Below are 275446 nucleotides of genomic sequence, written 5' to 3' on the forward strand. Positions count from 1 at the left end.
CTGCTAAACTACCCCGATCTCCATAGTCATCAAAGTAGAGTGTACAAAGAGGAGCACTGGTGTGCAAGAAGAAAATATTTATGAATACATTCATAATAGTATTTAACTACAGCAAAGTAATTATTTAAGTTTTATTAATGCTAATATTTAACATCCAGACTGACCTAGCACTCTCACTGGGTCACTACTCTGGAAGTCAGCTGTTACATGCAGTATGCGAGATGTTTCCAGGAACTAGTGGTAAAGCCGCACACAGTTCAGCTATTCATTTTCTTCAAAATGTATGCCATTCACTGGACAATATTAATTGCTACAAACTTTACCAACCAGTTAATTGCTACAAACTTTACAATTTTTAGTAAAGACAGGGAGAATGACCATGAAAATTTTTGTTCTGCAGAGATGCGTTTGTTATCGCCTGGGAAAGACTTAAAAAGAGATACCTAACAGAGAGGAGACACACATTTTTATTTTACAATGTTCTATGATGAGAAATGGCTGGCAAGAGTGTACTATCTAGCACTTATTTCCAAAACCAAAATCAAACAACAAAAACCCACTTAATCTGTCCCTTCAAGGTGAAGATGACACCTTCAATCAGTGAGTGAGAAACTCATGTTTATGGAGAAAGTTTTGAAAATGCATTGACTGGAAATGGTTCCAATATTGTGATTACTTTTTTTATTATCAAAACAACATGCTTCACCTATAAAATCTTTGCATGCTTGTAAAACTAAGAAACAGAATCTTAAAAATCTGTTTCAAACTTCTAAATGACACTTCTTTGTGGGTTTCAACCCACTTGTTGAAGATACAAAATGCAATACCTTCCAATCGTCCCAAAAGGACTGATTGACTTAAAGTGTAAATTCACTAGTTGAACTTCCTTAAAAAGCCTTTGCTTCCTGGTGAATGGGATTAGAAGTATCATAATTTTAAAAATGCAATCAAGGATGCATTTCCTTGCTTGAATCTACTTTTCCTGGCAAGTATCTTTTCCAGTTATGACAGCCAATTACTTTTACTGAGAAGTATGATTTTTTAAATATACTTCATTTTCATTTCAATCTTTTAGTATTTCTGTTCTAGGACATGTTTTATAAAGTAAGTAATAAGGTACATGCAAATCATTGTTTTAAAAATATTATATATATATTAAGAAAGTCTAAGAAAAATATTTGGCCCCCTGGTTGGTCTATTACCATAGAGGAATTGTCCTCCTTTGGGAACATCACAGTTGCATATAGCATGGGAAGGGAATAAACAGTAAGGTCAGTAGCAATTTGGGCCGCGAGATTTCCATGCAGGGCACACCTGTCTTTGGGATTTCTGGACTTGGGGTTGGTGGAGATGGGGTGAAGGCAGTAGGTCTTTATTTGCCAATTTATACCTGGTGTAACTTAGGGGACGCTCCTGGATCGTGCATTTAAAGTCCTCAACTCATGCTTAATAGTTTTTTTCCTCTTGAAATTTGCAAACCTGCCACTTCTAATATCGTTGGGGTCACTCAGCAATACTGCCATGGATGTTTGTGGGTAAATATCCATATACATGTATTTCCCCCAAGAACAATCAAGGTGGTGTCGAGGGGAACCATATGCACTCGACAGTCTGCACGGTATTTTACAGCAGCATTTACCTAGGCAAGAGAGCTAAATTCACTCCCCAGTCCCAATGAGCAAGTTTCCTTTTTATCTTAATTATTCTTAACCATACCGCTTTGGGATCTTCTGACTCATGTCATGTTACTTGGAAAGATTTAGAAACTGTGATTTTACGAGAGGGGGTTATGAAAATACAATTGTCCTTGAAAGGCTTTTCCATCGAGATCAAAAACACTTTACACGGCCTGGTATTAAGATGCCCAAACCAACCGAAGGGGTTAGAGCGAAGGGTCTCTTCCCCCAGTGTCGGTGGGTGTTAGAAATGGGGAGGATCGCAGAAACGGGAGGAAAGAGTTAACAAGAGCTCCTGACGCCCAGCAAGGAGGCCGCGACAAATTTTTGAAAAAGATGAGAAAAGAGGTGTAAAGTGGATGAGCAGCGGCGGTGGGAGCGCAGGGGTGATGCTGGGGGACGCCAAGACGGAAGACCCGCGCCGGTGGGGAGGGGTCGGGGGAGGCACAACGGTCGGGTCGCAAGCGCAGGGCGGTAAAGGGCGTTCGCAGCGGAGGGAGAGCGGCGAGAAGGCTGCAGCGGTGGCGACGGCGGCGCGCGGGGCCTCACGGACTGGGGGCCGGGGTCGCCGGCGGGCAGGGCCGGGAAAAGCCGGGGATCCCGCCAAGCCCGGGAGTAGCTAGGCCGCGCCGACGGGAAGGCCCGGCAGGAGCGGGGCCGAGGGGCGGCGGCGCGAGGTCGCGGCGGGGCCCGGGGAGGGGCCGCGGCCCCGGGACCCGAGGGAGGGAAGGGCGGCCAGTCGGCCCCCGGCGCCCCCGGCCGGCGGCGGCGCGAGGGGAAGGGCCGGCGGGCCGTGCCGCGCGGAGGAGGAGGAGCCTGCGGCCCCGCCCCCCGCCGGAGCGAGGGAAGGAGAAAGGCTCGTAGGGAAGGAGGAGCGCGGGCGGCGCGGGGAGGGGGCGGCCGGCCGGGCCTGCGCCCGAGCGAGCGGCGAGCCGGGGGGGAAGGGGCCCGGAAGGAGGCGAGCGCGGCCGCGACGCCGGGAGCCGGACGCCCGCCCGTGCCGGCGCGCCGCCGCCGCCTTCCCTACCAGCCCCGAGCCCGGAGTCCCACGGCCGCGGAGGCCGAGCCCGGCGGCCGGGCGTGGGGCGAGCGGGGCCGGGAGCCGGAGGCCGCCGGCGGTCCTGCGCGGGGCGCGGTGGGCTCCTGCTTGCGAGGTCGGGCAAGGCGCGGAGAGGGCGGACGAGAGGCCGGGAGAAGCCAGCGAGCGGATTTTCTGGTGTGGAGGACAATCCCGCCCCGGACTCCGATCCGCAATAACAACCCAAACTATTAATAATAAGGGAGCCGTTTTTCTGGCCGGGCGAGAGGGAGGCGAGGGGGAAGGCGAGGAAGCGAAATCTCCTTTTCATGGAGGCTGAAGCAAGAGAAATTTTCGGAGCCTGGATGTGAAGGAGCAAAACAGCAGAACTCACTCAGGAAATTGTCTTTCAGAAAAAGGCCGAACCTTGGCTGGGTCTGAGAATCGGGCTGGGGTAGGTGGAGAAACCTGCAAGTTTAGAGGAAAAAGGAAAGGAGAAAATATTTTCAGAGGTTTTTCTCTGGTTTGTGCTTATTGCTACCATTTTAAAGATAAAAAGCATTGCATTTCAGGTGATTTTTTTTTTGTGGAGGGTGTGATTGGCTCATTTAAGAATTTCAAAACCTTTCATGTAAAAGCTTTTTTTTTTTTTTTAAAGGAAATTCATAATTTTGGTTCCCAGGGTTGCAGTGGACTTGGAAGGAGTGCTGTTGTGTACATACTATTATTGTATGGTTTTATTTATTTATTTTTTTACTGTGCAAATCAGCTGGAAGATTTGTTTTCCAAGTGCCAACTGGGATTTATTCTTTTTTTTTTTTCATTCTTTCTTTCCTCAAATATATCTGTTGTTGTTTTCAGCATTGGAAACCAGAGAATTTTTTTACCCTCTTTGGAGCTTGAGGCTCTCTTGCCAAACAGAAGGACAGCTGGGAAAACTGGATTAAAAGGATGGGTTTTATCTGTATTTTGCAGTGAAGACTGATACTTTGAAGGCACATTCTTTCTGTGATTCATTTTTTTTAGCCCATCGCGCTAACCTTGAAGTGATTTGTGGTTGGGTTTTTGGTTTCTAAGAAGGTCGTAGTTTTTCCTCTTTTTCTTTCTTTTTTTTTTCCTAAGAGGAGGGAAGGAAAAGGGGGCTAAGAAAAGAGACCATGTTAACTGGTAGAAGTAGAATGGAGCTTCAGTTACCAGGATCCTGAGAGCTGGAGGAAAACCAGTTCACTCTTCAAATTGGAAGACCCTCTCACCTTTCTTAAAAATTGCAAACAATTCAGTTCTGATCAAGACATCAAAACTACAGGATTCTGGAACCTCGGAGACACTGAGAAACCATGAATGTAAGGTTACCCCAGAGTATAGACAGGTAGGTTTGCTAATAATGTCGTTTGCAATACTTAAGGAAAGACTTGGCGGGGGGAGGGTGTTGCATTTTGATGAAAGGTTGCAAAAGGGTCTTGGTGGGCTGTGGACACTGATGGGGCAGGAGCATTGGTCTCTGGGGACTGGGCATCTGTGTTTATGTTCCCTCTGTGTGTGTGTGTGTCCATGTTAAAAACATTACCTCCTGATTCAGTGTTTTTTTTTTAATATGAGCAGTAGACAGTGAAGCCTGGAGTGGGGAAAGGGGAAAATGCTTCCAGCCGTCTTCGACTTTTGCCCAGCTGGAGGCTGAATTTGAGTCCCCAACTTGCCAGTTTAGGGGATGGAAGGCGGGCACGAGTCTGGTCATGTGAATCCCCAAGGGTGGATTGAGACTGGCTTTAGGTGTAGGAGCTGCTGGGGGAAGGGCCTGGGCCGGGGATTGGGCCCCCACGGGGCTGGTTATGGAATGGCGCGGCTTGGTGATGGGATGGATCCCATTTCTTGAATGAGGAGGATGTTCTTGGCCTGAATGATGAGACAGAAACACCCTTTGCACTCGTTCAGGTCTAGACTTTCGCCAGTGGTTGATAATGGCCCCCAGATGCCTAAGTCACATTAGAATTTCTTCTGCAAGTTTAGGGTTTACCTTGAGGTCTGCCAGCCGTGTGATGCTCCAAGTTTAATCTTCCAAGCCGTTTCTAATAAGCTTGACTCTGCAAAAATGGGCCTTCCCTCTGCCCAGAGCCGGAAGGAGCTGTTTTGGGCTCTTAGGCCTGCAGAGCAGAGGCACTGACTGGCCCTTAGAGTCTGAGCATGGATGCCCCTCCCCCCAGAGTCGGCCCAGCCTCCCCACCGCGGGTAGCCCTGCAGTTTACAACTTTGTAAGGTGTCTGCCTTTTCCCTCTCTCCCCTCTCCCTCCCCAGCCTTTCTCCTTGAGAATCTTGAGGGAGGGTTGTTTTGTGGTGCTGCACACATCCTAACTGGATGGATGGGTGGTGGGAGGACTGACCACGCAAATGAAAGGCCGAGTCTGGAAAAAATGTTACTGGAGAGATAGGGAAGAATATTTGCAAGGGAGGACTTGCCTTCTCCCTGTCCAGTTAACCTCTGATTAGCCATGCTAATAATAATTTTTCTTTGGCTGTGGGATGTGGTCTAAAATGCATATAGTCTCTCTCTCCCCAGCACTAATCTCTCTTGCCTCAGTCCTGTTTAGATTCGTTCAGCAGTCCCCAGGCGGGGACCTGACTTGGCAGCAGAGAGGATAAGGCGGACAGCCACAAAGGGCATAAAGGCTGGTTCAGACCTCCATCCCTTCCCCTTTTTGTTGGCTTGTGTGTCACTTGACTCTTATAAAGGAAGAACTGAGGCCTGTCAAGGCAAGGAGTTGAAATGGTTACATGGCCACTCTTCTCTTTTCATCCTCTTGGAGTTTGGGTGTCAGTGCACTTGCCTGTTTTGAGATTTGGATGACAAACTCTTCAAGGAGTGAGAAGATGGACACCTAGGTGTTGGGGGGTGCAAGCAGGAAGGCAGTGAGGGTTTCTGGGCCGATGTGAGATGCTCCTCCGCCAAGTTTGCATGTCCTCGGTCTTCTCAGGATTTGTACAGCACAGTACATTCTCCTAAGTGCTTGCTTAGGGAGAGATCTCATTGGAGCCTCACAGTATTTGTTATTCCCATTTTGTAGAGGGGGTATTTTGAGGCTCAGACAGGATGCCTGGCTTGAGCAGTGCCATCTTGCATGACTAGTGGCAGAATCTGGATGAAATGGAGGTCCTGTTTCTCATTTCATTGCCCCACCCTCTCGAACTAGGTTTGTGTACTGGGTCTGTGGAATGTGGGGGGCACTGTTTTATTGTCTTTGGCAGTAGAATAAATGCTTTTTGGCATTCCCCTGCACATTTTATTAACATCTTAGGGATCATGCCTGTAATTTCTATAGTTAAAGCACCTTTTTCTCCTGTGGGATAATGCAGCTTTGTAGGGTGAGAGCATTCCTCACCTCCACCCCTGCCCCCTTTCTCTTCCCCATTAGAGGGTCACTTCTGGAGCCTGCCCTGCTAGATACCTCCAGTTGTATTGGAACTTACCCTTTAGCTGTAGGCTTATTCTGTCAGACCTTTTGACATTGCAGGTTCAAGAACCTATGGATTTTAGTTAATTCACAATTTTACACCATTACTGGAAGGAGTGAGTGGAATGAAACACTCCAATTTGCAGAGTCAAGAATTCGCTATTAGCTCATCAATTTGTAGAGAGGCTGGTGTAAGGTGCTATAAGAGTGTTTTAGGAAGTTAAAGTATACAGTTTCTTCTCACAAAGAGCATGCAGTCTAACTGGGGAATCAGGAAAGGTGTAAGATTCCTGAAGACCGCATTAAAGCGACACCAGACTGTAAGCTCCAAAAGGCTTTTTGGTTTGCTCATGTCTTATCCTGTGTGCCTAGCTCAGTGCCTTGCATGGGATAAATGCTCAGTAAATATTAGGCGAATGAATGAACATGTCTGCAAGTATAAATTTTTCCATTTCAAACTGTTTCAACAGTCATGTGTTAATTTCAGCTGTATTCTAAGTAAAGTCAATTAGAGAAGGTTTCTGTAGTGGAGTATATTTCCTAGGAGATAAACAACATGACAGAGGGCCATGTATATGGAGAAAGATTGTGGCTCAAAGTAAGGAGGGCTTTGGAATATTTATTCATCAGTGTCTTTAACCCCCTCTTGGATAGTGACTCCTGGGTCCATAGAAACATGAAGTATTTGCAACATCTTTAACCTTTAATGTTAACCATTTGTTACTGAAAGATGGCCTTAAGTGTAGCAGCTGAGGTCCCTGTCAGGTTTGTCCATGGACAATTTATTGCCCATTAATATATATTCTTCTCAAGAGTTTCTAAAAGTGTGTTTGATAGTGCAAGCAGAGATAATAATGCTGAATTATTTTTGCAGGAATGGTAATGAGTTTTGCTAAGCCATCTATATCCATTTGCTCAGTTCTCCATGGCACATGTTTTTGAGACGACCAAACACGTTAGGGCTTTGCATCTATAAAATGGCTTTTCTCTGTACAGAGTTAGTTAGCTCTGTGAGGACCGAAACAGAAGTACTGGATTTAAACTGAGAGTTCTTGGTTTGAACCCTGGCATTCCCCTTAGCTATGTGACCTTGGGCAAGTCATATGCCTCCTCTGGTTTCCTCATATGTAAAGCAATAACACATTTATATGAAATGCTTTCCAGTGTACAGACATTTTCATATAGCATGTCATTTGGGGATTGTATCATTTATTCCATCTCTTTCACAGGGCTGTTGAAAGAAGCAAATCAAATAGGATAATATATTTCAAATTGCTTTCTAAACTGTAAAACTATATAAATTTAGGTAGTTCAGTCATGGATTTGATTTAGCTTCATGCACTACTTTCTGAACTAGCCCAAAATAAATTCAGAGTGATTGAAAGATCTTTCTGTTGTTTCGAAGGATTTAACCACAGTGAACAGGCTGTTTTGTTGCAGAAGTGCATGAGGTTAGAAGGAAGGGATACCTTTCCTGTGGTCGGGGTTGGGTGATGATACTGGAAGAATATGAGAAGAGGAAGGTCATTGAGTCTCCTTCCCTGGAATTTTGATGAATGGAGAAGGCTCCCACTACCATGGCTCCCTTAGATGGGGATAAAGGATTAGTTTTATGATCTCTGGCCATTCCTTGTTTTAGAAGCCTGTAACTTTACTAATTCAAAGTAAATCCAGACCCTGCAACTGTTCCTTATCAGGGACCTGAGATTGAATGTAACCTTGCCCCAGTCTGTAGTCTTTTTTTTTCCAGAAGAGGCAAAATCTCCCATGAGGTGTGTGGCGGGGAGAGGAGGCAGTGGTGTGGTCAGTAGGCCTGTTCTAGGAAAGAGCCTTCGAGCTGCAGAGAATGTTTGTAGGGAAGAGAGGTTGGTAGCCCAGGCCGAGGAGATTGGGCTCATCTGGGAAGAGAACAGGGGCGATTCCTGGAACTTTTCCCACCTTGGCTTCAGGTTCTTATTGAGCCCTGGGACCAAGGAATCACTGGTCATTCAGCTGAGTTTAGAAGGTTGACCTCCCATAACAGTAACGGGGATCCAGAGCTACAAATAGAAGTCCCCTAAATTGCTGGGACTTCTACATAACATACCCTTACCCTACCTGGGCTGAGATGAGAGATGGCAGTGGATTTGCCAGTGAAACATTTGGCGACTAATCACCACAGTGAGCAGCAGGAAGCTAAGCTTAACCTGACCTACTCAAAAACATTTCTGAAAGAGCACCCTTTAATTAATACATTTATTTAGTTTTTTTTTTTTAATAGTCACGGCACTGTCAGAGTCCCTGTCGTCCCATTTAGGAGTCTGTCCCATTAGGACAAAAATACGAAAAGCTAAATGGCAATGTGAGTTCATCAAAAATAAAAAAGACTCTAAAGGCACGTAGCTAATCCCCAAATTAGTATAAAGACAAAGGAGTTCTGGAAGCTCAAAACCTCTATGGAATAGAGTTTGGAAACTTTTGGATAGTGTCCTTATTGCTTTAAAGGTCTGAGATTCTAAAAGGGCTTTGTTAACTGTGAGGTTCTGTAAATCATAAGAGGAATTATTTTAATATATATTGACTTTAAAGATTCTGGTCTCCAAAGAAAATGTAACCACTCATTTGTATTAAGGGTCATGTTAGGTCTCCTGTGAAAGGAGGGGGAGTTCTAAGGGGGGAGTCCGGATGCGGGCGGGGTTAATAGGTGAGTGAATCAGGCAAGCCAGTCTCTAAGATTTGATTCCTTCTAGCTTCTCTGTTCTTGGAGAGCATGATGCGTTGTGTCCTGTCTTCCAGGGAGCCAGGGCTTTTATTCGGGAGTCTATACCTGGCCTTCCTGAAAACCAGTGAAAATGAAAGTTTGAAAAGACCAGGGAACAGAGCTGTCTGTCTTCTGAAATGGGAGAGAAAAGTGGAAGTACAGTGATGTGGAAACTTGGGGGGGGCCTGGGAAATCCGTGGCCCCTAATAGAACTGGGGTAGGATTGGGAAGGTGTTCTCAAGGTTTGGAAGAACAGCAGATTTGTGGTACTAAAACAACTGGGCGGACTTGAGGGCAAAATCACAGAGGTCTTAAGTCTTAAGGGACCACTTTGCCCATTCCTTTTGACTGCAAGTAGGGTGTCTCTTGAGCTAGTTAAGACAGGTTGAGGGTCTCTCCCATTGTGAGTGGTCTTTTGTGGAGGGTGGTTCCCTGAGTTCACTAGTTAGAAATTCTTTTGGATCCTAAACTTGGCTTTGGTACAATTTGAGTCCATTTGATTGTCTTTTAATTCTGATTTTGGTATGGCCCCTGAACTTACTAGTATCCTCCATCTGTATTGACTCGATTCAGGATTTTCCTCTTCATTCTGAAGAATACCAAACCAAGACATGAATGTATGAGAAAGGGGCTTTGAAAAGTTAAAGTGAAGTGATTTCAGGGTCTTGATTTCCAGCACTTTCCCCTTCAGTATTTGAAGCTACTGTAAAATGGATGATGGGATATGTATTCACGACCTAGCCTCAAATCAGAGGGAACCCAACCAATTTAGCAACTTGCCAAGTGATGACCTATGATCTGTGGCACTTGCAATCAGTTGGTTGGGCAGCAAATACTTATCAAACAGCTCCATGCTCAGCTCAGTTCTTGGTGTTCTGGTAGATAATATGCAAGAATGCAAAGCTTACTTTCTTATCAGGAAATGTTATTCATGAAACAACACAAAACAATAAGAAGTACGTAATTGCTGAATCTTGATGTATACCATAAAGGTACATTTAGAGAAAAGTAGAATGTTAGTGCTAATGAGAATAGCCAGGGCAGGGGTAGTTAGAAAGTTTTAGTTTTAAGAAAGAGAGGAGGCCATTTCAGACGAGAGGAACAGTATAAACAAAGGTTCTAGGGTAGAACCAAGCCTGGGGGTCTTGGCATTGTGATAGTGTTGGTCTTTGTAGAGCAGAAAGGAATTAGGTTGTCCAGGTGCGTAAGGTTGGGGAGATACAGGTGGTCTCCCCACCTCTGTTTGATGTGGTAGGGAAAAGGGAGCCAGTGAGGTTTATGTGTTATATGGTGATAAAAATAGTATTTAAAGATAGAGTTCTGAGTGGAATAAGCCAGGCGGAAAAAGACCAGTATCAAATGGTTTCACTCATCTGTGGAGTTTAAGAACAAAGAAAAAACTGAAGGAACAAAACAGCAGCAGACTCACAGAACCCAAGAATGGACTAACAGTTACCAAAGGGAAAGGGACTGGGGAGGATAGATGGGAAGGGAGGGAGAAGGGGGAAAAAGGGGCATTACAGTTAGCATACATAATGTAGTGGTGGGGTGGAGGGGGCGGGACACGGGGAAGGCAGTGTAACACAGAGAAGACAAGTAATGATTCTATAGCATCTTACTGTGCTGATGGACAGTGACTACAATGGAGTATGTTGTGGGGACTTGATAATAGGGGGAGTCTAGTAACCATAATGTTGCTCATATAATTGTACATTAATAATACCAAAAAATATATATATAGTTCTGATACTAATATGTAGATGGGGAAAGAGCTTGGGGCCAGGAGAGCCAGCAAGGAGTTTTTGCCGCAATCTTGGCAAAAGATAATGTGGGGACAAGGGGGAGGGGCAGGATTTGAAAGACATTTTGGAAGAATATTAGCAAAGTATGTTAAGGCTGAATCAAATTTGATTCCCACATTTTTGGGACTGGTTGACTAGGAGATGGGTAGTGCTATTTCTAGAGAGAATAGGACCATCATTAAAAGGTATCTTGTCTCCCATTGGTACCCAGCAAATCATTGCATACAGTGCATGGAATGATATTTATGATGCTAAGACCCTTACATTGGGCAATTTCTACCAAAAAGTTTTAATTCTTTAGTGCAGCCTTTTAAAGAGTTAGTGCAGAGAGATTCCTTAGGAAACTGAGTCATGATTGGAGGAGATTAGCATATATTTGATGGGGATCCTGAATAATTAAATCATACCACACCCCACATGGAAGACCAAACTCCAGAGCAAGAGGGAGAGCCCTTCAGAAACCTTCCTGGTATCATAATCACAGAGAGTGTAGGACTTGAGGTGAGGGATCTTTGTGTGAGCCCCAGCTCAGCCACCAACTAGCTGTGTGATCAGGCCCGTCTGTGTGAACACAGTTTGTGAAGTCTATAGTCCAGCATACGGTGAGTGTTGTTACGGCGTTTTGTTTGGCAAGGACCCAGATGGGCCTGAACTCTCCTCACCCGGGCTGACAGGCATGGCTCAGGGAATGTACTGAACACACACAGGCCTAAGATCTCGTCCTGAAGCAATCCTTCTTTGCTAGGAACCCACAGTATCTTTCCTTCCCAGCCCAAACTCCCCGGTCTAGGGCTGGGCATCTCTTCCGTCACCAAAGCCCGCATCTCACTGTGGCGGGTCTTACTGCTGTCACCCGCCACCTTGCTGCAGCTGGGTGGGGCTGTTTCCTTGGCCCGCACCACTCTTCCCACACCTTCGTATGCGTGTCTCCCTTCTCCCTGCAGCTCTGAAAACCTTTTCTGGGTAACACCACCAAACTCTAAGCAGTTCTGTTATTCAACATTCCTTTTGCGCCTGCATATAGCAATTGGACTCTATTAGCTTGTGTTTGTGTAAAATACTGCACGGAAAAGTTCTCGCAAAGCGCTTCGCCCGTGGTGGACTGCCGTGAACCAGGGTTGGTGTTCTCCTGTGCTCGGCGTGTTTCGCGTTGGTTACTGTGCCTTCGCCTGGTACCTGGGGCCAGAAGCGATGTCTCTTCACTTTCCGGATTGTCTCCCAGTGCCCCGTTTCATTGTCTCCACGCTCCTACCTGCTGTTTCCTGACTTGAACTATAGATTGCTCTTGACATCTCCCCCAAAGCCTAGCCAAGGGATTTCAAGAAAGCATCTCTAAACATTGCTGCCAGGAACTGAGATCAAGAATTCCTCTGGTTCTTAATTGGGTGCTGGATCCTGGGCCCTTGGTATTTCTTTGAGGGACAGAGCAGCCTTGTTGGGGTGCTTGTTTTTGCTCCTCCACTGGGGGGTTTTCCCCGGGGCAGCGTGGTTTCCGGCTGCCCTCCCCAAAGGGGTCTGCCAGGCGCAGGGCCCACCCTGCTATTGTCCTGCCGCCCAGCCTGGCCCATTCATCTCCCAGAGCACAACCCTCAGAAGCTTCCCTCCGAGAGAGAGAAGACTGCTGCTGTGGAGAAAGGCCACTGTTGTTCTGGGGGGAGGGGTTGGAGAGAGTGTAGTAAATAGCTTTGTGAATGGGACCTTGTCTGAGGCTAGAACCCAGACCCTTTCTCCCCAGAGCTCTAGGGATGGGGGCAAAACATCACTAGGGTTTCAGTGTCTTCACAGGAACAGGGTCTGAGGTTGAGGAGTATTCATACTATCCCTTGAATGAGAAGGTTGGACCGTGTAACAAACCAGGTTGGTGCGGTGTCCCTCAGGGCACTTGGGATGCAGCCTAAGTTGCATACTGTGCCCTGAAGGAGGGGGCAGGGCAGGCATACACATGATGCCACCCCAAACTCTCCTCTGTGGTGTCTGCTGAAGCACATATGAGGGGCATTAAAGTCGGTTTCCTGGAGGAGGAGACCTTTAAATGGAGGCCTAAAATTGAGAGCCAGACTTGAGAGAGGGAAGGTCCAGCCAGAAGGATCAGTGCGTACAGAAGACTGAAGGCAAAAAGGCTTCATGTGGTAGGAATTGAGAGTAGCTGTGTGATGCATTGCGAGACCACAGAACAATTAACTGGTGGAACTGGAGAGCAGGTAGGAGCCGGGGCCTGGGAACCATGGAACCTTATTTTAAGCGTTCTGGACTTTATCCTGAGGGCCATGGAGGACCATTGAAGCATTAAAGTAAGGAGGACATGATGAGATACGCTTTTAGGAAAACAAGATCACTCTGGCTACGGGGTGGACATTGAGATTGAAAAAATGGAAGTGGAAACTGGGAAGATGAGTCAGGAGACCATTGTGGGAATGCGGACAGGAGGGGAGGGCAGCCTCCATCCACTAGGGGAGTGGCAATGGAGATGGAGACAGATGAAGGATCAGGGATTTGGTGGGGGGTGGGAGGGTGAGAAGGGGTGACACCCTTGTTCTTGGCTTGGGCTGTTCACTGAAATCGGGACCTCAGGAGCAGAGCATGACGCCGGGAAGGAGCGGCTCAGGCAGCACCCTCTTGGGCTTGTTGATGTTGATGGGCCTGCGGGAAATCCAAGGGAAGATGTGCAGGTCTGGAGGTCAGGAGGCTGTTCTGGCATAGAGGTTCCCATTTGCAGGTCACCAACATACGGACAGTGGTAGAAGTGTGGGTCCGGGCACAGGGTGTCGGGTGGAGAGAGGGCCTTACCACAACCCTGAGGGGCACTACGTTTAAAGGCGAGACGAAGGAAGTGCATCCCACGAGGAGACTGGTAGGGAGGACAGAAAAACGGAGGAAGGAGGGATGGCCAGCCGTGTCAGATGATGCCAAGAGGTGCATGATGGAGGGGATAGAAAAATGTCTAGCCTCTGGGCAGTTGGGGGTGTCGGGGGCAGGAGCCAGTTTGTGGTGGGCTGAAGAGAGAAGAGATGAGGAAATGGTGATAGAAAGTCTAGTCAATTTTTTAATGAAGTTTGGTCAAAAAGAAGAGAAAAAAAAAATCCTGTCTCTAGGGCTTTAAGTTTAGCCCAGATTTTCTGACTCAGTAAACTTAGTTTGGGATTGGGGCCTGAGAATTTGCAATTTTAGCAACTTCCCAGGCGATCCTGACACTGTCAGTCCATACTTGGAGAGGCACTGCCTTAAAGATATCTGTGCTCTTCATTAGCAGTGCCTGTGTTCTTACAGCAAAACTCTTGTTAGCTGTGTATCTCAAAGCTTTCGCCTCTGTAGCACCTCTCTCTGCTGCGAAATGCCTTCAGTAGGTTAGAAACACCTTGGGGGCAAGGGCTGGTCACTTTGTAACCTTGACACCTAACCTAGTGCCTGCCACATAGTAGACACTCCGTAAATACTGACTTAATGAGTTGAATCGAAGCAGGTAAGCTAACGAAGGCAGAATTTCAGGGCCCCTCATCTGTGACACCTTGTTTAGCCCTTTTCTGTCTACCTCCAGCAGAGATGCAAATAAATCCTTATATTAAGGATCTTTCCAGATGGTGCGTTTGTAGGATTTTTTTGGTAATTTCAAGTAAATTAAAGCCAAAATAAAGATCACAAAGTAATCGTACAGAAATGTTGAATCTATAATAAATGTCAACATCAAAACAAATATACATGATTTCAGTAATTCAATTTTGGATTAAGTGAGAGAATAAATTCCCTAACATAGGTCTCCTGCTGATCCCAGTTTCTGAATTTTCTGGTGGGAAGGATCTTTGGCTTGTCATCGATTCCTCTTAGAACGTTGGTAGAGCTCTTAAAACGGGACTCCTGCACTCAGCTTACGTCTGCAGAACGTTCTTCCTTAGAGCGGGCGTTCTGCCCCTCAGCAGCCTGCACCACCACCCGTGGCCTCTGCTCAAGGGGTAGGAATAGGGATCCCATGCTGTTCTGGGTGTGTTCTTCTAGGGCCCTTGTCACTTTTTTGAAACTCAAAGTCTCTTCCTTGTCCCTTGCTTTGCTTTGCTTTTTTCTGAATCAGTGGATTGTTTCTTATAATTTCCAGAACACCCTCTAAGTTCTCCAGTCCAGTGGCCCTGGTCCTGAGGTATAGGTATAGATAGATTGTGGTAGGTGCAGGACTACCAGGCCTGTGCAAGAGGGTTTCCTAAACCCCATTTCGGGCCTTAGGATCATTTAATGAAGAAACCCAGAAGAAGTCCTAGTTCTGAGCTGGGCCTGGCTGAGGGCTAGTAGCTCTACTTCTGCTTTAGCTCTTACCTCTCATTAACTCTGTACTTGAGGCCTGACAGCTGAGAAGGACCAGGGAAGGCATGATGGCAAGAGGCCGCTTCCTTGTGGAGATCCATCTCCTATGCATTGGTCTGGGAAATGGGAATTTTTTATTCATTCAATGCCTATGTTAAGTACACATTAAATGTTAGGCACTAGAGATAGACTAGAATTTACATTCTTTTGGAGTTGGAGGAAGTCAGACAACAAATAAGTATATAACTTACTAATGATCCAAACCATAAATGAATTTAATAAAACTTGGGTTCATAACTGCTGCAGGAAAGGCAGGAAGGGAGGTAAGACAGGATTAAAAGGAAGATTGGAGTCATGAGGGGAAGTCAAGGTTTTAAAATAGGGTAGGACATGGTTGATGGGGAGAGAAGGATGGAAGTTCTAGGACCAAGGTGAGAGTGTGATGGTGATGGCGCTGCTTTGTTTCTGCAGTACAGGTTACGTACAGTGTGTAAACTGCTTTTTGTCCATCCTCTCGAGGTAGTCCAGGCAAGTGTTTGCATTCCCATATTATAGATGGGGAAACAAGTTCAGGGAGTTTTAGTGATCTACCTGAGGTCTGTAAACTAGTAAGTAATGGAGTTGGGATTAAAAAAATATATTTTTTGTGCCTACTGAGCCCTAGCCTAGTACTGTTCCCATTTTCCTGTTCCCTGGGCAAGGCTTAGTTGTGAAATGTGCAAGTCTTGCAGGAGAGCCAGACATCAGGTTTGCTTGACAGAAAAGAAAGATGCCTCCAGGGAGAGATTGGAATCAAGTCTCGAGCTTTAAATCTCTTCCCGTTAAGATCTCCTTGTCCACAGGACACTTAGGACCTGGGGTTTGTGTGTCCTGTCCAAGAAGACAACTCCCCTCTTTTTGTCTCCTGGTTGGTTAATTTTGGGAAAAAATTGGCACTCTGAGGCCAGGTAAATTCAGTGAGGTCGGCAGAATAAAATGTCCTCAGAAGTGACTAAGCATTCTTCCGCTGCCCAGTGTGGCACCTTTAAGCTACTCAGGCTTTATCTTTGTGTGCTCTGTGGTGCCTGAGACCATAGTGGATGGGTGCTCAGTACAAGTTTCACAAAATGAATGAATACAATTTTTAAGTTAACTTTATTGAGATAAAATTCACATGTCATAAAATTCACCACTTTAGAGTGTACAATTCAGTGATTTTTAGTACATTCTCAGAGTTGTGCAACCGTCCCCACTCTCTAATTCCAAAAAACTTGCATCACCCCAAAAGGAAACCTCCTTCACTTTAGCAGTCACTCCCCATTGTCCCCTCCCCACAGCCCCAGGCAGCCATCAGTCTGCTTTCTGTCTCTGGATTTGCCTATTCTGGACATTTCCTGTAAATGGAATCATACAACATGTGGCCTTTTGTGCCTGGCTTTATTCACTTAGAATGATATTTTCAAGGTTCCTCCATGTTATAGCCATGGATCAGTACTTCAGCCCTTTCTATGGTCAAATAATACTCCATTGTATGAATATACCACCTTCTGTTTTTCTCTGTTCATCAGTTGATGGGTATTTGGGCTGTTTCCACTTCTTGGCTGTTATAAATTATGCTGCTGTGAACTTTGGTGTACAAGCTTTTGTGTGCATATATGTCTTCACTCTTCCTGGACATCTACCTTGGAGCAGAATGGCTGGATGATATGGTAGCTCCATGTTGACCATTTTGAGGAACCGCCAAACTATTTTTCAAAGTGACTGCACCATTTGACAGTCTCACCAGCAATCTTTGAGGATGTGTATTTCTCCACATCCTCTCCGACACCTGTTATTATTTGTTCTTATTCTAGCCAACCTAGTGGGTATACAGTGGTACCTCATTGTGGTTTTGATTTGCATTTCCTTAATGACTAATGATGTTGAACATCTTTTCATGTGTTATTGGCCATTTGCATAGTTCCCTAAGAGAAAGGTCTGTGCAAATCCTTTTCTCAGTTTTGTTTGGATTATTTGTCTTCTTATTGTTGAGGCATAGATACAGTTCTAAGCTAAGTTACTTACCCTCACTAGACTTCGGCTTCATTAACCATGAAGTTGGGAAGCTAGATTGGATCCAATCGGATGTTATTTAATCTGTGGAACCCCCATGGTGCAGTACAGCTGCCTTTAGAGAATGACTTTTGTGTCCAGTAGACCTGGGTTTCCTGCCCTTCTAAGCCTCAGTTTCTCCCTTCGGAAAATGAGAAAAATAGTATTTCTGCTTGTAAATTGCTTGGCAAAATACCTGACATAGTTAAGAGTTGAGTAAATGTTAGCCATTATTATTATCTTATTGTGTCATACCTTGCAGTCTCCAGTTGGATGAACCAAGTCCCACATGCCCTAGGTGGGACTTACCTGTCCTGATCATTGAGGCTCTGTGCAGATCAGTATTGTTCCAGTTACCCATTGCTGCCTAACTGCCCCCAACGGTGGCTTAATAATACCAGTCGTTCACTTGCTCTCACACTTCTGCAGGTTGAGTGGATTGAGCTAAGCAGTTGTCCCCCAGCCGGGATCTCTCATGCAGGTGCAGCTGTGTAGGGGCTGACCTGGCCTGTGCTGAGCTTCAGAGGCTTCTTCACAGGGGCGCCTGTGCTGGGAAGACTCAAACAGCTGGAGGCTGCAACAGCTGGAGCTCCTCAGGCAGCTCTCCCCTCCCTCCCTCTCTGGAATCTCCAGATGGTCTTTCCGTGTGGTGGCCTCAGGGTAGCTGGACTCCTTACCCTGGACCGAAGGCTCCCAGAGCAGGCATTACAGCGCCTTCGCAGAAGCTGCATCCCTCATCAGCTAGCCCGGGAGTCGCGTGGTGTCCTTGTGCCCTGCTCTGTGCTGAGGGAGTCCCAGAGGCCAGCCCAGGATTGGAGTGGGGATATCACCTCCACCTCCTGATGGGACGTAGCAAGGCTCTGGAGGAGCGGGAAGGTTGGGAAATGTTATGGTTACTTTTGATAAATTTTATTTGCCACAATCACTTAACTCCTTTATCATTAATTTTTGTCCCTCCTCTCCCCCAAATACCAGTTCAGAACCTACCAGTGAAATCCTGCCTGACTCTCCTTGATTCAGGCCTTTTCTTTTTCCTATACCTCTTATCGTGTAGGTCCCTGTTGATTTTTGTGTGGCCTCTGCTTATCTTTCCTTGTGGCTCTGTCATCTATAAATACTCCTATAGCACCTACAATTGGGCTCTGTGCTCTGATGTCAGCCAGCGCCCTAAAAGAGTTTACTAAAACCTCCAGTGGGATTTTTCCCAGTAACTGTTATCAGCTAGTGTTCAGATGTTGACTCGTTCTCTCTTGATTAAAGATTCTTGCAATTTTTCAGACTTACTAACCCCTAACCCTAGTTCATCTGGCACTTTAGGGAAGCCCGAGTCCTACACCCTTTCCTTCTCACTTTGTATTACATCCACATAAAAGCATAAAAAGGGCCTATAGGGGAAGATTCATAATAACAACTAGCATTTGTCCAGCACTTCACTGTTTTGGGGGAAGTACTTGAACAGCCATTGTAATATATACTTATTGCTGTTATTATTCTCCTTTATTGATGAGAACACCAAGGCTCGCAGGAGTTGAAACTTAAAAATGTTCGCAGTGAACCTAGCTCGCTGGGGGACGTGTCTGGCCTAGCGCTGGTTAGCAGTCCTGCCCCACACAGTGCTGAGGGGCCCCACAGCACCGAGCTCAGATAACTGCCCTCCACCGTCCGGTCTTTGTTGAAGGAGGTGAACTCACATGAAATCCCTTGTACCGTTCTGCCATGCCTTCTCTATAGTAGTCATCTTGGTGATCTGGGACTCTGAGCTTTGTTTTCCTCCTATGGTCAGGCCGCTGTTGCTTTGATTATTTACACCAGAGAGTGAGTAGCTTGGGAGCCCTGTTAGCCTGGTTACTTTGGAAAAGTGCAGTCCTGGTAGGGGAAGGGTGTGTGTGGGTCTGTGTGTGTTTACTAGGATAGGAATCACAGAATTAGCAAAAAGATGGGAAGGTAGAGAATAGAATCTCCTAAAGTGGTAAGTTTAAAGTTCTCTTTTCTTCAATTAGAGAAGAGTACTAGCAGATGCAAAACTGATGCTCTCTCAGCATCTGACCCTGCTGGTGATCTGCCACTGGCTTCGTTGATACTTACGCCATCAGCTCCCTTAACTGGGAGTCAGCTTCATTTCATTTCCTGTCTTGGTGATCAGATAACTTGGTGAGTTTTATTAGAGCACGGTTGTAAAAACCAGGCAGAGGATGAGAATCCACTTAATGTAATAACCATCTCAGTACCGAGCATTTTTATAATGCTTTTATCCTTCAGAGTACATTCCATCTATTGGTGCATGTAAATTTCACCATGTAATTGTGAGGAAGAGCCTGGTCACTGATAAGGGAGGCATCTCTCCTCAGTTGAGTTAATTTCGCTTTCCTCTTCTCTCCCCTAAGGCACACTGTTTTGACAGCTCTTTGCAGCTCTTGGAATTGCCCCCGTTCTGATGCAACTTTGCTCCTCCATATCTCTTCCCATAAATGGGGCGCCTTTCCTCCCTGGTAGTAATTAACGGGAGCCTGCTCATCTGTGTGGCTGCTCAGTCTCATCATCAGTCTCATAGAGAGCCTCCTAGTTGAAAGCGTCAAGATGAGAAAATAAATTGGCTAAGGCAGAAAGATTATGGACTGAGACTAAGAACCCACAGCTTCAGGAAGGCATGGAGGAAGGATGGCGAGAGGAAGGCTGAGATAACTAACTGGCAGCATGACTCCTGCTGGGATCTGAGGTTCTTTTTCCCTCCCTACCAGACTTATACCCCATCCCATTCTGGCCACCACCATCTCTGTCAGCATCAACTCCTGCTCTGAATTGTGTGTTCATCTCTCTTCTAGATGCCTTGGGAAAGAGAATGGAGACAAGGGGTCCCTGACTTTAGGGAACCTAAGGAAAGTTTATTGGGAAGTCACCTGCAGAAGACCCCAGACCCCTTAGGAAGCAGAATGCTTTCTGGGAAGGGTGGAGTAAAGGCCCAGTGGCCTACAGCCAGAAAGCTTACTGTCAGCTTGGGAGAGATGAGAAATCTCTTCTTTCTGATTTTACCTTCAAGCTTTATTTGGCAATTAATTGACTTAAGCAAGGAATGTTTATTAATCCCAAATTGATGTGCCAGCCCTGTGCTAGAGGTTGTGGGGATTTAGTTATAAGCGTATACTTGCGTGTGATAAGCATATACATAACCTGAGATAATGTGTTCAAAAAATGTGAAAGGAATAGTTACTGAAGATGTCAGAGAAGTGACATCTGACACACCTTTTAAAAGATATTCTCTGGTATTGAGTAGACTAGGGGTCAGTGATTCCGGAACATCATTCTAGGTAGATAGATACTAACTGCACTAGAGGGGGTAAGGATTTGATAATGTGAATAATTGTGTTGTACATTTGAAACCAACATAAGATTGTTTATCAGCGATACTTCAATTAAAATAAAAAGGGGTTCGAAGTAAAAGCAGGAAGAACTTTTAAGTTATTGCAGTAATCTAGGCAAGAGATGAGAGGCATAACTTCTGAGTTAAAAAATTGTTTTTAACATGGCACAGATACAAATTTGGGAATAGGGTAGGTTTCTGTGGGGTTTTGTTCCTTCCCTGTATGTTTTTTCTTTAATATGTCTTTATTGGTCAAAGATTAAAAGGGAATTATTATAAGTCTGCCCTAAAGTCAAGAGATAAAGACATTAGAACTGTAAAATACGTAGCAGGCTGAGCATCTCCCATACCTGCAAACAAGATTTTTGAGGATTAGTGAATTGGCTGATTTAATTGCTACTTCAGATAATCTTCATGACTTCATAATCCACAGCCTTTTCCTTGTATCATAATAATTCCTTGTGCGTGTGTATTTCTTGGCAGTTTAACAGTTGCAGAATTTTCACATATATTCTTCTTTCTCTAACAGTTTTACTGATATATAATGCCATAAAGTTCACCCTCAAGGCATGCATCCATCACCACTAATTCCAGACATTTTTATTACTCCCCCCCAATAAAACCTCATACCCATTAGCAGTCACCTCTCCTTCCCCCCTCCCCACAACCTCAGGCACCCCTAATTTATTTACTTCTGTCTTACAGGATTTGCCTATTCTGGACATGTCACATTAAATGGAGTCATGTAATATTTGTCCTTTTGTGCCTGGCTTATTTCATGTAACAATATTTTCAGGTTTTATCTATGTTGTAGCATGTATCAAAATTTTGTTTTTATGACTGAATAATACTCTGTTATGTGTATATACCACCATTTGTTTATCTGTTCATCTGCTGATAGACACTTGGGTTGTTTCCACATTTTGGTGATTTGTGAATAATGCTGCTGTTTAACATTGTTGTACAAGTATATGTTTGAGCCCCAGTTTGCCATTCTCTTGGATGTATAACTAGTAGGAGAATTACTGGGTCATATGGTAGCTCTCTGTTTAGCAATTTGAGGAAGTGCCACTTTTCTGAAGTGACTGCCCCATTTTAGATTCCCACCAGCAATCTGTGCGGGTTTCTTTCTCCACATCCTCTCCAACACTTGTTATTTATCTTTTTTTATTCTAGTCAGCCTAGTGCATATAAAGTAGTATCTCATTGTTTTGATTTGCATTTCCTTAATGATAGTGATGAAATGATGTTGAGCGTATTTCCATGTGCTTGTTGGGCATTTGCATACCTTTAGAGAAATGGCTTGTGTTAACCCAGCCTTGTATTCCTAGGATAAATCCCATTTGGTCATGGTATATAATCCTTTTTACATGTTAATGGATTCAATTTGCTGATATTTTGATGAGAGTTTTTGTGCATTTAGTCTTATTTAATCTTACAACAACCCTATGAGGTTAGGATCCTCATGAAGAAACTTGAGAGATACGTTAAGCAGCCTTCCTGTTGACTACATAGTGTCAAAACTGGAATAGGAATGCAGCTTTCAAACTTAGTCTAATTTTCTTTCAGAGCTTCACTTTGCCCCTCTTTTTAGCATAAATAACTGACAGCTCATTTCATTTATTTGGACTATTTTCCTTTTTTGAAACCTCATCGTTATTGACTAGATTGAAAACTCCCAGAGAGTGGGAGTTTTTCTCCCTAAGGTTCTCATCACATGGCCACACAATTAAGACTTAACATTGGATACATTTTGGATGGTATTGAAATTTATATTCTTGATGGTTATTGATTTTAAATGTATCCTTGTCCTCATTGTCTCTTTTGAATCAAGAGCATTACGGAGCAAGAACATATGTGTGAGTCTTCTTTTTTAGTGTTCAGCATTTGCTTTGTCTAAGTACTTAAGAAACCCTCTAAGATTGAAAGGACGCATTTCTATAGTGCTTGCCTGAAAGCATCTAAGGATTGTATTCTGCTATGCCAGTGTCTTCTCTTGAATAGCTCTCTTCTACCTGAACTGTGTACCTCATCACACCTGTCTTTCTCCCTCCTTGCTACATAGCAGCTGGTTCACCAGACACTATAATTGCTGAGAATTTACTGACAAAATTTCAGCATTAAATCTTTTCCTTCTTCCACCTTTTCTGATGTGTGCATAGACAGGCTGTAACGTATTTCACACTGAGGTACAAGCATTTAGAGATTCAGAAAAGGCTCTTTGGGGAAGTTGAGGAGAGTGGGGAGCACATGGGCAGATATTTACCTGTAAGTATATAATACTGGAATATATGTATGAGTGCTTTTGAATTCTCACTGTCTATGTGTAACTCAGTTGCTTTATCCTTGTCAACACTGTAATTTATCCTTGCCATCCGTGAACTCCTTAGCTCCTGCTTTAGCATAAAATAGAGAAAAAAATGACACTTCGTTTTAATGTTAGTCAAAGTCTAACATCCCTAAGAATATACCTTCTGCAAAACAAAACCACATATTAAACTATAAAAGCAAATGAAAATGCTTTTTGGATTATCAGTTTTTGCTGATGATGTGTGCTGCCTCTCCATTAATGTGGGTATTTGAGACTTGCCTGTGCATTAATTGATTAAGTAATCATTTGTATGTACAAACAGATAGAATGCAAGAGTATATATACATATCATGATTTTCCTGTTTTAAATACAAAGGCCATTGCCTCATTTTGTGATCTAGCAGCCCAGTGACCTAGATAATAAACAATGTCTTGGGACAGATTTGTATTACTAGTAAAAAGAGTGCCTGCATCTCTATAATTGAGAAAGGCAGTGTTTGTTCTGGTGTAGGCCCAGAGTACTTTTTTCCCCTTAATGCTGTTTTTTTTTCTTTTAATATCTTCATGAGTGTATATTTAGTGTACAATCAATGCACACATTTAAAGTATCTGATTTGGTGCATTTTGACAGCTGTGTACATCTGTGACACTGTCACCACAATCAAGGTAAGAACATACTCATCACCCCCAAAAATTTCCTCATGCCCCTTTGTGATCTCTCTCTCTTTTCTTCTCCCCTACCCGCAGGGTACTGTCCTTGGGGACTTCCTATCACTCTAGATTAGTTCACACCTTCTATCATTCTCTGTGAATGGAATCGTACACTATGTCCTCTTGTCTGACTTCTTTCACTCAAGACAGTTATTTGAGGTTAAACCATGTTGTCTTATCATTCCTTTCTATGCTGAGTAATATCCCATTTTAGGAATTATTTGTGTACCCATTCCCCTATTTGATGGACTTTTTACTACCAATAAATCTGCTGTGAATAATCATGTACAAGTCTTTGTCCAGACGTATCTTCATTTTTCTTGTGTAAACCCGAGGAGAAGAATGGCTAGGCCATGTGGTAGATGAATGTTTAACATCATAAGACATTGCCAGATTGTTTTCCAAAGTGGTTTTACAATTTTACATTCCCACTAGCAATGTGGGAAAGTTCCAGTTGCTTTACATCCTAGCCAACCCTCGGTATGTTCAGACTCTTTTATTGTAACTGTGTTCATGAGTGTGTAGTAGTATCTTACTGTGGTTTTATTTGAACATCCCTGGTGATTAATGGTGCTGAACCTGTTTTTGCTTCTTTGCTATGTACGTCTGCTTTGATGAAGTGTTCAGGTCTTTTGTCCATTTTTTTAATTAGACATAATTGCTTACTATTTTTTTTTAATCTTCTGAAGCATAACGAACAAGTTCTTACATGGTGAACAGTGCAAGGGCAGTCATATCATAGAAACTTTCGGTTTTGATTACGCATCATGAACTATAAACAATCAGGTCAAATATGATTATTCGTTTGATTTTTATACTTGATTTATATGTGAATCCCACATTTCTCCCTTATTATTATTATTATTTTTAATAAAATGCTGAAGTGGTAGGTAGATGCAAGATAAAGGTAAAAAACATAGTTTAGTGCTGTAAGAGGGCAAATGTAGATGATCAGGTGTGTGCCTATAGACTAAGTATTAATCCGAGCTAGACAAGAGCAACAAAACATCCATGGATGCAGAAGATTTCTCTCAAAACAGGGGGGGTGAGGTTCTAAGCCTCACCTCTGTTGATCCCCAATTTCTCACCTGATGGCCCCCCTGCGACTGTGCCTGTCTTAGGTTGTTCCTCCCTTGAGGAATCTTACCCGTCTCTGGCTAACCAGTCATCTTCCGGGGCCATACAGGGAAATGTAAAGTTGGTAAGTGAGAGAGAAGCCTTATTGTTTGAAAAGGTTAGCTTTTTACTTCTTTGCAGATTTATGCCCTGTGGCTTCTATGCCCAGCATTTGTCTTGAGGTATCTTTACCACTTGGAAGAATTATGATACTCGGTAATTTCGATATGAGGCACGAATTCTACTAAAGGGTTGTAATTAGGAAGGAAGAAGAAAAGCTATAGAAGTAGCAGATGGAAGAAAACACGGGAAGATTGATTATTTCTTTGACGTATCTTCTTGTAGAGTAACATAAGCATGTATAGGTTTTAAACTACTAATTAAATTGCATACACACATTAACATAATAGGAATACAGCTACATAACAAAAGCATACCTGTAATTACCAGCCATCTCCAGTGAAACCAAGAAAACCAGTTAGGCACCTTAGGCATTTGTGAAAACTTATCAATGATATGATGGATATTGTCTAACTGAATTTGAATAGTTTGAGAAAAGCCAGACAAATTAAAACAACACATTCCTGGGAACTGTTCACATCCCATATGTTCTTTTAACAGTAGGTAGTCTATAGTCGCAAGATTTTGGAGCGCTGCAACTTGCACTTCTCCTAATTCTTGGTTGAGTTCTGACAGTATAGATCCAGTCAAATTTGTTGTTTTACTGTATGCACAGGCCAGCTTAGATATCTCCTTCTTCATTCCAATGGCAAGTCCAGGAACCGGTGGGATGAATGCAGCTACAACTGCAACAGCGCCAGGATCTTTGTTGAAGTCTTTTGATGTTCATCTTCTGGAATGACTCTTCCAGAGAATGTTGATGTTGGAAGTTCTTCTTCATATCGTATCTTAATTCGTTTTCTGGGTAGCCAAATTAGGCTTTGATCCTCTGTTAGTCCATTCTTGGGTTCTGTGATTCTGCTGCTGTTTTGTTCCTTCAGTTTTTCCTTTGTTCTTATACTCCACAGATGAGTGAAATCATTTGGTATTTCTCTTTCTCCACTTGGCTTATTTCACTGAGCATAATACCCTCTAGCTCTATCCATGTTGTTGCAAATGGTAGGATTTGTTTTCTTCTTATGGCTGAATAACATTCCATTGTGTATATGTACCACATCTTCTTTATCCATTCATCTGCTGATGGACACTTAGGTTGCTTCCAATTCTTGGCTATTGTAAATAGTGCTGCGATAAACATAGGGGTGCATCTGTCTTTTTCAAACTTGAGTGCTGCATTTTTAGGGTAAATTCCTAGGAGTGGAATTCCTGGGTCAAATGGTAAGTCTATTTTGAGCATTTTGAGGAACCTCCATACTGCTTTCCACAATGGTTGAACTAATTTACATTCCCACCAGCAGTGTAGGAGGGTTCCCCTTTCTCCACAACCTCGCCAACATTTGTTGTTGTTTGTCTTTTGGATGGTAGCCGTCCTTACTGGTGTGAGGTGATACTGCATTGTGGTTTTAATTTGCATTTCTCTGATAATTAGCGATGTGGAGCATCTTTTCATGTGTCTGTTGGCCATCTGTATTTCTTTTTTGGAGAACTGTTCAGTTCCTCTGCCCATTTTTTAATTGGATTACTTGTTTTTTGTTTGTTGAGGTGGGTGAGCTCTTTATATATTTTGGACGTCAAGCCTTTATTGGATCTGTCATTTACAAATATATTCTCCCATACTGTAGGGTTCCTTTTTGTTCTATTGATGGGGTCTTTTGCTGTACAGAAGCTTTTCAGCTTAATATAGTCCCACTTGTTCATTTTTGCTATTGTTTTCCTTGCCCGGGGAGATATGTTCAAGAAGAGGTCACTCATGTTTATGTCTAAGAGATTTTTGCCTATGTTTTTTTCTAAGAGTTTTATGTTTTCATGACTTACATTCAGGTCTTTGATCAATTTTGAATTTACTTTTGTGTATGGGGTTAGACAATGGTCCAGTTTCATTCTCCTACATGTAGCTGTCCAGTTTTGCCAGCACCATCTGTTCAAGAGACTGTCATTTCCCCATTGTATGTCCATGGCTCCTTTATCAAATATTAATTGACCATATATGTTTGGGTTAATGTCTGGAGTCTCTAATCTGTTCCACTGGTCTGTGGCTCTGTTCTTGTGCCAGTACCAAATTGTCTTGATTACTGTGGCTTTGTAGTAGAGCTTGAAGTTGGGGAGTGAGATCCCCCCCTACTTTATTCTTCTTTCTCAGGATTGCTTTGGCTATTCGGGGTCTTTGGTGTTTCCATATGAATTTTTGAACTATTTATTCCAGTTTGTTGAAGAATGTTGCTGGTAATTTGATAAGGATTGCATCAAGTCTGTATATTGCTTTGGGCAGGATGGCCATTTTGACGATATTAATTCTTCCTAGCCACGAGCATGGAATGAGTTTCCATTTGTTCGTGTCCCCTTTAATTTCTCTTAAGAGTGACTTGTAGTTTTCAGGGTATAGGTCTTTCACTTCTTTGGTTAGGTTTATTCCTAGGTATTTTATTCTTTTTGATGCAATTGTGAATGGAGTTGTTTTCCTGATTTCTCTTTCTATTGGTTCATTCTTAGTGAATAGGAAAGCCACAGATTTCTGTGTGTTAATTTTGTATCCTGCAACTTTGCTGTATTCCGTTATCAGTTCTAGTAGTGTTGGAGTGGAGTATTTAGGGTTTTTTATGTACAATATCATGTCATCTGCAAATAGTGACAGTTTAACTTCTTCTTTACCAATCTGGATTCCTTGTATTTCTTTGTTTTGTCTGATTGCCGTGGCTAGGACCTCCAGTACTATGTTAAATAACAGTGGGGAGAGTGGGCATCCCTGTCTTGTTCCCGATCTCAGAGGAAAAGCTTTCAGCTTCTTGCTGTTCAGTATGATGTTGGCTGTGGGTTTATCATAGATGGCCTTTATTATGTTGAGGTACTTGCCCTCTATACCCATTTTGCTGAGAGTTTTTATCATGAATGTATGTTGAATTTTGTCAAATGCTTTTTCAGCATCTATGGAGATGATCATGTGGTTTTTGTCTTTCTTTTTGTTGATGTGGTGGATGATGTTGGTGGATTTTTGAATGTTGTACCATCCTTGCATCCCTGGGATGAATCCCACTTGGTCATGGTGTATGATCCTTTTGATATATTTTTGAATTTGGTTTGCTAATATTTTCTTGAGTATTTTTGCATCTACATTCATCAGGGATATTGGTCTGTAATTTTCTTTTTTGGTGGGGTCTTTGCCTGGTTTTGGTATTAGGGTGATGTTGGCTTCATAGAATGAGTTTGGGAGTATTCCCTCCTCTTCTATTTTTTGGAAAACTTTAAGGAGAATGGGTATTATGTCTTCTCTGTGTGTCTGATAAAATTCCGAGGTAAATTCGTCTGGCCTGGGGGTTTTGTTCTTGGGTAGTTTTTTGATTACTGTTTCAATTTCTTTGCTTGTAATTGGTTTGTTTAACTTTTGTGTTTCTTCCTTGGTCAGTCTTGAAAGGTTGTATTTTTCTAGGAAGTTGTCCATTTCTTCTAGGTTTTCCAGCTTGTTGGCATATAGGTTTTCATAGTAGTCTTTAATAATTCTTTGTATTTCTGTGGAGTCTGTCGTGATTTTTCCGTTCTCATTTCTGATTTTAGATTTGTGTTGATTCTCTTTTTCTCTTAATAAGTTTGGCTAGAGGCTTATCTATTTTGTTTATTTTCTCAAAGAACCAGCTGGGTTTCATTGATTTTTGCTATTGTTTTATTCTTCTCAATTTTGTTTATTTCTTCTCTGATCTTTATTATGTCCCTCCTTCTGCTGACTTTAGGCCTCATTTGTTCTTCTTTTTCCAGTTTCAATAATTGTGATGTTAGACTATTCATTTGGGATTTTTCTTCCTTCTTCAAGTGTGCCTGGATCACTATGTACTTTCCTCTTAAGTCTGCTTTCGCTGCGTCCCACAGAAGTTGGGGCTTTGTGCTGTTGTTGTCATTTGTTTCCATATATTCCTTGATCTCTATTTTAATTTGTTCTTTGATCCATTGATTATTTAGGAGCATGTTATTAAGCCTCCATGTGTTTGTGAGCCTTTTTGTTTTCTTTGTAGAATTTATTTCTAGTTTTATACCTTTGTGGTCTGAAAAGTTGGTTGGTAGAATTTCAGAATTTTGGAATTTACTGAGGTTCTTTTTGTGAGCTAGTATGTGGTCTATTCTGGAGAATGTTCCATGTGCACTTGAGAAGAATGTATATCCTGTTGCTTTTGGATGTAGAGTTCTATAGATGTCTATTAGGTCCATCTGTTCTAGTGTGCTGTTCAGTGCCTCCGTATCCTTACTTATTTTCTGCCCAGTGGATCTATCCTTTGGGGTGAGTGGCGTGTTGAAGTCTCCTAAAATGAATGCATTGCATTCTGTTTCCCCCTTTAGTTTTGTTAGTATTTGTTTCACATATGCTGGTGCTCCTGTGTTGGGTGCATATATATTTAGAATGGTTATATCCTCTTGTTGGACTGAGCCCTTTATCATTATGTAATGTCCTTCTTTATCTCTTGTTACTTTCTTTGTTTTGAAGTCTATTTTGTCTGATACTAGTACTGCAACCCCTGCTTTCTTCTCTCTGTTGTTTGCCTGAAATATGTTTTTCCATCCCTTGACTTTTAGTCTGTGAATGTCTTTGGGTTTGAGGTGAGTTTCTTGTAAGCAGCATATAGATGGGTCTTGCTTTTTTATCCATTCTATTACTCTGTGTCTTTTGATTGGTGCATTAAGTCCATTTACATTTAGGGTGACTATTGAAAGATATGTACTTATTGCCATTGCAGGCTTTAGATTTGTGGTTACCAAAGGTTCAAGGTTAGCCTCTTTAGTATCTTACTGCCTAACTTAGCTTGCTTATTGAGCTATTATATACACTGTCTGGAAATTCTTTTCTTCTCTCCCTTCTTATTCCTCCTCCTCTATTCTTTATATGTTGGTTGTTTTATTCTGTGCTCTTTCGTGTTTCCTTTAACTGCTTTTAGTGGGTAGTTGATTTTATTTTTTTGCCTTTAGTTAGTATTTGGTTGGTCTGCTTTCTTTGCTGTGATTTTATTTTCTCTGGTGACATCTGTTTAGTTTTAGGAGTGCTCCCGTCTAGAACAGTCCCTCTAAAATACCCTGTAGAGGTGGTTTGTGGGAGGCAAATTCCCTCAACTTTTGCTTGTCTGGGAATTGTTTAATCCCTCCATCATATTTAAATGATAATCGTGCTGGATACAGTATTCTTGGTTCAAGGCCCTTCTGTTTCATTGCATTACATATATCATGCCATTCTCTTCTGGCCTGTAGGGTTTCTGTTGAGAAGTCTGATGATAGCCTGATGGGTTTTACTTTATAGGTGACCTTTTTCTCTCTAGCTGCCTTTAAAACTCTTTTCTTGTGTTTGATCTTTGCCATTTTAATTATTATGTGTCTTGGTGTTGTCCTCCTTGGGTCCTTTCTGTTGGGGGTTCTGTGTATTTCCATGGTCTGTTCGATTATTTCCTCCCCCAGTTTGGGGAAGTTTTCAGCAACTATTTCTTCAAAGACACTTTCTGTCCCTTTTTCTCTCTCTTCTTCTTCTGGTACCCCTATAATGCGGATATTGTTCCTTTTGGGTTGGTCACACAGTTCTCTTAATATTGTTTCATTCCTGGAGATCCTTTTATCTCTCTCTATGTCAGCTTCTATGCGTTCCTGTTCTCTGGTTTTTATTCCATCAATGGCCTCTTGCATCTTATCCATTCTGCTCATAAATCCTTCCAGAGTTTGTTTCACTTCTGCAATCTCCTTTCTGGCATCTGTGGTCTCCCTCCAGACTTCATCCCATTTCTCTTGCGTATTTCTCTGCATCTCCGTCAGCATGTTTCTGATTTTTATTTTGAATTCTTTGTCAGGAAGACTGGTTAGGTCTGTCTCCTTCTCTGGTGTTGTCTCTGTGATCTTTGTCTGCCTGTAGCTTTGCCTTTTCATGGTGATAGGAATAGTTTGCAGAGCTGGGACGAATGACGGCTGGAAGGACTTCCTTTGTTGTTGGTTTGTGGCCCTCCTCTCCTGGGAGAACAGCGACCTCTAGTGGCTTGTGCTGGGCAGCTGTGGGCAGACAGGGCTTCTGCTTCCTGCCCGGCTGCTATGGAGTTAATCTCCGCTGTTGCTGTGGGCGTGGCTTGCCTCGGGCTGCCGCTCCGATATGGTGGAACCGTGTTGGAGGGGGAACGGCCTGGAGGCTATTTATCTCCATGAAGGGCCTCCGTGCTCCCTGCTGCCCACGGTGTTAGAGTGCCCAGAGTGTCCCAGGATGCTTCCGTCCGGTTTTGGGGTCCCTGTCCCTTTAAGACTTCCAAAAAGCACTCGCAAAAAAAAAAAAATTAAAAAAAAAAAGCCACTCGCTTTTCTTTGTCCTCGGGCGCTGGCCTCAGGGACCCGTTCACAGGTCTTACTGCCCTGTTTCCCTAGTATCCAGGGCCCCGCGCATGCACTGTGTCTGCGCTCTGGCCCGGATGGCGGGGGCTGGGTGTTCGGCAGTCCTGGGCTCCGTCTCCCTCCCGCTCTGCCTGCTCTTCTCCCGCTGGGAGCTGGGGGGAGGGGCGCTCGGGTCCCGCTGGGCCGGGGCTTGTATCTTACCCCCTTTGCAAGGCGCTGGGTTCTCGCAGGTGTGGATGTGGTCTGGATGTTGTCCTGTGTCCTCTGGTCTCTATTCTAGGAAGAGTTGTCTTTGTTATATTTTCATAAATATATGTGGTTTTGGGAGGAGATTTCTGCTGCTCTACTCACGCCGCCATCTTGGCTCCACCCCCTCCCATTTCAATAATTGCTTACTATTAACTAAGTTGTTAAATTATAAGGGTTCTTTTGTATTCTGAATACAATTTCTTTGTCAGATATGTTTTTGCAACTGTTTTCTGTAATTGCATTGGTACCTTTGCAGAAAATCAGTTGATTATGTATGTGTGTTGTAGACTCTACTTTGTTCCATTGGTTTATGTCCATAACACACTGGTTTGGTTATTGTAATTTTATAATAAGTCTTGAAATCAGATAATACACATTTTCCAGTGTTGTGCTTTTGTTTTCAGAATTATTTTGGTTGTTTTAGGTCCTTTTCATTTCCATATAGTTTTAAAATCAGTTGTCAGTTTCCACAAAAATGGCTTCTGGGATTATGATTGAGATTATATTGAATCCATAGGTCAGTTTGGAGAAATTGGCACATTAACGATATTTAGTCTTCTGATCTATGAACATGGTATATTTCTCCACTAATGTAGGTCTTTAATTTCTCTCAGCAATGTTTTGTAGTTTTTAGCTTATAGATCTTACATATCTCTGTCAGAGTTATCACTAAATATTTCATATTTTTTATGCTATTTTAAGTGGTAGTTTTTAAATACCAGTTTTCAGTTATTTTTTGTCAGTATGTATAGATACAATTGATTTTTGTGTATTGACCTTGTATCCTGCAACCTTGCTAAACTTACTAGTTCTTGCAGCTTTTTAATTAATTCCCTGTGATTTTAGAATCAGCTTCTCTGATTCTGAATCATGTTATTTGCAAATAAGGACAGTTTTCCCTCTTCATTTCTAATTTACATATTTTTTGCATTTTGTAGAAAATCAGGATTTAGAACTTTTTGCTGGAACTGTGGAGCAAATGCTGGGGCTTTCCCTAGTAGGAATTCTTTAAAAACTAGAAGAAAGGAGATTATTAAATGCTTCTATTCACTCCTTTCTTCACTTGGTGAGCATTTAGTATTCGCTGTGTGTCAGCCAATATCAAGTGACTAATGGAAGAAACAGACATATAAACAAGTCACTATGATTTGACAAGTCAGCAGAGTGAGCACCATAGTAGTTATGGCACAGACTGCGCTGGAAACGCAGGGGCAGGGCTCTTGGAATCAGGGGAGAGAATGAAATGATCTCTGCACGCCCTGTTGCCCTGGATGGCCGTGATTGACAAAGGACTACCCAGAGGTTATTGAGAGGAAAATGTTTAAACTACACTGTCCTGACAAATGCTACATCTTCCCTGTCCCGATTGTTCATATTTACTTTATTGTTACTGAGAGTCTGAAAGGAATACATCTTTATCTACAGTTCTTGTCTCCTCCCTATTTTCTTTCTTGTTTTAAATCTTACATGGTGTGGCAGCAGCCTTTGCTTCTAGCCTTAAATCTCACTGACCGAAAGCCAAGGGCAGTGGGAGCAGGGATGTTTGACATTGTTTTGTTCTTAATACTAAATTATGCTGCTGTGCTCCTAAGAAGCCTGTGTGTGAGTTGGTTCTGTCATCCCCATCCATTGTTTCGGTTTGTTCTTTAAGAAGCACTTTAGTGTGTATACTCTTACTTTTTATTCTCATAGTAACCCTTGAGTCTTGACATTTCTCCTGCCATATACATTTTGAGGGGGACGCATGCTTTGGAATGTATAGCTCCAGCATATTTCCCAGAACCTGGTGAGTGGGAGGCGCTACACAGACGTTAATGTGTGTGTATTGGTATAATTTCTCTTTAGTCTAGTTGTCATGCTTTGGGTTCCTCTAAATAATATAGGATCGTTCCCATTTTACCAATAAGGAAATTTCTTCAGGCCACCAGAGAGTAAATGACAATAGGTAATTTAAAGTGTATATATATATATATATATATATATATATATATACACATACAATATTTTGCTAGTTTTTAAAATGATGTAATTTAGGAAACACTAATCTAGACCAGCAGTTTTTATTTTAGAAGTAAGGAATCTTGCTTGTTATCATAGAGGAAGATAGTTTTAAAACAGTAATATGAGAAGTCACTGGATTTTACTGATTGCCTACCATGTACCAGGTCTGTAATGTGTGCTGGGGATTATGACTTCAGTCCATATAAGCGTGTGGGGTGAGGAAAATAACCCAAACCACTCTTATTGGTGAGTGGCAGGGGGGTCATGGCTCCTGGCAAACATACTTACTATGACCCAGCTCTAGGAACCTAATCAAAAGTTCCCCCTCTGTTGTTTTATCAGTGGTGGCAGGAAACTTAGAGATAGCCACGTTCTTCATTTATTTCTAAGACCTTGGTAGTCACGACCTCGCTCTTCCCATCCCCCTGCAGTGAAGAGTCTCTCCCCTTCCTGAACTGAGAATTCCCAGAGGGCATGGACCCCAGTGACTGGCACATGGCAGGAATTGGGTAAATGTTCCTGACCGAGTGAGGGAGTCTGTCCAGCTCACCATGGGAAACACAGCCGTCGGGACAGCACACTAAGAATGTGGTGGCCAGTCTCTCATTTCCCTCCTTCAGTGGTAAGAGCTGACCCACACATAGCTGTGCTGTGTGTCCTCCGTGATCACATGCCCGCTAACAGACGTGCCCTACGCATCAAGTGCCCAAAACGCACGCATGGTAGTTGGCCCTCACACTGCAAAAATGATATGGCAATCCCTGCCTCTAGTAACTCACAGACTGTTAAACAGGTAGCTGTAGTGCACGAAGAATGCGGCGATTGGGTGTGTGCTGGGAGTTGGCACAAGATAGAGATGACTGAGCCGGCCTGTGGAGGGGAGGGTTGCACTGTTCTTCACACGTAATAGTCCCTTTAATCCTCATGACAGCCCTGTGAGTTGGGTGCTGTTAGTGTCCCCACTTTACAACTGAGGATGACACAGAGGGAGTTAAGGTGTCATAGCTGGGAAGTCAGGAAATGAGGATTCCAGTCCGCACAGTGTGGCTCCAGTCTGCTCCTGACCACTGTACCGCGCAGCCCCTTGTGAATCTGGAACTAGAGGGGAAAACTGAGAAATGTAACCCTTTGTATCAAATTGACAGGCTTTATTGTTTAACTGGCTGTGCAGTTAGGGAGATGGAAGAGTTGAGATGGATTGCCAGAGAATCTACCTTGGGGAGAGAGAAAATACAGGAGGAGAGGGGTCAGGTATATGGAGATGAGCTTTGCAGTGCATTGAGTTTGAGTCCCCCCAGAAAACTACATAAAGGAGTCTGAAACTTGAGAGAGACCTCAGGCCGAAAGCAAGATTTGGGAGTCATCAGTGTATAAGGGTTGGTTACGAGCACTGTCCCCTGTGAAGGGCCTATAGAGCAGCAGGCCCGAAAGAGTGATCAGCTTTGTCCAATGCTGAGGGTCCAGTTAGATGTGGTCTGGAAAAGAAAATCCTTTGAACTCTTAGTTAAGAGTCAGTCATCTCACAGGAGACAATCTCATCAGAGTTCTGGAGACAGAAGCCAGATTGCAGGAGGCTTAGGAGTGAGCAGGAGGGAAACAGCGAAGACAGTATGTGTAGACTATTTCCGGAAGCCTGGATGCGAAAGGGGAAAGGAGACTGACTGGCAATAGCTAGAGGAGCTTGCTGACTCAAGGAAATATTTTTTCCTCAGGTTAGGAGAGATTTGGATAAATGTATGGGCTGAGTAGTAGTGCCAATAGAATTGGAGGGATCTTGAAGATTTTGGAGGAGTTCCTGAGGAAGCCGAGGGGAATGGGGCCAGGGGCATGAGTGGAGTTTGACCTTGAACTAGAGGAGAGATGTGTGTGAATGCAGCTTGAGGAGCTTGTAGGTAGAAGTAGGCAATTGAAGGAGAAAATGCCTAAGGGCTCTCGTTATTTCAGTGAGTTAATAGGCAAGAGAGTCTAATGATAGAGAGAGGGTGGCTTTAAGTATGGAACGAAGAGAGGTTAGAGGTTTGGAGTAGTGAGGGGGTGTCGAGAAGAGGACTGACTGAGGCCGATGAAGCCCAGACCGGGGGCACTGAAGGCCGGACAGAGGCCGGAGACCCTGCATGCACAGCGGTGGGGTTTTCCCCAGCAAGCCCAGCTTACCGGAAGTAGCAGCAAAGCCCACAGAGGAGAGCTTTGCCGTGGTGCTGGCTCGTGGGACAGCTTTGCCGGGAGGATTTGGGGGTACAGAGGAACTGGGGCTGCTGCTTTAGGTGATCAGCTGCAGAGCCCAGGCCCACGGATGAGAAGCCAAGCGGGGGACTGATGCCTGGAAGGAAAATAGGTCTGGTGAGGTCATTTACAGGCAGGAGAGCAGATGTGGCGGCTGCGTGTGTGAGGAAGGGAAAACGGGAGTGTGCGTCTTTGAAGGTGGAAGTACTCTGAGCAATGTCAGGATCCAAAGTGTAGTTCGGGGAGTGAGTAGCAGAGGTGGGATGGAAGTGAAAATCATGGAAATCAGGGGAAAAAGAAAATACATTCAAGGAATTCAAGAGTGTGCTGTAAAAGAGAGACCACAGACAGATTTCCTGTACGGAATGAGCGGAGCTGGAATAGAGGGAGGGAGGGTGTGAGCAACTGTTGGGGAAGGGGCTGAGCAGTGCTTCACCAGGGGCATTAATGGGTTTGATCTGAGGCTTGAGGAAGGAGCAGGAGTTTACCCGGCATTCAGGAAGCGGGCTTGGCGAAGCATGGCTGTGCTTCTTGCAGCAGGAATGGAGAAAACCAGAACGACTGTGCCTTTGAAATGAACCTACCCACTGGACAAGGCTCCCACGCGTGCGGGATGATGCAGGAGGTGTGAGGAGTTGGGAACGGACCCAAGTACAGGTGATAGAACGGACATGGAATTTGGCCCTGGAAATAAACCAGTTTCTATAGACTAGAGCAGCTGTGGCCAACAGTCCAGGCAGGCAGTCAATTACTGGGCGTTCAGGACCAGAGAGCAGAGCATCATGTGAGTCCCCGTGATCGTCAGCCTGTCACCTGCGTGTATGGCTCCCACATCAGTGCCCACCAGTCCCCAAGAACAGCACCCTTATCAAAAGACCAGTGACTTTGAACCAGACAAGGAAGGAGAATTCGACTCACGTCTTATTTTGCTTTTCTCCGTGAAACCTGGCACCACTTCTTCCATACACATTAGGCACTCAGTAAATTCTGTTGAATGAATGGCTCAGAAATGATGATTGTAATGTTTGTGATGATAGTAACTAAGGCTAATATACGCGAGCGTTTTACTGTGTACCAAGCAGTGTTCTAAATGTTGTTTAATGTTCAACAACAATACTGTGAAGTATGTTCTGTTTCTGTCCAGACTCAACACAGATGATTTGGCAAAATATTGAGCTAACGCCTAGACAGAGAAACTCTTATTTTGGATATATAAGCAGTAGATATCTATCTGGAGTATAGAGTATGAGGAAAACGGTCAATATGAGCATCATAGGAAAGACCTTCTCTTGCAGTCAGTAAAACCAGAGAAGTGTGGGAGTGGAGGCAGGTTGTTTTTTGTTCATTATATTTGTGTTCACAGCTTTATTGAGATATATTTCACATGCCATAAAATTCACCCAATTCAAGTATACAGTTAAGTGGTTTTTGGTGTATTCACAGAGTTTCAAGACCACCACCACAATCTAACTTCAGAATTTTTCAATACCCCAAAAAGCAGCCCCATACTCATTAGCAATCACTCCCCTTTCCTGCTCCCCACCCCTTCCCACAGCCCCTGGAAGCCACTAATCTACTTTCTGTCTCTATGAAACTCGCCTATTCTGAACAGTTCACGTAAATGGAATCATACAACATGAGGTCTTTGTGTCTGGCTTCTTTGGCTTAGCCTGAAGTTTCCAAGGTTCATCCATGTTGTAGCATGCATCAGAACTTCATTCTTTTTTTAATTGCTGGTTACTATATCATTATATGGACATGCCACCTCTTTATTCATCAATTGATGCACATTTGGGTTGCTCCTTTTTTTTGTTCATTATAAATACTACTGTGAACATTAACATACAACTTTCTGTGTAAATACATGTTTTCAGCTCCCAGGAGTGAAATTGCTGGGTCATGTAGTATGTCTGTGCTTAACATTTTTGAAGAACTGCCAGATGGTTTTCCAGAGTGGCTGCGCTGTCTTACATTCTCTCACCAGCAGTTTGTGAGGATCCCAATTTCTCCACATCCTTACCAACATATGTTATTTTCTATTATTTTGGCTGTAGCCATCCTAGTGGGTGTGCAGTGGTATCTCATTGTGAAGTCCCTTATCACATACATGACTTGCAAATGTTTTCTTCCATTCCACTGTGTGGGTTGCCATTTCACTTTCTTGATAATTGTCTTTGGAAGCACAAAAATTTTTAATTTGAATCAGTCCACTTTCTTTTTTTCTCTTGATGCTTATGCTTTCAGGTTACATCTAAGAAACCATTGCCTTAACTCAAGGTCACAGGGATTTACTCCTGTGTTTTATTCTAAGAGTTTTATAGTTATAGTTCTTTATGTATCTTCAGGTCACTGATCCATTTTGTGTTAATTTTTGTATATGATGTGAGGAAGAGATCCAACTTCATTGTTTTGCATGTGGATATCCAGTTGTCCCAGCACCACTTATTGAAAGATTGTTCTTTCTCCATTGAATCATCCTGGTACCCTTGTCAAAAATTCATTGACCATAAATATGAAGATTTATTTCTAGATTCTCTATTATATTGACATACGTCTATCCTTATGCCAGTCCCATACCGACTTGATTACTGTATCTTTTTGGTAGATGTTGAAGTTAGGAAATATGATTCCTCCGACTCTGTTGTTCTTTTTTCAAGATTGTTTTAGCTATTTATTTTCATATGAATTTTAGGGTTAGCTTGTCAATTTCTGCAAAAAAAAATTTGAGAGTTTGATAGGTCAATTTGTGGAGTATTGCCATCTTAACAATTTTAAATCTTCCAACTCACAAACATGGATGTCTTTCCACTTTAAAAATACAAATTTTTGTATCCTGCAACTGTTTATTAGTTATAATAGTTTTTTGTGGATTCCTTAGGATTTTATATATACAAGACCATGTCATCTGTGAAGCGGGATAGTTTTACTTCTAAGCCTTATTGCCCTAGCTAGAACCCCTAGTTCAGTGCTGAAGTGGCAAGAACAGATGTCCTTGTCTTGTTTCTGATCTTAGGGGGGAGGCAGGCAGTCTTTCCCCAGTGAGTATGATTTAGCTGTGGGTTTTTATTTACTTGTTTTTGAGGGAAGGATGAAACTGATAGGTGCTGCAAGCAGCAGGTTCATGTTGAGAGAAGGCAAGAGAAGTTCATAATGAGATTCAGCTATTGAACCTTTGTGGGGGGAACTTTTATATGGAATGAAATGGCTCAGAACTAAGATTACAGGTCCAGTACTGCTTGGTGTGTTTTGAACTTTGCAGCCAGATAGACTGGCTTCACCCCCTAAAGTTTGCCACCAGACAGTTTAGACTAGCTAATGGATTTGCACTGACAAGGAGCCCTCTTGTGTTTAGGTCAAATCATGGTTCAGGCTCAGGTGTAGAAGCTAGGAGAAATAAAAGAAGGGTATTCATCCCTCTTCAGGAACCTTTTAAAAGCTTAGTGCAATACCACTGACTTAAGAATCAATCTCCTTGAAGAGCCCCATTTTCTGATCAATGTAGTTGTTATCAGTACTTTCTGGCTCTTTGTGGATTTGTGTGTAACTTCTCTTATTTGTGCATTGCACAAACTTAAGTCTCTTTTGCCTGTGTCTCCTAATTCCTCAAGATTATAAATTTCCCAAGGACAAGAATCATTCCTGCACTTAATATATGCCCCAAATGTCTAAATCACTTCATGCACAAATAAGTAGTTATTAACTATTGATAAAGGTAAATGTGATCATAATTACAGAGTTTTCTTTGGGAAGCAGATTAAGTATGAATCCATGTTGTACTTGATAAGCAGACTTTTGGTGAGGGTGAAGGAGGTCACCTGAAAGTCATGGTTTTAAAGTTTAGTGCAGGTACACTTGGGTTTTTAAAGATGCGCAGGAGTGTTAGTTCTAAATCACCCCTAGAATTTATTCAAATTCATTCTAAATTATATATAAGTGACATACCAGGCACTCTGACATTTTTCACTTCCTGTGCGTTTGACATTTACTAACTCCCAATCCTGAGTGCAACCGTGTGACTGAACAACAGCTGGGGGAAAAGCCTTTGAAAGCAAAGCCGGGTGCTGCCCCTTGTTCCTTGCCCCACCTTGTGAAGAAATGAAGCAGGACTTCGGAGAGGAGCTCCCTTTGCATCTCTTCCAGAGATGAAGCCACTGGCTCCAAGCACAGAGTGAGAAGCTCTGACCAATGGAATAAAGAGTGAGAGGGATGCTGAACCCATTTTCCCCACTTCTTGCAGTAGTGTTAGTTCCAGAGTGGCCAACAGCCCTACACTGATGTGCAAACACATTCCAAGGCCTTGGTGCAATAGGAAACTCGCTGGCCTGGGGTAGCAGCCTCCGTACTAGTTCTTGCACTGCCACCAGGGGACCCTGAAAAATTCACTTTAAAGGCTTACTCAGCTCAGGCTGCCATGGCAAATACCATAGGTTAGGTGGCTTCAACAACAGAAAGGCATTTTCTCACAGTTCTGGAGATCTGAGGTCAGGGTGCCAGCATGGTTGGGTTCTGGGATGCGCTGTCTTTCTGGCCTGCAGACAGCCAGCCGCCTTCTCTCCGTATGCTCACAGGGCCCTGCCTGGTGTGTGTGCGCAGAGAGGAAGCCAGCTCTCTGGTGTCTTTTCTTATAAGGCCACTAAATGCCATCATGAGGGCCCCACCTCATGACCTCATTCAACCCTCTTTACTTCCTAAAAGCCTATCTTCAAATGCCACTACAGTGGGGGTTTTAGGGCTTTGACATAATGATTTGGGGGGACACAGTCAATCCATAACAAAGGCTCTGAGCCTCAGTTTCCTCGCCTGTGAAATGAGGACATTGAGATTCTCTCTAGCTCTTAACATTCATGATTCTGTAAGAAATGCGTTTGCGTTATTTTCTATTTGGAGTTGCAGGCAACTGAGAATTGAATAGGTATAGATTTAAATAGAATTATGTTTATTCTTTCATTTAATAGGTATTTTTTGAGCATCTCCTTTGTGCCAGGAACTGTTGTAAGCACTGAGGCTATAGCAGTGAACAGACTAGACAAAAATCCTTGCCTCCCTGGAGTTTACATTCTAAGTGAATTAAATAAGAAATGAGATTATAGTGTATTAGATAATAATTGCCAAGGAGACAAAATATCAACAATGTGGAGTTGCAGTTTTAGATGAGGTGGTCAGAGAAGACCGCCTTAGGTGATATTTGAGTCAAGAGGGGAGAGAGTTAATTCTGCATGGCCAGACTGGAAGCTGCGACCCCACAGGGACTCCTTAATCCAAAGTCCTACGTACAGCGAGCCTGGTTCTTGCTTGCCGACTACCCACTTCTCCCTCCACTAACTCTTCTTCCCACACCCTGTCATCCTGTTTTGTGCCAGACACTGCACTAATTAATGATTTCACAGCCCTTTTATAAATCTCGACCCAAAGACTGTAATAAGAAGTTCCATTTAACACCCTGCTGCCAGAGTCTGGGGAGTCTGACTGGCTTAAGGTCTGTGCCAACTCCAGAGATTGCTGGTGTTTGGTTCTACAGCTCCCTTCTCTCCCCTTTCAGGTGCTTTTTCTCTGTTGCTCTCATTCTCTCTTGCCTTTCTCTCCATCTTTCCATGCAGCCCTCTGTCCCAGATCTTTCTGTTCAGTGGTTTTCTTGCCTTACTCCCTGCTTTCTTTTATAACTTGCACACTTGTCCCCTGCTTCCCTTTGTTCATCTCACAAGTATGTTACCCACCTCTAACTGGTCTTCCTCCCCCACATTGCTTCCCATTCTCATCCCCCACACCCTGTGGTGTATGTGAGAACAGGGCTAGCACAGGTGAGGGGCTCCCAATCCACCGCAGTTAGTCACGGCTTGGCATCTCCCCTGTCACCCCTATCTGTGCCGCCTGAACACGCAGAACCCTTTAGGCAAGCCATTCTGACACAAGTCAGGATTTAAAGGGTGGTTAATCTCAGCCCCTCTGGCCCTGCAAGGAGCCCATCCTCACTAGGCCTGTGGCAATGGGCTTGTGCTACAGACCTTGGGTAGCCTTGTTTGAGCCCTTCGTTGTCTGGCTCATTCACAGTTAGCCGATTATGGGGACAGGATCACCTATCAGTCAAAACATAAGAGGCCCAGTGTGATCCATGGAGGGAATGTCAGCAGTTGGTGGAACCTCTCATCGGTTGCTGCCACCTTGTCACTGCCTTTCTCTTCCCGGTCCACGTGTCCCCAAAGTCCGAACCTCCTGACTTCCCCTGGTGTTCCCAAGAACCAGAGTATCGGGTGGATTCCTGAGCAGCCTTCTGCACCAGAGAGCAAAGGATAGAGGTGTCCCCCTTCTTTTCTAAACTCTAGAAGAGTACCAGGCTGGATTCTACCATTTCTACCCTGTGATTACAGACTTCTGATGGGATGCATCCTTGCCCTCGCCCCTCCCTTCCCCAGTCCCATAGTGTCTTCAAATCAGAATCAGCCTCATGATTGGAGGACATCTTGGCAGTCACCTGATTGAGCCAGTTCTGTGATCCTCAGCGCATGTGGTTGTGTGGCTCCCTCTTGAGCATCTCCAGTGTTTCTTTGCTCCCTTACATTTGTGATGTGTGCCTGTGGCCATTTGCCAGCTGGTTTGCCCAACAAGTGGACTGAACAGTGCTTTGTGTGTAGAATCACATACTTTGTAGTGGTGCCGTGTGTGTATGTGTGTATGTGCCCAGGCAAAACACCTGCTTCATCCAGCTGGCCTCCAGGGGAGGAGAGAGTGCTCTGTGTCACAAGGGGAAGACGCATCCTTTCCCCTCAAGTTTACAGCTTAGCTGGGGAAACCACAGACCCGGCAGTGTATTGATCTAAGAATACTTAGAAGATTGTTAAAATAAATGCCATTTAATATATAAGTCAGGTCTTTATAGAATGAATTCCAGGGAAGTGTTCATCTTTTGGGGCATACTGGATATGCCCAGTATAACTTGTAATAAATAAATGGTTTGAATGGGTCTTTGGTTTTCACCAGTTTTGTTGTAACTAACTAACCAGTAATACAGATTGGATTTGTGAGGGCTGAAGTTATGCCTGCCTAGGGGGAAAGGTTGGCCAGGAGAGGCCAAACCAAGGGAAGTTTCTTGGGATTAATGTGTGTGAAGTTTTGATGGGCGGAATGGGGTCAGTACCAGTCTGCTTTGAGGCTTTGTCACCCGCAGTTCTGGGGCTCTGGACTGGCCTAAAGACACTGCCCTGACAGCCTTGAGTTCTGGCCTCTGAGCCATCACTGCTCAAAAAGTCCTGTTGGGGATGGCACCCCATCCGTGCCCTCCGTACTATCCAACATTCACTTCACCTCCTGAGAGTCCCTGGAGGTGATTCTAGGGTACTCGGGAGCCACTGAAAGCCTTCAGCATTACGGGGCCGGGGGTGTGGGGACAGCCCTGAGACTACTGGGAGCAATGAGGGACAGCATTCTGCTTTGGAGTGGTGTGTCCAGGGCAGTCCTTGAAGCTGGACTAGGCAGATCCACCACTCAACATGGGAGAGGAAAGCACTACACAGAGGCCCTGTGCCGGCGTTTGGAATAAAGGCAGCATCAGTTCACCTGCTTCGGGCTAGAAGAGCAACATACACAGGAAAGAAGGCCTGGCATTCCTTCCCATTAGCCAGGAGTAGGAGATGCTGTGGGAGGGGTCTTGGAGATAAGGGCTGGAATCCAGGAGTCCTTTGGCCTTCTAGGTGTCATCTTTTCCCTGTCCCATCTCCAACCAAGATTGTTCCCCGTCTGGAGAGACTGAGGTTGCTGTTTCCTACTCCACAAGATCCCTTTTGTTTTCACCTTTGGTGGTGTCACCCAGGGGACTCCCCGACGTCACCTTTGTGGGAAAAGAAAGGGCGGAATGAGGGGAGGGATCTCAAGAAGGCTCCCCTTTCTGTGAAAACTAGCTTTCGGCTCTCGCTGCCATTCAGCATTAGTTGTATCCGTGACATGGCTTCCCTCCTCCCTCACCCCCTCCTTCTTCGGTTTCCTGGAAATGGAGGGGGACTGGAAGAGAGAAAGCATGGAAATTCCCACTGCATCTCTCTCCACCGAGCAGTGGTTGAGAAGGGGTTTGAGTGAGGGGGTGGGAGAGGTAGTGAGATGGAGTCAGTCCTGGAGGGAGACGCCAAGAGCCTGCTGAGCCCATGGTAGGGGCCTAATTACTCCTCTGCCTAGAGCTTGCCTGTAATTGTGGTTTCTGGGAGCCAGCGCATCCTGGAAATCTGCTGGAACAGCAGGGATTTGGGGTTTCTGCCTGGGATGAAGCTGAATTTTCCACTCGGAACCGCTTGCCCAGCTCCTGTTTTTGGTTGGGGGCTATTGAGCCCCTCAAGCTCTAACGGGGCAACAGGGTAGTCTTAGGACTACAAGGCCTTCCTTTGGAACTGAAAGAGAGGTGGTGTAACTTGACGCTCTGGACATGTTTGAAAAGTTCAAAAAGGCAGCAGATAGCAGGATCTGGTAAAGAGTCACATGCTGAAAGTTAGATCAACTCTGCCCCTAACCTTGGATAAGGGACTTTATGTCTCTAGACCTTAATTTCCCTATATGTCATTTGATTTGAACATCTGTCTTTTTTACAGAGCTCTTCCCAAATAATTGATGGGGAAACGCTAGATGAATATAAGGGAGCAACTCAGGTCTTTTTTCCCACGGCGGTGATAATAATACTAGCTAATATTTATTATGTGCCCTGTGTTAAATGCTTTAATGAATGGATCCGTTTAATCTCATAACAATCCAGTGAGGTAGTTCTAATCTCTGCTACAGATAAGGAAACCTGAGGTTGAGAGGTTAAGTATCTTGCCTTGAGGTCACAGAGCTAGTGTCAGCATCAGGATTACCAACCTGGAGATCAGCTCCCAAAGCCCGTGCATTTGGCAAGCAGATGTGTAAATGGTAACCCACACTATGTGGCATGCTTGTGCCAGGGAACCCCAGAGCCAGACTGTAGCCCTGTGGGTCAGGGGATTTGGGTCCAGTCCTGGCACCAGCCGGCACTAACCATGGGACCTCAGTGAAGTCCTTGATCTCTCTGAACCGCCACTTCCTTGTCTATAAAATGGGTATGTTCAGAGTTGTTCTGAGGACCAAATGTACTATCCTGCAGTACACCTGCCACCCAGCAGATGCTCAGTGTTAGCAGAATTTGATTTACTTCAGGAGGAATAAGCAGCCAGGCCCTGCCATCTTGGATTTGTGAGCTGACATTTCAGAGCAGGGACATGAGTTAAGGATGGATCTCTTAGTGAAGACTGTCTAACCAGAGAGCAGAGCCTTAGCAAGGAAAGGGCTCTGGAGGTAAACTGCTCAGATTCAAATTCCAGCCCCATCTCAGCTGGCTGATGTGTGAAATTAAGCAAGTTATTCAGCCTTTCTATAGCCCCCTTTCCTCAACTGTAAAATTACAACAGTAATAGTACCAGCTCATGGGGTTGTTGTGAGGATTAAATAAAATAAATGAGAATGGCTAGTACTTATTCTGCTTTTACAAAGTACTAAGCCCTGGCCTGGGCATTTTTATGTGTTTTAAATAATTGAGTCCTAACAACAGTCAGAGGAGATGGGTACTAACTATTATTATCCCCATTTTAAGGATGAGGAAGCTTAGGCACAGAGAGGTTAAGTAACTTCTTGAAGGGCACACAGCTAATAAGTGACAGGGCCAGTATTTACATCGGGCTCAGGAGCCTTACACTTCTAATCCTATTGTCTTAGTAAGTGTTTAAAAGACATGCCAGCTCTTACCATTGTTTCATCATTGGAATCCCATTTGCCAGTCAGTTATATTTACTGAGAATATATGCTTAACACTGTACTAGTCAGTCATTGTGGGTACTGTCAAAGAATGTGACAGAATCTCTGCTCTTAAGTTTATTGTCTGGATTGAGACATGATCAATATGGATGAAATCATCTGAAAACAATCAGATGCTAAGTGGTATAGTATGGACTCAAAGTGCAGCAGAAATGAATTTAGTAACTAAAAAGGTCATTGGAGACGTTGCACTAGTTAAGAAGCTTCCTAGAGAAGGTAGGATTTGAGTTCAGTGGTAGAAATAGGCTGCAGGGCTGGGGTGAGCACTGGAGTTGGGGAGGAGTTAGAATTTCAGAGTTGGTCATTCATCATTCAGCAGGTGTCTACTGAGTACCTACTAAGTGCCTGGCCCGATGGAGAGAATAAGGTCAGTGTTGAGTGCTCGTTGCCATTGTTTTTCTTGTGTTCAATCCAGGTTTGTTTCCCAAAGATTAAGCAGTTTTAAAGCTGAAATACTGCTCTGCTCAAGGTGGTCCCCTGTTGATATAATCAGACCTCATTATAATGTGATTTGTGCCTGGGTAGAATGAGAGTGTTTTGCAGGTCTCCGGAGAATGTTCTCCACCTGGCCGCCCATTCCTCGCCCCTCACTCCTCCGCACATGCGCACACACCACCACATGCTTTGCTTATGAGGAAACTGAAGCCTAGAACCAAGGTGATAATCCAGAACTTCAAACCCCCAGGACGCTTTAATTAAACTGCCGTATGCTACCTGGTACTAAACTCCAAGTCAGATTAAGTGCTGTAAACTGTAACTGCATAGAACAGATGCTTATCGTTTCCGTTCACCTATAGAGGGGGTATAATCAATAATTTTTGTTCGCTCAACAGCCCTTTCACTGTTGTGCGGCCTCCTCGATGTGAAAGAGTTTATTCAGTAGGAAAGGGTAGAAGGGACGGCAGCATTTGCTAAAAGTGGTAGGGAGCCACTGCTCTGAAAACCGTTGTCTTCCCACAAAATGGCCTGGCATCTCCGCCAACAGAGAAGGCAGCAGCGGGCTTCCTCTTTCTGGGTACAAGCGAGATCTGCAGGCGCGAGGAGTGCCCACATAGGCAGGGCCAGGGGCGCATTCTTTTGGTCTGTAGTGTGCCCATGCTGCCTCCCCCCAGGCAGGCATCTGAGTCTGCTGCGTAGAGTTGTCTTAGGCCCAGTGTGTATTTTAATAATGGTGGCTTATCCTGCAGTCCCAGTCCCGTCAGTCAACATGAGGGGGCAGAGTAAGGGTCAGAGAGGTATAAAGTGGGTCACCTGGTGATGAGACTGTGGTGAGGGCTCCAGAGAGCTGGCTGCTAAGGAGGTGGACTCAGATTTTCTCTGGCTGGCCTTCTGTCAGCTTCCTAGCCAACTGTGTCTGTAGAGTATCCTTGGTAGAGTTCCGGTTGGGGGGCCCAGGTCAGGTGGCTGGCGATACCGGTGCTGAAGAAACACGAAATAGAATCCCTGCATCCCTCGTTCAGAACAGACATTTCATTAAACAAAACACAGAATACTTGCGTTCCTTTTAAAGTAACAGAGAGGCAAGGGTATGTGTTTATAGCACAAGTCAAATGCTTAAGGGCTAGAAGAATGCAAAGAATAGGGAGTGGCCATCATTAGAGAGTTAATTGAGGAAAGCTTCCTGAAGGAGGGGAGTTTCCGGGCAATTTTTACGAGGTTGGAACAGGAATTTGTGGGGAGCCCTTGTAGGCTGAAGAACCTCCCCCACCCACCCTCCTTTCTTCCCCCTACTTCCGCAAGGCTCACTGAAGTCACTAGCTAAGAATGTGGAGGGTAGGGACACTCAGCTTGGGACACTCCGGGTCCCCTCCCCCATTACAGTTGGTAGCTTAGATGCTGAGGCTAGATTTGCATCTTCCGGTAAAAGAAAAGGGGGCCGCACCCCGGAGGTAGGAGAAGGATTGCAGAGAAGAGCTGCTGCCTTCTGTCAGCTCGTTACCTGCATGAGTTACTCATTTTATGCTTCACCTCGGCAGTTTTGAAATCAAAGACTAATTTTCTTCTGCCACCTAGGACTTTCCTATTGATTTCGGTGTGAACTCGGGGAAAGGAAACTAATTTAAAATCCACCTGAACCAAGTAAATTAGAAAATGAGTCTTCTGAGCCAAATGACAAACTTTTTAAGGGCAAAATGGAGATTTTTGGATTGGCCGTTATTCCGGTTTATTTATTTTATGGTTTGTCCTGTATTTGCATCAATAATAAAAACTGACCCAAATAACAATTCTCTTTATATAAAAAGGATGAGGCAAGGTATGCCTGGCTTCAGGAAAACCCAGTCCTTTGAATGTCTGTATTTAAAGTATCATTGTCACCATTAGGAACATTTACTTCAGAACACATTTACTTATCTTTTAAGGAAAATTTTAGCTAAACAAGATACGCCTATAGAGTATTCTGGCCTTACAAATAATTTATTTATCACAATGCCCTGTGAGAGGTACAAGGCTTGGTCTTCCCATTTTATCAACGTGAAAGCTGGGACTTGAGTTCATGTCCTGGCTCTACCATTTAATAGCTGTGTGTCCTTGGGAAACTTACTGAACTTCTCTGAATCTCATTTTCCTCACTTGCTATCCTGGAGAGGATAACATGCCTACCTCACCAGGTTGCTGTGAGAATTCAATGAATGCATGTAACAGATTCTTATTCTATATAATTTTCTTCTCCTTTTTCAAGGGTATACAAAAAGACAGGGCAAAGTTGATCTAGAACCCAAGTCTAGACTGTCAGTCCTGTCCAGTCACCGCCTCAGCGCTTGCTCCCGGCTACTGTGGCAGCAATTTGCCTCCTCCCTGCATGCTTGGCCTGCACCCCTACCCCTGCCACACCAGGTGAATTTGATTTTCTTGTCTGGAGTAACACAGCTGATGAATGGCAGTATGAGCACGGATACCCAGGGCTCCTCCTTGCCTCTTGCTGTCCTGAGTTGCTCTCAGCAAAGGTAACAGTGTGATAGAGGATGCTTAGACAAAAACAAATTAATATGGACTAAACGTGAGTCAGGAGGTCATCTGCTTCAGAGATCTGCCAGTAGTTGCATCTGTATGAGGTAACAAAATTCATTAATTTTGTTGCAAGACAGGAGATGATTGCTTTGGCAGTAGCTTACAAATCACATTTGACTTACAGTCTGGTAACAAAGAATAGCAACCATTTTTCAAGCATGGCTGTGTGCCAGGCATTGTGCTAAATATTTTACTTACATTTCGCCAGTTATTATAACAGCCCCACAGGATAGGCAGCTAGTGTTCCAGTTTTGTAGATGAGAAAACTGAGGTTCACGGAAAATAATTTTCCTTACGTCACGCAAATGGTCAGATACAGAGCCAGGACGCAGAACCTGCATTCCGCCTAGCTCCGCACTCCACCACACTGCTCCTTGGTACCAGTCTGAAGTCCTGGGCATAGCCCAGGCATGGAGCTTATTCCAAGGAATATGTGACACAGATAAATCAGATGTGAGCCTGTACCTGTGCTGATGGAGCCCTGGAGGCTGGTGGGGAGCTGGGTTCTGAGTGAAGGGAAGGGTCCACAGCCAGAGTCAAGTCGAATTGTTCTCTGCCAGGCACTGAAGATGGCTCTCCCCAGAGCAGGGCTCACTTCTTCCTCACTGGGGATGCAGAGGTTAATTTGTCATACCTCAGCCCTTCGGGGCCCATAGACCAATGAACAAGGGAGAAAGGGCGACACCCATGTGGGAAGTGCTTTGGCAGAAGTATGATCCAGGTGCCCGGGGTTATTGGCCAGGGAACTCCAGGCAGGTGTAATTTCCTTTGACTGGTCTGGAGGGCGGAGGCGCTGCCATGGAGACGGGTGGCAAGGGGTGCGGCTGTGGCCAGAGGAGGCCAGACCAGCGTTGTCCAGTAGAAATAGGATGCGGGCCACATGTATAATTGACAATGTTCTAGTGGCCACACTAAAAAGAGAAAAAGGAACAGGTGTAATTAATTTTAATGATATACTTCATTTAACTTAGTATATTCAAAACATTATTTCAACATGTAATCAGTATAAAAGTTACTGATTCTTTCCCATTCCTTTTTTTGCACTAAGTCTTTGAAATCTTGTGTGTATTTTATACTGACAATATCTCCATCCAAACTAGCACATCCGAGGTGCTCTGGAGCCACATGTGACTCACGGCTCCCCTCTCAGCGCCAGGCTAGAAGGCCCAGGCTCCCTCTCCCTGCCCTTTCGTTTTATCCTGGCAGCAGTGCCCTCATTCAGCTGTGCGTCATCTCTGCCCCATCTGGTCTCTGGGCCCTTGGCCTTTCCTCTTCCTGTCCACGCTGGTCACTACCTATCTTTTTAAAGGCTAACTCTGATTCTAGTATTTCTTCTATAGCCTTCAGTAGCTCTTCTCCATAAAGAATAAGATTCATAACCTACCTCAGCCTTTTCCTCCTGTCACTACACTTCCTAACATTGATAGGTTGTTCTAATGTGTCCAGAGCCTTTTGACACACCTCATCTCATTTAATTCTCAGCTCTGTGAAATAGGTAAGCAGGGCCGGTAAATTGTCCACCTTTTAGATGGAGAAACTGAGACTCAGAGAATTTAAGAGAGTTTCCTAAGGTCCAGCCGGTTGTATGGCAGAACCAGGATGGGAACACACGTCTTGTCAGTTTCATCTGTTCTTTGCTTGTTTCTCCTGACCCTCCCCCACTGTTCTCCCCTGTGTTGTATTGACAGCTTCCCCAGAGTTGCTGTGTCCTCTGCCTCCTTCAGGGCCTCTACTTACGCTGTTCGCTCCCCTTAGAATGTCCACAGCAGAACTTCCTGTCGGAATTCTGCCCTTCCTCCCAGGCTGGTTAAAGTTGGCCTCTCTTCTGATCCTTCCTCGGCCTCCCCCACTTCATAGTTACCAACACACTTTAACGTGCATTTTCTTATTTAGTGGGTGCTTCACAGCTTTTGAACAGAATTGCATTCTAGAAATCTGAATGATTAAGATTTAAGGCTTTAGGAGCTTAAATAGTTCTTATATCCATCTTAATGTCAAGTCCCTGCTGTAAGTCCACGGAGAGGCTAACACCTTCCTACTTCATTTAGTCTTTGTTAAAACTGTGAAATTGTAGATTTGATCCTAACATGTGCATTGTGGAGGTCACTTAAAACTCTCTTGATGATAACTGTGTGCTTGTGGTATTTTGATGTTTCCGAAGTTCTTTGGCATATATTGTGTGGTAAATATTTTTCACCACATTTATTGAATACTTGTACTATGTCCCATGTGCTCCAGAGAATGAGCCAAGTTTATTATTAAATGGGGAAGGTAGACATGAAACAATCAGAAAGAGCACCCAACCAGTTACTGTTGAGCTAGGCACTACAGAGAATTTCAGGGGACGTCCAGCCTAGGGCAGGTGCCAGAGAAGGCCTCCCTGAGGAAGAGGTGCTCCCACCGAACCCGGGTTCCCTGGTCCAGGCTGGAAGCCCTGGGGTTGAAATGCGGTGAGCAGTGGGCAGTATGGCAAGAGGTGCAGGTTCAGAATAAGCATGAGGACCTTCAGGCCATGTGAAGGACTTGGACCGTTACACAAGGACAGTGGGAAACCACCGAAGAGTGGTGTATATGTTCTAATTCATCTGTAAAGGATCACTCTGACTGCGTGTAGAGAATGGTTGGGGTTCAGAGGAGCGGAAGCTGAGCAGACAGTTCCACGTCTCAGTTCTAGAACTGAGAAGACAGTTGTAGGTGAGAGAGGGTCTTACACTGGCACGTGGCAGGGAGGGGCAGAAGTAGTGGATTCCAGAAGATGGTAGGTAATACCTGGGAAATGGCAGTCGATCCAATTAGAGAGGGAATAGCAAAGACACCTCTCAGGTCTGGCCTAAGCAGCTGTGTGGCCCTGGTTCCTCGGGAGCAGAGCTAGGCGTGGGCCGAGGAGGTTGGCTTCAGATTGAACATTTTAGCTTTGAGGCTTCCGTGAGGGTGATTTGGTCCTCCCAGTGGCTCTTTGAGGAAATGGTATCATCCACATTTGTATTGAGGCCCTGAGGCATGGAGAGGGCGCCCGACATGCCTAGGACCACGTACCCAGGAGAGGGCTGAGCCTGAGCTTGAGCCCGTATTTTACTCCTAAAGCTGTGCTTTCCAAGCCCTGCCATGTGGGCCATATGCCAAATATTAAATGTTGACCCAAGCTAGCCAAACCTCTGCCTGCCTCCTCCACACATCTGTGTGCTCTGATGGCAAACACGTCCTCAAATCTCTTGTTCTCTAAGAGACCTTCATGGAAGTAGAAAGGGGAGCTTTCCTGGCCCTGCCCTGCCTAGAATTAGAACAGGCCAGGAGTCGTCCCCACCTTCCCGTTTCTTGTTCACTCATTCCTGTCCTGTTCCCCTCCCCGCTGACACCCAGCATAGGCCACCCAGTATGGACCTGGCAAAGACTTTAGAAAACACAACAAAGTCTTTTGCATCGGACTTTACACTTTCAGAGGACTTAACAAACATTACCTCTTTGATCCTCCCATCAGTACGGAGAGAAAGAATGGACACACATGCTCCTTTCGCAGAGGAATAAAGCAGCCGACCACCATGCACCAGGCATTGTGCTGGAGCCGGGCTGGTGACGGAAGGATGAGTAAGGTGCTGCCTTTTTCCCATGGAGTTTAAAGTCTAATTGGGAAAACAGATGACAGTCTCAGAAGTTAAGGGACTTGTTTTGAGAGTTCCCCAAAGTTACGGTCTCCTGAATAAGGAATCACAAATAAAAATAGATTCCACAGCACACACCCGCTAAAGTGGATCCCAGGTTGGAGACTGGTGATTCATAGGCTGTTTCACAGCTAGTAAATGATCCGATTGAAATGTGCGCCTTCTGGCTACACTGCCAGGGACTTTCCCACTCCGTTTGTCAGGGCCCTGGCTTCCCCGACGAAGGAGCTGACAACCTGCAGAAGTCAAGTGGGCGGTGGCCCAGGGGCCCACAGAGAGTTGGAGACAGAACTGGGATTAGCACCTAAATTTCCCTGATTGCCAAACCCAGCCCTGTTTTTCAACACTGTCTAAAGTTGTTACCTGCACTCTGGTTCTGACTGAAACTGCTTTTATATGGTCTGTACCCTTTTTTCTTTGTCTTCAAACATGTAAGCTCTTGGGGAGCCATTATGTCATTCTTTCAGCAAGGGTTGTTTGCAAACAGGCCTCTTCCCTTTACTGTAGGGATGTGCAGGCCTAGGAGGCTGTTTGCCAGCCTCAGACTCTGGGGAACATTAGACCCAGAGGCAGAATCCTTGGAAAGATAGGGTGCCAGGAGGCTGCTTAAAGCTCCACCCTGGTAGATAAGGGAAACCAGACCGTATAAGATCAGTTCAGGGTTCAGTGAGTGTTGACGTTCATCTAGCACTAAGGTCCTGGCAAGGTAGCTCTTTCCTGGGCAGTTGGGTTTTGATTCTAGAACTCCTGCTTTATTCATTACAGGAAGCAGTCACACCTCTACTCTGCTGCTCCTGGCTTTGGGAAGGGGCTCAGAAATACTACTTTGCCCAGACTGAAGACGCAGCCTATGTACAGTGTGCTTTTTCATATTTATATATATATAATCTATCATATGTGTTATATATCTTTAAATACATATATAACATGTATCATGTGTCTCGTTTATATCATGTGTTATATAAACCTATGTGCATGTGTGAGAATATGTATAATATTTATGTACATCTGTTGTGTGTATAAGTATGTATGTATGTAAAAAAGAAAATAGGAGAGGTGGTCCGGTAGAAACCAGTTAGAGCTACATATGGCCATAGGTCACATAACTTCTTACTTACGCACAGCTTAACTCCACTTACTTAACCTCTGTTCACTCATCTGAAAATGGGGGTAAGCTACCTATCTCACCAGGCTTTTGTGATGGTTAAATGAGGTACTATTTTGCCAGATGTTGAGCACAGTGCTGGTAGGTGGCAAAGACTTCGTAACTGTCGTCACGGAACAGGGATATTCCATGCCTGCTCCTCATTTACAAATTGGCGGTGGGACCAGGAACTTCTCGATGAGGGGGCTGATACCACCCAGCTTCAACCAGTTGTCACCAGAAGAGACTGTAAGCCCAGTGGTGCCAAAACTCCTGCCTTTTCAAAGAAACCAGAGATCTGTGTTTTTTTAATGTGAAATTACCTGGCTTTCAATTTCTAATTAATAATCTTAAAATATATACACACATTCACACACAAACACACCACAGGCCAGCAGAACAGCCGTCTGGACTGGTTACCAGTTTTCACACTGCTATCTGGAAGGTCACCCCAGGCATGTCCTTGCTTTATCCCGCGTGCTCTAGGCTCGGATGAGGAGGGCGTGTAAGGCGAGCTCTTAGTGCCTGTTCTGCGCCTGGTGCTGCTCACAGCAGGCGGGGAAGTGCGTGCTGTGAGCTCTGCTCCCTAGCGGAGAGGCAGGACGCAGGCACTAGGTGAGGGAGTGGTGTGCGAGGGAACGTGGGTGTCAGAGGGGGGCCCATTGTGCAGAAAGGGATGAGGAAATGGAAGATTCCTGGGAACTGATACGGAATTACATTGAGGCCATATTAAATGAAAAAAGCAAAATGTTAAAGCTGTAGGATACCACCTGTCATGTAAGCAAGAAAGGAAAATAAGAATATTTAAGTGTATTTGCCAGTTTTACAAGAAGAAACACAGAAAGGAAACCAAAAATGAACAAAAATGGTTACTTGGGGAGGAGTAGGGGAAGGGATAAGGACGCTTCTGAATGTACTTTTAAAACTTCATTGTGAGTTACGTTTAAAAAAGTCAAAAAATTGAACAAGTAAGGCCGAGAAAAGCAAACCCTAAACATGAAGTACAAATAGAAGAAGAGACCTAAATGCATTTCAAGTTGAAAACCTGAAAAAGAATTAATTTAGAGTCACTTCGACGCACAGTACTAACTGGATTCCCCTTGCCGGGACGGGGAATGAGCAAACGGGGTCATTTGAAGAAAGCCAGAAGTCGTAGCTTCGAGAAGTTTTCCTTCTTGGCTGGCTTATAAATGAAGTAATGGGGAAGAGAGGAAGAAGAGCATCCCGGAAGGAGGAACCGTGTGGGCAAAGACAGAAGCCAGAAACCACAGCAAGTGAAGGGAGAAAGTAGACAGCAGGGACCGGAATAGGATGGGGCGCCCATTGAGTCAGGCACGGGGCGTCAATCAGCACCACTCATCGGCCACACAGCCCACCTGAGGAGTCCTGCAGACCGGGGAGCTCGCAGCTCCCTTGGGTGCTCGCACCGCAGTGAGGATACTGGGGGCTGTGGGAGACATGGGGGGCGCTGACCGCACCGGCAGTGCTTGCTGTCGACGTCACAGCTAATAGCCTAGCTTGAAGACAAGACCACCTCCCCTCCAGGACAATAGGGAAGCTTGGAAAGGTTTTTTTTTTTGCTCAGAAAGGTCTTAAGCAGCAAAATGACAAGGGTAAATTGTTATCTTAGTAAAATCACTGCTGCGTTGAGGCCAGTTTAAACCCCTGGGTCTTTCTTAGTGCAGTTGTGGTTTTTCTTTTGAACCAACCATGTCCAGTGTCCTGTCTGGTCTATGTCCTGTTTTGTTTTTCTTTCTTCCTCCTTTCCTGCATCGCTTTCTCCTGGGCCCCATGCTCTCTTCTTTCTTGATGCCCTTCTCTGATCCAAAGATCAGCCAGTAAAAAGCAGTCTCACCTGTCCAGGTAAGGGTGTCAGGGTGAGGGGGAAAGAAGACTCCCCCCCTTTTCAGGTTGAGAGCTCTCTATTTGTGTTGTAGCATATGTATTTGAGTAGATGCCACCTTTACATGATTCAGAATTTAAAGGGTACAAATGAGAATATAATGAAAAGCTTCTAACTCAAGCCTGTGCCCTACACACCCAGTTTCCTTCCTGTACTTAGAGGCAGCCTATGGTATGATTCTTTTGTGCCCTTCCGGAGATAGTGTAGATATTTTAGGCATATGTAAACAAATATATAAACAAATAATTTCCTTTTCCTCTCTTTCACCCACTTCTTCCCATCCACATTATCCTGCATCTTGCTTTTTTCACCCCACATGTCCTAGATACCATCCCTTATGGTACATAAAGAGCTTCCTCGTTCTTTTCTGCAGCTGAATAGTGTGTCTTTATATTGATATACTATAATTTATTTAACCAGTCAGCCACTGGGAACATTTAGACTTAGATTCTTTCCAGCGTTTTGCTTCTGCAAGCAGTGCTTCTGTGAATAACCTTCCACATAGTCATCTGCTGTGGATGTGGATAGGAGCCCCCCTCCTTGGAAGGGCAGGACTATTCAGAAGGAACTGGAGACTTGTACACTTCTCCAGAAAGGAGCATAGCAGAGATTGGAGTTTCTGTTGCTGCAGGGGTCCTGTTAAGGAGAAGTCAAGCATTAAGTGCAGTAGCCTGCAGTACCGTGACGTTTTAGGGTCTTACTGATCCCTAAACAAGGTGCCTCAGGCTGGCTATAGGAATGGGGCTGAATGTGGAGTTGGAATATTACCTCCAAACAGACCAGATTTCTCTTTTCCCTTGGTACCCACAAAATAAATAGAATTTAGGGGGGCTTGGGCCATTGCTGTGCCCCTCCTTTATAGGAAACTGTCAAAGTTGCTAGTTAGCCAACAGGTGGGTTCCAAATGCCCGGTTACACTCCTAGAGATGCTGTTTCAGAGAGGGACAAAGGTTAAGCTAAGGTGGGGGCACTGTCTCTGCTGCTGCCACTGTGGTCCTCTGCTGTGTTCATGCAGGCCTTTCTCTGTTTTTGACCCGCCACATCCTTGCCCTTCAGTCTCCCCTTCCTTTGCAAATCATCACCTAAAACTAACCAGCTTTTTGTTTTCTTCCTGTCTTTTTCTTGCATTCATTTCCTCGGCTGCTCCGTTCTGTTCCATCAGCCCCATTGCAGCCTGGTAAGACCAACAAGCATGTGTAATTGTGCACATCCCGTTCTTGCTGTTGTCTCTTTGTCTCCTGACTCCAGGAAGGGCTGTCGCCCTTCACACCTCTTGATATTGCCCTGCCAGCCTAGGATCACAGATAGGTGGTGTTGGTATTGCCAGTGGTGTAGACATGGCTAATCTCCCACCAGATTAGCAGGTTACAGGGTGAGAGGGTTGGTCTGACGGTACCCAAGGCTCTGGGCCCCTTTTGACAGAGCTTCCTCCACTCCATGGCTGGTCCCTCCTGGCCCAGCTAACTGATGCGCTCTTCTTACTCCTCCAGGTTGAGCAGCCTGTCCTTGGGAGATTCGGCGCCCGATCGCAAGTCCCCTTCCCACCACCGCCAACTCTCTGACACCTCTGAGACAGCAGGTAACCTTCTCCTTGGGGCATTAACACAGCATAGACAGGTCCATATACCCCAGATGTAAAACAACTTAGCTGTTACATTGCACATAATTTGTGCTAGACATTGTGTTACGTGTTTTATATAAATTGCCTCATAGAGTCCTTATGTCAACTGTAGAAAGTAGATTTTGTTATTCCTGTTTTGCAGATGAGGAAGCTGAGGCACAGAAGGATTAAAAATCTTGTCCCAGTGCACAGGCTTGTAAGGGACAGAATCAGGAACCTGAAGCCAGTTGGGTTTTACTTCTAGAACTCATGCTTTATCCAATACAGGAGGCAGTCTCACACCTGAGGGTGTCTAGGACACACAGGGATGGAGACAATTGGGAATTACATCTCTCTTTCTTTTTTTTCCTGTGTTCTATATATGGATGTACATGTGGAAAAGGAAGTTTTCTTTTGCCACTTATCCTTCGCTGAATTTGGCGATCCAGGGTCACCCCATGTGAGTTATCCAGTCTGCAGAATCAGTAAGCATTGGGGTGCCACCTGCTGCATTCATTGCACGTAATTTGACAGAAGACTCCTAGCCTCGCTTGGGCTTTAGTCCGGGGCTGCTTCTCTCTGATACTGGTCTTCAGCTTGACTCAGCCCTGCCCCTTCTTGGGTCAGTCCCACCCAGACAGACCTAAAGAGAGAGACATGTACAAGAGAGACACATACCTCAGCACCTCGGAGAAGGGTGATTTTGGTATGGATACAAAGTAGTAGGTCACCGGTTTTTGTTGGTCCCCGAGGGAGACATGTCATTGCGATAGTCTGTTTGGACAGGATAAATCTGGGAAACCCGGTTAGTCTGGAAAGACTTTCAAGAGAAGGAAAACCCTGGGCTTTTCAAGGCTGGTCCTGGCTTGTCTGCGCTAAGCTTCCAGTGACAGCGCCCACCTAACCCACTTTCTCTTTCTCCCTCTTACCAGGTCTTGTTCAGCGCTGTGTCATCATCCAAAAGGACCAGCATGGCTTCGGCTTCACAGTCAGCGGGGATCGCATCGTCCTGGTGCAGTCCGTGCGGCCTGGTGAGGGTTGCATCCTGCCTGCCTGCAGTGGTCTGTTCTTACATGGCGGCCATGCATGGGACAGTACTGCATGCCTTGGAGAGTGGGCATGTGCTTTCTCTGGAGGCCTGGGAAGTTCTGGGCATGAAAGAATGACTCTAGAACTGATTGCCAGGGGCGTCTGGGCAGGTCTCCACGGTGCTAAGCCACAAGGAAGAATTTCTAGGGATCACACTTCATGTTTGTTTGCTTCCCCGCTGGGAAGTATAAAAATGGCAGAATAGTTCTCAGGTCACCAGGCAAATGCCTGATTGCCCTCTGAGAGAGCCTCAGGTGTCCAAGAGATCCAAAGATGCTCTGGAGGAATCAACAACCTGCTTTTGTCCTACCTGTCTTCACGTGACCTTGCGCAGTGCTCAGATGGTCCCTATTCTGCAGCAGTTGACAGTTTGAGACAGACACACCAGCCCAAAGGGACATCTACATTCGCAGATGCAATTAACATGAAATAACAAGTCAACAAAAGCTAAATGACATGTGTTGGACAACACATGGGAAGAAATGGTGTTTGGGATAGTTGTAGTTCAAGGCATAGTCATTTCCCTTCTGATCAGTAGCGGAGCCTTCTTAGAAGATAGAGGATTTTAGGAGTAGTTTGAAAAATGGAAATGAAAGCACTTGGGCGGGATAGGAATTTGCGGGAAAGGGAGTAAAGAGTGGGAGGGCATCATGAGCAAATGATCAAGTAATGAATTACGTATGAAAGAGCTTCAGGTATTTCAAAACACTGTCATATGCTGGGTGGTAGGGTCATTGCTGTGAGGTGGCCTGGGCTGAAGCAGACAGTCAGGAAGGAGATGGGAGTGGGGAGAGTTTAAAACGGGTGCCCCTAAAAAGAGCGAACTTCAGTGTAGCCAGTGGAACTGGGCCTGGTGACATGGAGCATCAGAGATTCGGCTTGAAGAATACAAGGGAAGAGGTAAGAACAGGCTGGCATGTCACGCTAGATACAGCGCAAAATGGGGAGAACAATATACTTTAAGTAGTTCTGGAGAAACATTTGGGAAAGGTTGAAAAGAGAATTTCATACTTAGGACCAAAGGGAGTTATGTGAATCATACAGGGATCTTTATAATTACAGCTTCTCATGGGAGGCAACTTTTATCAGTGGTAGGTTTGTCTTTCGTATCCTAGGGTAGAGCTGTGAAAAGATACTTTTATTCTTTGCTTCCTTTATTCACTCAAGGTTCCTAGACTAGGGTGAGACAGAGGCTGGTGGGCTGCCAACACCTGTACCTAGTGTGGTCTGCCTGCTGCAGACAGTAGGAGGGCCCCTCAGTGAGGTGCAGGGTCAGTCTCCTTTACTTTCTCCTCCTTTAGGCCTGAGCAAACTCAGACCCAGAGAGGAAACAACAAAGGGTGGCCTGTGGTAAAATAGGAGCTTTGAGAAGTGTGTGTCTGTATGTGTCTTTGGGGAGGAAGGGAGAATGGACTGGCATTGAAATCACGAGAGTGACATAGCAGTGCTTTACCGTCTTTCCCAAGTATTGGGTTTCTCTAGTTCACTGTTTCTCAGAGCGTGGTCTGTGTTCTGCCGCATCGGCGTCACCAGGACCCAGGACGATTGAAACCCTCATTCCTGAGCCCAACCCTGAAGTGCTGAATCACTTTCTGGCAAGGAGGGCAAAAAATACAGTCTGTAACCCATTCCCCTGGTGACCCTCAGGCTCACTGAAGCCTGAGAGCTCCTGCTCTGACTCCTTTACTATGAAGAGTTGGGGTTTTTTTGATCGCTAAATTATTAGAAGTCATCTCGTGTGTTCCATACATTCAGGCAGGATCGTGCTTTCCTCTCCACCTTTAGTTTCTGGATGACTGTTTAAGAGAAAGTTCCCAGCTACATGCAAGTGCTCTTCCATAAATAGCATACTTCAGATGAGGGTAGTCTTGAGGCCCAATATTGAAAAGCTGAATTTGAATGTAGTCATCACTGTAATCGCTCTTTTTAGGCTAGAAACATATAGATGTGCCTTGTGGGAGTTGTGTTTTGATCAGATGAATGCAGCTTACAGATTTAATGATCATCTTGGGACAGATTTACAAAAAACATAATTTTTATGCTTCTCATTAACTTGTTTCAGCTTTAGTGGTTCTTATGCTTCCTGGATATAGATTAAACTGGAACTCTTAAGTCATTTAAACTGCACCGTGGTCAGAACCACCAGAGCCGCCAGCTGAGTGACAGCCTAAAAAGGCCGAGAGCGCCCTCTGAGCTCCTCTCAGCCGCAATCAGAAGCTCTTCCTCTGGTCCCTTTTACAGTGAGGAACTGCAGGTAGCCTAAAACAACTTCTCAACGGAAAATAAAACAGTTATTATTATCTTTAATGATATGAGTTGCGAGAATAGCTTTGTGAACCTCTCAGGGCTTCGGAACCACGGTTTGAAAACTCTTGCTTTAATCCCTTCCTCCATAGTCCTCTTAATAATTATTATTATATTAACAATTATACTTAATACAGTAAACTCATTCTTCCCACTGGATAATAAGCAAGAACTCTGTTTGACCTCGAAACACATCAGACACATTCAGATAAAGCACACGTACTCTTCCCAGAACCTGGCCCTGCCCCTCTCCCCTCCTGGCCTGGTCGTCAGAAGTCCGGCATCTGAGCGAGGTGGAGGAAAGGGCAAGTGAAGTGACGTGAGCTAAGTCCACTCCAGCTTAAAGCTAATTGCGTCACTGGAGCAGCAAGAATGTACACCCAGCACTTAAGGTACTTAACACAAAGACATGAGAAGAAATTTGGGCAGGGGGCAGTGATCTGACCGAAACTCTGGTAGAGATTCAGTGACCTCTGGGGAAGGTTGTTGGGCCCTGCTGACCAGGCTTTCTCCTTACAGGAGGTGCAGCCATGAAAGCCGGTGTGAAAGAGGGTGACCGGATCATCAAAGTGAGTCCCCTTCCCTCTCCACCCCTCCCCAGAGGAGACAGGGACACAGGGTCACTTCTGGCCTCAGCCCATGCTGCACACTTCCGTTTTGATACCAGCCATCAGTCAGCCACTGGGTTGGGGGTGGGTACCATGAGTGTGAACACAGTGGTAAAGTGGGGACTAAGATAGCTGGGTCTACAGTCTGGGCTCTTCTTGATTCTAAAGTAGCCAGGCTTCTAGAGTAGGTTTTATTATTCCCATTTCACAAATAACAAAAATAAGATAAGAAGGAGAAATTGAGACTAGTGAAGGATGCAACGTGTTTTGTAAGCTAGCCTCTATGCAATGCTGACCTGAGGACCTTGCCAGTGCTAAACTGCTATAATATATCTGCACTGTTCATTCGGCACCTTCTTCTGCAATACAGAGTCCTAGGTGCATTAAGGAAATCTCAGAGGAGGAGACTTCTTTAGTGAGAAGGAAACACACTGGGTCAGTTGACAACTAATGGTTGAAAAGGTGTATGCCAAAAAATAAATAAATGAATGAACCAACCGTTGATTGAATGAAGCTGCAGATCTTATCCCTGGAAATCTAGGCTAGCTGGGAAGACAGAGTGCATATAGCAGGTGTGAGCAGGAACAAATTCATAATGTGAATATGAGTAAACAGGTGACCAGAGGTGGCTAAAGAGCATTGGAAAGTGGCTTCCTAAAGGAGTGGCATTTGGAACTTGTAGAAGGATCCCCTAGGTTTCCCTTCACCATTGCTCAATGACATTTGTCCCCCCAACAGGTGAATGGCACCATGGTGACCAACAGCTCACACCTGGAGGTGGTAAAGCTTATCAAATGTAAGTTGGAGAGAGCTGACCGCTACAGAAAACGGGGGAATAGATGGGCTGGGAGGGAGGAGAAAAGAGTGGGCCTATCAACCCCGGAGCTTCCTTTGTAGATGTGTGAGAGGCAGCCTGTGTCACGTGTGATTTTGGCCATGGAATGATCCACTCAAGACTGCCACAATTCCCTATTATTTCAAGTGGAGATACTGCTAGTTCTCATCTGACATCGCTGTTTTCACACGTATCTTCACACTCCCATTTAGACCATATCCTACTCAGACCAGGTCTCATTCAAATACTATTTGCCCCCCTCTGCCATCCCTGGACATTATTCTTCATTTTGGGAGGAAAAGCAAAACTTTTGTTGGCTGCCAGAAAGACCCAGCAGTTAAATGTGCTCGGGTTATCAAACAGAAGCAATAGAGGTGAAGAACAGATTAAAGGGTGCAGGGACTTTGGGGCAGGTGGGAGGCTGGAATCTGAGGGCCTGCTCTGTGTCAGGCCAGCGGCTGACACCAGCTACAGAGGAAGCAAGGGACTGATCAGGCAGCCCCTCGGGATTATTCCCAGCTATTTGTAGGTGGGATTTTGGTGAGGTCTCTGCATGAAGAAAGGGAAGGAAGAGAGACTTGTGTTGATGCAGGATGGGCAGGCAGGACTTACAGAATGGGTGGGCCATGAGAAATGCGGAGGCCTTTGTCTACAGGATTACAAACTTGAGAGGAGAAGGGAAAAGGACTACCCCCATGTAGCTTGAATGTCTTCTGTCTAGAGCAGAACCCCTTGAGCAAGCCTCTCTCTGTCTGTCCTCCTCCAGCTGGTGCCTATGTTGCACTGACCCTCCTGGGCTCTTCCCCGGCATCTTTTGGTGTCTCTGGGCTCCAGCAGGACCCAGCCCCAGCAGGGGCCTCCCGAGTCACGCCCGTGCTCCCACCACCACCACCTCCTCCAGCTCTGCCACCGCCGCAGCGCATCACGGGGCCCAAACCGCTGCAGGTAATGGCCCTCCTGCTCCTCAGCTTGCTCTCATGTCCCTTTGAAGAGCCCCCTGGTGACAGGAAGGCAGGGTAAGTTGAGGTGTGCTGGTAAGCAGAGACAAGCCAAAAGGTGAACAAAATGAGGGCCGCATTAAAGGGGTTGTCACATGCCTCACGTCCTCCTTCCACATAAATGCACGTGTCAGCAACATGCAGAGTTTCTTAAATGCACGGAGGATACTCAGGAGGCCCTCGGAGAGAGTGCGTCTGGGAGAGGATGCACACACCCAGGCGTGGACCCAGGCTCTGTTGAAGACTGGGGCCGGGCATCCTTACAAGAGCGTGGAGTGAATCAGGGAGTAAGGGAAAGGCTTTCTGGGGAAAAAGGCTGCCCAGAGGGATGAAATACGGAAGCCAGGCTGTAGGGGAAGAGTCAGGAAAGAACAAAAAAAGCAGGGAGAGAACATGGGGGCCAGGGTAAACCTGTGTGAGGTGTTAAAAGAGGACAAATGCAGATAGAAAGCAGGAACAGGGTTTTCTGTTTGGAAAGAAGACTGAGCCAGCGAGTCCTGGGAGACTGGAGAGAGCAGCTTGATAGCAGAGGTGATCACAGCCAGGGCGTCTAGGAGGCGGAGGAGGAGAATGCAGGTGAGATCGTGTGTTTACAGGAGAGGCCCTGAGTGTTAGGCAGAGCATGTCCTGGACCCAGGTTACCTTCATCACCTTTCCTGCCAGGCATCAGCAGGTGGAAGGTAACAAGCTGGGGATTTAGCCCCCAACTCTCACTCCTGTCATGTTTTCCATCCTCAGGATCCCGAATTTCAGAAACATGCCACCCAGATCCTTAGGAATATGCTGAGGCAGGAGGAAAAGGAGCTACAGGTAAGGTCACTGCTGAGGGCGGACCGGCCATAGCCTCAGTGAAATAGCACTTGGTCAGGGTGGTCTGCCCATGTGCACAACTCAACTTACAGCCCTATCTGGGCAGGAAAACCTCAAAAAGTAAGACTTCAGGACCACTAAATAATTGTCATCCTTCAGTAGAACTTGTTACAAAAGCAGAATGTGGCTGACATTGTGGATAGGGTAACAGAGCTCATGGATAATAGATTAGGATAATGAAGATGTAGACAAAATACAAACAGTGATGAGACAAGTAAAAGAAAATGAGGGAATGTTTGAACTGAGGAAAATCAAGTCAGTTGGACTCGATCTTGGGGGTCTCTGGGGAAGGGAAAGCAAGAGGGGAGGCCGGTGGGGGTGGGTAGGTGAATGCCAGGCCAGGCTGGTGGGGGTGGGAGGGTGGGGGTGCTGCTGACAGAGGAGATGCAGAGAGATTTCCAGGCCTGGGAAATGGTGTGCGTAGAAAACAAGAAGATTCCTCTCCTCGGCTGGAGAGGAATAACCAGATTCCTGTAATCGCTGTAACTTATAGAAAGCGCCTCACTCCTTCACTTCAATTCAGCAAATTTCTGTGAGTGCCCACTGTATGGAAAACATTGTTTTCGTTCCTGTGGTGTACAGAGATTTAAAAAAAAACTAGAAAGTTCTTACCCTCGATATATTTAAAATCTAATGGGGAAAATTCATATTACAGTTGTAGAGAGAGCTGAAGGAACAAAGGGGTTGCAATAAGAACAAATGGCAGTTAATCATGGGAAATGTGTTGAGCAACTTCACAGAGAGGACTGTACTTCCACTGGGCCTTGAGGAGTGGGACTTCTCTGAGCAAAAGAAATGGGGGGGAGTAGTAGTGAATGGGAACATTCCATAGGTTCGGATGGATCAGTGCTAATATGAAAATACATACACTGGTTTAACAGGCAGTGAGTTCCTGCTGTATGGTAGGTACCATGTGTATGTTCTGGGGGATGGTACTGTTGGCAGAGAGGGGTAGATGGTGCTGGGGCAAAAGTTGGAGTGGTTACGTTTGATAAATGAGAAGATGAATCTTTCTTTCAGGAGTTTGTAATCCAGTAGGCTATCAATGGATAAAGATATACTACATCATAATGAGTATATTATATACTGACAGATGCCATAGAATGATCAATACAGTGTGATACTGGTATAAGGACAGACCTGTAGATCAATAGAATAGAATTCAGTCCAGAAATTAACCCATACATCTCTGGTTAATTGACTTTTGACAAAGGTGTTAAGATAATTCAGTGGAGAAAGAATAGCCTTTTTAACAAATGGTACTGGGACAACTGGATCTCCACATGCAAAAAATGAATTTGAACTCCTGCCTCACATAATAAACAAAATATAACTCAAAATGGATCAAAGACTTAAGTAAAAGAACTAAAACAATTTTTAAAAACTGTACAACTCTTAGAAGGAAACCTTTGTGACCTTGGACTAGGAAATGGTTTCTTAGATAGGACACCAAAAGCACAAACAACCAAAAAAGGTAAATTGGACTTTATCAAAAGACACTATCAAGAAAGTAAAAAGACAGCCCACAGGATGGGAAAAAATATTTGCAATTCATATACCTGATAAGTGTCCAGTATGAGAATATGTAATGGAGTTTTAAAACTCAACAGTAAAAAGGTGAATAACCCACTTTGAAAGTTGGCAAAGGATTTGAATAGACCAGCCAGTAAAGAAGACAAGCAAATGGCCGTAGCACATGAAAAGATGCTCATGATCATTAGTCAATAGGGCAATGCACGTCAAATTAGAGCGAGATAACCACTGCACAGCCACAAGGATGGCTAGAGCCAAAATACCAGAAAGTAAGTTGTTGATGAGAATATGGAGAAATCACAGAAATACTTATTTGTATTTTGCCTGTGCATTTGCTGTCCTAATCTATTCCCACCATTGACGGTGAGAATGTAAAATAGTGCAGTCACTGTGGAAAACAGTTCAGCAGATCTTCAAAATATTAAACACAGAGAAACAGAGATGACCCCTCAGTTCCACTCCTAGGTATATACCCAAGAGAATTGAAAACATAATTTTTTACAAAAACCTGTGCATTAACATTCATAACAGTATTATTCACAATAGCCAGAAAGTGGAAACAACCCAACTGTCTGTCAGCTGATGAATAGGTAAACAAAAGGCAGTACATCCATACAGTGGGCTCCTACTCAGCCATGAAAAAGAATGAAGTACTGATACATGCCTCAAATGGAAGAACCCAAGGGACTCTCTTGTCCCCTCCTGGCGTGAGCCGGGAGCTCTGCCCTTTCACTTTATTTCTAAATAAAAGCCTGTACCTTGCTCTCCTAAAAAAAAAAAAAGGAAGAACCCTGGAACATTATGCTGAGTGCAAGAAGCCTGGCGCAAAAGGCCGCATACTGTAAGACTCCACTGATGTGGAAGTCCAGAAGAGGCAAATCCATAGACAGAAAACAAATTAGTGGTTTCCAGGGAGTGGAAATGGGGAGAACCTGGGAGTGACCGCTTTCTTATTGGGGTGATGCCAACATTCTGGAATTAGTGGGGGTGATCAACAGCTCTGAATATACTAAAAGCCATTGAACAGTACACTTTAAAATGGTGAAGTTTATATGAATTATATGTCAACAGTAATTTTTCAAGTATTTCTTTTAAATGCCCAAAAGAAGGAATATTCACACAATAATTGGAAGGCTTCATGAGGTGAAATCTGAGTTGGGCTTCGCTCTGGGAAGTGCTTCGGGCCCTGAATACCATGACAAGCTTGACTTCATTCTGAAGGCAACGGGAATCGATGAGAGGATCCTGAGTAGCAGAGCGATCCTGTCTTCGAATCAGTGTTCTCTCCGAAAGTGTGTTAAGTGGATTGACACGAGGAGACCATCTAGGGGGCTATTGCAGTAGATAAGAAATGATGACGCATTTAACAGGAACAGTAGGAGTAAGGGCAGAAAGACAGGGGTGGCAGTGGGGAGACATCTCAGAGTAGAATTTATCACCTTGGGGGGAGATGAAGAAGGAAGAGTCAAAGGCAGCCCTCAGTCTGGGTGTGGATAGATGTGCGCAACCTTGATGAAGTAGGACGGAGGAGAGGGTGGCCTCCAAGGGCAAGGAAAGAAGGTCTGCTTTGAGTGTACCAACTTTAAGGGGTCAGCGGGACAGTCAGGTAAACAGATGGTCCACCAGGCTTCGGGAGATAACAGGGCTGAGCTTCCGGAGAAGAGGCTGGGAGGAAATAAAGATGTGGGCGTCCTCAGCGTAAAGGTGGTGGTTGAAACTGGGGACTAGATGATGTCACCCGGGCATTAGTGCAAAGAAGAGGAGAAAGTGGAGGAGGGGATTTGGAAACCTAGGTGCTTCTGTGGCACCTAATGTCACACCAGTTGCTGTTGTATTTGTATTTTAATTATTCGTCCTTCTCCCCTATGGAAATAAATTCCTTAGGCAAGGACCGAGCTCTTATCTCTACCTTAGTATATTCCTCCTGCGCCTCTGGCACCAGGCCTGGCATGAGTCCGCTCTCTGTGAGTGTGTGTGAGACCGAGGACTCACCGAGGTTAAGAGAGGAGGCCAGGATAGAGCCGCAGTGGTGGGCAGGGGTGCGAGGAGCCCCGGGACAGTCAGGAAGTCACGGGAGGGCAGTGCTCTGAGAGGAGAGCCCTCAGAAGGGGCCTGGAGGGGTGTGGGCTCAGAGCAGCGCGCTGGGTTTGGCAGTTCGGCCACTGGGCTCTTTGAAGGAGTCCATTTGCGGAAACGGGGAGGAACAGGTTGTGCCTGCTGAGGACTGACTGGCAGGCCACGGCGTCTGGGCTCTAAGTTAGACCCCCGATTTCAAACACGGGGCTGGAAAAGGGAGGAGGAAAGACTGAGGCAGTGGCTTGAAGAAAATCAGAGCTGGTGGGAAGGGTGTTGGTGCGAAGGCCTTCTGTTTTAAGGCAGGAAACCTGAGCCTTTCGGTAAGCTAAGGGCAGGAAGCCATTGGGAAGAGGAGACTGTGAAGATGTGTGAGCAGTGCCTAAGGGCCCCAGGCAGCTGGAGGCGTTAGCACTGCGGAGCATCTAGGCCTGCGTTCTCAGGGACACGGAGGGCACTGTCTGCTGGGACTAGGGGGAGTGTTGGGGTCTTGATAGGCAGGAAAAGAAAAGTAAGTGAGGCGTTTGTGAAAACAGGGTTATCAGACCGTAGCTAGGCCCCAGGTGAGCTTGGAGAGTATGCACCCCCAACTTTAATTATTTAACCAGCCAGCTCTATTGAGCATTTCCTTTCATAGTAAATAATACTAGCTGCCATGTATTCAGTCATGTGATTATGCACCAGGCATTCTGCTAAGCACTTCACATACGAAGTCTCATTCAGATCTTACAGCCATCCCAGGAGGCAGTATGGTCATCTCCATTTTATCCATGAGGACATATTAAAGCTTGCCCAGGCTACACAGCTAGTAAGTGGGGGGTAGGGGGCAGAATTCGAAGCCAGGCCTCTGACTGCAAAGCCCCAGATGCGTGCGGCACTCCGCTGCACGCTGCAAGGAGGGCTGGATAGGTGGCAGAGGGTTTCCCAGGCAGACGGCTGGGCAGGGGTCCTGGCTGTCCGCGCTTGCACCTCTTCCTCTGGTGTCCTGTGGGTCTCACTGTGTGTAAGTTCCTGCTTTGGCCCTTGTCTGTGTGCTGGTCTGTACAGTCACTTAAGTATGGCCCTTGAGTGGCAGGCAAGGAAGAGCTCATTTAGAATGTGGGACCTAAGCCAGGCCTTGAAGGGTGATTTGGATCAGCGCAGGCCTTTGTGTCGTGTCTTCTCCAGTTGCCTCGTGTGTTCTGTTGATCAGCGTTTACACCTTTCTCTTCTCCTAAATGGTGGCGAAGTATCGTGCATCTTCTAGAAGGCAGAGATCTCTCCTCTGTCCTCCTTGTTGTGGGATAACTGCCTGTTGTCCCCGCTGGTGAGTCGTCCATTCTCTACTAACCACCCCTTCTGCCTTTTCCCCTCCCTCCTGTCCTCCTCACCCCCGACCCCAGCGTGTCTGTGAGGCGTATAGCCGGAACCCTGCCAGCCTGCTGGAAGAGCAGATCGAAGGTGCCCGGAGGCGAGTCACTCAGTTACAGCTGAAGATCCAGCAGGAGACTGGAGGCTTAGTGGTGAGTGACGGCAGGCTCAGCTCCAGGACCGTGCATGTGGCCTGGGGTAGAGTCAGGGAGAAAGCTAGGATAAGAGGCTTCCCGAGTCCCGCAGGACCCTGCGGTGGAGCTAGTAAGTGTCCATATTTCCCAAAGAAACAGAGTTCAGCAGTTCCAACTTCTTCAGCAACAAGTGGCTGAGCAGTGTTGTGCCACTGGGATCCCAGAACAAGAAAAAGCCGGTTTCTTGCCCTCCAAGAGCTTACAATTGCAGTGGGGATAAATGTGAAATAAATGAGACTGTATTTAGCCTCCTAATGATTCATCCCCTTCTGGGTAGTGTCCTCATAGCTGTTTTACTCAGTATTCATCTGGTTCTGCCACCTGTCCCTCTGGCACCAGGTCTTCTCAGAGAACGCAAGTACTTTCTCATGTCAGCTGGACTAAAGGGTCCCCAGTGAGTTGAGGGGGAGCTATAGCAGCAGTTAAGCGTGCTTTGTGGGGACTCCCGGAGAGGAGGTCACTGTTGCAGTGAGGGTCTTCACTGTTCAGGTCTTGGTTCCTCCATCAGGCCTCAGTGCCTTGGGTGAATAAGAAGTAACTCTCCAGAAACCTTATGGTCTCCAAGAATAATTCTTGCCAGAGCCAATAGAAATTATTTGAGGATTATCTGTTTTCTTCTTGAGAACATCCTGATCAAATGTGTCTGGGAAACACAGGCTAATCAGATTTAAACTTTCATATTCTGAAAAACTTCCCAGTGTCACCTGGTTCATAGGAGCTCAGGTTCTAGACGTAGACCATCTGGGTTCACATCCCAGCTCCAGTGCTCCCCAGCTTTGAGAGTCTTGGGCAGGTTACTTAATGCCTGGGTGCCTTGGTGTCCTCATTTATAAAATGGAGATGGCGGCAGGATCTGCCTGGCAGGGTTACTGTCGGGGGTGAAGCGCGCCCTCCGCACAGGGCCAGGGCCCATTTGCTGTTGCTTCAGTGGGCGTCCGTGTGCTCATGTTGGGAGATGGTGAGTCTGAAACAGCCTAGGATCTGAAGGTCAGGGCGCCAACCTAGCTTTATAGTTCACCTGCTGTGTAGCTTGGGCAAGTTGCTTAAGATTTCTGGGCTTCAGTTTCCTCTTTATAACATGGAATACTATCCCTGCCTCTGAGTGTTGAAAGGCTAATGAGATGCAGAAGAGAGTGCCTCATGAACAAACCGGAAAGCATGGCCAACATAATGCCCTCCAGGGGGCTGCTCGCTAGCGCAGCCAGCGCCTGTCAGTCCTCTTCAGAGATCTAGAGAGGTGGGCTTTTCACCTCCTCCCTCAGTTACCTGCTTGAGCTTTTTGTACTCCTGATAGGTTCTTTGCAGCCCAACAAAGGTCATAATAGACCGAGTTAGTGTGGGAGTTTTTCTAGTGGTAGAGCACCATTTCCACCATTAGGGGTCACCATCGTCCCCAAACTACAGATGAGACAGGAGCTCTTCAGGCTGGGCATTTTTAAGGCAGTGGAGCAGAAGGCATTAATTGTAGGCAGGTATTATCTGCTGAGACTAAGGGAAGGGTTGACTGGAGGAAGGAAATGGGGAGAGGTTCACAGAACCTGCCCACTCTCTGGACCTTTCTCTTTTAGGACATACTTCCACTCTATGGCAACAGCAGCCAGAGATCATCAGAAGGTGAGTCCACAGCAGCCCTTCTTCTCTGGCATATTTCTAGTCCCAGTTCCTCATCTCCCCTCCCCGTGGGGCAGATTCAGGGGAAAAAATAGATCGCCCCTGTCCTCTGGGAAGTAGACCGCTGAGAGAAAGCAGTACCCGTGCACGGGGAGCTTGGATGCGTCCTACCCAGTAGAGGGGAGGGTGGAAGCAACACCACTGGAGGGCAGTGGACCTGCACCAGGGGCACTGGAAGGGCGATGGGCCGGACGACAGCTCGCCTCGCGGCACCTGGTTCGCGGGAGCTTGGGTGCTGCTGGAAGTGGAAGGGAGCTGAAAGTGGTTCAGGGCTGAGTACAAGACAGACTCGTGAGCTAGAGCTATGGAGTCTTATTTCAGGAGGTGACACAGCCTGGGCACAGGTGTTAGGGGTAAGAGAAAGCCCGGTGTAGACGGCTGACTCGAGGGGCCACGAGATGCGAGAGCCGAAGGGAAGCTGGGAGCGAGAGGAAGGTGGCAGCTCCGCCTTCCTACCCCATGTTCAGGCTCCCAGAAGAAGTAAAGGTTCTTCTTTCCCCCAGCCCACAGCTCCCTCCTTACTGTGTAAACTGTTCTCTTCTCAGGCCAGCTCTCTGTGGATTCCCAGGAGGGGGACAGCGGCTTGGACTCGGGGACAGACCGCTTTCCTTCTATCAGCGAGGTGTGTGGCTGCAGGGCGCGCCCTGCCTAACGCTGTACACTCAGCGTGCCTTCTCTCTAAAGGTTCTGCTGCCCACTGGTCACACCAGGGCCCCTGCCTGTTGTCTGTGCACCTCTCCTGTAGTTCTAGTTCCTAGGATTTTAGTTACTGTTCTAAGTTCCAAAAGAAAGGGTTTCAAATGCATCCTACAGGCAAAGCCATCAAATCTGGCTTCTATTTCATCAGTCAACTCTGTTACATAAAGAGTAGGGTAGAGAGAGATGTCATTAACTGTAGCAAGCCTTTGAGTGTAAGGGAGGAGAGACGTAAATCGTCTAAAACAGCGACTTAACCAAAAACACATTTCTACCTGACCATGAATAACATCATCTACATCGTCTTAGGTTAATAGAATCAGCCCAGCCCAGTCAGAAGTGGCAGTCTCTCTCCCCTTGTCACAGATCTTGTACTTGAATAGCTCATCTTTTCTGGAGCAGACAAAAGAATTTTAGGTTTTGGCCTCAAAGGTTATCATCCAGGTATTCTCGGTTTGCATGTTTAAACTGCAAATAAAAACTTGCAATAAGCATGATAGAAGAAGTAGTAATGATGTTAGCAAAATATTTACTTAGCCAGGTTAATGAAATATGTGAATAAGAAGTTGAAAACATGTTTAAAACCTAATTTTAGCTAATAGTTGGAATTTTATTTCCTTACTTCTTCTGTTTATTTGTGGCAAGATGATGGGTGTCTATGAAAGGATCAGTATATGGGGAAGATAACCAAGAAGGGAGAAGAGGGTCCTCAGTAACTTACAGTTGACCCTAGCCCAAGGGCCCCACATCTGGGAGACAACGTGGCGTAGTGATGAGACTGCCTGGGTCAAGTCTAGGGAATAGCTCTTCGATCTTTATCAAGTCTTAGTTTCTTTGTGTGAAAAGTGGAGGAATGAGGGTATCTACCTCAAAGGGCTACTAGTGTGAGCATCACATGAGGTAATACGTAAGCCCGGGCTTAGTATGAAGCCCGGCCTAGAGTCAGTACTGAATTTGTGCTCGCTGATGAGTTCCGTTGTCACCACCAAATGCACTGAGGCTCTTCTGGACCAGCGTCCTTCTCACAGAACTCTCTGCTCTTCTAGTCTGTGATCAATCGGAACTCAGTACTCTCGGACCCTGGGTTAGACAGTCCCCGAACCTCCCCCGTGATCGTGGCCAGGATGGCCCAGCACCACAGGCGGCAGGGCTCCACCAGCGACCAGGTGAGTGCGCCGGGGCCGCCTTGTGCTTTTCCTTTCCCTTTTCTCAGAGCTGGGTAGCCAGTTCATGACCTGGATAACAGACTAAACCTCTGTTTTGTGGTAGACACTTACCTAGAAAACATGAGAAAGAACATTGTATAAATAGATGCGTGGAAGTAAGGCTGTCTCGGTGCTTTGTGAAGAGTCAGTGAATGCGTCGGCAGGGAAATAGTATCTAAGGAGCAGGTAGCTGGTCTTTTTTTTCATGTCTGTATGCAATAGGAAATATATTTGTTCAGTATTTCTCCAGGACACACAGATTTTCAGTTTTCCCTGTCTTTAGCAAAGTCCTTTTCTTAAACAAACTCTTACTTTCTGGCACCCTAACATAGAAAACAAGCTCAGCTACCCTGGGACCTGCCGGACAAACTCCCCTGCCCTCAGGCACTTCCTGGGAGCCCAAAGTGCTTCGAAACCTGATTTGGAAGCCACTGCTTTCAAGGGTAGAAGTAGGTCCAGGGCAGATTTCAGGGAGAAAGACTGGCTCAGTGCAAAAAGCTTGCAAAGAATATGGGTTGCCTGACGATGGGTGGGCCTCCCGGAGAGCCAGGGAATTGCCTGTCATTGTTCAGGCAGAAGCTGGGTCACTACCTGTTCGGACACTAGGAAGAGATCTCCTAGTTTTGTAAAACATTATTCCTTAAAATCGCTCTGTTACCACCATAGTGTTTTTTTTCCATATCCTCATACCAACTGGATAATGTTACTTAGTATTTTTCTTTAAGCTAGCTCACTTTTTCAAATTTAAATATATTTTGAAAGGAAAGCCAATATCACACACTATTTGATGCTCTAGTTTTACCTGTAGAATAGTCTGGTTACTTTTACTTCTTAGGGAGAGGCAGGGAAATGGATCTAACATGTTAAAATGCCTAGTGCCCCAGCTGCTGCGCTAGATCCTTTAGAGAAAAAAAATCTCATTTACTTCTCACCAGCAGGAAAGGAGGTAGGCATTAGCATCATCATTTGGTAAGCATTCAAGGACTTAGCTTGTAAATGGCAGCATCAGACTGGAACTTAGTTTTCCGGAGCGCCCATGCAGGCCTGTTCCTCTCCTGGCCACTCTCTGGCTCCCTCCCTCTCCCCTCCCGTGGTGGCACCGCTGCGCCACAGATTGCTGAGCGTCCACATCCTGTTCCTAAGGGAGGCTCTCCTTTAGCTAGCTAATATGGGCAGGTGCGGGGTAATTGGTGGGGTCCTTTTTTCCTTATCTGAATGTGTTCCTCTCCTTAAAGATATTTAAACTCCTATTTTGGAGTGATAAGAGCAAATGGAGTCCCAGTTTGTTATTAATAATCCATGTTAGTAAGAGCATAGGGGGAAACTTGTGCTCTCCATACAACTGTCAGCAGCAGGGGATGGAATCAAGGGGAACTCACTTTCTATTTCATAATTCTGCATTGTTCGATTTTTCCATAAGCATATTCTGCTCTTGTAAATTAGAGAACTCTGTATTTGTAAAGACTTTAAAAACCAAATCCTCCCTCTAAACAAGCAAAATCTAGTGCTGTCAGCCTTCACCCAGAGCCCAGGAGAGCCAGAAGTGGTCACCCAATACCCCCTGCAGGTTCTGGACCTTGAGGATTCAGAGGCCAGGGTCTTATGGGAGAGGAAGGTACTCAGGATGTGACTGGTAAATACAGACAGAGCACATCAGGCCTGACTGTGCGACCTTCCATGTGCCAGTCGGTATCTCTGGGCCTCACTTTCTTCCCTTACAGATGAGTGCTACCCTCTGATCTCTGAGACACCTGCCGGGTCTCTCGTGTTCTGTGACTCAGTCGTTCTGGGCATAGAGTCTATAAATATCCAGGAGAATGAAAATGAGGAGCATCAGGGGGGAACAGTTAGGAAAACCCCTTGAGAAAGTGGATGAGGAGGTTATCCTAGGCCTGAGTAAGCTAGATGGGTTCCAGAGCAGAGCCCTTTAGGGAGTCACTGGAAATGAGATAAAAACTGAGTGAAAAACAAAGTTGGTAGAGCAGCGTTGGAAGCTCGAGGAATCTGTAAGAGGAAAGGCTTGTCCAGTGAAGCATCAGCAGAGTTGGTGCCTGTGAAATTGCTTATCATACTTAATATCGATAGCATACCAATTAGGGTTGGGTTTTTATTAAAATTGGAAGAAGAGGGAAAGAAAGAAAAGAAAAGCTAAGAAGTTTGGATTTCAGACAGGTGGTGGGAATCCACCATAGATCCTCGAGCAGGCAAAGGAACTGATGAAAACGATGTTGGAGAAAGATCCGCTCCATCTGCTTTGGCTCAAGGAGGGAGAGATGGGTTGCTCACCGGTGCACCACGCGGCGGTGGGTGCCAGACCTGGAGGCTGCAGTGGGGTGGCTGTTCAGAACAGTAAAGCCCCCAGCCCAGCAGTCCAGTCCAGCAGGAGTCCTGGGTCCTCATTTGGATGGCTGACACTCCCTCCCCAGGTCTTTCGCAAACAGGAAGGGCACTTTCTCTGACTTCCCATCTTTGTGGGCACGTGACCAGGTTGCCCTGCCCCACCCAGAAGCAGTTGACTTCCTGCAAGTGCAAATCATTTTTTCTGTTCTGAGATTTGGGGGTGGGAGTGAGATGCCAGCATTTGCCAGGCCTGTGTGGCTTCCCTTGTCAGAGCTGTGCTGTGACTAGACACACTTCCTTGAGGGGCTCGCATCCCCTGACCTCGAACCTGTCATCACTACTACTTGACTCTCTCCCCCAGGGTGTAGACCAAAGCTCAAAGCCTTTGATTATTGGCCCAGAGGAAGATTATGACCCGGGTTATTTCAACAACGAGGTAACAGCTTCCTGGCTTTCTCCTTTCATCACTTTTGTCATGCCAGCTGCTCTGGACTAGCAGCAGCTGTGAGGGAGGACGGGGCGGGCACAGTCCGTGCTGCTGTGCGCTGCCTCTGTGCCCCCCAGCCGTCGTCCATCTGCCTTCCAGAGCGACGTCATATTCCAGGACCTTGAGAAACTCAAGTCACGGCCGGCTCACCTGGGGGTTTTCCTGCGTTACCTCTTCTCTCAGGCGGACCCCGGCCCACTGGTAAGTCAGAAGTGCCGGTCTTGCTTGAGGGCCTGCTTGTGCCTGGCCGAGAGAGTCTCTGGCCTGTCTCTGCTCTCTAGGTGTCCTAAGTCGATGGGCACTGACAGGCATCCCAAGGACAAAGACAGAGCAGAAGAGAAGATGCCAACTTAGGCGGAAGGGATGCCCCACTGTAGCTGCGTGGACAGCATGGGGAGGAGAGGAAAACTGTCATTCTTGGTCCACTTAGAGAAGGTGCTCTTTCTAGAGACTTTGAATGAAGGCAGCTGCAGATGGCCTGAAAGCTGAGGGAGCAGCTCTTGGGGATATGCAGTGTCCCTCCAAGAAGGCCTGGTGGGGGGGCAAGGCAGTAAAGGTCTTGGATCTTGGAAGGTGCTGACGAGGATTGTGAGGAGCGGAGGGCCTGGTGCCAGGCTTAGAGCCAGCAGCCTTACCAGCTTCTCATTCTGCTCAGCTGCTTAGAAAGGAAGGGAAATGAAGGGGAGAGGTGGAGACTGTGACCTTCAGAGTAAACTTCTTGTGCAAGGCATGGACTCCTGGGGGTCCACTATTAAATGCCAGAATCCACACCCACTTGCTGAGCAGGCATTCCGGGAGCACCTGTGTGCCGTCCCAAGAGCTCATGTCTCAGAGCGCCCCGAGTGCAGACCAGGCACATCAGAAAGCGAGATAAAACAATATATGAACAAGTGCAAGACACAAAATCTCAAGTGAGGAGAGGATGTGGAGTTAAGGAGGGGCTGTGTCGGGAGTGTGGGGGTGCAGCTGGGGATTGCCTGTCAGGTTTCTGGAGCACCCAAAGCCAGGGATGCTCAGCCTCAGCCCCAGGGGCGTGTGGAGCTCTAGAATTCTGTGCTGGGAGCACCGCCCTGTGCACCGGTGGGTGTTCAGCCACGTCATTGGACTGCAGGCCCACTAGATGCCAGTAACGCCTCTCCAGCCGCAGCCATCAAAAATGGCTCCAGGCATGGCCAGTTAGTTATCTCCCCAGGGGGCAAAACCACTCCTGGTCGAGGACCACCACTGTAACCCGCTTTCTCTCTCCTCCTAGCTTTTTTACCTGTGTGCAGAAGTTTATCAGCAGACGAACCCCAAGGAGTCCCGGAGCCTGGGAAAAGACATCTGGAACATTTTCCTAGAGAAAAATGCTGTAAGGCCCTCATGGATCGGATTACATGTTTGTTAAACTCTTGGACCACCCGAGGGTGGAGGAAAGACTAACGAAAATGTTCAGGCCTGATGGAGACAGGTTCTCAGAGAGAAGTCTGGGCAGAGAGCTTGGGGTTCCCGGACTTTGTTCCTAGCTCTGCTCTCTTAGATCGATGTCCTCTGTTCCACACGGAGGAAGGGAGTGTACACATCGCCTCTCTCTGCGGTGTTCGGAGAAGGACAGAGCTTGCACCACGTTCTGATCACACCCCCTGGGTCGGGGCCCTGCTTCCCCCAGCCCTCCCTGCTCTGCACATCCTGGGACAAAGAAGGAGAGGCCCAGAGGCAGCAGGTGATGGAGATCAGTGAGCAGGAGGAGAAGCCAGGTTCCCGAAGCCCAGCCCAAGCGGCTGTTACTGCCCAGGGCAGGGTTTGGAGGGAGGAGACGGGGTATCCAGAGGGGACGAGCAGTCCACTCCACACTGGACATGGCTCCCCAGCGTGTGGCAGGGATCCCACTGGTCCCAGCACCTCTGCCTGCAGAGGGCAGTTCCCATTTTAGACTTTCTAATCTGATCAACTAGTTCCAAAAGGACTGTTCTGGCAGTAAGTACTGGGACTATGACAGGAGATTGGGAAATAATTGTTTCTCCTCTAGATTTTTACGTTTGTCCCCTTAGGTGGGTCTTAAGTAAGGAGGCTGGAGCTGTGGTGGTTCCGCACTGGTTGTTGGGGACCCCCGCCAGCACCCAGTGGGAGCCGGACCCTGCTTGCTTGGTGACATAAGGCTGGTGTTCCCTTGGGGGTGAAGGAGCCAGGAGGCCCACCAGGTAGCCTGATAAGCATGTCTCCCTCGCTACTGAAGTAGCGCCAGTCCACTTTTGAAACATCTCCATCTTATACACCCTGATGTCTTTGACATAAAGTGGAAAAACTGCACGGGCCATCCTCAGAATACAGTCCCGGCTCGCCCTGTTGCCACAGATTCCATTTCTCAAAAACCCCGACCTGGACTTCAGGTATTCAGGTCGGGAGGTGAGAGGAGGGTGCTGTAGACGTAGGGAAAGAGGGGAGAGGGTAGCGTCCAGAGCCCTTCCCGCCCCTGCAGGATGTCTGTCACACCTCCCTGCAGCTGGGGGTCTCACCACTGCCCCCCACTCTGCTGTTTTTTAGCCCCTGAGAGTGAAGGTCCCAGAGATGCTGCAGGCTGAAGTAGGTAAGTTGGCTCATTGGTCAGTTAGTCTTGTCCTGGGCTCCCCAGAGGCTCCAGAACACAGAGGGGACGTGGTCTCTGTCCTTGGGACGCTGTCTCCTGATAGGGGAATGTGGGGCTGGTTCTGCTGGAGCTCCTCATGGTGGCTTAGGGCCAAGCCCAGACAGGACGGGCCCTGCCTGGGGGCTCACCACCCCGGGGAGCTTGTCACAGGAAGGCACTGGCTCGGGAGGCCTGGGCTCCTCCCTCCCGACCTGCCATGGATCCTCTCTGGGCCTCCCTTGGTTCCTTTGTGCAAAGAGGGAATTAGACTCAGGGAGGGATTCCTGAGCCTGATCAAGCGCCAGAATCCCCGGTGAGCTCTGTGCAGACGCCAGGGCCTCCCTCCCTCCCACCTGCAGAGGCGGGACCTCCTGAGGGTTTTCGTTTTATTCCTCTTAAGTTCCTTAACCAATACCAGTGGCAGGCCCAGCGTGAGGACCCAGTTAGCTGGGGTGTTGCTCCCCTCCCTTCTCGCTCTCTAGCCCCGAGTGGAAGAGCTGACGGCAGGCATGTAAAGAGGAAGACTCACAGGCAGCTTCTCAAAGATGGAAGTCTGAACTGCCTTTGGAGAGAGGCGCTGGCAGACCTGGCCTACGGGGAGGAAAGCTTATGGGCACAGGCCAGAGGGTGAACAGAGCTTCCCTAAGAGCAAGTGACAGGGAACAGCCTCTCCCAGGGACTTGGCCTCAGCTGAGTGAAGCTAGATGAGGGCCAGGAGAGACACCCCCTGGGGTCTGGTGGGGAGTGCAGCTTTCGTGTAAAGTGCTTGCCTCTTGCAGCCTGTGCGCCGGCCCTGGGGCAGTAGGAGAATGACAGGCTTGAATTCGGTGTCAGGGGGCAGGGTCTGAACACACCTGGTGAGGGGGGCTTTAGTCGTGTTCTACCTAGTGGTGTGTAGAACATCCAGTTTTGTCCTCCCTCGAGACGGGTGTCAGGACCCAGTCCTGCGTTTAGGAGCGACCTGGCAGGCACGGCCCGCGCTTCCCGCGGCTCATGGGAAAGCAGGAAGCCGGCGTCCGCTCCTGGGGCCACAGGGATGCCCAGCAGACACCACCTCCTCCCCAACACCCACCCCCATTTCTGTCTTGGGCTCCCACCACAGACCTGCGCCTGCGGGCGGGTGAGGATATCCGCGGTGTTCTCGGTGACACTCAGGAGGCGGCCCTGCCGGAGATCCAGGAGCAGATCCACGACTACAGGTGCCCCAGCCCCGCCCTTTGCTTCCCCCTCACCACCACACCTTCTGGGTATTTGCCAAGTACTCGAGTACTCGTGCACATTTACTTTTTTTCTCTGTGTCTCTGGCTTAGAACAAAGCGCACTCTGGGGCTGGGCAGCCTGTATGGGGAGAATGACCTGCTGGACCTGGATGGGGACCCCCTCCGAGAGCGCCAAGTGGCCGAGAAGCAGCTGGCTGCCCTAGGTGACATTCTGTGAGTCTCCGGTTCCACTCGCACACCTCAAGCACACTCAGCAGGCGGGGTGTTCCCTGGGGCTCTTCCCTGCTCTCTGCCCTGCTCTGCTGCTTGCCCGAGGCTCCTTTCCCTGGAAGGTGGGGCGATTCCCGCCCCCCTGCTGCCTCTCAGGCTGCGGCTGCCTGGACGTGAGGGCAGCTGCAGAGCCTGGGACCCTGACAGTGACTTGGTGCTCCAGGCAAGCCGCAGGCCCCGGGGTCGCGCTGAGCTTTCTGCTTCCTTCTCTCACCCTCTTCCTGCCTCCTCCCTTCCCACCTCTTAAGACGCATCCGACCTGGGCGTGGCAGCCACGCCGTGAGTCCGTGTGGGCGCAGCTCCTTCAGCGGCAGACGGAACTGGCTTAGGGGAAAGCCAACCATTTTTAACTAGTTGCATCAGGAGACTGACCTGACTAAACTTACTGATGAGCCTCTGGCACCACGGCCGTGGTTGCCCCTTTCCAGCCCCACCTTCTGAAGTGTCGCAGGAGCTGCGATGACCGTGTGGGGACACTTCCAGGCTCAGAGGTGGATTTTCACCCAGGGCTGCGCCTCTACTCAGTGGTCATATGACCCAGTTAAGCCGTTTCATCTATCTTGGTGTCAACTATCAAGTGGCAAAAGTTGGACGAGATGATGTCCATAGCCGCCTCTAACACCGATATTTCGATTCAGCGAATATTTGTGGAGCCCTACTGTGTGCGGAGTACTATTCTAGGTTCCTGGGATACATTAGTAAACAAAAAAACAGTTCTTGTGGAACTTAAGTTACAGTGGGAGGAGAAAACAATATATGATAAATAAGTAAATGCTGCAGTATGTTAGAAAGAATAAGTGCCAGGGTGGGGGTTAGGAAATAGAGCTGGCTGAGGGGGTCAGGAACACCGGGGTTGGCAGTTTTGAATAGGATGGTCAGGGTGGGCCTCATCCAGAACCTTGAGCAAGTGAGGAAAGTGGGAGAGCTATCCCTGCAGACATCTGGGAAGAGCTTCCCAGGCAGGACAAGCAGCCAGAGCAAAGTGGGGATGTGCTTGACACACTTGAGCAACAGCAGGAGGCCAGTGACCAGAGCAGACTGAGAAAATGCTCAAGTCAGAAGGGTTATAGGGGGGCGGTACACTAAGCTTGTGGACAGTGTAAGGACGCGGGGCTTTGCTCTCGGGGTGGGGAGCATGCGGGGCTGTGAGGGACTCAGTTGTGGGTGGAGGGTGGGGAGCAAGGGAGGGTTCCAGACAGCGGTGAGCGAAGGAGTTCCCGGGATAGGGGCTTGGAACAGAGCAGGGGCAACGGAGGCGGGCAGAGAGGTCGGTTCTAGGCATATTCTGACAGCAAAGCAAACAGGAATATTTCCTTAAGATGAAGTATGGGGCGTGAGAGAAAGAGGAAAGTGGAATACTCCACAGTGTTCACCTAAACTCCTAAAGGGACTCAGGTGCCATTGATTGTGAGGGACGACCATGTGTGGGGCAGTTCTGTGGTAGAAAATTTGGGGCTCAGTTTTGGACCTGTTCCATCTGAGAACTTTTTTAGACCTTAAGCTGGAGGTCTGAGTAGGGCCACTGCACATCTGAATCTGGGGCTTCACAGAGGAGGGGCTTATTCTTTGAAAACAGCCTTCTGACCTTCAAGCCCTGAATCTTCGTGGGCCTTCGTGTCCTAGTAGTCACGTGGCAGTAATCACCGTGACCACTCCAGAGACGGAGGCAAAACCTAACCGCCTATTCTGAGATTGTAGACACAGAATTATATGGGATGGTTATTGACATCATAGACACCCCGCTTACAGTGGCTTCTCCTGAAAGCAGTGAAGCTTTGGGCTCATTAAATGAAGGTATAATACCTACTCATGGCTTAATTTGAGAATTAGATGTGTAAATACAACGGTGCCTGGCCTGTAGTGAGCGCTCACATGTCAGCTGCTGCTCCAACCACTCACCTCCCTTGAATAGGTTTCTCTGAGTCAGACCTCAAAGCGCTACCTCTGCTCTCACCTTCCTGCCTCTCAGGTCGGTTGTCAGCCAACCTAATGAGTTTGGGGGCGCAAGGCCGAGCCTCTGCCTCCATAGCAACTTAAACTGGGACAGATACCAAGCAGGAGGCTGTACTTGCCATACACCCCTTCCTTTTAGCTGGACAGACCCTGTCGTCAGCCTCATTGTAACTGTGCTGAGTCCCTCAAGGGCATGAGAACTCTCTCCTCCCGAGCCCCAAGCCGGCTGCAGAGCTGGGACCGAGAGCCTAGGCTGACCTCCCATCACACTTTCCAGCAGCCCCCCTTCATCCAGGAGGGAACTGGCCCCCGCGCAGCGTCTGCACAGGCGGACGAGCCTCCGCCTTTGCAGCCTGTGTCATCTGCTCTTTCTTCTGTTCCAGGTCCAAATACGAAGAAGACAGAAGGTGAGTCAGTCTGGGGTTTCAAGGAGGAAAGGAGCCGGCTTGAGCTGCGGTGCTTTCCGTCTTCACCAGTCACAGGGGAGTCCCTAGCACTGGGGGAGCGCGGGCTGTCCCAGTCATGTTCCCAGGGGCCTGGGTACCCATAACACCACGTGTCATGAGTCCAGGCCCCTGGCTCGCCACCTGGGACGGGGGGTCTGCTGCTCAATGGGAAAACACCAAGCTGCTGTCACTCCCAGGGTTCCCACACCTGGCTGCCTCTTCACCCATATTAGCCATGACTCCCCACTTCTTTCTCTTAATCACCTAAGGACAAAGTGGTGAGAGAACCATCCTGCATCAGCAGCAGCCACGGGGAAAGAACAGGAGCACAACACATGCCCTCTCTTGGCACATATTAGTTCTTTTGCAGCCTGTCTGTGTATCCTTTGTTTCTCAGCACCAGTGTCAGCATGAGTACGCGGTCCTTGGGCATGCACACCCTTAATAAGGGAGAGAAGACAAGGTTAGAAGCTTGTCTAAGAGAGAAAAGCCGGGGCTGAAGCATTTGCTGCAGCGAATCCACAAAGTGGGTAGTCCGTCTGCCGAATTGAGAGCCAAGTACCTTCTTAAACACAGAGCTCTGGGCAGTTTCATTTGTGGTGCTTGGAAGCTACTTGACAGCTCAATTTCACCTCCTTCTCTCTTTGTCCTTGGGGGTGGAAGTGACAAAGACAGTATACCTCGGCAGAGGCAGGTGGCATCTCTCCCCTTGCCTGCCCCTCACCCCCACAGATGCCTGGGGCATTAGCTGGGGACTCAGCTGGTCCTCCAGGCCTACCCATGAGTTGTCTGCTTATATTTAGGGAACTGACAGGTCTTTCCACTGACCTCTGTCCCCTCATCAGGAAGAGTCCTGCTTAGGGAAAGAATAATTTCTCCTGGGACTCATGCCAGCCAGAACTTGTAGCCAGCTTCTGCCTGCTGTCCCATTGAGTATGTCAGGCCCCTCTGAATACCCTGAGCCCCTAATTATCTCTCTGTCCCCCCACTGGGCGGTGGAGAGAAGATGGTTTGGAGCAGGGCTCTGGCCCTCCCCGCCGCCAGCAGGGGCGACCAGCGCTTTCTGAGCCCCCATGCCCGGTCCCTCTCTGCAGTGCCCCCATGGACTTTGCCCTCAATACCTACATGAGCCACGCTGGGATCCGTCTGCGAGAGGCACGGCCTTCCAACACAGCTGAGAAGGCCCCGTCTGCTCCTGACAAGGATAAGTGGCTACCCTTCTTCCCGAAGACCAAGAAGGTGACCGCGCTCCCCTAGAAAGTATCTCTGCCCTGAGGCAGACTAGGAAGGCTACTCTGCAGTTGCCTAGTTCACCCCACTGCCTTTGGGTGTGAGGTCACCTGGACTCCCCAGACCAGAGCAGCTCTCTCCCTCCCTGCAGACCCAGGCCAGAAGCCTATGGGCCAGTTTAGGTACAATCATGAGGCTGCTTTCCAGTTATTTGTTGGGGGCCAGTCTTGGGGCAGTGGCAGAGAGTGGCAGAGTGATTAGCAGCCAAGTGTGGGTATTGGACCTTCCCCAAACCCTGGTGCCTATTGTCTCAACAGAGCAGCAATTCTAAGAAAGAGAAGGATGCCTTGGAGGACAAGAAGCGAAACCCCATCCTCAAATACATTGGGAAGCCCAAAAGCTCTTCCCAGAGCAGTGAGTATTCAGGGGGCACCAGCCTTGGACACGGACCAGTGTGCTGGCACAGGGTCTGCCTGTGTTTCTGACAGCCACAGGCCCAGACCCAGAGGCTGTGGCTTCCTCTCACACTGCCGTGTCCTCTCTTGCCACGCCCAGGGCAGTCTCCATGAGGTACAGGGGGCTGCTTCAGAGCTGCCCCTCCTGGGTTCTAACTGGGAATTAAAAGCCGCCTGTTGCTCCTGAACAGCCCTGCAGAGGAGTATTTCCCCTTCACAGGACTGCTTTGTGGACAGTGAATGCCCCCTTTGCCTTCACAGGATTCATCTGTACTGCCGAGGTCCTATGTGTTAGGGGCAACTATGGGCCCTCAACAGGGAGTTTGAGTTACGATTAAGCAGAACTAGGTTGATAGTGGGGCAGGTTTGGGACCCAGAGGTTCATCCATAAAGCCCAAAACTCGCTCGGTGCGGTCATTGGTCTCTTCCCAGCCATGTGTCATTTGTCGAGAAATCACTGCTGGCCCAGTCAGTGCCCTAAGCCCCCGGTCTTGGTCTCGGGGATCCGTGAAGGGCCGTGGGCTAAGTCTGCTGCCTCTGGACGCTGCTGCTTGGGGACGTGGCGGAGGGAGGGGCTCTCCTAGGTCACACCTGGGTTTTGCCACCTTTTCATTTTCCAGCTTGATGTAATTTTTATTTTGACTCTGAGACATTAATTTGACTTTTCATGGTTTACTCTTGTTTTTGTTTGTTTTCTTTTAGCATTTCATATTCCCTTGTCCCCTGTGGAAGGTAAAAGGACCATTTTCTTTGGGTTTTTCTTTGCATTAGCACCGAGTTTCCATTTCCCAAGCCCTGCCCTTCCTCCTCCTTGTCTGCCTCTTCATCTTCTTCCCTGCTGCACCCATTTCTCTTACACGTGTCTCCTGCCGCTGGAGCTGCTCGCACTGGTGTACGGGACGGCCTGCCTAACCCAGGGTTCCGGGGCGGGACTCCGCCCCAGGGGGAGCTCCAGGCGGCACAGCAGGGCCGCCCTCCAAGGCCCTCCTGCAACAGCCCGAGGGCTCTCTTTCCATCACCCTACGGCCCCAGCTCCAAAAGTCCAGGGCTTCCTATAAGTGAAGGAAATCCTCACACACTGAAATGTCCTGCATAAGTTCCTCAAATGTTTGTTCTCAATTGAATTAATAATAAAAATCCTTAGTTTTGAGGGTTATGTGGGGTCTCTTTAATAAACAAAAGGTCTCTGGCAGTTTTTCTTCGGGGCACTTTAATTTCTGTCATTTACTTTGCTTAAGCCCTTCAGTGTAGCACCTCTATCCTGTTTGATTCTTAGCTGCAGTAGTAAAACAGGACAACCCTAAATAGATGTTATAGCACCTAATATCTTCTAGAATCTATGTATTAAAATATATATAAAATACATATTAACCCAAAGAAGCTTAGAACCTAGCACTGGAAGAGTTCATTTCCCATCAGTGAGGGCCATCTGCAGGCAGTTAAGTGGTTTAATCTTCTAGGTCCTCCTGTAATCTTAGGAGAGAGAGAGCAGTGGGATGCCATCAGGAAATTATTTGATTGCTAGAATTTATTTTTTATGTCAAATGACAAAAATAGTGATCTGCCAAATTATTTCAAAATTTGTTAAATTCCTAGACTCCTTGTGATATTTTAAACAATAAAAATGAAGGATATATTGAAAACCCAGGCCTCTTAGCATTCCCTGCCCCCCACCCCCGCCCCCTCTGCCCACACTGCTTGGTTTGTCTCACTGCGGGGACGGGAGCCCCCAGGGTGGCGCTGGTGGTCCCAAGGGCAGGACGAGGACGCTGGGTGTCCGCCATCCCTTTAAGCCAGAACTCTTCCCGTTGTGATTTCATGGTTGAGGTTGGTGTCCCCACGCTCCCAGGACATCAGACAAATCCATATCGTCTACAGGCCAGACACCCACCGCAGCCGGAAAGCCTCGCTGTTGAGCATTCCGCCAATTAGGCCCATGAGCTATTGTTCCTGTTCATTAGGGAACATAGCTGATTACAGTAACATAATGTACTTTTATGTTGTTTCATCATCATTCAGAGAATGGGGAGGATGAGCCAAGGCTACCAGCTTTGCATTTTTAAAAACACTTGTTCCTTTCTCCCTGTTTTTTCCCATTCCTCTGGGTTATTCAGTTGTACCAGATCTCAGGGCCACACCTGCTTCTTACGATGGCTAGTGAGTAACCATATCCCAGAAACAACAGGGCATGTTCCGAGTGGCCCACGCCGAGGGGACAGTGGGCTCAGCCTGGTGGCCTCCTGATACAGAATGTCCCCGGGCTCCCACATCATCAGCCATCCGGGGCTGCGGCTGCCAGCGGAGACTGGCTCCTTCGATGACCCCACATTCAGTCTGGGACAGGCAGGCCTGGCCCTGAACTCCAGGATGCAAAAAGTGGACACACGCATGTACACGCACAGCCACCTGTTAGGCTGTTGCAGATAAATTTTGCTCAAGCTACCTGCGTAAAGGCTATGAAGTTGTGAGCTTCTAAGAGACCATCTGAATGGTTTTCTGTTTCCTCTAACCTGGAAATTTCCTTAAGAAACTGATGTTAGCTACCGATGGAGATTTGTAAGTTTGTCTATGTAGATACTAGAATCTCCGAAGCCGGGTGGGGCCCCGGTTATTGTGGCGGAGGTCAGAGCCTAGCCCCATTGGGTACTTATCCTGAGACGAGGTAAATCCAACTTTCCCATCCTATGGTCTCGGGCAGAGCAGCGTTTCCAGCCCAGTTCCTGGTGAACGGAGCTCTCTGACCCTGAAGATGAGAGCCAGTGCACTCCTGGGCAGGAGTTCTCTTCCTGACATCACATCTGCCTTCTGCTCTCTCACCTGCCCTCTCCACTTTAGACAAGAACAGCTGTCTTTTGTCTTAGCTTTGAAAAAGGGCTGGAATTTGAATGCGAGAGTGACATCTCTCCTCTGTTCCTAACCACCTCCCACCACCACTGAGAATAGGGGGTCTGATTCTTCAGTGACGGAGACCAGAGGCAGGGGTGGAAGCACAAGGAACAGGAAGAAGAGTCAAGGGAAAACAGAAAATACTGAGCTGTAAAAGGAATACAAATTGGAAAATGATAGAATGTGGCAACTTGACCAAATGACATGTAGACGTGTTTTTGGTAATCCTGCCTGTTTTTGTGACCTGTATGTGGCTCTTCGGAAAAACCTTGTTGTGATTTTCAAGTGTAAGAGTCAGTAATAAAGAATGTGAGAGCCAGAAGGAATATCCATAGCAAATGTCCTCCCAGGCCCTCTCATTTTGCACACGAGAGGAGGGCAGACCTGGGAGGGTGGAGTGCCTGCCGTGGCACACTGGGGATTGGCGGGTGAGCCAGGACTAGGCCCCTGTCTCCTGATCCTCAGCCCCATGCTCTTCCCATCCATGCTTGCTCATTGCTCTGTCTTCTGGGCTAGAGGGGAATGAAGGCCCTGAGACTCTGTCCCTGAGCAGAGAACGGTATCCTTCATTACCTTTCTGCTTCTAGTCAAACCAGGCAATGTGAGGAACATCATTCAGCACTTTGAGAACAACCAGCAGTATGATGCTCCGGAGCCTGGGACGCAGCGACTCTCAACAGGAAGCTTTCCCGAGGACCTGCTGGAGAGTGACAGGTAGCAGTGGCCGGATGGGCCTTGCCACGCTGCCCCAAAAGGGGCACAGGTGGAGTTTGGAGCTACGGTTTAATTCCAGCTTCTTTACCCCGTCCACTAGACAGTAAGGCTCCCACTGTAGGACTCACCGCCCCTCCCCCAACCTTCCCACCTGGATAGCATCAGAAGACAACATACTCTTCCCCTTTCAGGAAGCACAAGGGGAATGGAAGCTGTGGCATCTCTCATACTCCATCTTTGGTCTAGTTCTAACGAGAACCCTTCTCTCATATGGACTTGTTCTTGACTGTGGCTTGACAACAATCAAGTCATGCATGAAATTCTACAGCCAACACTGGAAGTGAATTGTCATAGTTGGAAATATCCTTGCACATTCCTTAAGTCACCCTTGAAGTGTAGTAAATGTGGTCTTGTGTGTACAAGAGTAATTCTCACACGCTCACGTCTGCGAGCTACTGTGCTGGACTTGGGAAGGCACAGAAGCAAGTCAGTGTGTAGCAGCCTGGATAGTCAAGCCATTTTACCTCTGAATACCTGGATTCAAACTCTTTTTAAGTCAAACATTCCTGCTGTAGGCAAGATTACTCCTTTCTATTTATATGAAGCCTTTATAAGCTCAATACATGGTAAATGATTTTGCTATGGTGAGAATTAACAAAGGTTTAGGAAAGAAAAGGTTAGATCTGTGCCGGGGTGAGAGGCTGAGTTCTTATATCACTGGATAAATTAAATGTGCATTTACATTGTGATTGCTGGGGTAGGCCTGATCTTACAGATGCATGAAATATATGAGTGTAAGATATAATAACATTTTGTAAAAATATTTGAGACCATTTACAAACCTGTATTCTTGGAGTTGCTAGGGAAATTTGCCCTAAGACATTCACTAGGATCCTGAATATTCTTTGCAGAAGCCTTTGGATTTGATGATTATAAGCTTGCTGGCAATTCCAGAAGAAATAGAATCAGCAGCACAGTGGGTCAGAGGTTGTCAAAGTGACTTAACAGGTGCAGGAAGCCCCCAGTCCTAGACAGCAGCACTCTGGAATCTGGGGCCAGCCGTGGGTCACGTGCCTCACTTCCTGATGGGAGTGTTACTCACTTTCTGGCACTTGAAAGAAGGTGCTTCCCTGCAGCCCCAGTAACCTTGCTGGATGAGGTTTGTCGTGGCCCTCAAGTGATACATTGTGAGGCACTGGTGCAGGCAATGGGGTTAGACTGGGTTGGAATTATTCTAACAGGCATCGGGGGAGTGTTCAATAGGGAGTCAGCTGCCAGTGTGGTTTCTAACGCTCGGGCCCCCAGGAGGAGCTCCAGTTGGGTCCTCTGGCAGTTCGGAGACTTGATGAATAGAGGCCAGGCCATTTGGCTCCTTCACCACAGCAGCCTGCTGTGCTGAGCTCGCCAGACCCGCCTTCTGCGGTCCTGGAGGCACAGCAGGATGTAGATTAGTAGTAATGACAGCAAAGAACAGCCCAGCAGAGCCATCCTGGGGCAGTGAGGGCCAGAGATGCCAGCGCTCTCAGAGCTGATGCATTGCAGGACTCAAAAAGGAGCAGCCCCCAGCCGTCAGCATCTCATCAAGCCTCAGACACCCTGGCTGAGTAAGCATGGCAGCCAGGGAGCAGGGTCCCGCCTGTCAGTACACAGACCCCGTAAGCACCTTCCCAAGCTGGTCTGCTCCCAAGAGGGGAGATGGCAGCTTAGGAAGGAAGCTATCGAGATAAGAATGGAAGAAATCCACGTCACAGCCGGAGGAGTGGGAAGCTAACAGCAGGTGGAGTCATCTGATGGGCGGTGTGGAGAACGTTAGAATAAGCGAGTAAAGATAGTGCCTGTCCTTCCCGTAGGAAGAACTTGTGAAAGGGGAGATGGACTTCAAGCAGAGTCCAGGCTGGGAGCTGACCTGTTCCAAAGCAGAGGGCAAGATGGGCTGGCATGCGAGGGCCCAGGGACTGGGAGGCAGGACCTGGGAGTCCCCAATAAAGGACTGGTGTGCACAGCTTTCCTGACACATTAGGGTCTTTGGCACCTGGACACATGACAAGTCTAATTCTGTTAGCCCCAGATTTCACCTTCCTGTTAGGATCCCTTCCTAAGTGGGCACAAGGAAGTTGAGAGGCCCTGTGCATCAGGCCAGGCTAAGGAGAGGAGTTTATAGAGCAGCCACAGTGCCATCCTCAGTGGGTGTTGGGCAGCAGGTAAGAGCTGGCCGGGACACAAGATTCCAAGGTCTCACGCCCTTTCTCCAGCTCCCGCTCAGAGATCCGCCTGGGCCGTTCCGAGAGCCTGAAGGGCCGGGAGGAGATGAAGCGGTCTCGGAAGGTAGAGAACGTGCCCCGCTCTCGCAGTGACGTTGACATGGACGCCGCTGCCGAGGCTGCCCGTCTCCACCAGTCAGCCTCCTCCTCTGCCTCCAGCCTCTCCACCAGGTAGGCAGGGCACAGGTGCCCAGCCCACTGGTATCTTCAGGGCAGGGGCAGGGCAGAGGGTTGCTGAGAACTGACATTCTTTCCCCAGGTCTCTTGAGAACCCAACCCCTCCCTTCACCCCCAAAATGGGCCGCAGGTGAGTGACGGGTGCCGTAGCGCCTCCGTTTGGTGTCCCAGCCATGCTCAGCCATTCCTCCACCCTGAGTGGCTAGGTGGGTGGGTGTCTCCTCTTTGTGGCCCACTGCCTTCCATGGGCACAGGGCAGGCATGCTGGGCTGGAGAGGGAAGGCCAAACCCTGTGTGTGAGTTCTTCCTCTGCGAGAAGCTGAGCTACCCACTCTCCCCCAGGAGCATTGAGTCCCCCAGCTTGGGGTTCTGCGCAGATGCCCTCCTCCCTCACCTCCTAGAGGATGATCTGGGCCAGCTGTCTGACCTGGAACCCGAGCCAGATGCGCAAAACTGGCAGCATACAGTGGGCAAGGATGTGGTGGCTGGGCTCAGCCAGAGGGAGATTGACCGGCAGGAGGTCATCAACGGTGAGAACGGGCCCCACCTCCCGTCTGCACTCCGGCACAGGTGGAAGCAGGCACCAAGTACCTGCAGTGCCAACGCCAGCAAAGATAGGGTGGGCCCTGGGGGCAGAGCCAGGTCCGTGTGGCTGTGCCTGCAAAGGCCACCTCAGTTCTGGCCTCTGGTGGGGACAGAAAAGTTGATGAGCAATCTGAAACTAGCACTTGGTTCCTCCAAAAGTCAAGCCCTTCGGGGGCCATGACAGTGACTCTAGATGCTCGCTGATCTGTTTCTCCCTGTCTTTTGACCCTTCCATGCCACAACTCGTTCAGAACTGTTTGTGACAGAAGCTTCCCACCTGCGCACACTCCGGGTCCTAGACCTGATCTTCTACCAGCGCATGAAGAAGGAGAACCTGATGCCCCGGGAGGAGCTGACCCGGCTCTTCCCCAACCTGCCCGAACTCATAGAGATCCACCGTGCGTAGCCCGTCTGCCGTCTGCCCGCCCCGGCTAGCCTTCAGGCTTCTGCTGGGTTTTGCCCACATGCCCACCCTCCCCACGCAGATAAGCCTCACTAGTCCTCTTTGCTGAGCAGACTTCATATACAACCTGAAACCAGCATTCTCATTCCCCCAGAAGTAAAATAGCTTCCAGACCCTTCCCCGTGGCCCTGCTCCCAAAGACCCCTATCTGGCAGGGCAGCTGAGCCCTGGGTGGTTCTTTTTCTTCTCTCGCGCGCCCCAGATTCCTGGTGTGAAGCCATGAGGAAGCTCCGGGAGGAGGGCCCCATCATCACAGAAATCAGTGGCCTCATGCTGGCGCGGGTGAGGCTGCGAAGCTCTCTAAGGCTGCAGGAGGCGGGACCCGTGGCCGGAGGACGGGCGTGGTGGGCGGTCCGGGCAGGGTTGTGACACTGGTGGCACCCGTTCTGCCTCTCAGTTTGATGGCCCTGCCCGGGAGGAACTCCAGCAGGTGGCCGCTCAGTTCTGCTCCTACCAGTCCATAGCCCTGGAGCTGATCAAGACAAAGCAGCGCAAAGAGAGCCGATTCCAGCTCTTCATGCAGGTGTGCCCACGGCAGGTGTTCCCTCATTGCTCCCAGAAGTTGGCCCATTCAGTCATCTCTCAAATCTGAGGCAGAAAAGTTAACGAGGGTCACCAAGGGTCCGAAGTGCATCCCAGCCCCCAGCTCCCAGGACCCCAGCCTCTCCTCTCCACCAGGGAGGACACCCCAGCAACTCCCTGCCCCCGCCCACACCCTCGTCCACGCCGCCTCTGCAGAGACACTCTCAAGGCAGAGACCACTGTTCACTGAAACAGACACTGGATCCTCACCAGAATCCCCAGCTCACCTGCCCGTACCTGTGTGCACTTAGAGGGGCCTGTTCCCTTGTCTGTAAAGCAGGAATAAAACCTGCTCCACGTAGCTTGTTTGAAGCATATCCCTTCCTTGGGCTGTTGCCTCCCTGCCCCGACCAGTCTTTCCCTAAGTATTTAAGGAGGAAGCTGCCACCACTGCTTCTGAGTTACTGTCTGCAATTAGAACCTATTTGGCATTTTCACTCCCACCCGGGCCCTGGGCCCATAAACCAGCTCCTGACCACAGGTTGCCATCTGTCTGTGCATCCTTCCGTCTAGGAGGCTGAAAGCCACCCTCAGTGCCGGCGGCTGCAGCTCAGAGACCTCATCATCTCCGAGATGCAGCGGCTCACCAAGTACCCATTGCTGCTGGAGAACATCATCAAGCACACCGAGGGTAGGGCTTGGCCGGGCGCGGGCACCGGGGCACCGCCGCCCTGCTTCCCACCCTCGTTCTAGTGCTGACTTGCTTTGTCACTGGAGCCAGTCACTCGACCCCTCTGGCCTTCAGGGTCTTCATCCTTGCCCTCTGGCACGGTTAGTCTCAAAGAAAACAGTGGTTGTAAATGTGCTTTGGAAAAATAAGGCTCTCAGCAGCAGGAGGAGGTAAGGGCTGCCTCTAGCCTGTGCAAATCAGAGGAAAGCATCTAGCTGGGCACAGGGTGGCACATGGAGGGCACCTTGGCTCCTCTGACAACCGTGGTCCCACACCAGGGGCCATGGATTTTATTTTAGGCCTTGTCACCTCCACTGCTGGATGCCTCTGTGCAGAGCACAGAAGGTAGTAACTCTAGAGGAATAAGAGGCCAAGCTGAATGAGAGTCTGGCTCGAGGTTGTTGCTGTCCCGGGGATTCCGAGCATCTCTCACCACCCTTGGGTTGGAAGCGCTGGGAGTCTGGGTGTAGAAGTGTGAAGAACCGCAGCCCGGCTCCAGCGGCACGGTCATGGTCATCACCACAGTTCCCAGTCCTGTCCCCCAACGTCTCCAGAGCCGGTTGTGGTCTAAGCAGGAATTCCCAAGAGCTATCAGTGTCTTCAAAGCAACGGTCAAAAACCTAAGGCCCTCAGTGAAAGTTAACCTTGTACTTGAGGCCCTCAAATCTCAAGGTTTGCAGCAGGCCAGGTAATAGTGGACTCTGAAAGACTTCTCAGGCGGAGCCCCTAACCACCCCTTGCCCCAATTGGCAGGTGGCACCACCGAGCACGAGAAACTCTGCCGGGCCCGGGACCAGTGCCGGGAAATTCTGAAGTACGTGAATGAAGCCGTGAAGCAGACAGAGAACCAGCACCGTCTGGAGGGCTACCAGAAACGCCTGGATACCACCTCCCTGGAGAGGGCCAGCAATCCTCTGGCAGCAGAGTTCAAGGTAGGAGGCAGGGGCTGCGACAGAGAGAGCCCCCCAAATACGTTCTTCCTTAGGAGCAGAGCTGTCAGGGCTTAGAGTGTCTTAGAGGTAGAGATCTGGGCCTGTCTGCGGTAGGATGGCATGGCAGAGCCCTGGGATACATGCACCCTGTTACCGTGGGCACTCAGGCCCGGAGAGGTGAGAGCAGACAGCCCGCCAGTAAAGACTAGATGTTAGAACTCAGCCTGGCAGTGTGGGGAGAGGGACTTAGAACTTGAGGTAAAGGTGAACATCGTTTGGGAGGAAGTAAAGCTGAAGGGATGGGGAGGTAAAGCAGAGATTTTCTTAGGAAGGTAGATGGTATGTGGTGAGGGGTGGACGAGAGACCCAAGCCAGAGCCGCTGGGATGTCCCCCAGCACAGCACGGGGCACGTGAGCACAGCTTGGCTTGTCTGTGTCCCCACGAGTGTGAGCACACGGACCCTTCTTGTTCGGTGATTCCCAGCACCTCCACACCATGTCTGGCATGTAATTCCCTCAAATACTTAATGAATGAATGGATGGTGTCCCCTAAACAGAGCCTGGATCTTACAGCGAGGAAGATGATCCATGAGGGGCCCCTGACCTGGAGGATCAGCAAGGATAAGACCCTGGGTACGTGCCGGGGAGCTGCGGCCTAGAGGGAATCTGTGGTGGGCTGGGCTGCCCCAGGCCCTTCTCTCTCCGGAGCATAAACCCTGAAACGTGGCACTTCAAGGGCAGTGAGGTGCCCCAGAGGCAGCTTGAAACCCAAGCGGCATGAGAGCTCGGGATTCAAGCACAGTGTGGGGCAGGAGTACCAGACCCAGGGCTTCCTAGACCCCAGGGCGGACGTCAGAGAGCTTCTGGTCCCCAGGTGGGGATGAGGGACCCTTCACAGCCCCCGTACCCCTGCAGACCTGCTCGTGCTGCTACTGGAGGACCTCCTGGTGCTGCTGCAGAAACAGGACGAGAAGCTGCTGCTCAAGTGCCACAGCAAGACAGCCGCAGGCTCCTCGGACAGCAAGCAAACCTTCAGCCCCGTGCTCAAGCTCAACGCCGTGCTCGTCCGCTCCGTGGCCACAGGTGCCCATGAGGAGACTGCCGCTGACACTAGTGTCCCTGGGGTCCTTTCCTCCCCTGGGCCCAGCTGAGCAGGACCCAGTCCACGATGGGGAGTGTGGCGGGGAGGGTGGGGACCAAGATGAGAGCTTGGAGCAGGCCAGCGGGCCGTGGGCCCCTGGGATGGGCTGAGGCTGCCCGAGCAGGCAACAGTAGGGCAGGCCTCCCTGCTGCGAGTGATGGGTGGGCTGGTTGCAGAAGACAGGCGCCCACCGCACACAGCCATTTTAGTGAGAAGCAGCATGCGCATGAGCAAGGGCACTGGGGCAGGCGTCAGGCCACCTCCTCCTCTGGGTTCACCCTCTTCCTGCCTCTGGAGAGAAGGGATGAGGGTGTGAAGGTGTCTCATTCCCTCAGCACCTGACACATGTCAGCTCTCACTGTTAGCAGACAGGAGGGTAGCCGGAGAGGACAGGAGGGGTTCCAGAATTACCTCTCCCTTGTGTAAGTGGGTCCTGAGCAGTTCTGATGACCCAGGTCTGTCTTGTGCTGCCTTCTGCATCTGTGTCAAGGGTCAGGGCTTTGAGCCCACCCTCTGTCGCCTCTGCCACCCCCCGTGCAGACCCTCTGCCTTCCTTTCCTCACACAGATAAGCGGGCCTTCTTCATCATCTGCACCTCCGAGCTGGGCCCACCCCAGATCTATGAACTGGTGGCATTGACGTCATCAGATAAGAACACGTGAGAATTGGTTGAGGGGTCACATGTAGCTGCCATCCCATGGGCCCAGGGTGGTGTGCATGAGGGCGCTGGACAGTGAGGCCAGGGCAGGCAGAGGCCGGGGTGTTGGACAGGGAGGTGGGAGTTGGGATGGATGTGGAGTAGCTCACAGGGCCACCACCCCTGCCCCTGAGCAGGTCTTTGAGGGGAGGGGAAGTTCACAGCCATCCGCTGCTGCTTGCCTTTGTCTGGTGCCGCTCCCTTCCCCCTGGGATCTTCTTCCCTTTCCCCATCAAGTGTTTTAAATTCGTGCATTCTCGGATGTCTGCCCCCCACCCACCCCCTGTGCCCACCAGTGGCCAGCCCGAGGTGGGTGGAGTCAGACAGTTTCTGTTGTCATCTGTAAAATGTGGATAATGCTACTGGAGTTATTTTAAGGGAAGACAGATATCGAATGCTTAGCACAGAGTATAAGAGAGGGTTCGTGTCCAGTAATTGGTGGCTGCGAATCACGTAACTCCAGAGAAACAGCCAGTCAGGAAGTGAGGGGAGGTGGGAACCGCCAGGCGCAGAGTGGCAGGGGCAGGGCCTGGAGAAGGGCTTTGGGCGAAGCCCTGGAGCAGCGGGGTCAGCACATGAGGTGCTGTGTGCCCGGTCTTGATCTCACCACCAGTCCTCTCTGCTCCTGCCGAGCAACAGATGGATGGAGCTCTTAGAAGAGGCTGTGCGAAAGGCCACCCGGCACCCCGGAGCCACCCCAACACCTGTCCTTCCCCCGCCCCCAGGCCCCCAGGAGCCAGCCCACCAGAGCCCCACACCCAGCAGGTGCTTAGCCCTCCAGACCCCCTCGCCGTCCAGATCCAGGCCACTGGTTGGCTGTTTCTGAGCCCTTCACCCCTGGGGGTGGGCAGCCCCCGCAGACAAATTAGCAGGCAGACAGGAGAACATGCCCCCTCACCTGTGCCCTCTGCCCGTCTGCTTGTCCTCCGCCAGCCCCCCACCTGGCTATAAAGGAGACTGCCTGCGGTGGGGTGAGGGTGTGGGATCAGCACCGGCGAGCCAGGCCAGCACCATCTTCCCCAGGTTGCCAGCCAGACGGCAGGTTCTTAAACTACCACCCCCCTTCCTGGACCCCCCTTCACTGCCCACTCTGCCTCAGGAGGCTGGCATGGAGTTTCATGGCCTCTCACCCTTGCTTATCTCTTTCCCCAGGGTAGGACTGGATGACTCAGAAGTGTTCCAGAGTGAACCAGAACCTGGGGAGCCGCCTGGAGGTCAGCCCCTTGAACCGTGTTGTGGGAATCCAGCCCCTCCATTTCTAGGCCAGGGAGGGAGGTGGGGTTGCCAACTGAGTGGCGGGGAGAGGTCCATCAAGGCCAGAGGCATATGGTTTGGTAAGAACAGAGGACAGGGCGAGGACGAAGGGTCTGCCAAGAGGGGGAGCAGACTTGAGAGGGGTAGGCCTGAACAGTTCACCTCATTCAGACCCTGGCTCTCTGGGCCACAGCCAGTTAGCAGTGCAGGAAGAGGGGCAGTCGGTCAAAGTCCAGGGGCCCCAGCTTCCTCCAGCCAAGGGTCACTGCGGGGAGGGAGGTGCCCTCCCTGGGCCCTGGCTTCACACTGAGTCCCACATGCCCCACCCTCTGGTCTCTAGTCTTCTTTCCTGTAGCACTCCTCACCTTCTGGTTCATTTAGAACCTTGACTTATCTCTTTGTTTCTCTTGTCCCTCCGCTAGAACCTAAGCTCCACACAGGAAGGGATCTGTTGTAGTTACTGATGCATTATGCCAAGGGCCTGGGACAGTGCCTGGCCATGGCAGGCGCTCTGTGACATGTGCAGAGTGAATCAGCAGTGTGCCCGGCCCCTTGAGCCCAAAGCCGAGCGTGGGGTCAGCACGGGGTCAGCCCGCACGCGCCCTCCTCTTTCCCGCCTTGCAGCATTCTCTCCTCCCAAACAGGCTCTGGGCCCCAGCGGAGGGGCAGAGGGGAGCCCCCAGCCCTGCTAGAGGACCCCAAGCAGGAGGGCGACATAGAGGAAGGGGGACTGGGCACCCCACCTCACCCCTCTGCGTCCCTGGATGGCGAGAACAGGGGCAGCAGGACAAGGGACCCCATCATCCTGCCCCTCCCAGGCCCCCTATTCGTGGAAGGACTCGCCAGTGCAGCCCTAGAAGATGGTGAGTGCTTCCTGGGCCCTGCCCTCAGTCCCTGGCCCCCAGTAGCACAGCCAGCGTTGAGCTGGCAGACATCTCCACCTTCTGCCTGTTCCGAAGGCTCTCTCCCAGTTGTGCTTGAGGAGAGAGAGATGCGGAGAGACAAGTGTGACTCCCCATCTCCCCACTCCCCCGCCCCCACCCCCAGTTGGCTGGCTGCAGCCCTCCAGCTCAGCCTGTGACCCAGGCAGGTTCTCCAAGCTGGGGGACAGGGAGGCGAACAGCAACCCTCCTGCACCTCTGGGCTCTCCCACACTGGCGCAGTGCCCAGTCCTGTGCTGGGGAAGCCATCGTTCTGTCTCCCCGCCAGTGGAGAACCTGCGGCACCTGATCCTGTGGAGCCTGCTGCCAGGCCACCCCGTGGAACCACCCGCTGCCAGGGAGCCCGAGGACGACCTGACACCCACGCCTTCTGTCGTCAGCATCACCTCTCACCCCTGGGATCCAGGCTCCCCAGGGCAGGCTCCCCCTGAGCGGGGAGGGGACCACCCCCAGCTCCCAGGGCCAGAGCAGGAGGATGTGGCTCTGAGTTCTCTGGAACACCTGCCCCCAAGGGCCAGAAATTCTGGGATCTGGGAGTCTCCCAAGCTGGACAGGAATCCTGAGGAAGAGCCTCCAAGCACAGAGGCAGCAGGAAGTTACAAAGTTGTGAGAAAAGGTAAAATAAGTTGGGGTGTCCAGTGGGGGGACAAACACCCAGTTTCACTAGGGTAGAGGCAAGGATCCCTTGACACCTGTATCCTAGAAAGTGTGTGTGCAGAGACTTGTACCGATGCTGAGAGGAGACGAGTTGGTATCACGCAGCGGCTCCAGCGGTGGACAGCAGAGGGTCAAAGCTCCAGCCCCGTCACTTAATACCTGTGCAGCCTTAGACAAAACGCTGGGTCACCTCTGAACTTCATTCTGTGTTATGAGGGTATTACCTCCTACTGTCTGGCACAAATCAACTATTCAATAAAATTTTCTGCTAGTGTTCGTCACTCATCTTACAGTCTTCTGGAAAAGATGTGGCTCTTTTCAGGAGCCTCAGGCTTGGAAAGACAAGGGCCAGTGCTTGCAGCCTGTCAGTCCAGCTACAGGACGAGGGGCTGTAGGGCAAGGCTGGGAAGGCACGCAGAGAGTGAGGGCTGTGGCAGGCAAGTAGGTGGGGGATCCCCAGCTCTTAGGGGCCACGGATGGCTGTAAGACAAGAAAATCCAAGGTGGGCTAGAATGGGGGCTTGTCTGGCCAGACAGCGAGCCAGGGGAGGGCATCCAGGTGCTGCGGAGTGCGCGGGAGAAGGCTGGAGAAGGCTGGCCGGAAGCGCTGTGGGGAGGTGAGCCGGCCCCCCGGGGCTCTCCCTTTCTTCCCAAGAGCAGTTCTCCGTCCGTCTGCCCGAGGTGCCCCCTCTCCTGGGTTTCTGGGAACTGACCTTCCTTCTCTCCCGTCAGTGAACTGGTGGCAAGGCTCTCCGCAGCTCCCGGGGCGCGGTCATGGATGATCCCGTGTTCACTTTGTTCCTCCCTTTCTTTTTCTCCACCCTCTGCCCCCTGCTTTCTGCCTCTCCTTCCTCCTCTCCCCCTGCCCTCTCCATCTCTCGGTCTCCGCTGTCCCTGGTGGTGGTGGCGGTGCAGCTGAGGTGGCAGGCAGCGAGGCTGTCCCTGCACAGCCGGAGAGTGGCCAGCCAGAGCCCGAGCCGCCTGACGTGGGCGGCGGAGCAGAGGCCACGGGTAATGACCTCCCCCTGGAGCCAGAGACAGGCCAGGGCTGGAGCAGGGGCCTGTGGGAGCAGAGCTGGGCTTTGGGAGCCCTGCCTGCAGTCCCACGGACACACACACCCGTCCTGGGCGCAGAGGAGCAGGTGGGCCTAAGGACGGGAGTAGACCACATGCCATCCGCTTGTTGAGAGCTGCACAGGCCCTTTCCAGAGCAGTAGGACTCAGTCAGAAGGTGGGGCGGGTGCCCAGAACCCCATGTCCTTGGCCAGACATTCTGAGCCACCACTTCTCACATGCCAGCATCACTGGAAATAGGCTTACGTGGCCGCCCAGGTTCCCCATGTTTACCTATGCCTGCTGCCCTGTCAGGGATCTTCATGTCCTTCCTGCACGGTCCCCATCCCCCTCTGATGGGTTGAGGCATCACTGGGATCACGGTATAGATGGCAGCTGGGGCAGGGGGTTGGTGCGTGGGCAGAGTCAAGGAGGCCACTACCCGCCCCTCTTCAGAAGCGACCAGAACCAGCCCACTGCCTCTTTACCTTTCCTTCAAGGAATAAGAGCCACTAGCCTGTTTCCCAGATGACACGTGTCAGCCATGCCACTTCTCCCTTAAATTCCACCGCTGAGCATCTTGCCCTGCTTTGAGCTAAGCTGAGCAGAACTGCCGTCTAGAAGGTGCTCTGCAGGAGGAGGGCTTTTAGGAGACTGGCGGGTGGTGTGAGACCAGCATGCACTGAGCTCCGCTGCAGGACAGCCTCCCTGGCCCCGTCAGTTGGCATGGGGAACCTTGCGGGGGCACATGACAGCTTAGACTTGCCCTGAATTTCCTCCTAATCTCCTTCTCTTGCCATGGGAACAGGGAACTGTTTTTATGTCAGCATGCCAGCAGGATCCCTGGACTCAAGCACTGACCCCTCGGGGGTGCCCACCAGCCCTTCCCAGCCTGACACCCTCCCTGCCTGGCAGACAGAGCCTCCGCCCCAACTTCAGGAAGGCAGCGAAGATCAAAGGCCCCCCAGCCTCTCGCCCCCGCGGCTGGCCCTCAGGGACGTGGGCGCGATCTTCCGCACCATTGAGCAGCTCACCCTCAAGCTCAACAGGCTCAAGGTGAGGGGACTGTGGCTCCCTGAGAACCAGCGCCGGTGGGTGCCGCGTCCTGTGGAAGCCCTAGAGCTTGGCCTGGCCCGGGGCTCTTGCCTCGGCCCATCCAGCCACCCGCCAGCACCAGCCTATCTCCCGGGCCCAGGGGCCTGATGAACCTCAGACATTCCCTGCGTCTCTTCCAGGATGTGGAGCTGGCCCACCGAGAGCTGCTCAGGTCCCTGGGGGGAGAGTCATCTGGCGGCACCACGCCTGTGGGCAGTTTCCACGCAGAGGCCACTACGTGGACCGACAGCTCCCGGTCACCTCCAGCTAGGGCGCCCCTGGCCTCTGACCCCAGAGACAGCCAGGAACTGGGGTTCTGCTGTGAGGAGGGTGAGTGATTCCCTCTTTGAACCCATTCTGGGGAACCAGCCAGCGAGGAAACATCGCCACAGTGTGAGGAGAGAAGAGATTTTGAGAAGGGGTCTCATTTCCCCCTTGAGTATAATTAATTCACTCCTTCAACTTCAGAAAGGAGTCTTTTCAGGGAGACCCCACAGCAGCTCCCCTCTGAGTTTTGGGAAACTTAGAATTGAAACCTTTCTTTCCTTGGGCTGAGATAACAGACCACGGGGAGCCCAGCCCCACTTCCAAAGCCTGTTTCAGTGACTGGTTCAGAACCAGACCAAGTGGGCCGGGGACATGGCTGGGTCCTCACTCAGGGAGACAGAAGTGCAGCCCCTTCCAGGCCCTTGTCGCAGATGGATGGCCCCAGAGGAGCTGCTCTCGTGAGCGTGAGCGCGTTCCAGGAGAGACAGGGGAGGAGGGTCATCCGAGAAGCCAGTTCCTCACTGTCTTTCATCCCTGCTTCCTCCACAGGCTCCAGCATCCTCCCGGAAGACGGCATGGCGGACGTGGCCACTGCCCCAGGACCGTAGCCGTCCAAACCACCAAGTCCTCTGTGTGCTCGCTTCTCTGGGGACTGGCCCAAGGCAGGGGCGCAGGGGAGGACTCCCCTCTGTGGGAGAGGCAGTTGAGGAGCTGGATCCAGCCGAGACCCGGGGTGGAAAGCCCCGCATGTTGCTGGTTGTGCTCAGATTGGAGTCAAGTTCCGGTGTCTTTCCCCTCCCTCCCGCGCCCCCATCCTGAGCATGCTGACTGCACCTGAAAGGCCGCTCCTCCCACCTTCGTTCGTTCGTGTGCCTGCCTGGGGGTGTGGGCGCCCTCAGACACGCGAGGGAAATGCACTTTCTCCCTCCCCTTCTCCACAGGCCCCGAGGCCAAGGTGGGCCGCCTCCGCCTCTCCTGTCTTTGTCACTTTGGTTTCCTATAAATATGTATGTATTATATGTGCATCTTTGGTATTGTAAATAACTTTGCCCTTTTTTGTTTCTGTTCCTGGGGTGCTGGAGGCAGTTTCGGAGGGACTGCTGAGGGAAGAGGAGGTTCACGTGTATCTCCTAGTGAACAGCCCAGGCTGGGGTCAGGGCCCGAGGGTAGAGCCGGGCCTGAGTGCCTGGGCGGAAGGTCTCCCAGCGTCCAGCCCGCTGCCTGGCCTCTGGGGCTTGGTGCTGAGCTACCCCCTCCCTCCTAGGACTTGCCATCTTCTGGGGACCTTCTTACCTCAGTGTGCCCACCCTTCCCACCCTGTCCCTGTAGAAAACCAGTGTATCGGGTACAGAGGAAAACTGGGCGCCCGGAGGTGGGGGTAGGGAGCTGAATGCTGGAGTCCCTGAACCGACCCAGGGCCATGCCCAGGGCCAGCGCAGCATCGGCCCCTGTTACCGTGTCCGCTCCGCCCCCCACTGACTAATAGAATATACACACTGTGCTAGGTGTATATATACATATATATATATATATATATATATATAATATATAAAATACAGATATGGAAATGACTGTTTGGCTGTTAAAATAATGTATACTCTTTTATTTTCTTCCTTTCATGGTTAAGATTTTTTTTTTAAGAAAAGTTAAATATTCTTCAACTGTGGTGGTGTGTGTGTGATTCTTGGAACTGCCGTTATAAAAGATACTGTGGCTGTTCCCTAGGAGGCTGGTTAGAATAGGACAGAGGGAACAGAAGGAAGCCCTCTCCCAGCGGCCCAGTCCTTACTCTCTCCCAGAGCCTCCGACGTGTGCTCATTGAACTACAGTTGGGTGTGCCATTACCCAGCCCCATGGCCAAGACATGGAAGGACACTGAACTCACAGTTCACACACGCACACACACACGCGATACAAAGGAGCAGGGGACCCAGCATCAAGAGCCCTCATGAGCTGCCCTCCTTCGGCTTCAGGACTTTAAAGGCAAAACCTGAGGAGGAGGAGGGTCATCTCAGAGGCCTGGCCAGCCCCTCGCAGCCGTCAGCCCTCCCCAACCTCTCGCAGGCTGTGCGCCCCCTGGACACTGGCACAGCAGATGCAGACGCCCCCAGGACTGCAGCCTGCCAAACCTCCTCCACGTTTGCCTTCACTGTTGGACCAAAGGACAAATCCTTCCAGCCCCAACGCCTCTCCCTCCTAAACCTAGTGTGATGCTAGGTGCTGGCCTCAGAGCTCGTAGTCCAGCCGGGTGTCAGAACTAACACACAAGTCACTGGTGACCAAGTATGGGAAGGACAGGGATAATGGGAGAAGCCGAGGTGACTGATCCTCGCCCAGCGCTGTAGTCTGCTCAGTGTTGGGAATTCAAAGCACAGAAGCTCAGCAGCCAGCTGCCGAGAGGCTGAGCAGCTGTCCGGGCAGGCAGAGGCAGAGAGGCCCGGGAGAGCCACTGAGCCTCGCTGAGAACGGAGTTCAGGGCAGGGGAGCTCGTCAAGGCAACCGAGGGAAGGAGGGGCTGGGACCAGGTTAAATGGGCCCAGAGGGGAAGAAGGGACACTTCTCTGGAAGCTCCTGTCTAGTGGGCATAGCTCCCCAGAAGCCGACCTGGCCCCTCTAGGCACTGTCCGCTGGTTATCTCAGGGGAGGTGAGGAGTCAGGGCCCCAGCTCTCCGGACCCCTCGGGCCCCCACAGCGGCTGGTGTGCCTGGTTCCCGATGAACGGCGTCTGCAGCAGTGTTACCAGGATTCATGCCAAGTGCTTGGCCTGCGCTATATAGATGAGCCCTCTCCAGAGTAACTGCCCAACTCCATACATTTTCTTAAGCTGAAATGTGTATATTCTTTGCCTCTTCTGCAAACCAAACACCTGGGCAACAGAGAGAAGCAGACAGGGTGGGGGCAGCGCGTGCTCCATCCCTCTACCGGACCCACTCTTCCCCTCTGCTTGCATGTGTCAGTTACTAATCCTAAGTCTTTCCCTTCTGCTCTGAGACCAAAGGTTGCTGCAAACCTCAGTGTTCTCTAGGGAACACAGGGAGAGAATGACTGGCCTAGCAAGCAAGAACTGCTCCCAGCAGGACCACAGAGCCGTTAAGCCTTTTTTGGACATGTAACAAACAAGACTCAAGAGTCTAAATGTTCTGGAACAGTTTTCAGACAACCTCAAGGAAAAAAGTACAGCAATAGGATTTGTTAATGATCTGAGATCTCCCCCAGGGAGTCAGCCCACTCGTGGAGAGGCTTCTGCAGCCCCGGGCCTCTGGGAAGGAGGGAGGGGCGGGCTAGGTGGAGGGGGCCAAGGCCGCCTCCTCCCTTGGCTCGGCCTTACTGATGGGGTCCCTTGGCAGCATCAGCTCCTGGATCGTGGCGTACGCAGGACATTGTGGGAAGAAGCAGTTTTTCTGAAGGAGGAAACGGAAGGCTGACAGCTGACAGAGGAACGAAGATTAGTCCTCTGGGAGGAAAGGATTTCCTGGGACAAGGTGGGTTAGGGCCCGGGGGTCCTGGAGGAAAAGCAGGGTCTGACTGCTGGTCTTGTAGCGAGAGATACAGAGGGCATGTGATAAAGGAGACACGAAGACAAGACTGCTTTGGAAATGGGGAGACCCAGAAGCTGCCTGTGGGCACTCACCTCCAGGGACAGCCACAGCAGCCCCACGGGGCCCTTGGACGCGCTGTTGGCTTGGGTAAACTGTGCCTGGTACTGCACTGCAGCCAGGAAGCCCTCCAGCCCCACCTCTGTGATCTGGTTTCCTGGTGGAAGGGGTGGCCCAGGGGCCTCTTACCACCTGCCCGGTTCAGCAACCCTCACCGCCTGGCCAACCCACCCTGGGTCCCGAGCCCAGGCCCCACTCCTGCCCTGGCCCTGCACCCCAGCTCCCCTCCGCGTCCCTGCTGCCTCCTCTGCTGCCCGCAGCCTCTGTATTCTCCCACCCCCGTTTCTCCCTTGAACTCCCTCTTTACTCTCATTGCCTGACTCAGGGCCTGGCTTCCCCTTGCCCCAAAGCCCCATTATGAAGTACATCTGGGGGAGCCCCAGGCCCTGCTCTGTGGAGCGGGAGGTGGGGGCCCTCATGGCAGCGTGGGGCCCAGGTAGCCTTGTGGTGGGTGGGCAGGGGTCCTGGCAAACATACGGAGGAGGTTGAGGTGCAAGAGGACTTTGTTCCCTGGCATGAAAACTTTCCCATCCCGGTGCTCCACCGGCTCCAGGAGAGGACTGACCGTCTCAGTGGTCTCAGCTACCAGCTGCTAGAGCAGAATAAATTGCAGCAGAGGAGAGGGGAGCTGGGGAGCAGGCCTTTCATTCTTCATCCAACATACGTGTTTTGAGAACTGGCAATAGTCTAAGTTTTGTTCTAGGTGCTGGGATGCCAAGATAAATGAGCCCATACCCTGGAGAAGCAACTTGGGGGAAGCCACAGAAGCAGCTCCGTGTGGTGTGACGGCTGGCAGAGGGCCCAGGGGAGGGACGCCTAGCCCAGTCTCTGGAGCCAGGAGGAGGTGGCCTGAGCCGGAGCTCAAGCGGTATGTGGTCATTATCAGAGGGAGGCGAGGGGAAAGGTGTTCCAGGCAGAGAAAACGGCAAAGGTGCAAAGGCACGCTGCGCTTTACTAAGTGCATCGCTGTCAGCTAGAGCAACCGGGCAGGGAGCGGAGGGAGAGGACTGAAGGCGGGACGAGAAGGCACCGCCATGGTCTGGGGACACGGGCCCGGGTCAGGACAGGCAGGCAGCGACAAAGCAAGCTGGGGAGGAAAAGCAGCTCGGCCCCTTTCTCCACGCGTAAGATCTTGCCTCGGGTGCCAGAGAAGCCTCCTGAAAAGGCAGCAGGACGTTCCCTGCCTGGGTCAGGGGTGAGGGGTGAGGGCGGTGGGGTTCTCCTGATGGAGGACACAGAATATAAGGGCAGAAATAGGCCCTGAGCAGCTGCCCACCAACAGCTGGAGAAGTGGGGAGGGGTGGGAGCTACGGAGTCAGTTTCCAAAGCAAACCAGTTAAAAGGGAAAAGGGAGGCTCCACAGGCAAAGGAGAAAGGGCCTCAGGAGCCCTACACAGGAGCCGCGTGCAGGGTGCGAGCGGTTCCCTGACTGTAGAAACACCCTGCCTTCCTGGGGGGCCGCTGAGACGGCAGAGAATGTCCCCTGTTCCCTGCATAGCCCTACAAGCAGAGGCTGGAGGCGGTGATGGTGAACCAGTGGCCTTTGGGGAAGCAGGTTGTGTTGAGGGAGCAGATCTAGAGGGTGGGCTTCTAATAAGCGGGGAAAGGTGGAAGGCGGCCTCTTCAAGCTGGACGGGGAGGGCGAGCGCAGAGCTCTACTGCCCCCCAGGCTGCGGTTGGGCGAGGGGGCCTAAGCGTGGTCAGAGCAGAGCAGACCAGGATGAAGTGACAGCAGCAGAGCAGGGCTGAGGCCACACTCCCGGAGGGGTCCAGGGGAGGGCTCCTGGGGGGACACCCCCCCACACCCCACTTCTCCCGGCCTACCTCTGACTCCAGGAGGGTGCTGCGCTTCTCTCTGACCCCAGTCTTGGGCCCTTTGCCCTTGGTTGGTTTCTGCTCGGGGATGGTGACCTCTGGAGCGGGAGGGAAGCCAGCGTGCACAGTGCAGACCTCTGACGGCACCCAGGCTCCCCAGAGGAAATGGGCTCCATGATATTCGGGGTGGGGTGCAACCGAAACAGAGCTGAAGGGGGCCCCCAGCTAGATGGGTGGGCTCCTTTCTGAGGGCAAGGCCATGGGGGACCAGTCCAGGGAAACAAGGTGTGGAGTCGGGGGGTCAGGACACGAGGCCGGACAGCGCTTTCGGGGGACGTAAGGCCCAGAGAGAAGCATGACTGAAGTCTAGCTCATGCAGGCACACGGAGGCCGAGAGGAGGCCGGCACCCTGCCCGGTGGTCTCCGTTCCCCCGCACCAAGATGGGGCCGCAGGGGGCGCTAGTACTTACTCCCCTTGCTTGCCTTGAAGTCGTCTTTTTTAAGGGTTCCTTGTGCAGGCGGCTGCCCAGAGCCTGACTTCTCCTCTTTCTTCACCACTTCCTGTGGAGGAGGGAAGGAGAGAGGTGGAGGCCCTTCCTCCCGAGGGACTGGGAGCAGGTGCGGGAAGGGGCCAGGTTAGGACCGGGGCCTGAGGGGGGCCTTCAAAGGCCTCCTTCCCTTCACTGCCACCTGTGCCCCGGAGAGCTGCTCGCTGTCCCTCCAGGGCCCCCGGCGCACCTACCCCCGGCTTCTCCTTTTTCTTGCCCAGGCCCTTAGCGGCCTTCACCACCTGTGTCTTGTCGGTCTTGTCCACCAAGGAAACACTGCTGAGCCCCCCTGTCTGGCTCTTCTCCCGGTCTGATTTGGAGTCCCCGTGCCGAGAGGTGGAAGGCTGTGCTCGCGAATGGGAGGGGATGAGGAGGAAGCCAGCACCCCTTCCCCTGTGAGGCGTGAGCGGAGGCCTCACCCCTGCGTGGCAGTACACTGGCAGCAATGCTAAAACAATCTGTTTGGGGCTGCTCTGGGGTGGGGGGTGCTGTTGGGGAGAAATGGCAGAGGGACTTGGGGATGAGCTGGGGGTGAGGGGGTGGGGACTCAGATTCTCACACTGGGAAGACTGTAGTAGCCAACTTAGAGAACCAAGTGACCAGCACTGCTCCAAGTGCATGACATGAATGACCTCGTTTGGTCCTCTCAACAATACTAGGAGGCAGGTCCAGTTGTCCCCAATTTGCAGATGAGGACACTGAGGCCAGGGAGGTTGAGTAACATGCCAAGGTCACAAGCCGTCGGGTGGAGGGGCCGGATTTCAAGTATGGACGGTGGAAATCTAGTCCTTTTTCTTAACCAATACTCTGCTGCCCGTGGAGGGGTTCTGCGGATAGAGCCAAACGTTTGGGAGATCTGTGCAGAGGTCGGAAAGAAAGCCATTTAGGACAGAGGAGGAGAGGACGGACTAGGAGGAGGCCAGCTTCGGAAAAGCAGCCGACCTAGGGAGTGGCTCCTCACCGACCGCGAGCGCTCCTGCGTCCCCTTCTCCAGCAGGAGGCGCCGGCGCTCCACCACCTCGGTGTGTGTCAACTCGAAGGGGCGCAGCACCTGCGGCGAGGCAGCACCTCGCGATCAGAAGCCCCGGAGCCGGCGTCGCTCACCGGCCCCGCCCGGTCGGCACACCCACCTCGGCCAGCTTCAGGGCGCCCTTGTCCTGGATGCGGTTGTGCGCCAGGGACAGCCAGAGCAGGGAGCGGTTCAGCCGGAGGCCCTGCAGGAAGGGGTGCGTGAGCCGTCGGCGTCCGGCAGCCGGGCCGCGGGCCTCCGCCCCGCGCACTCACGTCCGCGATGTCGCCGGCGCCCTCGTCCCCGATGCGGTTGAAGCCCAGGTTGAGCGAGACCAGGGTGCGGTTGCAGCTGTGCAGTGTGGACAGAGCCTGGCCCAGGAGCTGCGCCCCGCGGTCGTCAATGTTGTTGTTCCGCAGAGACAAGTGCGCGATCCTGGGCAGCGGGAGGGAGAAGGACGGTCACTGAGAACACGGGGTCCGGGCGTTGGGCAGGATCTTGGAGAGCAGAGCGTGGGGGTGGGAGGAGGGCCATCCGGTCTGAGCCTGGGAGGGCTGAAGGTCCTTGGGGAAGGTGCTGGAGGGACAAGAAAGTGGGGACTAGGAATGGGGGACAGGCCCAGGGAAGGGGGCCGAGGGAAAGGGGTCTCACGTGCTCTCCGGTGCCATGAGCTTGTGATAGGACTGCTCCGGCAGCGGGTTCCCCTCCAGAGACACCTTCCTGAGGGTGGGGAGATCTGAGAGCTGGAGGCACCACTGAGGCGAGGGAAGGGTGAGGGAAGGGGGTGACAGAGAGGAAGTGTGGGTCTCCCCTCACCAGTATAGGACATTACATGTGACAGTTCTGCAGACTAAAGCCCAGAAGTGTGGCCACGTGAAGGGGTCACTCCCAGCGTTAGTGACCTGCAGTAACACGGCCTCTAAGATGATCCCCACTTCCTGTATGTGGGCCCTTGTGTAATGCTCTCCCCTTGAGTGTGGCTGGGCCACCTGATTCACTTCTGATCAGTGAAATAGGCTAAGGGGACGGCCATCACTTCCAAGCTGAGGTTACAAAAACACTGGCTTCCCCCTTGCTGCTCGCAGGCACTCTCAGATCACCAGCTGCCACGGGTGAGGGCACCCAGACCGCCTTCGGGGGGACTCCCTTGTGGAGGCAGCACCACAGCCCATCAAGGCCACGTGAGTGAGCTTGGAAGCAGATGCCCCAGCGCCGGTGGAGATGGCTGCAGCCCCGGGCAGCAGCTTTAATGCCACCTCACCAGGACCCTGAGCCAGAGGCACCCAGCAAACCTGCACCCAGCAAACCTACACCCAGACTTACCCATGGAAACAGAGAGGTCATTTGTTACACAGTCGGTGACTAACACATGACCCTGCCCCCAAGGCAACTCCTGTCAATAGTGCTGAGAGAATGGAGGTCCTTTTCCAAGTAACAACAAAAATCCCACTAGCGGCTAGGAATTTCTCTATTGAAAAAATTTGTCCCATGATTTATTATCATTGCTCCATCTTTCAATCTGGCTAATCTTTCATCTAAACTTGATTACTTTCTACTTTGAATATTTTTATTATGTTGCTCCAACTTATTTACATATGAAGATGAATTCTGCAGTTATGTTGGCTAAATCATGTCTAATTTCCACTAGGGAATAAAATACGTGTTTTGTGGTGGTCTATACAAAGAGCACTGGGGACCCCCAGCTGAAGAAGACACAGTCTCTGCCCTCAAGAAGTACCCATCGCATCCACAGGAGGAGGGTGGCCAAGCCCGGATGTAGCCCCGAGAGTGAGTGCCCCGGAGCGGAAGCCAGGGCTGCTGCAGGAGCGCTTTAGACCGCAAGCCACATCTCTACTTTACACCTTGCTTCTGCTTCCTCCTCTACAGGAATGCCCTTTCCCAATGTCCTGCCTGGCCCCCTCCTGTTCCTCCCTGAGACTCAGCACCACCTCCTCCAGGCAGCCTCCCAGGTCTCCCTGCCCCACACCCATGAGATGGGGTGGCATCCTTCTCTGCCCTCAACTCCCTCCCCCACCATTCTTCCACCACCACAGTCCCCCCGCTGCCCTGTGGTCTGTTCCTACATCCTCTCCCTCCCTCACCGGATTTCCAGTTCCTGGGCACCGGCAAATCCTGGGGCAAAACCTCCAGGGAGAGGGCAGAGGTGGTGGGACTTGGAGAAGAGAGGGGTGCCCCAGAGGTCAGGCACTTTAGGCATGGGTGTAAGCGGAAAAGGAGGGCAGGCTCCTTGTCAGAGAGGAGCTTCAAAACCCAGCACACCTGCGCCCTGTTTCCACCGGGATGCCAGCCCCCGCCCAGGCAGCTGGGATTTGCCACTCCCCTCCCCAAAGTGCTGCCCTCTGACCACCCACCCAGCCAGGCTCCCCAGACCCTGGGGGCCTCCCCTTTGCCTCTCCCCGCGGCTGACCTGAGCGAGGATGAGCAGAGCGGCAGGAGGGCGATGAAGGTGGTCAGGGTCTCATCAGTCAGCCCCACCTTCCACAAGCTGGAGTTGGTGGGAAGAGCAGAAACACAGCCGGAGCTCACCGCCTCCCCCGCGCTCCAGCCACACGCTTCCTCATCCCCACCCCCCATCTTCCCACGTCCCCAGGGTCTCCTGCCCCTTAGGGTCTCAATCCCAAGCCACCAAGAGCCCTGTCCTCCACCCCGCCCCACGGCCCCTCACTTGATAGCCTGCAGCTGGCTCAGCGCGGGCAGACATTTAGAGAAGATACCCAGGATCCGCTCCTCCACCCTCCAACCTGTGGAAGGAAGAGGTGGGGGGCGCCTCAGGCCCCGGGGCGCAGCGGGACGGCGGGGAGAGGGGCGCGCGGGGGAGGCTCACCGCCGATGTGGATCTCCTTCACCGACTTTTCGTCGGACTCCAGCTCCACCTGGATGGTGGGCCGGAAGAACACGTATTTGCTCTCCAGGCTGTTAAGGCTGCAGGACGCCGACAGCCGCTGATCGTCTGGAAGGCAGGGGTGCCAGGAGACAGGGTGAGGAGGGAGGGGACAGGGCACCGCCTTCCGGTGCTGAAGTGTCCGGCAAGTGTGGGAGGCGCTAGCCTGCGGGCGCTGCTTCTTGCGCCGCTCCAGCGTGGGCCGGGGTTTGGAAGGGAAGAAGGGAGACCGCCCCCCTCCCCGCCTGCCCTGCGCCCCCGCGACTCGGCGCACCGTGCCTTCGGAGGCTGTGGACGGACGAGGTGGCCCCCGCCCGCACCGCAGGGCCTCCACTGTCACTCACCTAGGGTGAGTTTTTCCGAGATTGAGGCGGAGGGGACGAAGGTCGGATGCGGGCGAGGCCGGGTGACAACTTTGGGGAAGTCCGTGTAGCCCGACCGCGTGCAGAGCTCGGCGAAGTCGGTGTCCAGGAGCCCGGTGCACTGGTACTCCTCTGCGGGGCGCGGGGAGGCACGGGCGGTGCCGAGCCGCGAGCTGTAGCGCCGTGCGGCCACCGGGGGGCAGCAGAGGCCGCAGGACGCAGCGCCGGGCCGGACCCGGCGCTCGCCCTCGCCGGCGCCCAGCACCGCGTTCCCGCGCCCACCCGCAGCCTCAGCGGAGGCAGGGACCCTTCTCCCGGGCGGGCATCCTTACAGCCATTTAAATTGTAAGATGCGTTGAAACAGTGGGAAATCAAGACCTGAGAGAAAGGAGACTACAGGGCGTGGAATGTGGACAACCGGGGCGCCGCTTCCAAGAGCTGGCTCCTCCACCCATCCCACGGGTGAAGCCCGCTTCTACTCCGACTCTCCCAGCCCGGGACGGAAGAGGAGGTCCCGGGGGAAGGAGGGAGGTCCGCCTCCCACTGGGTGTCCTCAGCCCAGCCTCCTCCTGTGACCCTTCCTTGATGAGACTGGTCACGGTCACACCGAGAGAGAAGCCCCGCCTGGTGTGAGCAAAGGGACCCAGGAGTACCTCTCTCTCCACACGCACTGCACTCATGTACACCGAGGCCCAGCAGGCTTTTATTTATTTGGCAAGCGTTTATCCTGCACTTACCTCTGTGCCACACTGTTCTCAGTGCTTTAGAAATATTAACTCATCCAAGAGTTACATTAATTCATGCCCACCACATCACATACCGACAGCATTGCTAAGCCAAGGTGTTTGAGTCCCCAGAGACCCCTGCTCTTTCTTGCTCCCCCGGGGGCATTCCAGGAAGAAGTGATTCCTGGAGATGGGAACAGGTGTCCCTGGTGAATGGGAGAAACTAGAGGTAGAAGGGCTGGCTTACTGCCAGCCTGCTCTGCCAAGCGCTGGGCAGCCTGGAGGCCCCACGGCAACACCAGCCCAGCCACAGGCATCAGGTGCTGCAGGGCTGCGCCCCAAGGGGGAACTCCTGCAGCTAACAGCAGGCGGCCTGGCCCAAGAGTGTGGAGGGGCTGTGCTCAGCATGTTGGGGGCAAGATGCAGAGAGGTTTGGGGGTTCCTGGCAAAGGGGTGAGAGGCACATTCCCATGTGCCCAGCCATCAGGGGGACACAGACCCACAGGAAACGGTAGCTGAATAGACGAGGCAGAGGAGAGGGGCACGGGGTGGCTGGGCTAACCCCCCCTATGGCCGAGTCCCTCACAACGCCTGCTTTCCTGGCTGTTCCGTCTGCTGGGAGAGCCGTCCACCCTCCCTTGCTTCACTCATACCACCTTTCTCTACAAGGGAGATTCTCAGACTTTAACATCTGTCTCTGAGAATGAGCAGGAGAGCCTGTTAAACGTTTCCTGGGCCCCATCCGCAGAGGTTCTGATTCCATAGGCTGGGTGGAGTCCATTAATTTGCATTTCTAACAGGCTCACGGATGGCGCCAAAGCTTCTGGTCCAAGAACAGCTATTGAGAACCGCGGCTCTAGAACAGCGCTGCCCAACAGAACTTAACGGGGTGCTGGAATGTTCTGTATACATGCTTCAGCTGGGAGTCGCCTAGAGGACAGTACAGCTCTAACGGGAGATTGCTCCCCTCCCACACTCCTTCCTCGTGCTCACTAATGAGCCGGCCTCCTAGCTTCTGAAGAAGCAGAAGCCACCACGTGGGGTTTCCTCTAAATGTACAAACCTTCATACATCTGCTGGCACTCTGCCCACTGGAGCCCCACATCTGCTATTGCCACAGCACGCAATGGCGCTCCAGACGCCCCGCCCTCCGTGTTCTCCTGTCCGCAGTCCCCGCGCAGCGGTCACTCCCATTCTCTCCTCCCTCTCTGCAGAGGCTGCTCAGGCCTCCCTGCCAGCTCCTGTTCTTCAGAGATCTCTAAGGCTGCGTCCGGAACCCTCTCCTCTTCTCTGGTTACACTCCGCCCCTCCCGAAGGGAATCGTTCCCGGGGCTTCAATACCCCTGAACATCAGCAGCTCCCAAAGTCACATCGCCAGCTTGACCTCTCCTCGGCGCTCCCGGCTCGTGTGTCCAGCTGCCCGCCTGACATCTCTTACACGCTCATCGGGCTTTCCTGTCTCCGTGAACGTACCTCAGCCTGCCCGTTGCTCCACCCAGAAACCTAGGACTCATTCTTGCTACGTTCTTCCTCACTTTCTACCCCACCTAATACTTTACCAGTTCTTTCTACATCCGCCTATGAAGTGTTTCTCAAGAAGCCTAACCCATTCTCCCTCACCACCCTGTTCCAACTCCACCATCCCTCACCTGGACTGTTGAAACGCCCCTGCCTCCATTTTCCTCCCCTTACATTCCATTTTCCATACAGCAGCCAGAGTGATGTGTGCGTGTGTGGTGGGGTGTGGGGGGGTAATATAACTGGGCTCCTATCTGTTGGAGATTCTGTACTGTCTTGTCCTGTCTTTCTCCAGCTCTCATAGCGCCCTCCCCCCAGCGACCAGCCCTGACAAGGACATGGCACCTGATCAAGATCCGACAATCACAGCGTTTCCCCAAGTTGTTTCACTGCGAGACCAGGGACAGCAAGTTCCTGCCCCTCTTTGACAGCAAAGCTGGTAGATTTGAATCAAGAAGCTTCCAAAAAATCCCCTGTGTGGATGCTTTGTTTGGGCTGGGGTTAGTTCACGTGTACCATCAAGAGCCACACTCCTACTTCTACCCTTTCAATGGATTTCTTCTCCCAGAGAATGCAGATTCTGCGGGCGATCTGTGTCCATCTTATTCTCACTGTATCGAACCTGGCTATAGAGCAGACATCCAAAAAGGAACTGTTGAATAAATGAGTATCTATAAAACTCAACTCAAAGTTGCGTCCTGGTAGTCCCCCTTTTCTCCTCACTCCCTGGGCCTCCTCTCATATATATTTTACCACATCTTATTGTATTTGTCAGCATCCCAAACCAGAGGAGGTGGGGGGCTGTCTTTAAGATCAAGTTCAATTCAAACATCTGCCCAGCTGAGTTTCAGGAACTGTGAGGGGAGTAATGATTCGTATTCCAAGATGGGGCAGGGAGCTTAGCACACAGTGGGTGCACATGTATGCTTGCTGAATGAACAAATGAATTTGCAGTTTACAAAATACTTTCTCACCATGAAGCCCCCTGCTCCTCACCACAGTTAGCAGGGCGGGACTCACCTCTCCATACTACAGAGAAGAAACGTGGCTAAGGCCACAGGCCTTGAAAACATTCTTACCATGTGCCAGGTTACTGGATGTCTCCCATCACTTACTGAACTTCAGTAGGTTGTTACACAGCACTCTTTAGCACCAGAAACTCTATTTCCTGGCTCTGTCTTGCCGCCGGAGCTTGTTTCTGCACAGCCAGTACAGTGCCTGGCACAACCACCACGCCCCACGCTACCTGGCTTCCCAAGCAAGGAGCAGCTGGCGGAGCGCGCAGAGCTACAGCCTGGAGGCCTGGTCCCCCAACCCCGCCGCCAGCGTACCAGGGTTTTTGGGCTCCTCCTCGCCCACCGGCGTCAGGATGGGTGCCGGTTTCTCCTTGGCCGCACGATCGCCCTTCTTGGCTACTGTGCCAGACCACTTCTGGGTCCCGGGACGCGGGGCCCTGGGTGAGGCCCCTGGCGCGCTCGCCTCGCCCGACATGCTGGTGCCGATCCAGCGACTCTGTGGGTCCCGTCCTGGGGGTGGTGGCCGAATCAGAGGTCTCTGTTCCGGGCCCGCCGCGCCGCCCAGCCCGAAGTGACGACGCCTCCGCGTCCCTCTCCACGGCAACCTCGCGAGGTGGGAGGGCCCGCGGGAAAGAGGCAACCGCAGAGCGCACGAGGGGCCGACAGGGGGCGCCGCTGCGTCAGCGCGGAGCCGGGGCGGGGCCAGGGCGAGACGCCCCGACGAGGTGGCGCGAGGTTGCACCCTCAGACCCTGTGAAAGGGGGAGGGCCTGGGCGGGGGCGGGGAGAGGGCGGGCCAGGAGCTATCCAGTCACCCCGAAAACTGAACCCAGAAAAGTGGGGACCTCGCCCGGCCTATTAGGGATATTAGGGATCGCGACCGTCGGAGGAATCTGGGAGGGGGGAGCTCGGGTGGGGGCAGATGTGCTCTCCGGGGTCAGCCCTCCTATCCCGTAAGGAGAGGGCTCCTGATGGAAAAGGCCCAGAGAGACCCATCGAGTCCGCTTGGCACTGCGTTTCTATTCTCGCCCGCATCCATTTAGCCTCCTAGAGGTCTGGAGACTTAGTTCATCAGCTAATGAGTTAATGGGGCGGGTCAAACTTCCTAGAAATCTTGGATTCAAAGTCCTTGGATTCGTAGTTGAGGCCACATCAGTTCCTCCGTGGGGGCAGGGGCGGTGGAGCAGGGGGCTGGCCCTGTTTGGGTATACACTCTCCTGTCCGCCTTCCTGCTCCAGCCTCCGCACCCCACTCTGTCCTAGTCCCCAGGTGCCACTCCCAGCGCTTCCCGGCTTTGAGCCTTTGTGTTGTTCCCCTGTAAAAATGCCATCCTTTGGGGAAGGGGCTCGGACCTACGCAGTTTATTCACTCTCAGAGACTGCAATTTGCCCATCTATCTGAGCACTTACTGATACTTTTAATTCACTCAGCCACTCAGCTTTGGGGGGAACATTTATTGAGTGCCTACTAGGTACCAAGGAACCAATGTTGAACATAACACAGGATTATTGCCTTCAGGGAACTCACAGTCCGTGGAGGAGGCAGAGACTAATCAAATAACACATAAAAAAACACATTACAGAGGTGCCTGGCACCCCATAGGCCTTCTGCAGGTATCTGATGAATAATGCAGCTATGCTCAGTGCTGTGGAACAGAGGCGCTTTCCTGAGGAGGGGATGCAAAGGACAAGCAGGAGTCAGCAGGTGAGGTGAGGAGGAAGAGCATTCTAGATGTGCAAAGTCCCTGTGGTAGGAAGATGTGGCTGATAGGAGGACTAGAGGCCAGTGTGATGGGAGCAGAGTGACAAGGAACACAATTCAAGGTGAGGCTGCAGAGATAGGCTAGACCAGCAGAACCTTTGACAGTTCTGACTCTGGCCCAAGACCCATGGGGCATGAGGACTGTCAGGCAGGTGTAACCTAACCAGCTTGCATTTTGAACAGTCAGCTGTAGGGGGAACTGAGGGAATCCGGGGACACAAGTAACACTTTTGCTAGAGTAAACTGGGTTTGGGCTGCCTCTTGACTAAACATAAACAGTGAGTGCCCTAGGACAGGACCTATGCCTGGTGGTACCCCTCTGAAACCACACACACACACGCGCACGCACGCACACACACACACACACACACTGCTCAGCCTGGGCGTGCACAGAAAGGGTACCCAATATACATTTTTTACATAAATTTACAGAGTTATCCAGCAACATTCAACCCACCAGTTTATGTACACCAGGCCCTGGGGGCCTTGGGAGCAGTGGGTTAGGGAAGGGGAACCCAGCCTGCCTGCCGACCAGTGTCTTCCATGATAGAACCTGGGAGCCAGGTTCTCGTCTCCTCTCCATTCACTTCCTCTGTTCAATGTTCACCGCCTGCCGGTCCTCTCCCTGCTCCTGGCAGGGTAACACAGGCCCCATCCCCAGCCCTGGGCAGCAAAGAACAGGCATGCTGACCTCTGCACACCACCTTGACCCCTCAGCGGTCCTGGCGCCTAAGTGGGGGTGATGGGGGATGCCGTACTGGAGGCAGGTCATAGTGTCCAGGGATGTGGCTGTTCTTGGGTGAGTCGTAGTGGCCAGGGGGCAGGCCCAGCAGCAAGGGGGGCTGGGAACCCACAGAGTCTCGGTCTGGAGGCAGAGAGGGGACAGGCAGAGGGGGATGTGGCTTCTCCCCTTCTCACCACACTCCCTCCCCTCTTCAGCCTCTTCTGCCAAAGACAAACGGATGGATGGTGTCTGGATATGGGCCACTTTTGTGCAGCCACTCAGCTGCCAGTGGGGGAGGCCACCTCACAGGTTATGAGGACAATTTGTCACCTGCCTTGTTCCCCACTTTTCTGGATACCAACTCCACAGCTTGTGTGCTGCACACACATCACCTCAAATCCTCAGCCCTGCGAGGCGAGGCGGGCACCACGATTCAGGCTCTAAGAGGGGACATGACTTCCCAAGCATCGTACGCAGCAGGAGCCCAAGTCTGACCCCAAAGGCCCTGCTCTTGCAGCCGCATCACGCCGCCTCCATCCTCTCCCTCGGTCCCTCCTCCCTGCCTCCCTTGTCCCAGCTTCCTCTAGCCCCTGCCCCAGGGGAGGAGGGCTCACCGTGTGTCAGAGGGCTAGGCTGCTCATAGGTGCCACTGTCTCTCTGTGGCTGGAGGTGTCGCCGTCTCTGGCTGTCCCGGAGCTGAAGAGGATGCCTGGGGGGAGATCCTGAAGGAGGGCCTTTCATCTCCACGTAGCTACTCTCCCGGGGGTCCCCTGGGAGGCTGGGCAGGTCACGGATGGTGGCATAGGGGTTTTCACTGCTCAGGGAAGCCGTGCTGGCCCCCAGCCCCTCCTCAGAGATGGGCCCTAAGGAGAGGGGAAAGGAGTCAGCCTCTGCAGAGGCCCTGACTCCTAAACCCCAGTTCAGCCCCCTCCGGCTCCCGTGTCCAGACCTTTGCTATAGAACGGGCCCGGGCCAGTACTGTTGCCGCAGCTACAGCTGTAGCTTCGGTCTAAGCGGCTGCTCCCTGAGGAGGAGAAGGCAAGCACTATAGACCCCGGAGCCCCTCTCCGGGCTCCCACTTCCTCTAGAACTGGGGCCTAGGGCCCCGTTCTGCAGACACACACACGCTCAGCTGGAGCAGGACGCTGGGCTGCACACATCTACCCTCAAGAGGCCTTGGCCTCCACGCTCCTACCCCTGTCCAGAGGCCCCGGGGCAGGCTCCCGGCCGTGCTTCCAGTCAGCAGGCAGCGTTGCGTGGTTATCATGCCCGTGGGCTCCACCTGGCCGCTCAGGAGCCTGGAGGCTGGCGAACAGCTGACTGCCTGGAACCTGTGAGGGGAGGGGTAGGACAGGGAGAGTAACATGCAGGGACGGAGCTTCCCAGAGACCCAGGCCTTCGCCCAGCCCCCCGGAGTGCATCCCCTGCCCCAGCACTGACCTTGCTAGGGGGCGGGGGCTTAGGTGAGCACTGTGACAGGGTGTGGTAGCTGGGGTTGGAGTAGTAGTGACTGTAGCTCGGAGGGACATCTGCAGGAACAGGCACAGGTGCCGGATGACCTGCCTGGTCGGAGACAGGCCCAGGCCCAAGACAGTGCTCCTGACCCGGAGGTCCACGGCCGGCCTCTCTGACCTTCCTTCCTCCCTCCGTCTCTCCACTTCTCATCTCCCAAGTCCAGGGAGGCACACAGAAGCCCCACCCCCATCTGCCCGGAGCCTGTGACCCAGCCACACCTGCGTCCCCGCTGCCCACCCAGGCCAGCTCACCTGGCATGACATACTCAGAGCCGTCCAGTCGCCCGCTGCTGTAGGCCACTGCCAGGTGTTGGTGCTCCTTGCCTTTTTGCCAATGGCGGTAGCCAATGAACATAGCCACCAGGGCCACCACCAGGGCCCCCAGCACTGCAATGCCAATCACTGCCCCTAGCGAGCTATAGGCCACTGGAGAGGTGGGCATCATGGTGAAGGGCTCCTGGCTTCCTAGGGGGGTGGGCGGTCACTCAGGATGGCGTCTTGGCTCTGCTGGCGAGCTTGGGGTGCACGCACTGGAGAGGCCCCAGTAGGGAGGCACTGTGGTACAAGGGGTCCAGCTCCTGCCAGAGGCCCAGGCAGGAACCTACCAGTGTCCTGGTTCAGTGGGGACAGTGGGGGCCTAGAGGACAACTTACCAATCCTGCAAGGGGCACCACTATGCCCTGGGGGACACACACAGGCCCCAGTCTCCGGGTGGCACTTCTCCCCAGGACCACACTGGCATGGCTGGGAGCAGTTGGCACCAAACATCCCTGGAGAGCAGCCTGGGAGAGAACCAAGGAGGCAGGCTGAGATCAGAGGGGCAGTCTCCTCCCTGGGCTGGGGCTGCCCTGGCACTGGGGCATGGGCGCCCCTTCTGTTAGTACCTTCCAAGCAGAAGTGTCCAGTCCAGCCTGGGGGGCAGAAGCAGCTCCCATCCTGGGGGTGGCAGGTCCCACCGTGGCGACACTGGCAGGGCTGGGAGCAGTTAGCGCCCCAGTGTCCTAGAGGGCATGCTGCAGGAAACAAGGTGCCTGTCTTGGGGGGCAGGGCCCAGTGGATGAATCCTCAGCCCCCAGCTTCACTGAAGTCTTGCACTCAGCTTAGGTTCTCCAGGGACAGCAAGACTTTGAGCCATATCTACACACTGATGACTCACAAATGCTTATCTGCAGCCCCATCTCTCCCCTTGACTCCAGATCCACGTGCCCAACCGCCTACTCAAAATCTGCACTTGGCTATCTTACAGAGTTTTCAAAATAACAGCCAGACAACTAAAGGCTTCCAAACTACCCTGTGTTGCTTAGCTCAGGACTTAAAAAAAAAAAAAAAAGTCCATACATTTAATGCATAATTTTTGTGTATCTGACACTAGCAAATAATCTTTTTTCCTATGGAAAAACTCTTCAAGCTCACATCCTTCCGTCCGGCCTGTGGGTGAGCTTATGTCCAAAGTACTCAAAGGTTTAACAGCTTCTCATTTCCCCCTTTTCAAAATCTGCTTTGCTCCATTCTTTGGACTAATCTTTTCCATGATGTTCTTCATATGTTTGTGTGGGAAAGAAGCCACATATAAATAAATAAATACAAATTCAAAAATACCAAAAGAAAAAAAAAAAAAAAGAACATGTTCAAAACTAAGTGTATGATTTCCCCCAGCCCTGTACAAAGGCTGCTCTTCTCAAACCTCCACCGCAGAAGGACACGGGACTTTTTTTCTGACCCATCCATGCACTGCTGTAGTCTGAGCACCTAGAACATTACCCAGCACGTAGGTGATGCCCAGTAAATAACTGTTTATATTATTTATACAAGTGACTGAATCAAAGTGGGTCCAGAGGCTTTATGCTTTAAACAGGGAGCAGAAGCCTCCGGCCCTCATCCCACCCTCTCAGCATGCACCTGCACTCAGATACAGAAGCCACCACGTACGCTGGGAGCAGTCCGGGCCTGTCCAGCCAGCGAGGCAGTAGCAGGTCCCATCCGAGGGGTGGCAGGAGGAGTGGTTAGCACACTTGCAGGGCATACAGCGTTTGCCATAGCGGCCGGGCTGACAGGCTGGGGGAAAGGGGTCATGGTGATGGGGGCAGGGCCGACCCTCCGTCAGCCCTGACCCCACTCTCTCTCCCTCCTTCCCACAGCGGTAAGTGGCCCAAAGATTGGAATCTGGAGAAGAGACCAAGGCGGGTAGGAGCATCTGGTATCTGGCACTGCACCACGTCCTATTGCTGGCAGGCAGGGGCAGGACAGGGAGCCTCACGTCTCTGGCAGAAGGGGCCTCGGAATCCAGGTGCACACACGCAGTGGCCATTCTCCGGGATGCAGGTGCCCCCATTCTTGCAGGTACAGGTGTTGCTACAGTTGGCTCCCCAGAAGCCCTCAGGGCAGGGCAGGTGGCAGTGGGTGCCTGTGAGAGAGCAGGATAGGGTAAGCCTGGCCTGGGGCCCCTTCCATAGGGGCTCTTCTGGACACATTTCCTGTGGGTTGCACCCCAGCCCACAGGAGGCCTAGGGCCTGGACACCCAGAATGCTTACCTGTCCAGCCAGCTTGGCACTGGCAGTGTCCATGAACAGGGTCACAGCCATCAGAGTGGTCACAGTCACAGCGACTGGCACAGCCTTCACCAAATTGCCCGTTCTTAGGGAGGGAGCAGAGGAGAGGTCAGGCCAGTCAGCTGGGGGGCACCATGCACTCCCCTCCCCCACTCAGGCAGCACTTACCGGGCAGGGGAGCTGGCAGTGAGCCCCATGCCACCCAGGGGTGCAGGAACAGGCTCCTGTTTGTGGGCTGCAGGCTGCCTCATGGGCACACTGGCAGCTGGCATTGCAACCAAAGCCCCAGGTTCCAGGCAGGCAGGGCACAGAGCAGTTACCACGCTGCCAACCTAGAAGAGGGGCCTTGCAGGTGGCCATGGGGACCCAGCTCCCCTCCTGAGCAAGCACACACTGGGCATTGGCTAGCTGTGCCTGGCTCTGTGCCTATGAGCTAGGGGTGGGCATGTGAGTGCTCGTGCCCCATACAGGAGACAAGCATGTACACTGTTAGATGTGGGACAGAAAGCTAAATGACTACTGGTGACGAGCCACCCCTCCTGGGCCCGCATCTTCTGCAAAATGAAGAGGGTTGGCAGCAAAGCCCAGGGCTTACAGAGACCCATCAGGTAGCTAAACAAATCATCCAGCTCATGTGTAAGACAACAGGGAGGGGTGGGGCCTGAAGACTGTACGTTTGTTAAATACACTAAAGAACTGGCCGAACAAAACACATCTGCATCAGAATCCAGCCTAAAGTGTGCCAACGTGCCACCCCTGGTAGATCACAGAGGCCCTTCCTGGTGCTTTGTGTGGCTCTGTATGATTGAAGAAGAGGAATGTACACCCATGAGGTAGGTGCCTTCTGGCCTGGGCCTTTAAGCACGAGCAGGGTTTTTTGTGGTTGAAGAAAAGCAAAGTGGATATTCCAGAAAGGAAGTAGCCTGGCTACATTCCCACCGTCCAGCTGCTGCCCAGTGGCTCCGCCCCTACCCTGCGGCCTTCCCCTGCCTTTGACCTGCCCCTACCCTTGGCCCCGCCTCTACCCGTGGCCCCGCCCCCACTCCATTACCTTCCTTGCAGACGCACGTGCCGTCGATGGGCGAGCAGGCAATGGCATTTTCGCAGGAGCAGCGTGCGGAGCAGTTAACTCCGTAAGAGTCAAGGGGACAGAGGCTAGCGCAGTGCGGGCCCTGAAAGCGGCGGCCGGGCTAGTGAGCGGTGGGCAGGCACCGGGGCCTCTCCCGGGTCATCCCCGCGGCGGGGCGCGCCTCACCGTGTAGCCGGGCGCACATCGGCAGAGGCCGCTGTCCGGCTGGCAGACGCCGCCGTGCAGGCAAAGGCAGTGCTCCTGGCAGCCCGGCCCGTGCGTGTCCTGCGGGCAGCTCTCGTTGCAGTGAAGGCCCGCCCAGCCCGGTAGGCACGAGCACTCCCCGCTCATCGGGTGGCAGCTGCGGGCGGAGGCGGGGGCGCGGCACGGTCTGAGCCGGGGGTTCGCAGACCGACACCGCCAGCCCCTCTGCGTTGCGGAAGCCCGGCATCGCCGAATGAGAGGGCCATCTCGGTGCTGTTCCGAGAGCGCCCCCGTCCCTGTCCCCGAGGCCCTGCCCTTTCTTCTTCTGTGGCATCTGTCGCCCCTCTTTGGATTTGCCCCTGGCGCTGTTCATGACTCCAGCGCCTCCAGCACCGAAGGCCTCTCCCATTGGCCTCCGGAGCCCTTGACCACAACGTCCTGCGGCCCACCTGAGGCTGTGCTCCGGGTCGCAGGTGCAGGGCACCTGGCAGCTGAGGCCGTAGAGGCCGTCGGGACAGAGGCGCTCAGCACAGCGGTCCCCAGTGAAGCCGTGTTCGCACAGACACGCGCCGTTGGCCGGGAAGCAGCGGGCGCCGGGGGCGCAGTCGCACGTCTCAGCACAGTCCTGCCCGAAGTAGCCCACAGGACACTCCTCACGGCACCTGGGCACCTGGTTCAGTGAGCCTGGAGGGTCCACAACCTCCTGACCCACACCCCACCGCTCCTGTCCATGCCAAGGCCACTCACCGGTCCCCAGTGTAGCCTGGAGCACAGTGACACTGCCCGGAGAATCGGTCACAGAGGCCACCGTTGTGACAGCGACATTCCTGGGAGCAGTTGGGTCCATGGAAGCCCTCCCGGCAGGGCAGGGAGCAGATGGTGCCCTGTTGGTGGTGGGGGGTCGACAGAGCCCCAGTGGCTCAACCCTCCGTGGCCGCAGGACCCCTTGGCCCCCATACCCAGAGCCCTCAAAGCCCTCCAGGGCCGGAGGAGCTCATGCCCTCACACACATGCCCTTAAGGGCCCTGTAGAGAACCACCAGGGAATTCTCCCGGGACTCCCGCCCCACACGCACAGGCCACACCCTTCATACCATCCAGCCAGGGGGGCAGCTGCAGGAGCCCTGGCGGGCCTGGTAGACACCTCCGTTGTGGCAAGGATAGGTGCTGGGGCAGGAGAAGCCAACATTGCCCTGGAGACAGGACACCTCACAGCTGCTGGGCAGAGCGGGGAGGTCGGTGTGTATACAAGCAGTACACCTTCCCCCACACCCCCTCCAGCCCCCTCCACTGCCCCCCAGAGCGCCCTTTGCCTCCCGGGCGGCTCAGCTGCACACTGGCCCTCCCCAGGACGAAGGCCTGACCTCAGGGCTCAGGGAGTCACCCCCACCGCTCCCTGCTGCAGACGGCAGGAGTCAGAAAGCAAAGCTTCCTGCGCCTGGAAGTGGCAGACACCCAGCATCATCAGGTTGGGAAGAGTGAGCGGCCCCAAGCACCCTCACCTCCACCTCCGCCTTGGCTCATTCTGTTGCCGCTGCGGGAACCCTTTCTCCTCTGTAGGTTTTCTATCCTGGAGGGCTCAATTCCTGGGGCCCCTCTGTGAGGCTGGACCCTTCATCTCCACCTTGGTGCACCTCTCCCTTCTGCCACTCCCCAGGCTCTCCCTGCACCCAGCCTTTGCAACAGGGTTCCCTAGGTCCCTGTCTCAGCCCCACTTTACAGTACGAATTCACACACCTGTGCTAGCTCAGTTATTCCACAGCAACCCTTCTAGCTGGACAATACTGTTCCCACCTCAAGCAGGAAACGAGCTTGGGGGGAGCCAATGATCTGCTCAAGGTCTCTCAGCAAGTGGCAGAGCTGGGACTAGGATCTTGGCGTCTCCACTCTGTCCTGTTTAGGACCCTGTCTGAGTCCCCTTGTGTCCCCATGAATGCCTACATGACCCCATGACACACCTGGGCCCAGTTCTCTCTGGGGTGCAGAAGCAGGCTCCAGTCTGGGGGTCACAGGGTGCTCCATGGCACTGGCAGCGGAACTGGCAGGCGGGACCATAGTGGCCGGGGGAGCAGGGCTGAAGGCAGTGTGGGGGCTGCAGGCCAGAGGGGCAGGAACATCCTCCACTCTTGGGGTCACAGGAGCTGCTGTTGCCACAGCTGCAGGGCTTGTCACACTGTGGTCCCCACACTCCGGGCGCACATGCTGTGGGATGAGGAGGATGGAAGGGGGTCACCAGCAGCCTCACCCCTCCCTAGCCTCCAGTCAGTGCCTGCCTCTCCCGCACACACACCCCCATGCCAGGTTCCAGTCTACCCCTGTGCCACATCTCCGGAAAAGGCAGCTGGCTGCAGTGCGGCTCTCATGGGTCATTGCCCTGGGGCCCTGTGCACCGGTGCCCTGGGAGGGAGGGTCTGGCCAAGGGTCTCTGAAGCCGCCAGCCACTTACCACTAGAACAGTCGTCACCTCGCCAGTCTTGCACACACTGGCACTGATTGGGTGCCACACAGCGACCATGGACACACTCCTGGGCACATAGCGCTGGGGCAGAGATGGGGGTGAGCAGGTGCTTCCAACCCTGCCTCTACCCACTTTTTAGCCCCTGAAGCCTAACCCTGTCTTCCTCCTACACCGGAGACCTGGAGCTCTCCAAGGAACAATTCCACCTCTAAGGTGCAAAAAGCCGGAGGAACAGCAACTCAGGTGAGAACTTGACAAGACCTCCGAATTCTGGACTCCCCGGGGCTTTCCGCGCAATTCTCGAAGCCCCTCATGCGGGAAAGGGAGGGGGTGTTCCTCAGATAAAGACTAGCCAGGGACGCTGTCCAGAGAGAGGGCAGAGGCCAGAGGGGGGGCAGGATGGGCAGGACCCTGTGGGGGCTGGTGATGGGCTGGGGCTGAGGGCAGGGGAGGGGGGCAGAGCAAGCTCCAGTCTGGGGGTTCAGGGTGCTGGGGGGAGGAGGGCAGGAGAGCCTGGACAATGACAAGACAGGGACAGGAAGAGACAGAGACAGACCCAGGCACCAAGCACCAAGCCACCAACACACAGTGACAGGAAGACACAGGCAAGCCCAGAGACAGAGAGTTCGGACCGACAGAGACACCCAGGGACCTGGAGAGGGCGTGGGAGAAGCACAGGGTCAGCTAGAGACAGGGGCACCGGCAGCATCTGCTGTCCTAGGGGCGAGGCCAGGCGAGTGGAAGAAAACCCAGAAGGGCGGGGAAGGAGCCCCACCCTGGCAGGGTCAGGGGAGGGCCAGACAGGTGGGCCAGGCCCCTCCCGTTCCGCAGCCCCAGCGCCCCCCTCCCCGGGCTACCCGGGACTCACGGACACAGGCCCCACTGCTCTCATAGAAACCCCGGCAGCACTGCAGGCGCCGGCGGTGCGCCGTCTTCACCACCTGGCGGTACACGGTCTTGTAGACAACCCTACGGGGGAGGGAGACGAGGCAGGTGGCCCGGGTCCTCCCTGCCGAGGCTCCCGCTGTCCACTCTCCCCACAGTGCAGCCCTGGGGGCGGTAGGGGGCACTGCCCTGCCTCTAGGCTGGGGGACCACAGAAAGAGCATTCCCCCTTGCCCCTCCCAACCGCACCCACACACACAGTGCAGCACGGGGCACACCCAGACACACAGCCCGCACACCACACCCTGGGCGACTAGGCCAGCCAGATGTGTCCTCTAAACTCTAGGGTCTAAGGAGAATGAGGGCACGGAGGGTGGAGGGGGGGGGAGGCCCGAGGCAGCTGTGCAGGCCGCCCATCTGCCGTAGGGGGCCGGGCACTCACGTGGGCCGGGGGCAGGCGTGGGGACTCTCCCAGGGCCGGTCACAGGGCTCGGAGGGGAGCAGGCTGAAGGGGCGGGAATGGGACTCCTTGGTGGTGGTGGTGAAGCTGTGAGATGGGAATAGTCAGGTGTCCAGGGCGGCAAGGGGCAGAGCTGGCACGGGGTGCCTCAGGAATCGGGTGGGGGGCCTTGGCCACAGTGGGGAGTCACCACCCCAACACATGGGCTGGCTGCCCCAAGCCTCAGGCATGCCCCTCCCACCCTGCCCAATCAATATAGAACATTCCTGGGGCACCCCCATCAGAGCCCCTTTCTCACTCTAAGGGACCAGAGCCGCTAATGTCTCCACCCCTTTACAGAGAGTGAGCTAGAATGACCTCTGGGCCCCTCTGGTGGGGACGGGTTGGAGCATTTTTGGCCAAATGCTGCCCTGGGTCTTGATCCCCAAGCCTGAGCCCGGAGCTCTCCCCAGGCAGCCCCTCTGCTTACTCCGCAGTGAACGGCTCCCACCCTGCGTTCTGCCTGCTGTCAGCCCCCCACAGGGACGGAGGGACAGGGATAAAGAGAGGGCGGGGTCAGACACAGGATGGAGATTGAGACAACCTCAAAAATGGGGACGGAGTCAGAGGCACCCCTCAAGGGGAGAAGAGAGGGAGGAGGGCCAGGGGAGAGGGACAGAGGCAAGGGAAAGGAGGGGAAGGACCCCCAGAGGGAAAATGGGGAGGAGAGCTTGGAGCCCTCAAGGCAGGGGCCTCTCACCTTTCCCAGAAGCTGCAGGTGTTGGGGTCACTGGGGTTGAGGGTTCCAGCCAGCCTCAGGCTCAGGGCCAGGAGAAGAAGGGAGCACAGAGGTGGCGACATTGCAGAGGCTGGCAACAGGGCCAGGCGGGGAGCAGCACAGGGACAGGGCGGCCACAGGCCTGGAGGGCCGGGTGTCTGCAGAGACGGAGGGGGGCGAGCAGAAGCGATGAGGCGGCTGCCTCACGTCCTCCGGGCCCGCGCTCCCCGGGCCCCAGCTCGCCCAGGCCTGATCCCCGACCAGGAGGCGCACTGCTCTGCCTTTGAACCTTTCTCACGCTGTCTCCTTGCCTGCAATTCCCCCCTCCATCCTTCAGCTTGAGTAGTTGTCTTTCAAGGTCTAGCGCAAGTGCCACCCCTCCTTCTCTGCTCTGCTCCCCAGCCCCCATTGGCAGACTGCCCTCTCTCATCCCGTCGGGGCCCCCCAGCACCACTCACCCCCGCACAATTCTAGTGCCTCCTCCCCAGCCATGACCTCTACAAGCGGCACTTGTGTTTTCTATCTCTGCACCCCAGCGCCCAGCCCAGCTCCTGCCCAGGGCAATTTGATATTTGTACCATCGTGTGAAACTTGGAACCCATAAGGGGAAGTTGTAAGAGAATCCAATGTGGGCTCATTGGAGGAAGAACTTCTAACAGTCCACGCAGGTCAGTAATGGAACCAGTGACCTCGGGTGGTGAGTTCCCCATCACTGGATGTATGCAGGCAGAAGCCAAAGTCACCCTGATGCAGCTGGGGCTTCTGCTTTATGGGGTGCGAGTAGGGCTGGGTCCAGGAGACCTCGAAGGAGGCCCCTTCCAACCTCTGGCATGCAAGACCCAGCTCAGGTACCCCACTCCCCTTGCTGGGGCATCTGGGCACATTGCTTCCCACCTCCTTGTTAAATGAGGTCACCTCAGTAGCTTGCAATCAGGCAGTGAGGATCACACCATGGAAATCAGCAACAGCACAAACCAGGGCCAACCCCCACCCTCCTCCACCAGAGCCAGTTAAACATTGGCCAGCACATCACTGACCCAACACGAGGTGCTATCAGCCAGGGGGCCCCAACCTGGCCTCAAATTTCCCCTGCCTCCCTCTGGCCACCCTGTCAGCCATCCGGAAATGAGCTACTCTCCAGCTCCTCCACCCCTGACCTCACCCAGTGGGTGGGAAGCGGGTCAGGGCCTCGGATGGGTCTGTTCTCGCTCCTGAGCTCGGGAGGGGCTGAGCCCCTTGAGCTCCTGCCCTGGTGGCCGGCTGGGATTCTGTGTTCAGGGCTCCTCGAGCCGCCCCGGCTCCCTGCTCTACGCCTCCCTGAGGCGCCCACATCTGCTTATAATTTTCCTGAGAAAAGAGAAAGGTCGTGGTTGCTGCCCCCTTACCCCCCTGAGTATCTCTGGAATGCCTGCTGCCTGGCCCACCCCGTGCCCCCCACCCACACACTCCCAGGGTCCCCACAGCCTCTCTCCCTCCAGGTCGGGAGTGAGAGAGATGCTTCCTGACTTAACCCCATCTCACCCGCTGCCTTCTGCCCACCAGTAACCCCTCCACTCCTCAGCATGCTCTCAGCGGCAGGGCTGCCCACCTCTCCTCCCCATTTCCTCCCACTGCAAATCTCTGCCCCTCAGCCATGCACAGCAGCCAGGCTCCCCCACAACTTTGGTCCGTTGTCCCCATCAGAGCTCCCCCCAGGAGCCTCCTCTGTGCTCCTCCGTCCCCTGTAACTCACCAGGCTTCTATGGCATCCTGGGCCTCAGAAACTCAGGTGGGCCAGGCACAGGACAACGTGACCAGGCCTCAGAGCCTGGGGGACCAGAGAGAGTCCTGGGGGATCCCAAAGCTCAGGATATGGAGCCTGCAAACAGGAAGCAGGGCCCAGCTAGAATGTGTGGGTGTGGGGGAGGGAAGCAGGGAGGGCCATCACAGGCGGGGTGTGGGGTGGATCTGTCCTCCGCCATCCTCAATTCAGTGTGGGATGTTGGGGGAGCAGGCAGGGCTGAGAGCCTCTCTCCAGGGGCTTGCATCCTGAGCTGAGCATGGTGGCCCCCTCTGAGCCGGTAAGGAGGAGACACAGCCTGTCCTCAGGAGCCAGGCCACAGGAGTGTCCTTCCTGGGATCCCGAAGTCCGTTCAGCACACCACCCCCAGCGCATCTCCCACACATCCCCCGCACCCCCCAGAGTTGGCTCCTTTTCCCAACCTCCCCAAACCCCCTCTGCCCCTGCCCTGCTCTGGCATCCTTCCCGGGCCCTGGGCCCCCCTCCAGGCTCACCCTGTCTGCCCCCAGCTGAGCTTCTCCCCACTTTTCCCTTGAGTGTGCATGGGCAGCCAGAGACATGGGCAAGACCCTGAGCCTGCCACACATCTCCCCCTTTTCATCCCTCACTCCTCCCCCTGCTCCTCTCTCCCTGGACCCGCTGCTGTGGTCGGACTTGGGGTCCCTGTCCTCAGATAGGAGCTCAGTCTGTCTGGATCCAGGATCATCAAACTTGTCCCTGAATGAGCCACGTGTCCAGCCACACGGGGACCCCCAGGTGACCCCCACCCCCCCACCCCCGCCTGGATCTGTAGCTTGGGGCTGCAGTGAGGGGTCTCCTCCGAGAGCTGGGGCATAGAGAGGAGAGGCCTGTGGCTGCCAGCCCCTCCTTCACATCAGCCCCACGCACCAGTCCCCTCCTCCCGACCAACTTCTAGAGGAAATGGCTCACTTGGGGGATTGACAGGGACCTGGAGGTGGCAGAGGAGCTTGAGGAGGGCTTGACCCTAATCCCAGGGTGCTGACTAGGAACCAGAGGTCAGCTGGCTGGAGGGGTGGGGAGACTGTTTTCCCAAAGGGCCTCAGGGTAGGGCTGGAGTGCAGAGGAGGCCTCAGCTGGTCAGGTGGGGCTGCAAGCCAGGGTGGGTGTGGGAGATCAGTAGGTGGTCCACGGGAGGGGAGAGATGGGATGGGGATCCTGGCGGGGAGCAGAAGGGTTTGGCCTGACCAGCCGCAGAACCCTGTTCTCAGCCCACCCCAGTGCCCCACAGTTCACTCACGGAGGGATTCCCACCATCTTCCCCTCCTCCTCCGTCTCCCTTCTCCTTCTTCCCCTACAGACGCTCCCTCCCTGTCCCCTACTTAGCCCCTTCCTCCACTGCACCTCTGGATTGAGTGACCCAGACACCTTTGCTTGGGACCAGAATGATAATGTCACCCCATGCCTCATTTACTGCATCGAGAAAGGCTGGGTGCTGAGTGATTATGCAGATCATCTAGTTTAAAGCTTACATCAGTCTGCCAGGGTAGGCATTATTCATTTCACAGATGCGGAAACAGGCACAGAGAGGGAAAGTCACCTGCCCAGGACCACACAGCCAGTAGCATCAGAGCTGAAATCCAAACCCAGAATGCTGGCCGAGGCCTCCCACTGGCTCCAGTCTTCCCTGGGCCCAGGCAGGAATCCCAGGCGCTTTGCATCTCCTTCTAGTAGCCTCAGTTATGGGGAAGAGGGGAGCCTGGCAGGGGACCAGCCAAGATGAGAGGATGGGGGTGGGGGCTGCCACAAGAACATGATCAGAGGCGTGGGAACTGGGATGTGTTTACAGTCAAGAATGAGCTGACACTTCTCTCCCCTCCACCTCGAGATGCAAAGCAACTGGGCTCCTGGCCAGGCTCCGAGTCCCCAGTCCCCCGCCTGCCTGGCCCCCAGCAGCCCTGCCCTCTCAGCCTTCAAGCTCACACAGGGCCCAACCCAGCTCCCCTCCCCTGCTCTTCTGCTAGGCCCGGTTCCTTCTGGTGGGGAGCCTCCCTACCCCCCTAGGACAGAAATGAGTCTGGGGCCTCTGGGATGGGGACAGAGCTCCTAGTGGAAAGAGCTGACCCATTTCTGGAAAAGGCAGAGGGCAGGGGCTGCTGGACGTCAAGACAGCAAGAGGGCTTCCTGGCTACTCACCCAGCTTCCCCTCCCCCGGAGGAGGTGTAGCAAACGATACCTCCGAGCTCTGCATCCCCTCCCACCCCTGTTCAAACCTGGGTGTGAATCCCGCTTCTCAGTTCCCACGTCTATAAAATGGGGGTGATAATAGTAATTCCCCTTGTAGGGTTGTGTGTAGATCAGTACATGAGTTGCTACAGATGCAGGGCTTAGAGCCTGCACACATGCCCTGAACGGGCACCGACTGCCTCCGGGACAGCGTCCTCAGTCCCGCTCCTGCACCCCGCGGGCCCCCTCCCACTCCCCTTGGCACCAGCAGACCCTCTGGGTATTAATGCCAGGAAAAGCTGTTTCTTATTTTTTTCTGAAGAACCCCCAGGATGATCCGGGAACGGGGCCCTAGATGCTGACAGAGAGAAGGAACTGGGAGTGGGAGGGCGCCAGGCCCCCCTGAGAACCTGATACCCCAGAACGATGGGCTGCCCGCCAGGTACATCTTCAAGCCAGTGGCGGTTGACGAGGCAAGATGCCTGGACGCTGCCCCCCAGCCCTCAGCCTGAGCACCCACTGCAGCTCCCTGCCTGGCCCCACCGGCTCCCCTCTCATCTCATTCTCTTCCTCTGTCACCCTCCCCCCTTCCCGTGAAGGAGACCAAAGGTTCTAGTACTTACAAGCTACGTGACCTCACGCATGTTACTTGTGCCCTGCGAGCCTCTATTTCCTCATCTGTGAAATGAGAGAATACCACCCCCCACATCCCAAGGTTCCGTGAGGGTTGGAGCTGCTGGTTCCAGTGACCACCCAGGAACAGAGCCTCAGACCAGAGGCCCCTCAGTGGACGTGTGCTGTTGCAGGAACAGCCCCCCGAGTTCCACGCTCTCCACCTCTTTCTTTCTGCCTTCTGTCTGTTCTTCATCAGAAATTCTCTTTCTGCCTCTTTTTTCCTTCCTCCATCAGTTTCTTGGGCTCTATCTTCCTGCCTCTCCTTCCTTTCCTGTATCAAGGCTGCCATGTACAGTTGTGCAGTACATTCACTGCACTAGGGAATCGGTGTTCGGGTGTGGAGTGGAGCTGAACTCCAGCCTCCAGCCACTCACCAAGCCATGTGTCTTGGCCTGATGCCGAGGTCGCCTTGCCCTGTCGCCCTCTTGTCTTTCTGTCTCTCTCCCCGTCTCTGTTTGTGCCCTTTCCCAACCCATCTCTGCCGTGGAGACAGGCTCGTTTAGTCCTCCCCACTCAGAAGTGCGATCCCAGTGGGAAGAAGCCCCCTCTCCATACAGGGTTGCCTCTGACCCAGCTGCACCAGCAGCCTAGTGAACACGAGAGCATGCCACTCCGAACACGTGTGCACGCTTGCACACGGCAAGCACAGAGCCCCTCCTACATCCAGCCAAGCCAGGCCTTCGGCACGCCAGGCATGTCTGCCGGATGGAGGGACAGGAAGCCTGCGTGTGTGCCAGAGGCTGGGAGGGAAGGGGCAGGGGTGAGGGGCCTGCCTTCTATTCTCTGTGGCTCAGGAAACAGAAGCTAGAGGGTCCTCAGCCAACCTGTTTACTCATCAGGAAATAGAGAAACTGCAGGGCTTCTGATTCACCAAACATCTATTGCGTGCCTCCTGGAGGCTGGCGCCAGGGCCAGTTCCGACCCCCACCACCCCACCACCTGCTAGTTACTGTCACCCCGATTCACAGGTGAGACCATGGAGGGGCTCAGGTTAAATGACTCGCCTGAGAGCTGACTGGTCATCAGAGACAACAACAGGATTCAAGTCTGCTTCAAAGGACAAAGCACTGGGTGGGGGGTGACCCCTGGAGTGACACAGGCCGGAGCAGCTCCCCCGCTGGTCCACCCTGCTCACCAACACCCCAGATACCCTCGGAAAGTACAGCTCTGCTCTGGCCACTGCGCCTCTGTAATGCCCTCTGTGGCTCCTTACACCAAGGAAAGGGCACCCAGAAGCCAGCCCGGCCAGGTACCCAGCCTCCTGGCATCTGCCCCTGTGCTCCCGTCACACTGAACAACCTATTGCCCCATCATGCCCCCCACTGCACAGCCACCTCTGGAATGTGCAGGTCCTACCCATCCTTCAAGGCCAGCTTCTTCCAGGAAGCCCTCTCAGGGGCTCCAGGCCTCCGCAACTCCTCCCTGTGCTCAGGGCTTCCTGCAGGCTCTCAGCAAAGGAGCCCTGAGTGGCTCTCCAATTCTGCCCTGTGGCCTCCTCCAAACTAGACGTGGATCAACACTTTCCCAGGCCCCAGCCAGTCTTGGCCCACTGTCCCTTTTCTGGGGACGTGTGGGATGAACCCAGGCCAAGCCAGGAGCTCACAACCCCTTGAACACCTCATGTCTGCAGGTCTGCTCAGATGACAGGCACCCCATCTTGTGACTGCTGGTTTGTGACTCTGGTTTCCCAGCCAGGCTTATTCCCTCCTCTTAATCCTCTCTGAGGAGACAGTAGTGGGCCAGCTGGCCCCCGGACGCTCCATCACAGCTCCCAAGCCACGGTCATCATGGTTAATTAAGGTCTGTCTTCCCCACTGGAATGGCAGCTCGCCGGGGTCAGAGCACTTCTCTGCCTTCCTCACCCTGTGTCCTACATGCCCACTCTCAGGATGCCTGGCACCCGGAGGGCAGTAACAGTCATGTGTAGTGGATGGACTGATCAGTCCTGAAATCCTTTCCTGCTCCAGGAAGCCTGGGCCTCACCCTGTGGGGAATGGGGGTGAGGGAGAGATGTTTGGAGGTTGTAACTTCTCCCTGGCTCACCAGACAGCAGAACGGGGTCCTCCTTTGGCCCCCAAGACACAGCCTTGGCAAGACATGGAAGGTGGAATTCAGGAAGACCTTCCAGTTACACAGTGAAAGGCGGCTCCAGACGTGCCCTCCTGACCTCCGGCAGGAATTCCTCAGGGCTGCCCTCCAAGTTCCTCCGGGATGATGCAGGGCGTGCTAGGCACTGAGTCACCTGCAGAGGAGGGGGTGTGCCTCCAGCCCAGCGACAACGTCCCCTTCCATCCACACACCTCCTCTCAAACGGAGGGACTGGGCCCCAGATGCCACCACGTGGGGGTGAGGTAAGAGGCAGAGGTAGGAGAGGGGACCCAGGAAGCCCCAGGGCCCCAGGGCTCACCCACATGCTGTTGCTCTCCAAGCCCCCATCTCACCAGGTTTGGGTGCTGTAATACCAATTACCACCTTTTGTTAAATGTGCACCGGGGGCTCGATCTTTCTTGTCATTCTCTCAGCAATTCTAGAAAGTAGGTTCTATTATGCCTCTCATTTTGTAGATGAAGAAATAGTCGAGAGAGGTTAAGTGATCTGCCCTGGGTCACACAGCCAGTCAAGGGCAGCGTGGGGATTCGGACCAGGTCTACCAGCTCCAGCGCCTGTGCCGCCCCTTTTGGTCCTTCTGCCCTTGTGGTTCCTCTTCGGTCTTCTGACCATCTCTCCTTGTCTCCACCACCCTCGTGTTTTCTCTAGGTCTGTACTCTGTTTCTCTAAGTCTGCCTTTACCCCCTGGGGGCCTCAGTAGCAGGAGTCTCTGGCCTTGTTTGCATCTGTCAGTCTGTCTCTGTTTCCATATTTATGTCTCTCTGTATCTCTGTCTTTGTCTCTCTCTCTCCTTCCCTATCTTTTCTCCCTCCTTCTGCTGGCTTCTCCCCCATGGGTTTCATGCCAGAAGGGCTGCTAACACCCTTCCCAGAGCGAAGAGTGGCCCTAGGGCCCCTCCCGTGTCCCCGGAGGCCTCTTTCTCAAGGCTTCCAAGGCCACTCAAAGGAGAGGCTGGGGAGCACCACAGGAGAGGCCCGCCTGGCTCCAGCGCCCCTCCCCAGCAGCATGCATGTTGGGGGGAGGCAGACAGTGGTGCAGTGACCACTGCCTCTCTCTGGGTTTACGATTGGTGGATGGGGCTGCCTGGAGAGCGAGTTTCCTCTTCTGGGAAAGTCTGATAGGGAATGGGGGACACAGGCAGTGGCTGGGGGGGGAGTGTGTGTGTAGAAACAGATGCCAACCCCTCAGCTTCACCTCCCAGTGAAGACAGGGAGACAGACAGGCAAGCCTGGCTTGCCGGCCAGCTCCAACGCGGCAGGGAGTGTAGCCCCAACTGCAGGGGCCAGTATGGCGGATTTCGGGAGACCTCAGAAGTGGGAGTGGGGTTGCAAGAGGCGGATGACAGGAGACAGGAGAGCTGCCCCCACACCCTGGCTCACGAGTGCACACACACAGGTGCGGTATTATGGATTGGGTTCGGGTGGGGCTCAGGGAATGGCTCCCCAAACTCTCAGGCCCAGCTTAGGGCAGGGCTGAGAACTGACCCCTTGCCGAAGCCTGCCTGGAGCCGAGGGCTGGCGGAGCCTGGGAAACTCAGGCCAGCACAAGCTGTTCCCGTCCCCGGGGAACGGGGTCACAGCCCATTCCCAAGAGAGGCTGCTCATAAAAGGCCAGAACCGGAGAGCCCAGGGTCCACTACTGGAGGCTAGAGATGGGGTGGGAATGAGGGATGGCCGTGCTGGGGCCTGGGCTCCTGGGGCCTGACCACCCAGCCCAGCCCAGCCCCTCCCCAGCCTTGCTGTTAGCACTACGCAGATCATCCCCACCGCCCCCAGGGCTTTCTGAGGGTCCCAGATGCCTGACACCTCTGGCCAGCTTCCTGGCCCTCAAAGCTGGCTTGGCTGTTGAGCACCAGGGACCTGCAAACCTGTGTCCCTTCCCTACACCTCCTCAAACATTCCTTCTGGTGGGGAGAGGGGCTACACAGATAAGAGATGACCAGGAACTTTCCTAAGCAGGAAACATGTTTTGGCTAATCCAAGCCCCACAACAACGCCATGAGTCAGCACTGTATTCTATATTTTATTCCTCTTGACAGAATGAGAAACCGAGGCACAGGAGTTAAGTCTCTGGACCGAGGTCCTATAGCTGACAAGGGGCAGATTCAAGATCCGAACTGAAGCAGCCTTGACTCCAATGTGGGTGCTCTTGCCTTTCCCTGCAGCCAAGCAGAGGACCGGGCGCCCCCTTCCCCTGCAGTCCGGAGGGAGCCGTAGGAGGAGGCTGCCCCTGGACTCACCAAGTCGCTGCGAGGGGCTCGGGGAGCGGCCTCATTTGCGTGTCATTTACATGTTGCGTCCATTTGCCTGGCAACCCCCAATGCCCTCTGGCCCCTCGCTACCGGTCTGTCTTTTATCCCTACTCCCGCTCGGGTCTCGGACTCCAGCCCGGGGCGCGCAGCCACTCACCTGCCTGGAGACCCTTTCTCTCCGTCGTTGGCCTGGGGAGGGGACCGCCAGGGTCTGGCAGGAGGAGGACTGCGCGGGGTGCGGCGAGGGGCCCCAGCCCGACTGCGGGAGCGGCTGGGCGGCTGAACACGGAGGCTGGCCGGGCGGGGAGGGGCGCCGAGGGGCGGGGGGCAGGAAGGGGGTGGGACCTCGGGCTCTCGCCCAGGCAGGAAGTTTTGACAAGGAAACTTGGCAGCCGGGGGAAGGGAGATGCAGAGTGCCCGGGAGGGAAACTGCGCGGGGGGTGGGATCATGGAGGTCGCGCGGCGGTTGACCCTCGGCAGCCTGGACCCGAGCAGAGGGAAGCCGAGCGGGGAGAGGGCAGGGGCCGCGGCCAGTCCCTCCTCTGCCGTGCACCAGCTGGACGGCCGTGGGTACTTCTCTTCCCGGGCCTCAGCTCTCCTATCTGCAAAGTGGGGTTGTGGAGGCGAATCAGTGAGATCGTCTAGGCCGGGCACCTTCCTCGTGTGGCCCCACAGCCGTGACCTTATTAGACCAACCCGGGGACCCACCGGCCAAATCCCCTGTCTGGGGGACGTGGCCCGGGCAACGGCCTCTCCTCTTCTCCTGCCCCGCCAAAACACACCGAGGGAGGGTTTGATCCTGGAGAGCTGGCTCCCCGGGAGCCTCCGCCTCTGCCTGCCCCCTTGGTCCCCGGGCCGGGCGCTTCGGGCCCGGTGGCACGGCAGCCTGTGCGCTCTAAGCCCGCGCCGGGCGCCACCTCGCGGCCATCGCCCGCCGCCCCGCCGCCGGCACCGCCGACCTGGGAGAACGGCTTCCTGCGGAGGGTCGTCAACCTGTGCCCTGCCTTCTTAGGGCGCCCTTCCCTTATCAGTCCCTGTCTGAGGGGACAGAGACAGTTTTCATAACAACCAGCATTTACTTTCATCGTCAGCCCTTTAGATGCATTGGTACATTTAATCCTTAACTCGAGATTGACTCCATTTACATGAGACTGATGTCCCGTGTGCTTAGGCCCCTAATAAACAGCAGAAGTAGCATTTGAACCCACGTCTGAGTCCTTCTGCAAACCACAGGGCTCCCTCTGCAAACCAAGGCTTCCGGCAGATAAAATTACCAGAGTCCAGGAGGAGCAAGGCAGGAACATCCCTCCTTGCAGACCTTTAAAAATCAGCTTTACATTCTGAGAGAAATCTTCTGCATACGTGGATGTTTTATGGCCCTTGTCTAGCTTGGATTAACACATAGTCTACAGGCACACACCTGATCATCTACATTTGCTCTCTTACAACACTAAACTATGTTTTCTACCTTTATCTCGTATCTACCTACCACTTCAGCATTTTATTAAAAATAATAATAATAAAGAGAGAAATGTGGTATCCACATATAAATCAAGTATAAAAATCAAATGAGTATTCATATTTGAACTGACTGTTTATAGTTCATAATGCATGAGCAAAACCGAAAGCTTCTGTGATGACTGCCCTTGTACTGTTCACCATGTAACTTATTCACTATGTAAGAATTTGTTCTCCATGTAAGAACTTGTTCGTTATGCTTCAGAAGATTGGAGACTGACGAAAATTAGGCTTGGGGTGAATTAATGATTGTGCATTGAGCATTGACCCCCTTATACAGAATTTTATTGATTTGATCAATAAATATGAGAGATGCCCTCACACACACAAAATATATATATATATACACACTTCCAATCGTAAAATAAATAAGTAACCGGGATGTAATGTATAGCATAAGGAATATAGTCAAAATATTGTCACAACTTGGTATGGTGATAGCTGGTACCTAGAATTATCATGTATATAAATGTTGAATCACTGTGTTGTACACCTGAAACTAATGTAATACTGTGTGTCAACTACCCTTCAATAAAAAATAATTATCTAAAAAAAAAATCAGCTTTACTGAGGCCTAACCAACATGCAATACAAAATGTGCCCACTTCAAAGTATACAGTTCGATGAGGAATTTTAGATTTTTTTGTGTGTGGTAAAATGTATGTAATGTTAAAATTTACCATTTTAACCATTTAAAAGTGTACACTGGCATATTACATTCATATTGTGCAACCACCCCCATCATCCATCTCCACAACGTTTATCACCCCAGACTCAAAATGGGTACCCATTAAACTACCACTCTCCATGCGTCCTCCCCAGCCTCTGGTGACCTCTATTCTACTTCCCGTTTCTCTGAATTTTGACCACTGTAGGTACCTTATACAGGTGGAATCATACAGTATTTGCCCTTTTGTGTCTGGCTTATTCACTTAGTTCAATGAGTTTTGACAAATGTATTCATCTGTGTAACCACCACCCCAATCACAAATAATTTTAAAAGCATTTTCCTCTCCCCCTAAGTTTGCCTCGTGCCCCTTTACAGATAATACCCCACCCCCAAGCCCATCCTCACTTCCCTGTTACTGTAGATTTGTTCTAGAATTGTCATATGAATGAACTCATACAATATGTACTCGTTTATGCCTGACTTCTTTCTCTAATCATAAAGGCTTTTGAATAGTTCACTGCCCTTAGCCCTGAAGTGGTTTTCCATGGTGTGGCGCTACCACAGTTTGTCTTATCTACACCAGTTGATGGGCACGGGTGTTTTCCAGTTTGGGGCTACTATGAAGAAGGCTAGTCTGAACACTGTGTTCAGGACTTGTGTGGGCATATGTTTTCAAATAAGCAAGTTTGGTGCTTGGAGAGGTGGAAGGTGTGGCGCAGGAGGTGAGAGGAGGGAAGCAGGCGCATTGGAGTGTACAACTGGCTTTGGGGACGGAAGGAAAGCAAGCAAGAATGAACGGATGACGTTGCTTCTCAGACTCCAGTGTCATCAAAAATGTCCAGGAGGGGGCAGCAGAAACCAGGGCACAGCTCCAGGGCCCGGAGGCCCAAGACCATAGAGTTGCAGCACGTCAGAGGCCAGAGGGGCCTTGAAAGTGATCTGCTGCAGCCCCTCAAGCGCAAAAGGAGAGGCTGAGCATGTGCTCCTCCCCCCTTTACCTGCCCCGTTTGTTCTCCTTTACACATTCTCCGCAACTGCCCCTTCTCTTCCCCGAGAAACCTTTCCAGCCTCTGTCCCTCCCTCCCCATCTTGCTCCTGCATATGAATGTTTAACCTGCCTCTCTTAACTGAGACTGAGTGCTTCAAGGACTGGGCCAGGTGGAAATCATCTTCGTCATCGCAGAGACTGGTGCAAAGTGCTCAATAACGTCAGCGTGCAGGGATGCCACCTTGCGCGGTGCGCCGCCAGCTCTCTGGACCACAGCTCCGCCAGGTGGACCTAGCCCTATAGCTGCAAGGACGGCGGTTCTTCTGTTGCCTCCCAGGAAGGTACCAGGAGGCCCAGGGCCTCACTCATCCCTCTGTTCAACAAGCACTGACTTTTTGTTTACCTGGTGCCCAGGAGACAGAGGAAAGGTCAATGGTGGTGGTGTTGATGCTAACTGAATAAACCCTACTGATCACCAGGTGCTTTTCTAAGATCCTTTACTTTCCATAACTTATTTAGGTGAGAAATGAAAGTTCCCTGCCCTCAGAGAGCACATATGCTAGTTGGGGAAAGGGTCAGTTATTAGTTCATACATGGAATAAAGATTTGTTGAGCACCTACTATGTGCAGGCACTGGAACTAAAACTATAACCAAAATAGACAAAAATTTCTGCCTAAATATGGAAGGTAAAAAAAAGAAGCCTACATTCTAGTATAGGTGCCAATGGGGAGAAGATCAATAAACAAAATCAGTAAAATCACAATGCATTAGATGGTAAACAATATCATAAAAAAATAGAGAAAAACAAAACAGAAAGGGGGAGAGGGAGGGCTGGGGTGCAGTTTTGGAAGGGTGGTCACTGTGAAGGTAACTCCACGCGAAGCCCTAAAGGAGGTAAATCAGGGAACCGTGCAGATTTCTTGGGGAAGAGCATTCCAGGAAGGGGAAGAGAAGTTCAAAGGCCCCGAGGCCTGAGCATATTCCATGTTCAAAGACTTGCTAGGGACCTGGACACAGTGAGTGGCAGGGAGAGTGATGGGTCCAATCCTGCAGGGCCTTGTAGGCCTGGGGTAGTCTGCTCAGTTTTGTTCTGCATGAGATGGGGAGCCACTAGAGGATTTTGAACAGGAGGGACATGATCCAATTCAGGTTTTAAAAGAAATGCTATTGTGTTGAGAGCTGGCTGGAGGGAGCACAAGTGGGAGCAGGGAGAGCAGAGGGGCTGCTGCCCTGGGCCAGGCAGCAGGGGTGGCGTTGGGACACTGGGGCTGCTGAAACAGGGCTGGAGAGGGCTCCTTGTTCCATGTGGGAAGAGGGGCTGAGAGGTGAGCATGAAGCTGGTCTCACTGCCTCCTGAGCGCACAACTTGCCCCAGCAGGGTAGAAGTCAGTCCACCTCTGTGCCACTCCCCATCTCACCCCCAGTCCCACACAGGGGCTCTGGCCAGAACACAGAGGGAGGGAGTGGCCTCTGCCCCACGCAGCCCACAGAGGGCAGCTGGCTGGTAGCAGCTGAAAGGAGCAGAGAGGTCCTGTCAGGAAAGCCCAAAAGCACAGGACATTCTTGCTCATCTCCCTGCCTCTCCAACCAGACATTCGCAATGCTTAGCCGTGATGCTGATGACAATGGTGAGGACCCGATCTTAGGGGGCAGGCCAAAAGACACCTCCCCCCAGCCATCAGGGGTCTTAGTGTGTATGTGTGAGGGACCCAGAATAAAAGCTGTGACCCCTAGTCGTCCACCTTCCAGCTTGGCCTCCCCCCACTATTCCAAGCCCCCAGGTCCCTGAATCTGCCCCGACTCCCCCCAGCCCTGCCCATGGCCTGCCTGCCAGTCTGCCTGGCACTCTGGCTCCCACCCCTTGGCCCTCCACTCCAGCTGTAATCACAGCTCAGCCCAGATCCCCCCTCCTGTGAATAATTGGGGCTGATTTAGGGGCTATCAGGGGAGGGAGGGGGGGCTAATGGAGTTCGTGGGGGGCCGCCCTGGTGATGAGGGGAAGGTTGAGAGGCAATTAGCAGGGCTGACAGCCTCGGGAATCACCTAATGCGCTGGCCTGCAGTAAGGGCTGGTGAAGGGCTTGGTGGGGGTGGCTTGCCCTGCCCCCACATCCAGGGCTGGACTTGGACTTGGGAAGGGATCCTGGCCTCCCTCAGTGGGAGGCTGGAGGACAGATAGGAGGAGGGACTTCCAGAAAAATAAGAGTGCAGAGCGGGGAGTGGGGGCAGGCACTAGGATGAGGCATGGCCCCCACGCCCTCTCTCGCACAGGCACACACGGTGCCCCGGCTGAATCTTATCCCTCGCTGGGGACCAGCTTCTGATTAATACCAACATTAGCCCTGAACAGTCTCCCCTCCTGGCCTCCCTGTCATTAATTATCTCCTCTCCCAGGCCAGTGGAGGGGAAGCCAGTTCCTCCCGGGCAAAAGGACCCAAGTCTGACCCCCTGCCCAAGAAGCCACTCCTGCCCCCTCCTCCCTGCTTCTGAAGGAAAAAAAAGAGGAAGAAAGGAATTCAGGGGAAGGAGGGAAGGGAGGGAGGGACACTGCATCCTTCTGTTCCCAGCACCCCCACACCCCACATCACCCCCTCTGAGTCTTTCTGCAGTCTGAGCGCCATCCCCACCCCTGGAGATGGTCAAGCCAGGAGGTGAAAACACTGGCTGGAAGAGGGCTTCCCTGGACGAGGCAGCCGGCAGGCTCCCTGATCTGCTTCCTGTGTCTTCATCCCTTCTGAGTTCAGGTTGGGAACAGGAATTTGCACAGATGTGTGCAGAGAGCCAGGTTGACACAAACCTTCACCCAGAAACTGTCGTGCACAAACAGAAAACCAGACACACTGGGGCCAAAGTCACCCTGGGGGGCAAGGAGGGGGTGACACACTCCACTGCGAGGTACCACCCACCGCCACGCAGAACCGCACTAGGAACATTCATTTCCAGGAGCACGGATGGGGCCACGGACACCCACGTGCCAGTGGGGCGGCTCTGCCTCCGCGCTGGGAGGCTGGGGGTCAGCTGCATGCACATGAACCTCAGGAGGCCCACCTGCGCCCTCCCCCCTTGGGCTGCCGTCTGGAGTCTCTCTAGCTCAGTTGTGTGAGTTCCCTCTCTCTCTCTCTCTCTCTCTCTCTCTCTCACACACACACACACACACACACACACACACACATCTTTAAGTAAAGTGTAGTGAACTGAAGCAAGCCCACATCCATCCCAGCTGTCTGGCCCACCCTGCAGTCGGCTCCTTCCCAGGGCACCAAGCTCTACCTCCCCTCTCAGCCCTTCTGCCCCCCTAGAGTCCTTGCCTCCCAAACTGGGTTTCTGTGAGTGTTCTTTTGAGGAGACACAGGCAGCCCAGCTTCCATTCAAGGATATGGATGGGCACAGATTCCATGAGATTTTTCTAAGCCCCTCCTAACACCCCCGTGAGCCCCTTTATAAGACTAAGCGGGCCTGGAGACCCGACAATCGATAGTCCTCAAAGATGAAGACGCTAATAACTTTATCCCCTCTTGTCCTCCAACTCGCGCCTACATTAGCTCTGACCACAGGCCCCAAGCAGCTGGGCCCTGCAGCGGGCAGGCCTGGAGCTGAGTAACCCCTTCAGATCCAGGTGGGAAGCAGGAAGGTAGACAGGACTTCCTGACACTCAAGAAAGGGCGGCCGCAGGGACGAGGGATAGAAAGCCTCAGAAATATGTTTCCTACTCCTGGATGGACACACGTCTGTGAGGATTTGTGACCTCAGAAGCACCTTTTGGGGGTGCCAAAGTCCTCACCTAATCCCAGAGGAGGTGAGCTGGGAGGGGAGTTCCCACTAGGGAAAATTAGGAAGGCAGGGGACTGGGGCCGATGGGGTAGTGAGCAGAGAGCACCCTGGCCCTGCTCCCCTGCAGCACCCAGGGGCTCCTCCTCTGCCAGGGCCTGCTGGGGCGGCCCTGCAGCCCAAAGGGTTTCTGAGGGAGGAAGAAGCCCCCGCCTCACTTCACACACTCACGGCCCGGCAAGTCCTCTTGCTGCAGCCGGAGGGTTGTGGTAAGTCAGGGGACAGGAGCTTCTCTTCGGTGGGCACCATCCCCCAAACCTCCCCGCTGCCAGCCTGTCCTGCCCACCCCCGAAGACCAGGGCCAGCGCCTGGGCTGGAGGTTCTCAGAGCGTGTGCGGCAGGACAGAGAGGAGGAGGCAAAGAGGAGGCGTGGGCGTGGGAAGGAGAACGGACGTTACACAGCACCTGCTACAGGCCGGGCCCTTTGGGAAGAGCTTTACACCGGAGGTTAGTTTAAACCTCCTAACAACCCTAGGAGGTTAGTGCTATTTTTACCCCCATTTTGTAGAGGATACTAAGGCACAGAAAGGTTGAGTAACTTGCTCAACACTGCACAGCTGATAAGTGCAAAACCAGGCACTCTTGACTCCAGAATCTAAAAGCTTAGCCTTTAGGGAACCCCCCCCTGGAAGAAGAGGAAGGGGCCCGGTTTAGTGGGAGGTTGGCAGAAGCGCCTGTTGGCCCAAGGGCGCTCTGTTAGAGGCAGAGCTCGGAGGAAACCGCGCAGCCCCTCGCCTCTGCCCCCTGGGGTCTTGGGCTCTGCCTTTTCCTCTGCACCCTGGGCATGCATGTCTTGTCTCTCTGCCCTGCCCTGGGCTGGCGCTCTCGCTGCCATGGCCCTTTGCCTCTCCGTGGCTCCTCCTGCAGCCCCGGCCCTGCCTGTCTGTGTCTCCTGGCTCCACGTCTCTCCCCAACACCGCCCCAGAGCCAGCGGCTCTGGCTTTCCATTTTAGCCCTGGAGTCTGTCTATTTAGAGCTGGGCTCAGGTCTAGAGGGGTAGGGGTAGGGGGTGCTGCAGAGAGAGGACTGATGCTTGGAGCAGTGGGGACACTCACTGCTCCCTGGGGGTGGGGGCTGGACTGCCTGGAGGGTCACCTGGCCATAGGCTGAAAGTCAGGATCCCTGGATCCTAGGTCCTCCTCTCACCAGGCAGGCTGTTCGAAGCCACTTAGGAATTTGGCCAGACAGGTTCTCTCCAGCCGGTTCTTAGAGAGCCCAGGGCCTGTGGAGTGGAGGATTCCCTCTAGGATCTCTCTTCACCTTGGGGGGTGTAAAGGGGCCCAGGACACGCATTCTCCGTGCGGTCTGCCCCAGGGCTCTGCTCACGTTGTTCCTGGAAACCCGAACAGATGCTCTGCTCTCCTGCCGGGAATCCAGCCCCTGAGGGGGCAGAGCAGGAAGGAGGCAGAGGCTGGTCAGCAGGCCGAGGGGGTCAGGATGGCCCGCACACCTGGGTTCTTTAAAGAGCCATCCCTCTGCCACCCCAGGGCTCCTGGGGCGCCCCGCTGGCTTCTGCACCACCAGTTCCTTCCCTCCAGAGCCCATGCAGAGGCACTGGTGGGAGCTTCCTTAGGGACGGGGGTTCTGGGTTCTTTCCTCAACCCAGATGCTGGGTGTTCTTTTTTTTTAATAAAACAATTTTTTATGTTAAAAAAAATTGACCTTCCTGATTACAAGGGAGATTTGCAATGGTTGTGCACAGAAATCCCTGGGTGAGCTGAACTGGAAACCGTGAGAAAGGAGAAAGGGTTGGGTGTTCTTACAGTGCACCACCCGTTCTGAGCCTCCGTCTTCCAACCAACACAGCCATTTCTGAAAGCAGGGATGGGATGGGGGGCTACACCCACCCAGGGGCCTACCCAGGGGTCTCCTCTCCACAGCCTCAGGTTGCTCTCTCTGTCCCAGCTCCTTGGGGTCCCACTCCATTGATCCCCCTGCAGGCAGCGTCCACGGCAGCTGGTGCCCAGTGCCTGGTGTGTGTGTAGGGGGGAAGCTACTGGTCTTGGTACAGCCAGGAGGTAATGACAGGATGGGGGCCCATGCCACAGTGGGGTGCAGGGGACACCATTAATGACTATGGATCCCAACAGCCATAGTGAGGGGGGGCTGTGCATGTATATGTTTGCACGCATGTGCCTGTGTGTGTGCTCATCTGCATGTCTGTCAGTGAAGGGGAGGCAGGAGGGGTCTTAGGCCAGGAAGCTGACGGTCTAGGTTCAAACCCCCTCGTCACAGTCCAGGACTAGGCCCCCGGCCCCCATTGCCTGAAGGGGTTAGAGTGACTGGCTTCAGCTTCTGTCCCCAGATGGGTGCAAGCTCTCAGTTCCCTCTGCCATGCTCTCCCAGAATCTTCCCGTCCTTGCCTTAGCCCTGTTCCCAGAACCCCTCACTTCACCTGCCCAGCGTTTCCAGCAATACCTCCAGCTGTGGTTTTAAAAGCCTCTGATGCCCTGATGTTCTCGACCTTGGAAGTGCTGCACCTGCCTCGCAGGTCCCTTCTGCTACCTGACCTCCATCTCCTCTGCTTCAGGGATGGCCCCAGGCCGGCTCAGTATGGGCCAAACCTCAGACTCCTATGCCTCTACCCACAGAATCTCCAAGTCGGAAGTGTCCCAGTCCCTCCTTGGCCCCGAAGAAAGGTTCAAGGGGCAGAGGAAGTGGGGAGGATGGGAGTGTGGGTGAGATAGAGTGCCCAGCCCAGGAGTCTCTGCTGTTCTCCGGAACAGTCTCGGGTTCAGCTGCTTGTCCCACCTCTGTGTGTCTGCACCACTCTGTGCCCCTCTGTCTCTCCTTCTTTGTCCATCCGTCTGTGTGTCTCTCTGTCTCGCTCTTCCTTTCTGTGCATCTCCCTCTGCAGTCTCTCTGCATGTCTCCATATCTGCAGGTCCTGTCCCTCTATCTGCATTGTCTTTCTCTTTGCGCTTGCCCTGGGCTCACCTGTAAGGTCTGATCCCATGACCCTGTCTCTCCCATGCTCCTGCCACTTCTCCTCCCGAACACCCAAGGGCGGTGCAGCAGCCCCACCCACCCCAGGGCACTAGGGGAGGGCCTGTGAGCTTGGTCCTCAGGGACCGCACCCCCCCATCACTCGGCCAACAGCCCTGGGTCAGACCTCCATTTGCACTGACAAGCCTGGACAAGAGGCAGACCCATCGGGCTAGGCCTTGGGTGATAAGACCCAGATTGAATCACCGTGGGGGGGCTGGACACCCGGGGACAGGAGACAGCTGCACCATTAGCCCTGAGGAGCCGCGGAGCGTGGGTTATTGCAGGAGCTGGGCAGGTGATTGGAAGTGATGGGGCTGCGGGTGGGGGGGACTGCTCCTCCCAGGCCCGGGTCCCGGGGGCGGGGGACCTCACCAAGCCTCAGTGCTGAGAGAGCCTCAGGCCATTCAGTAAGGCCAGTGTGGTTACAAGGGGCAGAGGGGAAGGGAGACCCCCATCTCCGCCCCCCAGGGAAGAATGGGAAAGGAGATGGCTCTGTCCTTAGGGAATGGCTACTGTGCCCAGTCTCTGGCCTCCCGGTGCTGATCTCAAAGCGTTTAGAGCCAAGAAGAGTGACAGAGGGGACAGAGGGAAGGAAGACTCACCCCACCGGCCCCTCCATCCTGCCCACCGAGACATCTAACTAACATCCCTCCCACCGCAGCACCTGCCTCCTGAACGTGAAGGGCGGAGGTAGGCACTTAGGGCCTGAAGGTCTGGAAGCCTACCCCGAGGCTGCCTCACCACCAGGTGAACAAGGCGGCCACAGGACTGGGCAGCAAACCACAGCCTCCAGGTGGAGGTGACAGCCGCACAGAGCAGGGCTAGGCAGCGGAGGGGCGTACCAGAGAGTCGTCCCCCTACGTGAGTCTCCATCACCCCCACCGTGGAACGATGTCCTCCCAAGAACTGGCAACAGACACAGCCAAGGGATAATAAATATAATTGCTATGACGGAACCCTGCCTAGAGAAATAGGAACATCCTCCGCCCCCAGACCCCACCCGTCCCCTCCCACATGCTGAGGGTGAGTTAGATGCTTTGAGATCACCCTGGGGCTGCTGGGAGCTACGGGGGCTGCTGAGGGCGGGGCCCAGTACTCTGGCCCGCCCCAGCCCCTGGGCCAGCAACTAGGCCAGGACATCCAGGTAGACGGGAGGCGCCTGGGCCAGGGCTTGCAGCCGTGCGTGCACATCCTTGATGCTGTGGCGCTGCTGGGGCTCCCACAGCCAGCAGCCCCGCATAATGGCGTAGACCTCCGGTGGGCAGGCCCGTGGCCGCTCCAGCTCACGTCCCTGCGTGATGCACTCGATCGCCTGGGACCACCGCAGGGGGAGAACTGGGCTGGGGGCAGGAGAGGGAGGCCAGCCCCAGCACCGTCCCCGCCTCACTGAGACTCCCAAGGCAGGTCACACAGCGTGTCCCGGCCTCTCGTCTATTAACCATCTGAAAGGATGCAGTGGACCCCAAGACTCCTTCCCACTGGACACTGACAGTGAGAAGGATTAAGGCTAGACTGTGAGGAGGCTGGGTTGGGGTAGGACTGCCTTCTGACAGGCGGGGCTCAGACCCTCAGCAGACTTGCCAGGTGGATTGAGGAGGGGGAGGCGCCAAGCCATTTGCCAAACCCACCAATTTGGGGTTGAGGGCTGAAGGGAGGAAGGAAAGAGTCCTCTGGCTGTCAGCTCCAGAAGGTGGAAAGGAAACAGAGTTTTGGAAAAGGGCTGGCTTGCATTTTAAGGTAGAGGGCGACCCCACTTCCTTTTCTCTCCTCTAGGCACTACTCTGCCAGGGGGGGCGGGGGTGTGTGTGCGCTAGCACCTCTCAAAAGAAACTGCAGCAGGAAAGAGCAAAGTGGGACCCCAGGAAGGGTAGTAGAGCAGCTCAGGATCCGAAGGAGAGAGAGTGGCAAGGAGACAGTTGAAGGGGCCTGGAGCATCTTTTTCACTTCTTCCCTCCCTCCCCATTAGAGGACTTGGGTTATGGGCGGCACTAATTCCATTCCTTCTCTCAGTGCTTGAGAAAATTAAAATCTATAACCCTCTCCCCCACCCCACCAGCCTCGAGGGAGCAGACTGCATTAGGAGGAGAAATGGAAACTGACAGCTGTGAGCCAAGGAGGGGGTGGGGGGAGCTGCTCTGGGAGACAGAGCACCTGGGGCCTGCTCTGGCTGTGCCCAGCCAGGAGGGCGGGGGGCACGGGGGCAGGACTGTCCTTCCTGCAGTCTAACCTCCAGCCTTCCTGCTGCAGTGCCAGGCCCTCTTGCGCTGTGCTCCTTTCTCATGTGTCTCCCTTCCACCCTGAGAATGCCTCCTAGGTCTATAAGGTGCTGCTAAGGATGGGGGTCTGGGATCTGTTTATAACGTGCTTTGAGGTTTCCCCAGCAGTCAGTTGGGCCTGGACTGAAGACAGTAAGTGGAGGCAAGAATAGGGGAGGGGAGGAACAGAAGAAAAGACCAGGGCCGGGCTGGAGGGAACCCAGGGGCGGCAGGATGCTGGATAGGTGCCGGGCCGGGGGTGGGATGCGAGGCAGGAGGGGCCTCAGGGCCAGGGGCTGACCCACGGGGCGGTGCTGACCTCGGTGTTGGAGAGCTGGTACCACGGCTGCTTGCCGTAGGTGAAGATCTCCCAGAGCACCACGCCAAAGCTCCACACGTCGCTCTCGGTGGTGAACTTGCGGTAGAGGATGCTCTCGGGCGGCATCCAGCGGATGGGCAGCATCGTGCGGCCTCCCACCTGCCGGCGGACGGGCGCCGCGTCACCTCCAGGGGGCGCCGCCCCGACGCCTCTCCCGGCGCAGAGCCGACCCGGCCCCATCATTAAAAATAAATAGAAGTGGCTTTCTGTTTCTATATGCCCTCCTCCCCCCCGCAGCGCTAAGATGGAGATGGTGCCGTTTCCACCCGGGGTAGCGGAGCCAGACCCTCCCCACTGGGGGCCGAGGAGGTAGCAGGGGACTTAGAAAACAGAGCCCGGGAGTCTCAGACCCCACACCGCCCGAGGAAGCGAGGGCGCGCCCTTCAAGGGCAGGCCCTCGGAGGGACTCGGCGTCCAGGTGTCTCCTTTTGAATGATGGGGGAGGGGTTGGGACGAAAAACCCTTACGCGGTAATAGTCGGTGCTGTAGATATCCCTGCTCATGCCAAAATCGCCGATCTTGACCACAAGTCCCTGACCCACCAGGCAGTTGCGCGTGGCCAGGTCCCGATGCACGAAGTGCAGACCCGCCAGGTACACCATCCCGGCAGCCACCTGGCTAGCCACGGCCAGCAGCTGCGCCAGGCCCAGGGGCCCTGGAGCCACGTCCTCTCCACCAGCCAGCAGCTTGGCATCAGGCCCGTGGGACCTAGCAAAGAGAGGGAGAAGGGGCGGGCTGGGAGAAGACACCCCCAGGACCCTGAAGAAGGGGAGCACAGGGAGCTGGGGTGGCATGGGGGAGGGAAATCGGGGAAAGGAGGAAGGGAAGAACAAGGGAGACGACAGTCTGGGCTGCCAGGATGGGTGGCGGCAGGTGCGGCCACCTCCAGGGCTTCCACCAGTGCCCACATGTCCCACACGGGGGACTTCCTCTCCGGCAACCCCCTTGAACTCCAAGCCCAGCATCCAGCTGCCCACTGCCCCTACATCTCTTGCCTATGGACACCTCCGCCTCAGCCCGGGCCAAGATGCTCTGCATCTCAAGTGTGACCCTGCCCAGGGAATGGATTCCCCCACCCAGGCTCTGGGCCTGCAAACTGGGCATCTTCCCTGATTCCTGTCTGTCCCACCTTAGCCCTCACTATACAACCATTCCTGTGAGGTCCTCCTTCCTTCCAAAGACATCCCGATGCCATCCTCCTCCCCACAGCCACCACTCCAGATCAGTCCCTGGTCACTCACTCATCTCCATTCCCCAAATATCTCTGCCCCTGACCTTCGCCTGAGCTGATGATTTTGTCAGTACTGTTCTTTCCTACTGGCCAGCTTTCTCCTCATTCATTAATTTCTTCATTTATTCCAGGTACTTATTAAATATCTCCAGTGTGCCAAGCACCAGAGCCACAATGGAAAGTATAAATGGTTTACAGCAGTGCCATGTGAAGACACCTGAGGGGCACTCAGGGGAGGGATGGAAGAAGCCAGGGAAGGCTTCCTGGAGGAAGAGACATCTAAACCGAGACTCAGGCCCTGAGCAAGAGAGATGGGTAAGCAACTTGAAGGGGTCAGGGCAGGGGTGGGTGACGTGGCTGCGCAGGAGGGCCAGCGTGCCAGGCAGAGGGAATTTACGTACACAGGCCCAGAGGCAAGAAGGAACAGATGGCCTCTCCTAGGGAAAGTCTTCTGGGCTGGACTAGGAGTTTTCATGATCCCCTCCTCTGGTTCCCCCATGCTCTCTCCAGCATTTAGAGCTGCTTCTCCCACAGCCTGGGCCCTAGATGGCGGCATGTCTCTGGCCTGCATTCCTGGCACCCAGCACTGAGCTCACACTGTGTCTGGTGAGCAAGGATAAGGACCCTGCTCTGACCTCTTGACTTGGTTTCCTCTGAGCCAATCCACCTCCCCACTCAACCTCAGGTCTGGCACGCCTCCTTCCTGCTCCACCCCTCTGCTGGCTCCTCCCCATCTACAGGGGTCTCTCCCAGTTGAACCCTGCCGCCTGTCTGAATGAATGACCCATCCCTTCCAAGGGGATGTGTGGGGACCACATCATGACCATCCCTTGGACAACCACACAGGGCTCCCTCATCCAGACCACAGTCTCCCATTGTTCCTCTTACTGGTGGGGAAACTGAGGTCAGAAAGGAAAGCTATTTGGCAAAGGAGGCTCAGCTAATAAGTCACAGGTGATTCCAAGCCCTGGCCTTCTCCCTGCCCCACACGGCCCCATCTTCACAGGGAGCTGATCCTTCAGAGAAGGACTCAACAAAGGGAATATGTAACAGACAGTGGTTGAGGGCAGGGTTCTGCCTGGGAGCACATCCCTCCCCCACTCAGGGCCTTTTACTACCTGTGTGTCCTTGCCTCAACCTCTCTAAGCCTCATCTGTGAAATGGGCACATTTCTTGAGGTTATTAAAATTATCACACGAATTAGTAAACATATCAGAGTTGTTCCGTCCAAAGCCAAAGGAATGAACTTCTGCTAACTTTCTTCAAGTATAAATTGCCATATATTCTCAGAGACTATGAAATATATATATATATTTACATTATTATATAAATACATATGTCCAAGCACATACAGCCATAATAGGAATAAACTGTAAAGTACATGGCAGAGTGCCTGGAACATCGGAAGTGCCTGATAAATGCTTGTTGTGGTGGTTATCAGAGCTGCCACCTCGACAGGCCTGCGTCCGCATGCCGCACACAGACGCGCACACACTCTCTGCAAAGCCCACCCACCCTAAACTTTTAGCTCATGACTTGGCGAGTACAACCCCCCTGGCTATTGCCACTCTACCCTCTGCATGGACTGTCCCCACATTCACCCATCTGCCTCAGAGCATACTTGGGGACAGGAGCCATACTTCCTGTCCTCCCTCCATTCAACAGACAAGCAAGCGTGTGCTCATGGAGGAGGGACGGTGGGGCTCAGAGCTGGGGTCCAGCACCGGGGCCAGGCAATCATACCGGAGGAAGCGGTTGAGATCCCCATGCCGCATGTACTCAAAGACCATGAGCAGCGGGCGGCCCTCAGTGCAGATGCCGAAGAAGCGTACGATGTGCCGGTGCTGCAGCATGGTGAGCAGCTCGGCCTCCCTCTGGAAGTCCTGGCGCGCGCTCTCCGACACCTCCTTCAGTGCCTGGACGGCAGGGGCGGGGCCGGCACCGAGTGGGGCCCAGCCCTCATCTCCCCACATCCCAGGTGGCCCACCCAGCAGAGTGGTGAGCCATGCAGACTGCAGCATCCCACCCCAGGCCTGAGCACCCTGTCCTGGAATGATGGTGCTCTGGGAGGTGGGACCCAGTGCAGCAATGCCTCATGCACAAGGTCTCACCTTGACGGCCACTAGCATCTTGTCCTGGTCAGGCAGCAGGTTATGGCATTCGGCAAGGAAGACTTTTCCAAAGGCGCCCTCGCCCAGCTCCCACTTGAGCACAATGTCCCGGCGCTTGATGTGATGAACACCTGGGGAGAGGCCTGCAAGATCAGACAGGAGCCCCAGTCTTGGGAAGGGTGGGGTAGGACCAGGACAGGACTGAACAGCAGGGCTGTGCACTGCACAAAGGTGCCAGCCAAGGCAGGAAGAGGGACTGAAATGGAACCTTCACTCATTCACCAATCACTATAGTGTGATATGGACAGGGTGCGGGTGGGGTGGGAGGGAAGGCCTGCTCAGGCCTGGGGTGGGCAAAGGCAATGACATGGGGGCTGCTACACACTCACACACAGGCTCGCCCCCACCAGCACAGCCCCTCACAGGCATCACTGAAGTATTGCGGGTTCTCAATGATGTGTCCTTGGAGCCCAGAGCCTTTGCCCTCAGTGGGGGACAAGGAGCTGCCACCCAATGTCATGAAATGCAGGGACATGGCCAGTCCATCCTCTGGAGTCAGCACAGCGGGGCCTAGGGAGGAGACACTGCCACATGGAGGGGTCACAGACCAGGCCCACACCCCAGTCCTTGACAGGTTGCAGGATGCCAGGCGACCCCACTTCATGAGGTGCATGGGGTGGGATGGAGGAGCTAGGGAGCAAGACAGCCAGCCGAGGGAAGGGGAGGCACTCTGGCCTCTCTCTCTCTGGCTTCTGTCCAATCCCAGGCCCCCTGGGCCACCAAAGAACTCCCTTACTGCGCCCCCCCCCCCCCCGCAGACTCAGACCTCCCAGACCCACTTAGTGCTTGACTACAATCCAGCCACCAATTAGCAGCTGTTACCTCTGAAACTACCCGGCACCAGCCCCAATACACGCACTCACAGCCTCACAGCCAGGCCCTCGTGCACTCCAGACACACTCCCTAGAACTCTACCTGTGCACAGCCTTTCCCGCCCCACAGAAGACAGTCAGGAAGAGCCAGGAGGAAACAAGGCAGGTAGGACAGACTGACAGAGAGCCCCTCTACAGACCCCACTCACGGTTGATCCCAAACTTGTTCCTCCTTCCGCATTTATTGAGCACAAGGAACAGGGTAGAAAGGAAGAGGCAGGCAAAGACAGCCAGGCCCACGGCCACGGAGACCTGGGGGTGGGGGTGGTTAGATCCAGGGCTCCTCCTGCGCTCTCAGCGCACCCCATAGCAAACTGCCTCTCTGTCCTGCATAGGAGCCCCCAGAACTGCCCCCTCCTTCCCTCCTCTGGGGCCTGGGGCCATGGCTGTGGGGGCGGCTGACCAAGCTCAGGCTACACTGTCGCGATCTCTGGGCTATGACCGGAAGTGACATGCAGAGGAACCTCTAGCCTAGCCTCCTGATCCCAAATCCTGGATGAGCTTCTACTTCCCATGCTCACCCCAAAGGGGGTTTCATCCTTCTTCTCCACCGGGTCTCCGGACGTGCTGTTAGTGTCTGTGGGGACACAGGGCAGGAAAGGTGGGCCTTGGACACACCGAGTCTCCCCCAACTACTCCCCCCTAGCCCCAGCTGGCCCTGGGGGTTAGGTCAACTGTACCCTCTGCCCCAGCCTCTGAGCCACCGGCCAGACAGAGCCTGCCCTCCAGCCTGGCCTACTCACCCACTGGCGAGAAGGACACTGCAGCAGGAGGGAGGAGAGAAAACAGTCAGACGGGGGAGGAGAACAGGGAGTCCCTTTCCCCCTCTGGGACTCACGCCTCCATTGGGTGGGAGTGGAGTGGGGGGGGCTCTGGTTTCAAGAGAGAAGATGCACGTGGCCCTTTTCCAGCTGGGCCACAGGTGCCCTGGTGCATGGCTCACTCTTCAGCCAGCCCAGATGAGTGGAATAACTCAGGGGTTCAGGAATCCTGGTGCTTGGGGGAGGCAGGGGCACGGAGGTCAGCACAGAGCCAACCACCAGAACTTTGGGCTCCTTTCTGTCCAGGAACAGGCACTCCAGCTTCTGGGGTCAGGATCACAGCAGGAAGTGGGCCAGGCCTCCCTGGACACCTGGATCTGTGCCCAGGTGGAGCCCAGGGAGTGGGGGCAGGGTTCAGGGTGGCCCTCGCACCGGGGATGGGGTCCTCGGGGTTGAACTCAAAAGGGTTGTCCATGAAGGCAGCCATGACAGAGGCGGCGGCCTGGCCAGAGGGGTTGGCAGCCAGCAGCGTGTAGTTGCCGTTGTTGACATGGGTGGGCTGGTTGAGACGCAGACAGCCATGCCGCATAGTCTCGTTGGCCGCCGGCTCGAGAAACTCAGTGAAGATGAAGCTGGTCTCGTTGAGCACAGAGCCATTGAAGAGCCAGCGCAGAGAGGGCGCCGGCTGCCCGTCCACGGAGAAAGGGATGCACCAGTGGTGCATCTCCACTGCGGTGTGCAGCTGCACGCTGGCCGGGACTGCAGGCCAGAGAGAGCGAGAGCGCGAAGTCAGGGGGCAGCTGGAGGGAGCCCACCAGTCCGCGCGGGGGACGGGTAGAGTCAGAAATCAGGTTGCGGGCCCAAGAGAAACTGGGCGGCCGGCTCTAAGAATTTCACAAAAGGCATTTTGAAGAAAGTTGACAGCAAATCTTAAATCAGGCAGCAGGTGTATAAAATTCAGAGAAGGGAGCTATAAAAATTAAGTGTCACCAAACTTAAGAAGATCAGGTGGGGGCCTAAACATCACACAGGGAAAAAAATATACAGTTCAAAAACCTTATGAAAAAGGTATGCTTTCAAAATAAACCCAACCTGATAAAAAGCACAAAAGCCCCTCACTGACAGAAATACATATAACATATATGAACATACGCAATTAATACTGGAATTCTAGCCAGAACTTGTGCAGTGGAATACTATTCAGCAGTGAACTGGATGAACAAACAGTAACAACTCCCATGTAACATGGATGAATCTTACAAATATAATGATGAGTGAAAGAAACTAGACAAAGTAAAACTTGCAGTATGATTCTGCTTACATAATGTATAAGAACAGGAGAAACTAAACCATATTGATAGAGAATCATGCAATTATTTCTAAAAGCAAGGAAATGATTCTCACAAAAGTCAGGATGGGATGGAGAAGGAAGGGATTCTGAATGGGGAGGGGGAGGGGTCTTCTGATGTGCTGGTAAGAATAATTATTGTTTAAAGTGTATATGTTTTATGCATATATCTATATATGTTATATTTCACAATAAAAGATGAAAATTATATAACCTAGAAGATTTTAAATAATTTGTTGGCAGATCTAGAGAAATTAGGCCGTGGGCCTAAAGGGGAACTCAGGTGGGGTGGATGATTCTTCTTTTAAAACTTCTGCCCTAGGATGCAGGGCAGAAGTCCTCTGAAGGGACCAGCATGAAGGAATAGAGCGGAGCAGTGAGAACAGCCAGACAGCTGGTGTGGAGGGCCTCAGGTAGCAAGACTCGGGCAGGGGGCCAGAAAGAAATCCATCTCCATCCCTCTGGCCTTGACAAGCCCCCAGGACGTCCCCCAAAGGATCAGGTTTTCATGGGAATCTGGAAACAGCTGGGAGGGAGCAGCTGTGGAGACATACATCCCACCTCTTTTCTCCAGCCCCCCGCCCTCACGTCCTCTTCTCAGGGAGGAAGGGATGGGGGTGGGTGCAGAGACAGGGCAGGGGCAGGGACAGTCAATGGGACTCACAGGAGACGTTGACCTGGACGGAGACTTCAGCCCGGCCCACATCATTCTCTGCCCAGCATGTCACGTTCTTCCTATTGAGGTCACTGGTGACATTGGCCAGGGTCAGCACCAGGGATGGCAGACCCCCAGATTGCTGGGTCAGGGGAGAGAGGGGAAAAGCAGAAAGTGTGTCAGCGGCTTGGGGCTGGAGGCAGAGGGGTGGAGTTAAAGCCTTTGGGGAGCCCCTCTGGCTCCAGAAGGAAAAGAAGGAAGGACTGGAAAGGGAGGGGAAGGGAAGGAAAGAGGTGTGGGAGAGAATATGGTAGAGAATGGCCCTCCTCTTTTAGAGCTTGTTCTCAGACAATCTCCCGGATCACTTATTTAATGATCTGAAAAATCTAGAACATAACCAATAACTTCAAAATAGGTACAAAATACCCTGAACCAAAACTACCCATCTGAGCAGCTAAGTAGGTTTTACAAAACCCAAGTACACATATACTCAAGTATGAAATATGCAGCACTCATTGCAGAAACAACTAGGACCTCAGTCAGCACCTACGTGCTCTTGTTTTACACACAGTTCTAGCAAACTTAGTCTCAGCCAACGATGACCAGAAACAGAGATGTCGCTAATAACAGGGCAGCAGTTAGAATCAACTGTAGCATCCTGACCTCCTTTGGCAGATGAACACAAAGCGAAGTCAGAGAGGCAAAGAGACTTTTTCTGAGTCATCACCAAAAGACTGAATCAGGTTTAGATTCTCTTCCCAAGAACCTGGGTGTGTGGAAATTCTATGACCTTAAGGCACACAGCAGTACAGAAGGGCCAAACTTTAGAGGATATACACCAACCAGAGTAATCATGTTGTAGTCATACTGTAAGTAGCAATTTATTCTCAGAAAATGTTAACTGCCCCATTAAATTAATGTTCTTAAGTTCATTGTATTGTTTGCATTTCATTTGTAAATTTACCATGATTATTTGGTTATGTAAGAACTATGAGCCTACAGCATTTGCATTGATTTACTGTTTGTACATTTTTAGGAAACACTATAATAATAAATATTTTGAATCAGTAAAAAAAAAAAGAAAGAAAGAAAAAAGAAAATATATGACCTTAAGATAAGTCTTAATCTTTTTGACCCACGGTTTTCCTGTTTTGTAAGCTGAAGAGGTAGACGAAATGACCTTTGGAGATTTCAGAAAGCTATTTGCATAAAATGGTAGAACTGAATGAAGTAGTGGACAAATCTCCTTCACCTGGAAATTTCATAAACGTGGAAGCCCTTGAACAGATGCCAGAGGAGGGGAAGTTGCCCTGGGCTTCCGTGAGAATGTGCACTCACAGGTTCCAGGAGCGCTCTCCAGCCTCTTGTCCCAGCCACTCCGAGAGGAAGCCCCGACCTACTCCAAGCTTCTCTTGGCTGCCCCCTCCCTTCCTAATCGCCCTGGGGTGGGTTGTCCCACTAACTCTTCCCTTTGAGCTGTTCTGCCGCCCTTCTCTCTTCTGAGGGTGACCAGCCCCCACCTCCTCTCTATTTAACCCAGCTAGGGCACGACTTTTCTATAGGAAATTTCTAGAAAACAGACGTGGTGGCAAACATAAATCTCCCCAAGAAAAAAAGCAAAAACCTGGAATTTCCAAGACAAGCAGTTGATCAAAGTTCTTTCCACAGACGGTCATGGCCAAGCCCTTGCCTCCGCCTTGATCCCTTTCCATGACTCACTCTCTGGGACTTTGATCTCTGGGAGGGGAGGAACTATTCAGTGGCTAGTGGTCCCTCCACCATGTCTGGACCCCCCACTCAGGCTCCAGTGGTTCCTGCTTCAACACTGTTCCAGGGGCCTGCAGCGATTCTCGGGTTGGTTCTCCTCCCAGGGCTAACACTGCCCTGCTGGTCCCGATGGCCTGACTCCCCCCAGGGGCTGGACCCTGTGTGTCTGTTGACATGGGCCCAGCTTTTTGGGTGGGCACAGCCCACTGTCAGTCTCTGCTGATCTTATCAACAAGGCCTCCTAAGTTCACTGTGGCAGCTGAGTCAACCCATCACCAGCCTGAGGACAAAGGGCAAGGCCTGGGAAGGGGCCCAGAGACATGTCTAGATGACAGAGATAGAGGCCAGAGAGTGCCCAGAGGCAGGCAGGACATCAGAAGGCCATCACATCTACCTCCTCAGTTGACAGATAAGAAAACCAAAGTGCAGGCAGATTAGGGGATTTTTCTGAAAGTCGCTCCAAGAATTAATTAGTGAGAGAGCCGGAACCAGACCTGTGCCTCCTTTACTAATATGCTCATCCTACACCCAAGAGGGTGCTGCTTCCAGAATCTCCAGAAAAATCCTGGAAGGCCCCTGAGAACTCCCCTGGGTGCAATACCACAAATATCGTGCCCTCTCCCTGGTCTTCAGTGTCCTTATCTAGAAAGGGGGTGGATGGGAGGGGTGGTCTGTGGGGTTTGCCCCTGCTCCAAGATGTGTGGGCCCCCTGCCCCTCTCTCTTACAGCCGCACGGTGTTCCCAGAGAGGGGCCCCAAGTTCCCGGGGGATCCTGCAGAACCTGAGCTCCCTACTGGGCCAGCACCCACCCCCAGGGCTACCCCACAGCAGAAGTCTGAGCCCCATGAGCTCGACCATCTCTGTCCACCCCTCACCCTCTGTGGGGCTCCTATTCATCATCCTTCTTTCCCTGTCTCTGCCCCCTCTGCCCTGCCCAGGCCCCCCCTGGGGAGAGGGGACGAGGGGGAGTGGAGCAGGGAAGGGCTCCTCACCGTGGCCGTGGCCGCCTCCTCCAGCTCGGCCACACTCCAGCCAGCCTGCTCCAGGCCCTGCCCCTCCACCTGGCACTGCAGCATCACGTCGTCCCCCACGTCCACGGAGGCGTTGGGCATCTGGATCTTCAGCCTGGGCACCTCTGATCGCCCAGAATGCCCAAGGGGTGTTAGAGCAGGGCCCGGCCTCAGAACCCTACCCCAGCGCCCCCTTCCCCACCCTTCTCAGTCACCGAGCTGTCCAGTGGTGATGCGCCCAGCCCTGAGTCCCCCTCCCAACCGGCTCTTGCCAGTGCCCGTTCCCCAGCCCCCTCTCAGCCCTCGCTTCCCAAGCCTGCTAGATGCCCTCTCCCCAGGCACGTGGCCCTTTCCCAGCCTCTTCTACCACCTCCAGCACCTACCGCAGCTGGTGTTGGACAAGAGGACAAGGGGACCCCGCCCGGGGCACCGCAGCTTCTGCTCACGCACTCCGCCCAGCCCCTCCTCCTCCCAGCGCAGTAGCCAATGCAGGGCACAGGAGCAGTCCAGAGGGTTCCCCGACAGGACCCTGGAGGACGTGGGGGACACCAAGAGAGGCAGGGAAGGGGCAGGCGTTGGGCCTGAGGAGCCACCGAGAATGAAGGGCTGCAGTGAGTGGGGTGCAGTCAGGCGGCAGACTGTCTAGAGGCAAAGGAGTGGGGACATAGCAGGAGGTCCTCTCACGGACCACAACAAGACCGTATTAGAAGAAATCTAAGGCAGAGAGTCAGAGGCGGCCTGCTGTGGGATTCCCTTACCCCCCACACCTCAGGATGACACCGGGGTGAGGGTTCTGAGCAGGGTGACAGAGAGAGAAGGGCTCTGCCTTCGGGGTGACCCAGAAGCCCTAGGTGCCCACCAAGCACACACCGGCCACTGCTGTCCCACCGTCACGTGTGTGTGGTGTGCTGGGAATGTGGGCAGATGTGCCCATGTGCGCAGGCAGTGGGCCTGCGGGTCTGCCCAGCCCCAGCCTCCCTGGCACACACACAAACACAATCAGCCGGCCAGGCGGCTCTCGCCCCCCAACCCTCACACGCCCCCCAGGGCAGTAACCTCCTCAACCAGTGGGCCTGCAGCCCCTGCTTAAATGGGGGTTGACCAGGATGCACAGGCCCAGCTCAGCTCACTGCCAAACCTGTCTCCCCAAAGAGACCCCATCACACCCCACCCCACCACAGTTCCATGCAGACACAGTGGCATGCTTCACACAGAGACACAGTGCCTGCCACGCTCATGTGCGCACACGCGCATACACACACACACACGCACGCATACGCACACACACACACTCTACTCTTGCCCCCCGGACGCCCTCACACTCACAGTTCCTGTAAGGAGAGGCCCTGGACGGTTTTCCAGGAGAGAGACTCCAGAGCATTGAGAGAAAGATTCCTGCAGGAGTTGAGACAGAAGAGACTGACCCTGTGAGCCACCGACCCCGCTGTGACCCAGTGTGGAGGAGGGCGGAGCCCAGGGGGAAGCTGACATCTGGCGTCCCCTCCCCAGCCCTGAGCCAGCCTGGGGGGGCACTGCAGGGGTGGGGGCAGGTTAGGCTCCTTGAGTCCCCCTCTTCTCCCTGCGACAACAAGGGTCAACCCCACTTAACCTCCTCCCCAGACCCCAGGGAGGGGGTTCTGCGGGAACAGCCGCTCCCCCTTTCCCCCACCCTTGGCCCCAGCTGGCAGAGTGCTGAGGCCCCAGCTGGGGAAGGGGCTCCATCTGTGCTCCCTGCCCACAGCACCCAGGACAGGGCCAGAGGAGAAGGGGGAGGGTGGTGGCTCCCACACTCCCTTGCCCCTACCGGATGGCAAGGATCTCAGAGTACTTCCTCAGGTCCCCTCCCCACTCCTCCTTCCTTTGGGACCAAAGCAAGCTCTCTGGAAGGGACCCTAGACCCCAGCCCCCTACTTGCAGATAAGGGGTCAGCCCCCAGCCACAGAGGAAGCTCCAGTGCCCGGTGCTCTGCAGCAGGACGCCGCTCCTGGGACCCTGCCCTGCCCCTCTCTTCGCCTAGCTGTCCTGCAGTCAGTGGGAGCTTAGCTGGAGCAGCAGCACCACGCAGGGATCGGAAAGACCCCCCAGGTTAGCACCAGACAGAGCTGGGTGTGGGTCTGTCCTGCCACTGAGAGCTGTGTGACCTCAGCCCAGAAGCAGGCTCTCTGGTTCTCAGAGTCCTCATCTCTGAAATGGGGATGACTCTCTCCCAGATTGAGTGTGAAGATCGCTGACATATGAATCATAAGGGTCACTGGTACACATTTGAACTGAAGCCCCAATAAGTAGCCAGTGAGGTGGCATCACCTTCCTTCTTGCTAAATCTCCGGACACAGCAGAGTTCAGCGTGCCTGGCGTAACTCCGTGAACGGCAGCCCCCGCCACCCTCCCCACCTCTCTACCGGCCCTCAGATGGCCAGGGAGGGGCTGCCAGGGTCTCTAAGGACCTCTCTTTAGCGGTCTCTCCTGCCCACCCCTGTCCCTCTCCATCTTCCACAGGAAAGGGAGCTATGACTCCCAGAACAGGGAGGGTACAAGTGGCAGATCTGGTGCCCCACCTCCCAGGCTATGCCAGGCACCAGGGAGGAGTGGGAGGTGGTGTCCCAGCCAGAGTCTGGGGTCCTGCTCCCGCCCCTTGCTCCCTTGGACCAGTGTGTTTCTGAGCCCCAGGAGGAAAAACAGGGCAGGCCCCCATCAGAAGTGTCCCTGTAGTGTGAAGCAGGGAAGTGAGACAGCGAGAAGGACCTTTTGGCCGGCAGGGGTGGGAGCTGAGAACACCACCATCCCTGGAGCAGATGAGAAGCCCCGGGAGGATGAGTGCGGTTGCGTCCCTGCCCAGGCTGGGGCTTCCTCAGAACATTTCCCTGGGGACGGCCAAGCCCAGTAGCTGCTGGAGTCTGGGTGTCCTCCAACCCCCACGCCACCCAGCCCTGGCCACTCACAAGCGACTGAGCCGAGGAGTGAAATGGAAAGCATCTGGTGCCACGAAACGGAGACCGCTCTTCACGATGGTGCTGGGAGGGATGCAGCAGGGTCAGCCCCTAGGCCTTTAGCCACCCGGGCCCCCTCCCTCTCCGCCCGTGCCAAAGCCCGGGTCCCCAGTGCTGAGCCATGGGCCCCTCCTGCTCTGCCTCATGGCTTCTTCAGCTACCCATGACCCTGAGGATCCCTGAGTCCACAGCCTCTCAGGTCCTCCCAGGCCCCTAGCACCCCTGCACCTTCCCTGGCCCTCTGGTCCCAGGCGCTGAGTTGAACCCCACACCACACAGCCCCTCACAGGTTTCTCAGCTCCCCTAGGCCCTTCAGGTCTCTGAACTCCAGATGCTGCAGATGCTCTTGGTTCTCGATGTAGCTGTGGGGAGAGGGAATGGGAGTCACAGGGGCCCAGGCCCACACTCAGGTTTCCCACCCACCCTCCTGCCTCCAACCCAATCACACATGCCCAGGTGCATGCATGCATACCTATATACACATGGGCACATGGGCACCCAGTCATACTCAGACCTGTTTTACACATACACATGCATAATTATGTACACATGCATGCACACACATATGTAGAAACACTTCCTGACATATGCACATGCATGCATGCACCCTCACACCACCACACATGCACTCACACAACTCTCACACATGCAAACACACTCAGTCATGCACACACACAGAGGCATAAACATATGCACCAAGACAGACACACCTCCTCACACACATACACACATGTGTATGCATGCACACACAGGTGTGTATGTGAGCACATTTGCACCATCACACATGGACATGTGTATACATATCTTGTGTACATACACATACACATGTGAAGATGTGTGTGCATACTCATTCTACACACACACGAGTCCATTCTCAGCGTGGTGTTCTGCTTTTATACACAAGGCCTCTCCTGCACATGTTCAACAATGGGGGGGTCATGCTGAATATTTGCTTCCACAAAGGGCCTGAGCTCATCACTGCCACTGCCCCACACAGCACAGAGGAAACCCTGTGGTCATGCAACTATGTGTTCCCAGATACACCTGCTCAGGGGCCACCGTCTGGGCTCACCCATACTGCTACACACACACACACACACACACACACATACACATTCCCTCTCAAAGCTGTTGGCTTCTCCCTACACTCAAGCAGCAAGCTCCCCTCCCCACACCCTATCCTTCTGCAGAGCAAGGAGGCGGCAAAGAGGCTCTTGGTCAGGGACCCGTGGAGCCACTCCCTGCCCCAAGCAGGACCCAGGACGGAGGAGAGGAGCAATGAGGGGATGGATCAGAGTGGGGCTGGGTGGAGAGGCGTGGACTGGCTGAGTACACAGAGAGATGGCTATGGGAAGGCTCGGTGTGGGGCAGCGGGGTGGGGGAGAGAAAGACAGAGAGATCTGGAAACAGAGACACCAAGAAAGAGAAACTGGCAGGAGGAAGACGGGCAGAGAGAGTCAGGCTAGGAGAAGGCAGATAAGGAAGGGGAGACAGAGAGACAGACAGATAAAGACAGAGAGCCAGAGAAAGCAAGACAGTGAGCTGAGAAAGAAACATGTAAGAGCCGGCATGGCACGCCAGGATGGGGGACCGCTGACGCCCTGGGCCCTGCCCAGCCTCTGAATCTGGCACACCAGCGAGTTCCTGAGAACTCAGCTGCCCTGCAGAGGCACGTCGGTGTACTCTCCCTACCACACACACACACACACACACACACACACACACACACACACACACACACACACACGGGCTGGGGTGGGGGCTTACTCACTGCCTGTTCTCAGAACTCACTTCCCCACTATCCTCTTATTTTCCCTAACTTGTGGGAACCAGGGTGAACCCGAGTGACCCCTCTGCTCTCCCCTCTTCCCAGCATGGCCCCAGTTGGACAGCCAGGTATCAGGTCCTCAGAGGTTTAGTGAGTCCTGCGAGGTTTAGGGAGCAACCTCCAGTGACTCTGGGGGAGAGTAGGCCCCTGTCCTGCCCACCCCCACAGGCCCTGCCCAGTGGGCTTAGAGCAGGGACCCAGGGAGGGGTGAGAGGGCAGTGGCTGGGTGTGTGCAAGCTGTCAGGCAGCCTGCTCAAAGCTGCCTCGTTCGTCGGGATTCATAATCAATCTGTCCATTCGAGTCCATTATCTCCTCGTTAGCTCTGCGGGTGCGGGAGGAGGAGGGGGGCTATGCAGGCGGAGGAGGCAGGGGGTCGGCGGCCGCCCCACCCAGAAGGACATCTCAGCTCACCGCCCTGCCTGCGTCCTAGTCCCCAGCCCTAGGCCTGTCCCTCCCCACCCCCAACCCTGGGCTGGACACTTGGGGCTTGGAAGGGATCTGGGGAATGAAAGCTGTGATAGCAAACACTCAGAAACAGGAGCCCTGGTCCAAAGGCCCAAGGTGGTGAGTGGCCTGGACTGATGGGGCAGCCTGGATGCTCCTCCACATCATGTAGAGACCTGGGCCTAGACCAAAGACGAGGCCATCTCCTCTCCGCCTGGTCTCCCTGGGGCCATTAGAGAGAGAGATTGAGTACCTTCCCGTTAATTACCACAAGACACCCGAGTAACTCAGTGCCACTTATGGCAGGCTGCTCAAGTAACTTCCAGACAGTGATGCTCCCCCGTGGGCTACCTTCCAGCCCAGCTCGGCCTGGGCCCAGGCTTCCTCGCCCTCTAAGCCCCAGGTCACTGGAGGAGGATTTTCTAGCAGTTCCTCCCCTCTTCTAGAAGTCTTGCTGGCCCCACCAGCCACAGAATACTCAGGTATTTTCTAGTCACCACCATGTGATGCTTGAGTACCTCTAGGCGGATTATCACAAAGCACTCCCATAGGTTTCACCAGCTGCTTAAAAAGTACTTGAGTGTTTTGTAACCAGTTACTGCAGGATGTCAAAGCACTGCAGAATGCTGGGGGGTGCTCTCAGTTGGGAGCCCTCAAGGAAGGATAGTCTCAGCGAGACCCCCAACTCCCTGCCCCAAGTAGGGACACAAGCGGGGAAAGAGAGCTGGGCCCAGGAAGAGAGAAGCCAGGAGAGGGTCTCATTTCCTACATCCAGATCAAGGGAGAATGGGACAAGGAATGGTAAAATGGGGAACAGAGAGCTCAATGACGGAGCATGAGGCTCCACCACCTCCCACCTATCCAGTTTAATTCCCAGTTCCGGGGGGAAGGCTTGGCCTTGCCTGGTCATGAGAAGGAAGTGGGGGTGGGTGGGGAGGGCTAGTTTCCTCCTGGAAAAGGTATAAGGGGTAAGCTTGCCGCACTGAGGGTTTCTCTGCAGCTGACCACCCCCTCTTTGAGGCACAGCTTGGCCTCCTGTCGGGGTTCCTCAAAGCGGCTTCAAGACGGCGGGGCTGTCCAGACCTGATCCACGGACAGCCCCCCACCCGCCTTGCTTTCCCTGAAGCTAGCGCCCTAGCTGCCCTGGGCACCAGGCAGCTTCCGGGCGGCAACTGCTGTGGCTGCCCGGGAGCGGCGGCAGCGGAGGGGAGCCCAGGCCCCGCAGAGGGCTGCGCCTTATCAGCCTCCCGCCGCCCCACGCTCCTGACCCAGCAAGCCCACAGCAAGTCCGTGCCCTCGGGGCACGGCTATGCCCGCCTGTCCCCGCGCCCCCTCGCCCGCCGGACACTCACAGCTCCGTCAGGTTCTCGGCGCCCCGCAGGTGGCGGAGGCTATCCAGGGCCCCAGCCTGGGTGCAGCGCAGCCCCGAAGGGCCGTAGGGGCAGCAGACATCTGGGCAGGGTGCGGCGCCCGCAGATGCCAGCATCAGCCAGGCCAGTAGTCTGCCCGGCCCCGTAGCCCGGCCGTGCCCACCAAGCTGCCCGCGCCGTCCGCCTCGCAGCATCGCGGCGGCGCCCGCCTCGCCAGGGCCGGGCCGCCGTCTGTGCGCTCCCAGCAGCGGCTGCCAGGCCTCCCGCGACATGTGCGCTGGGCTGTGTTAAAGACCCAGCCGCCAGGAAAGGGTGGAGCCAGCGGCACACGCCCCGCCCCGCCCCGCCCCCTCCAGCCCCGCCCCGCCCCCTCCTCTCCTAAGCCCCAACTCTGCCCCAACCTCCCTTTCGGGGGGCCCTGTGCCAGCCTTCTCCCCCAAGATATCCCCAGCTCCAGGAGACGCGGAGCGGAGGCCGCAGAAGGTCTCAGAGGTGTCTGCTGGGGGTCGGGGAATGGGAAGTTGATACGTTATTTCTCCCAGTCTAAAGCAGCTGCATGTAGGGGGCAGGGGAGATGACTGAGTTGGGGAAAGGTTGTCGTCCAGGTCATCCTATCCAGCCCCCGGCCTCAGATCTCCCTCTTCGCAGTGTGCATGCCGTTGGGATTCGGCAGTGTCACTTAGGGTAAATTAAGTGAAACCTAGGAAGAAAAAAGAAGGGACCCTCCCCGCCAAAAAAAGACCAAACTCAGGACCTGGAGAAGGAAAACATAAGGGCAGAGAAAGGGAAGGTGTCGCCCCAAAAAAAGCCGGTGAAGGGAAACCAGGGAGTCGAGGTGCCGATGTCTAGAAAAGGCCACAGGGTGGCGCTAGAAGCCTGCGCGCAAAGGTGTGAGCTGGGCAGGAGTTGGGTGGGTTGGGGCGCGGTCTGCGGCCCCCACTGAGCTGCGCCTCGGGACCCAGCGTCAGTCCCGGACCCCGGCCAGCCAGCTCTTGGCCCCCAGGCCGGGTAGGGCCAAGCCGGGCTGGGCTGGCATCGATTGCCGCCCTGACAAGAGCATCGATTTCTGCGCGGAGAAATTAATAGATCTTCTCTTAGCTCCTCGGACTCGGGAGCCGCCCGCGGGTGGAGCTGGGGACCCGTCGGTGCTAGGAGGCCGCGCAGCCAGAAAGCCCCGGGATCCCCAGCACCCGCCAGAGGGCAAGTCCCAGCCTCTCCCATCTCGCGGGCTTTGTGGCCGCAGGAGCCCCCCCGTCTCAAGTTGGAGAGAGAAGAAGAGGGGTCCTGGAGAAGGGATTCTTGGAGGTCGCGGGTAGACAAGGGGCCTAGGGAGCGAGTGAAGGAAGCTCTCCGAGAGGCTCGCGGCTGTCCTCCCTGTCAGGGCCCCAGCACCGACTGTCCTCCAATTCCCAAGATAGAGACGGACAGATAGACGCACCGAGCAGCCTGCATTCAGAAGGGTGACCGGACAGAGGCGGGACCCCACACAGTGCCACCTCCACTGGGATCTTGGTTGGAACCAACGGACGTGGTTGGGACTGAGCCCGGTGCCCGATAGCGGACGTGGGGGGGGGCCTCTTGGGAGGCTGAGATGGGCTCCGAGAGGCGAAAGGCTTGAATGGCCAGGAGACCCAGTTCGCGTTCGCGCCAGGTTTTAGCAAGTTCGCTCCGCCGAGTCCCGGCTGCCAGAGGTCGCCCGCAGGCGTCCGGCGCGGGGTGGCTGAACCTAGAGACCCCTCTCCCTGGAGCACCCGGCCGCCGCCGCCGCTCCTGCCGGCCGTGCGGCCCCACTCGGGAGAAGTCTGCGGGGGGACCCACCCCAGCCGCAGCGGGGTGGGTTCTTGGCCTACCATCCCCCTGTATTTCGGCCTTATTTCCCCAACAGACCTGTACACCCCCTCAGTTGTCAGGCTAAATATTTTGGCTTGGCGGGAGGGGCGGAGAGAACTGAGAGGTCCCAGCAAACCAGTGCGTTTGTTCTTGGGGCGGGGAGGGCTGGAGCTGGGCGCGGCCCCGCGTGGCGCCCCTAGAGGCAGCGAGGCCCGCCGGCCTGACTCCCAGGGATCGGAGAGACTTCCCTGCGAATCCCGCGAGCCCGGCGACCTCCCTGCTCTTCTTGGCACCCCGAGCTTCAGCTCTTGGGCTGCCTTCTGCTCAGCACCCTGTGTAACTTTCTCCCTCTGGAGGCCCCTCTGAGTCTCTCCCTGCCGCTCTCTGCATCTCCGTCCTCGTCTCTCTGTCCCTGGGTTCAGTCTGAGTCCTCTGCAGCTGCCTGTCAGTCTTTGTGTCTCTGCGGTTCTCATTCCTTCTTTCTGTCTCCTGCCATCTCCGTGGGGGATTCCTTGCAGCTCTGCCCCACCCTTCTGCTCTCCTGGGCAGCCTGATCTCTGTCCCTTAGGGCCTGTCCGACTCTTCTTCTCACTGGAGCCGTCTGGAGAGCCAGGAGAGGGCACAAGGCGGGGCTGGGACAATGGCAGTGCCCAGTCTGTGGCCAAGGGTAGCATGCCTGTTTGTGACCCTCTTCTCCTTGGAATTTGGCCTGGACACGCTACAGGGTGAGTCCCCAGCACCGCCTCCTGGAGCCCCTTCTCCCTCCCAGCCATCTGGGAGACCAAACCACTGAGCCTCCAGCCAGAACTCATCTATTTACCTACTGCAAGGGGAAGACTGGGGTGAGCTCTCGGCTGGATTTCCCATCAGGAAGAGCAGCTAGCTCCCCACACAGGGCGTCTCCCCCTCAGTTCCCTGGAGGTGAGAAACATTCCTTGAAACAGAGGGTCGAATAGATGTCTTGCATTCCAGCTAGTGAAACTGTGATAGCGGTAAAGCTTGAATGAGAACCAAAACAGGGTGCGGAGGAGACTTAGAGGTCATTTCTAGGGCCCCTGAATGGGAAGGGGAAAGCATGAGATGACTAGCTGAGAATTAGACACCATTAAGTAACTGGACCCATTGTGCAGACAAGGAAACCGAGGCTCAGGGAATTGAGAGGTCAAGCTAGACTGAGTCCTGAGCTCTGCCTCCAGAGCCCTGTCCCTCCTCCCGACTCTCAGGGCCCAGCCACTGGGGTAGAGGCTCACTCGTTAGTGCCCCAGACTAGACATTTCCCATGCATAAGGTTTGGGGTGAGGGGGACCCTTCTGGGGGTGCTGGGGGCTTGGTGAGAAGAGGGGAAAAAAGCTGAGGGTGGGTGATTCAAAAGGGGAAGGATTGAGAGATGTCCCTTTTCCCTAAGTAACCTGTGCTTGCCTGAGAGGTCCCATGATAGGGGACTGGGGACTTCCAGGGGTAGGGCAGTCTCCCTTCCCTATAGAGATAGAGGAGTGATGCAAACAGGCTGGGGTAGGGGGTCCCCTGATGAGTGCTAGTCACAGAGGCACCATTTGTGAGGCCTAGCCCCTCACCTCCTCCCCAGCTCCCCTGCTGTGCCAGGACTGGGCACAGCAGATGCCAGCCAGGAGCATGGTTGTCAGGACAGGAGCACGTCCCTGGGTGGGGGCAGGGGGACTTGGTGTTTGGTCAGGGGACCCAGATGTCTGTTCCCAGTCCAGCTCTGCCCAGGGTCATGTCCCAAGGGGAGGCAGGCAGGGGTTAATCTGTGAAGGCTGCAGATTTGTTTTTCCAAATGACTCCCATCAGGGGAGCCCTAGAAAGGCAGGGGCATGATGGGAAGTGGCATGCGGGTGCTTGAGAGAACCCCCATCTGCCTTGCAGAGGCTGATTGGCCTTTCGCCTGGAGGGCTAGAAGTGTTTTCTCATTCTCCGTCCCTCTCCTTTGTGTGTGCGCACAGCACAGTGTACCTGTGTGCGTTCAGACACACACACACACACACAGAACTGCCAGGCAGAGCCAAGCTTGAGGGCCATTAGTGACAACAGGGAGAAGGTGTGAAGTAAGTCCAGGGGGCCAGCCTTTCTTGCCCACCCCCCTTTTAGCCATCAGAGGATGGGCCTGGGTACATGTGACCTTTGTGGTGTTGCTGGAGGACTAGGTAGGAAGAGAGAGAGTAGAAGCTGGAGAGGTTATCAGGACTGGAATGGCAGCTGAAGAATTCAGACTCGAATCTTGCACAGTGGGGAGCCATGTAATGTCCCTTTGAGAGTAAACAAATGCAGGCATTTAGCCCCCATAGACCTGGGAGAGAAGCAGAGTATATGAAGTTCAGACTGCTGCTTGCCATTGACAGGATTCATCCATTCATGAAATATTTATTGAGTGCCAATTTTGTGCCAGGCACAATACCAGGCACCACTGAATTTCACAAAGATCCCTGCCCTTCTGGAGCTTAAAAAATAATATATTAGCCAGCATTAGGAATTATGGGGAAAAATTAAGTAGGAAGCAGGGTAGGGAGTGTCGCCATTTTCAGTAAGATGGTCAGAGAGGGGGGCATCATTGAGAATGTGACATTTGAGCCAAGACTGAAAGGTGAGGGAAGCATTTAAAGGGAAGAATGCTCTAGCCAACAGGAACAGAAGGTACAAAGACCTCAAAGCAGAGGCTTGGCTGGCTTGTTTGAGGAACAGCAAAGAGGTCAATGTGGCTGATGAAGAGAGAGGAAGAGGATGAAGCTGGAGGGGTTGCAGAGGCCTTCTAGGCTGTGTTAAGGACTTTGGCTTTAAATCACTGAGATGCGGGCCATCAGGGAGTCTTGAGCAGTGGAGGAACGTGACCAATTCGTTAAAGATCACCCTGGCTATACAGTGGCGAATAGGCCAAAATGGGGATGAGGATGGAAATGGGGAGACCGTTTGGAAGGCTGTTACTGTAAATCCAGGAGAAGATGATGGTGCAAGCAGTGAACGTGGTGGCCAGTGGTTGGATTCTGGAGATATTTTAAAGATAGAGCCCACAGGGTGTGGGGGTGGGAGAAGGAAAGGCGTCAAAGATGGCCTTAGATTTGAATGACGTGGCGATCGACTGGGAAGGAAGTGGGTTTGGGAGGGAAGGTCAGGAGCTCACTTTTGCCTTCTTGGCGTATCTGATAGAGATCCTTCAAGCTGCCAAGGAGGGCGCTAAGGCCCTGGGAGAAGGTCACCCACAGCAGGGCCCCGCCCCACTTAGCGTCGGGTTCCTCGTGTGGTCCCCTCCCTCAAGCCTCCCGGAGGCCATGCCGTGCTCGGCTCAAGCTGTACTGATAGCTGCCTGCCTGCCACTTATGCCCGCAGTGTGCCCCAGCCTGGATATCCGTTCAGAGGTGGCCGAGCTGCGGCGGCTGGAGAACTGCAGTGTGGTGGAGGGCCACCTGCAGATCCTACTCATGTTCACAGCCACGGGCGAAGACTTTCATGGCCTCAGCTTCCCGCGCCTCACTCAGGTCACCGACTACTTGCTGCTCTTCCGTGTCTATGGCCTGGAGAGCCTTCGTGACCTCTTCCCCAACCTAGCGGTCATCCGCGGGGCCCGCCTCTTCCTGGGCTACGCGCTGGTCATCTTCGAGATGCCGCACCTGCGGGATGTGGGGCTGCCGGGGCTGGGGGCCGTGCTGCGTGGGGCCGTGCGCGTGGAGAAGAACCAGGAACTCTGCCACCTCTCCACCATTGACTGGGGCCTGCTGCAGCCTTCACCTGGTGCCAACCACATCGTGGGCAACAAGCTGGGTGAGGAGTGTGCAGATGTGTGCCCCGGCGTGCTGGGTGCCACCGGCGAGCCCTGCGCCAGGACCACCTTTGGTGGACACACTGACTACAGGTGCTGGACCTCCAGTCACTGCCAGAGAGGTGGGCACTGGCACAGAACACGATTGGACGGTGCAGGGAGGACAGGGTCAGATGGGGCCGAATGGCCACAGGACGGTGTGGGTCAGCACTTAGCCACCACTGTTTATTTTATTCCTCACTCATCAGCTGAGGCAGCTACTACTGCTATTCCTGCTTGCAGATGAGGCAACTGAGGCTCAGAAAAGTCAAATAATTGATGTAGCATAAGGCAGCCCAGGAGGTGGGCACAAGAGAACACCGGGCAGGCACAGAGGGAGTAAAGGACAGGTGCATGGTGAAGAAATGGAAGGAGCAAAGTGGAGAAAAGGGAGGTGGCATTGGCAGGGAGACTGGAGGAGGAAGTGAAAGCTTTAGGGAGGGAAAGAAGAGTTTTCAGAGGCTGGGAGCAGATCTGAGGTCCCCCAACCTGGGGCTCTTTCCACACAGCTCCTGGAGGTCGGCTCCCCTCACCCCAGTGCCTCACAGGGCAGGAGAGTAACCAGACTCCTGCTGTATCCACTGGGTTCCCACCTCCCCGAGGCCTCCCTGTTGGCTGTAAACACAGCTGCTGCTCGCCCTCTCTTGTGTATAGTGTCAGCACAGCCTGGCTGACCCTCACCACACACATTGCTCCCACGGCCATCCAGCTGCCACTGTGTAGAGTTCCCAGGCCACTGGGCCTCCAGCCCCAAGCCCACCCACTGCTGTTTGGGGCCACCTCCTGCCCAGGGCAGAGAGCTGACAGAGAAGGAGGTATGGGTAGGGGCAATGGATGAAATAACCAGTGGTGGCCCGTCTTCCACATATGCCCAGGCACACCTTGCACTGGGCCAGGCTGCTCAGGGGAAGCTGGCTGCTTCATCCTGGCACCATGCCCAGCAATGATCTGGGCAGCAGGCCTAGACAGGGCAGCGGGCTGGGGAGCAGCATTCCTGATGGACAGGTCACCCTCTGTCCTGAGTTTTGACACCCCTGGCTAGGCACTGTGTCTCTGTGGGGAGCCACAGAGAGGGGTCACGGTTCTTGTCCTCAAGAGCCCCTGTCTGAGGAAAACACAGTTGGCAACCAGTGTCATCTGAATGGGAGGGATGTTGGTGCAGACTGAGTGTCGTCCTAGCAGGCGGGCGCAGAGCCAGGACCAAGGAGCAGTAAGGTCTAACCCAGCACTCCGCCCACAGTGTGCCCCTGTCCCCATGGGCTGACCTGCACCATTGGGCATGAGTGCTGCCACACTGAATGCCTGGGGGGCTGCAGCCGGCCAGAAGATCCCCGTGCCTGCGTTGCCTGCCGCCACCTCTACTTCCAGGGCGCCTGCCACAGGACCTGCCCTGCAGGCACCTACCAGCATGAGTCCTGGCGCTGTGTCACAGCCGAGCTCTGCGCCAGCCTGCGCTCTGTGCCGGGCCGCACCTCCACCTTTGGCATCCACCAGGGCAGTTGCCTGGCCCAGTGCCCTCCAGGCTTCACCCGTAATGGCAGCAGGTGAGTGTAGGATGGGTGGGGTCACCCTTGGAGCAGTGAGGAAACCCGCACTGGTCCAAGGCTCATGCCACACCCTCCACTTGCCCCTGCTAGCATATTCTGCCACAAGTGTGAGGGGCTATGCCCCAAAGAGTGCAAGGTGGGCACCAAGACCATCGACTCGGTCCAGGCGGCACAGGATCTGGTGGGCTGCACCCATGTGGAGGGGAGCCTCATCCTCAATCTTCGCCAGGGCTGTTAGTAACTCCCTCGGGGCCACACCTCTCCTCCTGGCCACACCCCTCCTCCCAGCCACGCCTCTTACAATGACCCAGCTAAAAGCACTGCTTTTCAACACCCTAGATCCCAGCCTGGTGGACCTCCCTTCCCTGGACCCCCACTCAGCACCCCCCTCCCGCCCTACGGACCCATCACTTTCCCTAGCCCTGCTCCAGCCATGCCTTCCCCATCCTCAGACAACCTGGAGCTGGAGCTGCAGCGAAGCCTGGGGCTGGTAGAGACCATCACCGGCTTCCTCAAAATCAAGCACTCCTTTGCCCTTGTGTCCCTGGGCTTTTTCAAGAATCTCAAGCTAATCCGGGGGGACGCCATGGTGGATGGGTAAGGGGTCAGAGACAAGTCTCTGTCCAGCTCCTCTATCACATCTCATCTCCCAGACTGCACAAACAGCAGTGAAGAGCCTGGGCTCTGGAGTCAGCTCTGCCACTTACTAGCTATTTAACTTTGGGTAGTTTACTTAACGTCTCTGGTCCTCAATTTTCTCATCTGTGAAATGGGGTTAATATAACACTACCTATTTCTTAGGGCTGTTGTGAATATGCTAGTTATTGTGTGTAAAGCACTTAACACAGTGCCTGGAACACAATATATAGTGACATTTAACTCTATATAGGTTGGCTAAAATTGTTTTCATCTGCCCGTATCAGCTGCAGAGAAGACTGCATGCACTGCCTGGGTTAAAAACCCATTTCTACCACCTGCCAGTCAAGGCCTCCTGGTAATATAGCTAGAATTTTTCAAAATAAAGAGAATATTTTAAATTACCATCCAGCCACGTTGTTTCTCCTGTCTCCTGGCACACTGCCATGCACACCCCCACCATGCCCACCCTCAGGCTGAAGAGGCATAGCCCCAAGCTGAGTGCCTGAGTTCTCCTCCCTGTGTCCCGGTTGCCAGGACAGAGCCTGGCACATAGCAGGTGCTCAATTAATGTGAGATGATTGAAGGAGAGAGGCAGTGAAACCCCATTTCACTGATGAAGAAAACACACAGAGTGTGTGGGTGGCTTGGCAGACATCACCCTCCTGGTTATGGCACTGAGTGGGTGTGTACCAGTGCCCTGTGAGGGCTGTTTAAGCTAATCCGGGGTGAGTGGGCTGCTGAGTGCCCCTCTTCCCCTGGGCTCCCCTTCTCGCACCGCCCCCACAGGAGGCACACATAAGGCACCCCCTTCCCCACTCCCTTGCCTCCGCCTCCTGTGCAGAGAAAGGTCCCCTGGCCTCCCCCAGGAACTACACTCTGTACGTGCTGGACAACCAGAACCTAGAGCAGCTGGGGTCCTGGGTGGCAACGGGGCTCAGGATTCCGGTTGGCAAGATCTACTTCGCCTTCAACCCACGCCTCTGCTTGGAGCACATCTACCGCTTGGAGGAGGTGACCGGCACTCGAGGACGGCAAAACAAGGCCGAGATCAACCCCCGCACCAACGGAGACCGCGCCGCCTGTGAGGCCCGACACCCCAACCCTGGAGAGAGCGCGCACACTCGCAGTGACAACCCAAGAAACACCCAGACTCGCGCGCACGCAGACATGCACGCACACTGACACACACCGGACACGCACGCGGATGGGAGGGGCGCTTCAGGGGAGCGATGAGACAAGTTCTCAGAGGCCGCGCTGGGGGTGGGAGCTTGCAAGTAGGCGGCTCAAGCGGGTGGCAAAAGCGTCTGAAAGCAGGTGTTGGCCCCGCGCCCCGCCCAGGCCAGACTCGCACCCTGCGCTTCGTGTCCAACGTGACGGAGACGGACCGCATCTTGCTGCGCTGGGAGCGCTACGAGCCGCTGGAGGCCCGCGACCTACTCAGCTTCATCGTGTACTACAAGGAGTCGTGAGTGCCGGGGTCCCGGCCGCCTCGGGGCGGGGCCGGATCGGGGCGGGGCCGGGACCCGACTAGGCCAGTCCCTTCACCAGGGCCCGCAGGTGGGGACAGAGCCCCGCGGCGCTGTGGAGAGCCGGGAAGCCAGGCCCCAGGTCGCACTCCTTTACAGGGCCCACGTCCGGCTGTCCTCCCTCGCCTTCTTCATCCCTTCGTGCCTCCGTTTCAGCTCACCCAGAGCAATGGAGGGGACGGCCAGGGCTTCTGAGAGCCCAGGAGAGGCGCCCCGCTGGGAAGGCTTGGATAATTAAAGTTCAATTCACTATGCTAATGCTCTGCACTGACCACAGGCTCCTGCCCCAGCAGCGGTTTGGGCAGTACCCACTAATTTGGCCAGTTTTATGTGCAGCTTTGCCAGCATCTCATTAAAGCCTGAGGAAGGGAGAGGGCAGGGACCGCCAAGGACGGACTGCTCTTTTCTTTGGAGGGTGTGTACTGACCATAGCAGGAGGCATAGTGGTTAGACCACAAGAAGGACTTCTGCAGAAGCATGGCTAGGGATCAAAAATAGAAATCCTCGGAGGAGAGAGATGGATTTGGAATGGCAGGCTGGGAGGGCAGGAGTGAGTAGTACCTGCCTCTATGGTAGACCGAAGATGGAAGCACCTGGCTTGGAAGCATAGCTTGTAAAGTACAGTTGAGAGGTGTTGGCTGGCCACTAGCACAGGGCCTGGCCTGGGAGTAAAGGAGGGAAGTCAGTGGTGGGAGGCCTGCTCAAACGGCCAAGGCTCTCTGATGCCTCAGTGGCAGGTGAAGGTCTCTAGCATGAGGAGCTGGAGAGTTTGTTAAAGACCGATTCCTGGGCCCCACTCTCATAGATCCTGATTCAGTTAGTCCTGGGTGGGGCCCATGAATCTGCATTACTAACAAGCTCCCAGGTAGTGCTGGATCTTCTGGTCTTTGGGGAGCACTGAGGTGAACTGCAATGTACATGCAACCCCCTGGCTTGTGCAGCTGACAGTCCGCACAACTATACCCAAGCTGCCTCTGGACTAAAAGGTAGAGAATCTTAGAGGTCCTTTAGGAAGCTCCCCCAACATCACGACTGTGGCTGTGGCCGTGCTCCCTCAGGGACATGTACTATGGATCCTGGCTCAATTCCAGCCAGAGCAGACCCACTCGGTGTGTCATGTCCACAAGACATCGGTCCTGAACCTTCCTCTGGATGCCCTCATGCATACTGGAAGAAGAATGACAATGGCAGTCTTAGGCTGATGCAGAAAGGAGGTGGGGTGATAGAAACGGGGTGGGGCTGAGCCACCCCTCAGCTCCAGGGGTGGGGTGTTCAGCCCATTCCAGAATGCCACGGAGCACGTAGGTCCAGATGCCTGTGAGACCCAGAGCTGGAACCTGTTAGATGTGGAGCTGCCCCTAAGCCGAACCCAGGAGCCAGGGGTGACCCTAGTCCCCCTCAAGCCCTGGACACAGTATGCAGTGTTTGTGCGGGCCATCACGCTGACCACTGCCGAGGACAGTCCCCACCAAGGAGCCCAGAGCCCCATCGTCTACCTCCGAACCCTGCCTGCGGGTAGGCTGAAGCCTTTGAAGGGGGTGGGAGCTAGATGCCTGTGAGGGAACCCCAGCACCAGAAAGAGAGAAGCTGGGTCACTGAACACCTGGCCCACAGAGATGGAAAGGTCAGACGTTTGGGTCCTGGAAGGAGTAAGGGGCATCTGCCTAGGTCTTAGGGGAGGCTGCCGGTGGGAGAGTGCAGACAGAATAACAGCCACTTCAGGGCTTGGGGGGGACATGGGAAGGACAAAATGCTGAGTTCTAGGAAGGGGAGGTTGAGGGTCACCAATTCCTCCCGAGAAGGCGGGGAGGTTGGTTGGACCCCAGAGAGAGGAGCCTCTTACCAGTGTTTGAAAGGGGGATCCATGACCCCTCCGTTGTACCCTTCTCACACCCCCAGCGCCCACAGTGCCCCAGGATGTGATTTCCACGTCCAACTCCTCCTCCCACCTGCTGGTGCGATGGAAGCCACCAACCCAGCGCAACGGGAACATCACCTACTACCTGGTGCTGTGGCAGCGTCTGGCAGAAGACGGCGACCTCTACCTCAATGACTACTGCCACCGGGGTACGCAAGGGAGAGGCGCGGGCTTGAGGGGTTGGGGGGCCGGACCTAGGGTGCCACCAGTCTAACTTCCTTCGCCGCCATGGCGCCAGGCTTGCGGCTGCCCACCAGCAACAACGACCCCCGCTTCGACCGCGAAGACGGGGAGCTCGAGACCGAGATGGAGCCCGGCTGCTGTCCTTGTCAGCACCCACCTCCTGGGCAGGTCCTGCCGCCGCTTGAGGCGCAAGAGGCCTCGTTCCAGAAGAAGTTTGAAAACTTTCTACACAACGCCATCACCATCCCCAAGTGCGCTCCCGGGCACGCTGGAGGGGCGGGCCTGTGAGGGGTGGGTCTTGGGGGGTTGTGGGCGGGGCCTATCCTTGTGTGGGCGGGGCCTGGTTTGCGGATGAGTTTGGGGGCTGCAGAGGGCACAGGAACGCGTTCCGGGAGGGCCTGACAGTGCCCTCCCTGGTCTCCCCAGATCCCCTTGGAAGGTGACGTCCATCAATAAGAGCCCTCAAAGGTGAGCGCGCGGGGCTCCCGGGAGGGACTCCCGGGGCGGGGCCGTGGCTCTGACGCATGCCCTCCCCAGGGACGCAGGCAGGCACCGCCGGGCCACCGGGACCCTCCGGCTTGGCGGGAACAGCTCGGATTTCGAGATTCAGGAGGATAAAGTGCCCCGGGAGCGAGCGGTGCTGAGCGGCCTGCGCCACTTCACGGAATACCGGATCGACATCCATGCCTGCAACCACGCGGCGCATACCGTGGGCTGCAGCGCGGCCACCTTTGTCTTTGCGCGCACCATGCCCCACAGTAAGTGACCCCCTCCACCACCACCACGGACCCCACCGACGCTACCCAACTTGTGCTCCCTGGCGAGTTTGACCTCTCGCTGACCCCAGGACCTTCCTTCACTCCCCCACCCAGTTCCCATAATCCCAGAGCTTCCTCAAACCTCCCAGTTGGCCTTTGGGTTTGAACATGAAGCTGACAGGAAATACTTGTGTCAGGGGCTGCCTGGTGCCCTCTCCCACAGGAGAAGCCGACGGCATCCCAGGGAAGGTGGCCTGGGAGGCAGCCAGCAAAAGCAGTGTCCTCCTGCGCTGGCTGGAGCCGCCAGACCCCAACGGCCTCATCCTCAAATACGAAATCAAGTACCGCCGCTTGGGAGAGGTAGGTACACCAGGGGACCCCCACCCCAGCCCCACCTTGCGCCTGCATCTTCTTCCCAGCCTGCTGCTCTGTGTTGCCCTCAGGAGGCCACAGTGCTGTGTGTGTCCCGCCTGAGATACGCCAAGTCTGGGGGCGTCCACCTGGCCCTCTTGCCCCCTGGAAACTATTCTGCCAGAGTTCGGGCAACCTCACTGGCTGGCAACGGCTCCTGGACGGACAGTGTGGCTTTCTACATCCCTGGCCCAGGTACACACAGCTTCAGTCCCAGGCCTCACTCCCCAGCAGCCCCACTTGGGACCCCAGTCGCATCTCCCACTGTGGAAGCCACAGGTTCCTCCCCCGTCTCCCTCCCCCGTCCTCACCTCCCACTCTGAAAAGAGAAGTGTCTTCTCTCCTCTGCTCTGTGACCCTGCCCTCTGACCACCAGAGGAGGAGGACTCCGGGGGGCTGCATGTCCTTCTCACCGTCACCCCCGTGGGGCTCATGCTGCTCATCGTTCTTGCTGCCCTCGGTTTCTTCTACAGCAAGAAGAGGTGATGTCAAGACCCACCGGTTCCCAAACCCCTTTTCTCCCTGAGCCCTCAGAGTGAGGTCACTTTATTCAGGGGGTGGTAGGTATGACAGGAGAATGGACTTCCTTAGAAGTAACAATTCTTCTCCTGGGGGAGGCATGGAGGAGACATGCTTTCCAGTTAGGGTGACCAGCTCACCCTGGCTGGCCTGGGACTCTACTGACTTGAGCAGTGAAAGTACCACATCAAGGGAAACCCCTCAGTCTGGGCGCACTGGGCCTGCTGGTCACCACACTCAGCCTGAGAACAGAGAGAAAGTCAGGAGACCTCAGGATGTGTCCTAGGATACTAGAAGCCAGTCCTCCTGGACTGAATATAAGATGGCAGCAGGGGCAAGCCTTTGATGGGCTGGGTTCTAAGGACTGGCTGAGGAGGCAGGAGCCCCTCTTGGAAAGTGCTTGGGGCTCCCCAGGGGTTTCCCTGATTGAGGCTGGGGGTATGGTCAGTAACTTCCCTTCTCCGTGCAGTGTCTCTGCTCCTTGTCCTCTGATGTTGCTCCTTCCTTCCTGAGAACCCTTCCAGCCTGACCCCCTCACCTCCCATTGTAGGAACAGCACTCTGTATGCCTCTGTGAATCCTGAGTACTTCAGCGCTTCTGAAAGTAGGTCTGGGTGGATGAACAGGTGATGTGGGAAAAGGAGGCAGGAGGGGAGGAGAGGCAGACCTCCAGGAGACCCTCTTGGACAAGTCAGCCTCAGATCCCAGCCCTTCGGAAGAAGGGAGAAGTGGGTGGGGACGTGGCAGAGAGCAGCATCCTTGCCTCGTGACCCCTGCCTCCTCTCAGTGTACATCCCTGACGAGTGGGAAGTGCCTCGGGAGCAGATCTCCATCATCCGGGAACTGGGCCAGGGCTCCTTCGGGATGGTCTATGAGGGGCTGGCACAAGGACTTGAGGTTGGAGAGGAGTCCACGCCTGTGGCCCTGAAGACTGTGAATGAGCTGGCCAGCCCACGAGAACGCATCGAGTTCCTCAAGGAAGCCTCTGTCATGAAGGCATTCAAGTGTCACCATGTGGTAAGGGAACACCAGGGGGCATTGCCAGGGTGGGGTCATAACTGGGGTGAAGGTCATGGGATAGGAAAGACAGGGTCAGAGATGAGGTCAGTGGACCATCAAGGTCAGAGTTGAGACTCTGGTTAGGATCCTAATTGGGGTAAAGGTCATGGTTGTGGTTAGAGTCAAAACAGGGTCAAGGTAGGGCCACAGTGGAACTGTGGCTATGGCTGAAATCAGTCATGGTGGGGGTCAGTATTGAGTGTCCAGATCATTATTAGGATCATGACTGGCATCAAGGTCAGAGTTGGGCTGGTCACGAAGACTGGAGTAATAGATATGATGGAGGTCATGGGTTAGAGTCGGGTTGATTGTTAGGTCAGGATTAGGGTTATTATGGTTATGTTTGGGGTTAGGGTCAGGGTTGGTGTCTGGCTCAGGATGTGATCAAAGCACCCCAAGGTTTTGGCCAGGTGGTTAAGGGGAGCAAGGTAGCCCTGCAACCAGACTCTTCGTCCGTCCCAGGTACGTCTCCTGGGTGTGGTGTCTCAGGGCCAGCCGACTCTGGTCATAATGGAGTTAATGGCCCGTGGGGACCTCAAGAGCCATCTTCGATCTCTGCGGCCTGAGGCAGAGGTAGGAAACAGGAAGACCCTTGACCAAGGGGCTGGGGAGTTGGAGAAAACTTGGGCACCATTGTGGGGTAATCCTTGGGTGGGAGCTCACACTCTAGGTTCCTTCTTCACCAGCCCCCTCTCTTGGCCCCAGAACAACCCTGGGCTCCCACGGCCAGCACTGGGAGAGATGATCCAGATGGCTGGTGAGATTGCAGATGGCATGGCCTACCTTGCTGCCAACAAGTTTGTGCACCGAGACCTGGCGGCCCGAAACTGCATGGTGTCCCAAGATTTTACTGTCAAGATTGGTGGTACAGGGGGTGCCAAACGGGTGGGGGCAGCCTGATGACTAGAGCAACTCCCCCTAAGCAAGGCATGAGGAGACCCAGGCCTGGCCCACAGCTCCGTCCTTGATAGCCCCCGCCCTAGATCTCAGTCTCCCTGTCCAGGGCAGAGGGGCTTGGATGGGGTGATCTCTGTGGTCCTTTGAACCCTCACATTCCAGGGTTCTTGGAGACTATGGAGGTGGAGAGGGTTGGCAGGGGTATTCCTGGGCAGGAGCTGGTGTGTGGCTCGGACGTCTGGTGGGGCCTGGCCGGAGCAGAGGGCTCGGGATGTAGAGGCGGGCTCCAGGGGAGGCCTGGGGGCTCTAGGCAGCACACAGGACACCCCACCGCTTCGCGCTTTGCAGACTTCGGGATGACTCGAGACGTGTATGAGACAGACTATTACCGCAAGGGTGGGAAGGGGCTGCTGCCCGTGCGCTGGATGGCTCCGGAGTCCCTCAAAGATGGAATCTTCACCACCCACTCGGATGTCTGGTGGGGCCTGGCTGGAGCAGAGGGCTTGGGATGCGGAGGCGGGCTCCAGGGGAGGCCTGGGGGCTCTAGGCAGCACACAGGACGCTGGGCTCAGGCCCTCGTACGTGGCCCCCAGGTCCTTCGGCGTGGTACTCTGGGAGATCGTGACCCTGGCTGAGCAGCCCTACCAGGGCCTATCCAACGAGCAGGTGCTCAAGTTTGTCATGGACGGTGGGGTCCTGGAGGAGCTGGAGAGCTGTCCCCTTCAGCTGTGAGTCCCCCCAGCCTGCCCTTCCCTCCTCCCTGCCCTGTCTAGGCCTGCCCTTTGCGCCCCTGATTCTGGCCCCCCTCCTCTAAGGCCTTTCCTCCCGCTGATCCCCAGCTCTGAGCCCCCTGATTCTAAATCCCCACTGTGACCCCCATGTATTCCCCTGTGACCCTCCCAGACACAGTCCCCTGTGATGCCCCCTCACACCGCCTGACCCTCTCGGGGCAGGAGATGGGGGCTGTGGACCCCTGACCTGCCCCCAACCCCGCCCCACCAGGCAGGAGCTGATGAGCCGCTGCTGGCAGCAGAACCCGCGCCTGCGCCCAACCTTCACCCACATCCTGGACAGCGTCCGGGAGGAGCTGAAGCCCTCCTTCCGCCTCCTCTCTTTCTATTACAGCCCAGAGCACCGGGGGGCCCGTGCTTCCCTGCTACTCGCCAGCACAGAGCTCGACTCCGTGCCAACCCCAAAAGGGGCTTCCTCAGACTGCAACCCCCAAAATGGGGGTCCAGGGCACTGAGGGGCACCCCGTCCCCGGGCTGACTGGCCTCTCACCAGCAGGAGGGCAGGGACCTGACCTGTGGCCATGAGACGTGCAGACATTCACACCCCCACCCCAGGCTCGCCCAGGGCAGGGGTGGTTGAAGGTAGGGCAGAGAGCAGGGGCAGCAGAGACGGCAGGAGACGCAGATGTCAGAGCAGAGGCGCTCAGGAGCCTGGGTTCTCCGTGAGAGTATCAGCAAGGTCACAGCAGGAGTAGAGATTAGCATGTGGACAAGAGTGAGGAGCCCTACCCAGACGAGGGAGAAGGCCTGCCGGCCCCTGAAGCAGGGTCTGGAGAAGCCCACCCTCAGCTTCTCCTGCGGAGACCCAGCTTCCACAGGTCTCCTGTGGACACCTGGGGCCATCAACATACTTGAAGCCCGATGAGCGGCCTGAATCAGGCCTGGAACCCTCTCTGTCTGTGTTTGGGGTGCTGGGGATGGGGTGTCCATCTGGCTGCCCTTCTGGCGACTGCGCACAGCCCTGCACCCCTGCCCCACGCACCAGGTAGTGTGAGGAGAAGCCAGGGCCCTGGGTGAGCGGGTTCCCAGCCTGGCCCTGCAGGCCTTCCCACGCCTGTTCCCCGCCTTTGCCGCACCCAGGGACCCCAAAGCTTGGTGCTCCCCCCTCCTCTTCTCCAGGGGCCTCCCTTGGGGCAGATTCATCCCTTCTCCTGATCTCTTCCCCTCACCTCCCTCCCACCCTTGGATTATTAAGGCTTTAAGAGCTTAGCTTCCTCCTGCCGCGCCCCCCCGCCCCTGCCTCTCATGGGAAGACTGGAGAAGGCACAATAAATGCCGAGTCTGTTTGTACCCTGGTCCGGGGCAGCCCATTATCTCTCCATCTATATGGTGTTAACACTGGATGAACTTCCTCCCACCCTCCTTGGGGACTTGAGGTGGTGACCCTGAGGCAGGGATACAGGGTAAATACACTGCAGTCAGACACCACCTCCATGAGGGCCTGAGCAGCCGGAGTTGCCATGGCAGTGGAGCAAGGCAATCCTGCCGTCAGCTGCTGCTCAGGCAGCTTCACCTTATCGTTCAGTCATCTCTTCCTGTTCCCACTGGGCAGACATGTCCTGGGATACCACAGGACAGACTTGAAGTGGACAGGATGCAGGGTTCGGGGCAGGAGTGTGTGATGACATCACCAGTCCATGCTAGATGCCCCCCAGCCAAGGCAGGGGACACACATCAGAATCTGTGTGTCTGGCTCCCCTCGGTTATGCCATTCCATGAGCAGAGATGCCCTAGAGGCACGTTGAAGGGGGCACGGGAGAGTCCATTTCCAGGCTCTTATGCTGGTGCCATGTGGGCATTTGAAGGGGAAGAGCTGCAGATAACGGCTTAAAGCCTTGCTGAGGGGGTGGCAGCAGACAGGACTGGTCATGGCCCGGGGCTCTTTAGCATCCTGTACCAGTGTTTCCTGCATCCAGGTCCTCACGGCGCCAGGCCTCCCAAGCTGCCACACACTGCCACACACCCTGCATCTGGGGAGGTTTGCACTTCTAAGCACGCTTGCTCACTCCAGCAGCCGCTCTGCAAACCACAGCATCATAAGGCACAGCCTGAGTGGAGCGCGCATGAGCCTCTGTGAGGCCACCTCTGTGATCACAGTCACAGTTTACACTGTCCCGACAGGTTACGGTGGGCAGCAAGGACCACCAGTCCACCGCCGTGCCCTGCCCCGCCCCGCCCCCGTCATCTATGGCTGAAGCAACAGTGACCCCTAATGTTTACTTTTGGAACCACAGCTGTGGGAGAAAAAGTGGTGGAGGTTGTGCAAGTCTTCCCTTGGGGTGCCGGTTCCAGAGCGGCCGCCAGCAGAGTAGAAGGGAGGTCACATCCACACGAAGCCCCGAGACGCGCCTACACGCAAAGCTCACAGGCCCTGGCCCTGCGAGCAGCAGTGCGGCCAGGCCCTTCCTCGCGCCCCATGCACCCCCGCTCCAGGGCAGGGCATTGTGTGCTCAGGAAGTGCCGCCGGATTGTGGACACGCTGAGGGAAGGGAAGAAAACAGGGCTTCAGAAAAAAGCTGTCTGTGCTCCCCCTCCCAAGATGAGCAGGCAGGCACTGGCTCAGAACTTTTCGGAGAAGGATGTACGGATGCTAGAAGACAAACTCTGCTGCCTTCCATGTCTTAGAAAAGAAGTGGATTTAACAAGGTAGGGAGAGAGATGGGGGTTAGACTTCAGAAGGGACTTCCCGACTATACTGGGAAGCTTTGTGGAGGGAAGAAGTGTCTTCTCTCTCAGAGAAAGCTCGAGGCAGACAATAGGCTGGTGTGGGAGGACTGATGGACACCCACCACAGAGGCGGAAGGGGCACTTGCAGGGACCAGAGAATCCAGAAACACCCTTTTTGCCTTCCTCCTGTCCCTCCGAGTCAGGCAAAACTCCAGAAAAAGATAACTTGCAGTTGGCAAGGAAAGGAAGGGGATGGAGTGGAGCAGATTAGCATAAAACAATACATGTTTGCCACCCACCCCCTTGGAACTGTCCCTGTGACTTCAGGACAAGTCCCCCACCTGGGCAAGGGGATGCTAGAGGCTGCGGCTCATGTCCCACCTCGTCCAAACTCACGGCCACTGATGCAGCTTTGAGGGGGTGGAGAGGGTCAGTTAGAGGCCTCCAGAGAGAGGGGCCTGGTGCCTGGACAGAGAGTAAATGTGGTCCAAGGTCAGGTGAGCTGGCCACCAAGCCGGCCGCAGTGGAGACAGGCTGAATCGGGTTGCTCACAGTTCCTCTTCATCCAGCCTCCTGTTACAGAGCAGAAGGCCACAGGCAAGGTGATTCCTGGCCGCCACTATGTGGGAGGAAGAGCAGGGCAGGAGAGCACGAGAGCTCAGCCCCAGAACACCGTGCTCCCTCCACGTCCCAGGGAGCTTGGACGGCAGGGCACCAGGTCTTAGATGCCCAGCCAGGCGGCATCCCTGGAGAAGAAACTGTGACCGTGGCCCAGTATGGAGAATGTTGTGGAAGCTCCTCCTCAGTCCAGGAGCCGTTTGGTTTCTTCTCCAACCTTCTATGGGAGTTAGGACAGGGAGGTGTCAGTACATGGCAACCCCACAGCAAAGGTCCTTCTTCTTCTAGCCAGAGGCTCCCATGCCCAATCCCTTGGGCCAACACTGCCCGCCCCAGGGGTGGAAAGGGGAGCTTTGACTTCCTCCCACCCTTGGCGGCTGATGAGTGGTGTGCAGCGCGTCTGCCTGCTCCTTATCTTTGCCCAGCATCAGGGGGCCTGAACACCTGGGTCTTCTCCTGGTCGCCTGCCACACACAGGAGCCCCTCTGGGTCACTCATCTAAAGGGCCCACTAGTGAGTGAACACTCGGTGGCCCTACCCATCCCTAGAGAGGGTGAGGGAAGTGACCTTGAATGTGGGCTGAGTCAGGGGTCCAGCCTGGTGGGGCTGGGGTGGAGCCGGCGCAGGGGACATGTCAGGAGCGTGAGAGCAAGTCCTCAGCTGCCCCCATGCCTGACGAGAAGTTAGGGTCCCAAAGCAGCCGCATGGCTGAGAGTTTCGATGTCCTTGCTTTTGAGAAGAGGCCTGAAGGGCCACAGGGCTGGTGTTTAGAGTGGATGTGGTGAGGGGTGGGGTGAATGCGGGCCTGGATATCTGGGTCACCCAACTTGGGGGCATTTGCCCTTCTCCAAAGCCAGGACATGTAGCCCCTGCCAGGATCTTGGCTGACAGTAGATATTCTGCCCCCAGCTTAGATATGCTCCTCATTCTGCTCCTGGGAAGGCAGGACAACTGAACCGTGTAGTCTGGGACTGAGCAGGACCCTACCACAGAGGGGGAGAGAGGAGAGAAAGGGGCCCAGGTAAGCAAGCTGTGGGGATGGACAGAGGGAGGCAGCACTCCTGGGGGAAGGACGTTGCCTGAAATCCTAGGACTAAACAGGCAGGGGGAGGACCCTCAGGGGCACACATATACACTGGGACTGCAGCTCCCCAGCACGGAGGCCATTTTCAGATGTCAGACAGAGGAGGATAGGAGAGGATGGGGGTGCTAGAGAGGGAGTGAGGAGGCAGAGAAGCAGACAAGGGGTGGGGGTGGGGGTCACAGCCCAGCAGGGCAGGGGTTCAGAGCCTCTACACATGTGGCGGGGGCTTGGAGGCCACCCCAGGGCTTCCTACCCACCTGCCCCTTTGCTCTCTGGGCATCTGGGTCTCCCCACCCCACTCATGACCAATAGCAGGATGACTGTTTGGTCATTCTGGTGATGAAGGGGGTCCCACCCTGAGGGAGCAGAGGGCCACTCAGGACCCCCCCCCCCTCTGGTTGTGTCAGGCTGGTCTTTCTGCAGAGCCGGACAAGAGTAGGGAGAGAGCAGTGGAGCAGGGGGAGATGGCATGGGTGAATGATGCACCGAAGGCCATAGTGATTGTGGGGAAGAAACTCTCACTATGAAGGATTCCCAGGAAAATGAGACAGGGCCTCTTCCTCTCTGGGAGGCAGAGAAAAGAGAGAGTGCGCTCAGGATGGCAGTTGACCAGTTGACATCTTGATCAGGCAAGAAGTGTGGAAAGAGAGGAAAGGGTCCAGCCAGTATCCTTGTCCCAAATGGCAGCCAGGTGGAAACTGGGCACTGCCCAGGCAGGAAAACGCAGGGTGGGGCTGCAGAGAGCCTTCCATGGGTGGGGACACGGGTGCGAAGGAGGCAGCGGTGGCCTCTTTTGGAAGCAGGATTACCTTGGGGAGAGCCCGCCATGCAGGAAGGCCATGGGCTGAAATAAGATAATGGACACCAAGTGCTTGGTAAGCTATAAAGCACTATACAAATTATTGTTGTTGTCATCTAACTGTGATGTCATTTAAAAAGATGCTGCAGAAGTACACTTAGTGCCGTGAGGAAGGTGGCCTGATGAACTGCAGAGTGAAAGAAGCAGGTTGCAAATAATATAAATGCCACTTTTTTTGCATTTACATGTACAAGCCCAGAAAAATATCTGCGAGTGTCAGTATACATCTAGGAGATGGGGTAGCGGATGATTTATTTATATTGTCTTTTTATCTGTATCTTCTCTTTATGTTTTTTAAAGAACATACATTATTTATATGGTGAAAAACAAGCAATTTGCTTTTAAAAGAAGGAGGCTGCCTGCCCAGATGGTTGAGGTTCGAGGCTCAGGATGGGTGAAGTCAGAGCCCCAGCCTTTCTCTTCCTGGTTGGGTACCACGGGGTCTGAGCCACACATATTCTCCAAGAACATGTTTTCCTCCATGTTTAGGCTGGGCCCAAGTCAGTTTTCATGAGTGTAGGATTAGCAGCAGGTATTGTAACCCCACAATGTTTTCCAGCTGGGGAGATAAAAACAGGTGGAGAATAGAGAAAAGCAGACACTTGTCAGGGGTTCCCCACGACTCTGGGCCCACCAGGGAAACCGAGAGCCGCGGCTTGCAGTGTCTTTGGGAACAGAAACATGAGGGCACTTTCCCCTCCCAGCCACACAGTTTCAGCCTCTACCTGTAGTGGCTCCCAGGGCCTTCGGGAGCCCGTTTGTTACATCCCTTCATTCTTCAGACATGCCACGACACCCACTGGCCAACCGTGTCTTCCTTTTCCATCTCTTCCTCTGCCCTCTGCCCAGCTTCTCCTCCCAGCTTGAGTGCAGACCATCACACCCTTGAGGCCTACCCCGCACTCTTCCGCACTGGGCTCCCACCATCCTCTCTTTCCCAGCTGGGAAAAATCCCGCCTCCTGAGAGCCCTTCCCCCAGAGCTGCTCTTTCCCATTTAATCAGAATAGCATCTAATATCAGTAATTCCTCATGCTGGCAAAGAGCTTTCTATTTCCAAAGTGTGTGTGTGTGTGTGTGCGTGTGTGTGTGTGTGTGTGTGTGTGTATTAAATCTACTTTAGAGAGGATGGCATCAGTGATCATATAAATGACTTGCTTAAGGTCGCATAGCCAGTTCCTGGAGGCCCAGCTCCTTCCACGGCCTCACCCTGCCTCAAAGGCTGACAGGAAGCTGAATTGTCCTCTTTTATTCCTTCAGTCCTGTCTTTATCTCTCAACTGCATCTTCCTGGCCTGTAGGCCTTCCATTTCCAGCTGAAACCTGCCTTTCCAGAATCCTGATCCTCCCACCCAGTATAAACCCCAAGTTTCAATCAATCTGACTCTTTTCTATTTGCCAGCTTGCAACAGAGCACAGGGCACAGTGTAGGAGGCAGGGGTTAGAGCAGAGAGACAACAGGTTAGTGACCAGCACCCAGGGAGGTTATCACTTATGATTATTATCCCGAGGGTGAACTGAGCAGCTACTACATGTCTGCACCGACATACACTCTGGAGGGATTCACACTATCGCCGATATTTTACAGATGAAGAAACTGAGCCTTAAGGAAGTAAAATAACTTGTCCAAAGTCCCACAAGTAATAAATTATGGAGCTGGGATTCAAAGTCAGTTCTGTCCATGCTTTGCCCACTATATCCCGCTGCCTAAAAGGTGCCCCACAGTGGGTGCAGCGGCCTCTGGGGAGGGGTGGGCATAAGTTCTCATGGACAGGGATGGTGGCTTGTCTAATCGTCTGGCCCCAGCCCCAAACCACTTTGAGCACACAGTGACCTGCTGAAAGTCTGCAGTGGGTGAAGGAGTCACAAAGATGGCCAAAGGCCAGGCCCTGCCCTTGAGGGGCATGCTGTGGGCTGGGCAAGGAGGCATGCAGACAGAGACTTGCAGTGGCCCCTGCAGCCCTCCTGGGGCTGTGCAAGAACCATGTGTTTTGAGAGCGCGGTAACAACCTCAGATCTCATGATGTCCCCGTTATTTTGTTATGGCAGCCCAGACTAATACAGCTGGGAACTCAGGGAAAGAGTTCTGGGGGGACTGTCACCAGTCAAACCCCTCTCACACACATATTCTGGAACCCATCCTGTTATTAGCCCAGCAGCATGTAGGGCTGAGGGAGGGACCAGACCCCCACCTCCACAAGCCCAGCAGAGGGAACACTTGAGGTCTGACACTCCATCCCAGCCATGAGAAGACAGTGGCTAACAGCTCCCACCACCGACTTTGTAGGAAAGAAGGAAACAAAATACCTGAGCAGCTCCTACAAATCAGACAGACTGTCTGCTGGGCTCAGCACCCATTTACTGATGGAATCCCACAACCACCGATCCACAGAGGCGTTCTCCCATTTTCCAGGTGAGGCAACAGAAGCTTGGAGAGGCCAAGTAATGTGCCAGGCTGGTGTAGGCGCAAGACTGGAGGGGGTGAAGGGGCAAATAAGAGTGAGAGACAGTCCCAGCCTCAGAGGCTAAGGCTCTTCCAGGCAACATCAGTCTGATGAAAGGTGGAGGCCTGTGTGAGATTCCTGGCTGTCCCACGCCTGGTCTGCCACTGCGCGAGGGACCTCCCGTACCTGGCTCTCTTGAACCCTCCACTTGCCAGGTCTGCTGGCCTGCGCCAGGGCCTCCAGACAGAATGACTGAATGATACCATTTGAAAAGTGAGAACTGCTTCTGTGACAATTATCACCAAGCGTATCAAAGGCATGGGTTCAGTTTCCAGAAGTGGTCTGTGCAAAGCAGAATCCAGCCTTGCAGAGCAGAGCCCTGGCATTTGAGTGGGGTGTGCGGAGGCCCCCGCCGCCCGGTGACCAATTAAATGGCAGGTGTGGAGAAGATGGAACTCAGGTGTTGGAGTGCTGATTGATCAGACTTGCTGCTTGACTGTTTCAGCCCTTTTCAAATAGAAAGGGAGACAACCGGTGGGCAGAGAGAGTAGATGGTGAATACTTCATGCCAAGCAGCACTGATGCCCGCCCCTGGTTGTCCTCCAGTGCAGGGGGATGGACAGAGGGAGAGACCACCCCCAGAGGCCTCCTTGTCCAAAAGGCAGAATCCCGAGGGGTAACCAGGATTCTGGAATTCCCTGCAGACTCTAGGTTGGGCAGGCAGATTTCTGGACAGCCCCTCCACGCCCCTCCTTGTGGCCTTTTATTTTTGTTCTCACCTCCCCGGACACCTTTCAGGCCTGCTCTGCCCCAGCCCAGGCCTGAGCCCGCCCTCCCACCTCCCAGAGAAAGAAAACCACGGCTCCAAGAGGCCGCACTCACGGGCACCAGCAGGGAGTGGCACTGGCTCCACGTGCAGCCCACATGGCTGGCAGGCAGCAGTCTCGGGCCTGGCCCTGTAGCTGGGCCACAGAGCTCCAGGCCACTGCACCCCTGTGCCCCTCTTTTGGACACTTTCCCAGACCTTGTAGATCTGGCTCCTTGTCACCAGGTCAGTGGCTTAATGTCTCTGTCACTGCCTAGGGAGAGGCCTTCCAAAGCAGCGTCTACTCAGCACCGAATGCTCCGTGTCATTGTCTTCACAAGTGGGATCCTGATCTGAAATCAGTGTTCTCCTCTGTCCGCGAGTCCCCTTTTCTCTCCCCGACCAGAATGAAGGCTCGAGAGAGCAAGGGCCCACACGTCTCTGCTGCTACATCCCCAGTGCCTAAGCTGCCCCCAACATCACGGCAGGGCTCAGCTCTGTGGAACAGAGGCTGCCTGGATGCACCCCCACTTCTCAGTATTACTCTATTGACATCACAAAATGATGAAACCTGAGTGCAGCAGCCTTCCGCAGTCGATGAAATGTCGCATGAGTCACAGCTCATTTGGTACACACAGTGGCTTAGTCTGGGTTATCCCCCTTTTACATATGAGGAAACTGAGGCTCAGAGGCCTCTGGGTTTTGCCCCAGGTCCTAGAGCCAGTAGGTGGTGGAGCAGAGGATCACAGGGACCCTGACTTATAGTCTTTTTCCACAATCACATAGTTTCCTCTGCGATGGGAAGCGGGCTACAGCCCCTTCTCCCTCCAACATTCACCCACCCAGGTGCCCGTGGCAGGAGGACATGGGGAAAAAAGCATCTGCCACAACACAGAGACTGGCCTGTACGTGAGGAAATGCAGGTGGAACTGCATGAGGCCTGACGAGAAACAATTGTTCAAGCATGAGGACCGGGGGACGCAGCAACATGGAGCGGCCTCTGCTTGGAGGGGCTGTTCTTTATTCTCTAAAACCTATCTCTCCTGCTTTTAAAAACGTTCACAACATGTCAATGAATAGTTATTGAGCATCTCCTGCAGTGCCAGCATTTTGCCAGGCACTGGGAATTCAACACAAATAAGAGGAGGTTTCTACCTTGGAATGGACTAAAATGAAGAAAAGAAACTCATACACCTCTTTCCTGCCATGGACACAGTGTTGACTCAAGTGTGCTTTGAGTTCACTATATTCAAAAACAAGCAAATGATCCAATTAATCAATATCAACCCTAATATTACATTTGTAAAAGGCCTTACATTTCTTAAAAATTGAATATATTATTATACTCTGTATTACTGTATAGAAGAGTGTTTTTCGTACCTTCATAGGAAAAAGGAACGATTTTACTAGGCCTGACTCATTATAAATCCATTTAGTAATTCTGTAATAAAGTTGTGATTTAGAAGCCCAGCCAGACACAGGGGTGGTAAGGTCAGGGCCATTTCAGAGCGTAGTCCCTCACTTTTAGCACACTTCTTTGTTACCTGCTGGTTTTCAATAAGAAGTAAGAGGCACTAAAGGGTTAGTGTGCACCCGGTGTGAACGACAAAAGAACAGGTTGCTAAGTTTTTATTTACTGTTGCATGATTAGACCCTAGCATGTTTGCATTACTGTAGAATAACATGGAAGACGTGTTGACTAAATAGATACAGGGAAAGCAACTCTGAGGTAATGCCTCTGGCTCGGCCAATGCCCCAAGCTATTCAGAGAAGAGGTAGCATGTGCAATCTGAAATGTCACTGTTCCTCTAAATTGTGTTGCGGGATTGTGTCATGACTGCTCATAATATCAGCAAAGCAGATTATGCTGAGTGAAAAACTACATGCAAAGATACAATGGTTCTGTCCTAATAAAGGCCTTATGTGACAAACCCACAGCCAACATCATACTGAACAGTGAGAAGCTGAAAGCTTTTCCTCTAAGATCCTAAACAAGACAGGGATGCCCACTCTCCCCACTGTTCTTCATCATACATAGTACTGGAGGTCCTAGCCACAGCAATCAGGTAACGCAAAGAAATAAAAGGCATCCAGATTGGTAAGGAAGAAGTTAAACTGTCACTATTTGTTGATGACATGATATTATACATAGAAAACCCTAAAGACTCCACCAAAAAACATTAGAATTAATACCTGAATTCAGCAAAGTTGTAGGATACAAAATTAATATGCAGAAATCTGTTGCATTCCTATATACTAACAATGAATTATCAGAGAGAGAAATCAGGAAAACAACTCCATTTACAATTGCATCAAAAAGAATAAAATACCTAGGAATAAACCCAACCAAGGAGGTGAAAGACCTTCACTCTGAGAACTATAAGTCACTAATGAGAGAAACTAAAGAAGACACCAATAAATGAAAATCTATCCTATGCTCATGGGTAGGAAGAATTAAGATCGTCAAAACAGCCATCTTTCCCAAAGCAATCTACAGATTCAATGCAATCTGTATCAAAATACCAACAGCATTCTTCAATGAAATAGAACAAATTGTTCTAAAATTCATATGGAACCACAAAAGATCCCTAATAATCAAAGCAAAAGTGGGGGGAATTATGCTCCCTGACTTCAAGTTCTACTACAAAGCCACAGTAATCAAGATAATTTGGTACTGGTGCAAGAACAGACCCATAGACCAGTGGAACAGAATGGAGATCCCAAATATAAACCCATACATATACAGTCAATTAATATATGATAAAGGATCCATGAACATACAATGGGGAAAAGACAACCTCCTCAACCACTGGTGTTGGGAAAACAGGACAACTACATGTAAGAGAAAGAAACTGGATTATTGTCTAACCCTATACACAAAAGTAAACTTGAAATGGATCAAAGACTTGAATGTAAGTCTTAGAAGAAAACATATGCAAAAATCTCTTAAATACAAGCATGATTAACTTTTTCCTGGACACATCTCTTTGGACAAGGGAAACAAAAGCAAAAATGTACAAATGGGACTACATCAAACTAAAAAGCTTCTGTACAGCAAAGGACACCATCAGCAGAACAAAAAGGCACCCTACAGTATGGGAGAATATACTCATAAATGACATATCTGATAAGGGGTTAACATCCAAAATATATAAAGAACTCACCACCCAAAAACATATGCCTCAACACCCAAAAAACAAATGACCCAATTAAAAAATGGGCAGAGGACCTGAACAGACACTTCTCCAAAGAAGAAATACCGATGGCCAACTGGCACATGAAAAGATGTTCCACATCACTAATCATCAGAGAAGTGCAAATTAAAACCACAATGAGAGATCACCTCTAACCTGTTAGGATGGCCACTACCAAAAGACAAGAAATAACAAATGCTGGTGAGGTTGTGGAGAAATGGGAACCCTCCTACACTGTTGGTGGAAATGTAAATTGGTGCAGCTGTAATGGAAAGCAGTATGGAGGTTCCTCAAAAAACTAAAAATAGAAATACCAGTTGACCCAGTAACTCCACTCCTAGGAATTTACCCAAAGAAAACAAGATCCCTGATTCGAAAAGACATATGCACCTCTATGTTTATCTCCGCACTGTTTGCAATTGCCAAGATATGGAAGCAACCTAAGTGTCCATCAATACATGAATGGATAAAGAAGATGTGGTACATATACACAATGGAATATTATTCAGTAATAAAAAGAAAAGAAATCCTCCCATTTGCAACAACATGAATTGAGCTAGAGGGTATTATGCTCAGTGAAATAGGCCGGGTGGAGAATGACAAATACCAAATGATTTCACTTACTGGTGGAGTATAAAAACAAAGCAAAACAGAAGGAACAAAATAGCAGTAGACTCATAGGCACCAAGAAGGGACTAGTGGTTACCGGGGGAAAGGTGTTGGGGACGGTGCGGGGGGAGGAGGAAGGGAATTAAGTGGCGCAGTAATTCATAATCACAATAAAGTAGTACAGCATGGAGAATACAGTTAATGATTGTGTAACATCTTAGTGCATTAATGGGCAGTGACGGCACTGGAGGGGGTGAGGACATGATAACATGGGTGAATGTTAAACCACTGTGTTGTGTATTTGAAACCACTGTAAGATTGCATATCAATGATACTTTAATTAAAAAAAAACAGATAAAATGGTTCTGCACACAGATCCATGTTTTGGTTTGGAATTGCTGCAGGGCATAGGTTACTAAAAGGATAGAATTTTGGCTGGTGGTCAGACAAGTTTCCTGGTTTCTGATTTCTTAAAGCTTGAATATACTAGTGTTCTCAGGGAAATTCTACAGGGCTCTTTTTTTCTGGTGATAGTTAAAGGCTTTGAAAGTCCTGCTTCTTTTCCGCTCTCAGGTGACTTTAACATGAAATCATTCAGTGGGGAAGCAGTTAAGTGGTGTCCGCTCATCGGTGTGGGGCTAATTCATAGGCATCTGTCCTGACTAGTAGTTGAGATCCCAAGAGCTGAAGCCAGACCACCTGGTTCTAATGCCCATTTCCTGACTATGTGACCCTGGGCAAGTCACTAATCCTCCCGAAGTCTCAGATTCACTGTTTGTAAAGTAGGGGTGACAACCAGAGCATTCTGTGGGCCTGTTATAAGGGTATATGAGTTCATACCTGTAAAGCGCTTGCTCATTCAAACACTCAGGACACAATGGCATCAATCTCCCTCCCACCCCCAGAGCCCAGAAGTCCCACGCTGGAAGCCCCAGAGTCAGACTGACATTCTCATTGTGTGACTGAAGCTCAGGCTCTTGGCCTTGATCTCAGTTTTCTCATCTATAAAATGGTGCCATAAAATCCTCAAATAAGGCAAAGCCTTGGCAGTTATTTATCAGATAACTACACAAGGTGATGGTGGGTTATTGTTAAAGTCTGGACACAGAGGGCAAGATGATGAAAACAAAAACTCATCAATTTTGTTCTCTGAAAGCAGATAGTAGGGAAGAAACAGTGAAGGAAATACTTGTATTATCCACAGTGCATATTATCCTTGCTATTACGCACTCGGATCTCTTCAGATTCCCTTGATTACCACTTCCTTCCAAAAGCTCTGACCTGGAGCTTGCCACAAAGGGCAAGATGCTGCCCCTTACACTCCCTAGCACTCAGAAAGAAGCACAGTCTTTATTTGGTCTCTCTGGGTTTTGGAGGCAAGGTATGCTGCTCTAGAGAATAGCACTTGAGAATATCAAACTCATCATTGGGTGACCAAGGGAGTCAAGTGAATGGCAAGAAAGGCCCTTAGAGCAGCTCCAGGTTGCAAACAAGCTTCTCTGCGTGTGGGGCCTTATGATCCGTCGCATCCAGTGGTGCCAGAAATACCCGTGGTGGGTGAGTTTGCTGCGTGGGGACTCTGGCAAGCTCTGCTGGAAGTACTGCGGCGCATTGCCTGGTTCTGGAACAAGGTCATGCCCGCTCTAGCAAAGAATTACATCGGAAAAACAGCTCCTGGAGCGCTGTTGGGCCCTCAGAGAAATTGAGTGCTTGACCGATGAGCATAAAGTAAGCATTCAACCTGAGCTGCCCATGCTAAGCTGAGCGTTAGCTACTGCAAGTCATACAGTTGAACAGGCAAAGCGGTAATCCACTATATGGTGCAAGTGACGCATTTGGACTAGGCTTGAGCTAGTCCAGAATGTGTAAGTAAATCGCATGAGGAAGCAGCCCAGACTGCTAAATCACCTGCCTCTATTGCCCTACTGCTTCCTCTTCAACCCACATACACGACCTCACGGGGGTGCCCTTTAACCAACTGATGGGTGTGCCAGCATGATATGTTGGCATTAGTTGCATTGTGGTTCCACTCAGGGTGTCCCTGAAGGACAATGGTAAAAGGAAGCCCTCCCAGCCGTCAGAGCAGTAAGCATACATTTGGTCATCCACCTTGAACATAAGGAAAGACAGCCCAGAGGAGGGATGTGCATGGGCTGCTGGGAAGTGGCAAATGGCTCGGTCAGTTGGTCAGACTGCCAGAGGTACAAAATGGAAACAGTGGACAAAAGGAGGCCTGGAAAAGAGATAAGCATAAGTCCAGGACTAGGGTACATTTCCACAGCCCCAAGAGTGAGGTCTTCTTACATTTCACACCCTGGGAACCTCACTTGCCTCCTCCTAGTCCCAGACCTGGTAGATGGACCTACAGAAGTGCACACAAAGGGCACAAATCTTTGGGTCATGCTAACGTCCACCAAAGAGCCTTCATCACAGAGAAGACATGAGATAACCATTGAGGAGGATGACTCATCCTGTGGGTGTCAGCCAGCCTTTCTTTTCACAGTCACCCCAGTGCTGGCACAATGAGTTGGAAAGCACGGTGGACTTGGTGGCAAGATGGAGGCTTTGCATAGGCTCAAGATCATGCACACCCTCTCACCAAGGCTGAGAGCTACTGCTGAGTGCCTAGCACGCTCACAGGGGGGCACTGACACTGAGTCCCATGGAAGGTACTATTCCTTGGTAGGGGGAGAAAACCCGCAGCCACACAGTGGTAAGCTGACTATTAGACCCTTCCCCCCTTTGAGGGGACAGTGATCTGTTCTTACCATAATCACAAACTCCAGCACCAACCATGTGCTTACAGAATGCCTGATCTCTCAATACGGTGTCCCACATCACACTGCCTGAGACCAAAGAACCCGTTTTACAGCAAGGAGGCACACCAAGGCTCAGGACCTCACCCCAGCACTCAGCTTGGCGGGATGGTAAAATGGCCTGTTGGAGGCTCAGGAATGTACTACCAAGGAACAGCCTCTTGCAGGGTTGGAGGCGTCTCCTCCAGAACGGAGAGAGCATATGCCTCAAACCCATGCTCACAAAATGTACCATGTCCTCTGTCTTCATGAGGTCAAGCAGCTATAACAATACCATAGGCTTCAACAACAAACATTTATTTCTCACAGTTCTAGCAGCTGGGAAGTCCAAGATCAAGGCATCAGCGGACTCAGTGTCTAGTGAGAACACTCTGTTTGCAGATGGCTGTCTCCCCATTATATCTTCACATAGTGGGGGTAAGGGACTAGCTCTCTTCCTCAAATAAAGACACTAATCCCATCATGGGGCTCCACCCTCATGACCTAATTTTTTCCCAAAGATCCCACTTCTTAATACCATCCTATTGGGGTTAGGGTTTGAACATATGGATTTGGGGATGACAGAAACATTCAGTCCCCTATAACCAGAATTCACAGAGCCGGTGGCCAGAGCTGGAGATGAGAATGGCTCCTGTATTACACTGAGTGACTCACTTGTGAATGTGTGCTCGCCCTCACCACAACCGTGGGACCTTCCGGGTGAGAGGTCCTGACGGTCAACAGAGGGAGACTTCCGCGAGAGGACGGTGACAATTCCGTTGATCGGAAGCTACGACTGCCACCTGACCACTTTGGGCTCCTCATGCAGGGGACCATCAGGCAAAGAGATTCCTCACACTGGTTCGGGTGATCGCTGGTGGTTATCTTGAGGAGCTGGGGGCGCTGCCCCACAAAGGGGGCACAGAGGAGACTATCTTGCATCCAGGGCCTCTCTGGGACATCTCTTAGTTCATCTCCCTGCCTGGTGATGACTGTTAATGAGTGGCTACAACCAAGAAGGGCAGGGTAACTAAGGGTCCTCGCCTTTTGGGAACGAAGGTGCCTTCTGGATTACCCCGCCAGGAAAACAACCCAGACCAACCGCAGCGCTAACTGAAGGCGGCATCTAGAATGAGTAGTAGAGGAGGGAAACGATGAATATCAATCAGAGCCGCAGGACAAGTTACCTCTATGAGGGACTGGAGTTTCTTTCATTCATCCTGTTGCCTCAGCCTTTGAGAAAAACACCCTTGACCTCCACGCTGAAGGGAGCACTGAGTGGACCTGTAGCTCCCTTCCTGGAGAGTAAGTAAGGATGTCTGTTTATACAGAACAAATGTAAGCCCTGCATTGTAGTGTAAGAGCTGTATGTGATGAGAGGGCACAAGGGGTGGACTGTGCAGGACACAAAACTTGGACACCTCCTACATCCTTTCCACTGGCTCCTTATTTCCAAAGAGGCTGCCTGCCTTGCAAACCACTGCCAGCTTCATCAGATCCCTATTTTTTGTGGCCTTACTTAACTGATGTCCAAGTTGAAGTCCTAGGAAGACATGTTTTTTTGCACCTCACAACTCAAGCCCACCTCTCTGAGTTGCTCCCCCATTTCTGGTTAGTATCAAACACCCCACCATGGGCCATGGGATTTGGCCTCCTAAATGGACAGGACAGAAACTGGTTGAAGGTAGTAACTGCAGAAAAATAAAACCATGTCAGATTGAATGCCACCAAGTTGAGACTACTCAATGAATTGGTTTTATCGTGGATTCTCAGGAGGTGGTGCTCCGCCCTAACACTCTGAATGCTGGGCAAGGCCTTTCCTCTCTGGGTCTGTTTCCACTTCAATAAAATGAGCAGTTTGGGGGAAGGATATCTTTAAGCACCTCTCATCCTCAGTTCCAAACCGCGGGGTCTGGGACCAAAGGAAATGCAACAGCTGTTCAGGAAGGGAAGAGGAGCAGGCAGCTCAGGGGAGATGAGACACTGGGGTATGGGCGTGACTGGGCCAGCAGTGGCCCACGGGAAATATTGTCCCCCTGCCGAGAGCTCGGGGGGAAGAAGCTCTCCAAGCTGGGAGTCAGGTGTCCAAACTCCTTCCCGGGCACAAGACAGCATGTAATCTGGCCCTGCGCCCTCCAAGCTGCCGAGCCAGCTCCCGCTACAGTCACACACTCCCTGGCAGCCCCTAGGCACTCTGGAGCTTCCTTCCTCTGTGCATTTGCACACGCTCATCCCCCTTCTGGAAACACCCTTCTCCACTCTCCTCCACCCCACCCATCCTCCACAACTCAGCTCAGTCTCCTCCTCTGGCAGCCCAACCCCCAGGCCCACCGCACACACCAGGCTGCATTAGGGAGCCTGGGGGGGTGGCTTCCGGAGTCCAGGCCACACCATCAACTCTCCACAGCAAGGCTCTGTTGGCAAGCCCACCTCCCCCATCTGACATCTTGAGACAAAAATCCGTATTCTCTCTAGGTTATTGGCACCAAGAACAGTGCCTAGGGCCTAGTCATGGGCTATTATTGGCTTAAATCATGGTGAAATTAGCAAAACATCTCATTTCTAGTTCCAACTCGGTGACCACCTTCTGCAACACGGAAAGATCCAGGCCAAGGTGCTTCACTTCTCTGAGCTTCACTTTACCTGCCTGTCCCCTTCTCATTTGTGAGGCTCAAATGAGAGAGAAACAGGATTGGCCCTTTGGTGTGTATAAGCACACTGCAAGGTTAAGAGGTCAGCACTGATGTTGTAACAACTGCTGACAGTGTTGCTACTGATAACCACCTGCTTAGCTGGAGGGTATTCTCACCACTCTCCTCCGGGATTTTGCCCTAACCCAGCTCCACTATCTGCCGGAGAATGAAGCAAGTTCCCCCACCAACCCCCTTGTCTCATAGATCTCATATGATCTCAAGAAGTCCTTCCAGAAGTCAGACCCACATCCTTCCTGTTGCAGCCCTGCCCCTTCCCTCCTCGTGTGTCCTACCAGCATAATCCTAAATATCAATCTCCAAGGAGCCCAAAGCCCGAGCACTTTATTAGGGTTTATCCTTAGAGATTGACATCTTCATGGTCATTGCTCCGAAGAGAAGATGACCCAGAGGGGGAGAGAGAGAAAAAGGAGAGAGAGGGAAGTCCCTGTCTGGAGCGAGGGAGTAGACAAGAGTCGGGAGTGATCAAGGTCAGATGGCAGTAAGGACTTCCCAACGCTCAAACACAGTGACACAAATGCTCATCACCACACCACCACCTCCGTCAGCTGCCTGGCTTCCGGGGGAGGGATAATTGTCATGTTTTACAGCTTTCCATGACGTGGGTCCTCTGCCGGAGCTAGAGCTGTGGGTGAGGCGACATTTCCTGCTCCGGGGGGCTGGGGTGAGGAGAGATGAGGTGCTGAGTGTGCACCCTATTTGAGAGCACATACACACACCCTGCTGGGGGGCTCCCTTCCTAGGCTGCCCCCATGGAGCTCCCCCTGGCCCAGATATGCCCCCAAGGTAAGTGTGAAGTTGGAGACTGTGGGCGGGGGGGATGTCAAGACCCCCATCACCCCAGCTCTCTCTCCCAGGCCCGGGCTCCCAAGCCAGAGCTGGCAAAGCTGATTGGCAGGGTGCCCACAGTCCCTTCTCCTTCTCCGGGGCTCCAGGTAAACTCAGCCCTGAGGACGAAGGTGACAGGTCTGCTGACTCCTCAGAGAAGAGCAAGGGGGCACAGGAGGATGGGGTCGGGGTGGTAGGAGGCAGCGGATCTTCAGCCAGAAGAGGGGCCCGCCCTGGAGAGATCTGCCTAGAGATCTGCCTCCCCACCTGTGGGACTTCCGGGCCATCAGGCCAGTGGGCTTCCCAGCTCTCCTTCCTGGTGCCCAGTTTCCCTGACAAGGTCCTCTGTGCCTCCTCGGCTCCTTACTCCTCCTCCCTGAGAAGCACCCCCTGCTGACCCTCCTGCATCGTTCCTGCTCTCCTGACTGTCCCTGTCTTCCAAGTCCCTGGTCGGAGGCAACGCAGGGCACCTCTGAGCCTGGGGGAGAGGTGGGCGGCGGGCGAGAGGCAGTCCTCACTGAGAAACACCCCCTCTTTGTGCTAACAGGGAATCAAGAAGCCCCGACCCCAGCCTTCAGCACCTTCCAGCCCGTGGGCTTGTCTCGCAGGAGCTGCCAGGGCCTGAGTTTGCTTTTGGGGTCCAGACTCCAAGCCCTGCAGGCGGAGGCCCAGCCTAGCCCCAGGAGCCTGGGTGTCCCCACTGTGGTGAGTGAGAGCCTGGAGAGGGCAGCTGCCTATCTGCTTCCCTCTCCTATGGGGAGGGCTTGCAGATAGACAAGGAAAGAGCAGGAAGGATCCGGGCTGCAGCGGGGATGGGGCACAGGGGGAGGGAGAGGCGATTTGCTGAATTGCCGGCTTACTCCTCCTCTGCCTCTGGGAGGTTCCGGCTGAGTCCACAGGTGCCCCGGGTTCAGGGTGTTGAACCCCAGAAGCAGGCATCAGCAGCTCTGCTCTCACTTGCCCAGTGCACCTCCGTCTCAATCCTTCCCACCCACCTGGTCACTAGGAAGTTCCCGGTCCCAACCAGCTCAGTCCCTCCTACTGTGGGGTGGACCCTCCCTCGCTGTGGGTTCTGGGGCGGCCTCCCTCATCACTCCCCCCATCCCTCAGGCAAGGGAACAACTTTCTGTCCATCTGGAAGGCCTCACCCCCATGGAAGCACCCTTTAAGAGCCCACTGCTACTGCATTAAAGGCCCTCAGGACCCAGTGGGAAGTGGAAGGAAATTCCCTGGAAACCAGAACAGCTGGAGAAGAAGGGATTTAAGTCAGACTTTAGGAAGGACTTTCTGGGCAGTTATATCCCAAAACAGGCAGCTGGGATGGGGGTGGGGAGCTTCCTCTCCAAGCCCAGGAGGGGCTGGGTATGAAAGTAAGAAGGTGGCGGCTGGCTAGGAGTCAGGAGAAGGCCCGCTGATCACTACTTCCCCCTCCTTCAACTCTCCCCATCCAGGCAGGCCCCCAGGTCCCAGGGGCTGCCTCTAGCCCAGAGGACTCTGGGAAGGCTGAGGAGGTGCCTAGGGAAGGAGGCCAGGCGCTGCAGGCCACGACCCGGGCTTGGTTCCAGAAGACCCAGGCCCCCTGGCTCCTGCAGCACGGGGCAGCCCCTGCCTGGTTCCATGGCTTCATCACCCGGAGGTGAGTCACAGAGGAGGGGCAGGGCCACGTCCTGGGTCCTGTGCCCAGTCAGAAGTAGGCTGGGGCTGCAGGATCAGGCTACGACTCCAGGAAGTTCCCTGGCCATTCCCTGTGGCATAGCTCCTGGGAGACAGCATTGCAGGCTCCAGCCCAACCCCTCCGTGCCTCGGTTTCCCCTCTCTAGGCTTCAGTATCCTCCTGTCTCTAAGGCCTCTGGTCCATGCGGCTTTCCCCTCAGTCCCTCAGGGTCTCCCTCTCCATCCTTGCCTCTGGCTCTCTCCAGCCCTCCCCTTTCTTCCCAGCCTCGCGGTTCCCCCATCCTCCTCCTCCGCTCAGCTTGTGACTTCTGAAATCTGGACATCCGTTACCACCACCGCTTTGCTGCGGCCCAGTCCTGCTGCTCCCAGGCTGCCCTTCCAGGAGGAGGCCAGGGGAGGACTCGGGACGGGAGTTCTTCTGGGGGAAACCCTAGCTCCTGTCCACACGCGGTCCCTGGAGCGGGGGGAGGGCAGAGCCCGCACCCTCTCCCATCTCCATCCTTCTTGAGCCACTTCAGCCCCTTTGGTCCCGGGGTAGGGGTCCCCCATGAGAGCCCGGGACACAGGGCGGGAGTCTGGAAGTCAAGGCGGCCCTCCATCTCTTCTCCATCGCCCACAGGGAGGCCGAGAGGCTGCTGGAGACCAAGCCTCAGGGATGTTACTTGGTGCGGTTCAGTGAGAGCGCCGTGACCTTCGTGCTGACTTACAGGTGGCCGACGGGCCCCGCGCCGGGAGGCGTGGAGGCGGAGCTTGGAGCTAGTCGAGGGGCGGGACTTGGTGCTGACGGACGTGTGAGGGGCGGGGTCATGCTGAGTCCCGGCAGGAGCTGGTCTCTTTGCCCTGTTCGGGCCCCGAGGGCGGGAGAGCCTGGCGCGGCGTGGGTAGGGGTCAAGCCTCGTGCGAGTGGCCCTAGCAGGGAAGAGTAGGTGGGTCTGATGCCGACCGGCGCCCTCCAGGAGCCGGACTTGCTGCCGCCACTTCCTGCTGGCCCAGCTTGGGGACGGGCGCCACGTGGTGCTGGGCGAGGACAGCGCCCACACGCGGCTGCAGGATCTGCTGCGCCACTACACGGCGTGCCCACTCAGCCCCTACGGGGAGACGCTCACCGAGCCCCTCGCCCGCCAGGTACGCCCCCCGGGCCCTGACCCTGACCCTAAGCACAGGGACCCAGGCCAGCGCCCCTCCCCACGCAGAGCCCAGGCCGCACCACCGCTGCACCAGACACCCCGCATCCGGAAAGACGGCCCAGCCCTACCTTCCTTGCCCACACCTCTCCGTGGGAAGCCCTTGGAGAAAGATGAGTGCTGGAGGAGGGGTCCCTGAGAGACCAGACCAGCCGCACGAAGGCCAGAGGGGCTGGGAGTGGCCAGCGAGACACACTTGTTTTTCCATTAAGAGATATTTACTGGGTACCTAGCATGTACTAGGTGCTGGCAGGCCCTGGAAATAGAGCCGTGGACAAGACAGACAGGTGTCAGACCCACAAAGCTTGCTCACTAGCAGCAAAGACAGACAATAGGACTCAAGTGTGAGAAGGAGATGAGAAATGAAATTCAGAGTGGAGAGCCACTGAGCTCACTTGGCAGGGAGCATATAAGGGCATGCCTCCCTGAGAAAGTTTGGGCAGTCCTGAGAGACCCCTGTGTGCCAGCCATTGTTCTGGGCACTGGGAAAATAGCAGTAAACAAGACTGCCCAAAATATGCCAGCCTTCATGGTGCAAGGAGACTAATAATGAATATATAACCCAGATAACAAGCAGATAATACATAGTATGTCCAGGAATGATAAGTTTTAAGTGCCAAGAAGAAAGATGAAGTAGTGACAGGGATGGGGCTGTTTTACATAGGGACATCAGGGAAGGCCACTCTGGTAAGGGGACACTTGAATGGAGGCCTGATAGAAGTAAGGGAGGGAGCCATGCAGAGAACTGGAGGAAAAGCATTCCAGGCAGAAGGAACAGCAGGTGCAAAGGTCCTGATGTAGGAGGACGCTTGATGTGTTTGAAGAAAAGTGAGAGTGGTGAGGAGGCTAGCACCGTGGAGAGGAAGGAGATGGGATCAGTGAGGTGAAGGAAGGGGGCCCTGTAGATTCTCGTGTGGATTTAGGATTTGATTGTGAGTGAACAGAGATGGCACTGCATAGTTACAAGCTGAGGAGTGCCGATCTGGTGAGGGGCAAGGGTGACGGGATGGAGGTGAGATGAGGGCAGCCTGGGCCAGGGCCGCAGAGGCAGGGGTGAGGAGGTGGGAAGCTGGGTCTGTTTTGAAGGTGGTGCTGACGGGGGCTTGCAGGACTGGATGAGCTGTGGTGGACTGAGATGAGGAAGGCCATGGGAGGAGCAAGCCTGGCAGTGGGGAGGACAGGAGTTCAGGGTCCACATGCACAGTTTGAGATATCTGTTCAATATCCAGTGGAGATGCCAGGCAGGCAGTTGCAACTTGTGAGTCTGGAGTCTGGGACAGAAGTCTGGGCTGGAAGCAAACATTTGGGAATCATCAGCATGTAGATGAGCTGATTCTAAAACCTCCAGGAGAGGTGAAAGCTCACTCAGGAGTGAGTGCAGATGGAAAATAAAGGAATGCCAAGTCTCCAGCATTCAGAGTTTTCAGAAGTGGTTGGGGAGACCTACAAAGAAAGTTGAAAAGGAACAGCCAGAGAAAGAGGAGGAAAGCCAAGAAGGTGTGGTGCTTTGGAAGCCAAGCAAAGAACAAGCATCAGGGAAGAGCAGGTGCCACTGAGCTGACCATTGCATCTAGCCAAGAGGAGGTCGCTGGTGACATGGGCAAGAATAGTTTCCTGGAGATTGGTTGTACTCAGTTCAAAGAAGTGTGCCTCATGGGACTGCAATTATGGGCAGTTCTTACAAGAAACAGGCAGAGATCTGAAGATTCCCAAGCTGTGGGAACAGGGCGTATGGAAGTCTGGAGGTGACGGGGACCAGCTGGAACTGAGAGCTGGAGACAAAGCCGTCAGAGACCAGGCTCTCAGTGGGTCCTGAGTGGGCCACTCAAGTTCTCTGGAGTTTGGGCTTTATTCTAGAGCTGTGAGCAGCCACCCAAGGATTGCTAGGGGAGTTTCTGCAGGTTCACTCTGCCAGTGGAGTGGAGAATAGGTTGGCAGCACAAGATGAGGATGGCAGGGGGAGGAATTAGGCCTGAACTGTGGCTGTGGGCATGGAGCAAAGTGTGCAGATATAAAGATACCTAGACCATGGAAGGAGCAGGACTTGTGTTCCATTAGGTGTGAGGAGGAAGGCAGGGGGTGTCATATTGACTTCTAAGGTGCTGTTTTAGTAGCAGGGTGGAGGTGCTGCATTTTATTCATAAAAGGAATGCAGAGAGAGGAGGGGGTTGGGGAGGGAAAAAGGTGTGGACCCATGAAGCCTGCATTCCCTGCACACCTCAAGATGGAGACTTGCACTTGGTGGACTGCAGAAGCATGAGAAAAACCCTGTGGTCTGAGTGTACCAGAAGCCGTGGGCATGTAAGAGCATGCATGAACCCAGGGCTAAAGGCTGAGCTAAAAGCACACCTACCCGGGGAAGGAAACTTCCACTGCAAGGCTCAGCTCCCCTGAAGCAGTTCTGCCCCAAAATGTCTAGTATATCTTCCTTTACTTACTCTTCCAGCACCTGCAGAAATAAACACCGGCACACAGTCTTGGAGATGTATCCCCCTGCTGAAAATTTTTAGGCTAAAGACTTCTAAAGTCTTGTTGTATTTTTACAACTACAGGCACACACGGAGATAGCCTGGCCCCAGCCCATGTTCCAAATGAAATTAAGGTTCATGCCAGATAAGGCCCAGGGCCCGAGCCACGTCCTCAGCCCACGGTTTCCTCGCCATCTCCATCCCCTCTTCCCCGCAAGGGAACCCAGCTGCCGCAGGGTTCTGTGCCTCCTCCCCCACGCCCTCCATGTGGACCTGAGTATTTTGCCTTCCTGGGTCACCTGCCCACTCCCCACCCGCCATCCCTCCTGCCCCAAGTCCCTGAGGGCTCCTCCTTTCCCTGCAGACTCCTGAGCCCTCAGGACTTTCCCTAAGGACAGAAGAATCAGACTCTGGGAACCAAAGCCAGGACCCTCTCCCTCAGTACAGCCCAATCATCAAAAAGGAGCAGACCGCAGCCTCCAAAGAGGCTGCCGGGAAGCCCAAGGAGGTATTGGGCAGCAGGGGCTGAGGGAGGAGAGGGGGTCGGGGGTGGGGGGACCGAGAGGAGGGAAGGGCCGCCGGGAGTTTGCAGGGAGGCTCAGGCTGGGGCCCTGGCCGGCCAGGGTGGCCCCGACCCACTCATCTCCACAGCCTTACCTCCTCCTAGCCTTCCCCGCTGCCCAGACCCAAGCCTCCTGTCCGCGCCAAACCACAGCTGCCCCCCGAAGTCTACACGAGCCCCACGCAGAGACCCCGGCCGACCCCTCCCCCCAAGCCCGCCGCCCCCATCTACCAGGAGCCTGAGGAGCCCATTGATTTCTACGCCATGGGCCGAGGCAGCCCCGGGGACGCCCCCAGCAACATCTACGCCGAGGTGGAGGCCGAGGAGCTGGCAGGTGCTGAGGGCCCGCCGGGCATCCCCCGGCACCAGGTCCTGAGGAAGTGCTGGTCCAGGCCTACCCCAGGAGGCCAGGTGAAGGCGGCTGCGGGGCAGTTAGACTGCCAGGGCCTCCTGAAAGCTCCCCTGGGGAGGGCAGACGAGGTGTACAGATTGGATGCCCTGGTCAGGGTGGAAGTCAGAGGTCAGGTGACCCTGGGCAGTCGCGGTCCAGGCTGCCAGCACCCTGACAGCTTTGTCAAGTCCCCACCCCGTCCACTTCCCAGCAGATCAGCCCTCTTACTTTACAGAGGAAACAGACCCAAGGCAGAGCCCCCCTGCCCTCCCCCTCAGCCTGCAGCTGGTCTGTGTCGCTCTCACCCAGCCTTTTCGACCCCCTGAGATTTTCCTCACCTGTGCCGGGTGAATCTTGGCTGTGCGTCCTCTCCTGCTCAGTGAACCAGGGCCTCTCCTGCTCTGGCTGCCTCCCCTCAGCCTCCATAGCCCGGCCATCCTGAGAAAGAAGAGCACTTAGAGTCTGTGTGCCACCTCAGCTGAGCTCAGGCGAGGGGGCACCACCCTCCCTCTCTTCCCAAACCCCCTCCCCCTCCTCCTCCCCTCGCCCACCGCCTCCAGCTTCCCACTGAGGCTTCCAGTCAGTGTCCTGTGTCGGACGTGCTGGGCCCACAGGCTGCTCCCACCCTCTGCCTCTGGCCCTTCCCCACAGCCCGCTGATGCCCCAGGCTCCCCCTCAGCCCTTGTGCCTGCTGACACTGTACCCCTGCTCTTTAACTCAACTCTACTCTCACTCTTCTCGCCCAGATTGCTCCCTCCCATGGTCCCTCTCTGTATTGGTGACTCCCTAGCCACTCAACTGTCCAAGCCAGAATCCCAGGGCTCCTCCGATATCTCCCCGCTCTCCACCCTGATTCCTACAGGGTCTCTTCCTACATACATTTTTCTTTTCCCCAGTTTCAGCTCCCATCCTCTCTCTTTGGGACTTTTCCAAGAGTTTCTTAACTGGTCTCAATCACCAGTCTTACCACTTCTGATCTACTCTGCCCCAAGAGAGCCAGATGGTCTTTCTAAAAGAGCTCTCTACCCCATGAGGCCCTCCACACCTGCTACAGAGGTAGAGACAGGAACACCAGCACAGCCTCTCCACCAGCTGCACCCAGCCTCCCAGGGCTATGCACACTTCTCCAAACACACCAAGTGGGTTCATGCCTCCTAAGGGTTTGCACATGCCAGCCCCGTGTCTATAGTGACTTCCTGCAGGCTGCAAGCACACCTTCCCGCTGCCCAGCAGCCTCTACTTATTCTTCAGGACCAGCTCTTCTCCTCCCCTGGAAAGACTTCCCTGACCTGACCCAGACAGAGGCCATCCACACACCTGCCAGGCCACTGGGACACTGGTCTGCCCTCTTCCCCAGCAGAGTATAAGCCCCCCCGAGGGCAGGGGCTGGAACTTGATTCATCTGTCTCCTGAGCACCCAGCGCAGTGCCTGGCATGGAGCTGGTGCTCAGGAAATGTTTGTTGAATGAATGAGAGGGGTTTAGATCTCCTCTCTGCAGGCCAGTGTCTGTTAAGACCAGACATCTTGGCTGTTGAGGCTGCAGGTAGGCCTGAGAGGCAAAGGGTAGAGGGTGTGACCTAGGACTGTCCTTCTCTCTGCAGAATCTAGGTGGCTGGCAAGTGCATGCTGAGAACTCTGTAGCTGGACAGGGCTCTCCAGTGCCCCACCAGCACCTGCCCCACTTGAGGCACACGCTCCCCTGCAACCTTTCTAGACAGGTGCTTCAGGACAGAGGACAGACATGGCTCCCCTTGGGGCCTCCTCAGTAGTCGGTGAGTCTGACCCTGCAGGGAGAATAATTTGGAATATCAGGTCCAGAGACCTTCATACATACCCAGGCGTCCTTCTCAGGAAATGTAGATGGAACAAACCATAGGTGATCAAAGCTGGAAAGACCTCAGCCATCATCTATTGCAAAGATGGCAAGAAGGTGTCACCTTGCATGCCAACTCCAATCCATTGGTTGTGGCTGCCTAGAGCGCAGCTTGGGAAAGGATGTTAAGGTCGCATCTGAACTCAGCAGAAAAGAACACCATGATTGATTAGTGATGTCTGCCCCGGGAGATGGTCGAAAGAGAAGCAGCAACTCCTTTGCCCTCACTGATCTAGCTCCACTGCCTGTCTGTGCAGATAACGAAACAAATCGGCAAGGCCAAGGACTAGAACCCAGGCTTCCTGATCTCCCTGTTCAGTGCTCTATTCCTTACCCCATATCCACTAAGTCTTCTCCACAAAAAATGTCAACAATTTCCTCAGATAGGAAATCTGACTGCTTTCCAGAGTTCTTCCACCTAGGGACCTGGGTGCTCCTCCAGATCCCAGCTTAACCCTGTTCCCCTGACAGGTCTTGGCCCCCCACAAAGAATCCTGAAGATCAGAGGAGCAGATGTGAAGCCCGCTTCCTTTTGGGGATATGCATGGTTCCCTCCCAGGAGTCCCCAAGAATCCAGTGGCTTGGTGGCCTCTAGGGAAGTGGGCTAGGAGGGCCCTGTGGCTCCACTGCCCCTGCTTCCCCTCCTGGAGTCTGATTTCCTCGGCCCTCTGAGCCTTTAGGCCTGGGCCCTGGTCCAATGCTGCTGTTGTCTGAGGAACGGTTTGGCGAGAACAGATGTTTGAACTTGTTTGTTGATTCTTGTCTGGCTAATAAATCATTGCCAACTGCCTCCCCCACAGGGACCCGAGTGCTCCAGACTCCTCCTGTCTCTGTCTCTGACTCTCTCCCATACTGTGGAAGGCAAGTGGCTGGACCACCACTGCAGCGGGGGGAGAGGGGTCTGGAGTTGAGAGACACCTGCGCAAGGGCCACAGATGTGTGGGCTGTGGCTGGGAGACACCAAGGCGAGGGACACAGACCTCACTGCAAAATATTCCTTCCCAGCTGGGCTGGGCTGGACAGGTAGCCATGGGCAGGCAGGTGGCTGCGTCACCTAGAGGATGACAGGCATGCCAGAAGAGGGGCAGGGAGGGGAGTGGTTGTGGGGTAGGCCCTGCATATCCGTCCCTGCCAGCCATGGGACTGGAGGGGGAGGTGCATCCTTAGCCTGTGTGAGCCCCTTAGGGGGATGCAGAGTCCCCTGCAGTGGCTCCAACATACTCTGTCCTGTCTTCCCAGCCTCTTGGCTTAGGCCTGGGCCTCTGTCAGGTCCGCATTCCCTCCACTGTCCCCCTTGTAAGGCTTCCTCCCATTTGCCAGACCCACTTCAGGACTCGCCTCCACTCTGGGCTTCAGCCACCTGGAAGAATCGGTCTTGGGTATTATTTTTATCTGAGACTGGGGTGTCTCTGAGGTGGGGCTATGTCTGCCCTTGGCTCGCCCTCAGGACTCAGAGCAGATATTGCCCCCCAAGAAGCCATCAGGGGGCTGCTGTGGTCCCACCTGTGCAGCCTGTTCTTACACTCTCATGGCCACAAGAGTTGAGTCAAGCAGCCAGTGCCCGCAGGGGTCCCTCCGCCTGCCAAGGGGACCCTGCACCTGCCTGAGGCACAAAAATCCCAGGACCCTCCCTGAAGCCACATCTTCTAGGCCTAGGTGCTTTCGCCACCCCCAGACTGGTGCAGGCGCCAGCTCCAGTGACTGGTGAATCCCCTTCCTTTCCACTCCAGTGCTAAGCAGCTTAAAGAGCAATATGGTTGCTGAGTCAACAGATTTGGGGGTCCACTTCCTTCTGTCTGTAGATCTAAACTCCCTCCTGAGCAAAGAGAGAGATGGGGAGGGAGATGGAGGGGAGGGGAGGGAAGCAGATGGCTTTGCCCAAATCAGGGAGGCTGAAAGTGCAAGAAGAAAGGTCTCAGATTAGACTCCAGCAGTCACCTCGTGGCAGGTTCCCTGTGGCCGGGAGAGGAGGTAGATAAAGGAGAGGCTTATCGTATAGCAAGAGCTGGAAATCAGAAGGTCAGAAAATAGGATTTGCTTAGACTTCAGGACTTAGCAGGATGGGAAGGTGCGGGGAGGGGCAGGCATGCCAGTGACCCACTTGCAGTGGGAGCAAAGCCCGCTACAGAGGAGCAGAGTGGGACCTCTCCAGCCCACTTCAGCTCCACGCAGCTGAGGGTGGACCCGCTAAAGGGCTGGTAGGAGATTCTGGATGATGGCAGCATCAGAGCCCGGGGCTCCTGCCATGGTGCTGTGCTAAGTGGCTGCACAGGGAAACATTTTTTCTGCACCCTGGTACCCCATATTCCTTTGAAATGAGATAAGACAGCCTCATTTACACACAGAGCTGTGTACAGATCAGATGAGACCATGCAAGTGAAGGGCTTGGCACTGCAGGGGTTCTGGGGCTCAAAGAGGCTTCAGATGCTTCACAACTGACTTTTTGGTTCAACCAAACAGGAAACTGAGGTCTAGAGAGGGGAGGTGACAGAGAACTGGAGATCTTCGCATCCCAGTGCGTGCCCCCTTAGACCAGGGATCCCTCCCAGGCGAAAGAACCAAGTCTCCATCCTCCCAAAGGACGGCTGCAGTCCCCACACTGAAAATCAAGGTGGCTGAGCCTACACACGCACGCGCACACTCACACATGCACACGCATGCACACACACGCACGCGTGAGCAGGGGCACCCCTGCAGCATCCCACTGACTTCATATCCACAGAGGCCTGGGCTGTGGTGGCACCTCCGGAGGGAGACGTTGAGTGACTACAGGAACAACAGCTGAGGCACAGAGTAGCTCATCCCAGCCAGAGACCCGCCCAGAGCCAGAGGGCATTTCCCAGGGACGGAATCCTCCCGTGGCCGTTCTGTCCCTCCTCCTGCCTCCTCCAGGCAGGGCTTTCTCTGGCTCAACCCCCTCATAGATCTGAGCCTGCAGAAGGCCCTGCCGTGAGTGGAGGGTCCAGCTTTCGCCCCCAGTTCCAGGCCCTTTGCCCCCTGTTAACCCTGAAGTCATTCTGTAATTCTTCCTGCTCCTGTCTCCCCTAAGCTTCCCTTCATCCTGTCTGCTCCCTCAGCTAATGCAGTAGATGGTCTCAGAAGGTGCCCCGTAGCTCTGACTCAGGAGCAGAGGAGCTGAGAAGCTGTTAACCCCGTAACCATGACCTCAGCTGTCCCTATTCCCGAGCACATCACTCCCCATGGACCCACTGAGGGAGGACTGGGGGCCGGTCACCCCTGAGGCCTCACTCTCAACTACCTCTGTTAGCCTTAGAGCACCTGGCCCCACCTGAAAGACTTGTGCAGAGGGAGAGGAACAAAGGTGAGGAGCAGGCAGCACAGAGGGTTCCAGCATCCCTGCCACGTCCCCAGGCTCCACAGAACCACAGGTGTCTCCTCAACAGACTGCTGCCTCTTGTACAGCAAGCTCAGCACAGAGGTGAAGACCTAGCCAGGCCCTCCCAGGGGCCAGAGGCTGAAACATCCTCATGACAGCTGTGCCATCTCTGCGCAGTATCCAAGTCTGATCCTTGTAGACCCCAGCTTCCTGGGCCTGTCCTGGTCAACGCGACACTGCACTCAGGCTTTGTCCTAGCCCCTCCAACATCCTCCAGAACTATTGGAGTCCATTTCTGACCAAGGCCTTCACCCCCTTCCCTCTGCCCCTTGGCTGTTGCTGCCATGCCACTGTTAACCAGGTGTCATTTGTCTTCTTTCTCCCTCATCCCTGTCTTCTCCTTCCTGTTTACCATAAGTTGAGGCCACTACCTCCAGGAAGCCCTCCCAAATGAAGTCTGTCCATGTCTAGCTTGTGTTTCTCTTGGTGACCAGGGAATTCCAACCACCAAAATATAATGTCATCTTTAGTGGAACTAACAAATAGCTTTAAAAAAAAATGGCTTAAGACTCCTTGCAGAGAACCAAAGGAGATGAGAGGCAAGAACCTTAAAGATACCTGACCTAACTTCACCCATTCCCAGAAGACACCGGGACTCCCCATTCACGCCCTGCCTCCCAGCGCCATCATGACGCAGCCCTTGAGATGCGGAAGCTGAACGGCCCAATCCCGTGTGTGGCGACTGGACGGCAGGGCTGCACCTACAGCAAACTGGCTACACGGAAGCTTGTGGCTCCTCGGGTTCTCAGACTTCTTGGCCCTGCTAGGCCCACCTCACCACCTCGTCACCCCAGAGGGGCGATCTCAGCCCTGGCCCCCAGTGCCCCCGCGGGCGGGGCGGTGGCAGGGGCTAAAGGCTGGCTGGATGCACCGCCTTGGATGACACAGCCCAAGTGTTCCCGTGGGATGCAGGAGCCCTGTCTGGCTCCAGCCCGAAGTAGGTCAGATTTCAGATAAGTGGGTGGTTTTCCTGTAAGTGCAGAAACCCTCTTCTGTACTTAATGAGAAACAGACTCGTTGACTTACCCAGCACACAGGACCAGAAGATGGAGAGAGTCCCGCCTCTGCTCCTCCTTCCCATCCCCAAGTCCCCACACCACACACTTCTTCAAACTGTCCCTCTGGCCTTAACCTTCCTCTCTGTCACCAGGACTGTCAAACCCTAACTGCTCCCAGTGTTTCTCTGCTCAGGAACCTGAAACAACTGGAGTCAAGCACCTCCGTCCAGTCAATACTCCTCCGCCCGGCACCAAGGCCTTTCTTATTGCAGGGTTTCCTCAGCACTCCCTGCAGGAAGCCACTGCGGCAAAGCGCTACTGGAGTCCCAATACCCCCAGTGACACGTCTCAGCAGTGGCCTGCAGTAGGATTTGCAGTTTGTGACCACTCAGTGTATCTTCCATCCCTGCTCGAACCTTGTCGAGGGAGGAATCATGCCACAATCTTATTGTTTCTGGACACCACAGTCCCCTACAGCTAACTGGAGTCCACAGACCCTGCCACCCTCCTCCCCCACCATCTTTCCCCAGCAAAAAGCAGGAATCCAGAAGTCTCTCAGGAGATCTGTCTAGCCCCCAAGCTCTATGCAAAGCTTCCAAACCAGTCCAGGGCAATAGGGATTGGTGCTAACTTTAATCCTCTTTAGGGGCAGGTATTTCACTTACTTTCCTCCTGTTGAACTAGATTTTATGTCTAACAACTGTGGTAAGTTTATCACAGAAACCTGACTTCCCCCAGTAGTCAAAGATACCTGAGATCAGAAATACTGTCCGTATTTGGGGTCACAAGCCCCCTCCCCATATACAAATTTGTACATAAAATTCTTAGGGTCTTCAATGGCCAGGAACCCAGTTTAGAAGGTGCGTGCAGAGAAAAATGCAAAGCAGTCATGGAGGCAGGTGCTGATCGTGTGGAGGGCACTTTACACTGGGAACAGTGGAGATCCAAGGACAGGATAACGAATGAGACGGCCCAGCACGGGAACAGGAGACCACACCGAAAAGGAGGACAGGGGTCAGGGCAGCCAGCTCTGTCAGACCGAATGTTTATTTCAACAGACATCCCTGGTTTAAAAAAAAAGGGTGTAAGGAGGGGTTCGACATTTCATCACACCCAGTGGGGAGCAAGACTCCGGTCCAAGAACTCAGAGCCCCTTCTGAGGCATCATCACGCGAGTCTCTGCTAGCTCCAAGACAGAAAGGAGCCGAATTTTCTAACTTTTGTTAGGAAAAATCTATCAAATATGTTCATTCTCGCAGAGACGAGGGCTGGGACCCCAGAGGTGAAGCTGGGGGCTGGGCCGGCTGGGCTGCAGGCGATCCCGGGAGTGACCAAGTCAGAGGCCTAGAATCCGTATTTGGCTTGGGTCTGCCGGCGGCTCAGCCTGTTCTCCGACCAGGCATTCTTCAGTTCCAGCTCCCGCTCCTTCGCCTATGCCAAGGAAGAAGGGTGGGCATGAAGTCAGACTTCCTCTTGCCTCTGTGAGCTTCCCAATTAAAAATTTTTCTCCCATCACAACAGTTATAAGAATACAGCAAGTCCCTTGAAGACCTGATTTTCTCTTACTCAAACAGAAGCATAAGACCTTGAGAAAGCAAAATGAAATCACCTCTTTGGGGAGCTAACAGAGTTTAAGCAGAATCAAGACTCAAGAATCCTTATCTTTCCATCTGCTAGAATTAAACCTGAAACACTCAAACAGAAAATGGACAAGAACCAGAATTTGACATCTGCAAGGAGGACGAATCAACTGCCCTGGACACGTGACCAGCCAAGTGGGAGAGGGCAGCCTCAAAGATTTGGACAGGTCAAAACGGGACTCCAGCCAACCGTAATTTAGCCTCGAGATGCAGTTTTGCTGTTGTTCTGGATAAAGTGCATGTGGTACCCTAGAAATTCGCACCACTTTAAAGTACAAACTGAAGCTTCAAAAAACTGGAATGTACTAGAATTACAACTTCGTCCTCTGACCTCGAGCACTCCTGGCTCCATATTGCTTTCTGAGAAGGTACAAGCACCACCCTCACCAGGGGTCCCTCAACCTCACCTGCACAAGGTTATCTGAGGGCCTGCTTTTTCCCCTGGAATAAGGGGGAAGGGGCTGAGAGTTTGGGTTTGAAAAAAGACACCACCCTCAAATTTTTTCCCTATAAGTAACAAGATAGGGGAAGGTACAAGGGAGCTCCTGAAAAGGAAGGTGGAAATCTGACAAGAACAACGCAAGCACAACTTGCCACGGAAACCGCCAAGCAGCCAGCATGTACTCTCCCAGGGAAAGGCCGGGAAAGGGTCTGACTCCTGGCTGTATCTTTGCCACCATCTAGTACAGCAGGTCTCAAAAAGATGTTTAATGATTAAATGAATATTTGAAAGCTGCCAGGTCCTATCAAATAAATACTGGGACATGTTCTAGTTCCAAAACACATTTTGGGGTCATCTGTAACTATGAACTATTTGTGTCGGTATTTCCTGCCAGATAAGTGGAGAAGACAAAACCAACCTTCTCATCGGTTGGATGTTTTGCTAAAAGCTGCTGAACCAATTTTTTCTTTTAATAGTTTTTTAAATTACTAAATAAACTTGCTATTTAAAAGAACCCTACGATAAACCATTTCACTTCGCTCCCCTTTTATATTTGTGTTTCGGGTATGTGAATTTTCACTTACAGACTTGACTCCAAGCATCTGTACTTGAGTCTCTCTAAAGTGAGCCTGACGCAGCGTATGTTGACTCTGAAGGACACACACACCCCCTAGTGGTCACATGGAGAACCAGGGCGGGCGCTGCGGAAAGCTGGTGCCTGGTTCAGGGCTTCCAGCCCAGATCTCAGCCTTCAAATTCCCAGGTTTACAGGATCCTGCCTGGCAGGCTAGGGACCCTCAGCCCCCTCACCTGATGAATCAGATACGTGATCTGGTGTTTTCGTCGCTGCTGACCTGTTGGCTGCTCACCTTTCTTCTGCAAGGGAAGAAAACATGATCATTAAACCACAGGAAGAAGAGCAGAAGCTTCCGTACATCCCAGCGGTGCAAGGTTGGGGACTGAGAAACCAACTACACAGCACAAATCCCAGAGGAGAAAATCAGCTTGGAGCTGTTTCTATGTCTATATACTTACAAAGCAATTATTTTTATTAAAGCCATTATGCAATAACCCAAGGCAGAGTACTTGCCTGAAATAGCCTGCTAGTATATCCCCATTAGACTGGAAATACTTTGAGGTCAGGACTGGGTCTTCTATTTCTTTAGTAACCCCATCCCACTGCCGGTACCACGCACAGGCTCTGCCCACAGTGGCAACTTGATACCAGTTTTAGTGCCTACAGTCAGTCTAAAACAGCTTAAGTGCCAGGGCACAGGCAACCTCCCTCCTTCCCAACCCTCTCAACCTCTCTGCCCATCTCCCCTTTGGGCCCTCTCCATCTCTGTCCCCTTCTCCCCAGTCAGCCCAGATGTCTAGCCATCTCTTACCTACTGCTTACCAAGTTCGTTCTCATTAATTACCTTTAGCTGAAACCCCACCTCCCCCATTCTAGTAAATGCTAACAGCTTCCCTGGAATTAAAATTTCCACCATCACCCCACCTCTCCCCAGTCTTCCAGCCTCCAACCGTAACTGCCTGAACCCCTCACCAAACTCTGATGCAAATGATTTACTGTCAAAGTCTATATTAGTCTGGGCTTTCATTCTGTGGTTTTTCTGTCCCCTGCCAGTGTTGTCTCAGACTAGAAGCTTCCTAATCAGCCCCGCCCAACTCCCAAAACTCCTCTCTGGAGGCTCCTCGGCACTTATGTAGTCAATTTGCACTGTAATCATTTACACTCAAGTGTCCTTACATCTTTTTTTCCCAACTATATAGTAAACTCCTCAAAGATACAGGACTGTATCTTTCTGTTCTTTTTAAAGGTCTAGCTCAGTATAAAGAGATGGGAGAAAGAGAACTTGGACCTGGGAAAATACTAAACTCCAATTCCTTGCTGCTGTTTAACACCATTTCATGTGACAGTTAGAGATGACACACATGAACCATCCAGCCCCATTCCCAGCACAGGGTGGGCACTGACACTGGTCAGTACAGTAGCTGTTACTAGGTGATGGGTGCTTCTCGACCCACGTTAGTATGGCATGCTCTCCTAAGTGGTTTTTCCAGTAAACAGTGATGGATCTATGCTGCTCTAACCACAATCCTTTGCTCTGTCCTGAATGACCGCCAGCATTCAGTTAAAACAAACGGCTGGGGCCCAGATGGCCATCTGTGGCCACAGAACAAAGCAAGGGAAACGGGGAGGAGAAGGGAGTTTGATGCCCGACCTTGGCCTTGCAGGTGCTGGGCTCGGATCCAGGGCTTCCCCACATTTCCCACCCCTGTGGCAGGCTCATAAATGTCCAGATTTGCTGTACTCAGCTACCAGGCCAAGAGATGTTCATCATACTGACTGAAGAAAACTAGCAGAGAAGCCAGCAGTGTGGTGTGGGAAATGTGAAGAATAAAGCATTTGAAAACCGCAGCTGGCTACGATAAAATATGGAAAGAAAGGAGAGAGGGAAGAGTTGCACATTCAGAATCTAGGACCCCAGGTTTTCTGAGGTGCTGATGTGAAGAGCTCAAAGGTGTGCTGGGCCTTGTCCCAGCTTAACAGGATGCAGACGGGGTATGACTGTGGGCAAAGGGTAGAGCAGCTGTGGGTTCTGTCCAACCAGGGACAGAGCCACAACAAATCAGAGATCTTCCTAACTGCAAGATGGGAAACTGCGCCAACCATTCAGTCTCGGCAACCAGACCCCACCATCCAAATGGAGAGCAAAGGGCCACAGAGTTCTGGCAGAAGCTGTACCCGTGAGGCTTGGCGCAGACTCCAGCACCACAGGCAGCAGGTGTTAGGATGGTAACAATGGGCGGTGGGGTCAGAATGGGGAGTAGGACCAGATTTTGCTTTGTGGCCTCCCAAGACGGCCACCCAGCTGACCTTTCCCACTTACTTTGCTGAATGACTTCATGGTCTTCTCTTCTGTCAGTGACTTGGTCATCCACTGCTGGGCCCCACTGAGCTGGTCATCACCTTTGATCTCCACAAAGTTGATCTCCTCCCTCCCTCGGTTCCTCTTGCCCTGCAGCCGCTTAAACTGGAAAGGGAAAAAAAATGCAGGCGTGGGGCAGCTGGTGGGGGATCAGGAGACGTCACCAAGAATCCGGAGCTTATGGATTGGTTCCGTGACTCCCCTACTCCACTGCACCCTCAGCTCCCCTCTGCGCAATACATCCTTTCACCCTGTCACCTACCAAGCTCTCCTGATGCCAGAGGGAAAGCTCCTGCTCACAAGTTCTCCCAGACGCAGGGAACAGGTCAAGAGGTAATCCCAGACATGAGTGAGTGCAGAGTCAGTGGGAGAGATTTGCGCTCAAATTATGTATAAAGTGTATCTTCCTAAAAGGACTACATACAGTGTTCTTTTTTTAATAGTGCTTTCACTCTAGGATTATTGTGAGATTCAAAGGAGATAATGGAAAAGCTTGCCTGTAGCTAATATTATGCCTAGTGTTCATTAGTACCTAATAAACCTTTTTAAACAGAATCCTTTAGGATTAATCCTGTCATTATGATAGCTTTGAAGCTGAAGGTTTTCTGGCTAGATTCATGAATTCATTTATCCAGTGTTGGGAGAATGCTGTGTCAAAGATCTATATTTGACAGAACCTGAAATATCCAATTCCTGTCTTCAAGAACATTATCATTCACTTAGGGAAACAAAATACACACACGACTAAAATACTGTGTAAGACATGAGATGACTTTATTTGACACTTCTTTCTATAGCTATATCTTTAAGTATATCTCCCCAAAATTAGTTTATCTGATCAGCTTTATGCAAGTACTTAGGTTATTTTTTGACCAAACATGGGTTACTCTAGTCACTTAGTATCAGAATTGACTCGCCAGTCCACTAGCTTATACATTAGTTCTCCACTGCAACAACCTTCCAATAATCCCCCTTTTTTTGTCAAATTAAGAATCCAGGGTAAAAAAAAAAACTAGATTTCTCCTCTAAAAATCAGTTCTTTTACATGTCTGTTCCTTCTCATTGGTTTGATATCACCAAATCAGCAGACCCCACACCACAGCGGACATCAGAGAGGAAGAATGTGGAGCTGGCTAGGGAGGGAGCCTCACAAAAAAAGGCCTGGCAAAATTTTCTAGTGACCACTACTCACAAAAAATGCAGATCACACCACAAGTCATTCAGAGATGTGCCTGGAAGGGAATGTGGGTGAAGGGGAACCAAATTAAAAAACACTCAGAAACTCCGGTTAGACCCAGGTCCTAGTCTGAGCACTACTGAGGTGTCCCAGGATCACTCTACCCACAAGAAACTGACTGTTGCCACGGGACAAGTTCTCTGTTCCTCCTAGGCTTAGGATAACAAAGGCCCACCTAACAGCAGAGTTATCCACAGGCGTTAAGTGTGCAAAGGGATGGACCCCTTTCTATGAAAAGATGAACCGGGAACTTTTTAAATAAAAACCTGCACGCAAAGAGGTAGCACCCTGTATTCCTCCAACCTCCTCCTAATACAGGCTGTGGCCTGCCTACCAATGGAACAATACTTTATATCCTAAACGTGGCTTCATGGCCCCAAGACATGGGGCTTTCTTCCCCCATTGCGCTGAGGTTGGCCAGCTCAGTAGCAAGGGATCCAGTTATGTGAAATGTAAGGGTTATTTTCTGTGGCTGCTGTTTCCTTCCAAAATCCACTCTCCCCTTCTCCGTTAATGTGAATGAACCCGACATTTTCACTAGGCATATCCCCACCCAACTAAGACTACATTTCCTAGGCCCCCTGCACCTAGGTATGGCCACATGATCAGATTCTAGTCAATGAGATAGAAGTGGAAGTGGTCTTAGGAACTTTCAGGTGGTCTCCAGAAAGGGGAGAGAGAATGTCCCTCTTCTGTCCTTCTCCACCCTGCTGCACATGGGTGGCCGGATGCAGACTGTCGGCTGTAGTCTTAGCTGCTGTCACTAACCAACAGAATAAAGGCCACACCAAGGGATGGCAAAGCAAAGCTCAGAAGGGCAGTGGGTCTGTGACAACTGTGTGGAGCTGCCACACCACACCAGCCCGGCCTGCCTACCTCTAGCCTTTTTGATGAGGGAAAATATTAATTTCTCTTGTATAAGCCACTATTATTTGGAGTTTCTCAGTCAATATGCTGCCATGCCTAATCCCAACTGAATATAGTTTAAAAACATAATTTCCTTTAGCTTCAGATTTGAAACCTGATGTCCATGGGTCCAACACAATCACTGCTGCTTTGTTAACTTACTGCTTCGTCATCGATGAAGGAGGCGTCTGGGGCAATCTCCTGCGGGGGCACCAGGGCCGGGTCCTGTGCAGGATAGTAGCCACCACTGTAATAATCCTGCAGCCAAGAGGGGAAAAAACACACCCACTGAGGGCCCAGTGGAGAGCGGGCAGGTCTGCCCAGGAACAGAGAAAACCCTCCTCAGAAGCAGTGGTGACGCCCTCACAAGAGACCCCTCAAATGAGCCAGGTAAAGGCACAGATCCCGAGGACCTACCCTGTTACTCAAGCACCGCCTCTGCGGCTTACTGATGGATATTTTTTAGGGAGGGGTGGCAAACAAAAACGTTCACTCCTGCTTCAATTTACGCCCCGCTCCCTGCGCTGCTCCCCAGGGTGATTCCCACCCCTTACCTCGACCAGCCCTCAGCCCTGCTCCTCCCGCTCGTGAGACCCCAGTAAGCTCTGACGTAAGCAAGTGAGAGGAGACGTGAGGGCATGCCACCCCTGCTTCTCACCCCATTCAGGGCCTCTGAACACAGGAGGCTGCCTATAACGGGGGGTGGGGGGGGGTGGCCGAACTCAGATACAAATCGCCGTAAGGGTGATATGGAATTTACAAAGCTGGCAATAAACCAGGTTTGTATGACCAGATTTTCAGTTCAGGAATCTGGTAATTCCCCTTGGAGGTAAGCTGTCCAGATACTGCCGTGGACCCAAAAAAAGATGGATAAAGGCAGGGACAAGGGCCCTGAGGACACCCTGCCAGGCAGCCACAGGTCTGAGAAACCGTTTCCACCCTGCCTACACTTTTTCCCTATTCTTGCACCCTTGCTGAAACTCAAAAAAATGCCCCTCTAAGAACTTTGGTTTTATAGAGAGCTAAACAGAAAATAAGCTTTAATATTGACTAAATAAAACACATAAAAGCTCAGAGAGATTAGAGCATGTTTCTCTGTAGAAGTATTTATAATAAAATACATTTAAATTGCAGGGTCCCCTAGTATACTGAACCGCTTTAATTTGCATAGACCGCCACAATGGTGTTTGTGACTAGATACTGAATTACAATTTGTTATTCATTTGTTGTATGTAAATCAGTGGTTTCTTAGATTTAAAAAGCCTTTCTTTTTTTTTTTTTACTACAGAATTCTTATTTTCCTCCTCCTTCTAGCAACGTTGAGGGGAGAGAATACTGCCCCTGATCTGCCTACAGGACACAACAGGGTTTAACAGCAAATATGTAGGAAATACAATTGTTTTCAAAGTCTTTGATGAGAAGAGGGTCTCCCCAAAGCCCACCCACCATGGGCCCCTATCCATGCCCAGACTGAAGATAAGATTAAGAATGACCATTCGGAGAATCACAGTGGTTGAAGGGGACTTAAGTCTTCCAAGATCCCAGCCTGTGAGGGAAAATGTCTACGGCTGCCCCCAACAGGACCAGCCAGCTGCCGCTGCTCAGCCACCACTGCAGGGTCCCTGAGCCCCTGCGAGCCCTCTCCACCCAGGCGAGGCTCTGACTGCCTCAGACGCCTTCCTATACCTACTTACACGGGCAGCCTACCTCCCACTCTCCGAGGGCACACAGAACGAAGCTAAATAACGCTTCCAAATAACAATTCGATGAGAAGTTATCGTAACCGTTTACTGAGCATTTACCATGTTCCAGGAACTGTGTAAGCTGCTAATTCTCCTAGCAACCCTATGAGGTTGCCATTATGGGTCCTGTTCTGTTGCTGAGGAATCTTGAGACTCAGAGAGGCAGCTAAGGAATTTGCCCAGGCTCAACAGGGCTTGGGATTCGAACCCCAAACAACCCTCAGAGCCCATTCTTGATCACAGCCCCAACTGTGGTCCCCTAGCTTCCCCTCTCCAGGGACTTGCCCCAGTCCTTCTGTTCTCACGACTCACTGGAAGCCCCCCACCATTCTCCTTAATCCTTCTGCATTCAATTCAGAGACTCTCCCTTCCTCGTCTCCCTCCCTCCGGTCCCCATCTCCAGAACCTTCAGGGACTGACTGCCACCTAGAGGTCCACACCATAGCTCACTGCTCACCATCCACCTCTGGGAGGCTATCTTGAATCCCTCTTCCACTTTCTCCCTACACCTCCCACCAGCTGCTACAGTAAGATTTTGTTTTCAGAATAAAGGTGTCGATTATGTGGTTCTACCCGTGAGACTTCAAGACTTAGGCAACTTTAGACCAATATGGTTCAGAATAAAAGTTGTGTGCCTTCAGGCCTGATATGTCTCAGAAAATCAAGACGTTAGAAGATTCATAAATTCAGCCAAAGAGACTCCACCGAGGTCATGTCATGGGCTCAAAGCTCTCCCCGACCACCAAGCTCCAACATTCCTTGGCCTGCCCTCCAGGCCTCCTACCCACCTGATAATAAGCACCAGCGGCATTAGCGTCGCCATATGTGGAAAACTGACTGTAGCTATAGTCATCCCCAGGCTTAGGCATCCAAGGGGCCCCACTCGAGCCTGCTGCCATCTTGAATTCAAGGGGGGCATTGGCTGCTTCGTCCTGGAAGGCGGGCTCGGGTTCCGTGCCTGGAGGCAGCTCTTCCGGGAGGGTGGGGATGGGGTACGGGTATGGCTCAACTCCAGGAGGCTCAGCCTTGTCAGGGAGGGAGAAAAAGTTCTCGGGGGCCACTTCCTCGTCGCTGTCATCCTCCTCCTGTGTGATCTGCTTCGTCACCTGCAGGGCAGCACTCTTGGCCGCAGCCTTGATGGCGGAGGGCGACGGAGTGGTGGTTGTGGCGCCCACAACAGGAGCCAGAGGGGAGGGCTTGGTCTTCGAGGCCCGTCTGGAGGGCCTAGTGTCAGAGGAGCCGTCCGAGGCTTTCCGGGAGAAGGCATGGGGCAGGAGCAACCTGTTAGTCTCTTTCACAGTCAGGTTTTTAGGTTGGGGAAGCAAGGCAGACAAACCAGTCCCCTCGCCAGATCCCTGGTGAGCCCGGGTTTGGGGAAGGGGGGAAGGAAGATGACAAGTGAGATGACATGTACCACTGACAGCAAGAACAAGAATTACAGACCTGCGCCCTCGCGTCTGGCCTTAGCAGCCCTTATTTCCTTCTTCCCTCTGCCCACTCAGGCCGCCCAATCTGGGCTTGACTCCTCCCACCTCAGGCCCTTCTTCTGGCAGCTCTTCCCAAGGGAAGGTGTCACCCCTCCATTCCTTGGATCCGTCCCAACTCAGCTCCACTACCCTCTGCCACAGAGTCTCCCATGACTCTGTTTTTGGTAAATAAAATGCTCTGAATCTCACATCATCCTACTCCCTAAAAGGCCCGAGGCTCTACCCGCTGCTCCCTTGAACACTCTCCATGTCCTGAAGGTTCCTCTTAATATGCGAACTCTCCCCTTCCTTTGGATTGCTACTCAAAGTCAAAATCAAGGCTCTACCAAGAGAGACATTCATACCTATTGCCCAAAGTCCTCTCCCGTCCCCAAGGAAAGCCCTTCAGAAGTTGCATATTCAGCTTGTTTGAGCCAGGGTCAAGCATTTAACTTACCAATTTGTAAGCTAATGGGCTCAGCCCATTCGGAGTTCCTATCACTCATAAGGGTCTCTCCGATTCTGCTTTCTATATGTTACAGGGCCAGCTTGCCTAACTACAGGGCCAAGGGAAGAGCCAGTTTGAAAAAGGAGAATGGAATGAGGTCACTGTGACACTATCCCGGAGGAGCAGTGTATTTAGCTCTCTCAGCCAAGAAACGCCCAGAACAAGTGAAATAAGACTTCTGGGTCCAGCAGGCCAGGCAGAACTTTTCCTGGAAGATGGGCTCCTCTCCCTCCTGTCTGTGTCCACGGACTACGTCTTCCAGCCCGGCAGACCCCAGAGTCAGGTTCAGAGGAGGCGGGCTGACAGGCACACACACATGGGTGGAGCACACCCGCAAGCTGCCTCTGAAGTGTTCGACCTCTCAGATGACATCTGGGATCAGGGCCACGGCCCTCTGTAGTGTGGGTCCCCCTCTGCCTTAACAGCTCAGTTTCTCTGGCCACTCGTCTCTTCCTACCATCTGGAAAACTGCTTTCCTCCTGAGCCAGTGTCCTCCTCTCATTTCAGCGGCCAGCCCGCCTTCTCCAGCAAGCCCTTCTGATGCCAGGACAGCAGCTGGCCCCGTCGGTGCACAGCACGCCAGCTGCTCTGTGACTCCTCCTTCGTGACCCACTATAAATACGGCCACAACACCACTCTCACCAGTCATCTTTCCAACTTCCCCATGACTGTCCTTCTGAGACCTCCCAGCGGTGTAATAACACTTTAACATCCAGGGAAGGGGCAGCTTTGGAGCCGTATACCTGACCCAAAAGACAGTGACCTTCGTGTTTGCTGATCCTGAGACATATGATCAACATCCAAAGCTCAGAGCAGAAGAGGAAGAAACTCCTGGGAGCCAGAATAAAGGCACTGGGACAAGGGGAAACAGCACACAGCAAAGATGTCACCTCCTGGCTCCGTCTGGTTGAGGACTTCTGGTCCTGATCACGGAGCAGCAGCCAAAGGCAGCAGGTAAGACTTGGACTCCACGGTCAGGCTGCCGGAGTCTGAAGCCCAGCTCTGTCCCCACCAGTTGTCTGACCTTGGGCACATTCCTTAAACTCTGTTTCCTCATTGGTAAACACTCTGACTTGGGCACTACTCTGAGGATTAAACCAATCAAACACTGCTTAAGCACTCAGAACAATGCCTGGTACTCAGTAGGCGTTATTTAAGTGCTTATTCTTCAGGTTAAAAGTGAGACCAGGAGAAGTAGACAACTTTAAAATACAAAAGTTTCCTCACATCACTTTGACTAATTCATTTATTCTACTTTCCTTAAATAAGCCTTTTACCTGAAACGTAATGAATTCACCTCCCTACCACACCTGTCCTCTAGGAGAGGTAACACCATCTGGCTAAAGCTGAGGAACAGTGAGGGGGAGGCCAGAGAAGCACAGGGTCTGATGACATCACAGAAAACACAACCACACCCCAACCCTGGGTCGTCGGACACCTGCACTCACTATGAGCCTAATTTGGAAACCGCTGGGCATTGTAAATCCTGCATCTCAGGAAGCAATATGGGAAGATAAGAAATGGCTTCTGGTATGTCACAAAGCTTACCTGAAGGACAATTTTCTTCTTTGTGGGTTCATCTTCCTCAGAATCTGACTAAGAGAAAAAGAAATGGAATAAGCCTTCACTGTTTTAGGGCAGTGGAGGAAGCATCCGCACCAGATGGAGTGCGTATCCAGGCCGACGACGGTGGCCACTGTCTGGTCCGCGCGGGCCTCTGCTGAAGGTGTACCGCCCTGGGCCCAGCCAGACAGCAGGGCTCCCTCCCTGCTCTTGACCAGCTTTGGAGGCTGCCCCTGGTCACTCATGCCCCCACCCCAGACCTGCTGCACAGCCTTCTTGGCATCAATTTCTATTCCTTTAAAATAAGGCTATTTCCTCCCATTTGGTCTTTGGTAGAAAGAAAAAGCTATACCCATTCTTATTCCTATAAATCTATCCACTAGAAGATGAATGGGATTTGGCCCACAATCTCACCCAATCTCAGCTTCACTTCCAAAACCACTTATATAGACTACATAACCACAGGGCCGGGGAAGTCCAGTGGGATTAAGTGGTGTGTTAACTACTCTTCTGTGAGGCATTAAAGGTCAAAGCTATTGGAGAAATCCATTGCCTCTCCAAGTATGATCTATCGTCTGCCAGAGAGAGGTGTTTGTGTCTGGGAAGAAGGCAAGCAGACGGTGATGTGAGGATTTGGGGCAGGACAGGAGGCCATCTGTGTCAGCCCTCTGACTCATCAGGACTGCTTCTAACACAAGCTCGCACACTGAAAAATACCTCAAGTTTTAGCTGAATGCCAGTTCCCAAGCAGCTTCAATGATTGGAAAGGTGGAAGGCATATGAATAGTAAGCATTTTACTTTTAAAAAGTAATCCCCAAACCAAGAACCTTCGAAGCTTTCCATTTGTTCTCCAGGCCTTGGTTTGGATCTGTGAATAAAAATGATTAGGCAAGAGTCTAAGATCCTGTTCCTCTCCATGATTCTGCAGGAACTCAAATCCTCTGCCCATCTTTCTCACCTGAGCCACATCTCACAAGTTCCTTTACGGACTTGTCCTTGCAAGGCCCTGCTGGTTGTCAATCCAGAGAGCCTATTCTGTGTGAGACACAGTGCTGGGTACCATTTGGAGATTCCCAACTAGTGCCCCATGGCGGGGTTACAGATATGACGACGTCGATCCACTCCAGGCTTGGAGCAGGAAGGGAGGGCCCTGGCCCACTGGTCTCCAGAGGCGCCCCCTGGGCCATTTACCCGTGTGGGCCCTGAAGATTTTCTATGTGGGCCGTGACATGAAAAGAGTCCCTGCCCTCAAGGAACTTACTAGTCCAGTAAGAAGAACGATAAACACCCACCTAGTAAAGGTGGGAGAAGATAAGGACACCGAGTGTACTTCAAAGAATCCGCCGCGCCTCCCTCCACATGGGCCGCTCAGCGCCTCACTCCGCTCCCCGGACCCTCTCATTGCCCCATCGTCCTCCTGTCGATCCGTGCGCTGTGCTTCCCAGCCAGAACTCCCGAAGCCTTCCTGAGGAACCCCACCTTGCTCCTGTTCACCGGGCCCCCACACTGCACACTTGTCAGCGAGCGCATCATGCTAACGCTGATCCATTTGCGGATGTTTTGTAACCGTTAATGTTTTTCTTGTGTGTGTTCTTGCCTTTACTCTGCCAGCAAAGGCCCCATCTTATAATTCAAGACTGCCTCACAGCAGTCAGTACACAATGATTTTAATTACTAACTGCTGCCAAAAGTGTTTTAAAAAAAACATAAGGGAAAAAGTCTGTCTTGGTACTTAAATGTCCAGCATAAGGCAAAGGGTGGTAAAGGACAACCATCTGTGTGTCAGGCAATTTGCTTACAATTTTTTGTTTTATCCTTATAAAAACATGCCAAGGTAGACATTACTATCTCAGTTTTATGGGCCAAGAAAGTAACGCTCACAGAGGTTAAGTAACGGCTAGAATGCCCTGGAACCGGATCTGAATCAGCTAGGCCCCCATGTTTTGCAGTGACGCTGTGATGAGCTGGCTAAGCCCGTTCACGCTGGAGATGCTCACTGACAGCTCCTGGCAGACCCGCACACAATACAGCCCAGAGAACCCGAGGCACAAAATCAGAAACAGAAGTCTGAGTCTCAGATTTGCCACTTACTGGCCAGGGGCTCCCCAACAAGCCACTTCACCCCCTAGCCTCAGGTGGAAATAATATTGTACATGTCACAGCAATGTTCTGAATACTGCATGAACTGCTACCCGTGAATACATACGTAAATTAAAATTCTAAGCGGAGTTCAAGGATTATTATTTTCTCTGGCCTGCCAAGATTTCAAACTCAAAGAAAAAGCCTTAAGTCCCTAACACCTAAGTATTTCAACCCATTGTCTCTGTTCCAAACTCCCATTGCCTGGGCGATTCCTGACCATCTCCCTGTGTTTTGATCGTGAAGACTTATCTCCTTTCCAGCAGATCACCCAGAACCACTTCATTAAGGGGATACAAGGTTTTTATGATGTTCCCAGGCATATTTAAACTTTATCATCTTAGGTAATAGGTTCAGTGGAAACAATCTGAAAATAAACAAATTTTATTCAAATTTAAGATTTATACATTTATAAAATTGTATAAGCATATTCTTATTTTTCGGATCCTATGACAAACCAAAGCGGCCACTGTGAAATATAGGCGATCTGTCCTCCGGCTGACAGAACTGAAGTCCAAGTCAGCTGGGGGAAGAACATTCAATCTCTCTTTAAATGTCACAGGTTCTTCCCATGATTCTGACAACCTAAGTTTAAAAACACACAGAACACAACAAAAACCAACTGCACAGACACTTTAGGAATACCTCATTATTTCTGGGCATAGAGTACATGTACAGCTACTCACAATAAACCCCTTTCATCTATTGAATGCCATTTAAAATCGTCTCCTGATGGATACTAAATATGAGACTCCCTAAAACATAATACTTAAAATAAGACCCTCAGAAATGTGCTGAGCTCCTAAACCCTTGTTAAGGCATGACTATTTATCTTGGTGGGACAGTGGGGGGACCAGAAATTACTCTTGGCCTCTTAAAGCTGACAAACAAGACTCAGACATTCAATCTACCCAGGGCCACAGAGGAAGTCCAGGGGGATGGAGAAGGTAGAGCAGAATAATGAGAACCACCTCTTGCCCTCGCACTAACGTTAGCCAACTCCGTTCTAGAAGAGGAAGGAAACTGGCTCACTATGAAAAGAGGTTTAGATGCCACTCAAAAGCACTTTTAGTATCGCCACATTATTTACAATAGCCAAGATGTGGAAGCAAATGTCCATTGGTAGATGAATAAAGAAGATGCTGTACACAATGGAATAATTATTCAGCAATAAAAAAAAAAAAGAAATTCTGCTATTTGTGACATGGATGGGCCTAGAGGGTATTATGCTGAGTGAAATAAGACAAGTGAGAGAAAGACAAATACTCTATGATTTTACTTATTTGTGGAATATAAAAAAACAAAATAGCAGTAGACTCAGAGACACTGAGAACTGACAGGTGGTTACCATGGGGGAGGGGCTGGGGACAGTGGGTGGGAAGGGGGAAGGGGATAAAGGGGCACAAAAATGTCAATCACAATATAAACTGGTCACCGGGACGGAAGTGCAGCACGGAGAATATAGCCAATGGTTCTGTACTTCTTTCTATAGCAACTATAGTAAGTATAGTGACTTTAATAACTTTCTATGTTGACAGATACTGCACTAGGCAGGATTTAATCATGTGTGTGAATCACTGTGTTGAATACTTGAAACCAATATAATACTGCATATCAATTATACTTCAATTTTTTTTTAAAGGCTCTTCTAGGCATGTGAGGGCCTGACTGAAAACTAACAGGAAACAGAAGGGAAGTTCAGCAAAGAATTACCCCAATAGTTCACGAAAGGAAATACATTTCGGTTGAGGGTGCCAAAACGCACGGACAGCAGTTAACCAACTGCTAAAAGATGGGCCACAGAACCTCCACTCACGCCTGGGTCAGGAGGAGGGAGATACAGCTGTCCTGGAGCATTGGAAAGAAAACTCAATTCAGTTTCTAAGCACACATCATTTAATTCAGATGCAAGAACATCCTCGTTGGTGAGAAGTAAAGAAGTACATTGGGGCATTTTTCCTTTATCATGGTAGACCATATATAACACAAAATGAGCCATTGTTAAGTGTACAACTCAGGTGCATTAAGTACCTTCACAATGTTGTATAACCATCCCCTCTACTATTTCCACAACTTTTCCATCGCCCCTAACAGAAACTCTGTATGTATTAAACAATAACCCCCCGTTGCCTGCTCCCCACTCTCAGCCCCTGGTAACCTCTATTCTACTTTGTCTCTATGAATTTGCATATTCGAGGTACCTCATGTAAGTGGAGTCATACACTATGTCTCCTTTCGTGTCTTCCTTATTTTACTTAGCATAATGTCTTCAAAGTCCATCCATGTTGTAGCACCTATCAGAACTGCTTTCCTTTTTAAGGCTAAATAATATTCCACTGCGTGTGCGCACACTTCTTCCATCCACCCGTCATCTATGGACTCCTGGGTTGTTGCCTCCTCTTGGCTATTGTGAGTAGCGGTGCTGTAAACAGGGGGATGGTATCTGTTTGAGTCCCTGTTTTTACTTCTTTACACGTGGGGGGTAATCGCTGGATCACAGGGTATTTCTAATTAACTTTTTGAGGAACTGCCGAACTGTTTTCCTCAGGACTCCATTATATGGAGGCTGTAGAGTGAATTCCCGAAGAGTATTAAACACCAGCAAACTGCAGTCGTGAGCAGGGCCTCTGCCATGAGACCCGAGAGAAGGGTAAGGCCAGAGACATGGAGCACCGGGGCTGGGAGAAGCTTGCTGGGCCAGGAAAGACACTCCCAGGTTTTAGAGGTACCAAACTAGTTGTCTCTTAAGAAGAAAATATTGTCTTTCTTCTTGGCCTCACAAGAGCCTGAGCTTCAGCAGTCACCACTGTCCTCTCCGCTCCAGCTGCCAAGAGTGACAAGACACACACACCCCAAGACTGCTGAGCAAGAACGGAAACAGACATTTTCCATTAAGCCAGGCCCAGTGGGATCTGCTAATCTATCAGAGCCTCATTCCCCATGGCAGCCTCCCTCTTATCTTCCCAGGCTCTGTTTCTGACAGGCTCCCTCTCCAAAAAGCAATCACTGGTTGCCAGGGCCAGAAGCCAAGGAGGAAATAAGGGCCCAAGCACAGACGCCCCCCCAAGGCTCCGAAGTCTAATCACTCCAACGCTCCTCTCTGCCATTATCCCGATTAGCTAGATTCGTAACTTCTTTTTACTCTTTTGCCTCAAATACCTTCCACTTACATCTGCCCTTCAGTTTGGATGTCACTTGCTCTCCGGCTTCTGCATCCCCCCAAGTATTGCTTTCACGGCTCTGGCTGCCCCCGGCTCTTCTATCTTTCCGGTGGGCAATATGACAGAACACCACCTCTGGGTTCAACTATGACTTTTTGCTACTCCCAAACTGCGTGATTTTAGGCAAATCACCTCTGCTCTCTAAACCCCCATTTCCTTATCAGTAAACTAGGGATAACACTCAGTTTACAGTCACTGAAATGCCTGGCACAGGGTCCCACACATGTTGGAGCACTCCCTCCCCTTCCATCCAGGGTAACCCAGCTTTATCCACTGCAGTCAATTCCTAATAACGTGGTTAACGGAAATGACCGAAGTCAGTGACATCTCAATTTCACAGGTTCAAATTCTCCGCTGCCTGGGTAAACAATCGAAAAGTAGGGGTGATACCTCATCCTTGTCTGTAACCCTAAAATTCCTACTTGCTTTGGAATGTACATATGACAGAAAACTCTTAGAGCAGATTTGCTCTCCTAATTTTGTCTTCTTGTATCCTAATTTTAGAAGTCTGCATCCTGTAACCCCGTGAAATCAACTGTCAACCAGTGTTTAGATGTAGCTTGAGTCAGAGAAAGAAGATTAAGAAGGGAAAAGGGGAGGACGATCATTCCCATTTCATGGATCATGCCTCATTCCTCACATAGATCAGAAGCTGACTGGCCTGGATTTTGCAGTGCCCCTGGAGAAGGAATTTGGCACCACCCTGTCCCCTGACAACAGCTGACTGATGAGCCGACCCAAATCAAACCAACCATCTCTCTCCCAGAAATCCGGAATTGGGACCAAGTTTATAGTTCAATCTGGGCTGACCACCGAAAGGAAAGAAACAAAAACCAAGAAGGTGTGGGTGGCCATCTTTCACCTGCACCAAAGGTTGAGAAGCAGAGGAAAAGAAGGACTCAAACGTGCAAAGAGAAGCTGTGTGGGAACCCAAAAGATCTCTAATTCCTGATTTCAGGCCCTTTCCAAGGTACCTCGGTATACTTCATGTTTATGCTGCATTACTATGTAAGCTGGCTTGAGCTGGTTTCTGATACCTGCACCCAATTCAATCTAACAAATTCCCAGTCTGCTCTGCCTCCCGTATTTTCCCTAGAGAAATGGCACCACTACCCTCCCAGCCAGAGGCAGGGGGTCAACCCTGAATCCTCACCTTCACTCATGACATCTAATCAATCTCCTAATCTTACCACCTCGACCTCCTTAATAGCCCTGGAGTCTCGGGGACTCTCCAGCCCCCGCTACGCCCTGACCCAGGCTGCCATCATGTCTCACACTGTGTTCCAGCCAGTCCTGCTCCCACTGGGTCTCTTTCCCACTCGGTGCACAATCAGAGGATTTTTGTTCAGCCTTTAAGGGCTCTTCACTACCCCAGAATTGGTACATGCGCCTTAGCAGAGCATTCAAGACTCATCATCATCTGGCCTCAGCCCCTCTGGCTGCATCTCTCATCCCTCCCCATGCCCACCCATGCACTCCCTCACTTCAAGATCCCCAAAAGCTTTTCATTCTCCCTCACCTCTGGGTTTCTGTACATTCTGTTCCCTCTGCCTGAGTTGCCCCTCCCCACCTCACCCCGCTTTCTTTGGCTATCTCCTTCCTACTCATCTGTCTTCTCTCTGTTCAGGCAGCTCCTCCTCCTGGAAGCTTTTCCAACCTCTGGCCTGGGTTAGTACCCACTGGGGGTGCTCCCAGAGCACCAGCTCTCTCACGGTTCTTCCCTGACTTGGCCAAAAATCGGCTCCTTGTTGGTCTCGTCCAACAGACTGTGAGCCCCTTTCGGGCAGAGTCTATCATGTTCACTACTGTAGGTACTTTTGCCTTCAGAGTTTGGTGCTGAAGTAGAAGAAATCATTTACGAAAACCTAACTCGTTTCTTCAAACATGCCCTGAGTGCCTACCGAGTACAAGCCACAGCTTAGAACCAGAAGGGCTTAGAACTGGAGGGGGGCACAACTACTTCAAAGACGAAGGTCACCCTTACTTATCATCTTGAACTCTTAGGCTACCTCTCCCCAGGAATTAGTCCCTCAGAGAACAAAAATTCCAACTTGAACAGAAGAAAAATGGGAAACGGAACTAGCTATGGGCTAAAATTTGGCTTTAATCATCTACCTCATTGCTCACCTCAGGAACTGAGTGAATTATACTCACAAAGGAGAGACAGTCAGGTCCTCAGAGCTTTCTGCCGCTTCAGCCAGACTAAGTGGAAGATTCTACAACCTCTGCCGGCAACTTCTTCTAATGCCACCTCCCCAGACCTAGAAAGGAGCCTTCTCACTGCCACTGCCAAGGGAGGGAGGCTGGCTCAAAGTGCCGTCTTCCCCCATAGGTCACGATTAGGCTAAGACAAAGTTTGGGGAGAAAACTGTGAAGAAGGCAAAGGGAAGGCCAAGGAAATGAACTTACTTTCCTCTGCCTTCTTCAGGGATTTTTCCTTCGATCCAGGTTAAATCAAGGCCAAAGTTTTAGTGGAGCAACAGAAAACTTTTGGATCCTAAACTTAGAAACGACAGACTCAGGGGAAAAAGAGGAGGAAAATGATATGGAAGAATGCTTGGAACAAGATAGTGAAGGCAGATTCTGGGAACCTCCTTCCATGAATGACCCATATTCATTCAAGTTCATTCATTCAGAAAATATTTAGGTAGCACTCAGTATGAGCCAGGTGTTGTTTTAACTACTAGGGATACAGCAGTGAATGAAATAAAGAATAATAAGCCTGCCTTCATGGAGCTTGTATACTAGCAGGAGAGGGGACAATAAAACATAATGTGTTAGACGGTCATGAGTGCTGTGGAGAAAAATACAACTGAAGAGGGCTGGGGAGGAGTGGAAGTTGCAATTTAAATAGGTGGGCTAGAAAGTCTCACTGAGAACATGTCTTTTAAGCCAACGTGAAAGAGGTAAGGGAGAGAACATTAGGATACCCGGAAGCAGCAGTTGAGTGACCAGCAAGTGGAAAGAATGAAAACGGCACTGAGACAGAGGTGGAAGTCAGGGGCAAAAATCAGCTTCTCTCAGAGGGTTACCAAGGTGGGCCAGAGACGGACCCGAACTTTCCAGAAGAAGGAGAAAGGGAAGAATTCTGGGTAACTCTAAAACACTCCCTGTCCCTAGGCTTAATGCCTTCTTTATCCCCGAAGCACTCACTCCAGAAAAGACCTGCCCTTCTGTTTTTCTGCTCCAACACATAGAAAACAACATAAACTTGGCTGCCTCCTCTAGAAATAGTACCCAAGGATCCTAATTCACCAAGGCTTGACAACACCAGATGGTGAATCCGAGGTACCAGACGGGAGTTCAGACAGACCCCGCTCTTTATCTTCACTCTGTCCTTTATCAGGTAAGATCTTATATGGACACCTCTCATCCATAAAAATTAGAATGTTATCTTCCAGAATTGTGCAATAATTGAAGGAAAGGGCCAATACCTGGCAAATGATCTGAACTCAATACTCAATTTTCCCCCTAACTCCCCTCAAAAATAGAATCCAGGATTCCTATCCTTTTCGTTCAGATGCTGATGATTTTAAATTGAGAGGTAAAGGTCAAGGTTAGTCCTGAAAGTTCAGCAAGGGATCAGGAACCTCGTCTCCTGTCATTTCTTCGGCTGCCAGATTTTACGCTTGCTCAAGAAGGGGCGGTGGGGGGAGAGGCGGCCTGAGGTGAAGATGCTACAAAGAGCAGAACTAAGTGTCCCTAGGTCTGAGCCTGTCAGTGTCTGGTGATGGTATGTGGCCCCTCGGCAAGCGAGTCCAGTTTTGAGAAAACCGCACAGATACCCTTTCTCCCCGAAGTTGACAAGCCTCACCTCAATAAATCGCACTGTAGCAGAAATCCAGTGGTCTGGAATAACGGATGCATTTACAGGAAGGAGTCACGGAATCTCCACAAGTCCCTCCTACAGCTGGGCCCATGCCTAAACCCGATGGACAGTCTGGGGGTACCCTCCCAGAATACTCACATCCCCCTTATGCAGCTCCGGCGCCGCAATCTTCACCGGCTCTGTCCTCTTCTTTGGCTTGGGAAGCCCCAGGGGGGGCCCGGCACCGCCGATAGGGGGGGGCAGACTGAGGCCAGGGCCTCGGGGCGAAGGCTGCCCCAATCCCAGCCCCTCCCCAACTCCCGCCGCTTCAGCCGGGCTCACGCCTGGAGGTGGGGGGAATCCTCCCAGGCCGAAGGGCAAAGGGGGAGGCGGCTGGAGCCGGGGGTCTCCGGTGGGTGGGGGCAGCAACAGCGGGGGGGGAAAGGCTTGGGCCAGCATTTGGGGGGGCGGAGGCAGCAAAGCAGGACCCTTAGGTGCGGGGAGAGAAGCGAACAAGCCCCCTAAAGTGGACCCAGATGTAGGGGCCGCTGCCTCCTCCGGCTCCGGCTCGGGCTCAGCCTCATCCGGCTCACTCTCATCGCTGCTGGCGTAAGCAACCAGCGACATGGCGCCTCCCGCCTTCGGGGCGCCCTTGCCGGCAGACAAGGCCTACTTGAGACCGAGGATGCCCGAAGGCCTAGTGGGCCCCGCCACTTGGCGGGGCGGGGAACCGAAAAGCCCGCCTTCTCCGTACTCTGGGGCTAGCCCCGGCAGGAGCCCATAGCCACGGTTGATTTCCACCGAATAAGGTTTCCCTCTTCACTTATGCTCCTAGTCCCGGTAACTACACACAGCTAATGGCCGCCGACTCACTCCGCCTCCTCCGCGCCTCACCAACATAGAAACTACAACTCACAGAGCGCACTTTGCACACAGCGCCATTGTCCTCCGCAGGGACTCGACGCAAGGCACGGTGGGAGTTAGAGTCCGAGAAAGGATTAAGGGACGCGCAGAAAGACTGGGGGAACCCGCCTCTGACCCGAGGACTCCTGGGATGAGTAGTTTCTTTGGTCTCCTGACAATTCCTAAGTGACTACCAATCCCACTGGTCACCGCGACAGCCTCTAAGCCCCATAGGAGAGCATTTCGGTACTTGAAGTTCCCTAGGGTAGCAGCTTGGGCGTTGAGATTTATGGGAGATGTAGTGCTCTTAGAAACTGCACATGATGTCGGGAAAGAGAGGAAGTCTGGGAAGGTGGGGGTTTGGGAAAAATAGTTTAAAGGGAAAGTGATCTGTGAATGAACTGAGGCAAGGTCCTGAGATGGCTGAAACCGGGAGTTGGACTAAAACACCCTGAAAAGAGCCAGGACCAGAGAGACCTGTATGAAATTGGGCAGCGAATCCGAAAGAAGCTAGAATTCAGGCCTAATAATAAACATCTAAGATGAAATAAATGTGACGTAAGAGAGAGGAGGTAGTCCTTCGCCTTGACCGAGGTGCTCATTGAAGAATTCACCTAGCCCTTACAGCCTGGCCTCCCTCTGCAGCAACCAGTGAGACAGGAAGATGGGCAGGGCCCTGTAAATCAGAGTCGCGTACTTGAGATTAATTCCTTACCCTCAACCCAGTGGGGTAAAGGGACCAACTACTCGCGGCCCCCTTCACAGATCTGAGGCATCGCCAGAGTCCATCTCCATCTGCCTGTGCCCTCCGCCTATCAATCTGCATATGTCCTCTTTCTCCGTTTTGCTCTGTGCCGGGTGTTTGTCGTGCCTTTGTGTGTGACCTTGTTAATCTGTCTCTGTGAGTGAGTGTCCTTTACATCCATGTTTAGTTGTGTCCTTTTCCAGCTCACATATGTCTTCCTTGATTCTGTACCTGTCCCTTTCTCATTAATCCATCTTTGCCCCTTCCTGTCTGCCTGTGACTCAATGTCCTCTGCTTGTCAACTCAGTATGTGTCCTTCACATGCTAATGCACGTCTACGTGGGCACCAACCCCCTGCTCCCAGAGGGCAGAACATTCTACTGAGCTCAACCCATTGACAATTGTTGAGCTTTTGGGAAGAGGCTAAAGAGGAAGATGGAAAAGATGACGAGGGGAATGATGAGATGGCAACAATGAGAGGGACAGTGAAAGGCCTGAGCTTGACTTCTCCATCAGACGCCCTGATCTGGCCCCCTCCTCCCTCCTCCGTACGTGTCTAATCTCACCCTGCCATTCTAGACAAACTCACATGCCACCTTCTCCATGAAGCTGCCTTAAATTGCTTCCTGCTCTGCATGCCCAGAGCAGTTTTTCTGCGTATCAATTCTTAAACTTTACTGTGCCTAAGATCACTGGGAAAGCTTCTTAAAAATGTAAGTTTCTGAATTCCAGCCTAAGCGATTCCTATTCAGTAGGTGTAGGGTGGGACCCAGAAGTATGGATTTTTAAGAAACTCCTCAGTTCTTCGCGAAGCAGATAAACTGAGGATCACACTAAGAAACCAGTCCTACCTCGCAGCTAGTATGCTTTGCACAATGCTGATACCTGATTTTCAAATCTAGGTTCCTCAGCCTACTTTCTGAGGACCATGGGCAGTCACTTTTCTTCTGAGTCTCACTTTCCTCCTTTGAAAAATGGATAGAGTATTAAGGAGTCCTGTCCTACTTCTGTGAGAAGGATTTCTGCTATTCACACAAGGTGAAATGATTGAGAACCCTAAGAGAATGGGAAACTTTCAAAGGGAAATAACTATCCTTGTTCCCTGTCAACGCAGCTGTGTCCTGTGGAGAAGAGAAGCCACCCGAGGGCAGGGACCTGTCGTCGTTTGACAAATTGTGTCTAAGCTGAGTCCTCTTTTTGTAAAGACTAGTGATTCATCTTATTAGGTATATACCCTACCCTCAAAGAGCTGTTTCCATGCAAGAAATTGATGAAAACTTCAGGACATGGATGGAAGGGGATTTATTTCTCACTGTGAACTCTTTCATACCTTTAGAAATGTGTAACCTCTGCATGTATTACATATTCAAAAGTAGTAATAACAGTAATAAAGTCTTCCAGTAAAAGATAATGAGTTGAGCAGACATATCTAATGTGGTTCTCTCCTGAAATTCTAGTTAAACTTCAGTAAAGGAATTTTTTTCGAAAGGCATGAAAGATCCTTTTGAAAAGAGCTAAACACACAGATGGGGAGATGAAGAGACCACAGTAGCATTTGGGAAGGTGGAAAGCAGGTGCACCCGTGGTAACTGTCCTGGCACAGGCAAGAGAGCTGAGAGCCGCACAGGCCTTGGGGGAATATTAAGAATCGATTTGATCTACTGTAGAAGCCTCAGAAGGCTCAGGAGTGGGGGCAGCAAGTGCCTCTGAAAGTGAATGAGAAGGGAAGGGAACAATACTGAGGACAGTTTAAAAGGTGTTTAAGAAACAGATCCCTATATCTCCTCCCCAACTTCATTCTAGTGAGGGACTGTTCCCTCCAACACCAGAAAAAATAAGGGAAGACTCTTTTTTTTCTTTCCTCAACAGGGAATAAAACAGAGGGTTTCTGCTATGGGGAAAACTGGCACAGTCAAGGGCAGCGGCACTGCCCAGAAATCAGGGAAATTAAAGCAATATGCACATGGATTACTGAGCCCTGAGCCCTATTTCTTCCAGAAGACTGGCTACCAGGCCTTCACACTCCAGCCTAGATATTAGGAAAATCTCCACCAGAAAATCTGTTCGGCCCAAGAGGAAAGGCCTATGGACTCTAATATCAGGGATTTCTCTACAAACTTTCCAACCAGATACCCCAAAAGCAAGGTTTTCAAGTTGACAAGACTCAACCACATGCCCCAAAAATAAAAGAGGGCTTTTTAGTCCCTCACTTTTAAACAAAAGGAGGCACAAACGATTACGTATTGAGGAAAGACTCTGACGTGAGTGACTGAGACAAAACAAACAAAAACAGAGAAGGTGCAGGAAGAAGAAAACTTTAAAAACCTATCACTGTCTCAGATAAACAAGAGAAACTACTATATATACGAAACAAGAACAGAATGCCATAAAAAGCAACATGCAGAAAATAAAATTGAGCCCTTGAGAAATAAAAATATAAGAACATAAATAAAATTCTCACTAGAAGAGTTTGAAGAGGAAAGTTAAAAAAAAAAATCAAGAGAACCAGTCCAGAAAGTTCAATATCTGAATAACAAAAGTTACAGGAAAAAAATGGGAGGGAAGGAAATAATGAAAGGAGGAATTAGCGAAAACTTCCCAGAACTGAAGGACAAGTGTTCTCACATTGAAAGGGCTCCCCAACTACCCAGAATAATGGATAAAAATGGACCCATATCATCATGAAATTTCAGAACGTTGGACACAGAAAGATCCTACAAGCTCCCCAAGGTAAGAAATAGATTTTCCAACATGGGTCAAATAGTGTCTAAGCTCTGACAGTGAATGAGAAGGGAAGGGAAAAATACTGAGGACAGTTTAAAAGCTGGGTCAGGGCAGAACGGCTTCAAACTTTGTAACAGACACACTGGGAGCTAGATGATGACGGAGCAAGGGCTTCAAAAATCTGAAGGAAAAATATTTCCAGCCTAGAATTGGACACCAAGTCAAATTATCCATCAAGTAGGAGAGTAGACTAAAGACATTTTCGGATATGTTAAGTTCTCAAAAATTTTCTGTTCAAAGCACTTTTTCTTGGGACGCTGCTAGAGGATTTGTGCCATTAAAAAAGGGGGACAATGAAACCATGAAAAAGAAACACCTAGGATTTAGAAAACACAGGCTCCAACACAGAAGAGGAGTGACGGGACCCCTCCCCCCAAGCATGATGGAGAAGGGAAATTTCAGGAGAACAGCTGTGCCCCAGATGTGGAGGGCCACCATCAGATGGATTGGGACAGGAGGCTTTAGGAGCAATGTCAGCAAGGACTTGAAATTGATAGTATATCTGATGTGTGTTTAAATATTTTGAGAAGAGATTGAAATGGTGCATAATTTGTGGCTGATTTAGTAAATAAGAACTTGGGAAACTAAACAAACAGAGAATGAAAACAGTTAACAACCTAGGGAAAACAAAATGCTGTGCATTAAAGAAAAAGTAATCATGACTCAGATGTGACTGATATGTGTACACAGAATATTGATACAGCAGAAATTATACTGTAACTCCATTAGGACGGTGGGAAATTGGGCAACAGAGTGAAATCTATTGCATATGCTTCTGTCAATAGACAACACCTAAAACTGAATAAATCAGAAAGTAGCCATAAAGGCATATTGCTTAGAGATATGGAGGTAAATCACCAAAAATTAGTTAAGATAGTTTGAATGTTGTCTCTGGAAAGGCAACAGAGAGAAGTGGGAACTGGGACCACTCTTTGTCATTCAAACTTTATAGAACTTGGCTTCTTTAAAGCATATGCATATGTTACTCGAGCAATGACAAAACTCAGATGCAAGGAAGTGGAATTACCCTAATCCTTGGTTCTTAATTTACTTTCACCATTGGTCCACACAAGACCCTTCTGATGTATTAAAAAAGTATATGTATGTAATCAATACCCACATACCTACCACCTCAACCATTCCCCCTAGTTTATGCTTTCCTGTGTTCCCCTGCCCTAACTGCTCCATTTCCCCAAAAAAACTAAGTATCTGCTACCCTGATACCTGTTTCCAATATATGTGCATATATGTGTATGTGTGTGTATTTGTGTGTGTGTATATATAGCCTTTTCACATCCATAGGTATTCCTAAAAGTACATTGACTGTTCACTTTTAACTATTTCTAATGTTATCAAAAAGATGTCAAGCTGTAATGACTTACTTTTCTCACTCAATATTATATTCCTTAGATTCCTTAGATTCACACACATTGTTCATGTTCATGTCTGTTCTTTTTCTTTTTTAATAATATTCCTTTGTATGAATATATAACAATTTACCTATCCATTCTCCTGCTGAGTTTTTAGGTTTTTCCCATAATAAGCAAACCCGTAATGTTCTCTCTTCTCCACATCTCCTAGTGCACACTTACAATGGCTCCTCCTGTGTACACATTTAGGAAATAACAGGTCATAGGTTACATGAAAGTTAGACCTTGCAACTTGCTGCCAGACTGATTTCCAAAGCAACAAACTTATAACTGACTCTGTATGTCCATAGTTTACCAACATCTAGTACTATTGACCTTCTTAATTTTTGCCTATTGAATGAGGGTACATGGTTTCTTACTGTGGTCTTGATTTTAGTTTTGCTGGTCACTAATGAGATTGAGTGTCCCCTCACATGTGTATTGGCCATATGTTTTCTTTTTCCTTATATGAAACTCTTCTTTTTATATATTTGCCCATATTTCTATTGGGTTGTTTATCCTTTTCTGTATTGATTTGTAAGTGTTCTTGACATAGTCTTATGTTAGTTCACATATATACTTTGAAAAAAAATCACACCAAAAAACAAGACAGAGGGCAGAGAAGGGTGGAATTTGGAGTGAGAAAACTAGAAGTTTCCAAAGTGGAACACTGAAGTCAGAGCAGGACCAGGCTTTGGCAGGGTGACTGACAGGACCCAGGGCTGGAGACCAGTCTCCTCACGGCCAGCCACCTGTCTTCTTCATTTTTGCATCAGCCGCCTGTCCCCAGTGCTTACGCAGGATCTGACCCAGCACCTACCAATGCCTGAGGAATATGTGCAGGGGTAATGAATGAATGATTAGGTGAATGATGAAGCCCCAAGCCCACAGGCAATGTGGAGGCAGAAATGGCTTTTCACTACTCCCACTACCATCTGTCCCCATAGAAGCCACAACCAGCCTCCTCCAGCAGGGCCAAACCTGCTGCCCAGCTTGGAGGGAAGTTATCTCTCTCTGAGAGGGAGGGGCAGAGAGCCTAGTAGGGCTCCATCTTATCAGTCCAGAAAAGGGCCCTTGGCCCCTCCTCACCAGTGAACCTCCCAAGCTTTTCTCCCCAGGCCTCAGTCCCTCATATTACAGAGGCCACACCCTCAGTGGGTGAGGGCTGAAGAGTATGGATAGACATCACCAGAGCCAGGACAATTCTGTTGGCCTGACCCTGGCCTCTGACCTCATTCCTTTAAGCCCCAGGGACCAACTAGAAAGCAAACAGACCTGGGGTGTGTGGCTGTACAGAATGGTGGGCTTCTTATCCAACACTGGGTGCCCATCTGTAAGTTGCAAGGTTACTATGCACACCAGACTCCTGCAAATAATGTTGCTGGGAATGGCCTTGTACCTTCTTCCATTCTGCAAATCGGAGGGAAAAGTGGTGGGAGATCCTCACTGCTGAATGAGATGAAATGTGTATAGTGTTTTTCCCTACAGCACCGTTGGCATTATCAAAAGAAACAGCCTAAACGCCTGCCAACAGGGAACTGGCTAAATTAATTGACAACACAGAAATATTGTGAACTGCTATGCAGCCATTAAAATGAATGGGGCGGCGGATCTTCGTGGACCAATAGGAAAGGAGTCTGAAGATAGATTGTCAAGTAAAAGAAAGTAAAGTGTGGAACAATGTATACGGGCTGCTACGATTTGTGTAAAGGAAATAGCTTCTGCATTTGCTTGAAAGGTATATGGAGAGAATGTCACTGGATGAATACATACAAAATTGGTGATATTTTTGTCTCTAAGAAAAATGGGGTGGCTAAGAGATGGGGGTGACATGGAGACAACTTTTCATTAAATTATCTTATCTCCTAAATTTGTATAATATACATATATTAAGTACATATACAAAAAATTAATATGGATTTTTTTAATGGTAATCTGGGACTCAGGGGACCTCGAGGTGCTGTCACCCCTCTGGCTCTCTGGAGGCTGAAGATCTCTCCCTGAGAGCTAAGGCGCTGTAGCCACCACAATTCTTGGAAATAGTGGAGAAAAGAACCCAGAAATACAGCTCCCCGGGAGACTTTGTAGCCCCTTCCACACACAGGGGTACAATGCCCTCAGAGGGACCACTTCTGTACCCTCTTTCCTGGCCCTAATCCCAGGTCCCCCTACTTCCATGCTGCCACAAGATGAAGCTTCTAGAAGTTCTACTCTGCTCCTGTTTCTCTCCTGCCAAACCGTTTAATGGCTCCAGCTGTCAGCCAAGGCATTAGTATTTTTTAAATTCTTCAAGTGACTCTAATGTACAGCTCAGGCAGAAAGGCCTTGCCTTGGGGCAGCGCTGTCCAGTACAACTCTCTGTGGTCATGGAAATGTTCTATGTCTGTGCTGTCTGATGCAGTAGCCCCTGAGTCACATGAGGCTACCAAGCTCTTGAAATGTGACTCGTCTGAGGAACTAAATATGTCATTCTATTTAATTTCAGTCAGTTTAAATTTAAATAGTCACATATATTGGACAGACAGTATAGGCTTAGAACATTAATCCATGATTTTCGCTTTTTTAAAATCAGAACCTTCTTTAAAAAAAAAGTATTATGAAAGCTATTATACATGTAGAAGAGCTATAAAACACAAGGATTGTTTTAAGAAAAATAGTTAATATTATTATACTAACAGCTAACAGCTACCATATAATAGCCAATAGTACCTATTTTGGGCCAGGTGCCATTCTAAGCATATATTAATTGGCTTATCAACATCCTCCTTTACAGATGAGGAACCCGAGGCAGAGAAAGATTGAGTAATTGTGGCAGGTCACATGCTATGTGGTGCAGCTGGAATTCAAACCACCTCACCTTTGTAGTGCTGGCTGTATCAGGGCATAAGGCTGGCACTTCAGAAGCTCACTGCAAAGGAACCCATTTTCTCAAAACAAATATAAATACAGAGATAAGCAATTTTATCAAGCACTCACTATGATGTTCCAGGCTCTGTTCAAAGCACTTTACATGCACTCACTCATTCATTCCTCATCACAACCCCTTTTCATAGACAGTAAAACTGAGAAACACTTCATCTTACAGACATGCAAATAGACCCAAGGCACTTAAGTAGCTTTCCTAAAGTGACACAATGTGTCGGTGGTGGGGCAGTACTCAGGCCCTGTTATCGCTGACTCAACCCTTCTGACTTCTAGAAAATGCATAGAAACATGGCTGCTCTTTTACTCTAGGTGACACATGTGGAAGGGGGCAATGAAGACAGTTCTGACAACTACACATCCTCTTCTCCACTTTCTAGAGCAGATGAACTGGCGGCTAAGCGGTGGTGATGGAAGTAGTTTACACAGTGCTGAGGACTGAAGCCAGAGCCAAACACCGCACTCTTTTCTTGGGAATTAAAGGGAAGGAAGCTAACATTTCCTTTGAACTTAATGAGCAGGTGAGGTTTGCACACAGATGATCTCCTTTTCACAACCACCCGATAAGGTAGCTATTTGTATTCACATTTGCACAATGGAAGAAAATCTTGTTTAGAAAGTCTATGGAAGTCATTTGCCAAAATCAAGATTCAAACCCAGGCCTCTTGACATTCAAGCCTAAGTTGTTTCCACCACACCATATTGCCCCTCCCTCTAGGATGCTTAACTCGATCCCTCCTGCTGCTGTGTCAACTCCTTTCTGATAGGACAGAAATATGTCCATTAGCATCTCTCCTGATCCTGCTTCTCCAGCGACTTGGCTTTGGAACCCTAGAGCCAAACCTATACCTGCAAGTCTTCTCTGCTCTGGGGCCCCAAGTCCCCTGACTTCTGTTCCCACCTTGCTACTACACAAATGTAGAATCAAGCACCAGCATTGATAGAATCATTCAGAGACTGAACTGGTTCTAATCTGGGGCTGACAGTCTGGGGGCCTGTGACCCTGTGTTTTAGACCCTCACGACTCAAATGGTGGTTGAGAGGAGCAGCAGCCGAACCCTGGGGGCTGTTAGACATACGGGCACCCCAAACATACTGAATTAGAATCTGCTTTTTAAGAGGAGTCCCAGGAGATTCGTTTGTACATTAAAGTCTGCGAAGCACCAAGTTAGATCTGAATCCCAGGGGAAGCAGGCTTATGCCCGCCTGTGTTAACTGACCCTTTGTGGCTCCTGGCTTGGTTGTTAGGGGCAGCTGTGAGTTGGTTGATGGTGTTATTGTAAGGAGAACTTGGATATTAAATTGCAACCAAGGCCTGGGAGATTATTGCAACAAAGGGGACCCTGGCTGTTTTACTGCAACAAGCATCTGCAGGGTGGACTGAATGACAGACCCAAGAGATTTGTTGCAAAAAGAATTGAGAAGCCTATTGCCACCTCCAAACAGGCCATTATGATGCAATAAACTGGAGAAATGGGTAGGATTCTTGGTTTTAACTAAATCGGGGTGTACTAAATTGGAAAATAGTTAAAAACATGTTTGTTGCTCTGAAACGGTGCCTGTTTATTATAAAGGCCTGGACCCTTAATGGAAACCTACTGTGACACTGGATTTGCTGAAACACCTTTAAACACTTGTGACAAGATTCTCTGCTAACAACAATAAGAACAACAAAGAAAAGTGTTAGCCTGACAGAATCTGGACTATTAGACTGACTGCAGCATTTCAAACAGGAATGCATTGTAAACACCAATTCAAAACTAGCTGCTCTGTTGCACAAGTTTGGATTTGGTATTTAAACAAATTGGGAGTCTGTGGCTGAGGATATGCATGGCTCTCTTATTGCAACAGGACCTTGCAGAGTACCCCACTGTGCCAGCAGCCTGGGGCCTGGGGTGGACAGGCTCAGAGGGACTCCTATCACAAGAGGAATTAAGCTGAGAGGCCACACTGTTATAAAGGCAAAACTTGTGAAATGCATTGTCATGGGCATAAGGAAAACCAACTGACAGGAAGGACTGTAGGGAACAACAGCAGGCCTCAGGTCATGATAAGCTGCCATTCCATGCCTCTGATGTTGGCAGAGCAGAAGTGTTACCCCATCTTACAGCTGAGGAAACTGAAGCTCAAGAGAAGTTTCAGGGGGTTATCCAAGTTCTCCTGAGTGGTGAACAGCAGGGTAGGATGTGGACCTGAGCTTCCTTGCACATGCTTTGAAGCAGGATCAGGAGACTTGTGGCAAGAAAAACGGGCCTATTTACCTATTCAAACTTAGAATTATTTTGTTGCAGAATTTTAAGGATCTGGACGTGGTGTAACATAAAATCCAAACCTGGTATTCCTAAGAGACCATAGGTTTCTGGATTTTGGGCAAATCCAAGACCAAAACAGTGACCACAAATAAAAAATGAATTACAATAAGGTCTTGTTTGGCTTAATGGGAAGAGACCTGCGTTGAAGTTTTGGCCGTATCACTTGTTCATGTATATAACCTAAGCTAAAATGTAGTCTCTGGAATCCTGCAAAATCACTCATTCTTTAAGGCCCAGTTGAAGGTCACCACCTCTATGAAGCCTTCCCAGATTCTCACCCCCACTCCGTCCATTCGGCCCCCAAGAGAGTTAGTGGCTGGCTCCTCTGTTCCAGTTTATTGTTTTGGGATTTACTGGCATTCTGTCTCTTCCCACTAGAAAAGAGCTCATCTTTGCAGGCTTAGCGAGTCATAGAGCCCAAATCTCTTTTGCCAGGAAGTAGCACAGAGAACCGACATTTAGCTAATGCACCCGGAACGTGGCCAGTTTGTGTCACAACCCCTCGGACACCTTCTGGCTACCAAACTAAGGCCTTGCTCCCTCAACAAAGGCCGTTGTAAGGCGCCAATGCGCGATGTTTCCGGGGCCACCCCACAGATCGTGGTGGCCGCGGGCAGATCGTGAGAGTAGCGGCGCGGTGCCCACCCCTTGCCCGGCGCCTAACACGCCGCCGAAGTCGGCGGCTGCCGCGCAAGCATTCGTGGACTGGGAAGGAGCGGAGGGCAGGGTGCGCTTAGACGTCGACACTTGAGTGTGTCGAGACCGCGGCTGTGGGCGCCCCGCGGGGCCGGGGGAGGGGCGCCAGACCGCTCCGTCCAGCCGGGCGCCAGCTCTTCCCGGGCGGGCGGGCGCCCACCGACAGCCGGCACACAAAGCCCGCTCGGCGTGCTCGGCGATCGGCTCTTCACGCCTGTGTCGCCGCGCGCCGCCAGGCGGCTCCGGGTTGGGCGTCGGGCTGTGGCAGGCACGCGGCGTCCAGCGGCTGCGCGCATCAAACCGCCGCGGGAGGGAGCGCCGAGGGGCGAAGAGGCGGAGGAGGGAGGAGCGGGAGTGGGGACCGGGCGGGGGGTGGAGGAAGAGGCCTCGCGCAGAGGAGGGAGCAATTGAATTTCAAACACAAACAACTGCACGAGCGCGCACCCACCGCGCCGGAGGAGCGTTGCCCCCAATCCGCGCCCGCCCCGTCCGTGCGGCGCGCGGGCGGAGACGCCGTGGCGGCGCCGGAGCTCGGGCCGGGGGCCACCATCGAGGCGGGGGCCGCGCGAGGGCCGGAGCGGAGCGGCGCCGCGACCGCCGCACGCGCAAACTTGGGCTCACGCTTCCCGGCCCGGCGCGGAGCCCGGGGCGCCCGGAGCCCCGCCATGTCGCGATCCAACCGGCAGAAGGAGTACAAGTGCGGGGACCTGGTGTTCGCCAAGATGAAGGGCTACCCGCACTGGCCGGCCCGGGTGAGCAGCGCGGCCCGCCGCCCCCTACCCCTCCGGGCTTGGGTTGCGTAACACCCGGTAGGGCAAGAGTGCTCCGCGCGGAGGGAGGGGCGGGGGGCTCTGAGTCCCCCGACTCTTCCGCGAGCGCCTCCAAGCCCACCCGCCGGTTATATAATGGTGGAGGCAGGGCCTCGGCGGGGCGGGGGGTGGGCAGCAAACACCTGGCGAGCCCGCCGTCCCCGCGCAGAGGCGTTTGCGCGCCGAGGGGTCCCGAGGGCGCCGGCCACTTCCCGGCCCCCGGCTCCCGGCTCCGCGTGCTCTGTTCCGCCCCCAGCCCCCACACTCCCCGCGGGTTCGGGCGCGCTGCCTGGGTTTGGGCCGGTTGTATAACCCCTCCCAACCCATCCCCCAGGCGCCACCGCCACCCCCTTCTGGGACCCCCTTAGAGACCCCCAGTTTCTTCATGACTGTTGCCCCCACTCCACCCCCGCCGCCCGTTTAAACTCCTTTTCCTGGGTTAAATGATTAAAGAAAAATCCCAGCCCAGAAAGGGGATAGATGGAGGCGGAGTTTACTTCTAGAAAACTTTGGTTTAGGGTCTCTGTAAGAGGTTTGAAGTTGGGAGGGTCGAGGAACATTTGGGGCGGCGCAAGAGGGGATCTACCTGACTCGGAAATTACCACCAGAACCCTTCGCTCCTCAGCTCCACAAAAATATTCCTCCATACGCTGCCAACTCAGATTGGGAGCTGAGGGTGGCAGGGCCCCTGTGAGGCTGGGAAGGCCAGTCCAGATTGCCTTTCAGTGGAAGTGGGGGCAGCCCGACCCGCCCCCTCCCACACATCAGATAAGAGCCGCTCCCGCCACAAGCCACAACGGCCCAGCCAGCCATGTGGTTGATGGAGCCCGCCAATATGAGCCACCACCCGCTCTTCCAGCACCTGGCCAGGTGGGAGGGTGGAGCCCAGAAGCCCAGCCTGGTGTGTTCCTCAGGTTTCCCCTAAGGACAGACAGGTGAAGTAAGGAGGGCAGGAGGTTGCCAGAGGGTGCTGAGGGAGGTTGGCAGTGCCCAAGGGGCAAGGCCTCTGGCCACTTATTTCAAAGATGGTGTGGAGAGGCCTAGGGTATTGCGTACTGGCATGACTCGGTCCCCTGGAGTGTGGGACTCCAGTAGAGTCAGATAGGAGGGCGGAGAGGATTAGAGGGAGGGAGTGTTCTGCGTGAGGGGGCCAAGTGCAGAGGGCCTTACGGCTTTGGGTTGCCCTTCTCTGGGTGAGTCTGTCCCTCCATGTGGCCCAGGCCCTGCTCTGAGCTTAGGAAGTGGCTGTGGGGCCCCCTCCACACCCGTGCCCCGTTCAGGGAGTCAGGCTCACAGCAGGGCCACTCTGAAAAAACCCAGGAGACCCCTCCTCACTCTGTACCCTCTCCTGAGGAGTGTGCCTGATCCCATATGCCTTGAGGTCCTAGTTGCCTGGAACTTCTAGATGCCTGGAGTCTGATACTCTGGAATGGGAGTGAAAAAGAGAGAGAAGTGGGACTCTCCCAGCTTCCGGGGAGGGTGGGTGGAAGGCAGGACGAGGAAGCAGTCCCAGCCAGCCTTGTGTGTGCGTGTGTTTGTGGTATGTGAGCTCTCAGGTACCTTACCCTGCACCTTTGATCCATGTGGCTTCTTGGCCAGGATGCCTAGGCCCTGGTGGTGGCCAGGCCAAGAACTGAACCGAGGTCTCTACTGCTCCTACCTCCTGGGGGTGGGATAAAGTCCAGGGGCTGGGCTAAGCCCTGGGGAGGGGGAGCAGCCGGACTGTGGGTTGCAGGGAGCCCCTCTGGATCAGGCGAGGAGAAGGGAGGGACACAGATGGTCCTTCACCAACCCCCATGAGAAAGACCTTCAGGTTTCTGGCCTTTGGAGTAAGGGCAGCACCTGGGACTGGGGATGCCATCTATTTTTTCTTTTCACCCTGGGCCTCCAGGCCAGAAGGGTGGGACAGGGAGGCAGAGCCTCTTCCTCTGTTGAGGCCTGGACCTTTTAGATAAAAGCGTTGGGGATGAGAGATCAGACTGGATCCCCAAGAGATCAGGCCCCACCCTTTGCCTGTGCCTGTGCACTGGTCTTGATTGTGACAATTGGAGGGAACAGTGCACTCAAGGCTGTTCTCTCTCAGACACGTCCCCCTTGAATGCCAGAAGAACAGACCAGTGTGAGTCTCCTTAGCATCCTTGGATGCTGTGTTAGTCCCTAGAAAGGAAGAGCCCAGGTCCCTCCTGAGAAGAAGTAGATGGGCCTCGCTGGCACCATCTAACAGGCAGTCAGAATCCGGAGCTGTGGTAAAGGCTACTCCTTCAGGAGAGGATGGCTGGCTCTGGGTGGGACTAGCACAGCCCCGTGCTGGGAGAGCACAGCCCGAGGGGCCACGTGGTAGGCAAGACCTGCCTGGAAGGATGGTGTGACTCCATCTTAACCTTCCCCGTTCCCTCTTCCTCTGCCTGACTTCCTGGGGGATCTCCAAGCACTTAACAATTAACCTCCAAGATTCAGGGCTTTTTTTTTCGCCCCCCAGGTTCCTTCCTCCTTTCTCTGCTCCCAGTTTCACAATCCCAGAAAACCTGAGCAGCGAAGGCCTCACCCAGCGCTGCTCCCTTTGCCCCTCCCCCACATCCAGGCACCACCACCTCTCCTCTGCCTCCTGGGCTTGCCACACTTTCCCGGCCCCAACTGTCTCCTGCCCCAGATTTTCCGGTTCCTGGGTCAGGTCGGGCCTGGGCCTGGGCCTGGGTATAGTGGTCAGAACCCCGGCTGGCAGTCAGTGTGGGCTTAGCCTTCCCTGCTGCCTTCCTACATACTGGGCAGGTGACCCTCGGCCTAGACTTGGTCTGAGGCCAGGGGAGGAGCATTCAGTCCTCTCTCCCCACTCCTCACCTGGGAACTAAAGATTCCTTTTCAGACTTCAGAGGGTGTCTGTGGGCTCTGGGAGGATGGGGTTTCATGTGCTCAGGCCTGTCTAATGGAATCAGATAATGCAGAGGGTGAGGGTAGGAGTAGATGGGTCCCAGCCTGGGAGGAGAATTAACTTGCCTGGATTTCCTGGAATGGCTGAGAAGTAGCAGAACCCTCTTCTTTCTTGGCCAGTGGGGGGGGCACAAAGGGGTCCCAGGCACTCATCTGGCCCCACCCTGACCCACTTAGCCTTGACTCACTTGTTCTGAGTCACAGCCTGGATATAAAGGCACCGCCTGGGAGACATATGTCTGACTAGAGGTACAGGTCTCCCCTGAGACCTCACATCCTCTATGTGGAGGAAGAACCGCCCTTCACTTCCAAATGCAAGAAAAGACATTTCCTTTGTAGCTTGAAGGATAGCGGGTCCACTGCAGAAGGGATTTCTCCTCATTTGGGGCTGAGGCGTTGGGAATTCCATTAAGTGAAAAGAGCACACCTCTCTTGGTCGGTGCCCCTGTGCCCAGGCCCCTGGCCTCCCCCTTTCCTGTACACCCACCCTTTATTTGGCTAGAAGTCAGCAGGGCGGGTATATCTGGTGTGTCTGTTCTATTTTTAATTCTCATCCATTCTTTTGTTTCTCCCCTGCCCGAGAGGCTGGGCAGCTGGTGGCCTCCTGGGTCCCCCATCGCACCGTTCGGCTACCACTGAGTTTGCGTTCCCTGGGAAAGAGACTGATGGTTGAGGAACTGTTTTGCTGCGTCTTTGCTCCTTGAAAGAACTTCGGTCTCCTGTTTCTGACCCTTTGCTCACCCACCCCCTCTCCTGAGCCTCAGTTTCTCCCCTTTCACCACACATTCCCTGGCTCAGGTGTGAGCACTGAAAATGCAGGACTCAAAGTCCCTGCTGCACTTCAGCCAGAGACCCTTAGCTACCCACCCCTGCCCCTGGTTCCTGGTGCCGAGAGCTCCACCAGGAGAGGCCTGGGGAAGGGCTTGCTGTTATTGTACTCCGCCTGGCTCCTGGGATCTCTAAGCCCTGGGGCTCTCATTGTGTTTTTTTTTTGCTTACCCCCTCTGAGAGGGTGGGGAGCTAGCTAGTAACGGGACCCAGGTGTCCTGGACGAGGACTGGCCCCTCCTCTGCCCCCACCCCAAGCCTGGCTTCCTAAGAAGGGCCCTGGGCCTTCCAGCCCTAGCTGTGGTTTCAAGCACAGCCCAGGACCCAGGTGCCAGACTGCAGGCTTGGGGGTAGGGTGTGTGTGTGTGTATACCCTCCTCCCCAATCTGGAGAGGACCTGGGGGGAGGGGCAGTCACATTCCTGGTTGCTGAGTGGCTCTGGGGGCGGGGTTGGGTTGTCATGGTGATGGGGATCAGTTTGGTGGGGGGGACAGCATGCCTTCCCACCCCCTGTTCTCACACCCTAGCCTCTCCTGGTCAGGGACGGCCCCGCTGGTGCTGGGCCTTCCTGGGGGGAGGGGTTGGACCTCTGTCCCCAGAGGCCATAGGGCAAGGGGGGAGGTGCCCAGGAGCCTGAAGGCTCCATGTCAGGAGTAAGCTGTCCCTCAGATTCATGCCCAGGGCTCCCCCCCCTCACTTGGGTGTGTCTCAGCTCATTTCCATCCTTCCACCCTCCCTGTCTCACAAGGCCCTTGGTCAGGCGCCCTGTCCTGGTCTCTGGGTGTTAATCACTGTCTTGACCTGTGTCTCTCTCTCCTATCTGCGCCTGGGGCCCCAGTCAACATGGCCACCTGGCCTCTGTCCGGAGGGAAGCCAGCCGGTTGGGGTTACTGCAAGTGTTGCTGGGAGTTGTAGTCCATTCCTCCCCTCCCCCTGCTCAGCTTGGCCTGGACTTCCAGGTCCAGATTTGGGAGAGGCTGTCTGAGCCAATGCCTCTCCCCCATTTCCCTGACCTCAGACCTCTGTACCTTCTGGACCACAGCACTGTTCATATCCCCAGGACATGTAGGGCAGGAGATTCACTCTGACCCCTGGCCCTCCCTAACCTGCCCTGTCATTTTGGACAAATCACTTTTCTTTTCTGGGCCTCATTACCTCATCTGTAAAATGAGAGAGTTTGACTCCATCAGATGGCTTTCAGAATGTTCCCCAGAAGCCTTTTGGGGATTCTACTGAGGGGGAAGTGGAATAGGCAGCCCTCAGCCTCACCCCTCGTCTTCACTAGAGCAGTTTGCTTTTATCTGTTTTGTGGAGTCATTCAGCACGTCTTTATTAGCACCTCCTATGTCCCAGGCACTGTGCTGGGGATACAAACAGACCTGCTCTCTGATGGTCCACACAGATGTTACTCATATGATAACAGAAATGTTATAAAATGAGTGTTGTGAAAGGTACTGTGAAGGAAGGTGCTAAGAGTTTTTTCTGGGAAGCTAACTGGGTTGGGGGAGATGGGGAGGCTTGCTGGAGGTAGTAATGGAAGGCTGATCAGGAGTTAGTGAGTATGGGAGACTGAAAGATCAGTACGGCCAGAGCAGAGAACAGAAGGGCAGGCAGCACACGGGGAGTGGAGGGTAGCCGGCACATGTGGGGCATGCTGGGTTATACTCATTTAATTCTCACAACTCTGTGGCTTAAGTGAGTGCTGTGACTGTCTCCATCTTACAGGTGGATGAGGAAACCGAGGCAGAGAGCAGTTCAGTAAGTTGCCCGTGGTCATACAAATCCTGGTAGCAGCATTGGGATTCAGACCTTGACATTAGGTAGAAGAGGTGCATGGCTGGGCCCTAGAGTCACAAAAAGCTATGGAAAAGTTTCAAGTTAGGGGGATTGAATGCTGAGATCAACACATTTCAGGGTCTGCTCTGGCCGTAGTGTGGAGAGTGGGTTGTAGTATGGGAGACAGAAGAGATAGAAGCTCTGGTTTTAGTCCAGGCAAGAGATGACGGGTTGGGCCAGGGTAGTGGCAAAGACGTGGGGCTATTTGGGCAGGATCTGGACATGTCTGTTGAGCTTGTGAAGGAAAAGGGGTGACTAGAGTTTCTGCTGGGCTTTCATGTCTGACTGTTTGAAAAAAGTTCTGCCCAAAGAAACCACCTGGGTGATCTCCTGGGTCCCCCTGAGTCTGATTCTACACATTATATGTCTTAGAGATCAGCCCCCTGACCCCAGATATGTGACCTCGGGACTCCAGCTAACACTCGCTCCCCTCCTCTTGCTCTCAGATTGACGAGATGCCTGAGGCTGCGGTGAAATCAACAGCCAACAAATACCAAGTCTTTTTTTTCGGGACCCATGAGACGTGAGTAAGGGGCAGAGGTGGGGAGGGTCACGGGCGGGTGAACCACTTTGGGGCAAGAGAGGTGGTGATGGTTACCCTTCCCTGTCGGGCCACACAGCTCAGAGGCAGTAAGGGGCTCGAGAGCACAGTCTCCCATCTCTCACCAGGGCATTCCTGGGCCCCAAAGACCTCTTCCCTTACGAGGAGTCCAAGGAGAAGTTTGGCAAGCCCAACAAGAGGAAAGGGTTCAGCGAGGGGCTCTGGGAGATCGAGAACAACCCCACCGTCAAGGCCTCTGGCTACCAGGTGAGCCGCCATCAGCCCCAGAGACCCCCTGGAAAGCAGGTGTGGCCACAGGCTCTGGGGACTCTGGGCCCACGTGGATGCTTAGCCTTCCGCCGTGGGGCTCAGACATACCAGGGCTTTCAGAGTAGGAGCTCTTGGGGTGGGGGGCAGGGGAGGCCTCCTGGAAGAGGGGACAGGTTTCGGGTGTGTGTTGTACTTGTGGTGAGGGGCAACTGCTAGACAGCAGGCGGGGGGCAGGGGAGCAAGAACAGGATGGAGGCGGTAAGTTGGGACTGGCCTTTGTGTGAGTCTAGGACACGGCCTTAACTCTCTCCACCAAGGCTTCCAGGAGGAGGTGCTCGTGAGCCGGGCAGGATGAGGCGGGAGGGTGGGGGGCGGGGGTTGGCGGGGAAAGGGTCCCAGCTCCCTCTGGGAGAAGTTGACCCGAGGTTTTGCCTCCTGCTCCAGCCCTCCCCCCTCCTGCACAGAGCCCTGCCTGCCCGGCCAGCGGGTTTACCCCGGGGCTAATCCGACAGAGGTGGGTCTCAAATCACTCGTGAGACTGGGCACCTGGGTGGGGGCGGGGGAGAGGCGGGAGAAGGAAGGAGTGAGTGGCTGAGGGAGGGGTCTTGGGCGGGGGCCCAGCATGGCATCCGCTGGTGCCACTCAGCCGCTGCTGTCTCCGCCGCAGTCCTCCCAGAAAAAGAGCTGTGCGGAAGAGCCTGCGCCGGAGCCGGAAGCCACGGAGGGCGATGGCGACAAGAAGGGGAACGCCGAGGGCAGCAGCGACGAGGAAGGGAAGCTGGTCATCGACGAGCCGACCAAGGAGAAGAATGAGAAGGGGGCGCTGAAGAGGAGAGCGGGGGACCTGCTGGAGGTAAATGCCCCCCCTGGCGCCAGGGAGCAGGGCTCTCAGTCTGAGAGAGACAGCTACTCCTCCTCCAGGGAGTCCCTGGGCACAGAGACCCAGGCCCTGGTCTGGGGAGTCCCTTGCTGAGAAGGTGGGACACAGAAGACATTTCAGCTGGCAGGGCTGGGGACGAACCGGGGGGCACAGGCAGGTAGCTGGCGTCCTCCCACCTCGTCTCTGCCAATCCTTCCTAGGACTCCCCGAAACGTCCCAAGGAGGCAGAAGACCCTGAAGGGGGGGAGGAGAAGGAAGCAGCCGCCTTGGAGAGTGAGAGGCCTCTCCCTGTGGAGGTGGAGAAGAATAGCACCCCCTCTGAGCCTGGCTCTGGCCGGGGGCCTCCTCAGGAGGAGGAAGAGGAGGAAGAGGAGGAAGAGGCTGCCAAGGAAGATGCTGAGGCCCCAGGCATCAGAGATCATGAGAGGTGAGGGAGCCCCCTGCCCCGTGGCAGCTGGGCTGGGCGGGCCCGGGCGTCTGCAGAGAGGAGGCGGAGGGCCTGCGGTGGTCGGCCTGTCGGTTTCCTCGGGAGGCAGGGTGGGCTTTCCCGGAAGACCCGCACTGGCTGGGGTGTGGCCAGGCTAAGGCCGCACCATTAACCCTCCTCTCCTCCAACCCTCCCTGCAGCCTGTAGCCACCAATGTTTCAAGAGGAGCCCCCACCCCGTTCCTGCTGCTGTCTGGGTGCTACTGGGGAAACTGGCCATGGCCTGCAAACTGGGAACCCCTACCCCACCCAATCCACTCTCCTCTCCCACTCCCTCTCCCCACTCCACGCCGGGCCCCTGGAGGTCGGCCTGGATGGGGCAGGCTACCTGGCCCTCGCCTCCATGTTCCCACACCCCTGTGATCTGAGTCAGGGCCATAGCTTCCGATCCGTGGGCTGAGATGAGGACACTTTGTCCCCCCCTGCCTGGAGCTGTCTCCTAGGGTATCTGCTGGGGTCTGGCCTTGCTGTTTCCACCTCCTGACACCCCTATCCCCGTCCCCCTAAGCATTCTGGACCTCTGGGTTGGTTGGGTTCAGGGGTAGGAGTAGAAGGGAAAGAATAAACAGCAGGTGGGCTTCTGGGGCCTGGAAGGAGCAGTCTTCAAATTGGTGTTGAGGGGTGGGCAGGAAGATGGCATCTTCTTGGGCTCCTGTCCCTTTCTCCCACACCTGTTATCCCAGCTGCCTAGATTCAGGAGAAGTGGGTCAGCTTGTAGGGGAGGGGTCTCCCTGCTATAGATCCCTTGATGATCCAGGACGTCCATTCTTTCCTTTTGCTGTCCCTAGGGGTTCTGGGAGTTGTAGTTTATCATCAAAAGATTTTGGGCCAAGTGCCTGAGATCTGAAGGGTTGACTTCACCCAGCTTGGGTAGGAATGTTGAGGAGTATCTGTTTCCCTTTAGATCTCAGGCCAGAGATGGGATGCCTGGGGGAGGCTCCTAGCTGCCCTTTTTCCTCTCCCCACAGTGCTCAAGGCCAGCCTTCAGTCACATATGTCACCCAGACATAAAAGACAAATTTTTTAGGAAAAGTTTTTAATAAAAGAAAACTAAAAAAAAAAAATTTTAAAGACCCCTATCCCTTTGTGTGCCCCCAACTCTGCTCTTCCCCACTGTTCTCCCCTTTTCTGAGGTGCACTGGGAGGCTCCCCTTCTGTTTGGGCCTTGATGACTTTTCTTTTTGTAGCTGGGGCTTCGGTGTTTCTTCTGGTGTCATTTCCCACCCCTGTACCCCGATCTGGTTCCCTCAGTGTTGTCACCAGGTACAATGTGTAACCCACTGAGAGGAGAGAGGGAAATAGTGCCCCCCCCACCAGCCTCTCTCTCATGGTCTCTGCGGCTCGGCGTCTCGTCTCTTCACCCTTGCCTCTCTTCCTTGGGCTCTGATGAAAAATTGCTGACTAGCTTTGGAAGTTTAGCTCTGAGAACTGTAGACAATTTCAGTTTTAGGAAAATAAAACCTGTTGATTACTACATTGGATTTTGACTGTTTTTTTTGCGGGGGAGGTGGGGTGTATTGGTTAACTGAAGAGGGGGAAGTGGGGAAAGGGAATGCAGATGATTTCCAAACCAACTTCTCAAACTGAGGTAGTGGGTGCCAGCCTTTCTCCATTCTCAGGCTGTTAGAAATATCCAGAATTCTCCATGAGGGCAAATTCACAATCTACACCTTTCTGCTTCTCCTGCCTAGCCACTGTTTTAACACCGTTTCCCCCATAAGCACCTGGTAAGGTTTTTTTTCAAGTGTGCACAAGAAGCAGGGTGTGAGAGGGTTCCAGTATTAGCCATAGCCCAAGATGGCCATGGAGTGTTGGGACTGGTTGTGGAACAAACAACTTTGGACCCCAAAGGGTCAAAGCTAGGGACACCTGACACCATAAACTGGCTATGAAGGGCGGAAGTTAATAGCATGGAATCCTCCCAACAGTCCCTGAGTTGGTGGAAGAGTGGGATTAATCTCTGAGGTTCCTTTCAGATCTGACATTTTGTAACTAGACCAACGTATAGAAAGGGCTGTTGCATGCCTTTCTTTCGAAGGCTGATGACAGTTTTTTAACTCCTTCCATCAGAGGTGAGCAGGCAGAGAGTATTGGCTCTAGGCTTTTCTAGAAAGTCTAACCCTCTACTTTGAATAAGAGGCCACAATCACCTAGAAAATGGGGCTATCGTCTCCAGAGACTACAATTCCCAGAGGCCTCCACGCAGAGCACGTGCAGGAATGCGCCGGCGCAGCGGCCTATTCTGCGTTTCCTTCAACTTTCGACGTGCCTCACGATATTCTCACGCTTATTTCCTACTCGCAAATTTCCGGTTTACAGCTTGCTGCGTAGCAGCAGACTACAACTCCCAGCATGCAGAGAGGCTAGATTCGCATCGAGCGTCCGCTCTGCAACTAGACTACGCTTCCCAGAAAGCCGAAGGACGGGGACCGGCAGGGCTCAGGCCCTCGTGCCGAGATAACAGGTCGAGACTCCGCAGCGCGGCGGGAAGAGAAGGTGAGAGCCGCACGGGCCGGAGGTGTTGGCCGCTCTGGGCTCGTCTGGGAGGCGGGTGCGGGAAGGGCCTTCGTTCCTTATCCCCGGCCGTGGCTCGGTCGTCTCTCCCGGGGTTTCCCCGCACCGGGGGCTTTGCAGCGGGTGGGTGTTGAAAATTGCTGGGCACTGAAATCGCCCGCCCCTGGATGGAGTTGGTGGGAAGCCTTTAGAGCCGAGCCCTGAGGGCGCAGACGCCCTTCACCACCTTGCACGGAGCCTACGGAGCACGCCATGAAAGTCCCACTGAGAACAGCCTTACCAGGGTGTGGAGGGAAAGAGGGAAAAGATTTAGGGGATTGTCTTCTGGGATCTCCTCCCAGTGGCTGAGGTTAAGGGACTTCTTGCAGCAATCATGCAGGAGTCTTGGGTCTTAAGATGGGATGTGCGCCTGTCAAGCTCTGAAAACTGGAACAAAGTCACTTCAGCTTTCAGGGCCTTGGTTTCTGTAAAAAGAACCTTATGCTGCTTGGACCTGTCAACCTCTTTCACAGGGCAGTGTGAAAATTAAATGCTAGTAATCGTGAGGTTCCTAGTTTTAGATTTTGTCACATTGCAGTGTTCCCTAAGTTTTCGTTGAATCTGAATGGGTACACTGAGGCCCTTTTACTGTCAGCTAGCATTAATTGAAAATAACATTAGAACTTTTCTTTTTCATTTTGAGAAATACAAAGGAGAAAAACGACCCAGTATCTAGCTGTTCAGATAAACGCGCTGATACATCTATTAATGCACGTGGCTAGGAAATACAAACATCATGGAAAGCAAAAGCCCCCAAACAGTTCCTCTCCCCCCAAAAAAAGTACTTCAGTTGTTCTGTTGCCTTCCCACAAATATTTATGCCTGTGCCCGAATATGGTTTTAAATTTATCTAAAAGAAATACTTTTCACATTATTTTGTACCCTGCTTTGTTAAAATATTAAAAATAATTTGGGTGACACTAACGACCCTTAGTTTCATGGATGATGAAACTAAAACTCGTAAGTTAAGAACTGCTAGGGTCACGGAAGATGATGGTGCAGTAGGAACGAGAACCCGGGTCCTCTTGACTCCCAGCCCAGAGCTCTTTATGCTATTGTAGTGCACTTTATTTGTATTTTGAAGTTAAGCTCCATTCTTAGCTATGAAACAATATTAACGGTACTTCCTTCCATCACTTCTTTAGGCTTAAATGATACAGGCAGGTACTTATGGCATCTGGTAGGTGGCAAGTGCTCATAAGCTGAAGCAGCTATTATTTTGCCCTCAGCTCTCACCACCCCCACTAATTTAGTCCGTCATCCAAAATTGGGAGGCTTGGAGTACATATTTGGTTGGGAAATTTGGGACCCAGTATCCTAAAGTCTGGCTCTGGGTCCTTTTCCTTTAGAAAAGAAGCTGCCTTAGGAGTGGTTATTTCCTGAGTACAGGAATCGAAAGTGGTGTAGGGACATTCGGATCCGTTTCTACCTCTGCTGTTTTACCTTGTAACTGCCTGCTGTTGGCCTTATGCCAAGGTTTTGTTACGTTACTTGTTTTCTTCCTCTTGTTATATATGCTTTTAAGAACTATCTGTCGAGTGCCTACTGTGTGCCAAGCCCTACTGAGATCTGCTGCATTTGGGGGTGAGCTAGATAACATGGTCCCTGGCCTCAATGAACTTTTTGGATTTTGCAGTCAAATATATGTGTTTGAATGCCGATTCTTCCACATAGTAGATTTATAATCATAGGCAAGTCACTTAACCTCTCTGAGTAGGGTGAGGATAATATTTTTTTGTGAGGATTCAATGAGATGAATCAGTGCTTTAAGGAATTTTCCTTCGTTTCTTTGCCCCCGTTCCTGTTTACCCAACAGCTGACTAGGAAGGTTTCTCGCTCTTTCGCTGGCTGGGTGATTTCTCACAGCCTCCAGCCATGCGGCTCTCTGCCCTGATGGCCTTGGCATCGAAGGTCTCTCTGCCCCCCAACTACCGCTATGGGATGAGCCGCCCAGGCTCCCTGTCAGACAAAAGGAAGAATCCTCCAGGGACTAGGCGGCGCCGGGTGGCCGTGGAACCCATCTCTGACGAAGATTGGCACCTGTTCTGTGGAGACAGGGTGAGTGCCTCAGACGGTGTAGGGTGGGGGGCTCCTGGCAAGGACCCCCCCCCGACGCTCATGTCTTCCACCAGGTGGAGATCCTAGAAGGCAAGGATGCCGGGAAACAAGGCAAAGTGGTTCAAGTTATCCGGCAGCGAAACTGGGTGGTCCTGGAGGGACTGAATACAGTAAGTCAGGAGGGGATGGAGATGCCCAGGAGGCCTGTCCCACCTGTCCCTCTGCATTAGAGCAGCACAGGGAGGCAGGAGGCTGGCGGGGCACAGGATGAGACAATTGGACCTTCTACTTTTCAACTTGGGCTGAATGAATGCTCTGAGTCGAGGTAGGCAAGTGCCCCTCACATTCCTTGGTCTCTGATATCCCCCCTCTTTTGGACAGCATTACCGCTACGTTGGTAAGACCAAGGATTACCGGGGAACCATGATCCCTAGCGAAGCACCCTTGCTCCACAACCAGGTCAAACTTGTGGATCCTGTGGACAGGCAAGCATGTGGGGCTCTGGTCAGAGGGCTTCCCAGCCTCTCAGTCCATATAGGTGTTGACATTTATCCAAAGGGAATGGTGGGTTGCATGCTCTACAAGTTGAGAGGGGCCATCTCGTGGACATGCCCCCCTGGAGGTAAGCCCAATACAGAGGTAGCAGAGAAACAAGATGGCAACCTTAATGTTTTTAGCCATTGACTTCTGGGGTTGGAGGGTAGCAGGGAGACTTGGCTCCCAGGCCAGGCTCACCTCTTCTGTCCACTAGGAAACCCACTGAGGTAGAGTGGAGATTTACTGAAGCAGGAGAGCGGGTACGAGTCTCCACAAGATCAGGAAGAATTATCCCCAAGCCTGATTTTCCCAGAACTGATGGCATCGTCCCTGAAACATGGATTGGTGAGGCTGGGTGAGGGGCAAGAAGATGGGGGTGTGGGTGGCAGGAGTGGGAGTAAGGGGTGTTAAGCAGCCCACCCACCCATCTTCTTTCCTCTGGCTCAATAGATGGCCCTAAGGACACATCAGTGGAAGATGCTCTAGAAAGAACCTATGTGCCCCGTCTAAAGACACTGGAAGAGGAGGTGATGGAGGCAATGGGCATCCAAGAGACTCGGAGACACAAGAAGGTCTATTGGTACTGACCTGGGGAGAGCAGCTTCTCCCCTCCTCATCTTAGCCTTCAGGCCGGGCCGTCTCTCTTCAGGCACCAATAAAGAGCCATGAATACACCTCTGTGTGCAGCTGCTATCTTCTGGCAGACCAGCACCCATGAACCCAGTGCACAGGTCAGGCACTGATGTTTTGGCAGAACCTGGATGGGAGTTAGCCAGCCTTACGGCAGCCCTCCCAAAGGGCAGGGCCTGCAGATTCTGGGATGAAGACCAAAGGAAGAGAGAGGTTCCTTCCATGCAGACCTCTGAGGAACAGAAGATGCCACCTGTTTTGGATGACAGTGGGGCTTGGGGGTTGTAGCACCTCTGCAGGAGCTCAGGAGGGAAGGTGCATGTCTGTCCCCTCTACACTTAATAGAAATGACAGGGGAATAGAGATTTCCACTGTTTAGTAAATTAAAAATAAAATTTTACATAATATTACATAACACATAGAGGGGGAGAAAGCATACGAAGCTAAAGGGTTGTGGGGAACCAGGATTCCAGGACAGGATGCTGGTTTTCTGAGCAAGATGTGCGGACCCTGCCACCTGGTGTGTGGCACCTGGGCAGCTTCAGGTGGAGTCTGAGGTGGGCCCTTCCTCAGGCTGTGTCAGCTGTCTTCAGTCTCTAGCACAGACAGGGCCTCACCCAGGGGCCTCTTGGTGGCCACAAGAACCAGGTTTCTGGGAGAGAGTTCAGGGCTGAAGATGGGCAGGAGCTCAGCATGGAAGCCTGGGAGAAAGGCAGGGTGACTCAGAAGGGGAGAGGCAGACTCAGCCACCGCCTGGCTAGCCTGTAGGCAGAGCCCCTTTTCCCCATCGAGGAGGCTCAAGGGGGTCCGAGGAGACCCAGTTCTCTACCGGGAGTGTGGGTGCCCAAGGCAGGGACTTGGGAGGAGGCAGCACTCTGCACAGCACTCTGCACATTCTACGTTCTCAATGCCTGGGATGCTTGCTTAGAATGCACCTCAGGGGTGTGCCGGCAGAGACTGATTCAGCGGGAGTCTGTATTACTAAGTCCCCGTCCCCACCCCCACCCGACTGGTGACTCAAGCAGGGGACCCCAGGGTCACCTCGGTGAAGAATCTAGCCCCAGAAGATGTGGCGGTAGGACCTAAAGGAGGAGTCCCTGAGCTCCTGCCCCAATGGCCCTGGGGCCCTGCTGCAGGCCACCCTCACCCTGCTCTTGAAGGTAAAGCAGCCGGTCCAGTAGAATCAGGGTCTCCACCAGCGGGGCCAGCAGCAGAGCCAGGGTGAAGAAGGCTACCACACGGTTCTCCTGGGCCTGGTGGGCCCGAAGGGCAGCCAGATTCAGCGGCAACTGGGGGTCCAGCCCCACTCGCCGCAGCCCCCGCTGCACGTATCTGTGGGGTTGGCAACGGAGAGAACTCAGCTTGGTTTGGGGAACCACCACCTCCCATTTGGGCTGTCTGTTCCTAACTGGGTGCTACCATGGCTTGATTTGCTACCTTAATATGCATTTTTAAATATTTCTCTGGCTGTGAGCTGTCTGTCTAATAACAAACCGACCCAAAGATTCATTTCCAGCCAGATCTGTACAATTATTTGGCCATATGTTTGGCCTTTAAAATGCTTGACAGTTTCCTGATAAGAAAGTGACAAAACTCCCTCTTAAAGACATTTTGAGAAGCTGTCTCAGTCAGAAAACTCAAAATCAGCCCCCTGCGCACAATTTAGATTTTCTTTGGGACGAGCTACAAGCGAGGTGGGAGGGGACTCTGATCTGCGGTTCCTGCCGCACCCCACCCCCCACCTCCCGCAGCCTCACTCTTCGATCTTGAGCTCGTGGACCCGGGGGATCCCCTGCACACCAGGGCGGCGCAGCTCCGGTTGGGCACGCCGGATGACTGTCTCCAGTGCTGCCCGGTAGCAGTGGGTCCGGAGGCCGGGGCCTGCTTTCTGCAGCCGCTCAGCATATTCCTCCAGGGCGTGGCAGGCGCCCTCCCGCAGCCTGTAGGGCAGTTCACAGCCAGGCAGCCCGGCCACCCACTGACTCAGCGGGTACCCGCCAGGGTCACTCAGCTTCATGTAGCAGCAACCCACCGAGGCCAGGGCCGTCACCTCCGGGCAGCAGCTGAAGTGCCTGAGCAAGGAGACACTCAGGTCCCCACAGGCGTGGAGGCCTGTGAGCAGCAGGCGGGCACCGCTCGGAGGCGCGTTCTCCAGGGGAACCAGAAGCTCCTCACACAGAGCCGTGGGGTCTACCCACCGAACCACATGGTGCGGGGAGTGTCGAGGGCCAGTCGGGACCGCCTGTGGGGGCAAGAGAGCACAAAGGCAGAAGGGAAGTCTGTTTCCTGCCCCCATGCCACCAAAGGCTACAAGAGGGGATCTGTCTGTCCTGTGTTCCTTCCCAGGGAAGGATGTGGGAGAAAAGATGGAGCACAGGAGAGAGCTGGACCCTCAGTCAGGATGGGATACATCCTGGGTTGCCATTAACTACAGATCTCTTCGTCTCTGAGCCCCAGGTTCCTCATTTGTAATGAGTCTAATATTTCACAGGTGAGAAGGACCTATTGGTGTGGAAAGCCCTTTGTAGCTAGAAAGTGCCTTTAAGATGTGGGGAGGCTTTGGCAAAGGGGGGACCTCAGGAAAGGGGTGGCAGAAATAGGGACCACACCATCTAAAGCTGAGGAACTTAGAAAAGGGAGGTCAGCCTTGGTGCCCAACTGCAGCCAAGCAGACCTTGCTCCCCCAGTCCTGGCCTACCTGTGGGTTCCTCCTCTCCTCTTTCTCCAGAGCCTGCAAGAGTTCCTGGTCCAGGCACTGGGCTCTTTCCACTAGTCTCTGGTCCCCTTCAATGCTCTTCACCATCAGCCCCAGCCCCAGGGACATGAATCGGGAGAGATGGCCCTGGAGTCATGAGGGTGGGGGTAGACAGCCCTGTTCAGTGCCCTCTCCGTTGTTGTCTTTATCAGTGGCTTAGCCACCTGGTCCCAGGCCCCAAGAAGGCTTAAAATCTGCCCTGCCTACTCCCACCAATCTTCCTCAGCCCTTGCCTCCCTGGGCCTGTGGCCTGATAACCTGCCTTCCAGCTGGTCTATCCCAACAACTCAAAAACCCCAGAACATTAAGGGTCTGGCTCACCTGGCCTGAGCCTACGTCCACAACCTGGGTGCAGCCTGTGAGGTCACTCAGCTTCTTCACCAACTAAAAGAGGAGGGCACAAAGGTCTCCTGGCCATTGGCTCCCAGGACAAACCCCCAAGATGAGGGTGGAGGAGCTGAAGGTGGCAGGGGAAGAAGGGTAGAGGATGCCATGGAAGGGAGACAAGAGATCATGGAAACCAATATGGGGGTGCTGACCCCAGGCTCAGGCTACTCTCCTTGCCCTTCTCAAGTCAATGATTCAGTCTCCCCCACAGAACAAGGAGAGCCCTGCTGTGAAGCCCTGAGCGGATTATGAAGGTGTGAAAACAGGAATAAGACAGATTCAGACAGAGCCACCAACCCACCCAGCAAAAGCGTGAAAAACCTCCAAAAACCCAGAGAGATGATCTATACCTGCCACGGAAGGGATCTGCTAGAGCCTCTGGTCCTGCAGGTGATATAAGATGCCCACATCTTTGCAGCTCACAAGCAGGAGTCCCCAGGCTCCCAAACACCACCCATGTCCATCATCTCACCTCACCCAGCCTCCAGATCTCATGCTGCTTCTTAGGTCTGATGTGTTTCCGGAACGGAGCTGTCAGTCGGGAGCTCTGGCTGGGGTTCTCCAGGAACTCTGAGGGGGTCTGAGACCCAGGTGTCCGGGTAAAGGCCAGGGCATAGGCTGTGGACTTCAGGGCCAGCAGGGTGAGTGGCCACACTGACCTGTACCTGAGATAGCCCGGCCCAAGCCCTTAGTGAACAGCCCCATTGTATCCTGAACGTGCCAGTTTACAACCCAGGAAGCCCTTGCGAGGCTCTCTGAGCAACAGCTCGCTGCAGGGGTTGGCACCCTGTGTCCCCAAGCACAAGGCCCCTCTTGCCCGTACCTGACCACTTCACCTTCCCCAGGCATCCCCAGCAGCAGCGTGGCGAGCTGTGGCGGGTTCAGTCCATCCAGCGCTTCCTGCCACGTGCAAGGCAATGTGCCCCACAGGTCGTCAGTAAAAAATTCCTGCAGGAGAAGGGGAGAAGCAATCAACAGGGCACCCCTCTTCCCATTCTTCCCTGCCCCACTCTCAACACAGGCCACCAGGTGCCGTCGGCAGGTACCTCCTACTCACCCCATCACCTCTTCTCTGAAGCCTGCTCCAGCCTCCCCTCCCTCAGAGCCCAAGCTGCATTCTGGAAACACCTCTCCTTAGTCTCCCCACTTATTTATGTGTCTGTTTCCCGCACTCAACTGACCTTAAGGGCAGGGATGATGTCTTCACATCTGCATCCCAACACCACAGTGACTGACATGCAATGTTAGTGTATGACCACTTAGTAATCGACCATTATACATGCTAGATGTTACATGTGCCAGAATGTATTTTTATTTATTCATTTAACACAGTCTAGAGCTTTGTTTATGCACCAAGCACTATTCTAGTCTCAATGGCTACAAGAATGAACCAGACAGACAAGATTCTTGCTCTTGCAGAGTTTACATTAAGAAAGTAATTTCAGGTAACATCAAATGCCACACAGATAAAACACTAATGAAACAGTAAGAGCGTTTGAGAGAGTACTACTTTTAGATAGAATAATAAGGGGAGACTTGTCTGAGGAGTTGACTCTTGAGCTGAGACTTGAATGATGAACAGGAATGTAAAAAAAACAGGCTATGTAAAAAACTCTCTGGTAGAGGTAGCCAGAGACAGCAGGAGAAAATGGATGAAATGGGTGAAGAGGTTAAAAAGATAAAAACTTTCAGTTATACAATAAGCAAGCCATGGAGATGTAAAGTACAGCATGGTGACTATAGTTAATAATACTGTATTGTATATTTGAAATTTGCTGAGAATGGATCTTAAAAGTTCTCATCACAAGGAAAAAAAATGTAACTATATATAGTGACAGATGTTAACAAGACTTACTGTGGTGATCCTCTCACAATACACCTTCAACAAATATGTTACATGTCAATTATATCTCAATTTTTAAAAATTCAGGTAATAGCAAACACTTATATTTCAGCATGCCAGGCATTGCCTGAAACATTTTACATATATTAATGCATTTAATCCTCAACAACCCTATTTAAGTAGGTGCCATTTTCATTCCCCACTTTACAAATAAGGAAACTTGCACAGCAATCAAGTAATTTTTGACTTGCCCAAGTCAAAAAGGTAGTAAGAGCTTGGATTTGAAACCAATTTCACTCTAGATTCCTTGCTCTCAACTACTCTACTATTGCCTTTCTGTGAAGGAAAAAATTCCAACCAGCTGAGTAAAAGCAGAGACCCAGATGCCTGCATATTTGTAGAACGAAAATCAGGCCAGTGGAGGTGTAGTATAGGGAACGTGGAAGAGAATGAAACGTGATGGGGCTCAAGAGGCAGTAGGGGCCAGATCCTGTAGGGCTTTATAGGCAATGGTAAGGGGTTATGATTTCGTGGAAGCACCTAAGAGGAAGTGTCATGATAAAATTTACATTTTAAAGAGATCGATCTGGCTGCTTTGTTAAGAACTGGTTAGAGAGGGGCAGAAATAAACACAGAGATCAGTTAGACTGTAGCCCAGGAGAGAGATGATGGCTTGGCCCAGGGTGATAGCAATGGAGATGGAGACAAATCAGTGAATCTGGAGGTAGAGGTTGAACTGGATCCAGATCAATGAAGGAAGGAGTTAAATGAAAGATGACTTCAGGGTTTGGGCGCTGAATAATTCAGTGGATGCTGGTGCCATTTATACGTCATATCATTTATTCTTCACAATGATCCTTCAGACAGGGACCCACTTTACAGCCAAGAAACTGGGATTAGGAGGAAATTTTTAAAAATATCTACGGTTAACACGGTAGGGGAGGCAGATTCTAGTTGAAGTCTGTCTGATGCCAAAGTTGGTATTATCCATTAGAGTATAAAACTGGGTATTTAGTTAAAGCTTGGGTGAATGAACTTGTGTGTTCTTAAAACACCTTGCATGTTAAGAGGTCAGTGTAGCCACAATGACTCAATATGCGTTTCATTGCTTCGGAAGGAGGTTAGAAAAACCACCTAGATATTAGACATAATACTTGTATCACAAAAAAGGGGGAGATGCCCCCAGTTTTAACCTTCTTGTACAAACAGAAGACTGAAATACTTAGAAGAAAAGAGATCAGAAGCTACCTCTCCAGAATTTCTCCCTATCGTGGACACCTTGCCAATCACACACCCGGGAGTACCCCGCCCACAGCCCTGTGGCCTCACGATGATGTAAGCGTCCAGGATGGAACGGTAGAGCGCCAGGACACGGGTGAGGTTCACGGCTAGCTGCTTCCTCTCCCCGTGAGAGAGGCCCCGGGCGCAGACGCCCGGCATCCCGGGGTCCAGCCAGTGGCGTCGCGAGAACACGGTGAGTCGGGAACCAGGGTCAGTACCACGCGGTTCCAGGACCCCTATAGGGCTCAGCTCCGCAGGAGCTCCGAATCCGGTCCCCAAGGCTGCCTTCCCGGGATCCCAGGCGGGAGCTGAAGACCCGAGGCGCCTTCTGGACGTCACAGGTCGCGACGTCCCACCGCGCGAAAGTGTCAGCGTCGCAGACCAGTGGGGCGGGGCGCCGGCGCGCTGACGCCACAGAGGCGTACCCCGGTGCCCGGCTCACGACAGGGGCGGGCCAAGTTCCAGCCCCGCCCTCTGCCCTCTTCTTCCGGAAGTGAGGCCGGGGGGTCCGGGGGTCCGGGGACCCGGCGTGCTGCGGCTGCTGCTGATCGCGGCCTCGCCACACCTTCGAGTTGTACCTCCACCGGGCCAGAGGGGCCGGGGAGCGCATCCCGCCGCCGCCGCCGCCCCCGCCGCGGCTCACACACTCGGAATCCCTGGCTTCGCTCCGGGCAGCTGGGGCCGCGCGGGCGCGCGCGCTCCGACCACGGGCGCGCTCCAACCCACGCGCCTGCCGTCCCGGGCCTCGTGGGCGCGCACCAGTTTCCGTCTCGGGCTCCGGGCGCTTCCGGTCGTAGCGGGGCTCTTGTAGGAGGTAGGTTCGTAAGCGAGGTGGGGGCCGGCTCCTGCGCGGGACCACCGAAGTGTGCTTGCCGGGGTGGGCTGCTCCAAGCCTCGGTTTCCCCTTGCTGAACTGTGTTAAGGGCCCTTTATTCGGAGACTTCGGTGAGATGAACATGGGGATTTCCCCCATCTGGACGAGGGGCTGGGATTTGTCTATCTACTCATGGGACCTGCGCTGGCGGTGTCTGGGTAATTCAGAGGGCATCCGTGCCATTCCCGTCACTGCTTTCGAGCATACTTAGACGTTGCCTCCCTGGACAGATGATAGAACTAACCTATTCCGGCTTTCCAGGCTCATCAGTTCGAGCTTGTTGGCCCGCCAACCCCTCAGTTTACAAGTGAGACTTCTGGAGAGGGGAAATGACCTTCCTAAGACTGTACAGCTGGTGAATTGTGGGGCTTCACTAGAATCCGGGCTTCCTGGCTCAGACAATGTTCCTTCGATCATTTCACATCACAGACTCATTCCTCCTCTATCTGGGAGGTGTCCCTGATGTTTTTCCTCTCTTAAGACCTAAGGAGATGGGTCTGGTCTTATTGTTTCCTAGGCCTATGGGCTCCTTTATCAGGATTGCTTTCTTCCTCAGGGTATACAACAAACCTCCAGATGTTGGTCCATGGGATTCAGCAGAGGATGAGTCCTCTATCCTCCTTTCATAAGTGAGCCACTTTTTCCAACTGCTCTTTCACCATCCACTGTCCTCATGTCTACTTTACTTCTCAATCTGGATTTTGATCAACCTCCCCCCAAAAAGGCATTTGAGGGGAATGCCAAGCACCAAAAATTCGTCAAGAAGCGGCGGCTGTTGGAACGTAGAGGCTTTCTGAATAAGAAGAACCAACCCCCTAGTAAAGGGCCTAAGTTACATTCAGAACCTCCAAAGAAAGGGGAAACTCCTAAAGCTGATGGCACTTGGAAGGTCCCTTCCTTTCCAAAAAAAAAGAAGACAACTGCCTTGAGCAGTGGGTCAGATCAGTCCCTGGACAAGAAAGCTGCAGTGCCTTGGCTGACCCCTGCCTCTTCACAGAAGGCTGGTTCCGTTGTGGCTAAGATAGATTTGCTGGGGGAGTTCCAGAGTGCCCTTCCAAAGATTAAGAGACACCCACCTCGCCCCAAGAAGAAGGGCTCCCAGAAGAAGGGCCCTCAGAAGAATGCCCCACAGAACTCCACCCAAGCTCATTCAGAGAATAAATTCTCTGGAGCATCCTGGAAGATGGTGGCAATTGACTGTGAGATGGTGGGCACAGGACCCAAGGGGCATGTCAGTTCGTTGGCTCGATGTAGCATTGTCAGCTACCACGGAGATGTACTCTATGATCAGTACATCCGTCCCCCCTGCCACATTGTGGACTATCGGACCAGGTGGAGTGGTATCCGGAAGCAGCACATGGTGAATGCTACCCCCTTCAAGATTGCTCAGAGCCAGGTGAGACGCGGGGGGTCTGTTGGCATGTTGGTAGCAAGGTGGGTCAGGGGGAGAGGTCCAAATCAACTTTCAGCAGAGGGTATCATCCTGAGAAGGCACTAAAGGATTTTGTGGAGAGAGGGAAGGACAGAGTAGAATATCAGATAATGTTCCTATTGGGGTAAGGAGTGGTGAAAGTCTGGAAAGTTACTATAAGTTGGTAATTAACATACTTAATTAGCTAAGACCCATTTTAGGTCCCAGGTGGAATCCTCACCTGAGGAACTGGGAATCTGCATGGAGAAATAATAGTCAGTGAGAGACAGAGAAGCAGGCATGAGTGTCAGGGGGAATGGGCTCAATTTGGGAATGCCTTGTTGAATTGGAGTCTAGGACTGAGAGGGGAAAGGTAAAGAGGGCCTCCCAAGCAAGAAGTAGTCTGCGGAAAGTGCTGCTTGTAGGAGAGGACAGAAAGTGGGCAGGAGCTGGGGCCTGTTTGTGTAACAGGGAAGGGGTATAAGACACAGGGCTGCTATGTAGGGGTTCTCATCTCTGTCCGTGAGCAAGCCTATTCACTGTAGCCCTGTGCTGAATACTGGGAGCACAAGTGGGTACCGAGGAGGCTGAGTGAGCCTGCAGAGGCAGAGGAAGGAAGCGGAGAGGGGAACCAGCTGGTCTCTGGAGGCCTCCAGAGGGCGCCCTTGGTCCACTTCTTTGTAATGTCAGCCCTGCATTCTTTGCTCAGACAAGTCCAATAATTTCTTACATGCTGAACACTCAGTGGGGATTTCTCAGGTAAAACAGCTGGATTTTAGAAAGACCTTGAAAGGAAAAGTGGAAGACCGTCCTGCACACAAGGGGTAGAGCTGAGCAAAGGCTTGGGTGAAGCAGAAGCTGGGGTGGGTCTGAGAGCAAATCAGCGTTAACGAGGGTAGGTGTTGAAATTAGTGCAAAGTAAAGGTGTTGTGGTCAGTAAACTGCAGGCGAAATCAGGAACAAGTAATACCTAGTTGATTGTCACTATAAACACTTCCCCAGTGCCCAAGCTGAGATATATCCAGACGAGTCTGGCCTCTCCCAAGGGGTCCCCTGGGAGGCCAAGTGTGCTTCCAGGCCATTACTCTTGTTCACAACCGGTTTGGAGCCCCGTTTTGAGAATGGCCTTCAGGGTGCACAGCAGGTTCTTTGTTTGCCCTCACTGGTGGTATGTCCTCATGCTCGAAGATCCTGAAATGGTCAGAAGTTATCTGGTTCCAAGACTCATGAATAAGGTTCCTGACCAGCTGGTAAATACCCTGTTATGAGCAGGAGGAGCTCTAAAGCAGCGGGATGGACTTCCTGCACAAGCATGGGTCACTGAATCACTTTCCTCCGAGGCCTCAGTCGCTAAGTGATTCTTGATCTTTCGTGGCTTATAGACCCTTTGAGAGACTGATGAAAGCCACAGGCACTCCCCCATCCTGCCCAAAAAGCACCCCGTGTACATACTATTTATATGTAACTCAGGGTTCCCATTACATCCCTGGAGCCCATCTTTGACCCCTTGCAGCCTTGTATCTAAGGCCAGCATAATGATAATGGCTAACGGAGTTCAAGCAGCCAGCTGGAACTGAACTAGTTACATGAACATCTCAGGCAGCAGTGTGATTTGGGACCAGAGGCAAATTAATCTGTCCTTGGGATGAAAACTAATGAGAAGATATGGAGCCACTGATATTATAAATCCAAACACAGTTATAGCTCCGACCAACTTGTACCTCAGAGAGAGGAGATGGATTTCAGGTGAAAGAAAACTTAACGGGAGAGGGCATTTCAAAGGTGAGGCAGCTGGACAGTTGGTGAAAAGAATTAGAGGGCCCAGCGGCCATGTTGGGCTCTCAGGCTGCAGGGGCTCCACCTCAGAGTCCTCCTCTTCACCACCTCCTCTTCTGCACTATTGCAGATCTTGAAGATACTCACAGGGAAGATAGTGGTGGGGCATGCCATCCACAACGACTTCAAAGCCCTTCAGTACTTCCACCCTAAGTCCCTCACCCGTGACACCTCCCATATCCCCCTCCTCAACCGGAAGGCCAACTGCCCGGAGAATGCCACCATGTCCCTGAAGCGTCTCACCAAGGAGCTGCTGAGCCGCGACATCCAGGTAGTGTCTCCCCTAGTACTGCCTTCCCCCGGCCTGGACACCGTGGAGGCCCTCCTGGCTGCCTTGCTCGAGATTCCAACCCCAGAATTCCTCTGGTTGTAGAGATCCATTCGGGCTTCCATGTTGGGAAGAGCTTTGGGCAAGGGGCCCACCAGTGTCTCCATCTGTGCTTAGGGATGACAATTCCTGTTCCCTACCTCCCAGGTATTCCAGGGGGTACTTGGAAAAGGGAAAAAGCCTTAAAGCCTAACTAAGAAAAGAAGAAAGCAGGTAGTGACGGTGATCTAAAAGATCACATGGGTGCAAAGGACCTCATGTATTTCACATGTCTAGCACTCAAAGGAAGGGTAGCCTTCCTGGCAGGAAGGTGTGGGCACATGTCATATATAGAACAGTTAAGGAACTGGGGGAGGTGGGAGACTCAGGGGCCTGTCTGTGACCTAGATTGTTCTGTCTTTACAGAATGTAGGACAATCTGGAACATACATGTGGCGACAGAAAGGATTTAAGCAGACAGTAGCATGGGAGTTGAACCCTGAACTCCTGAAGTAGGGTCACCCCAGAGTTCTACCTTTGTAGCCTGCTAATCCTGCAGAAGCAACACCATGTAAGGGGGTTGAGAGGAGCCATTTGGGAAGGGAAGAAACAGTCTCTTGTAGCTTCATCTCTTTTTCCTCCCTTGTTCAGGTTGGGCAAAGTGGACATTCCTCTGTGGAAGATGCTCAGGCCACCATGGAGCTGTACAAGTTGGTTGAAGTCGAGTGGGAACAGCACCTGGCTCAGAATCCCCCAGAAGACTAGCAGCGGTGGGGATGCTGATGTGGGGAGACAGAGGCAGCACTGCCCCAAGGAGAGGCAGCGGACCAGAGGACGCTCTACCGGCCGCACACCTTGGGAAGCTTGTTCGTGGGGAGAGAGGGCTCCGCCCCAGACTTAATATCCATTGAAATTACACCTCAGGTGTTGTGGTCTGTGTCTGGTCACGTGTCCTGTGAAAGGAGGAAGCCTCCATGTCACAACCTGGCCCTGTACTGTTTACCTCTTAGATGGTGCTAACCACAGGTCCCAAGGTGCTCTGCTCCAATCGATCCTTTTGACCAAAAGGGGTGGGGCATCCTGGGAAATGTCATTTCCCAAACTGCCTTACCACTAGGGTGGCCGTTTGTGGCCTTTTATGCCTTTGTTCTCAAGTAGTTGACAGCACGCTCTTTCGTGCTCCAAGGTATCCTGGTTGACCGATAAGTTGCGTGATCGTGTTACACATCCCCAACTCTGCTTTTGGCCCGGAGTCTGCGTCTGGTCTGTGTCAGGACATCACCTGTTCTCCCCACACTGACTTCCAGAGGAGCTGCCCCTGGCGAGGCTTAGTTCTCCTGAGGGTTACACAGCAGTGGAGGCAAAGCGAGGACGATTTGGAAACTGACTTTTCTCATCTAGGAAAGCAGTTTCTTTCCTAAAGTAATGGAGGATTTATTTAATTTAGATCCCACTGGGTAGGTTGAAAAAAATAGTGTTTTAATGAGTTTTAGTCTTTGTTAAACCAAGTCTCTAAAAACTCAAAGTATTCCCTTGATAAATTTTTATAACGGAAAAATAATTGTGTGATGTTTTCTTTCTAACCTCACGTTTAATAGTTTTGTCACAGGTCTTGTGAGGCCTACTTCTTTAAGGGGGTTCAGGGCCTCTGGATGGTACTAGGTGGGCCCTTTGCTAGAGTCACCAAGAAGCACTCACCAAGCCATGTGCTCTGCTCTGGTGCCTTGTCCTCATCCCTACGGCACGTCAGTGCACACGCCTAAGGTGATACCCCAAACCGTACTAACGCCTTCACACAGAGGCTGTGACCAGGAGAGTGACTCAGAGTGGGCATGTGGGACAGAGGGTATGGAGGGGGAAGGGTACTTGGTGACGCCAGCCTGGTCGCTCCTGCCAGCTGTTCCTCAGTGGTACACACCCTCGTCTTGGGAAGGTAAGTCACAGGCCCGACCTTGTACCTGGGATCACTGTCCACACTCAGTGTTGAGAGAATGCAGCCTCCTCGTATACACCAGGATTTGTTCCCTCTTGAGTGGCTGGTTTGGCTCTGGGGCCAGAGTCACAGTCAGGGCTGCCAGTAAAAGGGAACTGCCTGCAGCCAAAGTGGCCCCCACACATGGTCTTGCTGCCATGTCCTGCACCGCAGAATCTGTTTGCACAGGCGGCTGTTAAGCTCTGAGCAAGTTGGTTCCTGTTGAGCCCAACATAGGTAATGTCCATGGCACTGCAAAGAGGTGCTGGGTACCCTTAACATACCTCTAAAGGAATGATCTGGGAAGGCCACACCAAAAACTGGGAATACACATGACTACACAAGCCTCAGTTACATTGTGATCAATAAACCAGATGCTGAAAACCGATTTGAGTAGCTTTTAGGGCACTTGGCTGAGACAAACCTGGTTTTGTGTCTATCTTGGTAAAGCAGCAGCTGGCTTTTATGCTCCACCTCACTCTCCACTTGCATGTCCTGGAAGGCACCTGGTCTTGGTCCAATGTTGCAAAGAGCTCAGTGGTACTATTGCTCACCAGAAAGAACCTGGGGGCCCAGAGGACCCTGCAGCCATTTTCTTAACTGTCTTCTCTCATAATCTTCCGGCCAGGGCCCAGCTTGCTCTGAGAGGATGCCTGGGGGTCCCCTGTACTTCAGTCCCCTCCTCTGCTCTATCCCCAGGGTCCTGGCTTCATCATAGGGGGCAGACAAGCCCATTGCAGATGACCACCTGAATCCCAGGCAGCAAGCCGTTGTGCCTTAAATCTAAGATCCTTCAGAATGGAGCATGTGCAGAACAAAATACAAGCTCTTCAAAGAATACTCATTCTTTTCATAGCACAATGTGCCAAAGGTACTCTGCATACGCTAAAACTTCATTTAACAAAGTGGTTCTCAAAAGGGGAAAGGAGTATATTTTGAAATTTCAGACGACAGTGGCTGCCTCTCCACTCTGAACAACCACTGATCTATGGAAGGCTCCAAGGAGGAACCATTTGATTCCTAGTTTAACATGATTACAGCTGATAGGAAAGATCAACAGTACTGTAATTAGGAACCTGCCCCAAGGCACATTAGTCCAAGTCCACGATTAGAGAGACAAATACCCATGTACGTAGTTAGCCAAGTACATCCATGAACATCCTGCATCTAACAGTCTGTGTATTGTTCACAAAGCACTTTTCGGCTGCTGGTAGCACAGCAAGTTACGTTGTATTGATACTAGGTTTCGAGTTCTATTTTGCCACTTACTAAATTTGTGACAAGTTAATTTGTGTCTTGGAGCTTCAGTGGTTCTAGCATTAGATTCTTTTCTAACTTTGATGCTTAACTGATGGTTGCTGTCATTAATAAGAAAAATGGCAACCATTTAGTGCCTGTTCCCCTGTGGGCCACTTAGCTAAGTCCTTTAGGTGTATTGCCCCATTCTCTGTAAGGTAGGTGGTGGTGTGCTAATTTAAGGGTTGATGAAACCGAGGCTGACAAAAGGTATGATCTTCCCCAGGCCAACAGCTGGAGGTTGGTGGTGGTTGGCACTCAGACCTGCCCAGTCTGCCTGTCTGGCCTCTTCTTTTAACCGCTACCCCACTCTGCTGTTAACACATCCAAGTGGCGTCTGGTAAGGCTGAATCCTTTCACTGAGGTATTTATCAAGCACCCTCCATGTGCCAGGCATTTTGTTTGGCACTGGGGAAATGGCACTGTCGTTGCTCCTGAGTCGCTTACAGCAAACAAAAGAAGAGAAACCAGTGAACTAATTTCAGTGTGCTGTGGCAAGTGCTGTCCAGAGCCACTGAAGGATTAAAACAGGGGAGTGATGTGATTAGATTTGTGTTTTAGGAAGACGATGGAAGCTGGACTGGGGAAGGGCCAGGAGATGAGTTCTTCGGTTTGAATTGTTCAGATGAGCAATGATGGAGGCCTGAATCCATCACATGGGAAGACACATATGAGCATCGCTGAGGGGGGAGAATTAACAAGACTGAAGAGATCAGAGCTAGAGGAATAAAGGTTGTCTTGATATTTCTGAATTACCGTGAACAGGCAGCAGTGGCCACCAAGTTCTGCCACCAAGTGGCAGAAGAGCAGATTTTTTCAGGAAGATGGCTTGGGTATTGATGGGGTTTACTGGGCTGCCTGAGGTACCCAAACGAAGATACACAGCCAGCAACTCAGCAGAGTAGGAGATCTGGGGCTGGAAACTGAGGCTTAGGGACAACAGTGGACCGATGGAATTGGGATGAGACCTTTATATATAAAGGTATAAAAAGAAGGACAGAAGATCAAGATCCAAGCCTCTGGAAATACCCGTACTTAACAAGATGCTGAAGGATGAGAGGCCTAAGAAAGGGCTACTGGACAGATAAGAGGACAACCTTGGAGACTTTCCAGTGGGGAGGAGATAGTACAAAACACCATGGAGAGGGCTGGTAAGATAAAGCAAAGAAAGGGATCTTTTTTTTGTAGCTATTCGGTGCCCTCCTCCTGAACAGTGTCTGTGGTGGTGGTGGAGAGGGTGGCAGCAGCTCAACTGAGGTGGGCTGGAGAATAAACTGGAGGTGAGGAAGGAGAAGTGGGTGTGGCCTGCTTTTTCTCGACTCTGAAGAGGAGATGTGGGTCACTATAGAGGTAAGAGGTCCAAAGATGCGATGAAGCCAGTAGGTAAGGTGGCTGAGGAAGTGGCAGGTGAAAGCCACAACAGATCCTGAAAGAGTAGGGGGACGGGATGAGCCTTGGCCAGCAGTAGGGGCACATTCTTCTGGGACTGAAAGGAAAGAGTGGGGCAGGTGGATGTGTTCCTGGCTGGCAGTGGGATAAAGTGATTAGCACCTAGTGGCCTTGATTGCTCATTAAACTGCAGGCAGAGAGATCTACTGAGTATGAAGGGGAAACTGGAAAGAACAAAGACAGTTTGGAGCAGCCACTGAGAAGGTGGGAGAGAGAGCTGAGACCAGGCAGGGCCTCTGAGCGGTGGAGGAGCTCCTGACTGAGGTCAGAACCTGAATTTGCAGGGCCTCTGCAAGCTGCTTGTCATGCTTTTTCTAGCATCGTTTGGCAGACCAAATACAGAAGCGGAACATTTAAATGGTTGGGGCCAAGTGGGCTGCAGTAGGAGGATAGGGTGTGATCTGGGAGGTGAATGTCTGAACCAAGACAGAGACCAAGTTGTTGGAATCCATGGAGTCAAGATCCTGAGAGCTACCTGTTGAGTAAGCATTGGAGGCCTCCAGGCAGCTGGCGGCAGGATTAGAAACGGGAAAATTGGGAGCATGAGCTAGATCCTCAGTGACCTGAAGTAGGCAGACACCGTAAAAAGGTGTGGAAGAGGCAGTAAGCAGATGGTGAGAGCCTTAAAGAGCTGGATTTCTAAGAAAGTGGCTGTGGCATGTTTGAGAAGAATGAAGAGTTCTCAGCTCCCCCAGCCAGCGGTCACGGCCTCACAGTGCTCTGTCACTCTAGTCGGCAGACCTGCTTTTTGTCAGAGTATCTCTTTCCTGTACCCATCAAGGACTGTTAAATAAGTGATTAAATCAAGAGCAAGCATACTAGTGAAAGACACAATCAAACATTTCTTTCAGCCTTAGGTTGTTGATTTTGGCTGAAGTCATTCTCTTAGTTTTCATTCATTTGTTCAAGAAACATTTATTGAGCACCAACCACATGCAAGACCATTGTAGGCCAGCAAAGTCTACTTCCGTCATAGAGGGGAGTGATAAGTGACATGAAGAAAAGGAAGGGGATAAGGCAGGTGTATGTGTACAAAAGATTTTAGACTGGCTATTTGATCTCCCAGAGGACATGACATTTGAGCAGAGACCTGAGAGAAGTGAGGAAGCAGTTATGTGACTATCTGGGGGAGGGACATTCCAGAGAAAGTGATAGGTGCAAAGGCCCTGAGGCAGGAGTGTGCTTGGTGTACTCAGGGACAGCAAGGAGCCCAGCAGAGAGTGACATTGTGGGGTCAGTGAGAGAGGGAGATGTAAGCAGATTAACATAGAGACTTGCAGGCCACTGTAAACACTTGGGCTTAGATCCGCATGGAATGGGGAGCCATTGCAGGGTTTTGAACAGAGTAGTGTGAACTGACTCACAGTTTGAAGGACTCCCCCTGGCTGCTGTGAGGGGGAGAGAATGGGAACTGAGAACCAGTGTGAGGCTGTTGCTGTAACCTAGGCAGGAGATGACAGGAGTGCTGGCAGTGGAGGTGGCAAGAGGCCTAATTCGGGACAGATTATCCACACAGATGGTCTTTGGTGTGGTTGATCCTGAACAAATGTTTCATCTGGGCTCCTGTACACCCTGGCCCAGCAGAGTGCTCACGGAATGCGTGCACCCTCAGAGGTCGCGGCCCCAAGTGCAGTCAGGGGTGGGGATTTGCTGCCGGCTCTGGGCAGACAGTCAGGGTCCCAGGATCTCTTACAGGCAGGGCCTAAATGGGTAAGTGATGTCTAGTGGCACTGCTGAGGGGAGGGTCATGGTGGCCGGGCCCCTCACTGCTGCCCCTTTGTTCTACTCTCCTCTGTTCCCCCATCGCTGAGTTCTGCTCACTTGCTGGTTTCGTTTGTGTCTTTCTTTATGTGTGGCTTTTAAC

At 52.3% G+C, this 275446-nt stretch overlaps 11 protein-coding genes and 1 long non-coding RNA gene across 32 annotated transcripts; 7 read left to right on the plus strand and 5 right to left on the minus strand.

Moving 5' to 3' along the window:
* Positions 1 to 3597: 3597 nt before the first annotated feature.
* Positions 3598 to 101058, plus strand: ARHGEF11 (Rho guanine nucleotide exchange factor 11). Of its 6 annotated transcripts, XM_036922593.2 has the most exons (42): positions 3601 to 4063; positions 56149 to 56163; positions 56477 to 56565; positions 57519 to 57617; positions 60499 to 60548; positions 61326 to 61383; positions 62189 to 62367; positions 63159 to 63230; positions 68279 to 68398; positions 70009 to 70054; positions 70657 to 70733; positions 71854 to 71973; positions 74714 to 74788; positions 74939 to 75040; positions 76092 to 76190; positions 77363 to 77405; positions 78547 to 78643; positions 78755 to 78877; positions 81271 to 81294; positions 82428 to 82572; positions 82881 to 82977; positions 83721 to 83750; positions 86492 to 86618; positions 88871 to 89050; positions 89139 to 89186; positions 89399 to 89586; positions 89893 to 90039; positions 90307 to 90386; positions 90502 to 90627; positions 91200 to 91317; positions 92110 to 92288; positions 92846 to 92921; positions 93204 to 93371; positions 93997 to 94087; positions 94766 to 94891; positions 95279 to 95340; positions 96025 to 96243; positions 96590 to 96937; positions 97893 to 97988; positions 98839 to 99086; positions 99266 to 99455; positions 99942 to 101058. In XM_036922593.2, exons 1-42 carry the CDS (start codon positions 4032 to 4034, stop codon positions 99998 to 100000), a joined length of 4668 nt encoding a protein of 1555 aa, XP_036778488.2. In that variant the 5' UTR covers positions 3601 to 4031; the 3' UTR covers positions 100001 to 101058. The 6 variants fall into 6 exon arrangements, with proteins under 6 accessions (XP_036778493.2, XP_036778488.2, XP_036778491.2 ...); XM_036922596.2 differs by lacking the exon at positions 97893 to 97988; XM_036922595.2 differs by lacking the exon at positions 83721 to 83750.
* Positions 101059 to 102528: 1470 nt separating this feature from the next.
* LRRC71 (leucine rich repeat containing 71) lies at positions 102529 to 113525 on the minus strand. 3 transcript variants are annotated; one of them, XM_036922600.2, is made up of 15 exons: positions 113259 to 113524; positions 109667 to 109816; positions 109266 to 109391; positions 109107 to 109182; positions 108849 to 108926; positions 107072 to 107140; positions 106696 to 106855; positions 106542 to 106625; positions 106373 to 106462; positions 105606 to 105755; positions 105334 to 105424; positions 104873 to 104961; positions 103526 to 103637; positions 103024 to 103145; positions 102529 to 102793 (listed from the first exon to the last, which is right to left on the minus strand). In XM_036922600.2, exons 1-15 carry the CDS (start codon positions 113416 to 113418, stop codon positions 102674 to 102676), a joined length of 1677 nt encoding a protein of 558 aa, XP_036778495.2. In that variant the 5' UTR covers positions 113419 to 113524; the 3' UTR covers positions 102529 to 102673. The 3 variants fall into 3 exon arrangements, with proteins under 3 accessions (XP_036778495.2, XP_036778494.2, XP_036778496.2); XM_036922599.2 differs by having other exon boundaries at positions 103526 to 103640; positions 113259 to 113523; XM_036922601.2 differs by lacking the exon at positions 105606 to 105755 and having other exon boundaries at positions 103526 to 103640; positions 113259 to 113525.
* Positions 102753 to 108829, plus strand: LOC130681678 (uncharacterized). Its single transcript, XR_008994922.1, has 3 exons — positions 102753 to 102874; positions 103752 to 103916; positions 107506 to 108829. It is a non-coding gene; the product is annotated as an uncharacterized LOC130681678 (long non-coding RNA).
* A 1588-nt stretch (positions 113526 to 115113) lies between the features above and the next one.
* PEAR1 (platelet endothelial aggregation receptor 1) lies at positions 115114 to 134616 on the minus strand. Of its 5 annotated transcripts, none has more exons than XM_057494957.1 (24): positions 134479 to 134616; positions 127055 to 127180; positions 126485 to 126669; positions 125305 to 125480; positions 124548 to 124652; positions 124090 to 124190; positions 123210 to 123302; positions 122722 to 122965; positions 121858 to 121978; positions 121512 to 121648; positions 121214 to 121426; positions 120747 to 120921; positions 120543 to 120663; positions 119660 to 119756; positions 119474 to 119576; positions 118871 to 119345; positions 117826 to 117954; positions 117595 to 117723; positions 117194 to 117406; positions 116868 to 116956; positions 116623 to 116758; positions 116377 to 116451; positions 116042 to 116290; positions 115114 to 115568 (listed from the first exon to the last, which is right to left on the minus strand). In XM_057494957.1, the coding sequence occupies exons 4-24, from the start codon at positions 125403 to 125405 to the stop codon at positions 115417 to 115419; spliced, it is 3258 nt and encodes a 1085-aa protein (XP_057350940.1). In that variant the 5' UTR covers positions 125406 to 125480; positions 126485 to 126669; positions 127055 to 127180; positions 134479 to 134616; the 3' UTR covers positions 115114 to 115416. The 5 variants fall into 5 exon arrangements, with proteins under 5 accessions (XP_057350940.1, XP_036778485.2, XP_057350939.1 ...); XM_036922590.2 differs by lacking the exon at positions 126485 to 126669 and having other exon boundaries at positions 118871 to 118996; positions 119199 to 119345; positions 119660 to 119823; positions 134479 to 134615; XM_057494956.1 differs by lacking the exon at positions 126485 to 126669.
* A 10802-nt stretch (positions 134617 to 145418) lies between these two features.
* On the minus strand, positions 145419 to 163670 carry NTRK1 (neurotrophic receptor tyrosine kinase 1). Its single transcript, XM_036922589.2, has 17 exons — positions 163375 to 163670; positions 160037 to 160111; positions 159702 to 159773; positions 158089 to 158157; positions 157146 to 157291; positions 156745 to 156887; positions 153995 to 154127; positions 152415 to 152741; positions 151965 to 151982; positions 151743 to 151798; positions 151371 to 151473; positions 150713 to 150859; positions 150290 to 150420; positions 149922 to 150094; positions 147415 to 147655; positions 146888 to 147046; positions 145419 to 145625 (listed from the first exon to the last, which is right to left on the minus strand). The coding sequence occupies exons 1-17, from the start codon at positions 163662 to 163664 to the stop codon at positions 145440 to 145442; spliced, it is 2469 nt and encodes an 822-aa protein (XP_036778484.2). The 5' UTR covers positions 163665 to 163670; the 3' UTR covers positions 145419 to 145439.
* Positions 163671 to 165371: 1701 nt separating this feature from the next.
* On the plus strand, positions 165372 to 180551 carry INSRR (insulin receptor related receptor). Its single transcript, XM_036922588.2, has 23 exons — positions 165372 to 165558; positions 165791 to 165947; positions 168562 to 169113; positions 170271 to 170574; positions 170668 to 170810; positions 171030 to 171174; positions 172083 to 172297; positions 172555 to 172681; positions 174019 to 174257; positions 174642 to 174809; positions 174899 to 175094; positions 175270 to 175311; positions 175381 to 175601; positions 175825 to 175961; positions 176045 to 176207; positions 176389 to 176494; positions 177082 to 177134; positions 177318 to 177547; positions 178052 to 178162; positions 178295 to 178454; positions 178835 to 178964; positions 179080 to 179214; positions 179489 to 180551. The coding sequence occupies exons 2-23, from the start codon at positions 165863 to 165865 to the stop codon at positions 179730 to 179732; spliced, it is 3906 nt and encodes a 1301-aa protein (XP_036778483.2). The 5' UTR covers positions 165372 to 165558; positions 165791 to 165862; the 3' UTR covers positions 179733 to 180551.
* Positions 180552 to 197692: 17141 nt separating this feature from the next.
* Positions 197693 to 206842, plus strand: SH2D2A (SH2 domain containing 2A). Of its 2 annotated transcripts, XM_036922586.2 has the most exons (9): positions 197693 to 197846; positions 198436 to 198593; positions 199340 to 199524; positions 200182 to 200271; positions 200519 to 200687; positions 203579 to 203722; positions 203882 to 204187; positions 205770 to 205940; positions 206513 to 206842. In XM_036922586.2, exons 1-8 carry the CDS (start codon positions 197813 to 197815, stop codon positions 205935 to 205937), a joined length of 1254 nt encoding a protein of 417 aa, XP_036778481.2. In that variant the 5' UTR covers positions 197693 to 197812; the 3' UTR covers positions 205938 to 205940; positions 206513 to 206842. The 2 variants fall into 2 exon arrangements, with proteins under 2 accessions (XP_036778481.2, XP_057351071.1); XM_057495088.1 differs by lacking the exon at positions 206513 to 206842 and having other exon boundaries at positions 203882 to 204110; positions 205770 to 205934.
* A 4622-nt stretch (positions 206843 to 211464) lies between these two features.
* Positions 211465 to 232984, minus strand: PRCC (proline rich mitotic checkpoint control factor). The gene is made up of 7 exons (XM_036922584.2): positions 232205 to 232984; positions 222862 to 222909; positions 220128 to 220694; positions 217760 to 217855; positions 215416 to 215559; positions 213329 to 213394; positions 211465 to 211867 (listed from the first exon to the last, which is right to left on the minus strand). The coding sequence occupies exons 1-7, from the start codon at positions 232670 to 232672 to the stop codon at positions 211781 to 211783; spliced, it is 1476 nt and encodes a 491-aa protein (XP_036778479.1). The 5' UTR covers positions 232673 to 232984; the 3' UTR covers positions 211465 to 211780.
* A 10841-nt stretch (positions 232985 to 243825) lies between these two features.
* Positions 243826 to 253867, plus strand: HDGF (heparin binding growth factor). 3 transcript variants are annotated; one of them, XM_036922583.2, is made up of 7 exons: positions 244172 to 244568; positions 250663 to 250739; positions 250886 to 251024; positions 251472 to 251541; positions 251695 to 251880; positions 252108 to 252334; positions 252535 to 253867. In XM_036922583.2, exons 2-7 carry the CDS (start codon positions 250733 to 250735, stop codon positions 252539 to 252541), a joined length of 636 nt encoding a protein of 211 aa, XP_036778478.2. In that variant the 5' UTR covers positions 244172 to 244568; positions 250663 to 250732; the 3' UTR covers positions 252542 to 253867. The 3 variants fall into 3 exon arrangements, with proteins under 3 accessions (XP_036778476.2, XP_036778478.2, XP_036778477.2); XM_036922581.2 differs by lacking the exons at positions 244172 to 244568; positions 251472 to 251541 and adding an exon at positions 243826 to 243847; XM_036922582.2 differs by lacking the exon at positions 251472 to 251541 and having other exon boundaries at positions 244176 to 244568.
* Positions 253868 to 254744: 877 nt separating this feature from the next.
* On the plus strand, positions 254745 to 258215 carry MRPL24 (mitochondrial ribosomal protein L24). Of its 2 annotated transcripts, none has more exons than XM_057495089.1 (6): positions 254745 to 254889; positions 256763 to 257004; positions 257079 to 257174; positions 257386 to 257489; positions 257756 to 257886; positions 257992 to 258215. In XM_057495089.1, the coding sequence occupies exons 2-6, from the start codon at positions 256822 to 256824 to the stop codon at positions 258126 to 258128; spliced, it is 651 nt and encodes a 216-aa protein (XP_057351072.1). In that variant the 5' UTR covers positions 254745 to 254889; positions 256763 to 256821; the 3' UTR covers positions 258129 to 258215. The 2 variants fall into 2 exon arrangements, with proteins under 2 accessions (XP_057351072.1, XP_057351074.1); XM_057495091.1 differs by lacking the exon at positions 254745 to 254889 and adding an exon at positions 254910 to 255030 and having other exon boundaries at positions 256820 to 257004.
* Positions 258216 to 258530: 315 nt separating this feature from the next.
* Positions 258531 to 264708, minus strand: METTL25B (methyltransferase like 25B). Of its 3 annotated transcripts, XM_036922572.2 has the most exons (8): positions 264486 to 264708; positions 262137 to 262261; positions 261786 to 261978; positions 261248 to 261310; positions 260870 to 261013; positions 259929 to 260413; positions 259319 to 259503; positions 258531 to 258872 (listed from the first exon to the last, which is right to left on the minus strand). In XM_036922572.2, the coding sequence occupies exons 1-8, from the start codon at positions 264594 to 264596 to the stop codon at positions 258751 to 258753; spliced, it is 1428 nt and encodes a 475-aa protein (XP_036778467.2). In that variant the 5' UTR covers positions 264597 to 264708; the 3' UTR covers positions 258531 to 258750. The 3 variants fall into 3 exon arrangements, with proteins under 3 accessions (XP_036778467.2, XP_036778468.2, XP_036778469.2); XM_036922573.2 differs by lacking the exon at positions 260870 to 261013; XM_036922574.2 differs by lacking the exon at positions 259929 to 260413.
* Positions 264709 to 265112: 404 nt separating this feature from the next.
* Positions 265113 to 269790, plus strand: ISG20L2 (interferon stimulated exonuclease gene 20 like 2). Of its 4 annotated transcripts, XR_005032154.2 has the most exons (5): positions 265114 to 265251; positions 265868 to 266707; positions 268629 to 268829; positions 269292 to 269436; positions 269517 to 269790. XR_005032154.2 is itself a non-coding variant. In XM_036922577.2 (4 exons), the coding sequence occupies exons 2-4, from the start codon at positions 265985 to 265987 to the stop codon at positions 269628 to 269630; spliced, it is 1038 nt and encodes a 345-aa protein (XP_036778472.1). In that variant the 5' UTR covers positions 265113 to 265251; positions 265573 to 265984; the 3' UTR covers positions 269631 to 269790. The 4 variants fall into 4 exon arrangements, 3 of the variants coding, with proteins under 3 accessions (XP_036778472.1, XP_036778470.1, XP_036778473.1); XM_036922577.2 differs by lacking the exon at positions 269292 to 269436 and having other exon boundaries at positions 265113 to 265251; positions 265573 to 266707; XM_036922575.2 differs by lacking the exon at positions 269292 to 269436.
* Positions 269791 to 275446: the final 5656 nt, after the last annotated feature.

Source organism: Manis pentadactyla, chromosome 19 (assembly GCF_030020395.1).
Source record: "Manis pentadactyla isolate mManPen7 chromosome 19, mManPen7.hap1, whole genome shotgun sequence".
Classification (NCBI taxonomy): Eukaryota; Metazoa; Chordata; class Mammalia; order Pholidota; family Manidae; genus Manis; species Manis pentadactyla.

What these genes read in the sequence shown, in the direction of transcription:
- ARHGEF11 (XM_036922593.2), top strand. Translation starts at nt 4,032, where the DNA reads ATGAATGTAAGGTTACCCCAGAGTATAGACAG. An exon ending in AGGAGGAAAAGGAGCTACAG is followed by an intron (nt 63,231 to 68,278) that starts GTAAGGTCACTG and finishes CCCCGACCCCAG; the next exon opens with CGTGTCTGTGAGGCGTATAG. An exon ending in TCCCTTGTCCCCTGTGGAAG is followed by an intron (nt 83,751 to 86,491) that starts GTAAAAGGACCA and finishes TTCTGCTTCTAG; the next exon opens with TCAAACCAGGCAATGTGAGG.
- LRRC71 (XM_036922599.2), bottom strand. Translation starts at nt 113,418, where the DNA reads ATGTCGGGCGAGGCGAGCGCGCCAGGGGCCTCACCCAGGGCCCCGCGT. An exon ending in CTTCAAGGCAAGCAAGGGGA is followed by an intron (nt 104,962 to 105,333) that starts GTAAGTACTAGC and finishes CTCCCGCTCCAG; the next exon opens with AGGTCACCATCCCCGAGCAG. An exon ending in CTTGCACCTCAACCTCCTCC is followed by an intron (nt 103,146 to 103,525) that starts GTATGTTTGCCA and finishes CCCTTCCACCAG; the next exon opens with GAAACCAGATCACAGAGGTG.
- PEAR1 (XM_057494956.1), bottom strand. Translation starts at nt 125,405, where the DNA reads ATGTCGCCACCTCTGTGCTCCCTTCTTCTCCTGGCCCTGAGCCTGAGG. An exon ending in GATGTGCGCCCGGCTACACG is followed by an intron (nt 120,664 to 120,746) that starts GTGAGGCGCGCC and finishes CGCCGCTTTCAG; the next exon opens with GGCCCGCACTGCGCTAGCCT. An exon ending in CACGTGCGTCTGCAAGGAAG is followed by an intron (nt 119,757 to 120,542) that starts GTAATGGAGTGG and finishes TTGCAATGCCAG; the next exon opens with CTGCCAGTGTGCCCATGAGG.
- NTRK1 (XM_036922589.2), bottom strand. Translation starts at nt 163,664, where the DNA reads ATGTCGCGGGAGGCCTGGCAGCCGCTGCTGGGAGCGCACAGACGGCGG. An exon ending in AGGAGGCGGCCACGGCCACG is followed by an intron (nt 154,128 to 156,744) that starts GTGAGGAGCCCT and finishes CCCCTGACCCAG; the next exon opens with CAATCTGGGGGTCTGCCATC. An exon ending in CGTCCAGGTCAACGTCTCCT is followed by an intron (nt 152,742 to 153,994) that starts GTGAGTCCCATT and finishes TCTGGCCTGCAG; the next exon opens with TCCCGGCCAGCGTGCAGCTG.
- INSRR (XM_036922588.2), top strand. Translation starts at nt 165,863, where the DNA reads ATGGCAGTGCCCAGTCTGTGGCCAAGGGTAGCATGCCTGTTTGTGACC. An exon ending in CTCTGCGGCCTGAGGCAGAG is followed by an intron (nt 178,163 to 178,294) that starts GTAGGAAACAGG and finishes TCTTGGCCCCAG; the next exon opens with AACAACCCTGGGCTCCCACG. An exon ending in TTTTACTGTCAAGATTGGTG is followed by an intron (nt 178,455 to 178,834) that starts GTACAGGGGGTG and finishes CGCGCTTTGCAG; the next exon opens with ACTTCGGGATGACTCGAGAC.
- SH2D2A (XM_036922586.2), top strand. Translation starts at nt 197,813, where the DNA reads ATGGAGCTCCCCCTGGCCCAGATATGCCCCCAAG. An exon ending in CCGAGCCCCTCGCCCGCCAG is followed by an intron (nt 200,688 to 203,578) that starts GTACGCCCCCCG and finishes CTTTCCCTGCAG; the next exon opens with ACTCCTGAGCCCTCAGGACT. An exon ending in GGCCTACCCCAGGAGGCCAG is followed by an intron (nt 204,188 to 205,769) that starts GTGAAGGCGGCT and finishes TTCTCTCTGCAG; the next exon opens with AATCTAGGTGGCTGGCAAGT.
- PRCC (XM_036922584.2), bottom strand. Translation starts at nt 232,672, where the DNA reads ATGTCGCTGGTTGCTTACGCCAGCAGCGATGAGAGTGAGCCGGATGAG. An exon ending in CGGAGCTGCATAAGGGGGAT is followed by an intron (nt 222,910 to 232,204) that starts GTGAGTATTCTG and finishes TTTTTCTCTTAG; the next exon opens with TCAGATTCTGAGGAAGATGA. An exon ending in CCGCTGGTGCTTATTATCAG is followed by an intron (nt 217,856 to 220,127) that starts GTGGGTAGGAGG and finishes TCTTGGCTGCAG; the next exon opens with GATTATTACAGTGGTGGCTA.
- HDGF (XM_036922582.2), top strand. Translation starts at nt 244,482, where the DNA reads ATGTCGCGATCCAACCGGCAGAAGGAGTACAAGTGCGGGGACCTGGTG. An exon ending in TTTTTCGGGACCCATGAGAC is followed by an intron (nt 250,740 to 250,885) that starts GTGAGTAAGGGG and finishes ATCTCTCACCAG; the next exon opens with GGCATTCCTGGGCCCCAAAG. An exon ending in GAGCGGGGGACCTGCTGGAG is followed by an intron (nt 251,881 to 252,107) that starts GTAAATGCCCCC and finishes AATCCTTCCTAG; the next exon opens with GACTCCCCGAAACGTCCCAA.
- MRPL24 (XM_057495089.1), top strand. Translation starts at nt 256,822, where the DNA reads ATGCGGCTCTCTGCCCTGATGGCCTTGGCATCGAAGGTCTCTCTGCCC. An exon ending in ACCTGTTCTGTGGAGACAGG is followed by an intron (nt 257,005 to 257,078) that starts GTGAGTGCCTCA and finishes GTCTTCCACCAG; the next exon opens with GTGGAGATCCTAGAAGGCAA. An exon ending in CGTCCCTGAAACATGGATTG is followed by an intron (nt 257,887 to 257,991) that starts GTGAGGCTGGGT and finishes CTGGCTCAATAG; the next exon opens with ATGGCCCTAAGGACACATCA.
- METTL25B (XM_036922572.2), bottom strand. Translation starts at nt 264,596, where the DNA reads ATGCCGGGCGTCTGCGCCCGGGGCCTCTCTCACGGGGAGAGGAAGCAG. An exon ending in AGGAGAGGAGGAACCCACAG is followed by an intron (nt 260,414 to 260,869) that starts GTAGGCCAGGAC and finishes TTGCCCCCACAG; the next exon opens with GCGGTCCCGACTGGCCCTCG. An exon ending in CACGAGCTCAAGATCGAAGA is followed by an intron (nt 259,504 to 259,928) that starts GTGAGGCTGCGG and finishes CCAACCCCACAG; the next exon opens with ATACGTGCAGCGGGGGCTGC.
- ISG20L2 (XM_036922577.2), top strand. Translation starts at nt 265,985, where the DNA reads ATGTCTACTTTACTTCTCAATCTGGATTTTGATCAACCTCCCCCCAAA. An exon ending in TCAAGATTGCTCAGAGCCAG is followed by an intron (nt 266,708 to 268,628) that starts GTGAGACGCGGG and finishes GCACTATTGCAG; the next exon opens with ATCTTGAAGATACTCACAGG. An exon ending in TGCTGAGCCGCGACATCCAG is followed by an intron (nt 268,830 to 269,516) that starts GTAGTGTCTCCC and finishes TCCCTTGTTCAG; the next exon opens with GTTGGGCAAAGTGGACATTC.